Raw genomic sequence first — 241,262 nt, 5'->3', positions numbered from 1 at the left:
TTTGGGGCTCCTTAGCATCAATTTTAATGTTTTGTGGGAGGGGAATCAAAGCATCCAAAGATTCATACATTATTACAGAATGTATAATATTATAAGAATGTACACATTTACAAAACAAACAAGAATGCTTGAAATATCAGAAAATTTTTGCACGCAATTAACCGCATGTGAATTTGATGAAAATCGATAATAAATGAAGAAAAAATCCCAGAATTGATGAAAATTCAGAATAAATAAAAGAAAACATTCCAGAATTTTGTGAAAATTCAGAATAAATGAAAGAAAAAATTCTAGAATTAATAAAAATTCAGAATAAATGAAAGAAAAAAAATTCCGGAATTGATGAAAATTCCGAATAAATAAAAGAAAAATTCTAGGATTAATAAAAATTCAGAATAAATGAAAGATAAATTTGCTTTTCAATGAAATTTCGTGTCCTAGGAATTCACTAAATTCAAAATTTTGGTGTCTGCGAATCGCCCTTGGTCTCAAATATTTGTGGGATATTTGCTCAATTTTATGTATCAAAAATCTTTCATGTTTGAATAAAAGAGTGATTTAGGATATTAGTGATCTTCTTAAAACCGGGCCCTGGATTGATGAAACACTGGCCGTGCTGATCACACCCATCGCTATCCAGGGCCGCATCTAGGAAGGGGAGCATACGGGTCGGGTGTCCCGTCCCGGGTGATGAAGCAGGGGGGAAGGGGCTGCGAATTTCACCCTTTCCTTCAACATTACAGGGGTCGCCAAAATACGTGCTTTTTCCTGCTTACCAAGTACAAGGGCTCAACCGAGCACTGAGACTCAACTGGGAGCCCACCAATCAAAGATCACTGGCTGGCCTCATGGTAGGCCGGCAGCTATGGCAAGAAAGCAAGGGCTCACTTTGGAGCCCATGACCCAAAGGCCCATCCATTGGCTGCACCTTAAGAACCTTACTCGTGGGAGGGCAAAAGTTTCGCCGTATAGGCAACTGTCGCGCAGCGCCCTGAGAACCACACCAATCAGGCAACTGCCCGCGACGCGGCTGATGACGCTTTTCATGGCTGCGCCACGACTGGCCAAATATCACGAGGCAGCTGCGTGTAGCCCACTGTGTGTTTATTTGTATACTTTGTGTGTAACCGTTTTCTCATCCCCGACTAGGGGTTCCAGGTTCCAGGTTATCCGGCGGACCCAGAGGATTCGGGGGGAGTGGGGAGACACTCACACTTCTGGCACATCTCAATCTGTAGTAAATTGCCTATGGCGATAGACTGGAATTTTGTGCTCGGTTTGAATTAATTCTGACCAAGTATCGAGTTGCGGCCCTATCACCATTCATCCCAATTTGCTAATTTCGTTACGATCTCTCCCCATGGAAGAATTTAAGACTTTCTTATTGACAAACAAAACGTCCTAGTCGGATACAGGAATCTTAGGGAACCATCCCCACCATACCGTGGAAGGGAGTCTCCTAACTACTGGACCCACACGGGCACCTCCCGGTGACATCAAGTGCAGAGAGGGCATCATGATGGTGAGACCTAGTTTTCGTGAGTGAGAATGTGAAATAGAAGACGCGCGATAACTTCTCTTGCGAGGGAAGGGAGCCCAGAAAAATCACTTATGGAGGGGGGGGCAATGATGCAGCGAATATGGCCCCAGGGCCACCCTTATTTGACAAGGAGGCCAGTGTGAAAATGATTCCGGGGATCCTTAGCCCAAATTTTAAAAATTTTGAGGAGGGCGAGAACTGGGCATCCAAAGATTCATGCATTATCAAAGAATAAATATACAGGAATACTGAAAAATATCTACTCACCTACGAAAATTCAGAATTAATGAATGAAAAAAAATTCCAGAATTCATGAGAGAGAAAAACCCAGAATTGATGAGAATTCTGAATTAATGAGAGAAAAAAATCGCAGAATTCATAAAAATTCAAAATTAAGAGAGAAAAAACTGATAGAATTTCACAATTGGTGCGAGGAAAAAAATTCCAGAATTAATTAAAATGTAGAACTAATGAGAGAAAGAAAATCCCAGGACTGATGAAAATTCAGAATTAATGAGAAAAAACCCCAAAATGGATGCGAGGAAAAATCCCAGAATATTGATGAAAACTCGGAATTAATAAAAGAGCGAGAAAATCCCAGAATTGATTGAAATTCAGAACTAACGAAGAAAATAATTCCAGAATTGATGAAAGAAATCATTCCAGAGTCGATGAAAAATCAGAATTAATGAAAGAGAAAAAGTTCCAGAATTGATGAGAAAAAAATCAAAGAATTAATGAGAGAAAAACCTAGAATCAATGAGAGAAAAAATCCCAGAAATAATGAGAGAAAAAATTCCAGAAATAATGAGAGAAAAATCCCAGAAATAATGAGAGAAAAATGCCAGAATTAATGAGAGAAAAAACCTAGAATTAATGAAAATTCACAATTAGTGAGAGAAAATTAGAGAGAAGAATTTATAAGAGAGAGAAAATCCCAGAATTTATAAGAGAGAGAAAATCCCAGAATTTATACGAGAGAGAAAATCCCAGAATTTATACGAGAGAGAAAATCCCAGAATTTATAAGAGAGAAAATCCCAGAATTTATAAGAGAGAAAATCCCAGAATTAAGAAGAGAAAAAAAACCTAGAACTAATGAGATAAAAACCTAGAATTGATGAAAACTCACAATTAGTGAGAGAAAAAATTCCAGAATTTATAAGAGAGGGAAAATCCCAGAATTGATTGAAATTCAGAACTAACGAAGAAAATAATTCCAGAATTGATGAAAGAAATCATTCCAGAATTGATGAAAGAAATCATTCCAGAGTCGATGAAAAATCAGAATTAATGAAAGAGAAAAAATTCCAGAATTGATGAGAAAAAAATCCCAGAATTAATGAGAGAAAAAAACCTAGAATTAATGGAAATTTACAATTAGTGAGAGAAAAAATTCCAGAATTTATAAGAGAGAGAAAAAATTCCCGAATTAATAAGAGAGAGAAAAAATTCCCGAATTAATAAGAGAGAAAATCCCAGAATTGATTGAAATTCAGAATTAATGAGGAAAAGGATGAAAGAAATAATTTCAAAGTTGATGAAAGAAATAATTCCATTAGTAAAGAAAGAGTTGATGAAAGAAATAATTCCAGAGTCAATGAAAAATCAGAATTAATGAAAGAGAAAAAAATTCCAGAATGGATGGAAATTCACAATTAATGAGAGGAAATCCCGGAATTGATGGAAATCCCGAATTTTTGAAAGAAATAATTCCAGAATTAATGAAAATCCTAGAATCTCTAATCAGTTGAAGCTCAGACACCTTGATCACTACAAAGAAAATGCACTACATGATTAGTAACAGATTTGCCTGCTACGTTAATCTAGTACTCCTTGGAGTTAAAAAAATATATTTGATTAATTACAAGGAAAATTATCATGAATAATTAATGTAAAATTGTTTCAAATTTTTATTTATTGAGATTTATATTAATTTTTTTTTTATTCAGAATTTCGAGAGGAAAAAAATCGGATTTTCAATATGGTCATTGGATTACTTATCGAATATTTGTCAAAAATCACCTTTTCGTTTGTTGGCCATGAGATGGCGCTTGTAAATACGATTGTAATTAAATATTTTTTAATTTCAGACCCGTCGCTATCACCTCTACCTGCTGCAAGCTTTTTGAGCACATAGTTGCCAAGGAAATCCGCTCACACCTCGATTCAATAAACTTCTTTTTCTCAAATCAACACGTCTTTCGATCATCTTTATCAGTAACTACCCAATTAGATCTTTTCATATACGATTTATCTAGCAGTATCGACAAAAACGTCCAAACAGATGTAATTTTCTTGGATTTCTCTAAAGCTTTTGACAGAGTGCCCCACAATAAACTTTTTCTTAAACTCCAAAACCAAAAACCTTGGCCTATGTGTTCAACTGCTTGAATGGGTGGAACCCATTACCAACCACAGTCAGTTTGTGTCCTTCAAGGACCAGAACTCCCCATTTCTGCAAGTTGAGTTTGGCACACCCCACGGTTCGGTCCTCTTTCCATTATTGTTTTTGATTTACATTAACGATCTCCCAAACTCCATCAATTGTCATATTATACTCTTTCCAGATGATTGCGTCATCTACCACACGGTGCACAACGAATCTGACCAAGCATTTCTCCAAAATAACCTCAGCATTGTCTCTCAATGGTGCTCGTTCTGGCAATTACCCCTTAATTCTTCAAAAACAGTTTTTATGAGAATTACTCGCACAAAAGACTTCCGCTCGTTTCTTCTTACATTATCGATAACTCCTTGATCACCGAAATTTCTAATTATAAATATCTGGGTGCAATTATTTCTGCCGACCTCCGTTGGAATCTCCATGTTGATTACCTCTTTCATAAGTGTCTTCAAAAACTCTTTTTCTCTTCGTCGTAACCTCAAAAACTCCACCCGTCACCTCAGACATCTCTGCTTCCAAACCTACATTCTTCCTCTACTCTCATATGCCTGTGAAATCTGGGACCCCTATACTCTCTTCAATATAGACAAATTAGAATCTACTCAAAATAAATCCGCCCGCTTCATTCTTAACTGTTGGCCATCCTCTGCCTCCGTCACTGAGCTCAAGTGCCAACTTAATATGCAACCGCTTTTTACCCGTAGATATATCTCTCGGTTATCCTTCCTTTTACTCCACTGTCATTTTTATATCGACACCCCGAACCTTCTAACTCCGGCTTCATACTTGTCAAAAAGAATTAACCATTCACAAAAATTGAAACCCATCTTTGCATCCACAGATTGTTTCAAATTTAGTTTCTTTCCTCGAACAATAACCGACTGGAACAACCCCCCCCCCCAAACATTATTGATTGTGAAACAATTTCCGCGATTTTCTTTGAGACATCAATCATCTCTGTCTAACTTCATCACCGCATTCCCTTGTATAGGCCTCGGCCAACCAGTATTCAATAAATAAATACTCCAATTCTTCATGTAAAATTATTTGATTTCTCCCAATTGGTTAGTGGCAAAGTATGATAGGCAACTTTTAGAAAGATTTTCCGACACGTGAATGTACATTTTAAATAAACTGCCACACAATTTCAGCTTCACCACTTCTAAATTATGCATGTTGTACGACTGCTTTACCGCACACCTGTCATATATACAGTCAAACCTCGTTAGTGCGTCACCCGGTAAACACGTCATTCCGCTTAACGGGTCACGTTTTGGAAGTCCCAATTGTCCTCAGGCAGGAATTGGCACAGCTATGGCTTACTCCGTTTAACGAGTCACTCCGCTTACTAAGTCATATTTTTGCTCTCAAAAGAGTGACTCTGTAACGAGGTTTGACTGTATCGCCATGCGGCAATTTCCAACCAGTGGAGTTGTAGGCGCCATCAGTCGGTAGTCGCCCTAGGCCCGGTAGGCAAAGAACTTGTTTCTGATGCTGTCGCCGGGATTCGAACCCCGTGGATCTTGATAGTTACCTTCAGAGTGAAAAAAAACGAGCATCTTACCACTGCGCCGCTCAGGCACCGTGTTGCGCGGCTGGTAACAACACGAAAGCGGATGAAAATTTTCGCCACTTCGCCGAAAATGGAAAAATTAATTTGAGGACCTGTAAGAAAATGATAAATGGATGAAATATGTGTTGGTGTGTGTTTGCAGTAAAAAGTAAATGGGTGAGTTTATAGTTTATGGACCGTATAAAAATTAATTAATGACAAGAAATAATAATTTGCGGACTGGCAAAAAATTAATTAACGGTAGAAATATTTTGCGGGCCGGCAAAAATATAAACAAATGCGGAAAAATAATTAGCGGACTGGCAAAAATGTAACCAAATGCGGGAAAATAATTAGCGGACCGGCAAAAATGTAAACAAGTACGGAAAAATAATTAGCGGACTGGCAAAATGTAAACAAATGCGGAAAAATAATTAGCGGACCGGAAAAAACAAACAAATACGGAAAAATAATTAGCGGACCAGCAAAATGTAAACAAATGCGGAAAAATAATTAGCGGACCGGCAAAAATATAAACAAATACGGAAAAATAATTAGCGGACCGGCAAAAATATAAACAAATACAGAAAAATAATTAGCGGACCGGCAAAAATATAAACAAATGTGGAAAAATTATATTAAATGAGAAATAATTAGTTGATCGGCAAAAAATTAATAAATGGTAGAAATAATTAATGGGTTGCCAAAAAATAAATGGTTGAAATAATCTGCGGACCGGAAATAAATGAATAAATAAAAGAAGTAATTTGCGGATTGTGGCTAAAAATAAATATAAGGGAGATTTAATTTGTGGACCGACAAAAAAATTAGTAAACGATAGAAATAATTTGCCGCCCGGAGAAAAAAAGTGGACAAGAAACCAACAAATTGCTCTTGGCCCTAACCAGGACCGTAACTAGAGGGGGGCGCGGGCGCGGGGCAACTGCCCGGGTGGAAAAATTTACGGGGGCGGCAGTTTTAGGTGGGAACAAAGAATACCATTGGTCAGCATCGAGGGAGGGGGGAGTGGGTTTCGGATTTGCTGACTTTTGGATGACAAGGGGGGAAGGGGGCTCTTGAAGGTTGCTTACGTCATCAACCACCCCTATTTTAAAGATATGAAATATTCTAAGTTGCTGATGAAATTTTGCTGACGGGGGGGTCCAAAATGGCTGAAAATCTGCTTACCTAATACTTCAATGGCCCCATTACAAAATTATCGAATTTTAAAACTGTGGATTAAAAATCAGATTTCAGCATTGAGCATTCTATGGGAGTTTCAATGAGCACCTTGGTGCTCGAAATAATAGAAGAAAAAAAAAAGTTCAAAAAGTGTCCATTTTTTTTTTTACACGAAAAAAATAACTATAAATTTAACTATATATAACTAACTAACTATAACTAATAATTATTATATAATAATTAAATATTATTTATAAAATTCTTCTTCTCGAAAGCGATAACTTCCCAATTCTGGCAAACCAGACGGAGAAGACTTACACGGTGGTTGATAGAGAGGGAGACAGCCGGTCCCGCACGCTGATTGGATATCGAATATCAGCGTGGGCGGTGCTCCGAGAGTGAGGAGATTGATTGGCAAGTGGGCGTGGCGACGGCTTTGACTTTTCAAACAGGGAGAGAGAGAGAGAGAGATAGTAGACACACACACAGCGCCCGAGGCGGGTATTAAAGGAGGAAAAAGAGAAAGAAATTGGCGTGAATTTCGACGGGTCTTGTTTCGGCGTCTTAACAATGTTAAGACGTGTTATTATCACCTTCTCCGCAAACACTGCCGTTTTTCTTCTCCCCCCCCCCCGTAATTTCCTTGGGGGACCCCCCCCCGCTCCTCCATCGGCGGTCTTTATCTGGCGCATGCAACCAAACAAAATTGGGGGGCCGTCGTAAAATAACCACCGTGTATACTCGTCGTTATCATGTAATCCAATTGGAGTTCCACCTTTAGGATAATGCCGGCCGAGTCACTTAATAAAATGATCTGAAACAGCGTCGCGGGGTTATTAAGAGACATGTAAATGTGCCACGGGCCGCTTGGATGATCTGTAACTGTGCCACGGGTCGCTAAAGTGCTTTGGAACTGTGCCACGGGTCGCTAAAGTGCTTTGGAACTGTGCCGCGGGTCACTACGGTGATATGCAAATGTGATCTGAAACTGAGCCGCTGGTCACTACACTTGAGTGACACACAAATGTGCAGAGTGCCAAGGGCCACTCTGCACATTTGTGCTCTGGAACTCTGCCACAGGTCACTTAAGTGATATGATAATGTGACGCAGGTCACTGTAAATGTGCCGCGGGCTGTTCTGTAGCTGTTGCTCTGTAACTGTTTACGTGTCCCTAAGGTGATATGTAAATGAGTGATGTGAAACGGACATGGCTCCCACAAAGGGGGGGGGGCTGACAGGGCTCTTGCTCTGGGGCCGGGATAGTTCTCATCATTATTCTTTTGCTTTTTCACGCTATAAATTAACTACAGAAGGGGCCCGTGAAAAGTCTGACCGGGGGGCCCCGCAAAATATCCCAGCCTAGGGCCCCGCTCCAGCATGTGGGAGTGGGGCATGGAATCGGATCTAGAGGGATCGCGATGAGGACGATCACCTCGCCTAAGATAGAACAATATACGGGGAAATTTGTCGGTGTCCGTAAAATACGGAATGATCCCATGCACCTATACATTCAGTCGCTTCTCCAACACGTGTTGCCCTCTATTCGCCTACCTCCGTTCCATTCGTAGCTGGAGATGTCCGCCTCTTCCCCATTCGTAGCGGAAGCCTCTGCTCCATTCGCAGCTGAAGCTGTCTGCCTCCACTCTATTCACAGCTGAAGATGTCTGCCTTTGTTCCATTTGGAGTTGAAGATGTCGTTTCATACGCAGCTGAAGATGTTCACCTCAGCTTCATCCATAGCTAAAGATATTTGCCACGGTTCTATTCACAGCTGAAGGTGTCTGACTCCGCTCTATTCACAGCTGAAGGTGTCTGACTCCGCTCTATTCACAGCTGAAGGTGTCTGACTCCGCTCTATTCACAGCTGAAGGTGTCTGACTGCGCTTTATTCACAGCTGAAGATGTCTGCCTTTGATCCATTTGGAGTTGAAGATGTCCACCTCAGCTTCATCCATAGCTAAAGATATTTGCCTCGGCTCTGTTCACAGCTGAAGGTGTCTGCCTCCGCTCTATTCACAGCTGAAGGTGTCTGCTTCTGCTCTATTCACAGCTAAAGATGTCTGCCTTTGATCCATTTGGAGTTGAAAATGTCCACCTCAGCTTCATACTTAGCTAAAGATATTTGCGTCGGCTCATCCGCCGCTGAAGATATTTACCTTCACTCCATGCGAACCTGAAAAGATGTCTCTACTCCATTCTCAGCTGAACATGCCTGCCTCCGTTCCATTCGTAGCTGTAGATGTCTGTCATTGTTCAGTCTCGAATCCGGGGGGGGGGGGGTGGATGGGAACGACCGTCCCCCAAAGATCAGGATAATATGGAAAAATGTATTTATCCCGTGAAATACGGGACGATGGAATCGAACTAACTCACATAACCTTGGGCCAGCGCCAGTAACAGGAAAATTCAGAAACGAGCTGTTAATCGTACACCCGCATTTTACAGGGCTCTGATTTGCATATTTCCACGGATTAATCTTTCGTGCAGCGCCGTCTACCAACAATAAATTTGCACAAAATTTTTTTCGCACCAAAAATAATCCCCTCTCGTGAGAGTAACGTTTCAGCAAACCACATTCAAATGTACCAATTCCTTCAATTTTTATGAATTTTTAAACGAATTTATGGGACACCCTGTACTTATTGTTGAAAATCGTAGCACCATATACCATAATCATTAGCCCCCCCCCCCGCATAAATTCGAGACCCTCCCCCCCCCAAGACTCAAAGATGGGCCCATGCGTTAAGTCATTTTGATCATTTTTTTTTAGTCGCACCACGGTCATTTTCTGCACACGAGGGCTAATTAGACCGGGACCTACAATTTATTGCCGATTCCGAACGGCAGGATTGTTTTTCATACTCATCGTGAGATTGGTGCGCTAACCCCTCGATGGGGGACTCCCTGCGGTAGCATTTTTTGCTGCGGTCAAGTCGCCATTTTTTGTTGTACCCCTGTGTCAGGAAAGTTTTCTGACAAGGACGAACTGGGTATCGAACTCGCGACACCTCTAAACATCCTTTGGTACTTTAGGCGAGCATCTTATCGACCGGGCTACCGCGCCCCCCATGCGTTAAGACGTCCCTGGTTGTTTCATTACGTGCATGATTATACAGAAATTATTGATCCTTCTTATGGTGTGAGTAAACTTGATCGATAAAAATCAGAGGCTTACGTGGACGGCCCCGTGTTCCCCCCCCCCCAGGGCCGTAACTGGGGGGGGGGGGGAACAACTCCTCCGGGTGGCAAAATTTAGGAGGGAACAAAGAACACCGTTATAAAATTATCGAATTTTAAAGTTGTTGGGGGCGGCAAAAATTCAAGTTGCCGCCCTAACACCCCCCCCCCGAAGACAATCGAAAAGTGTTGGGGGCCCTGTGCAACGGCCGGACTATTTCTAGGAAAATGAAAATAATTTTTTTGGAAGTTTTTTTTATGACAGTGGCGTACTGGTTAAGCCTGGAGGGGACCGGAGGTCCGTGCCCCCTTCCCAAAACGACCAAAAATTCAAAATATTTTTGTGAAGAATTTATATGTTGTTAGCGGGTCCGCGACACATTTACAGATCACTTAACAGTCACGTGTGACATATTTACGGATTACTTGAGTGACTAGCGGCACAGTTCCATAGCACTCTTATGTGATCCGTGGCACATTCCCAAATCGCTTGATTAACCAAGGAACAATTCCAGAGCTCTGAAGCGGTCCCCGGCACATTGCAGATCAGTTAAGTGACACGTGATATATTTATGGATCGCTTGAGTGACCCGCTGCACAGTTCCAGATCACTCAAGCGGCCCGTTACACATTTACAGAACAGTAAAGTGACTTGCGGCGTTGTCCCAGATCAATTAAGGGGTCCCGTGACCTGCCTCGAAACCAGTGAAGTCGGTACAACCTCTGACGGAGTAGATTATGATATTATGTGCTTGGTACAGCCTCTGACGAAGGAGATTGTAGCACTATGTGCTCGGTACATCCTCTGACGAAGGAGATTGTGGCAATATGTGCTCGGTACAGCCTCTGACGGAGTAGATTATGACACAACTAGAGGGCTCTGTGGCCAATCCCCTCCCCTTTTCACATCTTGTTTATTTCGTTCCACTTCATCAGATTGCGATGAAAAGTGACATGTGAAAGCACCAGCTTACTGACGAATTTTACAATAATAAAGGGGGGGGGGGGGACTTCTCCATGGGGTCCCCAGACTGGAGCCATTTGAACCTCGAAAAATTTTCGCTTGTATTCATTTTACCAACAAATAAATTCCAGGGCCCCAATCAAGGACCCAGGACCAAAATCGCAGAATTTTAGAGGGAGCTCAGACTGGATTTACCTCGGGCTTCCACTGTTGCAATTTTACAGAAAAACAAAAAAAAAAGAGCAGTAACAAAAAAAATGTGATTCATACAGGGCCCCGGCCTGGAAGCTTGTCGGACATCCCCTCCGAATAAAATCCGGGCCCACATCCAGTAGCGGGGACCCTATACGAAGATTTTTAGTGAGAGACTGGATTTATGGACTGGCTTCCGCTGTTGCGAATTCTACAATGTTAAACAACAGAAAACAATGAGATTCATCCAGGGCCCCCAAAATGAAATCTGTCAACTTTTCTATGAGGGACCAAAACCTGGAAGCTTGTCGGGCATCTCCCTGTGAGGGCCTTGAAAAAATTTCATTTGTATCCATTTTACAAACGAATAAAATCCAGGCCCCCAACCAATTAACCGGCACCCTATTCCCATACATTTAGCAGGGCCCCAGACTGGCTTTATCTCGGGCTACCGATTTTGCAAATTTTACAATGTTAAATAACAAAAATTAATGAGATTCATTGAGGGGCACCCGAAATAAAACCTGTCAACTTTTCCATGGGGGATCCCGACCTGGAGTCTTGTCGGGCATCACCCTGTGAGAGCCACGAAAAATTTCAATTTGTATTCATTCTAACAGCGAATAAAACCCGGGCCACCCAACCAAGGAACCCAATTCACAGATTTTTATGGTGGCCCCCAAACCGGATATACCTTGGGCTTCCGCTATTACAAATTTTTCAATGTTAAACAGCAAGAAAACAATGAGATCCATCAAGGGCCCCTGCAAATGAAAACTTTTAATTTCCCCGTGAAGGTATATGTGCAATGCCCAGCCCTGGGTACACTGATCCTGTGAGTTCGGAGCACTGGTGATATATGTATATGCATATTATACATATTCATACTTCTCGGCATTGTACCCAGAATGGCAGGGCCGACATGGGCCGGAACGCCCGTGAAAACGCTGGTTTGAGAGCCCGCCAAGTATAACAGCCCAGGGTTCCTGCTGCACTATGTGGGAGCCATGCCTCTCGGTGCATACACTTAACTTGGTCCCGATGGGTCAAACGGTTCCCGATATATTCAAGTGTTAAATTAAAACTTGACCCAAAATCGCAACCGATTTCCGTAACAGAAAAACGTAACTGATTTCCGTAACAGAAAAACGTAACTGATTTCCGTAACAGAAAAACGTAACTGATTTCCGTAACATAAAATCGTCACTAATTTCCCTTGCATAGAAGCAGGTCTTTTTCGAGTTTGTGATTTTATACAGTCGAATCTCCCCCCCATCCCTTAACAAAAATAATGAACTTCATTCACACTAATAATCGCATGAATATAGTAATAGAAATACGGAATATAATAGCTTTAAAATATGATCAAAAACACAGATGTAAATGGAGTGATGTGAAATCAGCTATTGTCCAATGCGTGTTATAAATATGTAAATATAATAAAATACATATAAAATACATAAAAGAGCTGTTGCTCTCTCTCTCTCTCTGATGGAAAAAAACAATAATAAAAATTATATAGGCCTGCTGGAAGCACCTTACCGTCCCTTGAGGCTAGCTACATAGTGCATGTAATATATGTGCGTATCTTGTGTCGTTACCTGTGTGTAATTTATGTTTGTATTTGTATATTGTATTACATTTTGTATTTGTATCTTTTGTAATTTGTCGTTTGTTTTAATTTTAAAAAAAATTCAGAGATTTTAAATTTTCTTTTTATTGCGAAAAATCTACGTTTATCTTTAATGGTATCTTTTAAACGATGATAGTCATCGACCCGCTAATCGTACGACTACGAACACATTTCCAAACTCCTCACCAGAACCAATTTCTCATCAGATAAACAGACGTCCACAAAAAAAACCGCCCCAGAGCAAAATAAATTTACATGAACATTCTTCCACCAGACGTATTCAAGTCACGTGAGAAGTCACTAATTACCACTCGCAGCTCAGTAAATATAATTAATAACACATTCATTAACAGCTATTCACCTCTTCTATATACACCGTGATGCAACAAAAAAAAACAAAACAGACATGTCAGCGTGTTTCTTTCACCATTCATCGTGATTGCAACCTTTCTTTCTTTTTAACTTATCATCATTATTTTAATCATTTCGACGGCGATAATAATGAGAGAAGAGGAGAACTATAGCCTCCAGAAGAGACGAAACACACACGGCACATAATCTGGAAGATAATTTGCGATTATCATTTGTTCCGCCAAACAGGAAGCCGGCATCGGCAATAACACGCGTCATTAGAAAGATAATTGATATAAATTACCGTCGGACGAGGATATCAAGTTATAAAGGGTGAAAAAATAAATAAATGTGATGATAATAAAATGATGAAATAATGGACATTATAATGTTGCGTTTAAACGATGTGTAAACGGAGGGACCGCGACATTAATGGGGTGGAGAGAAGAGGATCGATCCGACATTGTTAATGCTCGTTTGGACAAATCTACGGACATGTTAATGTTGTCGTGTTGAGGTTGCGTTAATTGAAATCCTTTCCATTGTGTCCTCGATAGTTATTTGTTTTCGGGACGTAATATATTAAAGAGAAGATTGAAATCGTTACGCAACGTTTTTCTACGGCGTGAAATCACGAGATTTCGATGGTGAAGTGTAGGAAACGGGACAGTAATGATCCTGAGAGATGATGTTGAAGCATGAATCTTCACGTGATGTAACGAAACAAGAAAAAGCCTCTGTCTTTGAGTAGAAGTTGTTATTTCTGCGTTTGCTTTTAGCCCCGAATAATTATGAAAATGATTATTATTATTATTCCTCTTAAACCAAGGATATGTGCTGAAGCTTTAGGGGTCATTCAAGTATTACGTCAGCATCGATAGGGAGTTCCGATTTCCTGACTATTGATGACAAGTCAGGATGATGCTTATCAATTTGGATGATGCTTACGTCATCAACCAACCTTTATAAAAATGTGAAATATTCTTAATAGCATCGTACTCGGCACGCCAAAAACGGGAAAAATCTTTCGCTAGTGTTTGTGGGCACCTGAACTAATATTCCCCCTAATAATAAGTCCCCTACAGATCCACTTTAGTGATCTCTAAATGTCTGGCGGATCCTCCAAGTGCTCTGGAAATGTGCCCGGGCCGCTTAAGTGCTCTGGAACTGTGCTACGCATCACTCAAATGATCCGTAATTATGCCACGGATCACTTAAGTAATTAGGGAATGTGCCTTAGGGGTAACTTCAGTGATGTAGTACTAAACTGAGGGGGGGGGGGCGCTTAAGTGCTCTTAAACTGTACCACATGTCAAGCAAGGGATCTCTAAATGTGACATGGATCGCTTAAGTGTTCTGGAACTGTGACATGGATCGCTTAAGTGTTCTGGAACTGTGTCGCGGGTTACTTAAGTGATCTTTGAGGCCTACTTTAGTGATCTGAAAATGTGCCATGGGCCACTTAAATGCTCTAGAATTGTGTCACGGGCCACTTAAATGCTCTGGAATTATGTCACGGGTCATTTAAGCTACCTGTAAATGTGCCGCTCGGTTCATTTTCACAAAATTAGGTTTGAGGGGGACAAGCCACATCAGATAACATTCAGGGCCACATTTGGTTAGCGGGCCAAGGGTTTATCATGTGTCTTAAAAGGTGGGTCACAATGAATTTCTTAAAAAGAAATTGTGAGTTGTTAGCCTTCAAATAGCATTAAAATTAACAGAAATTGATAATAATAATAACACGTATAAAGGTATTTTCTTTCGAAATTTTAATTTTTTTTAAATATTTTTTTGCATTAAAAAAATAAATTTTCGTCTGAGAGGCGCACGAGCTCCCTCCTATACCCCCCCCCCTCCTGCGTCCGTCTCTGATCCCACCAATATACGTTAGGAGGTAGGAAGTAGTGCTGAAGAAATTTTGCTGACGGGGGATAAAAAATGGCTAAAAATTTGCTGACGTATTAATTAAACGGCCCCCTTAGGAGAATGCGGGCCATTTTATTGGTTTGAAACTGTGTCGGGGTTACTTAAGTGATCTGTAAAGCTGCCGTACATCACGCGTGTGCTCTGGGAATGTGCCGCTCGCGTCTTAAGTGGTCCTGAATCGTACCACGGGTAACTTGAGTAATTTGGAACTTCACCGCTGGTTGCTCAAATTATCTAGACCTGTGCCGCATGTCACTTAAGTGGTAAATGAATATGCTGTGGGTCACTTGTGCGATCTGGAACTGTTCCAGAAGTCAATTAAATGATGTATGAGCGTGCTGTGTATCACTTAAATGATCTAAAAGTGTGCCACCAGTCATTAAAATCATCTGTAAATATGCCGATGAGACTCCGAGAGCCACAGGTTGCAGCGTGTTGCATCATCCTGAGATGACCTGAATTTTTTAACATGAAGTTCTTAAAATGACGTATAGATGGCTTATGCATGTGTATATATATATATATTGTTCCGGATAATTTCTCACAAGTCCTTGAGATGATCAGAGGATGAAGCAGTTTTCAGGACGTCACAGATTTATTCACAGAAAACAACTATTTTACACGTATTTACAAGCAGACACAACGCGATCGACAAATAATAATCTCGCACTAAGCTTGAAGTCTAACAACACAAGGTTGACCATACGTCCCGTATTTTCCGGGACCGTCCCGACTTTTTGGCAAATGTGTCCCGGTTTTTCCCGTTTTTTACGTGAAGCCTACTTGAATTTTTATTCTTTATTGAAGTCAAAAATTGAAATTATTTTTCAACTGATAAATTATATTATGATAATTACAACTATAAACAAGAATATTAATCTTCCAAATTTGTCTTGGTGAACGTTTTATCTCGTGGAATTCATTTTAGTCCACTGGAATTTCCAGTAATGCTTCATTTCCCACTATATTCTTTTTTCCGTAATTTCAGCAATATTTGGCAACTTTGTTCAGTTTTGGCGACATTTTTAGCGATAACTGGCGATGTCCCGTATTTAAAATCCCAATTTCCCATATTTCTCTTGAGGAAATATGGTCAGTCTAAACAACACTGATCCTCTTCCTTTCTGTCCGTACATCGTTTTTATAGACACGTCGAACCTTCGAGAGACAGTTTCTAGAGAATTCTATTTCGTATTACCAAGTTGGTGGCGTCACTTCCCAAAGGTCAGAAGAGATTCTCTGGACAAATCTAGAAGTTGCGAGCATATCTTTACACTTCCGGTTTGGCAACAACGGTCCCGAGGGGTTCTTAAAAAATTGCGGAAAGACCTAATTTTCGTAACAATATTCTATTTATTTTTATTTATTTATTTATTTTTGTTATTTCTGAACTTTCTGACAGGTTTACTTGTACTATGTGGGATGATTTAACATTGTTGAAAAAAACTCCTAACGCATTTCAACACTATATGGGTGTCGTCTTCAGAGGATTCTACTTGGATTGGTTACAAAATCTTAGCTCTCGACTGCTCAGCGGAAAGTAAAAATATACGTCTGCCTTAGTCAAACCCAAATATATCCGGGCGTTCACAAATAAATTAGTGTACGACAATAAATCAACACCAACCGATCGCAGCGCCACGGCGTAAGTTCATTAGGAGCAGGAATTGTAGCGCTCGGCTTCATTCTGATCTCGACGTTTGACTTGGACAGACGTATATTTTTTCTTTCCGCTGTACAACCGAGAGTCAAGATTTCCGTATTATGAAGGTGCACCAGTCATTGGACAGACTATATTTTGTGAATCCGTTCAAGACAGGTTTCCGTCTTGGGCAGGTTTCACTGTGCAATGAAACCTGTACGAAACGGAACGTCAAGAGACTGAAATTATGTTCCATTTTAGACAGATTTCCGTATTTTGAAGGTGCGCATAAAATCATTAATCAGTGGAGGGACCAGTTTTTGTTTCCGTCTCATACAGTGTCCCCTCTTAGATAGGTTACACTGCACATAGTGATACCTCGCCTTACGTAGTTTTCGGATAACGAACGTGATTCCAGAACGAATTATCTTCGTTAGAGGAAGTATCACTGTACAGTCGAATCCCGTTTTAATGAATACCGTTATAGCGAAAACAAAATCTCATTTTAACGAAAACTTTTTAAATCCCCCCCCCCCATATAAGTTTACATACTTATATAGGAGCAATGCACAAAAAAAACCTGCAATTTTTTTTACAACGAAATTATTTCCCCGGTCTCTCGGAGTTTGTTATAATGGGATTCGACTGTATTTGCAACGTATGAGTTTGAGTGCCATCTATCTTTTACAAAGAATAACTACAAAATGATTTTTTTTTTTGTTACGCCGTCGTTTTGAGAGCAAGTTTACTCCAACTATTGTCCACAGCGTAGGAGTTTAATGCGTGAAAATTTATTTTTTTAAATATAGGACGCATTATTATTATTATTATTATCAACATTATCAGTCAAAGATATTATTAGAAGGTATTATTTTATTTGAAAAAAAATCACGTATATACGGAAGGATGTGGTAAATCGTATCTTTAAAGAGCAGGCAACGAAAAATTTTCGGGCCAGTGTAATTTGTTATGAGAAACTCTAGTCATTGTAAAATATTTCTATACTTTTGTTTTTTAAAATCTGCAGTAGGGACCGTAGTTCTGCCGTCACTGGTCTAGGAATCAGCAGGAAAATATTGTTTAGTATAATGTCCCTCGCAAACACTTCAGATGGCAAAGCACGAAGCAATTTCAGCATAGGCGGAGATATACTTGGAAGTCTCGGGGGGCACGATGATGATGTCAGTTCATATATACAGGGTGATTATAAAAAAAAACTATCCCTACATATGGGCCCCTAACTATCATACCATTCACAGAAACTGAATGAAATTTTGGCATAAGGTATTTTGATGTATGCGCTCAATTATGATATGGAAAACAACAGTGTCACTCTAACAGTTACGGTTACAGTGAGAAAATTTCGAAAATATCAAATGGCAACACCAAGTTTTTTGTATTGGAATGTGATCTCCATTGTGAAAACCCCTAAATAGCGTTCGAACGGCAACTGTAGCATGAAAATCACCGGCGGTAGATAGGCTAAAAGTGAGGACAACCAATAAGGACAGAGAAGCAGCATAAAATAAAGCATTTTATTGTGTTTCACAAATTTTCCACATGACCTTGTGGAGGACTAAATCAGGCTGGGATCTCAGCCGAAGAAACGGTGTGACGAATGAAACGAACATTAATGCTCTGGTGCACGGCAAAGTCCTTTTTCCTTGCCTAGCTCCGGGGATTTTCGTGCCACAGGTGCCATTCCAACGCTATTTAGTAGTTTTTCAGTATGGAGATCGCATTCCAATACAAAAAACTTGGTGTTGCCATTTGATATTTTCGAAATTTTCTCACTGTAACCGTAACTGTTAGAGTGACACTGTTGTTTTCCATATCATTCTTGAGCGCATACATCAAAATGCCTTATGCCAAAATTTCATTCAGTTTCTGTGAATGGTATGATAGTTAGGGGCCCATATGTCGGGATAGTTTTTTTATAATCACCCCCCCGTACATTAGATCAGTCGACTCCACTTTTGCCGCTGCCCCCCCCCCCTTATCTCCGCCCATGAATTTCAGGGACAACACACATTTATTTTACAGAATGGCTATTTACACTGATTCACAAGCAGCGATTTGATGAAACACGCTGAACGGCATATCGTATATGTGAGAGAAGCGGCTTCTCTCACATATACGATAAGTCGTCTTCAAAAAAGCTCAACAATCTGCTTATACATAGTTCCATTGTGGCGGGGCTGATAGATGATAGATACAGCCGAAGAGTAGTTCAGTAATAGCAACAGTAATAAGTTCGAGAGAGTTACACCATATTCTCGTGAGATTCCCACCTTTTCCCTTGGCGTCATGACATCGCCAACTTATCGGGTCTGTCGCTAAATTCACCAAGTTTATCGTCAATTTGGCGAGATTTACAGAGAAATTCGTTAATGACTATTTATGGGCGAAAAATTACATGATGATAAATAATGATTATTCACATAATTTTCGCAGCAATACTCAAGGTCTAAGAGACACTTAGAAATTATACATAATCTAAGAACGACCAGAAATTATACATGGTTTAGGAATCACCTGGAAAGTATGCATAGTGTAGAAAATAACCAGGGTCATTTTTATAGGAAATGGTAAATATCTATAAATTATGTGTGAATTATTATTATGAAAAAAAATTATAAATCATTTATGGAAAAAAAATTGTAAATCATTGAAAAATATCCATGGTCTCCCAAGAACTCCCTAGTCCAGGAGTTCTCAAACCGCACACTTTTTATTTGGGGCACAGTGGAGCAACCCGAAAATTTATCAAAGAGATTCTTTGTTAAACTGCTCTGGGGAGCCGGATAAGCATTGATTAGAGTAAGGGGGCACTGCGGATGGAAAAAGTTTGGGAACCCCTGCAAAAAAATTATAACTCATTGAAAATATTCATGGTCTAAGAATATCCTGGAAAATATCCATCATTGCCTTTGAATGAATTAGAAACATACGAGAATTTGCTTTGCTTTTAAACAATTCCCCCCTTTTTTCAAATAGATTGAGCAATATGCATATATACATACTCACTACCACTTATTCACAAAACTCTTCTGAAGAAGCATTTTACTTACTCCATCCCAAAGTTTTGCAGCTCTTTACCACCTCATACTTTTAATATTATACTAATTTATTACCTTTCAAAAGACGCACGAAGCCATTGACGTACGCAAAAAGGGGGGAGGGGATTGGGTTCAAACCCCTCTCCCCCTGAAGCCGCGATTATAACGTTATTTTGGGGGTTTGGGGGGGGGAAACGCACCCCCGCCCTTTCAGAAGAAAAAAAATGCACGAAGCAATATCTTTTTTCAATCGGTGGCATCGAGAGTTCCTCTTGATTTGTCATATGCTTCTCAACCACTTTACTATCAAGGACGCAATATTGCGTCCAAACGCCAGTGGAATGAATTCAAGCAAGTCTATCTGTTTTCTTTCCTCTCTCCCCATCACCACAATACTTTGTTGCAACCCTATAAAAAAACAAGTTCTTTTTCATCTCCGTGATGAGGAGGAAAAACTTCTAAGGTTAAATAGGTTGTACTATATACTTGTAACCTAAAATGGGGGGGGGGGGCGCGGGGAAGGGAACAGATATGTGAGAGTGAAACGAGAAATATACTTCATACCTACTATTGGTAGGAAGATAGAGAGTATAGTAATATACTGGTTTTTTTTCCTTACTTTTCTACTTTTTTTCTTCTTTTTTCTAACATGCCATTACGTTAGAACAAGGTTATCAAAACTTGTATTCATCGCCGATTCGTCAAGCAGAGATCATTCGAATTTCTCGCCAATTACTTGGGGGCCGTTCAAGTATTACGTCATCATCGATGGGGGGGGGGAGGGGGTTTCCGATTTGCTGACTTTTAATGACAAGGGGGGGGGAGGGGTTTGGATAATGCTTACATCAGCAACCACCCTTTATGAAAATACGAGTTAGGATTCAGAAGGGCAGAGCTGATGACGAAATTTTGCTGACAAGAGGGGGGGGGTCAAAAATGGCTAAAAACTTGCTTACGTAATACTTGAACGGCCCCTTGTGAGCGAAGCGGTTAGTCAGTTGAATTATGAATCTATTCGATCTCACGCATTGCAACTTTATATTCATTTTTATTATTTGTTACTCATCTGAAATCTCTCTCTCATGCAATATATATTTCATATAGTCGCACTCCTCGCTGTTGCCAAAAATACTGCAAATCATGCGAAAGTTTTCTCACATTAATCACTACGAAAAAGATTTAATTTTTGAATTTATTTCCTCTCTCTCGCAAAATTTGTGTTGCTTTTTTTCCCGTTTATTTTGCTGTCGTTTTGTTCTGTGATAAGTGATTGTCTGCATTATTATTGATTGTAATCTCGAAAACGAATCACAATCAATATCGGTCTCTTGGCCCCTTGGCTGATTTCTCTTTTCTCATCTTGAATTCGTATAAGAAATTAAAACAATAAAGTGAATTGAATTTCCATGGTCTACGTTAGAGATGGCCAACAGCTCGCCCGTGGGCTTCATCTTGTCACGGGCCGCATGTGAAAAACTGTTATATATATATATTTTGTATTAGTTTCGATTGACGAAATTGCGATTTTAATGTAGGAAAAACAAAAATTCTGATTTGGCAAAAACAATTTGTATTTTCAACACACAAACACAAAACCTTTCCTTAAACAAACGGGTCACGTGATTGGTTTCAAAAACCTTCTGTGGGAGTTGTGGAAGTAGCAGTATAGAGCAGATTTTCTTGCGCAATCATTCGGAGGTCAGTGATGGCAATTCTCGACGAGCAAAATTTCAAGTTGTAAAAATTTTCAAGTTGCTCCATGAAAATGCAAAACGTATGTGCTGCTGCCTATTGGATGGAATTTATATTTTCTGAAATGATTCTCCAATCGATTTGATTTATACTGACTCTCGGCTTACGTTTTGAAATTTCATTATGCACTCTTATATACGTACATTCACACACACCCTACAATTTCACGTACAAAGAATTCCTCATCTTCGTGCAATTCGTACGGAGGAGCAGAGATTATAGGAATCTATAGACTAGGTACGCCCTGAGAAAAAATGCGTCTACCTCAGTCAGTCAGTAAATTTGGTCTGGTAAATTGTAGCCCATGCTGCAGCTATTTGAGCTGTTTCCTTTGGGGCCGTTCAAGTATTACGTCAGAAAATTTTTAGCCATTTTTGACCCCCCCCCCCCCCCATTGTCAGCAAAATTTCGTCATCAGCTCTACCCTGAGTACTGAAGCATTTTGTTAGGATCAAAGTACGCGGGGAAGGGTCTGATGAACTCTTGGCCCGTGGACCAAATGTGGCCCTGGGAAGTTATCTAATGTGGAATGTCCCCTCCCTCCCACCCCCCAAGTGGCACATTTGCAGATCACATAAGTGACCCTTGGCACATTTTCAGATCACTCAAATATGCCCGTGACACATTCATATATCACTTGAGGGATCCGCGACGCAGTTCCGGAACACTTAAGCGATCCGTGGCACATTTAGAGATCCCTTGAGTGGCATGTGGTACAGTTTTAGAGCACTTAAGCGGTCCACAGTGCAGTTCTACGTTTGAATTAATGAATTAATTTAATTAAATGAAGGGATTAGTTAAATCCCGCCAAAACGTTTATGGCTAGCGATGCCATATCAAGCAATTAACCGAGTGCAGCTAATTATGCCAGCGTTCCTTACCCGCCATATGCGAATGCGGCTTATGAACCGGAGTTTTGTCAGCGGCACTGCGTCTGACCATTATATTGGCCCTTAAACAGGGGAGATGTTGGCCACCCCCTGGTCTACGTAATCATTGAAAATACTGTATTTTTTTTAATGATTAGGGGGGGGGGGCACTATGATTACCATGTGATACATAGACAATGGAACACTTTCCACAAAAGTCAGAAAGAAAACCCTATCCTGTTTCTGCCCTTGGAACTCGTTTCAAAGACCCTACATTGCAAGAAAAAACAAACCAATGCCAACATTTTATACAAATACATTCGGGCTTTCATCTGCTTATAGTTAGAATCTGAGAGAGAGAGAGCCTTTCTATCCCGTTGACCCGTTGGGACGGGGCCACGCGGGGTCAGATTGCAAATACGCAACACACATAATATTGTGGGGTAGGCCATTTTCTTCTCGTTCTTTTTTTTTTCTCCCGCGCGCATGCGTGCAGGTGTGAAAATTACAAGCACCCGCGAGCCGCCATAATTGGCGTTATCTTACCGACGGATCTCTTTAACATTACACACAACCGACGGCGGCGGTGAATTCGTGAGGAATTGGCGCGAATACGGGGCGGGAGGCCCCTTCCCCCCTCCCCATGCCCTTCAAGGCACACCAAAGAAGCAAGAGTTTTTTTTTTGTTTTTTTTTAATATTTCTTATAAGGTAACGTGAGACTGATTTTCTTCTTAAAACAACCCACGGGGTCCTTCAAATTATGGAGATATCCTACCACGGGGCAATTCTTCATACAAGCAAAAGAGCCGGTTGATAAGAAACGATCTTATATAAGGAGGATGTATGTGTGAAGAATCCATATAACAAGGTTGATCTTGTGTTACTCTCGTAGAGGGTGCACAGGGTGTGTACTTACTCTTAAGAGCCCCCCCCCCCCACTCCCCGCTCTCACCAGCCCTGTAAAAAAGAAAACGCGGGGCTGTTAAGAGAGAGAAGGAGAAAACACACACATGTGTGTTGAATAATAATACTAATGGCGGGTTGAGAAACCCCTGGAAATGTTTTGGGTGTGGATACTTATTTAAATCCTTTACAAAAAGAGTATTTATGTAGTATCGGCTTACGAAATAAGGGGCCGTAATCCTCTGTACATCATGCGCTTCTTTCCCTCCTCCCCCACCGGACAGGGTGGGGGAGGCTGACGGGGCTCCTGTCCGGGGTAGGGGGAAAGCAAGAGGAATTTTCGTTAATTCTTTGGGTTCTTTTTAATAACTTCTTCCATTATGGATTAATTGAAGGAAAAGTCTCTGAGAAAATAAATACAGAGACTAAGGGCCCGCTGAAGGATGTGGGGGGCCCTAAAGGCCTATCATTTGGGGGGTCAGGGGGTTATTGCCCCCCGCTTTAGAAAATACACTAAAAATTGTATACATCCATATATATATATATATTGAGTGTATGTACTTTGTCCCCCCCCCCCCCCAGAAAAAGTTGAAATGACGGTCCTAGGAGCCCTGTCTTCAAGTAACAAGTGACAATGTCTGGGGGGGGGGGAAGAGAGCTAGTAATCTCTATTTCCCCCCCCCCCCTTTGCAAAAAAATAGAAGCAAAGAGAAAATTTCCAGAGATAGATACCTATTAAATGGGCAAAACTGTTTCATCAGATGGCCTCACTGAATCACAGCAATCATGCTTGTTTCAATGACTTGACCATATCAGAACACGTCTTAAAATCGTCAACCCCTCAGGCAGGGCTAGAACTAGAGGCGGGCAACTGCCCCGGGCGGAAAAATTTAGGGGGAGGGAGCGATTTTAGGTGGGAACAAAGAACACCGTTATAAAATTATCGAATTTTAAAGTTGTAGGTGCGAAATTTTAATGTTTGCCCCCGGGCGGCAAAAAATCCTAGTTACACGGCCTGGAAGCCCCTAGACTGTTTCCAAAAGTTTGATCCCTTTTTCGGAGTTTAGACATTTTCTCCCGAATTTCTAAAAAAATACTCGGCAAATAGGTCTGAAATTTCGGTTACGTAAGGCTCCCCCACACCCCCATGCTTGTGCACACAATTTAAAGTGAAAATTCAGTCACGAGTGCATTTAGGGGACAAACAAAAAATTGAATAAGAATTTATCCAAAACTGAGATCATCACTTTCCTCAACTCGAAAACTCCTCATTTTTTACGAACGAGCTGCTTTCCAAAAATTGAAACAGAGATGGTTGAATGTTATAGATAACGGGGTTGGAGGATTACACAGGATTCTCCCTACCCTGTTATTTATATATATATATACTAGCTATATAATACCCGGCGCTGCCCGGGTTTTCTTCAATGAGGCTTTTTAGATCACGTGATATCTCCCTCTCTCTTTCTTTGAGGGGCATACAAACCGTATCTAAGTTATATATTAAGTCGCCATATCCAATATGGCGACTTCCTGCGCGACTCATGAAAGAAACGAATCTAGATTTAAAGAAACGTAGAAATGAATATATTGGTTTTCCTTTTTTAAGGGGCGCTTGGTATTTCGATCCCCCCCCCCTAAAGTTCAAGTTACCCCTCTGCCTGTTTTAGCTTCCAAAAATGCTTAGTTAAAGCTGTGGAATTTTTTCGATGTACTTTTTACGGGCCCATAATTAATTTTAAAACATCTTAAACTATATGAGTTTATGCAGTTGAATATTAAAAGACACAATACGGGGACATTAATTTTCATGCTCGAGAAAATATAAATAAAAAGTTTAAATCAATGTGTTATTGCATGGATATCCAACTTGAAAGTCAGGGCCGTCATTTCAACTTTTCCAGGGGCAAATTACATACTCAATGTATGTGTATATATATATACCATTTTTAGTGTATTTTCAAAAGCCACGGGGGGGAACGGCTCCCCCTGCCCCCTCCCAAATGACAGGCCTGTGAAAAGTAGGTCCAGCTAATTACGTACTTCATATTTACTTTTCTGGGCTTCGTATCTCTAAGCGAACTCAATATTTCAAAAAAATCGAGAATTCAATACAATTTTTAAAATTATTGATGTGACAGAAAACCCTCCACTAAATTTCAGCATTTCTACAATAAAATCGGCAATTTTAACACTGATTTCTATGAGGATCACCTTTTTCCTGACCCTCAAAGCGATGATGATGATGATGATTATGACGTCTATTCAAAAAGCCTCATTACTGAGAGTATATTGAAAATGTAGCAAACAATTGACAATGTGGCATAAAGGCACTACTATTATACATATGGTAACAGGATTAGAGAAGTGACAACGCTGTAAATGCATATACACGTCTGAAACGCATTGCTAGGGAACCACGGTAACCCATGTAAACGTTCGGAAAATTGTGATTGTTGAGGTCCAAAACCCATTGTTGCCCGACAGTTTTTTTGCATTTGGGGCATTTGCCCTGCTCTGACAAAACTTTAAAGTAGCCCATCGTTCAAGTCGGGTCCCATTTGGTATATATGCAAAATTTGGTGACGATCGATCTAAAATTGTAGATTTTTATAGAGAACACACACAGAAAAAATCAATTTTATATACGTATATAGATTTTTCCAAACAATACATTTCTGTACAAGATATACAGAAGACTGGATGTTGTGAAGATATTTATTATTTGAGATGTTAATTTTTTAAGGAAGGAAAAAACTCATCTCTGCCTCTACCGGGAGTCGAACCCGGGTCCCTCGATGATGAGTTTTTTCCTTAAAAAATTAACATCTAAAATAATAAATATCTTCACAACATCCAGTCTTCTGTATATCTTGTATTAACAAGTGAAGAGCGACATTCATGTCAAATACATTTCTGGCAAGAACTTTGTTCCCCACCTTATGTAGCAATTCCATCAATTGTTATGAAATTTTAAATTACTTACGAATTTATATGGGATGTGTATATTGCGCTATATACAGGGTGCATAGCAAACAGGGAGTATGGGGCCATTCAAGTATTACGTCAGCATCGATGGGGGGTTTCAGATTTGCTGGCATTTGATGACAAAGGAGGAGGAGGGGGGGGGGTTTGAATGATGCTTACGTCATCAACCACCCTTTATGAAAATATGAAATATTTTTAACTGCATCTTACTCGGTGCGCCAAAAACGAGGAAAACCTTTCGATAGTTATTGGGCACCTGAACTAACATTCTACCAATTGATAAGTCCCCTACAGAGTCACTTTAATGAAAAAAACTCAATTGGAAAATTGTTGCCCTGCCTCTCTTGATGCCAACAAGAAAAAAATTCCACGTTTCCAAGTGCAATATTCACTGAGATATTCGAAAAACGGGGAAATTTGGGGAGCGGGCGGGGGGGAAACACAGCGTTAAATACGGGTAAACGGTATTTCCGTATTTAGAGCTGTTTTTCCCCCAATTTTCCTCCGTTTTTGGAATTCGAATATTTCAGTGAATATTGCACTTGTAAATGTTTATTATTATTTTTTTTTCCTTTGGCATCGAGAGACACAGGGCAACAACTTTCTATAATTGGGTTTTAGGCACAGGGTGTTCGTATAGAAAAATTTTACATTTTTATTTCAATATCGACGCAACTCCTTGCAACGTAAATGGCATATCTGAGCACTACACACTCTTAAGTACTACTATCTGAGTTATTTGGAAAATTAGATTTTCAGAAAAACGAGTTTGAAAGTTTGGATTATAATGGTTTTTTCCCCAATTAAACCAAAACTTTATCGCTACTTTTTACGGCTTTAAAATCGTTGTACCGCCAAAAACGAATGCACGTGGGGATAGTATTCCTCCTTGAAAGCTATGAGAAGATACCGCTATATCTCATTTTCGAAAAAATTACTGTAAAGTCGTTTTTTCCACCTGGACCAGTGATTCCCGACGTGGGCGTTAACGCCCCGTGAGGCGGTAGAAGCTACGGGTATAACATGGGATCCTATGGGTGAGATTGCGTTGGGGGCGATGGGAGAAAAAAATTTCTGAAGAAGGGGGCGATGGGACAAAAAAGGTTGGGAAACTATGCCCTGGACCCTTCAATTGGAAGTACAGTGGAACTTCGGTTAACGGACAAAAATTTTGAAAAAATTTCGACTCGGTTAACGAGCGATGACTCGCATTACGAGCTGCGCTTTGTTTATTTATTTTCACATTATCACAACTGAGCTGATGGTTTTTTTGCTTTCGCCCACTCACGTGTTATGGAATTGTGGGTAATATTCTCCCCTGCAGTCTCCGATAAGCGTGCCTAACTCAGAAAGTTAACACACGTTCGAGTGTGAATATACGAAACTAGATGTAGCATTGCAGCCATGCGTACGAGCGCATGAAGTTTTCTTCAAATTCTGCTTGGAGAAAACTGTGGGCTGATTGCATTATTGAACGTGACATCCAGGAAGGATGGGGGGGGGGGTAGCTCATGAACAGGGGCCACTACTTGTCGAAGCGATTGTGTGCTTGGGGAAGTCCATAGACGAGGTGCATGAGGATGACATTCAAGAACTCGTGGTGGGAAATGTCTAGAAGTTGACGGTAGATGAAGCAGTGCCGTCTCAACAAACGGGCCCACCCGGGGACATCAAGAGGAGAGGGGCCTCACTTTTTTCGAGAATTTTCCAGGTAGGGCCTCAAAAACATCACTTGACTCGGGGGCCCATGATGCTCTTTAGACGGCCCTGAGATGAAGTGTTGGATCTCTCATGCACGCACCAGCAACAGTTTATGGACGGTATCTCTCATCTGAGGAAGAGAGAAGTAAGAAGTAAGATACATAATAATGTATTATTATTATTATTATTATTATTGTGTTAAATTATTGATTGCCGTTTTTATGTAAATGAGTAATTGTGAAACGGATTATCTGAGTTCTCATTATTTGCTATGGGAAAGTTTGGTTCGAATAACGAGCTATTCGGATAACGAGCACACTGGCGGAACGAATTAAGCTCGTTTTCGCCAGTAAAATGCCGTACCCCCCTCCTCCGTTTGCTATGTGCAATATGTGCATCCTGTATAGCCCCGACTGCCATTCCTCGTGGTATCTTCGAATCCAATAAAATATTCTCAGTACTGAATGTGAAAAATAATATATATACAGCATTTCTTATTTCAAAGAAACTTTATTCCAGAGAAATATTCGTACCGTGCATTTTAAGAACGGAAATTTAAATTCAAAATTTCCGTGAAAAATTGATGTCGAGAAAAAAAAGCAGTTGAAAGTGTGTGTGAGAGAGTGTACAAAATTTCTCACGACATAAACTTCTTTCTCAATATGAACGTCGTTGCCACACCGATACCCACAATCCCCACGAAAGCGGAAAACTTCAAGAAACCTTGGACAGATGGAAGACATTTCTCCAAGAAGCTGCTTTCGAACGGCTTCGCCACCACATCCTAAAAAGAAAAAATTGGGAAGAATTATTGTGCTTCTCGGTACGCAAATATTCAAGTAGGTACAGTGTATTCAATGCTGGATAACCCTCAGTAAAATGCTTCTGTGAACGTCACGTAGACGTTTCAGACATTTCTAGAACATAGTTAACGCAGAACTTATCCCTAGATTATTAAACACAGTTGTTTGGAAGATACCGCATGCGATACCCCACCATGAGCAATTTGGTGGTGTGGCTTTAATGAGGACCAGGATTCAGATAAGCATCCCATGATGCTTTTGAGACGGTCCTGTACGCAAGCGCGGATCTAGGGCAATGAGTCGGAAGAGGCGGCAAAGGGTATTTTCAGACAGTGCTCAACAGCACTTCGCCAAAAACAAATATCATATCTTCGATATGTACTGTCAACCATTTGAGGGTGCTCATGCACTTCCGGATTCGATTGGAGTTTGTTTTTTGATTGGTGTAAAGATCACCAAGGTTATGCTGCGCGTAACAATGACCATGAGGTACAATGACGTGTGGTAGAATTTGTATTACCCAGGTTGCATCATGTGAGTAAGCTTACCGCATTAGGACCCTCTGCACCCTCGAATGGTTGATCGCACTTATCGCAACGAATCCGTGCTAAAAATATGATGCATGTATTTGTTTTGGTGAAGTGCTATAGTACAATCTCTAAAAATACAATCTACCGCCTTTGCTATCACGATTCGACCGCACATTCTATGATCAAAAATGCTTGTTTGTCCCACGAATTGAGAATCATCCTGTATTTTGCGTACGTCGTGATTTTAACCTAACAAAACATCCAACTCACCTCTGATGGAGGCTCCGGTTGCCATATCTTATCGCTGGAGATTTTGCCAAGCTCGTACATTATTTCTCTAGCGGCTCTCTCACCGGCTTGTACGGCTCCGTCCATGTAACCGGACCACTGCGTCGCTGTCTCGGTACCAGCAAAATACAACCGATCGACAGGTTGCCTTATGACCCTGCAGAGAATCAAAAATCACTTCGATGATCAAATTCGGTTATTGAAATGTGTAATATGTTCAGATATATAAGTGTGTTTCAAAACTCATGTGGATACGAGTCCAAAACGAATTGGAGTCTGCGATTTAAGTAAGATTGCTTAACCTTTCGGATGGTGCGGTCCACGTAATTACAAAGCTTACATTCTTAGTTACACTACAGGAATTAGCACGCAGTGATTGGTAAAGAAGATTGAGAGCAAAAGTGATTTTTTAGAAAAATCACTGAATTTCTTGATGCAGATTGAATACCGCTGCTTGTTTTCTGCGGTTTTTTCCTCCGAGAAATATGGTATTTACCCCTTTACGATCAGGGACGTAATATTACGTCCAAATACCGGTGGAATAAATTCAATTCAGCTGACTGTTTCTTCAATCTATTTTTCCCTCATCTCGAAGCTTATTATAACCCAAGAAACAAAGTTGTCTGTGTGTTCCCCCCCCCTTCGTTCCCCATGGCAATCCCCCTACATATAATGTATCTTTTTCAGAACTAATCTTCCTATTATATACTGTACATGGAAGAGCGAGAAAGAGAACACGCAGGTGAGGGCGAAGAGGCAAGGTACTGTACATCTCTTATCTTTCTAACTCTCTTATCTAATTATCTACTGACTGTAGTGTTCCACCCCCCCCACCCCCGTTATTGCCTTTGTTTTTCTTTCTTTCCCTTTCCTCCTTTTTTTTCAACCCTTTCGGCGGCAATCCCGAGATATCTCGTCAAACTTTATATGCTTTATTCCTATCACCCGGAGATATTCCGTTTCCTAAAAACGCAATGAAGCTGTTTTTACAATAAAGCATGTTTTAAGAACCCCCCCCCCCCCCACCAACCAATCAACTGCCAATGGGAGGAGTCAGCTTTTGTTCAAGGTTAGATAAGAAAAAGGGGCAAGAAAGAAAAAGGAAGAAGTATGGGCTCAATATAAATAATACAAAAAGATTGTTTTCCCAAAAAAAAGTATTTCTTTTAATAGAAAGCCGCACACACATGCTTTTGTGTTATAAAATAAATAGGGAAATGAAAGCGATGGGTGGAGTAAAATTTTCTTGTTGTGGGGAGGGAAGCAGTTATCTGCTCGCAATAGGAAAAGATTGTTCTTAAAATACGCGGCAATTCGAGAAAGTTTCTCAATTTCAAATATGGCTGTTATAATGCGGATCAGAAAAATTTTAAAACCCGCTTATAAAGGGCCAACGTGTGAGCAAGGCTACCATATTTATCGCCTACACCAGTGGTTCTCAACCGGGGACCACATGGCCTCGGGGGGGCCCTAGGATATTCCAAGGGGGGCCACGGATGAAAATCTGGCAAAAGGGGAGCTACGGCTACTGGTACGGGGACCACGAATAAGTTTGTGAAATTAAATTTTTTTTTTTTAGTCACTCTGACTAAAAAAAATTACTTTCAAACAAAACGCATAGAATATATATATTTTTCGCAATTTTTCCGCTATTCAAGTAACATTAACATGAGGAAGGAAATAAAAGAAAGTGTTGCATGTAATCTCGGGGTGGTTTTACGACTTGGGGGTGACAGTAGGCCCTGACACAAACTATAAAGAGGTTTAAGCAAAATGGAGTAACTGTAAAGACAGAAAGTGCGTTGTGTGTGTTCGAAGACTTTTCATTCAAAGAGGGCTGCCATAAAGAAAACAGACAAAGATTTGTTGACCATTCATTGACATTCTTTTGAGTGCTGGTAGTAAATGCAATCCAAGAAGTAGATGGGTGAAAAATGAAAGCTTGTAAAAAAACACCTCATCGTTCTCATGCAATTACAGACGGATAGCCATCTAGTTTAGTACAAAGCTATCTTCAGCCGACACTGAGTGGTCTGACGGAGATCAGAAAATCGAATAAAGAATGATTTGCTCTGGGGTATTTTTTATGAATTTTGAAGGGTATGCAAATCCATTGCCTCTGCTGAAAAGAAATAAAGTCGAATCCAGTTATAACGAACTCCAAGAGACCAAATCATGCATAAGGAAAAACACCCGCGAAATATAATTTTTTTAAAACTACATTGCTGTATAACTTAAGAAACTGTAATTGCATAAATTTACTGTTGTTTCAATCGCAAGTGTTTAAACATATTTAAAACGGTCTTAACGTCATTTGGTTTGCTGATTGGTTTTCTATATGCAATCCTAGCAGATAATGTATTAGAACTTCCTCTAAGATTGACAATACATCTTTAAAGTTTTTTTTTAATCTATACTGTAATGCTTCCTATTAACTGCCCTACTACGTAAGCCTGCTGCTGGCCTACTACTGGCCTGCAACATCCCGAATAATTTCAATGCAATTTTCCTATCCTGGAAGGACAATGTTGTGGACATTAGAAAAAAAAAATTCTAAAAGGGCGTATATGACCACATTTAAAGCTATTTAAATCCGTTTATTTGAGACTCGCTGCATCTGCTGATTTCTCAGAAAAGTGCAATAAATTCTCGCGTAAGTCTTCACTTTGAAGAAATGTCCATAAACGTCAACGTCTCTGTGTCTGTCAACCTAAAATTTATGGTTTTTAGTGTTGATAATACGCATGCAAAACCAATTCAGCGACGCGTTTTTCACAATCTGCAAAAACTGTGGATTTGATAGTTGGAAATAATGTCTAAATGCCAAAGATTTGGAGTTGGAGTCAAAATGAAAATGCCAAATAATTGAAATTGTGCTTCGTATAAATGAAATATACATATAGAGATTAATATCGTGACCGTAGTCAAACGTCTCATAAATGTGAAATTTTGTCATAAAACTGAGAGTGAGACGTGAATCCCCTTGCGCACAAGTGGAATTTCAAGGCATTTACGCACAACCGAGCCCCTCTTGGCCATTTTTCTTTTTTTTTTCTCCCCACCCTTTCTTCCTTTCGTTTCCTAAATTTATAGAAGTGGAATGACACAATCATTATAAAAAGGACTGTTTTGAGATCAAATTGCAAAATTTCAATTACTTTAGTTGGAAAATATCAGATTTTTTTGGAGGAATACAGTCAAACCCCATTATAATGAACTCCAAGAGACCGGAATAATAAAGAAATTTCGTTACAAAAGAATTTCAGATTTTTAATATTGTTCCTATGTGAACTTATCGGGGGAATTAGAAAAGTTTTCGTTAAAACGATATTTTTTTCCGTTATAACGGTATTCGTTAAAACGAGAGTCAGCTGTATTTCGTCTCAAACTATTTTTTTACGTGTATATGCAGGCTGCATGGGTAATAGGGCGTATGGCACTTTACTGGCGAGCCGTTAGTCTTAGAGACATACTTCCTAGAGAAAGTGTCCAACTCAGATATGTCATTCATGCTGTAAGGGGTTGTATAGTTATAAAATAAAATAAAAACAACTTTTTATGCCATCCCCGTGTGCCAAAGAACCCAATTAAGAAGTTGTTGCTTTGTCTTTCCCGATGATAACTAAAATAATTTCACGTTTCTAACAGCAATATTCACCGATATATGCGAATTCGAAAAATTGAGGAAATTTGGGAAAAGAACAGCATTAAATGCTGGTAAAATAGTTTCCTCGCATTTAATGATGTTTTGTTTTCGAACTTTCTCTCTCTTCGAATATCTCAGCGAATATTGCACTTAGAAACGTTGAATTTTTTGTTGGAGACCGCGAAACAACTTTCCAATTGGGTTTTGGGGCACAGGATGTCCGCATAAAAAGTTGACATTTTTATTTTAATAAGTATGTAACCACTAACAACATGAATCAAATATCTGAGTACTACACATTATTCGGGTACTTTTTCCAACTGGAAGTATGTCTCTAGGACCAATGGTTCGCCAGTAAAGTGCCATATGCCCCGTTACCTTTGCGCCCTGTATATTAAATATAGTACGGACTGTTATGTGAAATATTGCGTTGTGTTTAAGCCAACTCGCACGTTGCGTGGTTCGCCTGCGAGAGAGCGGCCACATTACGAACCAAAAAGCCACTTGAAGGTAGCGCTTGTCATCCAACGAAATATCAGATATTGACCGTATCGAAATCGAAGTAAAGAAACTGATAATTTTCGTATTTGAAAATCTAATTATGTATTTATATTTTCCGATGGGCTTGAAATCCTGATAATGAATCATTATTATGTTCACATGAACAGTTTTGTCACTGCGTTACGCAATGACAATCCCGCATGTACCCAGTGACTCGAAATGTTACGCCGTCCGCCAAAACAGTTTTTTTTTTTTTTTTTGCCTTGTAGCATTTCCAGCGAATTCACAAAGGCACTAACAATTTTAAGGGAATTAAAATTAATTTATAATACTTCAGAATACTTTAAGACATTCATTTTTAAAAATATTGTTGGTGCTGCTACCTACTTTCAAAATTAGAAGTGCCTTATGTGGTGATGACGAGAAGCTCAGGTATAAAAAAACTAAATTGTTCATTCAGCTTTGCTACTTAATAAATCAAGCTTATAAACTGACCTGAAAGATCAAACTTCCAGTTCAGTAATTTTTTCAATATCCAAGGAGACATCCAAAACCAAAACAAAGGACCTCCACACAAGCAGACGACGGGTAAGATCTTAAAAAGTGAATTTTTCCACACTCCACTTTATAGTAATGTGCTGCCATCTAATCTCAAATTTAAAAGCGACTCAAGTGGTGATGATGAAGTTTAAAGTAAAAACTATATCGTTTATTAAACGATATAGTTTTAAACTATCCTTTTATTCTGCTTAGTTCCTTATAAACAAAGCTCATAAACTGAACTGGAAATTTAAACTGAAAGTTCGGTTATTTTATTTGAGCATAAGGAGACGTCCAAAACGAATAACCTCTTATTGAGCAGACGACAGACGGTTTGTTCGGTTCCCTACAAGCTAAGCTCACAAACAGAACTGAAAGTTGTAACTGCCAGTTCAGTAATTTTTTCAGAACACAAGGAGACGTCCAAAACAAGTAACCGGGAGAGAAGCAGACGACAGAGATCATATTACTGGAGGGAGCGTCCAGCCACCGCGACGGCAGCGACATCAAATTCAAGGAAATCACGTGACCCGATGAAAACAAAGTTCCCGCCTGGTAATTTGCCCACAGAAATGTACAGTTCGGTCTCTAAATATTGCTTGTTAAAGATTAAAAAAAGGATGGAGAACTCTTCTAAAGGTGATAAAAGATTAAATTATTTATTTCATTAATACTGGAATCATTTCTTTCATTAATACTGGAATCATTTCTTTCATTAATACTGGAGTCATTTCTTTCATTAATACTGGAATCATTTCTTTCATTAATACTGGAATCATTTCTTTCATTAATGTGGAAGCATTTCCTTTCATCATTTTTTCAAATTTCCTTCATCAATTCTGGAATTTTCCTTCATTAATTCTGGAATTTTCCTTCATTAATTCTTTAATATTCTTTCATTAATTCTGGAATTATTTTATTTATTAATTATTATTTCTTTCATTACATCTGAAATAGTTGCTTTCATAAATTCTGGATTTGTTTCTTTCATTAATGCTGAAATCATTTCTTTCATTAATGTTGAAATTATTTCTTTTAATAATGCTGGAATTATTTCTGTCATTGATTCTGAAATTATATCTCATTAATTCTCTGGAATTGTCTCTTTCATTAATTTTGGAATTGTCTCTTTCATTAATTTTGGAATTGTCTCTTTCATTAATTTTGGAATTGTCTCTTTCATTAATTTTGGAATTATCTCTCATTAATTTTGCAAATATCTCTGTCCTTCATTCTGGAATTATCTTTCATTAATTTTATTATTATCTCATTAATTTTTTCATTAATTTTATTATTACCTCTTTCATTAATTTTTTCATTATTTTTATTATTACCTCTTTCATTAATTTTTTCATTAATTTTGGAATTATCACTTTTATCAATGCTGTAATTACCTCTTACATTAATTCTAGAATATTTTCTTCCATTAATGCTGAAATTATAACTTTCATTAATTTTGGAATTATGTCATCGATGCTGAAATTATTGTTTCATTTATTGTTTTAAACTCCTATTTATGCCATAGGAAAATAACGGACACAGTTCTCAGCACTGCCAAGGCGGAGACCGTTGACGTCATACTCTGTCCGGAGGCTTGATTTATATACTGTTGGTGTTATTCCTACTCGCGGGTTGTTAATGGTGTTGCCCGAGTTTTGTAAGGTGAATTGTTAACCTCGGACCAATGGTGCTCCGGTGATATAGAATGTATATATTTTTAACATGTAAATTTTTTTTTTTTTTTTTTTGATTGAGAAAATAAATGCTCCCTTCGGGGAACCCCCGTATGGCGAATCACATTCGCCGGGTCGGGGTAAGTAACTCATACTGTTGGTATTGCCACCTAATCTCGAAATTTCAGGCAACTCATGCGATGATGAGAGATAGAAAAAGTTCTTTTTTATTTTTTGGCATAAAAATTTTTTTATGAGACGAAAATTTCGGTAACAAAATTCGTACATATTTGCAATAATCGATTTTATGTAGAAAAAATAATTATTTCTTTGCACAAAAACATTCGGGCAGTATGGATGACCGAACAAATAAGTGAAAATACGGGTTATGTGGTCTTCAGATAGGGTTACCAGATTCAAAACTGAAAGAGGAGGACGCCTGGTGCGAACCTTAAGCAGTGCCGTCTTAACGCATGCCTGCCCCCCGGGCCGTGCGCGAAGAGCCTCAAGAGAAGAGGTGCCTCAGAAAAACGAGACGTAGTTGAAGTTTTCGAGATTTTTTCAGGTAGGGCCTCCAAAAAATCCCTTGGCTCATGGTATCCCATGATCTTAAGACGATCCTGCCTGTCAGCCCCACTCTTGTGGGGGGTCATGGAATTCCAGTTCTTGATTCCTTTACTTCTATTAATTTACATTAATTAAACAAAAACAGCAATAAAAAATTCGAAAAATGATCAAAGTTATCGAATTGCAACGTATATTTGATAAACAGATGATGATGAAGCGCTTCAAAAGTATGACAAAAATTTATGCCTGTTCAATATGGTTCGAGCCACGATGAAGTGTCAGCAGGTGGACCACGCGCTAATTATTATTATTAATTCATGAATTTTGCAAAATTATTAAATTGCAAAATTTAAATGCCATTCCCTTTAGACAGGATAGTGTTTGATTACGATCCAGACTATCAACGCGTTCCTGAAATAATGAATGTAATAGAATGTCTTTGTGTGAAAAAAAATTTCCCCTTCAAGATTTACGTTCGTAACTCGAAAAGTTTGTAAGTCGGGGAGCAACTGCATAAATTTTTTTTAGAGGGAGCCCGCAAAATTTTTTTTTTTTGCATTGGGCCGTGAAATTATCCTAAGCCCGGACCTGTCTCCCATTTTTGAATTTAAATATCTCAGGGAATAAAGCAGTTAAAAACGTGCAGTTTGTTTGTTGGGCTCAGAAGAGAAAGAGCAACAACTGTCTAACTGGAAGTTAGAGGACGGGGAGGGGGCGTGGATATCGTATAAAAATTTACATTTTTTATTTTGCGTACACTGTATTTTCATCTTCAAAACTCGTACACGGTGATTCCTGGTCACATTTTGAGAATTTATAAAATTAGAACCATAGCACCACTACGACAAACGGTTGATGAGATAAAGGCTGTACCAACACTCCAAGGAGAAACCATTGAATCTCAGAATGGCCATAATATTACCAATAGGCAGGGCCGCAACTAGTGAAGGGGGGGGGGGTTGGAGCAGGCGAATCTAGTGCCCCGGGCGCATTACAAAAAGGGGCGCAAATTTAACCATTCAACCTATCCTTCAGCATTATGGGGGGGGGGGGCTAAAGGAGTAGTTGCCCCGGCTAACCAAGTATCCAGTTGCAGCCCTGCGAATAGTTGCCTTATTTCTGAAGAATCACCGTTATATATTGGGTATTTTTTCTTTTTAGATACATTCTCAAGTTTGTAACTTACACCTGGTAGCATTTCTTTCATTTCTATAGATCAAACTACACAGTTGATCCACTAATGAAACACAAAAATCATGTCCTTATTCTGTAGAACTTGGTTTACTGCATGGGCCCCATCTGGGCACTTCTGGCACCGGGGTGTCAAGTCACAATTAGATCTGGTTCTGATTTTCAAGAGTAAATATGCAAATAGGTAGGTAGTAGTGCCTCTCTCAGAAATATCGCTTTGTATGTGGGCGTACGATAATGTTAAGACAGTCTTGGGCGTACTTTATGGAAATTGTGAAAAGATAATCACAAAAAACTCAGCAAAATAATGTGGTCTAGTTTGCAATATTATTAGTTTCTCATCTCTTGTGATAATGATCTTCAATCAAGTGTTCTTTAAATTTTAGGTTCTTCTATCGAATGATCGATATTGAAAAAAAAATATCATATTTAAAAAGAAAATACCATTTGATATCTTTTTGTGGTGCCCCTTTTGTACTGATGCCCTAAGCACGTGCTTATTTTGCTTAATGGCTAATCCGGTTCTGACTGCGTACATGATTTCTCTGGAATGAATGTTTCAAACAAATGCTTAAAAATTTTTCACACGTATTTTAGTTCATTTTCTTAAATTCATAGTAGAGCTACAACATGAACCTATATCCTTGATACATATATTATTGTTGAAAATGATGTGAAAGTTTCAACTTTTCAACTGTGATTCATTTGTGTGTGGCTACTCCCTCATTACTACTTTTATCCGCACGAAGAGAATATAATTAATAAAACTGCTTCGCTACCACTTTTTGCGATTTCTATCCCTATAAGAATGCGTATTTTGGAAGCTGCAACTGACATTTTCTCAATGAAATCTTAATTATTTACACAAAAATAAACTAATTTGAAATAATACAAATTTCATCCAGTACAGTAACTTGATGACATTGTGCCGACTTCAAGCGCAGAGTTTACACATTGATTGAAAATAATTTATTTTATTTTTTACAGTATTCTATTATGTTTGTTTTGCTTTTTCATTATTTTCATAAATAATGAAAAAGAAATCATAAATTAAAAATTAATCAAATTAAATTCAAACATATTTATACTTCAGACAATTTTTGAATAACTATCTTCTAATGGAAAAACGGGGGGGGGGGGAGGTGTAGAAAATTATTCATGTTCGCAAGAGGGGGTCACAGGAATGAGAAATGGTTGAAAGGGGGCCCATGGACAAAAAAAAGGTTGAGAACCACTGGTCTACACGATATATACACCAACTGCTTGTACGCGGAGGGGTTAAAAAAATGTATATGTATGAACAAATAATTATCAATGATTTTTTCGCTAACAAAGAAAAAAAAGAAAGCAAATTCTAGTGGAATTCGAATCATTCCGATAAAGTTTGGTTTGAAGTCATGGGGCCACAGAACTTTGCAGGATATGGGTTGAAGCTTTTATGATTTAAGAGGTACGGAGTGATTATAAAATAAGTCCCACCTTGCTTAAAGGGCTCAGAAGTGCGTTCAAATTATCGGGTTTTATTCCTAATTCTGATTTCTAGCATTTAGGCTATTCAGACCTTGGGGAGAGGATTCCCATTGGATGAAATAAAGTTAACATTTTCGCCATGAGGTCAGAATGGGGTGACACGGCCCGGGGATGGGATCCATAATGATGAGATTTGCCAGCAGCCACTTGGCGGAGTCGTTAGATTTTGGATATGGACCTCTCAACTTAGAATTTTCAAGCAATTCATTCCTGTATATACTTATTACTTATTTTTCTCGGTATACATTACCTTCCGTATCTGGTAAGCAATCCAGGAGGGTACATCGCCGTGTAACATCCACCAGAATATTGTTCTTCCATCCAATTTTTCTCTTCGTAATACACAGGCTGGGAGGAAAAGAAACAAACAACTTTGAACACGCAAAAATAGCATCAAACGTAGAGTTTCGTTAACACAACCCCCCCCCCTTCCCCTCTCTTAGTACAAAAAAAAATTTGGCTACGACCCTGGTACTTCGTCCGTTCCGCGATCCTGATCTCAGCAGATTGGACTAAACACCAAAAATATGGGAAAACTGAAGGGCACATGATCTGACGAAAGCATCGTCACACCATCGACTGAAGCTAGTAGAAAACCAGGTTGACTTTTCCGCCATCGTTGTCCAAAGTGTGACGTCAGCATGTCGCTTTCTGTTTTAAGGTTTAGACGCAGGCGCGGATCCAGGACGATGTGTTGGAAGAGGCGAATTGTGTTAGTTCGTTGGATCATCCCGTGTATTACGGGACAGACAAATTTTCCCATATTTTGCAGCTTTTGGAGAGGGGCGATCATTACAATCGCTTCCCCCTCCCTCCCCCGGATTCGCGTTTGAGCGAAGGCAGACATCTTCAGTTTCGAAAGGAGCGGAGGTAGGCATCTTCAGCTTCGAAAGGAGCGGAGGTAGGCATCTTCAGCTTCGAAAGGAGCGGAGGTAGGCATCTTCAGCTGCAAATAAGCCGAGGCAGATATCTTCAACAACGAAAGAAACCCAGACAGACATCTTCAACTGTGCATGAAGCCGAAGCGGAGATCTTCAGCTACAAATGAAGCCGAAGCGGAGATCTTCAGCTACAAATGAAGCCGAAGCAGATCTTCAGCTGCGAATGAAGTCGAGGCGGACATCTCCAGCTGCGGATGGAGTGGAGGCTGACATCTTCAGCTGTTAATGTAGCCGAGGCATACACATATTCATCTGTGAATAGCCGAGACAGACATCTTCTGCTGTGAATGTAGCCGAGGAAGACATCTTCAGCTGTGAATGTAGCCAAAGCAGACATCTTCTGCTGAGAATGTAGCCGAGGCAGACATCTTCAGCTGCAATGGTACGTAGGCAGGCGGATCCAGCGGGGTGATGTGTCGGAGAAGCGACTTATTGTGTAGGTATATTCGATATCCTGTATTTCACGGAACAAACCAACTTCCCCCATATTATTCGGCTCTTGGGAGGGGTGATCACCCCTATCATCCCCCCCCCTCCAGATCCACGCTTAATTGCGAATTATTGAACTTTCAAATGTTAACTGACTTTTGAATCATCACGTAACTTTGTGATCCATGTTCAAAAACACGCACCGTATTCCTGGTATGACTATAAACATTTGGTTACTTCAGTGGAAAAACACCATTTACTCACTAACTTTTCGAGGGACGTCTGACGAAAAAATGCTTGACCGTAATTAGACACACAAAATCGGGCTGATTTTCTTCACCCACGCAGTGTTATGTACATACATGTGCATGTTAGTAAACTGTAAATTACCTTTAGAGCTTCTGGACATCCCGTGGCTTCCTTTATGGTCTCACAAACCCTTTGCTTTCTGTCCTCCGATGTCTTGGTGATGAAGTGTCGTAGTTTGTCTGTAGTTATGAACCTGGAATCGAAATGGGATATGGTATAAAATCCAAAGCCTTACTTGAAAATGACTATACAGGGTGATCACTATCAACCGCATGATAATTACACACGTGATTCCTAGTGAAAAACTAATATGGAAAAGTGTTTTCAGTTTTTTATTTGACCGATAATTATAGAGTTGGAACGCATTAAAAACTGATGACGTCACTTTTGAAACCTGCCAAATTCACCGAACGAGCGTTAACTGTATATTTTGGCGTTTCTAAGCTGATACTATGCTACAGCCCTGAGAGTAATCAAGAAAGCTAAAGAGCTGTGCAAGTGTCAGTTTTTTATTTTTCCACTTGTCCTTGCAGTACGTGTCGCTTAATGTGATCACATAGGGACTCGGGGGGTTTCTAATAACAACAATCGATTGATAAATATATCCGGAAAAAATTCTCGGTTTTTAAGAACCATGACCATACGTCCCGTTTGGTTGAACGGGACAATTCTGTTTCTCTTCATCACACAACAGGTTTTAAAAATATTAAATCATAGTATTTTTCAAAAATTCTATAAAAAAGATTTTTCCCCCTTTATATATATATATATATATATACACACACACACATGTATATAAGCTTTTTTTTAAATTCAATTCAAAAATTATGAGGAGTTAGAATATATGCCTAGTGCAAGGATCTTTAACGCATGGCCCGCGGGCCGCCTTTGGCCCTCGGAAACTTTTGTCATATAGCTCGTTGATAATTTTCAGAAAATAGTTGAAAACATAGGAAAACAACTAATTCTAGAATTCATGAAAGAAATAATTTCTTAATCGATGAAAGAAATAGTTCTAGAGAAAATGGCAGAAATATTTCTAAAATAAATGAAAGAAATTATTCTAGAATAAATGAATGAAATAGTTTTTTTTTAATAAATGAATGAAATATTTTTTTTGAAATAAATGAATGAAATAGTTTCTTTTAAAATAAATGAAAGAAATAGTTTTAGAATAAATGAAAGAAATAATTCTAGAAAAAATGAATGAAATAATTCTAGAATAAATGACAAAAATAATTCTAGAATAAATGAAAGAAATAATTATAGAATAAATGACAAAAATAATTATAGAATAAATGAAAGAAATAATTATAGAATAAATGAATGAAATAGTTTTAGAATAAATGAAAGAAATAGTTCTAGAAAAAATGAATGAAATATTTCTAAAAAATGAATGAATTAATTCTAGAATAAATGAAGGAAATAGTTTTAGAATGAATGAATGAAATAGTTTTAGAATGAATGAATGAAATAATTCCGGAACAAATTGATGAACAGTCAGATTTAATGAAAGAAATTATTCCAGAATTGATTAGAATTCAGAATTACTAAAAGAAACCATTTTTAAATTTTTGAAATAAATAATTTGAATATCCACGTGATTTTACAATTAACGAAGCTACTGTGTTCAGATGAATTTTACTTTCACATACACTGTATATGTGTTTATACATATATAAGTTTCCGTGCAGAAAATTCGCCGACAACAATTCACCGAACGGAAAATTCCTCGCTGGGAAAATTCACCGACATCAATTCGACACGAGTGAATGTACGAGTTAATGAATGATCAAGTGAGTAAGTGAACGAGTGAGCGAAAAACGTAGCCGGTCAATTTGTCGCAATCAACTTGTCGCGCTCAACTTGTCGCGCTCAACTTGTCGCGCTCAACTCGTCGCGCATCAATTTGTCGCAGTGCCAATTCGTCGCGGTACAAATTCGTCGCAGAGCCAATTCGTCGCGGTACAAATTCATCGCAGAGCCAATTCGTCGCGGTACAAATTCGTCGCAGAGCCAATTCGTCGCGGTACAAATTCATCGCAGAGCCAATTCGTCGCGGTACAAATTCGTCGCAGAGCCAATTCGTCGCGGTACAAATTCGTCGCAGTGACAATTTGTCGTGTAACCAATTCGTCGGGACGTCAATTTATCGCAGAGTCAACTCGTCACGCGATCTGTATGTAGGTTTTTTGTCTCATACGTGAAAAAATAAACATGAAGAAAAGTTTTTTTCCATCAAGAAATGCACACAGTTTAATAAATTTTTTTTTTTTTTGTCATTTCGAAAAAAATCATCGAAATTACATCGAAATTAAAATTACAATTGATATTAATGTTTTATTATTTAATTATTGTAAATGTTAAAAAAATCATTTTTTCTATGATAAAATTTTAAAATTCTGTAAAAAAATGTCGGTGTTTATGATATTCCCCAAATTACAGTACAGCGGAGGCTGTCTTTAAGTGTAAACTTGTATCTGTCCCATGTGGAATCGAGACTCCCACCAACATTAACCACTACAGTATCTCCACAAGAACCTGAAATAATTAATAATTTAATTTAATTAATATTTCATTTTCACCGGATAAGCCACACTTGTCGCTTTCTCTCGAGATTTCCATTACTCGTAGCGAGGGGAGTTGGGGCGCACACCGAGATGATAAATTGCGATCACATACATTTTCAAAATTTAATTTGCACCGGATAAGTTGCTCAAGTTAAAAACTCAAAAAATCCAACCAATAAAGTTCATAGGTTACATTCGAGCAAATGCAACCGATAATCTTATTGGTTGAATTTTTCAAGTTTTATAAAAGGACTTTTAGAACACTTTCATAGTGTAATGCTTGCCTTAGATATATTGTCGGTAAAAAATTCCTCAAAGATGTATTCCCTACATGGCAGATACATATTCAATAGTGAATTAGGGCCATTCAAGTATTACGTAAGCAGATTTTCAGCCATTTTTGACCCCCCTCCCCCCTTGTCAGCAAAAATCAGCAAAACACTGACCCCCATCCCCTCCCCCGTCAGCAAAATTTCACCAGCAGCTTAGAATATTTCATATCTTCAAAAAGGGGTGGTTGATGACGTAAGCGACCTTCAAACCCCCCCCCCCCCCGCCATCAAAAGTCAACAAATCCGAAACTCCCTCCCCGATCCTGACGTAATACTTGAATGACCCCTTAGGCAAATTGTGCTTTGGGATGGGCATTGATCCTAATTTATCATCTTGGTGTGTTCCCGCAACACCCCTCGCTGCGAGAAATGGAGATCCCGCCAGAAAGCGGGAGTGCGGCTTATACGGTGAAAATTTAATTTTGAAAATTTATTTTATCGTAATTTATAATCTTGGTGTGTTCGCCCAACGCCCCTCGCTGCGAGAAATGGAGATCCCGCCAGAAAGCGGGAAGTGTGGCATGAATACCATGAAAACTGAATTTTGAAAATTTATTTGATCGGCGTACTGACTCTGCGACAAATTTGTACCGCGACGAACTGATTCTGCGACAAATTCGTACCGCGACGAACTGATTCTGCGACAAATTTGTACCGCGACGAACTGACTCTGCGACAAATTTGTACCGCGACGAAATGAGTCTGCGACAAATTTGCACCGCGACGAACTGACTCTGCGACAAATTTGTACCGCGACGAACTGACTCTGCGACAAATTTGTACCGCGACGAGTTTGTAGCACGACGAATTGACGCTGCGACAAATTGATTGCGACAAGTTGATCGCGACGAATTGACCTAGACCCCTCACCAGATCACTCACTCTGTCACTCGCTCACTCACTAACTCCGTCACTCACGCTGTTGCTCCCTTACTAGTTCACTCCCTCTGTCACACGCACTAAATCACCAGGTCGTTCACTTACTGACTAGGTCGGTTACTCTGTCACATACTCAATCACCAGGTCACGCGCTTACTGACTAGCAATGGCATACGCGGGGGAAGGGGAGTTTGGGGTTCTAACCCCTCCCTCCCTCAAGCCGATATTATAATGTTATTTTTCAGGATGAAACGTCAACTCCACTTCAGAAGAAAAAACATTCAACCCCCCTCCCCCCACTTAAGAAAATTCTGCGTACGCCTAGTGACCTAGTGACTCGTTCTCACTCACACTCATTCTGTCACTCTCGCTCACTCAGCCTACCATTGAGTTGCTCACCATGACACTCACTCACTAGGTCGAACATTCCCTCACTAGGTCACTTACTATGACCTCTAGGTCACACACTCGCTCGCTCACTCAATAGTTTTCTCACTCGCCAACACTAACCACTCCACTTACTAACTACTGTGTCATTAATTATTGACTCACTCACTCGGTCATTCCTCGCTCACTTACTGGCTCACTGAGCGATATCGAACTGTTTTCGGTGAATTTTCCGGCGGTGAATTGCATGGTGATGAATTGTCGGTCGGTGAATTTTCCGTAGGCCATAAGTTTCAGATGAGAATTAGATGTACTCACGCAAGTATTGCAGGGTGACTTCCATCGGGTTTCGTGTCGTCCAGTAAAAAGAATGCCGGGTAGGACAAATCACCTTCGATCAGCATCGACCCACAAAAACCTGGTCGAGAAGACAAAAATCAATGCGTTAACACCGAGCATTTCTCGAACTTCAAACATAATTTTGAAAAAATGAACTAAGCGACATCTTTACAGATCAATCAAGTGGCCTGCGATGCCCTTCCACATCATTCAAGTGATCCGTGGTACATTTAAAGACCACTTAAGTGTGATCCGTGGCACATTTCCAGACAACTTGACTTATCCATGGCACATTTAAAGACCGTCAAACCGAAGGATACCCAGGCCACGTCGACATATCTCAATATCAGCCCTTTGTCCTCACGGACTGGATACCTCTATATTTAAAGACCACTTAAGTGTGATCCGTGGCACATTTAAAGTAGACCGTGACACTTCTTCAAACCAATGAAGAAGCCCGCACTCTCCCCCTAAAGACTGAGCATCCTTGCTTCACGGGAAGCGACGTCAACATATAATCATGGTCTGCGTCCGTGTGTGTGGCCGGCCCTTTTCATCATCTGTGATTACTATCACAACTTAACCGTACATTCATTTTGCTCAAATTTTCGGGGTATGAATGGCGCAGCGGTGAGGTAGATGCTCGTCTACCAACCACCACCATGAGGGCTACCGTGAGGTTCACGGGTTGGATCCCGGGGAAAGACATACAGGGTGGTTATAAATAAACTGACACTACTCAGACGTATGTGACGCTCATTCCGATGGAGTTATTTTGATGAAACTTGGTATTTGGTATATATAGGATATATGGACTATGGGGGGGGGGGGGGGAAGAGAAGAAAGATTCAACAAAAAAACAGTTAATTTTTTACCAGCAGGTGAAAAAGTGTCGCTTTTTTATCATCTTGTTCCCATGGTCCGAATAACGTATATACAGTACCAAGTTTCAATGCCATACATTCACCACAACGGATGCTACATAGGTCGTAGTCAGTATAATAGAGCTGAGTGGTGTTAAACTGACACCATACAATAAAGCGTAGTGGTGTCAGTTATTTCCTATTCTCGCTTCAAAAATTGTAAATTATCAAGATATCGGAGAAAAGAAGTAAAAAAATCAAATTTTTGCACTTATTCATCGTAAATGCCAAATTTTGCATTTATCGCATCTACTTCGTAAATACTTATCCCCAATAATGTTATCTAATTGGCTCAAGTACTCACGAAAGGCAAACGGACAAAGTTCGTTGGCACAGGGAAATGTTTTGAGTACGTATTTTCACAACCGGGAACTTTCAAAGTAGGTGAAATAACTTCCTACTCAAATGAATAAAAGCATCGAGTGTATTTTTCTTTACATAGGTAATGACATGATGAGATCCAAAGTCGTTTCAGAAGTATTACCTCGCTCCTTCCAGAATGCTTTTGAGTAGTACACGGTAGCTTTCATGGCCGTCCCCATAGGTGTCCGTTGCATCAGTTGGTTACGCAATCCGGGTAACGGTGGACTGTAATGAATCTTCATCTGGACGGCTGGTGGTATAGCCAGTATCACGTACTTGGCCTGTGTTTTGAACATTAAAAAATATCACTACTGGCTATAAGGATGAAAAGAAGCCATCACACACACAATAGACTTTACTTTCAACCCGGGAAAGTAGTTTTATTTCCAACACTTCACTTTCAACGTAAAGCCGTGGCCAGACTCGTGTCAATGCCGGCCCAATACGTTCCATGGGCAAGTAGTGTAGCCGCTGTACCATTGGCAATCACCCGATAAAGTACCTATGGTCTAGGAATCACCTGATAAAATACATATGGTCTAGGAATCACCTGATAAAATACATATGGTCTAGGAATCACCTGATAAAATACATATGGTCTAGGAATCACCTGATAAAATACATATGGTCTAGGAATCACCTAGAAATATCACAGGTCCAGGAATCACACCTAGAAATATCACAGGTCTAGGAAACACCTAGAAGTATCGCTGGTCTAGGAATCACCTAGAAATATCCCTGTGTGGGGTCTAAATAGGCCTATCACCTAGAAATGTCCCTGTGTGATCTAGATATTACCTAGAAATGTCCCTGTGCGATCTAGATATTACCTAGAAATGTCCCTGTGCGATCTAGATATCACCCATATCACCTAGAAATGTCCCTGTGTGATCTAGATATTACCTAGAAATGTCCCTGTGTGATCTAGATATCACCTAGAAACGTCCCTGTGTGATCTAGATATCACCTAGAAATGTCCCTGTGTGATCTAGATATCACCTAGAAATGTCCCTGTGCGATCTAGATATCACCTAGAAATGTCCCTGTGTGATCTAGATATCACCTAGAAATATCTATGTGGTCTATATTGTAATCACCTAGAAATATCTATGTGGTCTATATTGTAATCACCTAGAAATATCTGTGTGGTCTAGATATCACCTAGAAATATCTGTGTGATCTAGATATCACCTAGAAACATTCCCGTTCTGGGAATCACCTAGAAATGACCCTGGTCTAGGAATAACCTATAAATATTCCCGCTCTGGGAATAACCTATAAATATTCCCGCACTGGGAATCACCTATAATTTTTTCGGTCTAGGACTCACCTAGAAATATCCCCGGTCTAGATTTCACCTAGGAATACCCGTGGAATTACCGTACAGAGGTTTTCAAAATCCTTGATCCTTACGAGACTTTCTGCGGAACTCAAACGAGCATGAATATATTTCTGTCCCAGAACTAATAATAAATTCCATCGCTTCTGGCACCGCAAGAAGGGGGGTCCTCGCGGAACGCCAGTTGGAAACCTACGACTGAAATAAGAAGGCACACCTCTCACATAGCGAGTCATTCAATTACTGGGAAATTAAAATATGCAGTTTCCGAATTAATAGCAATAATTTATACTTGCCTTGTATTGAGCGTTATCAAGGGTTTTCAAAGTGACTTCACCATCGAGTTGTGTGATGGAGACAACCGGCTTGTTCAGCAACACTGGCTCTGTAAATCACAGGAATATTATAGTATTTAATATACTGACCATATTTCTACGTGAAAAATACGGAAACTTATACTTAGATCGAACACTTACACTCCAGGTCACTCACTCACACGCAATGTCGCCCAATACGTCACTCGATCACTCTATCAGCGGGCCGATCACTCACTTGATCTCTTAGTCACTCGTTTATTCCCTAGGTCAATCATTCACTCACTAGGTCGCTCACCTTGTCATTCACTCACTAGGTCACTCATTCTATCGTCAACTCACGCGGTTGCTCACTCTGTTAAACACTCAATCAATCACCTGGTCGCTCACTCTGTCACTCACTCACTCTCACTCGCTTATTCACTAATTAGGTCGCTCACTCTGTTACTCCCTGATTAGTTCACTCCCTCTGTCACACGCATTAAATCACCAGGCCGTTCACTTACTGCCTAGGTCGCTTACTCTGTCACATACTCAATCACCAGGTCACGCACTTACTCACTAGCATTAGCATACGCGGGGGGGGGGTGTTTGGAGTTCTAACTCACCCCCTCCCTTAAGCCGATATTATAGTGTTATTTTTCAGGAAAAAACGTAAACCCAACTTCAGAAGAGAACATTGAACCCCCGTTAAAAAAATTCTGCGTACGCCTAGTGACCTAGTGAGTCACTAATTCTCAGTCACACTCATTCTGTCACCCGCTCACTCAGTCTACCATTGAGTCACTCACTCACTAGGTCGCACATTCTCTTCACGAGGTCACTTACTATAATCTCTAGTACGATCTAGATATAATCTAGTACGATATAGCAGTGTATTTTTTTTCGTGAAAATTGCTTTTATTTTGAGTTAGCTATACATATATATGTATATTTTTAGCTATAAATAGCTAATATTATATAGAGTGAGAGGGCTAAAAACTATAAGTTCTCTTTGCCGCCATTTCGTGGGCATTTTGCGTGTTTTTATTTTTGGATTTGTAATTACATATTTAACAATTTAAACTCTTTTGTTTTTTGCTCTTTTGTGGCACGAAATGTTATAAATTTAAATTGAAACTGATGTTTTTGCACATTTCAAAATCATTTCATGGCTTTTAAACTTAAAGTTAGATATAAACGTCGTAATATTTATTCACGTATCCACGAATTGAACCAAAATAGTTCGACGGTTGCATAACGTTTTTGCTCCGTGGAAGTCCGGTAAAATAATGGCAAAGTTAATTCCAGGCAGCACCCCAGGTCCCTGCAAGGCACGATGATTGGAAGATCCCGATTCGAAAACTAGAAGCGTTCGTCAATTTTCTGATGAATTCTCGGAGATTGATCGTTTGTGTGGGAGAAATCCATACTTTCCTTTCCGGAATCGAATATGATGCTGTGGTCCCCAACCCCTTTTCTTTCCCGCAACCCCCCCCCCCCCCGAGAGCAATACGACTTGCCTTCCCGCACTCCCTTGAATAATACGTTTTTTATGTCAGAAAATTCAGATTTTTTTTTTCTGCAATTGATTACATTAATTATCCAATAATTAATGGATTAATGTATCCAATTAATTAATAAGGATCCAATAATTATTGTGAAAACATGCTTTCCTTTACTGCGAAAATATTGTATTTCATTACACCACGTTCTTACAGAAAAAGCAAGAGTCCATAAACTTTTTGGGACATAGTGTGTACCCACACACCTACCACCACCAATTTAGCTCTTCACATGCTCGCGCGGAGTCACCTATGAAGACCGGACACACCCCGCTTCCATGTCAGAGAGATATCGAAGCGTTCCCGAAGGATGGGTGTACGGAGTCACCGCTAAAAACAGGGATGAGAAAGGAAGTTAAAAGAGCGTCGGTACTCCCTGATAATAGAATGCATTTATTTTCAGTCAGTCGGGTAGTACTTCGTTCCTGTTAAAATTAGATGTCCGCTAACGAATATTATTACCTTTCAACTTCGCAGCCATTTTCTCGCTTATTTGCTGCGAACCGCCGACGAATTTTCTTTCCTGTAATGAAGTAATCGAAGACCGATAAGCCTCGTCGCATTTGATTGTGAAAATTCCATTTACTGACAAAGTCACCAAAAAATAAAAAAGTTCCCGCCATTTGTTTAATCGGATAAGAGTTGAAAACAAAAGTGTGACTGACCTGTCCACCGTTGGTGGTCGAAAAGATTCGTTTGGTTCCGCCGCATTGCTTCACGTACCAGAGGAAACTCAAGAGAGACGCTTCGTACGCTTCTGAGGTGATGTTGATCGAGATGAAAAATGTGAAAAACTCTTCGCACTCCCTGTAAAAACGAATCGATACTTTACACGCCGAACAAACATGCATTTTCACTGAGGGTGGGAAAAAAATAACGCGAACGTCTGTGGCACGACACGAAATCTCTACTGGCAGTGAATTATACTAGTCATTACCAGGGCTACTACTATTACTAAAACAAGCATGCACCTTGTTCCTATAACTCCGCGAACGAAACGGTACATGTTGGAATGCGCGTGTCCGTGTTGTAAACCTAACGTGGAATTTGCTTCCGAGTAATACTTGTCATAGTGCTGCCACCTGCCATCTATTTTTCGAACTATGAGTGACTCTTAACCGGGATTATAAAACAAGGGCTTTCTGATGGCTCGCCGGAGTCGGTCCCCATCATGCGTGACGTCAGTGCCCTAACGGAACCGACTACGCCCACTTTTTTTTGCTACCTTGTTAATTACGATTGTTCCAGTCGCTGTACTGTCCATTTTACTGAATCCTTTCCGAAATTATCTGTTTGATTGTTGTGATTAGTATTGGTATATCTATTGCCTGTTCAGTCATTCTCAAACATTTAAAATAAGAAGCTTTGCATTTGCTTATGAGGTAAAACGTCCACTGAGAATATTTTTCTCGAATCCATTTCAGTTGAATCACGTAAGTTAGGTTAATTCTTAAAGATTCTTCTATGGAATTTCTAACGAACAAGCGCATGCCGGAACGTGTATTCTGTGTGTATAAGTTTGGACCTAACGTATTTGTGTTGTCAGAGAGTTATTCTTATTACTGGTGCCACCAGTAAACGTTCCATTATTTTGGAGTGAAAATGGGCATATACTGTAATTTTCGCGTTTTGTTAGCACTATATAATGTTCGTTTTTCCAAACCGAGCGCAACTCCGGTCTAATCGCCATGGAAAATTTACTACCGAGTGAGTTGTGCCAGAAGTGGGCTTGTGTACTCATGTCGGAGCGCCATCTAAGTGCGTATCTAGAGTTGTACATGGAGATTTTTAGTGCTGCCGCGATGCTTCGAATTGTGAGTGAAGTGTAATGATTGAATATTTGTACCATTGTGTGGGGTCTGTTGCTTTCTGCGGCGATACTTTTTAACTTGGGAGGGAAGGGGGGGGGGGGTCGGCTTGCATTCCCACCTCGAAGTTGGAAACTACAGAAAATAAACTTCAGCCAACCACCACTGCGCTGTCGATGAGGTTCGAACCTACATCGTCGCAATGCGGGCCCATGACGATACCCGCAAGACCGCACAGCGGCTGAATATCGTGTTGAAGATCTGCCTGCTCTTTCTTCGGAGAGACTTTCTCGGGTGAGAGATCGGCCCGTATTCGTACCTCAAAAAAAGTTGTCAAACAGCAGAAAATGAGCTCCAGCCGCCAACGGGGATTCGAACCTGGGTCCTCTCAACGAGAAATCAGCACGACGAACAAACAACCACACAGTGGCTAGTGTGCCATTACCGTGAATAACTGCTTGTATCCGACGTGGGATTGACATGTCTCGCACAGCGTTCAAGCGAATAAGCAATGCATTATGGCGCAGAGCGGGCTCTGCTTCAGATAGTGTGCTTAGGCGTGTAACACACGTATTAATACGCACTTTTGTCTCCTAAGTACCCCCAAAGTTGACAAATGAAGTCACACCTTACACCTTGACGGTCCATATATCTTATGTACCAGTAATTCCCGACGTGGGCGTTAAGCCGGGTTTTCCTAGAAATAGATTTTTTGCGCCGCGTGAACCGAATTAGACGATTTCGCGCCGGCAGAAACGTGTTACATAATCACGCTACGCGTTTGTGTTTTCCTAGCGTGGCCCATCAAATCAGGACGGCTATATTATAGTATATGGCCTTGGCATCAGCTACTCTGTCGTCTGCATGCTCCGGTTTGAATGGAAGGGAAAGAAAACACACAAGAGAGTGAAGAGAACATCGGCACGACGCATTTGACTCCTCCAGAAGCAGTCGGCTAATCACGCCCGACGTAAAGCGCCGTCGCGAGCCGTATTGCGCTCTGTAGGAAAACAGTCATGCTGCTTTTCTTATTGGTGAGTGGACGGCGTGCAGCGCTGGGCGATTCACGTTGCACGCTGCCCAGAAAACCTGCTCTTAGGAAAACCCGGCTTTAACGCCCCCTTGGGGGATGTGAAATTTTCCAGGGGCGGTAGAAGCTACGGGTATAACATAGGATCTTTATGGGTTAGATTGCGTTGGGGGCGATGGGAGAAAAAAAATTTCTTAAGGGGGAGATGGGACAAAAAAAGGTTGGGAAACTATGCTATATACAGTGAAACCTCGATATAAGGATATTCTGTGGACCAAGAAAAAATATCGTTCTAGAGAAATTATCGTTGGCAACATTATCCTCGTTCTCATCTTTTCTACATCGGGCAAAATACCTCCATCGGAATGGGCGCTACATACATCTGAGTAGTCTCAGTTTTTTTTATAACAACCACCCTGTATATTGTACTGTATAGTAATGCTCATTGATAGAAAGGTTCTACTAACTTTGTCCAGCAGTTTCTCCGAAGAAACTCCTTGTAAGTCATGGTGTCCCACTCGTTGGCGTGCGGACATTCCCACGGAGCTTCAGCTGGAATCTTCATAAAAATAAGTAATGAGCATGGATACGGAGTTTTCACATTGGAAAATATTGAAAGAACAATCAAATTGGCGACACCAAATGTTTTATGAAAGCCACCATAAAAACTCGTCTTTGGCCGGACCCATGGGTTTTGAACATGTGGCCCATCGAAATGACTCGAAAACCACTTACTTCTTCTCCCATTTTATCCATCAGGTAGAAAATGTTATTTATATCCATGTTGGCGAAAATGTTCCTTCTCCAGGGCAGGCAATTGCTTTTGAACCTCGTCACTCTTCCCTGAAATGTAAGAGAAACAACGCCAAAGGGTACGATTGAAGTACAAACTTGCGAAGAAGTACAAATTCTATCGTCACAAGCGGCAAATTGTCCAACAAAGTGGCTGTGTGTGGGGGATAGACAAGATTAAAATATCGGGGCTGGACAAATCCCAGGGGCCACGGCGACCAAAATATTGGTATTAATGCCAAAAATTTTCTTTGTGTAGTTACTAAATTGCAAGCGAAGAGCAGCCCAAAATGTTTAGACTTTATAGCATAGCGCATATCTGCAAACATGAAAGTAGGCCACTATGCCCTGAAAAAGGCAAAAGAACATTTGGCGCCTAGATTTTTCTGCTATTTGTCCAGCCCGGATTTATGACATTGAAAAAAAAAAATTAACATAAAGTACATGGATGTCGCGTGAGTGTGGGCCACTTCATTGATCTGGTGTGAAAAAAGTGTCGTGGGACACTAAATTAACTGATCTGTTCTATAAGTGCATCGCGGGACGCTTGGGGGATCCGGAACTGCTCAGCGAGTTACTTTTATGATCTGTAACTGTGCCGCGGGCCGCTTGAGTGATCTGTGAATGTGACGCGGGTCACTTGAGTAATCTGTAATTATGCCGACGGTCACTCAAGTTATCCGAAACTGTGCCACGGACCACCTGAGTCATCTGAGAATATGTCATGGGAAGGATCCCAATTGATGTGAAACTGCACCGTGGGTTACTTAAGTGATGTGGAAATGTGCCGCTTATTTCATTTCTACAAAATTAGGGTTGACGTTGCTGGCTACATCAGATGACTTCAGAGCCACATTTGGTCCACGGGCCATGGACTGGGCCATTATATGCATCAGAAGAACACGAGAGACACGTCATAATGTATATTACGATAATGATTACACATGGTTATTCAGACCTCACGAACAAATATTTGAGGAGTGACAAAGTGGTAGGACGCAATTTCCATCGTACAACTACGTGGACATAACGCAAGCGGTGAACCGCTAGACGGCGCTACCACCGAACGCATGAGGCTGGTCGTCCACTCAAAGTGACAACACGCTGCAAGCAACGTCGCGCCGTCGACAACGGCCGACATTGAGTAAAATGCTAGGGGTGTATGACTTCGTTCACTGAAAGTGGCCCTTACGCGCTACTGAATAAATAAATAATAATTACAGCCCGGATAATACGCAATTGCATATTTTACCACTTTTTATATAATAGTTAGTGTGCATATTGAATGCATAAAATCACCGAAATTTTATAATAAGTGCATTTTTTAATATTTATAGCACATTGTCCTATTTGCAAGATTTTTTTCATCTTCCCAATCTTTAACATTTCTTTAATTTATCAAGAAAATATTTTACGATTAGGTATTGTTCGTTTTAGGGCACATTTTTAGGTATTTTTTTGAATGCAAATTTGTAGGTATTTCTTTTTGAATGCATATTTTTTTAGCTGTTTTTTTTAATGCACATTTTTGGGGGTTTTTAATGCATATTTTTTAAGTTTTTTAATGCATATTTTTTAAGTTTTTTAATGCATATTTTAGGTTTTTTAATGCATATTTTAGGTTTTTTAATACATATTTTGGGTTTTTTAATGCATATTTTTAGGGTTTTTTAATGCATATTTTTAGGGTTTCTTAATGCATATTTTAGGTTTTTTAATGCATATTTTTAGGGTTTTTTAATGCATATTTTATGGTTTTTAATGCATATTTTTAAGTACTTTTATGAAATCACATTTTCAAGTACTTTTTCAATCCATATTTTTAAGTACTTTTTCAACGCATATTTTTAAGTACTTTTTCAATGCATATTTTTAAGTGCTTTTTGAATGCATATTTTTAAGTACTTTTTCAACGCATATTTTTAAGTACTTTTTCAATGCATATTTTTAAGTACTTTTATGAAATCACATTTTCAAGTACTTTTTCAATCCATATTTTTAAGTACTTTTTCAATGCATATTTTTAAGTACTTTTTCAATGCATATTTTTGAGTACTTTTTCAATGCATATTTTTAAGTACTTTTTGAATGCATATTTTTAAGTACTTTTTGAATGCATATTTTTAAGTACTTTTTGAATGCATATTTTTAAGTACTTTTTGAATGCATATTTTTAAGTACTTTTTGAAATCACATTTTTAGGCATTTGCAAATGTATATTTTTTTTTTACAGCTAAATACATATTCTGAGCTTCGAAATACACGTTTTCTTAATTTATTGTATATATATTTTTTTAGTTTCACTGCATATTTTTATTTTCTCTTAGGTTAGTCTGAGTTCAGTGCTTTTAATATGCGTATTCCTATTTTTTTTTTTTTACTGTTGTACAAATTTTTTTTTTTTGCCCATGTTTTTCTTCTTGTGCATATTTTTTTTTTCCTTTTATGCATATTATTTCTTTATGTGCATGTTTTTCCTTTTCAGGGAAACTTCAACATTTAAAGATGCATATATATATTTTTTTAAATTTCACGTAGCCTATACGCGTAATATACGTGTAATGTATATGCCCTTTTATAAGGATACCTATTAAAATGTGTAATTTACGCCAAAACTCTCTCTCTCTCGTGTACACCATATATCTCTTATATGTATATATAAATTTATTTTTTATTTTATTTCTGTCGAAACTCACCAATACCAGCTGTAATATGCAGTGTAGTGAAAAAACATTGTTAAAATATAATTTTTTAATGAAAACAGAAAACAAATTAATTACGTGAACTGGAAAGCAAAAAATATGAACAATATGAAAATTTCAAAAAGAAATTAATCGAAGAATTCAAAAATGAAAAATTCAAAAAGAATTCAAAAATGAAAAATTCAAAAATGAATTCAAAAATGAAAAATTCAAAAATGAAAAATTCAAAAATGAAAAATTCAAAAAAGAATTCAAAAATGACTAGCCAATGTCTAGGGCTCTTGTTTTTGAATTTTTCATTTTTGAATTCTTCGATTAATTTCTTTTGAAACTTTCATTGTTCATATTTTTTGCTTTCCAGTTCACATAATTAATTTGTTTTCATTAAAAAATAATATTTTAACTATATATATATATACACATATATTATTTTCCCCTTCTTTTTTCCAACGTGTAGTTAGGTTAGGACGAGGTTACCAGATTTGTCGCCGATTCGTCAAATAGAGATAACCCAAATTTGTCGCCAAAAGCTTGCACGCGAAATGTTTAAACTCACATTTTTCAGATGAATCAGATCTTCGACTTCGTTCACTTTATACGTTTCTACGCCGACCTCTTTGGCAATTCTCAGTATACGGTCTTGCGTAGGACCAACGTAAGCTCCTCCGATGTCTACCCATCCTGTCTTTGGATCCTAAAAGAAAAAAAAACGCCTTTTATTCTTTTCGTTGCCAGAAATGGAGATTCACCTATATGTTCCGCGGTGAAAATAACACTGGAATTTCGAGCATGAGCACCCATCGGTGATAGCGTGACCACCAGTTACGCAGTTGTAATGAAATTAGTTCTATTGTTAATGAAATTAGTTCTATTGTTAATGAAATTAGTTTTCTATTGTCAGAGCATTTTATCGACATTGGAAGATTCTGCTCGATACTCCGTAACGAACAAAAGTTAAATATTTTAAAATATGCATAAAAAGATATTCGTAGAGTGCACTCACATATTTTGTGAAGGTCCGACCTCCGACCCTGTCTCTGGCTTCCAAAACTAGCACGTCAATTCCAGCTTTTTGCAAGCACAGAGCGGCGCTTAAACCTGTAATATCACATGGGAAAGCTATGAATCTTTTTCCGTATTGTATTTACGAAACGTATTCGTGAACATTCACCATGCGCAGTGGTTTCCATTTAACACTTTCTTCACGGATATAGCGTTTTCCTTGCCGTTCATTTCGTGAAAACAATGATCAAAATAGAGTTTGATGTGAGAAATACAGTTTCCTCCTTATTACACAATATAAGTCTGTGTTTCTCAACCCTTGGGCCGTGTGTGAGTGATTCATCTTGTTTCATTTTTTCCCATTAGTCGTGTTTACGAGCGAGCCTTCCACTCAAAAAAAAAAGAATTCAACCGGGCCGCGGGCTTTCAAAGGTTGAGAACAACGGATATAAATACTGTTTACAGAAATTTCGCCTCCGACATCTCGTCCCTGACATTTCATCCCGGTACGTGTCGTCCCCGGGACATTTTACCAACGGAAATTTCGCCCCCTGGCATTCGCCTGCCTTAACAGTGTGAGTGACAAAGTAAGTAGCTGAGCGACTATACGAGTGAATGACCATAAGTAGGTATTGTCAGCGATATGGTCACTCACCCAATCACTTGGTCGCTGATAAGGTCAAGGCAGGCGAAATGTTCTGGGTGAAATTTTCGGATCCCATACAAGTGCAGGAGAGATTATAGTTAAAGTTCTCCGATTTCAAAATGGTCTGACATAAGTGGCAAGGTTCTTTACCCTTTGAGGTGAAAATTAGATAGAGGCCTGGATCCCTTTACAGAATAATGTCTTCTTGTCATAGTTCACTGGCCCCTTACCCTACATAGGAAAGTAGCAGATATTAGTAATTTTGCAACCCGGTTCAAAAGCAAGTATACCTTTTTAATAAATATATATATATAATTTTCCTTTAATAACATATCAAAATCGATTGATCTTGGATATAAATTATATTTTTCCCTTATAAATTACAAAATTTGATATTAAAAAAGCTAATAATCGTACACATATACAATCATACAAGTTCTCAAAGTACTTATATGTATTCAATATACAATATATAGTACCTATTAATGTATTATATTAACATTCGAAAATACTATACTGCTAGAAGGCGCTGCATTGTTATCTGGGGTTATCCTTTCGAAAGAGACAAGCAGACACGTGCGCTCATCCTATGCAACGTCACTTAGGGGCCGTTCAAGTATTGCGTAAGCAAATTTTTAGCCATTTTTGACCCCCTTTCCCCCCCCCCTTGTCAGCAAAAGTCAGCATAACGATGATCCCCTCCTCCTCCCCTGTCAGCAAAATTTCGTCATCAGCTCTGCCCCTCTGAATCCTAACTCATATTTTCATAAGGGGTGGTTGATGACGTAAGCATTATCCAACACCCCCCCCCCTCTCCACCCTTGTCATCAAAAGTCGGAAAATCGGAAACCCCTTCTCCCCCCCCCCATCAATGATGACGTAATACTTGAACGGCCCCCTTACATATGGTGGCGTCACTTGAATGAAAAAAAAGTAAACTTCTTCATATTAGTATACAGTTACCATCCATCCTCTTTTTTGTTGTCATTTCAAGCGTCCTCAACCTCCTACGTTTTAGAAAATTCGTTCTTTTGTCCTCCTCTTTTCAGGTTTCCAGAATCATTCTATTTTTTTTTTCAGTCTGAGACATTTATCTCTTCAATTATTTATTAATTTATTTATTTATCAATGGCATGAGTGTTTGCGTGCGCGCGAGCGTGTTCTTTCTCCACACATTTTCGCATGCTTTTATCAATGCCATCAACGTTCCCAGTCGGATAAAAGTTGTTTCCAATCAGGACAGATGCTGTTTTAACCATGGCCCAGGATAACATGAAAAATACAGTCGGAAAAACAGTTTAAAAAAAAAAACCCGTAATTTCCATTTTGAGAATACCAGAATACCATTGTTCGCCTGCACCAACAGTAGATGCTACATACTGATGTGGGAGGGGGCGGGGGGGTTACCAATATTCCATTCAGAACAGAAATAAAGAAAATAGGATGTAAACAACTGTCAAAATGCTGATTCCTCTGGCAAAGAAACCAGCACTCCCAAAATATAAGAAAAAAACTTCTGAGGGTATAGGAGGGAACCCTCCCTTATTCCAGAAGAGGTAATAAAACTGACCAGACGGTGAGCACAATTCATTAAACACGAGAGCAGACGAATATTGTTAATTTCCTTTTTTTCTTCCTTTTTTTTTGTGCTTCGACTCATAATGTCCGTGCTAGACATATGTCAAAATGTCGAAACGTTTCAAGTCTAAGACTATTGTATAGCTTTTTTTGACCGTCATAATCCCACTCCCCCTTTCCTCCTGGTCTGAAATTCTGACGGGAAATAAAAATTAACCAATTGACGGCAGCATTGAGCTTGGCAACTGTAGGAGCGACGTATTACTTTCTGCAGATTAGGACGGTTCTACTTCACAAACATCTACTATATCATTAATATTTGTTCGTCTCTTTGTTGACAACTTATCTCGGGTGAGTTCGAATAAACTTTTTCATTACTAAAGCCCGGATTATACGCAAATGAAAAGACGTTCCCCATTGAAAATTTTTTGGCATTTTTCAGTATTAAAGTTCACAAATGCATAAAATTACACGTTTTCTTCACATTTGTCAACGTTTCAAACATAAGCAACAGCACTGATCGAATCCACCATCCTAAGCTACTTCACCAACTCTGGCCATATCGCTATAGTGCAATTTACTGCCATTAGTGAGATGGGTTGGAAGTGAAGGCGCTGTCTATCGGTGGTCGCCTCGAGTTCGTTAGGGAAAATATCTTATCAATATCCTCCTCCCTTGGGTTCGAACCCGGGACCCTGACAACAACCTTCACGATGGTAGACGAGCATCTCACCACCATGCCACTCGGGCACCGACCATCCTAGGCTGACATTTAAATAAAATTTCCGATAAATTTGAATAATTTATTGACGATTTATCACATTTTTTTCAATACGAGCCAGGAATTACACATAATCCCGATAAATGTGGAAAACAAAATTTATTTTGTTTATTACAACAATACTTACAAAACATGGTTGATAACTATGCATAATAACCGGATTTATCGAATTTTCTTAACATATAAAGCGGTTCTGTTTTAGCTCAGAAGAATTATTGTGGTGGTGGTCAGAACCATCTTAAGAGCAGCATGGGCCCCCGGGCCAAGTGATTTCACTGAGGCCCTACCTGTTAAATTATCAAGAAATTCAACTACTTCTCATTTTGTGAGGCCCGGGTGGGCCTATGCGTTAAGACGATATTGACCCTAATTCGAACTCGTAAAATGGGTGTTTCCACTGTTTGATTTAAAATTGTTGGTACTGCCATCAAGTCCCAAAATTTGAGGTGACTAGAGCCCGGAAGTTCAGGCACTAAAAATGGTCGAAATAGGCACTAAAAATGCCCAAAATAGGCACTAAAAAAAATCAATTCAAGTCCTCTTGGGACAATCATCGGTCCGCTATGCACATACAACGCAGTCCAGTGCCGGAGCGAGGCATATTATGTGCAGCCTGTGCGTAAACAAATTTGTAATTTTCCTTTGCTTTTCTAACACAAGCTGCGTGCATCTGAAGCAAAATCACTCTCGTCTAACACCATCCGGTCAAAGCAAAGTTAATTCATGTCAACACCAATCTCTCAGATCACTTTGTTGATTGACAACAAAAATTCAGCTTTTTTTTATTTATATCTTCTCAAGCATGCATATTAATGTCTCTGTATTGTTTTTTAATATTCAATTGCATAAATGCCTATAGTTTAGCTTGTTTTAAAATTAATTATAGGCCCGGAAAGTACATCGAAGAAATTTCGCAATTTTAATCAAGCGTTTTTGAAGCACAAATAGGCAATAACAGATGGATAACTTGAAGTTCGGGGGGAATCGGAATAACTAGCCTCTTAAAAAAAGCAAAAAATATTCATTTCTACGTTTCTTTAAATCTAGATTTGTTTCTTTCATGAGTCAAGCAGGAAGTCACCATATTGGTTAATTTAGACACGGTTTGTATGTCCCTCAAAAAAAGAGAGAGGGAGATATATCACGTGATCCAAAAGGCTTCATTGAAGAAAACCCGGGCAGAGCCGGGTATTATAGCTAGTTCAGAATAAAAATGAAATGTAACCTGAAACGTAAAACGAAAAGTAACCAACTTACCGCTCAAACCAGCGCCGATCACAACTACGGTGTTTTCCGCCATTATTAAAGATCATGAAAAGCACGTGCTTTTTTTTTATTTTTTCGAGCCTCGCTATTTTTCCTTATTATTATATATTAAGCGAGAGTTTAGCCTTGAGTTATGACTGATAAAAATGCTCTCTCTCTCTCTCTCTCTCTCTCTCGTAGGCCTGATAAGTTTTTGTTAAGGAAATGTAATCTTGATGTTATGAGCGGATGCTAATCTTGAGCGAGCACTTGACGAGACACGACATCTTGATAATGATTACGTAATATTGAGTTGAGAGAAGAAATGCTATTCTGAAATGCTTTCGATTGGATAGTAGATTTGTTCGTAAAACAATGTTGTATCGGAAAATAAATTCTTTTGAAGCTCTTCTCAAAACTTTACTGTCGAAATAGAGAGACGATGCAGATAATATTGTGGACTTCGGATTCTGGTGTTTCTTTTTTGCCTTGCCGAAGTTTCAGCTGTTGGCTTTCTCTTTATGATGTTTCAGTTGTGGACCTTATGTTATATGACCTTATGTTATGGACCTTATTACATGTCTTGTTAGGTTGTTTTTGTTTTGTTTTTTTCTCGGTGTTTTCAGTTGCAGGCTTCTTCTTTTTTGTCTTGTTTTGTGTTTCAGTTGTAAAAAAAGATTACCTTTTCGGTGAGAGAATAGACAAAAGTCTATTTCAGTTGTATGCTTTTTGTTTGTCTTGTTGGTGTTTTCAATCGTAGACTTTTATTTGTCTTTATGATGTTTCAGTTGTGGGCTTTTTTGTTTCTTGTCTTATTTCGTGTTGCAGCTGTAGGTTTTTTTTGTCTTGTTTCAGTTTTAGAAAATTACGTTTTGGGTGAGATAATAGACAAAAGTCTATTTCAGTTGTACGCTTTTTTGTCTTGTCGGTGTTTTTTCTTGTAGATCTTTTTTTTTTTGTCTCATTTGTGATATTTCAGTTGTAGGCTTCCTTTTTGTCTTGTTGGTGTTTCAGTTGAAAGCTTTTTTTGTCTTGTTGGTGTTTCAGTTGAAAGCTTTTTTTGTCTTGCCGATGTTTCGGTCGCTTCACCAGCTGAAACACAGAGAAAGACAACGAGAAAGCAAAATTTCGTCACAGGCAGTTGTCAATGTTCTCTTCCATTATTCTAATGCCACATAGAAAACGATTGACCATTTATCGGTGCCAAGTGGCATAAATTACTGGAAGGGTAGGGCAACGGATTCTTCTCTTCCCTCGTCCTGACATACCAACCATATTAAAACTGTCATCTAATAAGAAAACCGTGTGATTCCACTCTAATCAGTCACGGTCAAGATATCAGGCCAGTGTTTCTCAAGGAGCAGGTACTGTAAAAATAATTAGAATAAACTGTTAGTCAATACATCAAGGGTGACATCGCAGGCTCATCTTGGCTCATGAATAACCACTTTAATCATTCTTATGATGGGATTCCTTGCACAAGAACTTTCCAAAAAAGTTCTGCGTTTGGTTCCCCCCCCCCCCGACCCTCGCGTCGTATCTGGTCCCAATATCTTCAACATTTTCTCATCTAGAGATTCTCACAAATTTCACTACATCAAAGGTTAAGATGGGGGGGGAAAGAGGGTGAGAAGTGGAAAATTACCAGTGTTGTTACCTAGCTGGACGTATTTAGTGAAGAATCCCCCTTCTGCCAATATACAAGAAAGAAAAATATGGCAGATAGTAGTGGTGGGGGGGGAATAATAATCAAAGGTTTTCTTAAACCTATACTTTCGTCACTTCACCCGACGACTGCTTGTGAAGAAATTGGCTGCTGTCGGCGGTGGTTTTTGTGGATGGAGGGTTGTGGGGTGGTTTACAAAGCTGAAAACCGTTTTCGACACCAACAGAAGCGCGCTAATAATCAAGGTGGGCCTTTCCTTTCACGGTCGGTGTCTGTCGCCCCAGGGTACCCTCAAACTCTCTCTCTCTCTCTCTCGTATGATGAAGAAGAAGAAGAACAAGCATAGGAAAAATATATATTTATTCCATCGTTTTTTAATGGACTCCAAAGTGGATGATTCTCGACGACAGGTCCCAGTACTTACCTTCATTGCCCAACAAGGAATTTCTTCTGAGAGTCGGCTCTCTGTATGTATTTATATATAAATGCCTCCTAGCGAAGGGGCGGAACTGATAATGGAGTTCAGCCAATTTTTTCCCCTCATCCCACATCCCCCCGTTTCCTTATATACCATACTAAGTAGTTCCATGCGGTCTTTTTTTTTTACCTAGACCAGACCGCAAATTTACTCAGACAATCATTTTGGTAGACGGGGCAGGTGGCGATGATGGTGATAATGATCGTTATCATTGGATGTTTGGTGCGATTTTGTTTGGCATTTTTAGTTGAAACCTCATTCACAGATTTGATGAGTGTTGTCGTTAGAGAATGTTTTGTTTCGTGCTATGTTTTCTTTTTTTGCATCATCGACCGTGTTGGGAGGGATTCGATCCAAGGGATTGAAAGATATATATGTACCAGCCGGCGAACCCGATTGAGACCCCAATTAGAACTGGTACCACCTGTTTTCAATCTTTAAGGGAAAAATAAGAACCTGCATCCTGTTCAAGTAGTCCCTCTCCGCGTAGAGCCGTAGACACCAAAGCCCTGGACACCACCACCACCGCCCTGGGACACCACAAAAAAAAACTTTCGCGCAGTTAACCAATTATGACTAACAATTTGGAAGCTAGATGGAAGCACTGAACACATAACACCCGGGTTGCACAATCTTTTCAGTCCACGGCCCAGGATAGGGGGTTTATACGCTTTGCTGACTTTTTACGACAAGGGGATGGGGAGTTTTGATATTGCTTACGTCATCAACCATCCTTTATGAAGATATGAGATATTCTTAATGGCATTTTTTTCGGTGCGTTGTAAACGGAAAAGCCTTTCGATATTTATTGGGCACCTGAACTAGCATTATCCCTATTGATAAGCCCCTACAGAGCCACTTTAGTGATCTCTAAATGTTTCACGGATCCTTCAAGTGCTCTGGAAATGTGTCCAGACCGCTTAAGTGCTCTGGAACTGTGCCACGCATCACTCGAGTGATCCGTAATTATGCCACGGATCACTTAAGTAATCTGGAAATGTGCCGCAGATAACTTGAGTGATGTAAAACCGCACTGGGGGACGCTTAAGTGCTCTAAAACTGAGCCACATGTCACACAAGGGATCTCTAAATGTGCCACGGATCGTTTAAGTGTTCTGTAACTGTGTCGCGGGTTACTTAAGTGATCTTTGAATGTGAAAGTGATCTTTGAGGTCTACTTTAGTGATCTGAAAATGTGCCATGGGCCACTTAAATGCTCTCGAATTATGTCACGGGTCACTTAAACGATTTGTAAATGTGCCCCGCTTAGTTCATTTTTACAAAATTAGGTTTGAGAAGGCAAGCCACATCAGATAACCTTCAGGGCCACATTTGGTTTGCGGGTCAAGGGTTTATTATATATGGCTTAAAGGGTGGGTCGCAATGAATTTCTTAATGAGAAATTTTCAGTTTTACCCTTCAAATAGCATTGAAATTAATAGAAATTGATTATAATAACATATAAAGGGGATTTTTTTCGAAATTTTAATTTTTTTTTTAAATATTCTTTTGCATTAAGAAATTTTTTTTTTGTCTGGGGACACATGAGCCCCCCCCCCCTCCCCATGCTCCTCTCCCGCGTACGTTTCTGATCCCCCCAACATGCGTTAGAAGGTAGGGGGCAGGGCTGACGAAATTTTGTTGATGGTGGGAGGGTCCAAAATGGCTAAAAATTAGTTGGCGTAATACTTGAACGGCCCTATATCCGGAATTTTTGCCTCCGACATCTCTGTCCCGGAAATTTCATTCCTGACATTTCGCCAGCCCTGGTCTTACGACCGAGGTCAAAACTATTGTGGAGAGCCGCAGATGAACCATGAATATGGCAAGGGAGCTGCGGGTGTCAGAAGTTTGAGAACCGCTGTCTGGGACTTGTTTCGTGGCATTCTCTGGGTCCACCCATCAATGTGGATGGCAGTATGGATAGACTGAGAAATTGAATTTTCTGGATATCATGACGAAACTAATATTTGGAAAGAAAAGTGATTTGTTTCCTCCGGGAATCGAACCCGGGTCCCCTTGCATACCTGACAAGTGCGTTAATCAATACACCAGAGACACAATTGTCATTTCCTTATTTCTACGCATTATTAGGTTGTATTGGTTAGCATTCTTGTCCGGTATGCAAAAAGGACCAGGGTTCGAAGAGGCAAAGTCACTTTTCATCAAGGCGACGTACCACACATCTTGAAGTGAGTAGCTGGAGAGCATGAAGAAGAATTTAATATTCTTCCCTGGCCTTCAAATTGCCCAGACTTCAAGTATTTACGTAATCACTTCACCCATTCAAGTATTTACGTAATCACTTCACCCATTCAAGTATTTACGTAATCACTTCACCCATTCAAGTATTTACGTAATCACTTCACCCATTCAAGTATTTACGTAATCACTTCACCCATTCAAGTATTTACGTAATCACTTTGATCGAGTTGTTCATTTTATAGACCCTGCACCCAGTGCCGTCTTAAGGCATGGGCCCACCCGGGCACGGCCCTGGGGCCCTCACAAAAATGAGATCTCGATGAAAACTTCGAGAATTTCGCTGGTAGGGCTTCGAAAAATCATTTGACCCGGGGGCTCCATGATGCTCTTAAGACGACCCTGCCTGCACCACACACACTCCAGCAGCTTTCACTGCAGTCAGCATGGCTCCGTATCCCTGTGAACACTTTCCAACACCTAATTGAGTTCCATCCCAGCTGGTCTAGCCGTGCATTTAGTTAATCTGAGGTGGTCACATTAATGTGAGTTGACTGCGTAATACACGCGCGCACAATAGTTGCAAAGTGATCTCGATATCTTTAGTTTCTGATAATTAAGTAGGGTACGTATTCTAATTTTTTTTTTTCCCCTTTCTCTTTCAGAAGGAATACACTAGATGAAAAAAAGAAACAAAAAACAAGATGGCGGTAGATGAATGATGAGAAAGAAGTGAGATGTCAAAAGAAGAAACTTTAGAAGGCGTAGGGAGGGGATGGAATAATATTAATAACAACAAAAGGAAAGAAGAATCCGTGAACAAAGATGTAACCACCAACGCAGCCATTGCTATACCATCGTGACGTCACACGCGCGTGATAACGACCTTCAGAAGTTTATATAAAAAGGGAAGGCAACGTGAGGATGACATTAACAGTTTTCTTCTTCTTTATACCAACGTTTTTTTTTCTCCCATATATATATCCCAATCCTCCATATATTATATATAATTTTATATACGTTCATATATTCTTCAAGATTCCTGACTTTATCTACAGCATGGATCTCTGCAAAGTGGGAAGAAGGAATGTGCGGTGAAAGGCTAAAAGAAACTGTGCCTGAGCCACCACCACCATCATCATCATCATCGTTCGCCTCCTATAGCATAACAAGGCGACAAAGGGTTTGTGTCCGCCTCCAGGTTCCACCAGGGCAATTACCACTTCCAAAGGAGGTGTGAGATGGAGGATTAACCAATGATTAATTGCTTGAAAACGTCTCCACTGGCATTTACCTTACCTTTCCCCTTGATTACCGGTTACAGTTTAAAAAACATTACATACCCACCTTCTTAGTCCTCACACCATCTCCACCATCTTTTCTCCTCTCTCTCGTAGTGTCTGAGGGATCTTCTAAGTTATTTTATATATCTGATACCCTCCTCATCCTCCGTCTCTTTACACTTTTCGCTAACCGTGAAGTTTAGAGGGAAGGTTGGGGGAGGGGGGGTTAAATTATAGGGTTTAGATCGTGACTGATGGCAACAGCAGCAGCATCGAGCGGGAAAAGATCGGCGGCAAAGGCAGACGAGATAACAGTCGCCATTCGAGGGGCAAAAAAAAAAAAAGTTAACAGCTCGGTGCTAGTTTTCGAGAGGGGTAGAGTTTTTGTCTTCCCTCCCCGACGTTTTCTCGACGGTGTTAATTTGAAGAGTATTCAGAGGAGAAGAGAATCTCTCTTCTTCCCCTCCTTTTCGGATTTTTATTTCTTCACTAGTCGCATCTACTGTAATTAACCAACGATTACATGCAGTTTAAACATAATTAACCCTCTCAGGTGTTTTGGTTCACACTTTGCCTCGGTTGGGCATGTCATCACTCACGGATCTTGATCGTGCTTTTTTTATATCTTGTGCGTATGTATGTGAGCATTTCCAAGCCTGTTGCTTCCCCCTCCACCATTCTCGATGATGCCAATTTTCTAGTTTCTTTTTTTTTTCTTTCTTTCTTTTATTTCTTAGTTGGGTAATTTTCACCTCGGTTACAGTTAGTTTACGCGGTCAACGATCCAACGAAAAAAAATAAAAATAGTACATAATGATTTTTTGTGCAGATTCTCGTTTCTTCTTCACCTTCTCACTTCTCTGCCATTTTTCTTTATTTTATTTTCCTGCAGGCATCGAAGTGTCGTCTGCTCGTTATTTTCATTATTGGAAAGGCAGACCCTTGTGTCCATTTTTTTCTTCTTTCTCTTTTTTTTCAGTAACTGAAACGATTTCTATATCCATTACTGTGTAGAAAACGTAATCGAATTTGAAGTAAATTAAGTGGGCCGAAATCCATTTTATTTATATACGTATATTTCAAAAAGAAAGTTCAGTTAATAGCCTCTAGGGGGGGGGGGGTTCCTTTGGAAGGGGAAGTGTAGATTCTTTTTTTCAATTAGTGTATTTACTCGAAGAATTTCTCATGACCGAAGAGGTGTCGAATCCTTCTTTTATACCTCATACAAGATAGGAGAGAAAAAGATTTCATGGGAGTTAAGAACGCTCTTCTAAGCGAGGAAAAGAAAGGGGAAAAAATTGCTTATTGGAAATGATTCCAGGTCAAGATGTCGAATTTCATTTAAGGTTTCTTTTGCCAGATTGCATAAAATTTCAAATACGAGCCCGTTTTGTAACGAGGGGGTCAAATTTCATTTCTTGGGCCGAAATGTACCAGGAGCTAAATGTTGGGGACCATTGGCGTACTCAAAGGGGGGGTTCTAATCTTCCCCCCCCCTCCCCTCCTTGAGCTAAGATTGGCATATAAGATTGGTATATTACTTATAGCCACTAGAATAGGGGCCCTTATCAAGTCGCCTTAATTACTGTAGAGTGGCCGCTGGAGAGAGTATGACGTCAGCGGTCTCCGCCTTGGCAGTGCTGAGACAACAACTTCTAGAGCAGTGATTCCCAGCGTGGGCGTTAACGCCCCCTGGGGGGCGATAGAATGTTCCAGGGGGGCAGTAGAAGCTACGGGTATGACATAGGATCCTATGGATTAGATTGCGTTGGGGGCGATGGGAAAAAAAATTTCTGAAGAAGGGGGCGATGGGACAAAAAAGGTTGGGAAACTATGTTCTAGAGCAGCGGCCCCATACTTTTTTCACCTTTTATCGATAAACTCGATCAGGGTATCGATGGGATTACTAGCAAATTCGCGGATGATGTGAAGCTAATGGGGGTAATCGGAGATCAAAACGATCGGGAGTTGCTCCAGACCAACTTAAACAGGATTGCAGCATGGGCAAATGAATGGAGCATGACGTTTAGCGTTGATAAGAGCATGGTCGCTCATTTTGGTTCGAACAACCCACGGTTCTCTTACGAGTTGAATGGTGTCACTATCCCGGATGCAACTAGGGTCACCGACTTGGGAATTCTCATTGACGAGCGACTTAAGTTTTCTGAACATTGTTCAGCGGTGGTCAAAAAATCGAATATAATGCTTGGTCTCATTTTCAAAAAAGTCTCTTCGCGTTCTCCTAAAGTCATTCTTCCGCTTTTTCGAGGCTTAGTTCGTCCTGGACTGGAGTACGCTGTTAGGTTTTGGAGACCATACCTACAGAGGGACATAGACTTGGTTGAAGGGGTGCAGAGAAGAGCTACGCGTGTCTTTATTGGCACACGGGGCTTGAGTTATGAAAAGAGACTTCATTTTTTGAATATGTTTACATTGGATCAACGCAGGTGTCGAGGAGATATGATCGAAGTGTCCAAAATTTTCAATGGGATGGATAAGATGGACCATGAACTTTTAGTACACCGCCAATCGACTGCTTTTAAATTGGTGATCGCCAATCGATTGGTGAGGGACAATGCAAGGTTATGGTGTCGCACGGAATTTTTCTCTAATGGGGTTGTTAATAAATGGAATAGCTTACCCCCGGAGGTAGTAAATTGTATCACAATTGACAAATTTAAAAAGAAATACGATAAACATGTTGGGGTAAATCGAGAAGCTATCCATACTTAGAATAAGACAACCCATGGCCCCCACAAGGGGTGGGCTGACAAGGCTCCGGTCCTGGGGCCCGGGAGAATTTTAATCATTTTTTCGTTTTTTCACGCTATAAATTCATCATAAAGGAGGCCCCGTGAAAGTTTGGTAAAAGATCCCAGCCTAGGGGCCCTTCTTCAGGATGTGGGGGCCATGAGACAACCATAATATTCCTTATGGGCATTGTATAATATTTTATCATGTGTATATGTTACCGGCAAAGTATGAAATCCAGGCATTCTATAGAATGCCTAGGCATTCTATACAATGCCTGGTCGTTTCAGGCAAAGTATGAAATACCGGTTTTATTCTATACTTTGCCTAGGCATTCTATAGAATGACTAGTCATTCTATAGAATGCCTAAACACAATCCAGGCAAAGTATGAAATATCTTCTTCCAACAAATCTCTTTACGGCCGGTATAAAATATTACATAAAATTAAAATTTCGCAGAATTTTCGTCATTTATTCCCAGAAACGTTTCCCTTTCGCTCTCGTGAAAAAGGATCTGTTGAGGGGCGGTATAAAATATTACAATTTCGTCGCATTAAAATTTTACAGAATTTTCGTCATTTATTCCCGGAAACGTTTCCCTTTCGCTCTCGTAAAAAAGGATCTGTTGAGGGGCGGTATAAAATATTACAATTTCGTCGCATTAAAATTTCACAGAATTTTCGTCATTTATTCCCGGAAAAGTTTCCCTTTCGCTCTCGTGAAAAAGGATCTGTTGAGGGGCGGTATAAAATATTACAATTTCATCGAATTAAAATTTTACAGAATTTTCGTCATTTATTCCCGGAAACGTTTCCCTTTCGCTCTCGTGAAAAAGGATCTGTTGAGGGGCGGTATAAAATATTACAATTTCGTCGCATTAAAATTTTACAGAATTTTCGTCATTTATTCCCGGAAACGTTTCCCTTTCGCTCTCGTAAAAAAGGATCTGTTGAGGGGCGGTATAAAATATTACAATTTCGTCGCATTAAAATTTCACAGAATTTTCGTCATTTATTCCCGGAAAAGTTTCCCTTTCGCTCTCGTGAAAAAGGATCTGTTGAGGGGCGGTATAAAATATTACAATTTCATCGAATTAAAATTTTACAGAATTTTCGTCATTTATTCCCGGAAACGTTTCCCTTTCGCTCTCGTGAAAAAGGATCTGTTGAGGGGCGGTATAAAATATTACAATTTCGTCGCATTAAAATTTTACAGAATTTTCGTCATTTATTCCCGGAAACGTTTCCCTTTCGCTCTCGTAAAAAAGGATCTGTTGAGGGGCGGTATAAAATATTACAATTTCGTCGCATTAAAATTTCACAGAATTTTCGTCATTTATTCCCGGAAAAGTTTCCCTTTCGCTCTCGTGAAAAAGGATCTGTTGAGGGGCGGTATAAAATATTACAATTTCATCGAATTAAAATTTTACAGAATTTTCGTCATTTATTCCCGGAAACGTTTCCCTTTCGCTCTCGTGAAAAAGGATCTGTTGAGGGGCGGTATAAAATATTACAATTTCATCGAATTAAAATTTTACAGAATTTTCGTCATTTATTCCCGGAAACGTTTCCCTTTCGCTCTCGTAAAAAAGGATCTGTTGAGGGGCGGTATAAAATATTACAATTTCGTCGCATTAAAATTTCACAGAATTTTCGTCATTTTTTCCCGGAAAAGTTTCCCTTTCGCTCTCGTGAAAAAGGATCTGTTGAGGGGCGGTATAAAATATTACAATTTCATCGAATTAAAATTTTACAGAATTTTCGTCATTTATTCCCGGAAACGTTTCCCTTTCGCTCTCGTGAAAAAGGATCTGTTGAGGGGCGGTATAAAATATTACAATTTCATCGAATTAAAATTTTACAGAATTTTCGTCATTTATTCCCGGAAACGTTTCCCTTTCGCTCTCGTGAAAAAGGATCTGTTGAGGTTCGTAATTTTTTCCGAAAACATGCATTGGCCAGCGACGACTTCCATTCTTATTGGTGCATAATTGCACCATTTGATCCACGATGTCGACTCCTTATTTAATTTCGTTATTGTAGGCAACTGTTTCTGGGGTCTTTTTCACGTTTTCGTTGATAGTTACATCCAGGGGTGGTCTTAGGGCAGTGCGACCGGTGCATGCAACTGCACCGGGTGCCAAATGAGAAGGGCGCCGAAACGCGTTAAATATGCATTACTAGAAAAATATCTTTAAGATACGTATTTATAAAAAAATTGTAAAATATATATGAAAAAAATGACCGAGATGAATTTTAAAAAAAACAAAGATTTGAGTGTTTATAATATTAGTAATTTTTCGAAACGAAAATAATCGATGGGCAGTGCATAATATGGCCCCTTCCCCAGGGCCGTAGCGTGCTTTCTCGGGGGCAGTCTTTTCTTGGAGTCTCCTTGAAATGGTTATGCTCAGAAAAAGGAAGAGTTACAAGCGCCCCCCCCCCCCCCCCTCCATTCGGCTCGTTGCACCGCCCAAGTTGCCTCAGAATAGTTACGGGCCTGTCCAAGTTGCAGGGCCCGGTGCTTTAGTTGGCGTTAGCCTGTCCCTTCCGTTTCTTGGTACTGGTTCTGAAAGGGGTAATTTCAAATGAAGTTCATGAGTTTCATAAATATGAAATAAATCATACGGAAATATCACTAATTTAACCAGTTTTATTATCATCTTAGCCCGTACGTGATGCGTGCACTACACGAATTTTACCATAAAACTCAATTAACATAACTATGAAGAAGATTGATCCTCCGTGATGAGTATTCTGGACAAATGTGTGACGTTTTGCTTCTTTAATGTTTTTAAATCTCTTAATTAAATCAAACAAGTTGGGTTTTTATGCTTGTTTACAAGTTAAATAACGGTGTGCCGGGGATGGGGGGGGTGTCACCACACAAAGAGTGTCTGATAATATGGTAGAATGAATCTGTCCCGTATGACTAGCAAAAATTGCCTCCTCTGGCACATCACTCTGGATTTACGCCTGGGGGGGGGGCGCGCTGACTACTTTTTTTTGCCCCGGGCGCCACTGGGCCTAAGACCGGCCCTGGTTACATCAGTATGAAGTGAACTCAGAACTAGAACATTTTTAATCTTTTTTCTCTGATAAGATGTCAGTGTGATATCAGTTCCTGTTTTTGCAGTTGGAGGTACCTCACGACGGTCTTTTTGAAGGGTCCCAACCAAGCTTGTCCTTTTAAAAAATGCACATAATCTCAGTGATGTAAAATAATCATCTGTTGTTTTGTTTCGACGTTCTCCTAGATAAGGTTCGACTTATCGAATTACATGTTCATAGACAAGTTGATTTGCTGGTCTGGTGTTATCTGTCCCAGTGTAATCGAAACTGATTTTCTGTCTATTCAGAATATATTTGGAATCAACGCAGGCAAGAAGCCAGAATTTTATCCCAAATTTATCTGGCTTACTCGGGATATACTGTGTAAATGGACATCTTGCTTTTGAGGGTAGAAGTTGTTCGTCCACAGTTAGATTGGGCCCTGGTTTGTAGCAAGTCGCACTGTATTCTATGAATGAAATCCATAGTGAACATGCAAGAGAAAATTGGTCAGTTTTTAATATTTCAGACTTTTCAGATTTCAGATCGAATCGCATGAATTTCAAAATTTCTTTGAAACGATGTCTTGTCATTGTTTGGGGAAAAAATAGGGGACCCCAAATCTCGACGACCACAATGAATTCAGTAGGAAGTTTTTTGCACCTCTTGCATACATAATGGATATCGTTGCATCCAGTTCAAGCAAAGAAACTGACCAAGAAGTTTCATTCAGACGACGATGGGCTTCAGCTTCTGTATATGTCGAATCATTTTGTCGCACAAAAAAAGGCGTCACGAACCCAGAACACTTTCATTTATGTTTTTTTGAACGCATGAAATGTGGGGCCTTGATTTTCTCTCAATATATTTTGCGATCCTCGACATCCTAAAGTTGAGGAAGGTTCTATGATTTCCCATATGTTCCCATCTGCTGCTGTTTCTTAGATCATTTATGTGGCTTCAACGAGTTATAATGAGTCACACCACGGTCATTTTCTGCACACGAGATCTAATTAGACCGGGACCTACAATTTATTGCCAATTTCGAACGGCAAGCTAGTTTCTATGCTCATCATCGAGAAGTTGGTGCACTAACTCCTCAATGGGGGACTTCCTGCGGTAGCAATTTTTTCTGCGGTCAAGTCGCCGTGTCTGTTGTACCCCTGTGTCAGGAAAGTTTTCTGACAAAGACGAACCGGGTATCGAACTCGCGACACCTCTAAACATCCTTTGGTACTTTAGGCGAGTATCTTATCGACCTGGGCTACCGCGCCCGAGAAATAATTTTATATTGATTTAAATCTTCGTCATCGTAACCGCTACTTTCTTCACTACAGTTCGACATAGGGTAGATCTATGCTCTTCTGCACTTTCATCATAACTGCTTCCAGAGTTTCTCTCATCTAATCTTTGCATCTCCTGGAGTATTTCTTCAGTAAATATACGTTTTCTCGTCATTTTAAACCAATGTTTCCCAAAGTGGGCAATATCGCCTCCTGGTGGGCAATAGAAAGGGCCAAGGGGGCGATAGAAGCCACGGGTATAACAGAGGATCCTATGGGTTCGCTTGAGTTGGGGGGGGGGATGAGGGAAAAATTTATCTGAAAAAGGGGGCGGTGGAACAAAAAGTTTGGGAAACTATGTTCTAAACTAACTGTTTGAAAAGATCACATGCACTCAAATTTTCTACGGCCCAGAATAAACAATTTAACGGATAATATGGCAAGAATGCTTGACAAAAACCAAAAATGACACACCTGCTGACGACACTTGCAGATAAGAATGAGAGGAATAGAAAGGTCACACACAAGGTCAAATGCAAAAAAGACTTTCAGAAGGATTATAACCTACTTAGAAATCAATTGTGACGACGATAGTAGTATTTACCGCATAATGTGCTAGAATATAAGGAAGGGTCACTATGACCCCCTTCGGTCTTTCTAGGTATATCCGCTCGTAGCTTCATTGTTAAAAAAGATAACGAAAGGAAGCTTTGGTATACAATAAGAACATGCTAATTCAGGAAAAGTTCAGAAATTCCAGGTGGTTCGGTTTATTCTAAGCAGAGATATGTAAGCTTAAACAGCGTGCAAGGTCAAAAAGACCCCCGTTTCGTCTTTCTACTGTTAATATTTCATCATTGATAAATGGAACTTGCAAATGCGGATTATGCGATATCATTTTGTCTCGAAGTAACCGAAATTTTCATCTACGGATTTATGAACAAAAAATATAATGTATAAAGCGCCCGTTAACTCATCTATTCGAGGGAAAGTGACCGTGGTATGTCGGTCACGGAAAACAAATTGGTATACGTAGGTTTACCATATTTTATCGGTGGAAATACGGGAGATAGAGATCCTAAGTAAAGAATTGCTTATTGTTAGGCCGACCATATTTGCTCGAGAAAAATACGTGAAATTGGGATTCGAAATACGGGAAAATGCGGGACAATGTCAATTATCGCTAAATGATGCCAAAAGTAAGCGAAGTCGTTAACTCGTGCTAAAATCCAGAAAATTCGCCAATCGCGAGAAATAAAGTGCCACTTTAAATTACAGTGAATTAAAAAAAAACATGACAAATGTGTGAGATGAATATTCTTGTTTTTAGTCTCTTAATGAGGCTTTTTGAATCACGTGATATTCCCCTTTTTCTGGAGGGACATACATGGTAACCAATATGGCGACTTCCTGCGCAACTCATGAAAGACATAAATCAAAATTAAAGAAACGTAGAATAATACGTTGTTTTTTTTTTTCTTTTTGATGGGTGCTAGATATTTCGAAAATTTTCTTGAAGCTCAAGCTATCAATTTGCCTGCTTTTGCTTCAAAAAATGCTTGAATAAAGCTGCGGAATTTCTTCAGTGTAATTTATGGACCCGAGTTAACGTCCAAAAGCGATAAAATGTTGTTGTCCGTATCCGATTTGAAATTCCAAAAAGAAATTAACCGCTTAAATTCAGTTGTGATTTATTTTGACGAATGAATTTTAATTTGACGAAAATGTCACATTTTATATCGTCCATCCACAGATCCCTTGTCAAGAAAGCCAAAGGAAAAGTTTACAGAAAAAAATTAAGAAAAATTATATTAAATTGTAATTGTATAAATTGAATATTTTATACCGCCCCTATAAACAGATCCCTTTTCCAGAGAGCCAGACGTTTCCCGGAAAAATCGAAGAAACCTGTGTGAAAATTTAATTTGACGACACCGTCCCTCAAGGGATTCCTTCTCAAGAGAGCTAAAGGAAAACGTTTGAAATTGAAAACTGTGCGAAATTTTAATTTGACGACACCGCCCTTCAAGGGATCCCTTCTCAAGAGAGCGAAACGGAAACGTTTCCGGGAAAAAATAACGAAAATTCTGTGAAATTTTAATTCGATGAAATTGTAATATTTTATACCGCCCCTCGTCAGATCCTTTTCCACGAGAGCGAAAGGGAAACGTTTCTGGGAATAAATGACGAAAATTCCGTGAAATTTTAATTCGATGAAATTGTAATATTTTATACCGCCCCTCGTCAGATCCTTTTTCACGAGAGCGAAAGGGAAACGTTTCTGGGAATAAATGACGAAAATTCCGTGAAATTTTAATTCGATGAAATTGTAATATTTTATACCGCCCCTCATCAGATCCTTTTCCACGAGAGCGAAAGGGAAACGTTTCTGGGAATAAATGACGAAAGTTCCGTGAAATTTTAATTCGATGAAATTGTAATATTTTATACCGCCCCTCGTCAGATCCTTTTTCACGAGAGCGAAAGGGAAACGTTTCTGGGAATAAATGACGAAAATTCCGTGAAATTTTAATTCGATGAAATTGTAATATTTTATACCGCCCCTCATCAGATCCTTTTCCACGAGAGCGAAAGGGAAACGTTTCTGGGAATAAATGACGAAAGTTCCGTGAAATTTTAATTCGATGAAATTGTAATATTTTATACCGCCCCTCGTCAGATCCTTTTTCACGAGAGCGAAAGGGAAACGTTTCTGGGAATAAATGACGAAAATTCCGTGAAATTTTAATTCGATGAAATTGTAATATTTTATACCGCCCCTCGTCAGATCCTTTTTCACGAGAGCGAAAGGGAAACGTTTCTGGGAATAAATGACGAAAATTCCGTGAAATTTTAATTCGATGAAATTGTAATATTTTATACCGCCCCTCGTCAGATCCTTTTCCACGAGAGCGAAAGGGAAACGTTTCCGGGAAAAAATAACGAAAATTCCGTGAAATTTTAATTCGATGAAATTGTAATATTTTATACCGCCCCTCGTCAGATCCTTTTTCACGAGAGCGAAAGGGAAACGTTTCTGGGAATAAATGACGAAAATTCCGTGAAATTTTAATTCGATGAAATTGTAATATTTTATACCGCCCCTCGTCAGATCCTTTTCCACGAGAGCGAAAGGGAAACGTTTCCGGGAAAAAATAACGAAAATTCCGTGAAATTTTAATTCGATGAAATTGTAATATTTTATACCGCCCCTCGTCAGATCCTTTTTCACGAGAGCGAAAGGGAAACGTTTCCGGGAAAAAATAACGAAAATTCTGTGAAATTTTAATGCGACGAAATTGTAATATTTTATACCGCCCCTCGTCAGATCCTTTTTCACGAGAGCGAAAGGGAAACGTTTCTGGGAATAAATGACGAAAATTCCGTGAAATTTTAATTCGATGAAATTGTAATATTTTATACCGCCCCTCGTCAGATCCTTTTTCACGAGAGCGAAAGGGAAACGTTTCTGGGAATAAATGACGAAAATTCCGTGAAATTTTAATTCGATGAAATTGTAATATTTTATACCGCCCCTCGTCAGATCCTTTTCCACGAGAGCGAAAGGGAAACGTTTCCGGGAAAAAATAACGAAAATTCCGTGAAATTTTAATTCGATGAAATTGTAATATTTTATACCGCCCCTCGTCAGATCCTTTTTCACGAGAGCGAAAGGGAAACGTTTCTGGGAATAAATGACGAAAATTCCGTGAAATTTTAATTCGATGAAATTGTAATATTTTATACCGCCCCTCGTCAGATCCTTTTCCACGAGAGCGAAAGGGAAACGTTTCCGGGAAAAAATAACGAAAATTCCGTGAAATTTTAATTCGATGAAATTGTAATATTTTATACCGCCCCTCGTCAGATCCTTTTTCACGAGAGCGAAAGGGAAACGTTTCCGGGAAAAAATAACGAAAATTCTGTGAAATTTTAATGCGACGAAATTGTAATATTTTATACCGCCCCTCGTCAGATCCTTTTTCACGAGAGCGAAAGGGAAACGTTTCTGGGAATAAATGACGAAAATTCCGTGAAATTTTAATTCGATGAAATTGTAATATTTTATACCGCCCCTCGTCAGATCCTTTTTCACGAGAGCGAAAGGGAAACGTTTCTGGGAATAAATGACGAAAATTCTGCGAAATTTTAATTTTATGTAATATTTTATACCGGCCGTAAAGAGATTTGTTGGAAGAAGATATTTCATACTTTGCCTGGATTGTGTTTAGGCATTCTATAGAATGACTAGTCATTCTATAGAATGCCTAGGCAAAGTATAGAATAAAACCGGTATTTCATACTTTGCCTGAAACGACCAGGCATTGTATAGAATGCCTAGGCATTCTATAGAATGCCTGGATTTCATACTTTGCCGGTAACATATATATTGATTAATTGCATTTTTAATTTGGTTGCTGTATTTTTGAAATATATGACATCCATATTTTTATGGGCATCTTTTTCTCAGCCACCTCGTTGGGCATTTTGCTGTTGTGGCGTTGTATTTGTATTTCTTAACCTTTTTTTTGCCCGTGGCTCCCTTTGAAACATACTTTTTTCTCGTGGCTCCCCTGTCTTACCCAGAGTCTTCGACCCTGTTCTTGAAGCAAGATCCTTTACACGTACTGAATTGATTTTTTTCAGTGAATTCATACTGAATGAAAATTTTGCAAATGAGATTGGCCTCCAGACCACTGGCCTAGAATTTATTGAGCTCCCCGCTCATCAGAGTTCTATTCAGGACCGTCTCAACAACATGGGTCATAGGCAAAGTGATGCTATGGTAGTCCCATACTTAGCCAGAAATAAGCAGCCTACATATTTCCTACTTATTTTCAACATTTACTATACCATACAAAATATCATGAGGGGTGGGGGGGGGGGGTCACTTATACAATACAATACAAATACAACGCCACAACAGGCAAATTGCCCAACGAGGTGGCTGACTTAAGAACATCATGGATCCCCGAGCCATTTTTTGGATGCCCTACCTACTACTACTACACCACACATGCACACCCCTCCCCCTCGCGGAACCCCCACAACGAATCGGTAAATCGGGAATGTGCGTGTACGTGTAGTGAAACCTGACGTGAAGTTTATTGTTTCTCTGTAATGCTTGTTATGTGTAGTGCTGCCATCTGCCACTAGTTTTTCTAACTATGAGTGAAGTGTTATGATTGAATGATTTATCGTTGTAGGACTGTTGCTCTCTGTGGCGAGACTTTTTTGACGGGGAGATCGGCTCGCATTTGCGCCTTGAAGTTGGGAACCACAGAAAACCAACTTCAGCTGACCACCACTGTGGGGTTCGAACCCGGATCCTCGCATCGCGAGTCCGTCACTATAACCACTCGACCACCACAGCGGCAATGGACATGAGACCCCAGGGCATGACTTCTCACAAGCGTGGGACTGACAGAGCTGCAGCCCTGATATATGGTTTTCATCATTCTGTGTTTTTTCACTATAATTTAATATGGGGGGGGGGGGGGTTTCCAGTGAAAAATCTAGCCGGGGGCCAGCAAAAAGCCCCATCCTAGGAAACCTGCTGTAAAATGTAGGCGGTGAGGCCCGGGTGGGCTCCATGCCGTAAGACGGCCTTGGTTTTATGGGTGGTTTTGCTGGATTCTGTAAGTGTTTAGTCACTAATAAAAATGCTGTATTTCTTCACACCTTAATTTTTCTTCTCAGCTCTCTGCAGTCCACAAAAACCACCTGTCGTGGCCCCCTTTCTCCATTTTCTTCCGTGCCCCCCCCCCTTGAAGTATCCCAGTACCATTAGGGGGGGGCCATGTGGCTCCCGGTTGAGAACCACTGTTCTAGAGCAAGACCTTCTGCTTTAGAAAGTATTGGCTGAGAACGGTGTCCTCCAACAACTTTCGTCGGAAGATCACGTGACTTGGTGAAAACAAACACGATCCCCCGTTATTTCCTTATGGCATAAATAGGAGTTTAAAATAATAAATGAAAAAATAATTTCAGCATCGATGAGATAATTCCAAAATTAAGGTAATTTCAGCATTGATAAAAGTGATAATTCCAAAATTAATGAAAGAGATAATTCTAAAATTAATGAAAGAGACAATTCCAGAATTAATGAGATATAATTTCGGAATTAATGAGATATAATTTCAGAATCAATGAAAGAAATAATTGCAGCATTAATAAAAGAAACAAATCCGGAATTGATCAAAGCAATTATTCGAGAAGTAATGAAAGAAATAATAATTATTAAAAGAAATAATTGCAGAATTAATGAAGGAAAATTCAAAAATTGATGAAAGAAATGATTCCAGTATTAATGAAATAAATAATTTAATCTTTTTTTCACCTTTGGATGAGTTCTCTATAATATTTAGAGACCGAACTGTACAACCATTTCAATGGGCAAATTGCCAGGCGGGAACTTTGTTTTCTTCGAGTCACGTGATTTCCTTGCATTTGATGTCGCTTCCGTCGCGGTAGATGCTCCCTCCAGTGATATAAGCTCGATGCAAGCCTCAGAATCTCTGTCGTCTGCTTCTCTCCAGGCTATTTGTTTTGGACGTCTCCTTGTGTCCTGAAAAAATAACTGAACTGGCAGTTCGAACTTCCAGTTCTGTTTGTGAGCTTAGCGTCGGTCGTCTGCTCGTTAAGAGGTTCTTTGTTTTGGACGTCTCCTTATGCTTAAATAAAATAACCGAACTTTCAGTTTAAATTTCCAGTTCAGTTTATGAGCTCTGTTTATAAGGAACTCAGCGGAATAAAGAATATAGTTTTTTTACTTCAAACTTCATCATCACCGCATAAGTCACTTTTAAATTTGAGATTAGATGGCAGCACATTACTATAAAGTGGAGTGTGGAAAAATTCCCTTTTTACGATCGTACCTGTCGTCTGCTTGTGGCCTTCAGCTTTGTTTTGGATGGGATGTCTCCTTGGGTCTAGAAAAAATTACTGAACTAGAAGTTTGATCTTTCAGGTCAGTTTATAAGCTTTATTTATAAGGAGCCAAGCTGAATGAAGAATTTAGTTTTGTCATACCTGAGCTTCGTCATCACCACATAAGGCACTTCTGATTTTGAAAGTAGGTAGCAGCACCAACAATATTTTTAAAAATGAATTTCTTAAAGTATTGCATAGAGTATTGAAGTAATTTTAATTCCCTTAAAATTGTTAGTGCTATTGTGAATTCGCGGCAAATGCTACAAGGCAAAAACAAAACGTTACGGACGGCGTAACGTTTCGAGTCACCCGATTTATACGGGACTCATTACTTCCAAGATACAATATCTATAGGACGTACTGTCCTAGCGGGAAGACTGGATGCATTTATCGCACCCACGTCCTGCAGCAGGGGTCGCTAGGCTGGGACCTTTGTTGGGGCCTTAGAGACCAGATTTTTCACTTGTCCCTGGATAAATAATTTTTTGTATAAAAAAAAATATATATATATTAAGTAACTTAGGCTGAAGCCTTTCAGCCCCCCACAGAGGCCGTGTGACCTGTACAGCCACATGAGGCACCTCTCTAGGAAAGGGTGCCAAATCCGAATTGGAAGGTAAAAAAAAATTTGTCGAGCTGAGAAACGTCATCGAAGGCACCAAAAATAGATCCCGCACGAGCAGAGATTCATTTCTCTTTTCTGTCCCTATCCATTTGTACAACAAGGCCACCTTAAGACCACCGTAGACCCGGGGCCACAACTAGAGGTTTTGTCAGCTGTGGCAAGCAAGCATTTTGGCACCCTCATGTAATGTTGAAGCAGAGTTTTGGAAACAATTCAGAAAAGAAACCATAATTGGCGTTCTTAACTAGAGACGGTTCTTTGGCCGTGCGACCTGCACGGCTGTATGGGGCACCGCCAGGTGCGGATCCAGGTCGATGTGTCGGGGGAAGTGAATTGTGTAAGTTTGTTGGATCGTCCCGTATTTTACGGAGGGAAAATTTTCCAATATTATTCGGTTCTTACCTATCGCCCCTAGTCCTGGATCCGTTCCTGAGCAAAGGCAGGCATCTTCAGCTGCTGCGAATGGAGCAGAGGCAGAAATATTCAGCTGGGAAAGAGGCTGAGACAGACTCTTAAACTGCGAAATGAGTGGGGACAGAAATATTCAGCTCCGAAATGAGTGGGGGCAGAAATATTTAGCTCCAAATGGAGCGGAGATGCAGGCATCTTCAGCTGCGAATAAAGCCGACGCAGAGATCTTCAGCTGCGAATAAAGCCGACGCAGAGATCTTCAGCGGTGAATAGAGCCTAGGCAAAGATCTTCAGCTGCGAATGGAACGAAGGCAGTTATCTTCAGCTGTTAATCAAGCCGAGACAGATATCTTCAGCTTCGAATGGAGTGAAGGCAGGCTGATCCAGGGCGATGTGTCGGAGAAGCGACTTCCTGTGCATTGGATCATCCGTATTTCACGGGACAGACAAATTTCGTATTGTTCGGCTCATGGGAGGGGCGATCGCTCCCCGCCTGGATCCGCATTTGGGCACTGCTCGAAGAGGAGTGCGAATTCGAGTTGAAAAAGTGAGAAGCTTTGTCGACAAAACAAAAACGTGGGCAGCGGACTCCAAAAATAGGTTCCGCACAAGTACAGATATCTTCTCGAGTCACCCCCTGTTCTTAACGCATGTTGGTGCATCAGGCGCCCCTCCACCTTCGAGAAGCAAAGCCGCTGTATCAGATTATTTTACCGAATATTCATTACTCCGTAATGAGTTTAAAAAACCATGGATCCCATATCTTACAGCATGGCTCCTAGGCTGCGATCTCTGGTACGCCTCCAGGACAAACTTTTCATCCCTCCCTCTGTAGTAAGTTTATAATGTGGGAAAATGCACAAAAAAAAAGAAGATAATTATCGTCCCATGTCTGCTCCCCTCAGAGGGGAGGACTAGAGGACCTCTAGTTGCGGTCCTCGGGAGCAGCGTGTCTTGTGACCCGGGCGTCGGATCAGAGGGGGTGGGCACCAAATTGTGTCCTTGTCCGGGCTGACTAAGCATCTAGTTGCAGTCGTTTCAGTCCTGTCTACTCTTGTGGGAAGGGCCGCAACTAGTGGGAGTGGGCAAGCCACCCTGTTGCGACTCCACCCAGGGACGTAGCGTGCCTTCTCGGGGGCCCCGGGGCAGACTTTCTTGGGGCCTTCTTGAAAGGATTTATTATCATGCAAAATAAGTGTATATTTTTTTTGTTACCCCCCTTATTTGCTCTAGGCAGGACTCTGGTTTCCCCAGCCCTTTTCACCCGGGGGGTTCAGAGTAATAGGATTTGGTGAACTTTTTTTCAGAGCATTTCCAGCCAGAAGGGAGGGGTTGGGAGCGTGGGGGGGGGGGCTTAGATACATCACTTTGTTCGGGTACCAGGGCCATCTTAAGAGCACTATGGGCCCCGGGGCCAACTGATTTTTCTGAGCCCCTAGGAAGCAAATTTGCATGTATGCTCCTCAAAAATTTCAACTATATCTCATTTTTGTGAGACCCCTTTTCTCTTGAGGCCCCACGAGCCGTGTCTGGGCGGGTCCATGCGTTAAGACGGCACTGCTGACAGGGCTCCAGCCCTGGTATCCAGTTCAATAACATCATTTTTTTTTCACGCAATAAATTCATTACAGAAGGGCCCGCTAAAGATCTCAGCCTAGGGGCCCTGCTCCAGGATGCGGAATTCACAAAAATGAAGAAAAACATTCTGAAACACGTTATAACTGCATTTGAAAACGTAGATTAATTTAAAACTACTGCAGCATATTCCGCTTGTTTAACACGTTTCCACTTGAAAAGTTTTCTCGCTTAGTACGACTTATTTTCGTGATCTACTAACTTTTACTAACACTTTTGAAATTTCCGGTTTAACGCGTTTTCCCTTCAACGTTTTTCATGAGTTCTTGGAAAACGCTATAAGTGGGATTCACTGTATATGAACTCTTCAATGTTATTACTTGTTTAAAACGTTTCTTGCTACAAACAAAATCCAAGATTACAATCTCAATATTTGAATATTCAAATTCGAAATTCAAAAAGACGCTCTGGAATAGGGGGGGTTGCGTCGAATATTAACACTAGCTGCAATAATTGGTTAATGTAGCCGTGTTATTCTTTAACGGCAGAAAGAAAGGCCAGACTTTTTTCAGCGATAAAGAATACGACCACCTGCATAACATACACTCATTTCTCTTTTAGAAATAAGCTACTGTCATACCTAATAACGCTAAAAATAATGTTGGGGCTTTAAACTGAAGACCTACTTTCGCAATCAATAATAGTTTAATGGGAAAAAAATTAAATTTCAATCAAAAATTTCCAAAGCATACGCAGAGAAAAGAAAAGGTTTCTTTTGAAAAAATTGCGGGTCCCTGAAATTTTTTACAGCCCGGTGCGACCGCACCTTTCGCACCCCTCCCCCCAAGTCCGGTCCTGAAAAACAAAAAAATAATCTCATTCATATATATATACTACGCTCCCCCACCTAACGAGAGGATACAACGATAACGTTACACATATACATGCAGTCACACGCAGATATCATGTTGGGGTGGTAAAATGAGTTTACTACTACTTCTAAACCATATATGTACCTCGTCCATACTCCTCTGCAGAACTTCAAACGAACTGACACATGTTGGAATGTGCATGTTCGTGTTGCGAACCTAACATGAAGCTTGTTTCTGTGTAATGCTTGTTATAGTGCTGCCATCTGCTACCTATTTTTGCGAACTATGAGTGAAGTGTCATGATTGAAGATTTACCGTTGTAGGCCCATTGCTCTCTGCAGCGAGACTTTTTATCGAGGAGATCGGCTCGCATTCGCACCTCGAAGTTAGGATAAAGGGTTCTACTGCAAAACCATTTTTACTGCTATTTTCCAGGAAGTTTTTAGAACTGTTAATCTTGTATTATAAATTGAGGTACAAGACTGCTATGTGCAAGAATCAATCAGAACCGAATACAAGATTCAATCTCATCGAATTCACCAACTATTAACAGTTTGGAGGAGAAAAAAACTTTATTTAAAATAATGAAACATCATTACATATAGTACAATTAGTGAAACTCTTTAGAGAAGCGAAACAATAATCATAAGCGCTATATTAACGCATTTAAAAAAAATTTCATTAATAATGTTGTATTTATTAAATATATGTTAATATAATATACACTCAACAATAAGCATAATGTCAATCACGTTTCACTCTAAAAAGAAGAAAAAAAAAACTATAGAACCAAAATTGCTTAAGGTGTAACATGTTAACGTCATAAATATTGACTTGCCTCATAAAAGTGGGCTTTTACAGATTTTATATATGCATATGTTTCTTGGAGGAGGGGGGGGGGAGAAAAACTGAACAAAAGATACACCAAATGTATATAGAACTAAAGCTAACGTAACTCGTACGTTTAAAAAAAAACGTTTGTCAGAGGCATTACTATGCCACTATTAACAAAGCTATGTCATAGCTGCCAACCTCAAAGAATGAGAATTAGGGAAATTTTTGAGAGTACACAAATTCTGCACAAAGATGACTATAAAAGTGTTTCACCCCCTTTTGGAAAAATGTTACATCATGTTTGGCACCAACAAACAGGCCTGTAGCCAGAAATTTCGTTCGGGGGGAACCAAAGTGGTAGAACAATAGATTTGGTCATCTTTTTCCCTTTCTCCGTTCATTTTCTCACATTTCGGGGCAGGGGGCAACCTCCAAGTTCCCCCCCCCCACTATCTCGCTATGGCCTTGCCAACAACTACAATTAAATATTTAAATTAGAAAACCTGAAATCAGGTGTAAAAAACTGGAAAGAGAAGGGTGTATAGCCCCCCAAAGCAGAATGCTTTGCATTGTTCTGCAATGACCCATCCGCTAACTGGAAATGTTCTGCAATAAAAAAATTCCCAAATAGTGTTTCCCACACACTTTTCTTAAAATACTTCCAGATTATTCTACAGTAGCAGCGATTGTTCTGCAACGAAATTTGGAAGGCAAACAAGTTTTTTGGGAGTTCGAGAGGTGGAGCAGAAGTTCAGAAGTCTTGCAGATAGTTCCTCAACTCAAAACAATTGGTGGTACATCACCATAAATTGAATCTAAACATTTGCTGCGAGAGAGATTGTTACAACGTGTTCAGTTGTTTTTGTTTTTTGGTTAACATGGTTAGTTTCCTTATAGTAATCTCCAACTGGCACTTCTTTGAACTGAACCACAGATATTCTGGTTAAAGAAAGTAGCTCACACAATAAGAATATATGTATCATGAATCTAGTTCTGTGTACTTTTATGAGATCTACAGAAGCATCAAATATTGAAATATGGTAGTAACACTTCACATGACTGACTTTTTAGCACATTTTTCATCCGATAATAAAAATCCTATATACCTGCCAGATAAACATGGAATTAAGTGTCTGCTTATGATGTGAAGCAGTACAAATCCCAGGGTAAAAGTTTAATGACTAAATTGCCCGTGTTTCATCATGCTATTCATGGAGCATACAAATCTCCGAGTTTTCTGGATCATTTTACTGGTGCGGCTTATACACGGAGGGTGAGGCCCGCAATGCTGCAGCTGACCACAACGTTGGCGCTCGAATAGAAAGAAGTTTGCCACCCCTGTTTTAATTTATTATAAAATTGCTCATTGGAAAGAAATAATAATTTGACTGTCATTATTGAGAGTCAAATCTCCATATTATGTCTGGGAAAGTGGAAGGATGGAATCTCTAGACTGTCTGTTATTAAAAAAGCTATTTTAATATGTTCTATTATTCAGTTGAAACTAATATGCACCTTTACTTCAGAGGCAAAAATTCTCATTCCCCCCCCCCCTTCTTAATACAGTCACAGATTTTAAAGCAGGCATGTTTTGCAAAAGGAATAGCATGCATTAGATTAGAGTATAAATAAGTGAATTAAAAAAAAACTATCACTAGCGGAAAACAACATACATTATAGTTCAAAATAATCCGAATCTAACATAGCTGCGCTAATGGAGAAAACAAAATAAGTTCTGTTTATATGTAATTTCTGATGCTCCCAATCACTGTAATATCAAAATAGAAAAAGAAAAAAAACAAAAGTTACAAGTTACATTAACACATTCTCATAATATTATAGTGTGTTTACATACTATAATGCTCATAAAATGAATACACTCTGTATTACACTGATACCAAGTTCATTAGTCATTGAAGTGACTTTCAACATGCATCTTGTAGTAATCCATAGGAAGAGTTCCGTCATACACAACACCACAGACTGGGCAAGTATACTGGTTGTGCGATTCATGGAGGTGGTCGACTAACAGCGTCAAGTCATCGCCGTCTGTTGGGATCTCAAGTCCACAGTGATGGCAGCTGATAAACGATACCTGGGCCGACTTTTCCGACCTAAACAAGGGTGAAATGAGATAAAGAAAAAAGTGATTAAGCTGGCTAGCATTCGCCGCAATGTATAAATCTGGGTTGTTAGGCTACTGTCAGAAAAATTCACTTCCTTACATTTCGCCCACATCTGCATTGGTAATTTAGAGAGGTGTAGTTGCATTATGTCTATGCAGTGAAAAAAGTGGTAAAAATTCACACACGGACGCCATTGACCACAGTCTTTTTAGTTCTTTATGCTATCTGGTATGTCCCCAGTTTGATTTCCAATACAACTGTATCGCTCAAGCTTTTTCCACGCGTTCGTCACACAACAGTGGCCGTGCAGAGCTCCAATAGATCACCACAACTACTGTAACCTACAGTACTCCCAGTGGTTAATGCAAAGCAGAATCCAGACCAACCGTGCAGTGGAACCAAACAAATACCAATTTCGAAACGTGGCCGAAGGCAGCACAGGTGATTTTAACGGCATGACAGAACTAATGAAATAGGGGCAGGAACAGCTACATATACACTAAATCTAGCGTTCTCAAAAGCTGACGAACTGGTTTTTCGAAACATAACATATAAAAATAAATCAAGCTGATGCCTGGTGAGCATTGCCGTAGGCCAAAGATGACGGAGAGCACAATTAGTTGTCAGTCGAGCGCTGTCATAGAGGAACCCATTTCACAGTAGGAAAAAATTGTCCATTCGTCAAGAGCTGCACGATTTTTGCCATCAGTGATCATCTAATCAACTCTAATTTACTTTTCATCCTGCGAGGTGTATGTTGAAAATTGCATACGTGCAGTTAAAGCTTACAATTTTTCCGCTAAAATTGAGAAAAAGTCTAATTTTGGCTACAATCAGGGGAAATTTCTAAAAATTCCAGACAGCGGGAGGAAGGGTGCAAAATCTCGCCTAAATTCGGACAGTTGGCAGGTCTGTAGAAAGGAAACTAAATAAATAAAAGTGAGTGTAAGGATGTGATGTGTGTGAATTATCTATATATTTTTTTTTTTCACTCATAGTTTTTACAATCTTTTGACGAAATATTCAGGTGTTTAGAAATTTCCCTGATTTTCCAGTCTAATCTCTGACCACAATTTTTTTCCCCCCTGACTTTCCAGGTTGTAGGAGCCTTGATATACCCACTGCATAGGCCACATCCAAAAAAAAAAGAAAAAAATCACTTTGACGGGACACAAAAATGCATGTTTAACAACTATAAAGTTCAACTGCATGAACTAATACAAATTCAACAATGGAATAATATTCACACATAAAATACTTACACTATCGAATTAAGTTGAGAGCTCTGTTTTGTACCAACTTCACAGACATCATTATCACTGGCATTGGGTGGAAAACCAATGAAGCTTGGAGCTGAAGCGATTTCATCGTATGGCATTGATGTCCTGGATAGAGCTGGGGCTGGAGTATAAACTTTCTCCGACTCAGCAACACTTGATAAGGATTGCTCTTCTCGATATAAATCACTGGCTGAAAAAAAAAAATAGAATCACATTGCACTAAATGCCAAGGGACAAACTAAGTTTCCCTGTGATATGAATATTTTATTTTAACAGGAATTTAATTACTCAATACAGGTTATCACTTGCTTTACATGGCTTCACTTTAAGCTATTTTGCTGTAACATGATTTTGCGAAGTTAATTTTATAAATTATGATCTGCAAAATTTTGTCTGTAGTTTGATTTTAATCCTGAAAATAGGCTTCCAAATTGATACAATTGAAATGACAAGATTTGTTGATGAGACAAATGTAGAAAAAACACTAATTCATCTGATCTCACCAGATCTTGTTATTGAGCATCTTTTGGTGACACATTGACAATACCATCAGAAATTTAATTGAATAAAATGATCTTAATGAATCTAGAATTGTCATACTTACAAGGGATACTCATAATTCTCTCTATTTTTGCTTCTAAAGTTTTCATAACAAAAGCATTAGATGCTGCTTGTAAGCTGAATCTCGACTGCTTTCATTAAAAAAGTCATCTGCCTATCATATCGGGCTCTTTAGGAACAAAAACACTCACACTAGAATCAATCAGAAGTAGTGAAAAGACAGAAGCAAAAAGTATTGAATTATTATTGATGAGATTTGTTTTCAAGTCTGAATAATTAATTTGTTTAAAAAACAACAATCATATTGCTGCTGGAAGTTGGATTTATTTTTCCTTATCCTTTTGAAGAAACCCCCCCGCAGTTTATCCATGTGAAATTCAATTCCCTTTACATGAACCAATTGATCACATAATGTGAGGCGCACTTGTATACAGTAGCTTTTGGTTACAACACACGTTTAAATATTTTGACTTTCTTTTGCAGTACCATTAGAATTTAACTAACATAAGAATCTAGATTAGGCAATCAGTTATTTAATGTTTTCAGTATATAACACTTTTAGCACGTATTCGCATAGCATTTTTCACTGCGTATTCTATAACACACATCACTAAAAGATTAACAAGTAGGTACGAACTAGAGTGAAACCAATGAACTTACCAGCCACCGTCGATGCATTTCCAGCAGACAGGATACCAGAAGTCAAAGAATCCATGGAAATGATTTGTATAGACTAAGAGATAAAAATTAACACCATTATATTATAAATAGGAAAATTATAGGCCGATTGATATTCTATCACAATGAAACTGTGAAGTATATAACTTACACAGCTGTTATCTTCCTTAATTCTTGGCTCAACTACCTTGATGAACTCGCCTGTATCTGAATCGCTCTTCTGAATACGTGGAACGAATTGCACATCTGAAACAAGAAGACAAAAAAGTTAAAATTTCATTCATATAAAAACTCACTTGAATGGTATAAAAACAGGTTAGGATGAGAGAGAAAAAAAATCACAAAGTGGAGCCAATCGTGGAAATCAAAAAAATAAATGTCAAGAAGACACTTATTTTCAAACTACTTCGTCAAACACCAACTCTGGCCATATCGCTTGGTTGGAAATGAAAGCGCCATCTATTGACTGTCACCTCAAGCTATATATAGATAGAGGAGAACAAATCTTATCTACCGTATATACTCGTGTATAAGCCGAGTTTTTTTGTGGAAAAATTCGTTCCTCAAGTGGGGGGGGGGGGCTTATACTCGGGTCAGTTTTCGATGAGAAAATATCGGCACCCGCATTATTGGTATGGGATATGTTCAAACCCCACAGAACCGATAATGTCAAAGCTAAGGCAAAGAAATCGAAAACATCATTAGCTTTGATTTCAGGTGGGCTAACGTCATTTGCACAGCCTTTAGATGTGAGCATGAACAAGCCTCTCAAAGACTATTTGAGGAATTTGTGGATTGAATGGATGACTTCCGATGATCAAGAAACTACAAACAGTGGTGCTTTGAAGAAATCTGACATTGGCCTAGTGTACCAATGGGCAGAATTCTGTTTCCGCTGACCCTTAGAAAGTGTTGCATCAGCAATGCGATGGACGGAACTTAAGATGGTATCCTCTTTGAAAATGACAATGACAGCCCAGGTGAGGATAAAAACGAAGATGGCGCACCACGTGAGGATCTGACGAATTACGATGAGTTTGGAGACTCAGAAGAAACGGATTAAAAAGTTTGAATCATTTTCTGCAAGCTATTTCATTTTGCATGAAAAGATAAAAAAAAAAGATAGATTGGCAACTGTGCAAAGAATTGGGTTCTTTTTGTATGACAATTAGAAACAGCCCATATTTAAGGTCTTAATTTCCCGTTTTCTCGAAGAAATACGTCAGAGTAGATATGTTTATAATATTTGAAAGGGAGTAGAGAGAGAGAGAGAAAGATTGGTGTTGGTTTAACATTTGTATGGTAATTCATTGTAATTTTTTTTTAAGACTCCCTAACATTGCTACAAATTTGCTGTAAGAAATAAACGATGTCGAAAAAAAAGTTTGAATTACAAACCATCAGACACTTTCAAAGGTGTAGGCGGTTGGTTGTTTCCAGTTTCCAAAAGCTAAAAAGAAAAAAATATATATCTCCTGTACTTCTCCGTGAAAAAAAGAATGAAAATATTTTACATCAAATTTTAGGGGTGTATAAAAATTTTAGAAAAAAATTATACAAAAAATAAGAAAATGCTAAGCACCACAATGAAAAAACTTTGTGGTTTTTACACTGGTTAAATGCTATTGTTATTTGGGTTTGATTCCCAACATCAATGTGATAGAAAAAACTGGCATTGTGCAGCTAGTACGTCGTGTCACTACACATGTCAGAGACGCAGATGCAATCTAAGCAAGCATATGTAAGTGTTACAAGCTGGTGCTTGTTCCTTTAAGGCAGGGCCATAATTGCCACCCCCCCCCCAACTTAAAAATTTGATGATTTCATAACGGTTTTCTTTGTTTCCTACCAAAACTGCTGCCCACTAAATTTTGCCACAAGGTGCAGTTCTCCCGGTCCCCCTCTCCGGTTCCAGCCCTGCTTTAAAGCAGTGATTCCCAAAGTGTGGGTTGTGTTAATGAACTAGGGGAATCGTGAGAGATTTTTTTTAAAATGGAAATGTTTGAATACGAAATTTATTTTTATTTTTCGCACATCATACGTAAAATTATGTCAAAACTAAAAAATGCCTCAACTCTCTCAGCTGAACAGCTACTTACCACACATGTACCATCAATTGCAATTTTCTCAAATTTTACCTGTACAATATAATCAATAGGTGAAATATGTACAGGGGAATTCAGAAAGAATCATCAGATTTTTTAAAAATATCTAGAGCTCAATAACCACTCGACTGCTGCCTATCGGAATCTTTGGACTGGATTTGTTGCTGTTAACAAGGTTTTCTTTTTTCTCACCCACGAGCTATGACATACACTAGACAGTCATGGGGGGGGGGGATAACTCTAAGGTGCATGGTGAACGTATGCATTTGTTGGAAGGCAGTAATATTGGTTTCGTCAAAGGTGGCAAGCCGAAAAAGTCTGAAGATTATCACAAAAAGACTTGGAAGTTCTGAAATCCTGGTTCGAAAGTGTACTGCTTATTTTTGATTAAGTTAGCCTCATTGTGACAGGCACTATATATCCACTATGGAGTGGCCGGTGAGAAAGGCTGGCCTAGGGGCCCATTAAAGATCTCAGTCCAGGGGTTCCTGCTGCTGGATGTTGGTGGTCATGGCTCACAACAAATACACAGATAAAAAAACCTAAGATAAGTATAATATACAGACAGTATTAAATATACAGATCTCTGCAAGAAAAATAAAAAGTGGTAACACAACGATAAGTTGTTCGTAATTTGTTTTATGTTATAGTTGGTAGCATATGCGTCCTGGGAAAACCATATGGTGTTAATTAACTCAAAAACAAAATTTTAGAATTTCGAAAAAGAAAAGTAATAAGAAAAAACGAGGATTTCTCAGTATATCTGCAAAAAAATAAAGTCTCACAAGCTTTTATAACGGCCATGGCCCTCACATCCTGCCACAAGAACCCCAAGGATGGGATTTTTGGGTGGAAATCAAAAACAAAAATTTTTTAGTGAAGAACAAAAAATGACAAGAACTGTCACAGTCCCCCCTGGGCTGGAGTCCTGTCATCCCAACTCTTGAGGAGAGTGCCATGATAATGACAAATACTTTATCAATTTTGTTTTTCTTTTTGAGGGATATGTACCTTTTTCTATTTTAATTAGTGTTATCAACTGTTTTAATTTCAACAAAATTTAGAAAACAGTGAAAGAATTTTTTTATCTCAAGAAAACAACGCCACGTTCGAGGAAAAAATTCACATGTTCCGTAACACGTAATGAAGGGGCAGGTAAAATTACAACCAATAGAGATAAAGGATGCAGAGCTATATCAGAATTACAGCAGTTTAATTACATCTGGACCCAAATTATCAAGGAAGAGACTTCAGGGTAACAATTGTGCGTTTCTCTCATGGCCCAGAGATGCTACTTTTTAAAATACATAACATAGGTATTATATACATAATTATATTATATACATATTAAATACATAACATAGGTTTACATACACAACTACGGGCTTGATGTACTTCAGCCTCACATGCCGACTGAAGAACTCTAGCTAATCCTGCACTATGATTTCCTCTGGAAGGGATGAAAATCACATCGCTGTCTGAACTGGCTCTAGAATCTGACTGATATGATACCTGGTCGTCCTTGTTACATCTTTTACATGCCTGAAACAAAAACTCAATTTAAAAACCTTGTACATCAAACACTCCTCATGTACAGAATGGCAGTACATTGATATGTGCATGCCTATCTTTCCATTAAAATGTCACCACTAAGAACAGCAGACCCCCACAAGCAGTTCAAATATTAAATAATTGCACTTCAATCATAATTTCAAATATAGGTTGACCGCACTAACTTCACACAGACACAATGCGAGATACACACAAACACTGCCAGGTAAACACCTAGTTAATTGCTTATGGCAAAAGGCAGATTTGATTATATGCAAAATATGTTGGTAAATTAAGCTTTTTAATCTAACAATCACAAGAAAATGTTTACATACTCCCACTTCCTGACGTTTCTCCAGCTTTTTTACAAGTTTTCTCAAAGACAGTATTTCCATGAACTGCTTTCTGTACAATTCAGCAGCTTCAGCCAGGTTTTGTTGCATATCTTCAGTGCTTGAACCTGGCATGTCTTCCCTTTCCACTTGTGCTTTAGCCTATTTAAGAAGGAGAGAAAAACTGTAAAAAGGTGTTTCTCACACTTGGGAATGGCTATAACATATGTATACAGAGGGTGAAAACTTAAGTCCATTTCAGCTCAAATAACTTGTAAACTTCTGGCTACAGAAACTTACTTTGAATGAGAAAAGGTATTCAAATAACAAGCCCATTTAAGAAATACACAATTTATTTTACTAGGGGCCATAAAAATGCATTAAAATAAGAAATATAATTTTTTATATGGTTCCACCGCCCGTCTTCCGTCCTCTGATTGCAATGTTGCCAGAGTCGAACAAAAAAAAAATCCATGTTTCCAAGTGCAATATTAGCCAAGATATATTTGTATTAAAAAATCACTGAAAATAAGGGGAAAGAACAGCATATATTATGGGATAAACTTGGAGGAAAAATTGGAAAGATTCTTGTTGCAGTTTTTTAAAACTTTTCCAAATCATGAGATGTCCCCCCTCAATTTTCAATGCCCAGTATGTCAGCAAATATTGCACTTAGAATCATTTTTTTTTTTCCTTTGTGTGTGTGTGTGTATGTGTGGTTCAGTGAAGACAAGGCAACAACTTTTTAATAGTTCACAAAGGTTAAAAATTAAAAAAACCAAAAGGAAAGCAAAAGGAGCCCATGTATTTGGAGAAAAATTTTAAATTCTTACACTTAAAGATTTCTCCATCTCAGCATGTTTACTTTTTAGATTTTCATGAGCTTCTTTTAATGCTGCTTCTTGACTTTTCAGCTGATTAAAGAAAAGAAAATAATTGCAACCAAAAATAGCAATAAACAAAAAGGAAATTTTAAAGTGTCAACTTTATAAGCAAAAGTAAAAAATAAATATAAATAAATAAATAGAAATAAGAATAAAAAATAAATAGAAATAAGAATAAAAAATAAATAGAAATAAGAATAAAAAATAAATAGAAATAAGAATAAAAAATAAATAGAAATAAGAATAAAAAATAAATAGAAATAAGAATAAAAAATAAATAGAAATAAGAATAAAAAATAAATAGAAATAAGAATAAAAAATAAATGGGGAAAAAAACACCAACAAAAATTTTGTGATAAAATTTATAGAAGGTTTTCGCACTTCTGTAAATTTTTTAATCAAAACTAAAACGTTATAAAGCCTGTTGGACAAAAACTGAAGTGTCCAAGACCCCAGGTTAAGACTTGTGCAATTAATATCTTTGATCTCAGAAATTTCAGAGTATGTTTCCAAAAGAGAAAAACCATCCCACTGAGCGAGTCGACTTCAAGATAACTTTTTAGCTCTGCTATTTTCTTATTTAAATAGTACTAGTTACTATCAACACCATTATCGTTATGCATAATGATTTTTGCATGGGTAGTCAAAGTTGTATCCCACTTGACAGGAAACTCAACAAGATTCTCTTAATTGAATGATAAAAATTATCATGCATGCATAATAAAAACAACACTTAATTTTTGAACGTTATACAAATAAGTTATATTTTGGAAGGAAGGAAATTGTTTTAGAAGGAAAAAAAAACTTACAAGCAAAATATCTTGTTTTAGGTCTTCTATTTTTGCATACAACTCTTCCCTTTCTATACTCATGTCTCGAAGCAGTTCAGAAAGCTGGAAACGGAAAGCACAGAACTTAAATGTTTCACGTTCATACAATACAAATATACATACAGTAAAGATAAACGGATAGAAAAAAATTCCAAAAACTTTTCTTAAACCTCAAAAGCAAGCAAAAATGTTATGGCTTTTATCAACAGAAAATGCCTAGTGATACCTCAGCTAACTGATTTTTTGGTCAACTAAGTTTCTTTCAGTTTTTCTGACTGGGCTAACAAATGTTTTAGAGGAGCCATATATGTATAGGCTGATATATATTACGCAGCTACATTGTGAACTGAATTATTACATCACTATGATCTTCAGAATTACTGTCACTTGAGCCTGATGAATTTATTATTTGCCTGAGTATTACTTTTCAAAAGTATCTCAATTTCTCTTTCAGAAAACTTTTGAGTTATATGAATGAATATGCTGAGAGAAAATGCTACTTCTTTTTTTTAAAGCTGACTTTCAAACTCAGCATCAAACTGAAAGGTCATTCCAGAAGCTTACCTTATTCATCTGCAAGTATGAGACAGAAAATTGATCAGCCCACATTACAGGAGGAGGATAGTGTAAAATAAAAGCATATTAAAATTTCGCTGATTTGTACAATCAATGTCCCTTGGAGTTCCCGCCAACAGATAATATTTGAGCCAAAAATCACAAATGAAAAGAATTAGAGCAAAATTTGTGCCTAACATGCTCATGACTGATCAAAAGCAGTGATGAACGTGCATCATCTAATGAGAAGGAACACTTCCCGCACCTCCTTCCACATTCACAACTCTTCCCTCAAAATTCATAAGTAAGGAGCTCTGGGATACACCAGACAAATTAACAAATTCCCCAACTGTTTTTTGACAGTCTTCTTTAAGATTAGTTCACAAATTCTGAATATGTTTTCATACATTCAAGAGGTTGTCCACAAGAGAAAATTCATCATTCCTGAAGAAAGAAAACAACTCCAAGGCTAATTTTTGATTCATGCCGGGAGAATGAATGTGCTTTGGTTGTATTACTGGACATGTGCTGACTCACAGACATCACATCTAACTTTATTGATCTACAAGCAAACAAGGAACAAAGGGTCTTCACAAATGAGCTAAAGTAAATCTCTATGACCTCAAGAGACAACTCTTCTTAATGTATGAAACCAAATTTCGACTAAAAAACTCATATCTAATGTTTTCAATAAAATATAAAAGAACACTGGAGGGAAAAACTCATTCATTCACCAAGTTTACAAACAACTTGATCAATTTTAAACAGGGAAACAATTGTTTCAGTATCCTCAAGGATATTTTTTGTTACATCATAGTTAAAAATGTGTAAAAATCTAAAAATGATGGGAAAAACCCATAGCAGCTGAAAGATTTTGAACTATGAGTTTTAAGAAGTCAAATGATTTGAAGTGTTTCGTCAATACAAATGGATAGATTGCATCAAATTTAAAATTACATTGAATGTATTCTCACTTAAACATTCTCGAATTTCAAGATCACATGACAGTGCAAAAAATTCAAATAGGAAAGGCTACATGCAGTAAAGTCACCCCTCTGTATTCGCGGATTCCATATTCACGGTTTTCGTATTCGTAGTCACTTTCCCAGTTTTCTGGAAAACGCAGTTGTGATGGTAATTCTCGGAACAAAACATAAGTGTTGCAGTATTAAATAAACATTTTAAAAAAATGTTATGCACCAGTTATGTATTGCATAACTTGCACACTATAGCCATCATTATTAAATCTGCAAATCTGTGAGCATTGAAGGAAAAAATAAGTCACACCTCCCAGTATCTTGTATGAGCAATAGAGAATATTGGACTATTAAAACACTTTTTTCTAGATTGTTAATGGAAGAGGGTTCACTGATGTAGACGTGGAAGAAATTAGAGAAGTAAATTAACTGTATAATCAAGATGAATGCTTTTGAAACAGAAGATGTTTAAGAATTGAGAAGTAGAAGACAAGTCCATTATGAGCAAAGGCTTCGTAAGTTTTAATTGGTAGTGGATTGCTTCCATGAAATAGACCCATCTGTGATAAGGAAGGGTTTTTCACATGTAGAAAAATTGGTAGAGGAATCCTTGTCACTATACTTTATAAAATTAACTGAAATTTAGAAGAAACAGCTTACAGCAATTTATTCTTTCAGAAGACATCGCCTAGAATCACCGCCCCCCACCCCTCTACTTCTTCCACACAAAGCAGATACTGTATAAACGAGACACCAAAAAAACTTAAGTTTATGGTTTGTGTTATTCATGGATTTTCTTTATTCGCGGACATTAGCGAAATGTAACCCCGTGAATACTACAACTACATAACCATACATGCACCTCGTACACATTCCTCTACGGAATTTCTAACGAATTGGCACATACTGGCCCCAAAGTAGAATGTGCCAAAATCTGTGACGTACGTCGCAGAACAATTAGCGCACACTATTATTAAAACGCTATTACATTTTTACCGCAGAACATTTCCAGTCAGCTGAGGGCTCGTCGCAGAACAGTGCTAAACATTCTGCTTTGAGGCATACTGGAATGTGTGTGTGTATATGTTGTGAACCTAACGTGAAGTTTGTTTCTGTGCCATGCTTATTATGTGTAATGCCACAAATACTGAGGGACGAATGTACACTGTGGTTTCTTTTTTTAATTGGCCAAATTCACTTGAGACAAGGCAGAAAAATAAAATAAACTAAAAAGCAAAAGCAAAAAAAACGTCCAAATTAAGTACTTGCACAATTCTAAAATATGAATGACTGTTATTACAGGGAAAAAAAGGCAAACCCACATTAAAACAGAGATTAATTTAAGGAATTGTGTTAGTAAGAAGAAAACACAGTCCAAGACCAAGCAAACAAATGCATGTAGAGGTGCAGGAAATCTACTGGAGAGCAAGCAGCTATTTTTACCTTTTCCTGCTCTGCTTGCAGAGACTTGATTTCCTCCACTGCGATGGACTTACTGGCAACCATTGCAAGTAACATGTTCTGTGCTTCTGAATCTGCTGAAACCTGAAAATTTTCACGTATAGTATTCGACTTGAAACACCATTGGGCAGGGAGGGGGCGAAATACTGGTGTTCTATTGCCCTAAAATATTTACTATTTATATTCATTTCTGCCTAATAATGTATTTAATGGAAATATTTATTGAAAACCGAGATATCAAGCAAATGCTGCAAGTCAAAAAATTCACTGGCTTAAATTATAAAAAAAAAAAAAGAAGCATTTTCATCGCACTTCAATGAAACGTTTGAATGAAATGTAAAAGTAAATAAAATTCTGTGAAAATATTTTTTCCTACCAAAATATAATCTTTATAAGGGCTTTTTTTTTTGCTATTATGGCTTCCCTGAAGTCAAAAATGTACACGTGACTGACTCATCATGCTTTGTTTATTCACATGAAGGTAGGGGGATTAAAAATAAGCTTATTACTCATACTCAGGAACTTTCTTTCAGGAAATTCTTAAGTTTTCATGCTTCCTCCAAGAAACCTCTGCATCTTTTCAAAGAAGATGCTGGATTCACAGTTTGAGAACTGCTGCGTTATAATATCATTACTAGAAATGGGGAAAGCAGTGATTTGGCCGAATATTCAGTTAATTTTGTAGCCGGCTAAATACTAGCTTTTCTTAAAGATCATTACAATCAACAAATGAAATTAGTGTTTTCATTTTAGATTGAAAATTAAATTGAGGATGATTTAAATGATCAAAATTGATCTAACACAAAAAATTCCCATATTGAATTGCCAGGATATTGATCTACTAAATATTCAGTGGCGGAATATTTTGGCTTCTTTTAAAATTCTCTCATTACATCCATAAAGAAAATTAAGACATTTCTTTTTAAATTCAAAATAGAATTGAGAATAATTTTAAACAATTGAAATTAATTTTTTGCAAGCAAAATTTAATTTTTAAAAATTAATATTTAAAAAATAAACTCTAGTCACGATACCTATAATCCAATTTAACAAATAGTACAGATAAGCATGCCTTAATATTACTAAAAGGATTAATTGTTCTTTAAATGTTTATTATTTTAGAACAAACAGAGCATTATTTCAAGCTAAATTTATTATTAACATTATAACGTGCTCAGATAGCAAAATGTTGTGTTACTTTCTTTTAGTTTCACAATGGCAAATTTGTAAATAATATTATGCCAACGTGTGATACCGTGGCTTTTTGATTTATTACAATTTGCATCCACTTTTTCCTCATAAACTGAAAGAGAAAAACGAAATTTTGCCATTTTCCAAAATTTTAACGAACACAACTCTGGAATGCGAACAACCACATTTTTTGGGAAAAGTGGCTAACAACATTTTGCCAACAGAGCACTGATTTATCCTAGGGTCTTTTCTGTGACAAGCATAAAAACTATATACATTTATTTTATCAACTTTATCTAGAAAAGATGAGAGAAGAACATAGAAGATATAAAGAATATCGATATTCTTTCATCTTTTCAAACCATTTTTGGGTGCACAAACTATGGCCCATAAACCAATTACAATTGTATAATAAATTACTGATTTTAGTCCAATGATAACTAAGTTACGCAGAAAATACCTCAGCACCAATTAGATATGTTTAAACTAATATTATCCATATTTTTCATAGACACATTTGTCCTATGAAGTCATTTATTTCTTATACTGGGGCTTAAAAAATCAGAAGAAAAATAAAACCAAGAATTTTCTTTATTCCTGGGAAAAAAGTTCAAAATAATTTTTTTACAGAATTTATGTACACCTATGACATGTTGGTAGGCATGCTGATAAATTGTGAAATTATGTGTACTTACAAGAAAATTAGCAGAAAAAAAAACTTAGAAATCATACACAGAAAACTTTGGGCACCAACAGGAATTTGTGGAAGAACAGATATTTGGCCGAACACATAATAAGCATTCAGCCAAACCGAATATTTGGCAAAAGGGCCAAAAGAATAACAACAGAATACATATATTCGTCCCAACCACAGCTTCTTTCATTACCATCGGATTTCATAGAAAAGCATTATTGAAAGTATATATTTTGATGAAATGTTTGTTCGATATTAATCACACAAGCTAATTCAGTATGAGTAAAATTACCAAGATTTAAAAATTTAACAACCGAAAAGTTAAGGTTGTGACTAAAATCCAAATAATTCCTTTACCTTTCCTTCACACTGTTTTTGAATAATTTCATTTTCTTTGGTCAAGTTCCAAACTTGGTCCTTCAGTACTTGTTTATTTTTCCACTCTTCTTCAAGCTCTTTTTGAAGTTTTGATATTTCAGCTTTCTGAAAAATTAATACTTTTTTTCCTCAATTTCTGATACAATTATGAAACCATGTGAAGTCAGAATATTTGATTTATGTGCAGAGGATTGGCAAAGCTTAAAAGTTAGTTTTTACTTTTAAAAAAATTAAAAAACTAGGTGAAATTTTTTATCTTTGCATATTTCTTCATCAAGGCACAATATAATCAATAATGTACAATAATAACAACAGTTAGGGCTAGGATCTTCATGATCCACTGTCAATTTGTTTGGATTAGTTAAAAAAAATTCAGGAATTTCTGTATCCGAAACTCTGAAAAGACGCTAGGTCGTAAAAATCCTAGCCCTAATAATAATATACAATATATCAACTTTCAATACTTGAAACTCAAATACTAATGCTTCGTTTCAAAAATTTTCAAGAAAACTCAATCATAAATGTTTATTCTTAATGATTATGTTTAGGATTTCTTTTATAAGCACATCTTTACATATCTACACATACAGTACAAATAATTAAAATATGCAACTACAGTAAAACCTCCATATACAGAAAAAAATCAAAATAATTTTGCACATCAAAAGATATGCGCAGGATCAGAGTGAAGTCAATGTGGCCAAAGAAATAACGTAAATTATTTACGAAAAAATTCTGCTGGATTTAAGTAAAATTGTATTTATAATATTCAAAAAATTTTAGAAGAAATATAAATATAGCAAGAAATTTTCAATAATCAATGTTCCAAATTTTTACCTGTGCAGTCACAGTAGATTCCAGCCTCTGTTTTTCTGTCATCAAATTCTCAATTTGTTCAGAATTTTTCTTGGACAAATCTTTGGTTTTACATCCTTCTTCCAATGCTTTTTCCAGGATCTTGATCTTCTCAACCTTGATTATGTTTAAAATACAAAGATTATAACAAACATTTATGGATTGTCACTAACTATTGGTGATATACTTTAATTTCCATCATGCAGTGTAAAAAACATTGAAGGACGAGACTCACCTTGCTTCACAACAACACATAAAAGTTATAGGATACTCAAATTGAAATGGTAGGTCCACCGAAATGGTGAGCAATTCATTCCACACCTTAACGCAGATATCTGAAGCCATGGATAGCCAACTACTTTTATACATGTGATGTCATACCGTCAAGTGGGGTAACTTTGCCCAGTTTTTAAAAAAAATATGTTTTCTAGCAATTTAAAACTTACTTGGTTGATCGTTTGTGCCGCTGCAATCATCAAGGCATTTGCTTTACATGTACATGAGATGGCCTTGAAGTTTGACCGTTAAAATAAAAACTACATAAATCACATCTACAAACCATGAGCTAAACATAAAAATTTTATTTTCGACTCTTAACCAACAGGTTGAATGAAAATTTTTAATTTTTATTTTAAAACTGGGCAAAGTCACCCCAGTTGATAATACTGCAATTTAGGTAGAACCAGACAATATTTTTTATGCTAATGCATGGTTTTCCAAACAGTTTTTGTTTCATTGCCCCCCTCCCCTTTCATTTTTTTCTCCCCTCATCATCCCCCAAGCCAACCCATAGGATCTTATACTGAAGCTATAGCTTCAACCCTCTACCCCCACTGGAGTGATATTGCCTACTTTGGGAAAGTAATGTGATAGTGTATAAAAATTACATGCTCAAACCATGCAAAATTTATAAACCACAGACACAGTGGCCCTACTGTCCATAAATATACTTGATAGATGAATCAAACAATGATAATAACAGTTCAGTCATCCTTTTTTGTTTATTAACTTCACCCCTGAAGATGTCTACCATATTCAGTAAAGTTTATCTCCCACAAAAAATCTTACCTTTTCTTTAAGTTCCATCTCCAAAAGATTTTTTGCACAAGACAAGGTGAGAACTTCTTTTATGGATGTCTCTCTAGACCTTTTCACTTTTTGGAGCTCGATATCCAGAGACCTTAACTTTTCATCCTTTAAACAGATTTAGAAATATAAAATTTATGGAAACCCAAAACAATTCCCGCTCAGTGAATGAAAAGGGACAAAGAAATAATAGTAACATTAAAACAATGATTGCTATTCATAAAACTGGAAATGTCATTATTCCTAATATCCAGTAAAACCCACATTTAATTAATTATCTTCATCAACGATGAAATTAATTGGCTGTGAACGACAAACTATTGATAATATTGTTTCACATAATTAAATCACAGATGTCTCTTATCTGGTGGTTAGATTGAACTTAGTGAACTTCCTCTGAACTTTTGAACTTCCTCTGCGGAAATAAAGGAAGCTAAAAATATATGAACAATTCGTAGCTTTTGGAATCAAGACAAATTCTGGCATGTTTGGAAGTAATTGAGCTTGAAATTAAAATCTTTTTTTTCTTTATTAACTTTACTTTTTTTCCTTCATCTTCCAGCAATACAGACAACTAAATAATCATTATAACAATCAAAGGTGTAATCAATGAGTATTTTTTTTAATTTTGAGCCTGAGCTCTAATCAACTTATGAACTTTCAGAAAACCTATTTCATTAAAAGATAAATAATAATGAAAACTAAAATACTGTATAATACAAGTTTTCAACTTTTGTGTCACAGTAAAACCTGTTACATCAAATGTAAAATGACCTGTCAACAGAGACCGAAATTACAAGGCGTGTTCAGAAAGTAAATATACAATGGCCAGTATTTATTCAAAACATTTTTGTTTGACAAAAGGTCTACCGCAAATTATTCACTGGTCCATGAATTATTTTTCTACATAACTGCCACCATTGTCCCAACATTTTTTAAATCTGGGAGCTAGTTCCTGTATCCCAGTGCCATAGACAACTTCCGCTGGCTACAAGACCCACATTGTACAGTAGAACATTGATTAACCGAACATCAATTTATGAACAACACAGTCAACCGAACACTTTTTCAGTTTTCTATAGTCAAGGATGCTCAACACAGTTGATATTTTCTTGGAACTTGAATCCTCTCATCTCCCAACTCAATAGCTTCGTTCTATTGTACAATAATCCACTTCCAAACAATTGTACATACCATACCTGTGAGCTATAGATGTAAACAATGGCAGATCCAGGTACAGTGTATGTAGTTATAAACGACTGACAAGTAAATGCGTAAATAGCACCAGATTTAGATGCCATATTTTTTGGGTGTGCCTTAATGAAAGGGAGGGGAGTGTCTTTTTTTCATAAACGACTGACAAGTAAATGCGTAAATAGCACCAGATTTAGATGCCATATTTTTTGGGTGTGCCTTAATGAAAGGGAGGGGAGTGTCTTTTTGACAACAAAACAGTTCTTATCACAGTTTTGTCGAGGGGGGGGGTACCTTTCCTATCTTGTTAAAAAACAGATATTTTTCAATCTTTCTTTAGCTTTAGTAGTGTCAATACTTTTCGTCTTTCTCAAGTGCAGAATGGTGACAAAATGACGGGATGAGACTGCAAAAATGTTGTATATAAGCAAGTTAAAGCAATTAAAGATATAGATTTATTTTTTTGACTGGTTTGATGGCATTATTAATCATGCACGTATGTATTTGTTTGCCATTTTATTTTTTCCTTTACAATTTTTTTCTTTTGTGATACACTGCTTTTTCCCATTTACTTTCCAGAATAAGCTGGTTCATTTTAACTATTTTAAGGTTTTTGTTGCTGAATTTAAATTTATTCCTTTACGTTATCAAATTAGTTTCAAAACGAATTGGTACATATTTGAATGTGTGTGTGCGTGTAGTGAACCTTCCGTGAAGTTTGTTTCTGTGTAATGTTTGCTATGTGTGGTGCTGCCATCTATTTTTCTAACTATGCACAAAGTGTAATGATTGAATAGTATATACCATTGTAGGCTTGTTGCTTTCTGCAGCGAGACTTTTTAACGGGGAGATCGGCTCACATTTGTACGTCAAAGTTGGGAACCACAGAAAACCAACTTCAGCCGACCAACACTGTGGCGACAGTGGGGTTCGAACCCGAGTCCTAGCAATGCGAGTCCATCACTATGACCACTCAACCACCACAGCGACTAAAATTTGATTTACTTCCCATAAACAGAAATAATTCCTTTGCAGATATCCACTGGGTACTCACATTTAAGCTATGAGTAGCTTAACAGAATACAACAGGACACTTCACAGCTGGCAGGATTCTGAATATTGCGCTGCTATTGCAAATACTTTGTTACTCAAACTAGACTAGGTGTAGCAATAGCAAAAGACTATGAGGGAAAGGATGAAAATCATGGTTGAAATCAGTGCTGCCATCATATGCAATAAAAAATTACTTTTCTGAGTCATGCACTTTTACTTTCCGAACAGCCCTCATACTTTCTGCTTTAAATAAGTTTTCATTTTATAAAATCAAAATTTTTCGGGACACTGTTTAATATATGGATATCAAATATGGAATTTAAATATGTTAATCCAACCTGTTCTTTTATTTCTGTCATCAATGTTCTGTTTGTTTCAACTTGCAACTCTTTCTGCTTCCTTTCCAATTCATACTTCTTCGTTGTTCTCTCAAGAACAAATTTCATGGCACTGACGGCCTGCATATCAATAAAACATATTAATACATTTTTCTCGGTTGACATGCATACTAAAGACATAAGAAAATTTTACATTTCAGTGTGCCGCTGAATGAAATTTGCTTAGTAACTAGGTTGCTGCGTATAAATAAAAAGATTTTTTCCCCTCCCAAGCCACTGTAATTTTCAGCATATAATCTGCTCATTCAATAATATGCAGGATGATGGAAATCTGGAAAAAAATCATAAAATACTCAGGGCTCCCACTCAAAAAATTAGAAAAAGCAGGACTAAAAAGTAGGATGGGACCCCCCCCCCCAGACAACATAATCATACAAAACAAAAAAAATTATTTAAAAACATTTATTTAACTGCCCCTGTATATGATACTGAAAGTGCTATAAAAAAATTAATGACTTTTTTTTATAGCACTATTTTAGTATCCTATACAGGGGCAGAGAGAGGAAGTGGCAAAGTCCATCTTGAAGCAATTTTGGAGAAGCAAAATTCAGGATTCGGAGCAGATATTTATAAATTGGAGCAGTGAAACTAACTTACAAGAATATTTTCGTTCACCCCACCCCTTTTCAAAATAAAACAACTGCACTATCTTTTGTAATCAAACTTCTTTTCATCAGCTTGTTTCTTGTTTTTGGTGTTTCAGGCTTTCGACACCTTGTTTGAAAGAGCAGCTGTCATAACATTTTTCAAACCAGTCTATTTAAGATGACACACTTTTTGCATATTGACCGCAATATTTGCTGCCTATAATGGGAAGGCTGCAGCCCCAGCCCTATAATGGGAACAATTGGTGTTGTAAAATACCTGACTCTCTTCAATGGACATAGACCATTTTAGCTTTTCTTTTCGGGGGGGGGGGGGGGATACGCAGCGAAAGAAAGGAAAGTTTGACCATTTTCTTCATAATGGTGGACAATTGCTTACTTAAAATCATTGGAAAAACAGTTGAAAGCTATCAGTGTCTCTGCATCATTCACCATCAATATCTCATCCCTAACTTTTTCAAATCCTCTCATCTTTGCACCCTTTTCACATTCTTCGTTTTTTGAAACACATCATATGGCATCTACAGTCAAACCTTGTTAATGAGTCACTATTGGGAGAGCAAAAATATGACTTAGTAAGCAGAGTGACTCAAACGGAGTAAGCCATAGTTGTGCCAATTCCTATCTGAGGACAATCGGGACTTCCAAAAAGTGACCCGTTAAGCGGAGTGACATGTTAACCGGGTGACGCACTAACAAGGTTTGACTGTACACTGTAAGTATACTTACAGTACAGCATACTTACTGTATTCAAAAATACAGTAAGTATGCTAGTACTGCTTTTTTCCTTGTGTTTTTCTTTTTAATAAAACCATCATTTAAATAATTTTTTGTTTTTTTCGATAATTCAAGTTTTTGCAGTAATCTGAAGTGGTCCTGGTCCTATGAACCTTGGATTATCAAGGCTCTAGTATACTATTGGCTTACCTGATCTTGTTCAGTAGCAAGTGATTCTGGACGAGTCTTGCCAATCATAATCTTGGGGGTTCTCTGATACCATGCAATGAAATAAACAAATAAATGGATAAGATGAGACAAAAAAAAACCTTTCAAAGAAATATTAATCAAAAACAAATCAGAATTAATTTTCAGAACCAGGAATGGGTGAATTACCATCTGTGAATGCATTTTCTGCAACATTTCAGCATATTTACCGCTCTTTAGAGTTCCAAATGATTGTGGCATGAAATCTCTCATCTCCTGCAGCAATAAAATGGACAGAAAATTATCAAAAATGTTTGAAATGCTCAGTCATCAAGATTATTGTGACAAGTCAGTATTTACACATGACTGTCCTAGGGTTATAAATGGTTGAGTCATATTAATGGAACCACTTCCTGTTTTTAGCATCGACAGTGTGTAGTGAACGAAATGAAGAATCTAATGCAAATTGGATCGTTGTGGTTATAATTTAAGATACAAACATTCTGAAAATGTATCTGTCATTACTATCATGAGCTGAATAAGTGTTTATCACACTTTTAATAAAAGGGCATAAATGCTTTTGGCTTTTCTTCTGAACTTGTTGGTAGCAATATTTTCTGCATATTATGATAAATATGTGTGCATCTATTTTTTACTGGAATTTAAAGAATGCCAATGATAAGCAATTATGTACTTTACTCATGATCTCTTATTTGTAGACGGAAAACTATTCTACATATTTTATTAAAATTCCTTTTTTTTTGCAAATTTTTATCATTTAAATTTTCAACTAACACCTTAACTTAAAAACAAAAGACAGAAAAAACACTTCAGACCTGCCAACCTCCAGAAGGTAAAAGGCCTGTAACTTTCTTACGAAAATCCAGTAATTTAATTAAAAATCCAGCAAACATACCTTTGAATCAAGGGAATAGTTATTTTTCCAGATATTATGCTGAGGTGAACTCGAAAAGAAAAGTCATCATGTCTCTGCCAGGACTCAAACGCAGGCTCTCTTGCATACCGGGCAAGCATGCTACCATTTACACCACTGGAGACATGACCCTGCCTTCCTTATTTCACGCACTGTGGCGTGAGGCGCTGAAGTAGAGACATTAGTAGCCTCTCTTAACTTCAGGAAATAGCCCCGGGTGGGACGGTTTAGAGATAGATTGCTTTTTCGCAGCTCAAGATATCAAGGAAATAGTTATTTTTCTGGATATTATGCTGACGTGAGCTCAGAAAGAAAATTCATCATGTCTCCGCCAGGACTCGAACCCAGGCCCTCTTGCATACTTTTGAATGTTCAAAATTTTTCATGGGAGTAATATGAATCAAACTAAAAAGTAATACATAAGGTGAACATATTACCCATATTTTATGAAACATAGCCATATTTTTTGTAATCATTTGGTGTTCAACTATTCTAAGAATTCAAAAGTTTTTTCAACGATATGCCTCCATGAATTTTTAAAATTGACTGAACGTTTTTGTTATGGTTAACTTTTTTTGTGAAACGCATTATAATTCACCAAGATTTGTAGAAGCCTTCACTTTTCTGCAATAAATTAAGAATTTTGCCCACAACTGGTAATGTCCCATATTTTCTGGTGTATAGATCCCGATTTTTTTGTAATTCCCACAATGAAATACGGTCAGCATAGTAATGCATAGAAAAAATATGGTGATTGAATCATCTACCAGCCGATTTGTGATTAAAAATGTATATAAAAAAAATTCTAACATGAATGGGCAGCCAAGTTTGTTTTCATTCATAGATAGCTTTGAGCGCCTTCCATACGGGCTTAAATTGCTTTAAATGTAGTCATACGCCTTTTTAGAATTTTTTTTCTAATGTCCACGATGTTGTTCTTGCAAGATGGGAAAATTGCATTGAAATTATTTAGGATGCTGTGCAGGCCAGGCCAGTAGTAGGGCAGTTAAAAGGATTACAGTATCGATTAAAAAAACTTTAAAGATGTGGTGTCAATCTTGGAGGAAGTCCCAATACAGGGGCGGCTCAAGCTTACCTGCCGCCCGGGTGCGAAGCCTCATGTGGCGACCCTGCCAGGAGGCTGATAGGGATTCGGTGAAGGGCACCTGGAGATAAACCCGATTTTTTTTCAGAAGAAAGCCGCACATAATTGTTTACCGTGCAAAATGTGCGTGACCATACGTCCCGCTTTCGAAGTAGAAAATTTTTTGTCCTAGAATTATTTTACCATTCTTAATAAACGCCAGATAACTTAATCCTTGAAAGAGCACTTATTTTTGTGAGCCATCATCACTTATCCTGTGAAGATGATATTTAACGGGGTAATTTTTATTAAGAAAATTTTTTCAAAGGTGTTTCTGGTATTCCAGAGGCCGGACAAGTGAAAAACCAAAATTTTCCTTTGCCTTCATTTGACTATTGTGGATCAAATTCTGAGTGAGGGTATGGGCCCCTAGGCTGGGATCTTTCGCAGGCCCCCTCCCAGTCAGATTTCTCACGGCCCCCTCTATAGTTAATTTATAGCCTGAAAAAGCCAAAAAATTATGAGAATTATCCCGGGCTCTTGTGGGGGCCATGGGTGAGGGAACCAAAATGGCCCTTGTAATAGAGTACAGGGGTGGCGCTTGGCCACACGGGACACCGCTTGCTAAATCCGGGGTGAATGGGTAAAAAAAATTCAATTTGCCAAAAAAAAAAACCAAACTGTCGGCTCTGGAGCATCGGAAATGAAGGGCCGAAAAAATGTTTTGTTAGGAATTGTATGGATAAATTGTGAGGGAGGGACATGACACCTTTTAAGGATAGGGCTGACAGGGCTCCAGCTTGAGTCCCGGGACAAAATCCTGATAACTTTTCTTTTTTCACTCTATAAATTAACTGTAGAAGGCGCCCCGTGGAAAATCAGGCATGGACAAAGCCTCCTAGAAGTACCTAGTAGTATCTAGGAGGCTTTGGCAAGGGCCCTACGAAAGATTCCCTGACGAAGGGCTATGGAGGGAGCAATAGGTAGGAGGTGCAAAAAATAAGTCCCACACACGTACAGATTTTGTCTCGAGCCGTCCAGATAGCTTCCATTCTTGTTTCTGGTATTACGATCAGATGCCTTGTCTATTTTCTCAACGTTTCCGTTGTCGAGGTATAGTAGGACTCAAAAGCGTGATGACGTGAATTTTTACGGTGTTAAATTTTGTTGTCTAAAGTAAAGTCTATGCTGCCGCCCCTTACAACCTGCCGCCCGGGTGCGCCGCACCCCTTGCACCCTCGCTTAAGCCGCCCCTGTCATAATACAATATCACAGCAATGTAGTTTTAAAAAATTTTAAATTTTGCGGGTATTTTCCCCATGCATGATTTGATCGCTTGGAGTTCGTTATAACTGAATTCGACTTTATTTCTTTTCAGCAGAGGCAATAGATTGGCACCCCCTTTCAAAATTCATAAAAAAATACCCCAGAGCAATCATTCTCTATTTGATTTTTATAAATATACTAGCTACAATACCCGGCGCTGCCCGGGTTTTCTTCAATGGGGCTTTTTGGATCATGCGATATCTCCCTCTTTCTTTGAGGGACATGCAAACCGTGTCTAAGTTAACCAATATGGCGATGTCCTGCGTGACTCATGAAAGAAACAAATCTAAATTTAAAGAAACGTAGAAATGAACCCCCCTTTAGTTCCCCCCCCCTTTTTTTATGGGTGTTAGGTATTTCGATTCCCTCCCCCTGAACTTCACGTTATCTATTTCTGCCTGTTTGAGCTTCCAAAAATACTTAATTAAAGCTGTGGAATTTTTTCGATGCACTTTACGGGGCCCATAACTAATTTTAAAAACATCCTAAACTATATGAATTTATGCAAATAAATATCAAAAGACAATACGGAGACATTAATTTTCATGATTGAGAAGATATAAATAAAAAGTTGAAATCAATGTTATTACATGGATATCCAACTCAAAAGTAGATCCGGCAAATTATTCATATTTTTAATTTTCTGGGCTTCGTATCTCCAAATGAATTCAATATTTCAAAAATAGGGAATTCAATTTAATTTTTAAAATTATTGATGTGGCAGGAAACCCCCCCCCCCCCACTAAATTTCCGTATTTATGCAGTTAAATCGGCAATTTTAATACTGATTTCCATGAGGATCACCCTTTTCCTGACCCTCAAAGCGATGATGGTGATGATTATGACGTCTATTCAAAAAGCCTCATTACTGAGAGTATTGAAAATGTGGCAAACCATTATAAAGGCATAAACTATTATACATAACTGGCAGCATTAAAGAAGTGACAAACCATTGTAAAGACATAAACACGTCTGAAACTCATCACTAGGGAACCACGGTAACCAAAGTAAATGTTCGGAAAGTGATTGTTGAGGCCCAAAAACCATTGTTGCCGGACAGTTTTTTGCCCATTTGGGGCATTTGCCCTGGTCTGACGAAATTTTAAAGTAGCCTATCGTTCAAGTCGGGTTCCATTTGGTATATATGCAAAATTTGGCGACGATCGATCTAAAATTGTAGATTTGTATAGAGAACACACACAGAAAATCAATTTTATATATATAGATTCCCCATCAGAACACTCAGTGCTGGCAGTGCTAAACTAGATGGCTATCCATTTGTAATTGCATGAAAACGATGGGTTTTTTACAAGCTTTCATTTTTCACCCATCTACTTCTTGGATTACATTTACTACCAGCACTCAAAAGAATGTCAATGAATGGTCAACAAATCTTTGTTTTTTTCATGGCAGCCCTCTTTGAATGAAAAGTCTGAACACACACAATTTTCTGTCTTTACAGTTATTCCATTTTGCTAAAACCTCTTCTATAGTTTGTGTCAGGACCTACTATCACCCCCAAGTCATAAAACCACCGAGATTACGTGAACCACTTTTTTTTTATTTCCTTCTTCCTCATGTTAATGTTACTTGAATGGGGAAAAATTACGAAAAAGATATTCTATGCATTTTGTTTGAAATTAAATTTTTTTTAGTCACTCTGACTAAAAAAATTTAACGTCACAAATTTCTTCGTGGCCCCCGTATTAGTAGCCGTGGCTCCCCTTTTGCAAGATTTTCATCCGTGGCCCCCGGTTGAGAACCACTGACGTAAGCAACCTTCAAACCCCCCCCCCCCTGTCATCGAAGTCAGCAAATCTGAAACCCCCTCCCCCTTGATGCTGACGTAATACTTGAATGACCCTTTTTTTCCATATAATGGGGATAGGGGTCACTTTCTAAAAATAAAAATAATAGCAGCAAAAAAAAACATTTAATACTGAAGGATCGAACACAACCCTCTTCACATCTTGGATATCAAAGTGTTCCTGAAGGATGGGTGTACATGGGTAATGTACAATTTAGCCAGCAAAAAAAAAAGCCCTGTGAATGTCATGAAATCTGGCATTGCCAGGCTGAACCCGGAAAGTTGGCAGCTCTGACTTTTAAATGAACATCGGGTTTTATACAACCATGTTCTGCAAGATTTTTTAACTTTTACAAATCAAATACAGTCAGCGCGCTGTAACGACTATGCTTTATAGTGACGGTTCCGTTACAGCGACTGCAAAGATGAGTCTCAAATGTTCTCGTATAAAAATTTTTCAATGTTTTCTTCCTGATAAAACAAGTACTTGATATAATGTCTGTTCGCAATAGAGTGATTGAGGTCGTTATAATGAGCATCGACTAAGAGTTTTTCATTAAATAAGAATTGCCACAATTTTTTTTCTTGAAATTTACCTCTTTACTAGTGCTTGGAAATGCACTCAAATCAAGTTGTGATGCTTCATCTGATATTTTTGATGTATTTTGCACTCCACCACTAGGATTTTTAACTGCCTTAAGAAATAAAGGAAATGATTATGTGTTAATGACAATTGTAATGCCAGACAAAACCATTGCAGCATGGGAAAAAAGTCAAGCAAGCAATCAAGGGGATGGTAAGAAAATAAAAATATGATGAAAGAATAATTTGAATACTTCAGCAGCATATTCCTCCTCGGCTTTACTGTAGGACTTATCCATCATTGATTTTGCAATGTCTCGGTTGTACCACCTACGCTTCCAATATTTAGACAATTTTTTAGTTGTCTCGACACAAGATTCATTCTCTTCATTGCCAAGGTTCTTCTTCTCTTTCTGTCAAAAGAGAGGATTAAATGACATTGAAACATAGATGAACACAAAATTCAAAATATTTTTAGATATTTACCTCAAAATACAATCTCGGGTCACACACACATGCTAACTTCACAGATTCTTTTTATTGTGATACATGACAACATATGGTAGTTCATTAGTTCTAACTCCATGTGACATCATCATTAATCAGCAGGAGAAAATCAGCATTGTGAATGGCTAGACTGAGACATTATTCAAGAGTTACAAATTGTCAGGCGGTGGTAAAAAATTTACAGCGGTTTTTATAAAAACCTAGTTTTTTGCTTTGTGTGGAATGTTGACATCAGGGCTCAACAAATCAAAAACTGCAGGGTGTTTCAAAAAAGCCTTGCAAACAGAGCAATTTGGGCGCACGATAACTATCCAAAATCACAGGATCGGATTTATTGGCACAAGGACCAATTTGGCCAAACTGCACCAACAAAATCACATAGAAATATGCGTGCACAACACCATCTGGAACTGCTGCAAGTAAAGTTGTGTCACACACTTGTAAAACAATATCGATATAATGACATATGAACAATTGATATATGACCCAGATTTGTCCCCCATATACTTTTTCCTTATGGGTTTTTAAAAGGATTCACGTACAAAAAAACCTGTTTTTTTCAGAGGAAGACTTGGTAGGAAGAATCGTTGAGCCAGCAGGATGTGTTCAAGATACACCTAATGTTTTTTGAGGTGTTGCAGTCAATGCAGCATTGATATAATGCATGTGTCAAAAGCTGTGATGTGTTGGCAAAAACTTTGAGCATCTACTGCAGTAGTATTGTTCCTAAATAAATTACTGTCGAAAAATTCTTCTTCCTTGTATTACCTATTACTTGAAATGTCTGCTACTTCCAGATAGCATTTGAGCACTTATGTTCCTGTTACTGTATGCCTAAATTGCTCTTTCATTTTGGCTTTTTTTTTTTAAACACCCTGTATATAGGTGACAGCCAAATTTCTTAGGAACCAAACGTAGCTTTTCACTCAAGAAAAATGGTCCTATAAATAATGTTTTCTTTTACTTTTTACTTTTCCCGTGGCCTTTGTGATTATTTGCGAAGTGAGCGCCACCAGAGGGAGCACATGTTTACACATCAAAGTTTATTTATATATACAGAAACTTAATGGTTTTATTCTCTAGCTATTACCATTCATTGATTCACTCTTAGACGTTGTTTATATAAACTTTAAAATAAAAACTCACAGATTTTGGTCATGAGCTAAGGTCATGCTGACTTTTCAAATAATCACATAATAACAAAGTAAATAAAACTTACTCTTGTAAAGTAAAAAGAAAAAAATTGGTATGCGTTATGTGTTTTTTTAGGGTTATTATAGCCATAATCGTTGTGGAATTATGGGGTATAAAAAGTAGCTAAACTTTTCATGGAAAATATGTCAAGTTGGTGTGTACTGGATTAAGGAGCTACTGCCAAAAAAAATGTGTGTTTTTTTTTTTTACATACTGAAAATTCGTCAGAGGCACAGCTGCTGCATTCGGTTTCAGTTGATGAGACTGAAGAACTGTCAGATGGACTTGATGGTGTAGAGGTGTCACAAGTTGCAGTTTTTGCCTAGAAAAAATGCTATAATCAGTCACTTCATTAGATGTCTCCACCATTTTATTGATTATAATTGGATTAACCATTTATAATTATGAATGAATTTAAAAGTTTGTAATTCATATTTCTATTATATTCACGAGCACTTTAAAACAATTAAGCGGGAGGGTGCCTTGTGCTTAGTCCCCTCCCCCCCAGTCAATGAAAAATTTAATAATTTCTTTAAATATTTTTTATAAAAAGTTAAAATACTCAAAGAAAACACTTTTTCATGAGTCATGTATCAACTTCTGTTAATTTAAATGCTTTTTCAAGGTTAGTATCTTCAAAAGTCTAAGGAAGAAATTCCTTGTGCCCTTCTTTTAAGGTCAATCCTGCGTTAGAATGAAGAATCGTTGTATCAAATATGTGAGCTGCCCTGTATCTCATATTTGTCATATTCAACATTTTTCATGTAGAATTCATTTTAATTCACCATGATTTGCCATAGCGCTTCACTTCCCACCATAGGTGATTTTTCTGCAAGTTTAGTCATAATTGGCAACTTAGCTTAATTTTTTCATCACATTTTGATGACAATGGTGATTTCCCCATACTTGAAATCTTAATTTTTCATATTTTTCCTGAGTCTAATATTGTCAACCTGGGATTGCAAGGACTGAAAGCATATTTTCTTTCGGGAATTTTTCATTCGAGTGAAGCATAATTTGAGGATTTTTAGGGATTTTTCTTTCTTTAAATAGATTAAAATTTGAAAGAATCTGATTTCCGACTGGAAGATTTTAATAAGGATAAAACATCAGAAAGCTTCCAGGTGAATCGAAAGTATTGGCACATGTGGATTCCCAGTTCGAAAAGCCTACATCCACTTACGCCGTACATACTGGAATCGTGTACTAGGAACTTTGATGGCCCCATTCCATTTCGCAACAGGCGTTTCTGTAGTAAATTTGCTGGGCAAAAAAAAAATCATGAGATACACCTTGGGTCATAGGCAGAAGCCTTACCAGTCTTTCCTATGGAGGGCACAAGAACAACATATTTCATACTGTCAAATTCTGAAATTAACGCCTTGAATGATGATTTAAACAAGTTTAGATGAAGTGTTTGTGTAAGTTTCCTCAAGCTTACCATCACAATAATTGGCTTTGCTCCTTCAGCTCCATCCGACTGAGGAACTTGTTTTTGCTGCTGACCATTTCCAATCGGTGTTTGTGGTGGATGTTTCTCTTGAACTTCACCCATCTCAACTTGATGAACAACAAGGAAATCGTCCTCAGAGGAGACTGCCAAAACATCATCTCCTGATGTATGCAAGTAGAATGGACTACTGGCTCCAATAACAGCATTATCCCTCATGTATAGAAACTGATAAAACTCTGTTCTTTTGGGCAAATTTTCACCTGAAATACATGAGATATTCATATGAATAAACAAAATATAGTAAAACCTGTCTAAGACAGACACTCTATGAGACGGAAATCTATCCCGAATGGAATTGAAAACTAGTCCTGCCGATAATTAATGCTTTGATGAACCTACATCTTTATAACTGAAACCTATCTGAAAATGGAACATTATTTTGATTCTTTGTGTTTCTGTTTCATACAGGTTTTGCTGTACTGTAATTTTCATTAAAAAAACAAACAAAAGGTAACCCCATCCCACTCCTCCCATGACCTGTGCTGCCTTTCCTATAAAGTTTCGGCTATTTTAAATCTGGAAAGCCAACTTGATCGTGGCTATGCACCATCATCGTTATGGCTTAAGCTGCTTGATGTGAACGTCTTTGATATACTGACAGCTGGCAGAGCCTCGTGAGTTTGATGATTTGGCATCACAATTATACTAATCATAAGTTCAGCGAAGTCCCACAATACGAGCAGGAGTATCACAGTAGTCTCAAAAATCTGAGCTCCGAAAGTTCAAGTTTCCAGATACCCTGAGGCACTGAAAATTTTCAAATTTCTTTTCCGAGACCATCTTTCTTTCTCCCTTTTTTTTTTCCTTTGAGAACCCAAGGAAATTTTTTCCCAGGAATACTATGTAGAATGAACGTGTTGTACAGTAATTTTTCAGTTTGAAAGGGACTAGGTAGTCCCCAGCCCTATAATGGGTAACTGGTGGAATAAAATATTAGACTCCCTTGAATGAACGTAGACCATTTTAAGTTTATGGGGGGAACAGGGGGGGGGGGGGTTATTGAGAAAGAGTAGCAAGTGTAACAGCTTTCTTCATAATGGTCGTCAATGGCATTGTCCTGTAATTGCTTACTCATTGGAAAAAACAATTGAAAGCTATCAGTGTCTCAGTATCATTAACCATGAATCCCATCTCCAACTCTTCTCAATTACTCTTTCCGTCTTCACACCCTTTCACATTCTTAATTTTTTGAAGCACATCATATGACATATATATCTTATTCAAGAATTAAAAATACATTAAGTATACTGGTAGTGCTTTTTTATTTATTTTTTTTTCAAAGTAAAACTAACCTTTAAAGCATTTTTTTATTATTTTTTGAATATTCAAGTTTTCAACAGCCGGAGGTAGAATCAGTCCCATTCACATCGGATTATCGAGACTCTACTGTAAGTAGATCCAACTTTGAGATGCAAGCTGGTCCCCCATTTAAAAAAGTTCTCTCCGTAGAGGGCAGGCAGACCTTCAACATGATACTCATATCAGGGCTTGACAAATTTGAAAAAATAAAAAAAAAATTGGCGCCAGCAGAATTTCTTAGGAGCAAACCACGGTTTATGCTCAGAAAAATGTTTGTAAATAATACTTTTCAACTTTTTTAGGACTTCTATATTAACAGACACCATCATGAAATCAGAAAATTTTGGGTTATTCACAGACTCCAATTTAGCAATCACATAAAGCAAATTTCAGATGCCAATACAGATTTTCTAATCGACCTGGCGCCTGAAATTGTTCACGCTCTGACTTGCATAATACGAAAATCCAGGTCTCTGTCAGTCTCACTTCAAAATATGGATGACAGCATCACCAGAACACAAACGCATATGCAATACATAATTTTAACAGGCTGTTTTACAAGCTTCAGGTTGCTATGACGACTAGAAAATTGATATTGGAACCTAGAATTTTCTGCATATACTTGTTAAATTGGAGTCTAAGGCTAAAACATAGTGCAGGCTGGTTTCGAATTCTGCAAGTCAGTGCCATTACAGAATCAGAAACTAGCTTGCACTATGTTCGTACCCTAAAGTCGGGTTTTCCTAGGAGCAGGTTTCCTGTGCCGTGCACGATTCGCAGAGTGCGACACGCCATCTACTCACCAATAAGAAAAGCAGCACGACTGTTTTTCCACAGAGGTCAATACGCCTCACGGCAGCGTTTTATGTTGGGCGTGATTGGCCAACTGCTTCTGAAGGAGTCAAATGTGTCGTGTGCTGCACTGTTTGTCGATGTTCTCTTCACTCTTGTGTGTTTTCTTTCCCTTCCCTTCAAACCGGAGCATGCAGATGATGGAGCAGCTAATGCCAAGGTCATATACTATAATATAGCCGCCATGATCTGATGCGCCACGCTAGGAGAACACAAACATGTAGTGCAATTATGTAACATGCTTCTGCCGGAGCGAAATCGTGTAATTCGGTTCATGCTGTAAAACAAACCTATTTCCTAGGAAAACCTGGCTTAAGGATGACCCAAAATTTTCTTATTTTGTAACAATGACTCTTCCAACATCAGTAGAAGAAAAAAAATTATTTTGGAAATTTTTTTTTCTCGGGAAAAGTCCATGCAAATCAAAAACAAATTTGACTGGCACCTAATTTTCTTTTTTTTAATTTGTCAAGTCCTGAGTTATATGGTAAATTTTGGGAAGGGGGTGAGTAGTATACGTCAAACATATGGCCATACAACATTCGTAACTTTGATGATATAGCTTTTAAGAAAATATCAAGAACAAAGTAATTGCATAGCTGCCAACTTTAGAGAATGAGAATTAGGGAGGTTTTCGTGTGGATCTAAATTCCATACAAAAATAAATACGAGGGATTTTTCAAAAATATAGGGATTTCTCACCAATTAAAATAAAATTGTAGGGATTATTTCCCTTTCCAAAATCATCTTCAATCATTAAGTTAAATAACCTGTCATTACTACTCACAAATCAAATCACAGAACAGAAGAATCGCAGCATCAGGAATGGGACGTACAGATTTAAAGAGACATATTGTCAAACCATACACAAGTCAATTTCTGATGTTGAAAAGAATTGATGCTGGCTATTTGGCAAATTTTGGCTTCACCCTTCCAAAATAAAATGTTTTTTTTTGTTTTTTTTTTATGATTTGATGCAATGTCAACAATTTGCATTATTTAACATCATTTCAGGGATAAAAAAAATGAAGCCAAATCCCTTTTTTCTGGCTAAATTATTCTGGAGCATTTTTCCCCCAAAAGTAGGGATTTATAACATTCACGGTCAAAACTTGGGAAATCATTGAATTTTTTAGGAGTTCAGGAGATGGAATAGGAATCCAGGAGACTTGGCAGCTATGTAATTGTAACAGAAAAATCCATCCCTACTTGGAATAGTCAGTTTCTTTTGCTTGCCAATATCATCCTCAGCATTCTTTGGATCCAAGGAGCAGCGAGGCTTGTTCATACCATCTTCTCCAACACGAGTAAGATTGATAACATCTCCTTCATTGTATTCATTCCCTGAAATGAATCGGAAGAAGAAGTGCAGGTCTTGGGAAGACGAGTACAGTTCCTTAACTCCCAAAAACACAACCTTGGAGTTTTCGGTCGCATTAAGTTCGACCCAGCCTGAAAACAGCGGTGAATCACTTCTTGTCGACTTAGTCTCGGAACCTGGACTTCTATATAAAGAAAAGAAACTTAAATTGAAATACAGAAATGTATCATAATATAATAATTAAATAAATTGAAATTTTTATCTCGTTTGAGTATATGGTGGGCCACTCCGTGATTTTTTTTTCCTTTAATGAGAAAAAATTTCTTCCTCATTTAGTGTTTTGTTTACAAAATTTCAGTTGTGCATGTGTTTAGGATAGCTCATTTTTCTAATGCTATTATTCACTGATAATGCTTCGAAAAGACAAAAAAAAAGTGAAAACTTTACAAGAAAAATTAGATATACTGATATACTTGGCAAAAGTAAGTCAACTGCTGCCGTGGCCCGCTACTACGGAATCAACGAATATACAGTGAGATATGTCAGGAAAAAATAATCGGAAATTTGATCAGCAATGGCTGTAGCTGCACCCATGGCAGAGAGGGGTCATTCCATTTCAAATCACCTGGCAAAATGCCAAAATGACACCCATAGTCTCAGATTTCAATGATTTTTTTTTATTTGTTGCTTTTACCAACCTTATTAACCATGTGAAATATTATTTGCGTATCTCTAAAACTTTTTGAGAAAAAAAATGTTGAAATTTATCGAAAAATGATGCAGATGACTTTTCCGAGGCGCAGTTTTTAAGCGGCATTGTTTGAGAAAATAAATCATAACTTTTCCAATTTTCAATATATTCAAGTGAAATTTTCACTAAAGTGTTCATAAACACATACAGAATATGAATAAAAATAATTCATACACTTACATTTGAAATTTACATGCAAAAAAATTATGTAAACTTTGTTTTTGTGGAATTTTTCGTTAGAAAAAATACAATTTTTCTAACATGTTTTTAGACCAGAGGCACAGCAGTTACCAAAACAACTTTTATTTTACATTTCTCCTAAATATATGAAGTAAAATACTGGAGAAAAAAATAATGGTTTTTTGACCATTAATATATTTATTCTGGCTCGCAATACAAAATTCATTGAAATAAGACTGGATCGCTGCAATTTCAAATCATTAAACTAGATACTGAAATGCAACCCATCATCCCAGATTCCAATTATTATTTTTTTGTTTATTACTCCTACTATCCTTGTTGCCCATGCAAAATTTCATGTACATATCTCATATTTCGCCCATGCAAAATTTCATGTACATATCTCAAAAACTTTTTGAGAAAAAAAAAAATTTCTAACCTCACAAATGACGCCTCTTAGGCTAACCCCATTCAAGCAATATTACTTGTGAAAATATATCATAACTTTGCAAATTTTTAATACATTCAAATGAAATTTCCCCTAAAATGCTCACAAAAAAATGTAGATTATGAATAGAAAAGAAAATGTAAACATTAGAGGAAAAGTCATTTAAATTTAATTTTTTTATTAATTATTAATTTTTTTATTTTTAACATAATTTTTTAAACACTTTTTTGGATGCACAGCATGAATTTTCAATTATTTTAATTTATTCCTATTAATATATTAAGAAAGAAGACTGTAGAAAAGTAAACATTATTTTGACAGTTAATAAATTTGAGTAACAAAACACAATTGTACTTACATGACTACATTAATTAATTATATTTGTACATTTTGACTTAATATAATGATTCATGCTTAGTAATAAGAAATTTATATTTTATTTTTCATGCACGCTTATACATTTATTACAGTATTCACTAAATTAAGTTTCATGAGTAGTTAATGCAAATAATTCAAAACAAATTTAAAATTCTAGGATTAAATGAATTCATTAAATAATTAGAAATGTTAATGTAATGTGTCAAATCAAAGTGGTTAAAAAAAAAGGTTTTTGGTTTAAATTCATAGTTACAATAAATTCATTTATTGTTGAATAAAATAATTTTTTAAATTAAACCTTCATGATCAGATTTTTAAAAAGTGTTCAAATTCCAAATAATTAAAAGAATAATTAATTTCACTTTTAATTGGTCTATAAATATTTATTATGATGCAACAAAAGCGAACTTTTGCAATCTGATATTATATTTTTGCATAAAGAATTATTTTGTATTTGATAAATCCAGATAATATTATTAATCATATATATAGATGTATTTTGAAGTTTTTTTTTTAACATGTTTAATTATAAAGTAATTTTACCAAAACAGTTAAACTTTTTTTTAATTACTTTGATTTTTACAGCATATATTTTAATAAACATATATTTAATATATATGATAGATATGAAATGGTGTTATACTTGTGTTGCAAAAAATTCTACATTATAATATTTAATACAGGTCTATAGATTTTTCCCAAGAAATAATTTAAAATTGCTGATAAAAAAGCCAAGGCATCAAATCACAAAGAATGAAATAATTATCAGGTACAACCTGATTGTTGTAGCTGAGGCAGATGGAAGAGAGTAGAATTAAAACCTAATGTATATAATGCCTGGTGGATATATATTAGATGTGATGTTTTTGTTGTGATAATGATTGTAAAAAATAATAGCTTCTGTGAAGATATAAACTATGGCACACTGGTCTTTGTCCATCAGAGGGCAGCTGGTGTCTTATTTAATTATAAGACTATCATCCCAGCAGGTGATGATAAAGTCACTGATGCTGCTTCATTGAGAAAACTAAAACAAAAGTGTTAGAACTAAACTGCCCCCCCCCTATCAATTGATGCAAGTCTCAATTATGATCTTGCTGAAGACAGAGAATAAAGTGGTCTAATAAAGTTGTCCATGAAGTAGCCTACTCCAGGGTTAGAAAATTTTTCTTATGATAACACAATTTCCATTTGAACTAAATATTTTATATCACCATTTTGGAATTCAAAGCAAAATGTCAGAAAAGACACTTGAAATTTATAGTGTTGGAAAAGAAACTGGATCTGACTATCATAAAAAATGTTATGCAAAAGTGAAAAATCTGTTACCCATTACATCATTGGACCCATCGGACATCAATTTTTTGATCTTCAGGAGTGGAGTAAGTTCTGAACATTTATCTACACTGCTGGCCACCGTAAATGCAACACCCTGAAGGAAGCATGCAAATAATATGAAATTTACAACATGCATTAGCGGAGGTGAGATATGCAAATGATTAGAATTTCAGCGCAGACGCACATCACGCGCGCCTGTGGCGCCACTTCAAAGCGCTATTTAAGGCTTGGAGATTTCGACGATTTGAAGTACGGCAATTGTGTTTTTCTTGTGGTTTTTTCAAAAAAACGATCAATTATGCCTCGTAGAAAACAGCGATCATCTTTTGATCAAGTATCCGAGTTCGACAGAGGAAGGATAGTGGCCTACCGAGATTGTGGATTATCTTTCAGGGAAATCGGTAGTCGTGTTGGACGAAACCAAACAACTGTAATGCAGATATGTGATCGTTGGATGCAGGAGGGTACGACGGACCGACGTGTTCGATCGCATCAACCTCAGTGCACCACTTCACGTGATGACAGGCGTATGGCAGTGACGGATCGCTCAGCCACATCACAAACCATAGCACGGCACATTCAGTCTGTACTGCATCATCCAGTGTCTGCGCGTACCATTCGACGCCGTTTACAGCAGAGTGGTATGTCCGTAAGACGCCCATTGCTTCGTCTACCCTTGACGCAGAACCACAGACGTCTCCGCCGCCAATGGTGCGATGAAAGAAGGATGTGGACGGCACAATGGAATGAAATTGTCTTTACTGACGAGTCACGCTTCTGTCTGCAGCACCACGATGGTCGGATTCGAGTCTGGAGACACCGTGGAGAGAGGATGCTGAACAGCTGCGTTATGCACAGCCACACTGGTCCTGCACCGGGTATTATGGTATGGGGCGGTATTGGATATCACTCTCGCACTCCTCTAGTACGCATTGCCGGTACTTTAAAAAGCCAGCGCTACATCCCCGAGGTGTTGGAGCCAGTTGTCCTTCCTTACTTTCAGGGCTTGCCCACAGCCATATTTCAACAGGATAATGCGCGACCACACGTGGCACGCATTGTCCAAAGGTTCTTCGTCAATCGCCAGATTGAATTGCTTCCCTGGCCAGCTCGCTCTCCGGATCTTTCGCCGATAGAAAACATGTGGTCCATGGTTGCTCAACGATTGACCCAGATTACATCCCCAGCTGCCACACCAGATCAACTTTGGCAACGCGTGGAAGCTGCTTGGTCTGCTGTACCCCAAGAACACATCCAAAGTCTCTTTGAATCAATGCCGAGGCGTGTGGCAGCGGTGATCTCCAACAATGGCGGCTACTCTGGCTACTGATTTTGGCAGGAACCACACTTCACAGAAGTCTATAAATTTAATCATTTGATGCTTGGTCAACATGTTATCTACAAAATAAATATTGTTGCGATATCTATTGTCTTTCTTGGTGTTGCAATTTGGGTGGCCAGCAGTGTACTTTGTGTAAGCATCATGGAGCTTTTTTCTCAAAGAAGTATGAAATATACCCGAAAGCATGCTTTAATCCTTTTAAATATCATAAGAAAAAATAACAAAAGGTTTAAGGATAGTAAACTTGTATTTTTCACGTATAAATGAAATAGATGGTAGTATAAAATCAATTCCAGGGCAAAAAATATGCCATGCCTGTATGGACAAAGTGAATATAAACATCAATAAATTAGGTGAAGAAACTGAATACTGTGAAAAGATGAACGGTGATAGTGGTGATAGTAATGTAGAGATAAGTAATTTGGAAATGTCAATTACTAAACAAGAAGCACTTGAAGAAATAAATTCATCTCTACAGAACATAGAAGAGTCGCCAATTAAACTTCATAGGGTAGCTCCACAGTGCAAGTCAAACAATGCCAAAAGTTGAATCTGCCTGTAACACTTTAAAATCAAAGGTTCGTAAAGTTTTTGAAGAAGAATTACCAGAAAATGAATCTCAAAGCACACTTAATGAAGATATTAAACAGAAAGCAAATATGATTATTTTTATAAAGTTAATTAGAAATAAGACTCAATTTAACCATCGCAACAATGGGAAAAACTGCAAATTTTAACTCTGGCCCCTGCTTTATGGAACAAGAAAAAATCTGTGAAGAGTTCAATATCACTAAATATGCTGTGCGAAAAACCGGAGAGCTTTTGTAAATGAAAAAGCAAAGGTGAGCCATTGTGTTTTTATTAAAAAAAGAATCAACAATTAAATTTCAATGATTTTTTTGCAATCTAATTTTTTAATGCAAAGGTTTAAATTTTCTTTTCTATTCATAATCTACATTTTTCTGTGAGCATTTTAGTGGAAATTTCATTTGAATGTATTGAAAATCTGCAAAGTTATAATATATTTTCACAAGTAATATTGCTTGAATGGGGTTAGAGGTTAGAACCTGTAATTTATATTATAACCACTCCCTAATAAATACAAAAGGGATTTTTCCAAAGAAAATAGCGATTTTACACACATAAAAGTTAAAGCGTAGGGAATAAAATCCCTACTTAAAAATGGATCAAATAAAAGTGATTTTACACACATGGAAGCAGGGCCGCAACTTTGGGGGGCACGCAGGTCTCATGCTTTAGGCACTGGACCAGAGGGGGGGTGCAAATTTTGTTCCCAAACCTCTCTTTCAACATTACAAGGGGACCAAAATGCACACTTGCCCTGGGTGACAAATCATCTAGTTGCAGCCCTGCATGGAAGTTAAACAATTAGGAATAAAATCCCTACGCAAAAAGCAAGTGAAATTGGTGGCCAAAACTTCAATGGTGATCTGAAAAAAAAATATTATGTTCAACCAGAAATGATGTGAACAAACATTCTGCGTGAATGACCCCAAAATTATCGGAAGATGAAGGAAAAAAAAGCATCAATTTTTAGAGAACACTGACTTTTTGTGACAGTTGCTTGTTGATCTTTTTTTATTTCACATGGGTGATGATGTCAGTCGTTCCACCATGACCGATGTTTTCATAACACAACTTCTACAAAAAGAAAAAGTCGGTTCTTTTCTGGAACATTTGATGAAAGGAAATTCATTGGTGAATGAGTATCTTTGAAATTGATTAAATATTTTTTGGCTTATTAGTATTCATGTTTTGTCATCGCACATACGTAACTTCAACAAAAGAGGAAATTTTGATCACATGCACGTCACTATAATCTTCAATTATTATCCAGGACCATTGGCTGCTAAGTTATTTCCCTGCACGATAACACAAACTTCTCTTGTTACCATCTCAAAGGGTTTGTAAAACTTTCTTAAAAAAGGAATTTCCCACTATTTTCCCATTTACGAAATGTGATGTCATTTTGAAGGGGGGGGGGAAACCGAGGCAAAAAAGACTTTTTGTCCCACAAGAAATTCCTTAGGGATTGTTTTCAGAAATGGGGATTCTTCTTAAATGAAGTAGGGAAGTTTTAGGGACAATTAGGGATTTTTTGTGATTTTTGTAAAAATTCGGGAAATTTGAGAACTTTTCGGGAGGTAGAGAAATGAAGCTAAAATTCGGGAGACTTGGCAGCTATGTCATCTGCATCATTTTTTGATAAATAATATTTCACACGGTTAATAAGGATGGTAAAAGCAACAAATAAAAAAAAATCATTGAAATCTGAGACTATGGGTGTCATGGCCAGGTGATTTGGCATGGAATGACCCAGTGAAAACTCTGCATCGCCTAGGGGAATCTTGTGTTTCTCATACATAAAATGCTAAGGGTTTTTTTTTGTAGTTACCAGACTGCTTCAAAAAATATATTTCAATTGATTGTAATATTATAATGGAAAAAGCGAAAAAATTTTACTCTTCTATAAAGGAAAGGGCTGGTGAAACGTCTATTCGAATGAATTTTGTGTAAAATTCTGGTATATTTTAAAGTTTATTTTTACGTTTTTTTCTGTATATTTTAAGTAAATATATACATATATTTTGTTTTTTGCATATTTCGCTATTTTTACGTGATAGAACATATTTTGAAAATTTTAAGGTATATTTTGCATATTTCATCATTTTCGATAAAAAGTAAGTTATTTCCTCGCTATTTCAATCCCGCTTCAGACTGGTTTTTGCAGTTCCCGCCTCTAACGAGAGCTCTTAGAGCTAGGATTTTTATACACTAGAAACTGAACATCCTTGCTGATTGATAAAAAATCCTGAAATTCAGGTTTTTCAACCAATGACATCAAATTGTTAGAGCATAAAAATACTAGCCCTTCAACGACACTGGTGTGTGTGTGTGTGTGTGGCTGTAAATAAATTAATAATCCGTGTCTGTGATGGTAACTCGTCTGAAAAATTGGCTAAAATTGGTAAATGGAGGGGGATATTTTAGCGTTTGTGGAAAATTTTGAGATTTTTTTATCGATTAAAAAGATTTTATTTATAATTTTTTTTAATTTTGTGCTTTTCTAATGCTAAATACACTACTTGGCTAGGTATCTTTAACTATAGATGGCAGCACATTAATTCTGAATTCGTAGCAAAACTCAAAAGGGAAATTTTGGCTGGATGAGATTAGTTGATAAAACAAAGAATTTTTGTTCATACAACAAGTAATGGTTCAAAATAATTTCGACTGCAACAACACTTCTCATTATCATATTATTTTGCAAAAAGTAATGTTATTCGAGATAAAAAACTAAATATGCCCTTTTCGTTCCTAAGACCATAAATGCATATTTTACAGAGCATTTTTTGGAAGTTTTTAGAGCATAAAAGTCCTATCCCGAGTAATAACTCATAGAAAATTCTAGGCACCAATATAAATTTTTTTAGTCGCCATAGTGGCCCCGGCACCAGGGATTTGGCAAGACCTGCCTTTTAAGCACACAAGCCCTAATTCTACAAGCTTTATATCCCCCACAATTTACATGGTAAATAAAACAAGCTTGAACAATACTGTACCAGTAAAAAATATTTTAGCTGCAGAGACGTTTACAAGGCACTGTAACAATATCTGACAAGTTTTCCTCCATTTGCTAAGAAAAGGATCATGGGAAAGGAGGTATGAAACCTCGAAAAGTCCCCTCCCACAAAAAAGAGCAGCATTTTTGTTTTTGCGTGTTATTGAGCGAGTGCAATACAATAGAACTTGGTTAATCGGAATTTCAGAACTTTTCGAACTTTTACGGACTCCCCTTGTGTTTTTTAATTTAATGGTAAAATTTCTTGTTTAATTCGATATTTTTTCAAATGTTCTGAATAATTTGAACTTTACCCCCCCCCCCCCAGTGACTTAGAACTTTGAATTAACTAAGAGTTTGACTGTATTTAAAAATAGGGTATAACCACATTTGCATCGACAATCTTGCCCTTATAAACACAGCAGTAGAGGGGTGAATTATGTCTCTTGCTGCTGTTTGAACAACTGTATGAAACACTGCATATCAAGTGGAGATGAAATTCAGACAGAAAATTTACACGCTTCTGTGGGGAACCGAACCACCAACCTCTTGTAGTCTGGGTGAGTGCTCTACCATTAAGCTACAGAGGACTGACATTTCCTTCCCCTAGAGAAGAAACTATTACATAAATGCTAAACAGGACCACGCTAAATGTCTGTGTACCAAAAATCCAAAGTTTCGCTATATTGGAATGAATTCTTCTGGAATCACCAATATATTTTTCGTTAATTCCCAACACACAGTGTACTTTTTTTTGTAGCCACATTTCTGAATACCCCAAAACAGTGATATATGTCATGAACACCATCTTATCTGGAACATTTTTAAATGTTCATGGGTGTTCCTATTGTTTCACCAGTAACTCTAGTAAATAGTACTGAATCTGGTCTAGCGATTAAATCTGGTCAGTTGTCAAAAGCAATACACATTGGCTGTTCCTATGAATATTGCCAATTGCGGCTAAGATTCCGTAAGTGGGGTTGAGCAACATTCAGTAATTTCTGATTTTACCAAAGTTTTTGTCTACTGGCAACCTACAAGTTTCTCTGGGTGACTTTAGATACTCCTTCAGAAAATTGCCAAATGTGGCAACTTGGAAAGATTTATTTAGCCTTTTTTTTCTTGTCTGCTCAGACTGGAATTTAACTGTCTCATTCGTTTACTAGAGCCTTTAAACCTGCTCGGTGAAATAATATTAACAATGGTTCCCCTATTATAAATAATACTTATATTTTTTTCTTGATTTAATCCTAATGCCGTGCGAGTGCATCAAGATGACAATAATAACAGCTTATGCAACGAGTGCTATTATCATCAGAGCTATCATTTATTGATTCACAAATATTTCAATGCATTTGCTTTACAGAAAACAGTTGTGTGTCTTACTCATATTCTGGAGGCACTGTTGAACTTTGCATCATTTCATTTCCATTGCACAGGTGTCTCTGCTGCATATTCTGCTCGCAGTTTCATTTCAGCATCGTTTTTTTTTTTATTACATTAAACTGATTGTGTTGGGTCCAGGCTTCGCAACCACGGAACAGCTGCAGCATGGTCCGCCACGAATTTGGCAACTTTTTCCTTGCAATGAGTCGCCAAGACCATCATAATGGGGCTTTGGGTTACCGTATTTTTCAATATCTTTCCCGTTTTTGCTGGGTGATACTAGGTAGCACTAGCTTTGCCAAACAGGATTTTTCTTTCGTTCACCGCGTTTTTTCAAAAATTCAAAACAGCCGTTGTTCTATTTCCAGCGCGGTCTCTTGGATTATTATTCCTTCCTTCTCCTGTAGCTTGCGTCATTTGGATTATTATCTACTAGTCAGGTTGTATCATACAGTTTTATTATTCGTTCCGTTTTATTATTTTGTTATATTTATTACGTATTTATCCATTTTTATGCCTTCTGCGTTATCTGCATATTATTTGAAATGAACCTAGAGAAACTTTCATGCTCAAAATTCCTTATGCCCGATCCGTTTATTATTCAAAACAAATGTCCGGGTTTTATTTTTTTATACTGATGTTTAGTCTAGAAAGTGACATTTTTGCTATTATTATGCTTGGTGGTTTCTATTATGTTTTGCACACTGATTTTTTTTTTTTTTTTTTTGACGTCCGGTGTAATGTCTGGCAGCCTTGGCAACCTTTTGTCAAGCCATCAGACATGTTTGGCGCCGAAAAAGTCACCAAGTGGCAGACCATACAACAGATGTTGCACGAGGATTGCAACCCAAGATCTCAGAACCCAATAAAAGTAACAAAACTCAGTTTTCACCTTGTATGAAATATCTGTGCGTATATAGAGCCAGCCATTTATTTGGTGTAAGGCAGAAGACTTACAGTGACGTCACACTCCTTGACAGATTTTTTAGACACGTGACACTGGACGTTTATACAACGCACAGCAGATTTGATGAAGTCCCCCCTGCTTTGCTTATATACATGGGCTTGACGTATCTTTTCAAAATAAAGGAAACAAATAATTATCGTAACTATATTATAATTAGCGCGATGTGATTTCACTTTTCTTTCATCATGACAACTTGTGTGTAGCCAGTGTGTGAGCTTCGCTCACTTGATCTACCACCCAATAAGCGAATCATGACCCTTCACCCCCAAATACAAGTCATTAAAAATTAATTTGTCATGATGGCTCTTGATATTTCCCCCCCCCCCAAACCTGTATTAAGGCCCCTATGCTGGGACCTTTGGCCAGGGGTCTTAAAAGCACCATGGAACGACGGATCAAGTGATTTTTCTAAGGCCCTATTCCTCTACAGGCATATTCATCGACAATTTCAACTATGTCTCATTTTTGTGAGGCCCCCGGCCATGCATTAAGACAGCACTGCCTTTGGCAGGCTTCTCAGTAGTGATTTATAACAAGAAAAAACAAAAAGAACATGAATTGCTACTGCGCCCCCCTCCCCCACAGCTGGAGTCCTGTCAACCCCGTCCTTGTGGAATTCTAATTTATCAATGCTTAATGCACATGCGCGCTCTCACATTGAAACCAAATTAGAACACCAAATAAACGCCCGGTTCCGTGTACGCATCCACAGCGAACAAATTAATTGATTAGCAGTGTCTTCAAACGGTAATGAGGCTAATGAAATGTTCAAAATTCTCGCCAAAGCAGTCGCCAAAAACAATACACTCTTTGGCTGTTCCTATAAATATCACCAATTTCTATTCGTCCCGTTTATGGGATATATTTTCCCCCATCAAAGTGGCATTGGATATGTTATAGACCTATGGGTGCTCGGCTTGAACTTCGATTCTTGAATGAGTTCTAGGGATGGCCGAACCCCTGCTACAAACTTAGCACCCACGGTTCCGGTGCCATTGATTCCTTGAAATGTTTCGCCTCAAGATAACAATATGGTTGTTCGTATCACCGAACTCGGTGAGTAAAAGAAATCGCCACCAAAACTGATTGGCGAAACTTCATATCAATCAACGGCATCAAATCATTACCCTCGCATCATATGCACAAGCATTGAAAACTATGGAAACGAAAAGGAAATGAACTCACAATTTATCCGCGGCTTTGCTCGCCATGACAAAACCCAAACTAAAATCGCTGTTATTAAGCAACAACGCAACCCAACAGCAACTTGATGACTAATATTTTATTTCGTTTACCGCCTTTGCATCTGCTAGCTTAGGGCTGTTTAGCTCTTGTGACTTTTCATGACGTTATGAAACTCAATTTTTCATTCAGTCATCAGCCATCTAGTGGTGTATTTAGAGACGAATGTTTTGATGATGATAAATTTGAGACAGGAACAGAAGTTTTTCATTCAATCTAATTCCCTAGGAAATGGGAACACAATTGAGCTGGATAAAAAGTTCGGTTTTATTCTTTGTGAGCAAGGAGACGTCCGAAACAATGAGCCAAGAAACGAGCAGACGACCAGAAACATGGCAAAACTGAGAAGATCAAACAGAATGTTCCAAAAAACCGGCCACGGGCAATACTATACAGCGGCTGGAAATGTTTCAAAGTTTCAATTTTACTTGAAAGATCGGAATCAGAACAATTAAAATTAATTTAAGAAATGAAGATGGAAGGGAGGGAAAAAAAGAAACAGCTGATCTGAACGGGATTCGAATCCACAACCTTCGATGCTAGCGCCTCTACTGTAGTCAACCACTACTCCAATTGCGGTTATGAGTCTTATGTAAAATTAAGTTAGTATAATCGTTAAACATATCCAGGTAATATGTTGGCGCCAACCAAAGCGCCAAGCCGGCAACCAGAGGCGTAGCCAGAAATTTCGTTCGTGGGGTGGACCAAAGTGACAGAACAATGGATTTGGCCATCTTTTCCCCTTTTTTCGGTCATTTTCTCACATTTCGGGGGGGGGGGACCAGACCCCCAAGTCCCCCCCCCCCTCACTACGCCCTTGCCGGCAACCCATTCATTTTCGTTGCATCATCACCAGCCAATCGTATCACTGCCTTTTGAGAATTATCGGCTATACTCTGTTCATTCTAACTTGGGTCCTGATGTAAATAAAGCGCTGTACCAATTTTTGATATCACTCCGCATCCTTTATCTCTCTATATGTTGTAATTTTACCCTCCCCTTCATTAAGTGTTCCGAACACTTCTGAGGGCCCACCAAAGATCACAGCCTGGGTGTTCTTGATGCAGGATGTGGAGGCATAGGCGGAGATAGACTTGGAAGTCTGGGGGGACAAGATGATGATGACGATGTCGATTCATCTATACATATATGCATTAGATCTGTCGACTTCACCTTTGATGCTGGAGGAAGGGGGGCATTGCCCCCCACGCCCCCTCGTATCTCCGCGCATGTGTGGAGGCCGATTAAAAAAAAATTATTTACAAAAGCTTGTACGAGTTGTTTATTATTTTACGGCAGATAGTGAGAAATCCTTTTTTTCTTCAAAATTTTACAATTTATTTCTGAGCTAATTTACGCCGTATGATTTTCCTGGGCCGGATACGCTACCTAGTATACAGTCAAACCTCGTTAGTGCGTCACCCGGTTAAAACGTCACTCCGCGTAACGGGTCACTTTTTGGAAGTCCCAATTGTCCTCAGGCAGGAATTGGCACAGCTATGGCTTACTCCGTTTAACGAGTCACTCCTCTTACTAAATCATATTTTTGCTCTCCCAAGAGTGACTCATTAACGAGGTTTGACTGTATATATATCTCCATATCATGGTAGCATATATAATATGGCAATTATAACGTGAAACAAATTATGAACAACTTACCGTTGTGTTGCCGCTTTTTATTTTTCTTGCGGTCTCCAATTTGACCAGAGCGAGTCATCCACATTATTTCGTTTCTTTACTTCAACCTGTTGTTGATATCCTGTTTTTTGTCAAGACAATTTCGGTTTATCCGTGCGTAGGTTGCGAGACATTACAATATTTTATATCATACATTGGCAAATTGTATTCCGCATTTTCGTTCTTAAACGAACAACCCATGGCTTGCACTTTCATGTTTCAAAGTATGTAATATCTGCATCGAGTTTACGGAAACCGTCTTCCACATCATGTATATGTATCTAATTCTGTAAATTTTCATTGTGGAAAGAATGAACATCCAGGAAATCAGCGAAATCCGTCGCTGGGGGTAGTCGGGGTGGCTTCGGCGTCTGTTCTGGTCTGTGGGCCTCCCTGGGCTTTACCGGGGATGCTGGTTGCTCCGGACGATGGATAGGGTGCCTGGGCCTCGTGGCCTGGAGCCCCAATCATAGGGACCGAGAACTGGGGGCGCCAAGCCGGGGGCTTGGAATTCGGACCTTCCGGCCCTGCTCACCTGGCTCTCTCCAGCGTGGTCCAACCCCTCGGGGTAAAAGGCTTATATACCTCATGGGACAGAGCCTGGGCCACGACATGACTGTCAGACTGTCATGACTTACAGTTACAGTTTAGCAATTGTAGATTATAAAGTTAAAATACAAAAAATACCTTATTTATGAAGCCAAACACGGTTAAAACTATATCGAAGATTATGCGAAATTTTTTTTGGTGAAACCGATTCGTCATTACAAGCGAGGCTGACGTAATTGAGATTTTTTTAAATCAAAAATGTAAAAGATGCAATGAAATAATGTGAAGAAAGTTGTTCTTTGACCATAATTGATCTAGAACAGCACGATGAATTGGAATCATAAATACGAGACATCACCAATTATATTTCTCTAAAAATATTACCAATTGTAAAATTATCGAAAATTGGGAAAAATGCACAAATGAATCGTTGTAACCGAGGGCGTTGCAATTTCTTCGACGTTGTAAGCAACGTTCATGCAAATTCTTCTGTATGGGAATCGGCCATTCCGCCAAGAATTGACGTTATAGCCAAGGTATCATCACAACCGAGATCGTTATAAGTTTGACTGGGAAAAATAAATTCAGAAAATTAAAATAATATACAGTGGATACCGCTTATAACGTTTTTCAGAAAACCTAAGAAACGTTGTAAGTGGGGTAAAGCTTTTAACGGAATATCTTTATGAGAATTACTAGAGTCGAGACCTCGAAAATTAGTCGCAGCAAGCGGGAAAACGGTATAAATGGGAACGTTATAAACCGGGATCGACTGTACACGAAAATTTATTCGATAAAAACAAGTTGCGAGCAGGGGGAAAAAATGACGATAACACGGAAACGCGTTTATACACAAGCAACTTGTATGAGAAAACGGAAAATTTTGCTCTGCCATCAGATTTTTTTGACACGACCTTCAACTTTTGCTGTCTACACGACACCATCTTATCGCACACTCCCTCTTTTTCCAAAAACGGCCGATAAACGTTGCGAGTAAACGTACTTTTATTAGATGCCGCCCACCCCGACGGGTTCAGGTTCATGGCGCTCTTCGAGCACGGTCACCTCATCATGAAGTTCCGTCAGTTTTTCATTAAGCGCAAGTAATCCGTGCCGTCAGTCCGGCCCTGCTGATGATGATTATGACGCCCATTGAAAAAGCTTCATAAGAAAAGCGGTACGACTGTTTTCCTACAGAGCGCGACAAGCCTCACGCCAGCGGTTTACGTCAGGCGTGGTTTGCCGACTGCTTCTTGAGAAGTCAAATGCGTCGTGCACCGCGCGTTTCACCGATCTTCCCTTCATTTTTGCTGTTTCCTTTTCCTTCCCTTCAAACCGGAGCATGCAGACAACAGAATAGCTGATGCCAGGGCCATACAATATAGTCAGTGTCGTGTTAACGCATGGGCTCGCCCGGGGGCCTCAGAAAAACGAGAAGTAGTTGAATTTTTCGAGAATTTGAAAGGTAGGGTATCAGAAAAGTCTCTTGGCCTGAGGGCCCATGACGCTCTTAAGACAGCCCTGCATATAGCCGTCCTGGCTGGTGCGCCACGCTAGGGAAACACAAACTCGCAGCGTGATTATGTAATACGTTTCTGGTCCAATTCGGCGCAAAAGGCCTACTCGTAGGAAAATCCAAGCCCTACGAATCATATTTCCTCGAGAACATGGCCACATGAAGCGGTTCTATCCCCCCCCCCCCGCCATGGCCCCCACATCCTATAGCAGGGCCCCTAGGCTGGGATCTTTTGCGGGCCCCCCCCCCCGACCCCACTTTCACGGGGCCCTTTATGATGAATTTATAGTGTGAAAAAGCAAAAAAATAGTGAAAATCGTCCCAGGGCTGGAGCCTTGTCAGCCCACCCCTTGTGGGGGCCATGCCCCCCGCCACCCATTATTTAAAAGAAAAATAATATTCTCGATTATTCTCCAAATTTTACATTCAGAAGAATATTCTCAGAATACTTGTTCTTTGAGAATATTCTGCGCTAACGCACGTAGGAATTTCTTGGGGGAATTATTCATCATTTTCTTTCATCTAAAGTGGTGGTATAACCTGACCAGAGGAAAGTGATTTATGACCATCACGAAAATAGAGGAGGTTTTCTTTTCCTCTGCTTCTCCGTTCTGAAGAATGAACCCTCTGTTTTCCTGATGAAGGTCAACGTCATAAGCCATCTTTCCGTGGTCAGACAATACTTACATTATTTCTTGCAAAACAACACTGGCGTATGTGAGGGAGGAAAGACATACAAACTTCTGTAAAGTCTGTCAAATTATGTTTTTCCCTCACATCTTCACAAGTAATTCACCTATGCTACTGTCTCAGGAATTAAGCTTTCCATTTTTGTACAAGACTTGCCATAGCTCATTCGCTTAATACTGTCAGGTGGTCGTAATAAAGTGGCGACTCAGTGTAACTTACATTCAATGTAATTCGGTCAATGAACAAAGCATAAAATAAATTAGTCAAACCTATGTTATTCTGACCAACATGAAAAGTTTAATCTTAGCCAGCGCATACAAAATCGTGTATACTACATAAATCCTAAACATCCATGGAATGTGTCATGAATAATAACCTAAATATCACACACAAATAACAAGTATATTATCCCTCATCACCTAAAAAAAAGGAGTTAAAAATAGAAGGCATTTTGATATCACAGTAAACGGCAGATTCCAACACCCCAGGATATAAATGATTTTAGATTTTATGAGAGAAAGAGATTAGTAATAGTCTGGCACTGGAGCGCAAACAACTCGGATGAAATCGTCATAGTTGACGTATCCATTGGGATTCACATTCGCTTCACGGAAAATACGATCAACTAGAAATGGAAAATACATAAATAAAAGTGAAATTCTGATAAGCGAGAGTCAAAATGAATCGAAAAAATAAATTCAAAATAGTATGGGTAAATCTTATCTCTAATAACATTCAACACACTAGATGGCACATACTACTCTACCAATTTAAACTGGCATTTATGTCAGAATGTGCATGTCTGGTTTAGGTACATAAACAAGATAAGAGGTAGTGGTAATAAAGTGGCAACAGTCCAATGCACCTTGTGTAGTTGACTACAACTACACAAGGTATGTTGGACTGGATACCAAGTGAAGATGAAGATTCATTTCGGAAAGAAAATTCACATGCCTCTGTAGGGGGCAATTGGACTGCCCACCTCTCCCAGACTAGGTTGAGTGTTCTACCATTAAGATAAAGAGGACAATTGCTAAATCGCACATGCACCTCACATGGCACATTCCTCAGCGGAACTTCTAACAAATTGGTACATGTTGGAATGTGTGTGTACGTGTTGTGCACCTGACGTGAAGTTTGCTTCTGTGTAGTGCTTGTTATGTGTAGTGCAGCCATCTGCCATCAGTTTTTCCTAACTGTGAGTGAAGTACAATAACCTCTGATCTGCCTCAGTTAGATGCGAATTGGATAACAGGTGAATTAATTAATTAATGCAAAATAGCAAATTTATTAATCTAAAAGTACTTATTTGAATGGGGTGATTCCTCACCATGGGTCCCCACCATTACACCATGAAAAATCTCACTTAAGGACCCTGCTACTGTGGGGCTATGGGAAAACTGATCAAATAACTAGGTGCCTCTTGTCCAATCATAGATTTCTCTAGATTTGTGAATGATACTCATGAGACATCAGTTCAACTCCGAAATGGCCAATAAGGGCTGTTGGGAATAGTACGAGCTTACGTTTGTAATCCCTCTGGTCACCTCCAGATGGCGAAACTGATCCGTTACATGACTTTTCGCTTGTGTCTTCTTTTCCCTTGTATCTTTTTTCCCTAGTATGATATGTTCGTTCGACGCCTACGTGTACGCATGTCTCGTCTTGTATTACGTAAAAATAAAATCGTTTCTTCTACGCATTTGCTCTCCCAATGTAAGCTATTTCGGCCCCGACATATTTTGGTGCACGAAACCCGCCGGAACCAATATTTTGGTGAACGAAACACGCCGAAACGAATATTTTGATGAAGGAAACCCGTCGGATGAACATTTAGACCAACGAAACTCGTCTTAATATGGATCAGGAGAAAATAACGACGCTCCATCGGAAACGGACAACGGTGCGCGCCAAGGTGACTAGATTCGTTTCAACGTTGGACAGTGCCGGGAAGGAAATCGACTTCATGGTTTCTCGTTTGACGGAGGAATTGGACGAATTACTTCGCCTTGACGACGGTATTCACGCTCTACTATCGGACGAGGACTACGCGATCGATATCGAAAAATGCGAGGAATACACTGAGAAAGCGAAACGTGCCTTGTTCGATGCTTCCCTCGTGCTACGAAAACGCAACAAGTCTCCAACGACGGTGCCTTCTCTGGTTGCTACTTCGATTCCCGCTTCAGCTCAACCTACATCGACTTCATTACCATGTGCTCTCAAGCTGCCTACAATACGCCTAGAGCCCTTCCGCGGTTGTGTTGAAGACTGGCCGACATTCTGGCAACAATTCACCTCTTCGATCGACGAGAATCCTCAACTGTCAACCATCGACAAACACGTTTTTCTACGGGGGTATCTCCAAAACGAACCCAAGAAGCTCGTCGAGGGAATCGGCGTCACATCGGAAGCCTACGAGACGGTAAAGAAGATGCTGATCGACAGGTACGGCAACAAGGATACCATCATACAGACCCACATCGATTTCTTCGACAGCCTGCGCCCAGCGACAACTTCATCGCCCGAGTTTCTCAACGACACCTACTTGGAAATTAACGCCCATATTCAAGCTCTCCGATCACTCGGCGAAGATGTCGATAATTACAGTCGGATTTTGACACCGAAGATCCTTCGCACATTTCCTACGGACATTCGTCAACGGTGGATTATCCACTCTAAACGGCAAGATATCTCGGACATGGACATATCAAAGCTGATGCAGTTCCTCGGTGAAGAAATCGACGGACTTCGATTTTCAAGCAAAGTGCAAGGTGAGTTTCCTTTGCCACCTTCGAATTTCCGCCCGACTACGGAAGCATTTCATGTTCGCACTCGACGTAACGAGAAAAATCCGTCACCCTTCTGCCCATTTTGTGAATCGTATGATCATTGGCCTCAAAATTGCTCGGTGATAACTGATGTTCAATTACGAGTGCAGAAGCTAAAAGAAACTCGTCGTTGTTTTTTGTGTACTAACCGTTCGCATAACGCTAAAACGTGCCCACGCCGTGCTAGAGCTTTCTGTTCTAACTGTAAAAGAAAACATCATGTATCCATTTGTCCTTCACTTCATGCCTCTACTGCTGTTGGTAAAATTGATGTATCGCCCCGTTTTACGTATTTGCAAACTGCACGTATTTGGGTATTCGGTCCCAACGGAAATTGCAAATTGTCTCGATGTGTGTTAGACGCCGGAAGTCAAACCTCCTTCATTCACAGCAGTTTAGTGAATGAACTGCAATTGCATGTGCTGCAATCGGTCAACTTGTCTATTAGTGCATTCGAAGCTGTGCCAAAACAATCGATGTATCGACGTCAAGTGCAATTTTTCTTATCTAGCATTTGGGATAACAGATCGATTCCGATAGTTGCTTTCGAAAGCAATAATTCCTACGCCTCACATCCCACGGCTCCGGTAGACATTGGTGCATTTGCTACTTCACGCAGAATTCAGCTTGCGGACCCTCACTCTTCTGACGACATCCCGATTCAAATTCTCATCGGTAGCGATTATTACTGGAAAATAGTGAAAACTGATTCGCCGGTCAAATTGTCAGACACTTTCGTTCTTGTTCCGTCTCATCTCGGACATATCTTGAGCGGTATCCGTTCCAACGTTCTTTCCAACACACTCCTGCTTCGAACAACACTACTGTTCATTGCATGGCTACTACTTGTGCTGAAGAAATAAATGACTCGTTCAAACGCTTCTGGGAACTCGAAGCCATGGGAATCACCGATGTAAACGAAAAATCACTCTCGACTGGCGAAGCAAAAATATTGCAAGATTTCCACGAATCTTACAGCCTGGAAAACCATCGTCGTGTCGTTTCACTACCGTGGAAAGAAAACGTATGCCTCACGTCGGACAATCGACCTATTGCCTCACGCCGCCTTGACACTCTTCGTAGACGTCTGGATAAGGATCGCCCTTTTCGGGAAATGTACATTCCGCAAATGGAACGTTACATCCAGAACGGCCACGTCGAAATCGCGCCAGAATCGTCAAGTCCTAGAATTTATTATCTCCCTCACCACGCAGTGAAGACCATTCTTGAGTCGGAAAAGTGTCGTAACGTATTTGATTCATCGTTTCATGTCAACGAACACCCATCTCTGAATGATGCTCTTGAGACTGGTCCAAATCTACCTTCGACAGAAATTCGTCAGACTGTGAAAAGTTCAATGTTGATATCTACGTCTCTCCCAGTGATTGACATTTCTCGTTTCAGTTCTTACGCGAAACTTATTCGGGTTACCTCGTGGATTCAACGATTCATATACAACTGTCGCACGTCTTGCAAACTTCATGGCGAATTAACAGCAAAAGAACTCGAAAACGCGAAATGTTATTGGATTCGTCAAGTTCAAATAGATTGTTTTCCGTCTGACTATGATGCTCTTCAACATGGTAAACAACTTCCAAAAGACTCGAAAATTGCACAATTCCATCCATTTCTTAGTGACAATCTGATACGAGTTGGTGGTCGTTTGCAGTTCGCATCACTTCCAGCTGCTGCAAAGCATCCTTTAGTGCTCGATGGTTCACACCCATTTGTCAAATTGCTCATTCGTCATATACATATTCGTCTCCATCATCTGAGCACGAGAGTGGTACTATCAGAACTGCGAAATGATTACTGGATTCTTCGAGGGCGACAGATTATTAAAAGTGTCCTACGCCAGTGTCTTCCCTGTAAAATTTTTAGAAACACGCCACCGGCTCAAATTGAAGCACCACTTCCTTCGGATAGAGTCACACAGTCGAAACCATTCAGTGTCATGGGGATAGACTTCGCTGGCCCACTATACGTTCGTAGAAGCTCTATCTCAGTGAAAGTGTATATATTGTTGTTTACATGTGCTGTCACTCGAGCGATTCATCTCGAGCTTGTCACGGATTGCTCTGCAGATAAATTTTTGCTGGCATTTTCACGTTTTGTTGCTCGTCGAGGTGTTCCCAACACTGTATATTCGGATAATGCGCAGACTTTTCACGCCGCAAATCGTGAGCTTTCCGTCCTTTGGGGTGCCATGACTTCACCTTCTGCTCACCAGTACTACGCCTCCCACGGAATCACTTGGAAATTCATAACCCCTCGAGCGGCTTGGTGGGGAGGATGGTGGGAACGCATGATTGGTGTCGTCAAACGTTGTTTACGGAAAACATTAGGTCGCGCATCTCTCGATGACGAACAACTGACGACTACGTTGGCTGGAATTGAAGCCGCAGTCAACAGCCGACCATTGACAGCTGATATCGAGTTGGATGACAGCTTCGAACCTCTCACGCCTGCCCACTTCCTGGTTGGACAACGACTGACAACCCTTCCTTCTCACGAAAAGGTTCCTGCAGCTACCGACCTCAAGAAATCGTGGTCACTGCAGCAAGATTCACTGAATGACTTTTGGAGCCGATGGAGGAAAGAATATCTGCTAGAGCTGAAGACATTCCACGAAGTGAAAAATAAAGACCAAGGTCTTCAGCTACGAGTTGGAGATGTCGTCCTCCTACAGGAAGATGCAAGACCTCGACACATGTGGACGAAGGCACGCATATCATCCCTCGTCAAAGGTCGTGACGGCAACATTCGTTCGTGTATTCTACGTACAGCCAGTGGAACAGAAATTCGACGGCCAATTCAATTGGTAATTCCTCTGGAGGTTGACCAGGGTGGGGAGGATGTTGGGAATAGTACGAGCTTACGTTTGTAATCCCTCTGGTCACCTCCAGATGGCGAAACTGATCCGTTACATGACTTTTCGCTTGTGTCTTCTTTTCCCTTGTATCTTTTTTCCCTAGTATGATATGTTCGTTCGACGCCTACGTGTACGCGTCTCGTCTTGTATTACGTAAAAATAAAATTGTTTCTTCTACGCATTTGCTCTCCCAATGTAAGCTATTTCGGCCCTGACAAGGGCAAACACGTCTATGGCAAAATAGCACCTCACAAGTCTGAAAAACAGACTGCAAAAGGTGATAATTAGAGAATCTGTCTGGCAAATTTTGAAATGATTTAGACTCATAGCAAGTGATGAATCACCAGTAATGCATCTTTTAGAAGCCTACTGATGATGCCACTAAGCATTGGTGAAATGTTGAGAAGAAAATTATCTTGTACCACTCATAATCCCTTGCACAGAGAAACTCTATTTCAATTAACGATGGCAATAAAAATATAAACAATCACACACCACACATTCACAAGAATTTCATAGATGACAACTCGGAAGCATTCTCCTTAAAATTCATTCACTTCGATTCAAAGTCTGAAAAAAGAAAAAAAAAACTCACCTTCTTTTGGGCTCAGCTTTTCTCCCCAATTGATAAGAATGTGTCTCAGCTCCCTGGCAGAAATACGACCCGTTCTCGCCGGATCACTAGCATAAAATGCTCTCGTGATTTCTTGCGGAATATTTTCTTTCTGCGTGTGATTATGCATAATCTCAAGCATATCAGCGAATGATATCTTCCCATCTAGAAACAAAGAGTACAACTCATGAGATAATATTTCATTATTATCATTTAGTACATTGCTATACACACGTTATTTGTGCGCTACTGATTGTGTAATCAACACATCATGTTTACATATAAATACTAATTGGTAAAAAAATAATACACAGACAGCTTCAGAGGCGGCGACATGAATAAAACATTGGGGATGCTGGAAGTTGCTGGTTGTCCTGTATACACGAGACTCAAGCCCATAAAAAAAGAGGAAAGGTGCATCGCATTGTTTTTTTGGCAATTATTGGGAGGGGGGCTTAAATGGTCTCAGCCTCTTGCTTCCAGCACTTATGGACAGCTTATGATATTCGAGAATGCTCAAATGTTTCAGATCAGCTAAAGTATTTTTTTAAGAGATGAGACAGGCACAGATCCAGGACGATATGTTTTAAGGATGAAATCTGTAAGTTCATTGGATCGTCCGTATATTACGGAACAGAAAAATTTTCCCATATTATTCTGCTCTTCTGGACGGGGGGGGGTGATCATTCTTAATGCTCCCCACCTGGATTTGCGCTTCAGCAAAAGGAGCAGAGGCAGATATCGTCAGCTATAAAAGAAACTGCAGTAGGCATCTTCAGCTATGAATAGAGTAACGACAGATATTTTCAGCTGTGGATGGAGTGGAGGTAAACATCTTTCGCACCAAATGAAGCTGAGGCAGACTTCTTCATCTGCAAATGGAGTGGAGGCAGATATCTTCAGCTGCAAATACTTAAGGGGGGGGGGGAATGCAGACATATTTGGCTTTGAATGGAGCAAAGGCAGACATTTTGAGCTGCAAATGAAACTGAGGCAGGCAGATCCAGGGCGATCGGTCCCAGCAGCGACTTATTTTGTAGGTGCATTGGATCATCCCATATTATATAGGCCAAATTTACCCCTTATTAAATTTAAAAGTTGTCGCTTTTTGGCAAACGTGAAGTACAGGTTTTTCTTCTGACATTTTGTTCACACAAGTAGTGAACGTTTTCTCATGAAACGTTAAAAAACAAAATGTACTTCACGTCGGCCAAAAACCCAGAAAACTTTTAAATTTAATTCTAATTTAGATGATGGCCACAAAAGCCTTTTTTGTTTCATTACCCCTTATTATTCAGCTCTTGGGGGGGGGACAATCAACCCCCCGACTACCCCGGATACATGCTTGAGATGAGAAACGTAATATAAATTTGGAAAAAATCTTTACTCAAACATACTTTTATCATTGAAGTACTTCTTCAGCTCTGTTATGGTCGGGCTCAATCCAAGCGAGCGCATGATGATGGTTAATTCATCAAGAGTCTTGACATATCCACTGCGAGCGTTGAGGTAAAAACAATCACGGAACTCTGAAATGACAACACAAAATTCACATTGCCAAAACTGTCTCACAAAGCATAAAAATATGGAGGTGACTGTAGGGGGGAAAAAGTTCCCGTTGGAGCCTTTAAAATAAAATCTGATCATTATTTGACCGTTTGAAGGGGAGGGGGTACATTGCACTAACTAAAACAATTTTATCATCACGGTTTACAATTATATAGGGTTATCAAAACTAAATTATTACAACTCAGAGTTGAGTTTAATGATTCATCCAGTAGTAGCACCACCTATCAGTGAACCTTTGAACAATTTTCTCTATTCAATAAATAGCATAAGCGATGATTCCCAGACTTGAAAAAGTCTGTAATTTTGCGCCAAAAAAACAAACATGTCATACAAATAAAAGCAAAAACTAGGGATTTATTGGATTGCATAGGCTGGCCATACGACCCATTCGCCAGGGTGTTCCCATATTTTTCTTGCCATACAGATTTTTTTAACCTTCAAGCAGGTTGAGAGGGGAATAATTACAATGACTCAAAATCTTCTAAGAGGCCAAGACTGGCCATAGATATTCAGAAAGCAGCATGGCGCAGATAAGAAAAATCTCAACTGCGAATGGAGCGAGTCGTATAGTGTACGACAATCTAAAAATGGGGCCTCTAGACCGTGGCCCCCCCACTCTGTCCCCCTACGGCATATAAGCAGATGGGGCCTGCTGCCTGTGACATACCACGTGCTGAGATCCGCACAGAGGGGTTAAATAATAATGACCAGTCATTTTCTGTATTGTTACAGAAGCCTATCTATCCTTCACTGAAATTAAGGAATAAAATTATTTCGGCAACATAAAAAAATTGTGATTATACAAATACAAATTTTTTATCTCCCGTTTGTCATTTAACATTTCCCCCCCCCCCCCCCCCACTGAGATTAACAGTGGCACTTCATTTCCCACCATTGGTGATTTAAGCGATAATTGGCAATTTTGCTTACTTTTGGCATAATACAGGGAGGTGGCAGAAAGGTTGTCGTGATTTGGTGGAGGTGTTGCTCAGCCTGGAGTGGGCGTGGTCATTTTAGATACGTGAGAGATGTATTTTCAAACATAGCTATTTTTTATCACATTTGCTAATTAACCAATCAAAGTGTCCATTAAATTTTACACAAGGTCACTTCACATGCAAGAATTTCATAATCCCACTCGTTTAACTCCTGTACAACCATTATCTTATAGGGATGCATGCTGAGTGACTTGTATAAAATTCTGCGAACACTTTGATCGGACATTTATGAACATGATAAAAGTAGCAATGTTTGAAAATGGCATCATCTGGCGCATCTAAAGTGACCACGCCCACTGGCCTACCCCCCACTGCAAACAGAGTAACCCCTCCACCAACTCAGAGCAACCTTTCTCTATATTTGGCAACAAAATTGCTGATTCCCTGTACTTTAAATACTAGTTTCCTATATATTTTTCCTGAGAAAACATGCTCCGCCTGCGATTGCAAGGACTGAAAATACTTTCTTCAGGGATTTTTCATTCAAGAGAAAGCACAATTTGAAGATTTTTATATAAAGGGACAAAAAAAAAAAAAAAAAAAATGGGAAGAATCTGGTGTTTAGGATAAAAAATCAGAAGGCTCAAGGGTGAATCGGAAGCGTTAGCACTCATTAAATGATCAGTGTATAATCTTTGAGTGTGTTTCTTGAATTTGGTGTCGTTTTTAACAGTAGAACGTCCTCCAAAATTCTCCGAGAAGGAAGTTTAATTTTGGTACTTCAATAATTCACAGATCAAGAATAGTAGCAACATAAATTACCATCGATGTCCTGTTCCCTGAAAAAACGAGCCTGCAAAGAAATAAATGAAGGTGAATAAAGGTTTCGAGAACATTCAAATAAACATCATAATTACCAAAAGGAAAAACACATTAAGTTGCTTTCATAATAATTACTTGAAATTATGCAACAGTATACAGTGAAATCTCCACTATACTCTGTGGACCAAGAAAAAAACATAGCTGTAGAAGAATTATCGTTAAATCGAGAGGAGCATCGCTCAACATTAGACTGTAGGCATTTCCAAACAAGACATGAGAAAATATCGTTGTACTGGAATGCATCACTATATCAAATATCATGGTAGTGAGGTTTCGCTGTATATATACTAAAAGAAACAAAAAATTTCCCAGGGATGTAACCAAGCACAGATTCAGAGGGGGAGGATCACCTCTCTCAAGAGCTAAATAATAAGAGGGGTGGGAACTCTTGTTTATCTCATTAAAAAAATCGACCCAATGCTCTTACACAATAAGTTGCTTGACGCATCACCTTTGATCCACCTGTCTCTGCTCCATCTGCAGCTAAAGACGTCTGTCTTCGATATATTCAAAGCTCCAGATACCTGCCTTTATTCCATTCGAAGCTGAAGTGTCTGCCTCGGCTTCATTTGCAGCTGAAGATGCCTACCTTCACCCCATTCGCAGCCGAAGATTTATGCCTAAGCTTTATTTGCAGCTAAGGATGACAGCCTCCATCCGCATTCGTAGCTGAAGATGTCTGTCTTTGATGCATTCAAAGTTCAAGATATCTGCTTTGATTCCATTCAAAGTTGAAGATGTTTCCACATTTGCTGTGGAAGATATATGCCTCAACTCCATTCCTAGTTTAAGATTTCTATCCCCCCCACCCCATTCCCATCTGAAATGTCTGCCTTTGCTTCATTTGCAGCTGAAAATATCTGCCTTCGCTCAGAACAGGTCGGGGGTCAATAGAAATAATCACCCCTCTCAAGAGCCAAATGATATGGTAAAATTTGTCTGTTCTGTAATACGGGACAATCCAACGAATTTAAACAATTCGCCCCTTCTAACACATCATCCTGGATCTGTACCTGGGAAAAAGGTGTGGGTAGGTTCAGTGCCAGGGCCATATTCATAGAAATTTTCGGACCCTTGAAAACAAAACAGTATTTTTAACAACAGTCTAGAACATATATAAGATCGCTACTTCGGGCTAATCACTGAGGATGTATGTAGTGAAGCGTAGCAGTGATATTCAACGTCTGCCTTCTCGCCTATGTCACTAATACACTTGCTTTAGTGAACTTTCACCCCCCCCCCATATGCAAATGGCCGAGAAATGCTTAATCTTGACCTTGTTTACATGGTGGGTGCATTGATTATATTTTCTTTTCCTCAATCTCATCAATTTTTAGTGATCTACATTCTCATTAGTATGTTCTATAATGATATTAGCAATAGATGCACAATATAAATTACAATTAAAACTGCAAAAATTGAAAGCTTACCATTCTCAAAGGCTTGCCAAAAATGAATGACAAAGGTCGAAGTGATTTTTAGTCTCACAATCTTCCCTGCTAAGCTTAGCAAAATGACAATGTTTACAACTGGATGTAGGATGAGATGACCTTTAAAGACTTGGGTATCTCTGAGCTCAACTTGGCGAAATGACGGTGTTTACAGCTGGATGCGGGATGGGATGGCCTTTGAAGACTTTGGTATCTCTGAGCTCAACTTGGCGAAATGACGGTGCTCACAGCAGGATGTTAGATGAGATGGCCTTTGAAGACTTGGGTATCTCTCAGCTCAACTTGGCGGAAAAACAATGTTTACAGCGGGATGCAGGATGAGATGAGTTTTGAAGACTTCGGTATGAATCAGCTGAATCTGGCGAAATGACGATGTTTTCAGCAGGATGTCAGATGAGATGGCCAATAAAGACTAGAGTATTTCTCTTGTAACGTCCTCTTTGCCTGCCACAGGTTCTACGAGCAAAACGATGATGTTTGCGATGGCTGTCAGATGAGATGGACGGCCTTGATCATACTTCTTTCTGATCGCTTGGACATATTTTTCAATTTTATGTCCAATCACAATTCTAGACCAGATAAATGAATAATATTGAAAAATTTGATTTTTCTCATTATTTTTTACTAAAAAAATGATTCATAATAGCAATATCATAATGAAAATAAAATACGAAGTGGAAAGAGTGTGTTACAGCGCCATCTATTGAACACAGATGTTAACTACAAATTGTGAAGGACAGTTAGTAGATTTTTTGTTTACACACCGCCGGCTAATAGTTTTTATCCTTTCAAGTTTATTACCATAATTGAGGCTTGATTGAAGTGCCTTTACGATGAACTCAGTTTCTTCCGAGTTAATTGATGAACTTGGGTTGAGAGAGGTGAAAATATATATATTTTTTTGTTGGTACTTTTCAGTTTTAAAACTATTTAAATCCAATGGTGTGTTTATCATTAAAAAACTTGAGCAAATACATTTAAATCGTGATGATAATGAAAGAAAATTTAACATTTGACTTGGGTTAGTTAAAACAACAGCAAAATCAACAAAGGTGAAATCATGCATTAAAAATTTCGTACCCCCCCCCCCTTTTCCCCCTATGAAAGGGAAACAAATATCTATTTTTTCAGTTTTTCACAGTAAAAATTTACTAGTGGGGGTGTGGCCAGAGGCGCATTATTTTTTGCCGCCCTTCCAGTCTAATTTTCCTGAGAACTCTTACTTCGAATTCGCCATCCTCTTATATAACATGCTTGCCTCCTACTCCTGCAAATACAGCTGTGTGGCTAAGCAGGACCGCAATTAGGGGGGAAGCAGGCAGGTCTCGTGCCCCGGGTGCTGGATTCGTGGGGGCACAAATTTCATTCTGAAACCTCTCCTTCAACATTGTAAGGGGGGGGGGGGCGTTAAAATGTGCACTTGCCCCGGGTGACCAAGCATTTAGTTGCGGCCCTGTCTCCAAGTCATTCTTCTGGTCACTTACATGCTTGCACATGCTCTAGGTCATATGTTTGGTTGCTCACTGCTCATAGTTCCTTGCTTTATAGGTCACTTTTGGTCGCCCACGCACATAGTTCCTTGCTTTATAGGTCACTCTTTTGATCATTTACATGTTTACCTATGCTCTGTCATTTTTTGGTCATTCACATGCTTGCACACACTCTGTCACTCTTTTGATCATTCACATGCTTGCACATGCTCTTGGTCACTCACTGACCTGGTCCCTTGTTCTGTAGGTGACTGTTTTAGTCATTCACGTGCTTTCACTCTCTCTAAGTCACTCATGTGCTTGAAAACTCTCTGGGTAACTGTTTTGATCACTCCCTGACCTAATCCCTATCTGTCTCAACAGAAGCAGATTTATTTAAGGTACTAGTACAAATTTTGCCGCTCTTCTCCCATTCGACTAATTTTTTTGGCCACTAATCAGAGACGGATTGAAAGTTTTACCACCTGTGGGCTATTCGAACCTTTCCTCTTTTCTCCCTTTCTAATTCATTTTCTTGATCACTAATTTCAGTTACAGTCTTTCACTTGAACGTGTCATCCTGGGATAAAGCCTGTATACCCCCTGTCCACCCAGGAAATATGCCTCTGAATAAAATCGTATATTGTTTGCTAATGTTAGTTCACTTGTGTATTTGTGTTGTAAGAAGAAATTTTTACTAATCATGGACTGGAACGCAGGGCCGTCATTTCAACTTTTTCCAGGGGAGGGCAAACATTTTCCAGGGGGGGGGGGCAAAGCACATGTACTCAATGTATGTATATATATGTATGTATGTATATATATATATATATACCATTTTTAGTGTATTTTCAAAAGCGCCTCCTGCCCTCCCCCAAATGACTGGCCTGCTGGAATGGTATGAGTGTCGTGAACAAGAAGTTACATATAATGGGCTAATTAAAAGTCTGATTTCATATTCTTTTTACTTGAGAGTTGTTGCTTTAGAGTTGGAGAAAAAATACAGTCAGAAATTGATTGATATTTTGCAGTGGTGTCAGAGACAGATGCTGTGGGTACCCACGATACTTTATGGAATGGGTATGAGCACGTAGAGAATTGATTCAGAAGTTATCTTCATTAAGAGTTTCCTATAAAGATCAAGACAAGAACCCCCAAGTTCGAAACACTTCCAGCACCCTTGGCCAGTCAAAGGCACTGACATGAAGAAAACATTGAGGGGGGGGGGGCTGAAAATCACCATTCATTCCGTATATAAGGGACTCAAACCCATTTGCAGGAGGCGGAATGGTTCATTGCATTGTATATTCATGAGTGATTGGAGTGGGGGCTCAAGTGACATCGGCCCCCAGGTTCTGGTGCCTATGGCTGGTGTGTTTGAATATTATTTTGGTGTAATAATACAAGGTGATGTAAAATGTACATTCTATTGCGAAAAAAAAAAATTTAAATAAGACTTTTCGCAGCTGTTATACATAAAACTTAGATACATTGTCGATAAAAAATTCCTCAAAGATGTATTTTCTGAATTGATATATATTCAATCGTGAATTATAGAAATTGTGCTGGGAGTGGGGGGGCACATTGATCACTATTTATTATCTTGATGTGCACCCTGACGCCTCTCGCTGCAAGAAATAGAAATCCACACAGAAAGCGGGAGATGTGGCTTATATGGTGAAAATTAAATTTTCAAAATTTATTGAGACACAAGTTATTATCTCGGTGTACATTCCAACATCCCTCGATGACTTTGATTATTACTTTTCTTCATTTGTTGCAAATTAAAACGGATCGGGAAGAGGAACATTTCCAATAAACGAGAACAAAAATTATTTCCATCTTTTACCCCTAAAGCAAGTACCATATTTATAAGATCACAACAAACATTTGAATTTTAAAGCAATTCAAATTTTTTGTGACGAATTCACATTGTAACATTCGTATCATGACGAAATGAGTCTGCAACTAATTCGTCCCGTGACAAGTTTGTTGCACAACTAATTTACGCTGCGACGAATTGACCTAGACCCCTTATTGGCTCACTGACTCGTGTCAAACTGTTGTCAGTGAATCATTAGTCTTTGAATTTTTCGTTAATGAATTGTTGGTTGGGGGAATTTTCGTAGCGGTGAATTGTTGTTGGTGAATTTTCTGTAAACCGACATAGGTCTAATATTTAACTTTCTTGAAAGCTCTCAAATGCACAAGCAGAAATGGACTTTTGAGGGCTGGGGACAGGCACAATTGTGATACGTCACTCACACACATCTTTTACCGGGAAACCTCCCTTCCTGTATCTCTCTGCTCATGCCCCAATGTCCGTTGGCGACAAATTTTCTCAACTCAAAGTTTGATTATCTTTGGTTGTAATATGAATTGGCTGCGCAGTATGTTTTCGAGCTTCAATGACTTGGTAATCAAACTTGAAGGCTCCAAGTTTGGTCCCGCATCAAACTTAAGCTAACGCCTTAATTTAAAATCTGTATATGCTCTGTTGGCTAATCAGTGAATACTGTTTCCTGTTATAGATACTTAATGGTTTGAAGAAAGGAAAACATCTGGAAAAGTATCACCAGAGTTTCTTGAAGCTGATTGAGCTGTTAGAAGAATCAGAGGAGAAGCAAGAGCAGTTATCGAATAAGTTATGTGAAATGAAAGCTGAACTTCATCTCAAGTCACAAGAACTTGAAGAAACTCAGAAGCTGCTTTCGAGCGATTCCTTCAATGTCAAGAGTATGAGAGAGGTGATCTTTCCACTTTTCTTCATCATATTATTCTATGTTCTTATATGGAGTGTATTACTGCCGTGTTCAAAAAGTTCAAGGACTTATTTTATTACAGAAGAATAAAAACTGATAGAACCTGTGTTTATTTGGTGTTTCCTTCAAAGTGACTACCCTGTGCAATTATGAATTTTTTCCATTGTTCATATAAAGATGTAAATGCATATTGCAAACCTTTTTTTGGCGCATCTTTCAGTGCCTTCATCGCTGCACTTCTTCGGAACCTACGTTGCCCCCTTAAGCGGCATGATCAGGGGTATAAGCTGGTTATGGAAATATCGGAATGTGATATTTTAACATGAGGAGAGACATGTTAGTCCTTAAATGTGTGCATGATTTAGTGAGATGCGAGGGACCAAATCTTTGAAAAGCTTTTGAAAGTCGTGCTCCATCACAACAATGCGTCAACTCACAGGTTCCTCCTGGCATCCAATTAGTTGCCAAAAAATCACACATCCTTGGATAAAGAATTTCGCTCAAATTGTAACAGTTCTCAGTTCCTGAAGAAATGCGGCAAACAGCAATGAAGGCACTGGAGGATGTGCCAAAAAAAGGCTTGCAATATTTTTGTGGCAAAAATGCATAACTGCACAGGGTAGTTACGTCAAAAGAAACACCAAATAAACAGGTTCTATCTGCTTCCAATCTTCCATAATAAAATAAGTTGCAAGACTTTATGAATGTAACAGTAGTTCCAACCACCGCAGAAATTTTTTTGCCATTTTAGAGCTATTTTTTTTTCTCTGTTCCAGAAAACTCTATCTCAAATCTTTTTTTTTCATGCCAATCAGTTTCAAGATAGAGAGGTTTATTGTATTTGAGGTGTATAGGCTATACTGAGAATTATAAAATCTAAGTCAATATTAATATGTTTGTTTTTTTTTAAATCAGGAATTGCAGCAGTCATTTCAGAGTATTAAAAGTGCTCAGCGAAATGACTTCCTTGCAAAAGATGAAATCCAGCAGCTAAAACTCGAAATTCTTCATCTACAAGATGTCATTCATCAACTGAAACAGAGAAGGTACATTTATAGCATATCAATTTAAGCTGACCCATTTTCATTTATACTTTTTTCTTGTTTTGTAAACTTTAGGCTGTTTGTACACTATATTCAAAATATGCAGTCAGCAGTTTAAATTACACTGCTTGACAGAGAAAATGCAACACCATGAAATAGTGAGTAGAATGTGATAAAAATTGGCAGACAGATAGAGAATGTATATTGAAATAAGTGATTTTAATTTCAAACAAATATAGTAATACTGGGAAAGCATATACAGGTTAGTCAATAGGAAGTAGGACCACCTCTTGCAGCAACACAAGCAGCAACCCTTCAAGGTACAGAGTAAATAAACGTGTGGATGGTGTCCTGAGGGATGGGTGACCATATGCTTTCTACCATATTCCACAGATTGTCCTCCGATTGAGGCTGAGGCAGATCAAGCAAACAATGGCCAATCATGTTCCATACACACTCGATGGATGAGAGATCTAGAGACATTGCTTGCCAACTAAGCATCTGTGTGCCTTGCAGCGCCTGTTCGCTGATTCCTTGCTGTGTGCGGTCTCCATTGTCCTGCTGGAAAATGCATTTTACAACTGCTGAAGATAGTGATGTGATTATTAAGTAGTGGAGTGCACTGTATGAACTTCAGCGCATAGACATGCAGTGACATGTTTACCTCTTCCATGGCGAGGGAGGCTTGAAGAAAAAACATAGGATTACTAGACAGGAGGGGCTGGATTATCAAGAGTCCACTGTAATTTCCCTTATTCACCAAGATTTTTTTTTTTTTGGTATTTTAGGATCAATGTGGAATACGATGTGGATACTGCAAAAGAAATAAATGTCCTTAGATCCAAAATATCTGATCTCGAATCTGAACTGTATGCAAAGTGCAGAAAAATGGAAGATGTCGAAGAAGAGTTGTCGGAATCATTAAGTGTTGTCCAACAGGTGAAGTTATAGTAATGTGATATTGTCCTCCCTCATGCCAGATGCACGAATGTGCAAATTTTCCTCTTTTTTTTTTATCAGCCAGTTTAGATACCTTATTTTGCTATCTAAGTTGTGCCTGAAATGTGAATGTGTATCCCAATCAAAACACGATACAAAACATTTTAGGAAAATAACTTCCATAGAGTAACATGGGTAGAGTAAGCATTCAAACATTATTTCTTGTGTTGCTTTTTTCCCAAGGACATTGTACGTTCATGCTTCTGACATGAGGGAACGATATATCTCCAAAATTTATATAGTTATTATAGCTTATTCTTTAACACTAGATGATAGAGCATTGTTAATACAAAAAAGAAACATTAATAATTAATATAGATACAGTAAAACCTTGACTGTCCATGTGTAGAATTGCCGGGAAGCTGATTAACCATGCTACAAAAATTTCAATTTCATGTTCAGCTCTTCCCTATCCGTGTTCTTGTTTTTTTTTAATTGGTTATGAAGATTCTGTGAAGGTTGTGTGATGAAAACAAGCATTTTCATTTTGTAAAACTGGATTTCTTCATTCTTTTACAGAACTGCCTGCACCTCCTTCCCAGAGCTGAACTCCCATGTCAATATGTTGAAAAGGTCACCCCCACATGCACACATAAGAACCGGACATTGTCCTGGGGCTTGAAGATTCACAGCTAATTACATGAAATGCTGGAAAGTTAGTCAAAATGTATTGTTTTTTTTTTCCCAAATGGAAGATGAGGCACAAAAATAATGTAACTATTTATGCGGTTAAGTGACTGCATAGCTCATTGGCTGGACCAGCGCTATTCCTTGTTTGTGTCATTCGTGTAGTACTTTTTATAGCTGTACAAAATGGCTGATAGGAAAAAGATAACCGTGTTTTCTATTATCCCTGACCACCTTCCCAGCATTAGCACGGATATAATCAAGGTTCTACATTTCTTTCTTCAATGAAACCCAGTATACTAGTAGTGTGGCTACCAGTAAATAATTTTTTATTATATTTTTTACACGGAATATTAATATATACAGTGGATAGTAATTTTAAACAAGTAAAATACATAAAAACTTTTTTCCCAATTGTGGTCTAAATTATTTGTTCTTACTCTCAGCGGTTTAATCATGTTTTCCAATTATCGGTGTTCACCTTCCCCCACCATTAACTCAGATAATCGGGCGCGGTAGCCCACGTCGATAAGATACTCGTCTCAAGTACCAAAGGATGTTTAGAGGTGTCGCAAGTTCGATACACTGTTCGTCCTTGTCAAAAAAATTTCCTGGCACAGGGGTACAACAAAAAACGGCGACAAGACCACAGGAAAAAATTGCTACCGCAAGGAGCCCCCCATCGAGGGGTTAGCGCACCAACTCCTCGACGAGTATAAAAAACAAGCCTGCCGTTCGGAATTGGCAATAAATTGTAGGTCCCGGTCTAATTAACCCTCGTGTGCAGAAAATGACAGTGGTGCGACAAAAATGATCAATGATCAAATGAACTCGGATAATCAAGGTTCTACTGTAATTTAAAATATACAGTTTTTGCTTTGTTATAACAACACCCCCCCCCCCCCCACTCATCATTTCGTCAAAAACAGACGTTGTAGTGAAAGGGAAACTTACAGGACAGTTATTATATGAAGACATTCTGGATTTATCTTACCAGTCATTCTGTAATGTGATCTAGTGCTAGATGACAGACTACAGGTAATACAGGAAGAAAACAACATAAATTTTTTAAATCGTAGTTGGTTATTATTTTTTAAATTGTAAATTTAATTCTCATCTGAATAATGCAGTGTTTTTTATAGTATCAGAATGAAACAGAAGTATAGTTCTCTGAGCAAGAGATGAGACTTCGTTACATCACTACAGACAATTCTATTCTTCACAGAAAATAATTAAAACATTTTTAAGACAAATACATTTTTTCTTTTTACTGGTTTATGTGTTTTGGCTCTGCAATAGAACGTCGTCATCAGAACCTTGCGGTCAGAAACCACACACAAGTAGTTAAACTGTTGGAAGGGGGAGCGGGGTATATGATATGTTTACTTTTGGTCGTTTGGAGAGTTTGCCTTTGTATTTGCTAAGCCTGAGTGGTCTTTGAATGTGAATTGCAGTGCCATCTGTTGTAAAGTGTTGAAAACCTTATTTTGATTAAGGTCTATAAAGCTTGCCCAAGCTAACGATATAGTTAGCATATTCCTTCCATCATTAACGAGAGAATCCTGGCAAGTTCTGATGAAGTTTCCCTTTAGGAAATTCAGTTTGGAATTGTGGGTGTCGTTTTTTTGAAAACAGACACTTTCTTAAAATCAAAATTATGAGAAAGTTGCCAACAATGTTGGGAGTCTTTCCCGAGAAATATTTTTTTAAAGTCATGGCACGGAATGGGAGAACTATCATGTTAACAGACATATATTTATTGTGATAAACCAACAGCATTTGGCTGTCATGCAGACTTCAAATGTCACCAGTATAAGCACTTCCTCCTCTTAACCAGAACATGGCCCGCCACTCTGTCTTAATGAAAAAATATAAGCATGTGGTCAAAGACTTGGGCCATGCTGGAAAAAGACACCAGTATAACCTGAAACATGCATAACTTCGGCAACATAAATATGTTAGGGGGGCCACGCATATACACATACCAATTCGTTAGAAATTTCCCTGAAGAATATTCACGAGTTTCATGTATGGTTAAAGTAGTAACTTCTCAAACGTAAAAAGAAAAATGTTGGTACTTCTCGACTTTTCAAAGGCAGCTTAATTTAAATTAATCATGTCATAATTAAAAAACAGCTGCAATTATATATATTTTTTAAATTGTCACTTTTAGCAAACAAATGTAAAATTTTTGGTTGAAGTTTTTTTGTGAATGAATACAAAATTTGTGATTTTTAAAAACTGTTTTTTTGCAAAATTTTGATTTTTTTTCTTTGTGAAATTTATATATCACATAAGAATGATACAGTTCTTGTTATTATACCTGCAATGATAATAGATACTTATTACGCAGAAAAATGAATTTTACTGACTAACACAAAAAATTGAGTGAATTTTCATAAAAACAGTTCATTGACTGAACATTTTTTGATATTTTAATAATTTTTGTTTCTTATTTGTATGCTATCCATGCATATACATCTTAGTTTGTATCATATATTGGTTTGAGAATCATTTTCTGAGGAATATGTTTATTTATTTTCAGCGGAATAATCAACTTAGATTTCTCCTTGTTATTTAAAATTTTTTTTTGCTAAAGTAATAGACACCCAGAGCTGGTTCAGGACATTTTTCAAATACAAATACAAATACAACGCCACAACAGGCAAATTGCCCAACGAGGTGGCTGACTTAAGAACATCATGGATCCCCAAGCCCCTACCTACTACTGCTACACCACACATGCACCCCCCCCCCCCGCGGAACCCCCCAATGAATCGGTACATGCGGGAATGTGCGTGTACGTGTAGTGCAACCTGACGTAAAGTTTGTTTATGTGTAATGCTTGTTATGTGTAGTGCTGTCATCTGCCCCCAGTTTTACTAACTATGAGTGAAGTGTTATGGTTGGATGATTTACCGTTGTAGGACTGTTGCTCTCTGTGGCGAGACTTTTTAACGGGGAGATCGGCTCGCATTTGCGCCTTGAAGTTGGGAACCACAGAAAACCAACTTCAGCCGACCACCACTGTGGGGTTCGAACCCGGATCCTTGCATCACGAGTCCGGCACTATAACCACTCGACCAACACAGCGGCCATCAAGTGTAAGCAAAAAATATTTTGGTGATAAAAATCGCTTTTCTTCAGTTGGCGCCTTCTTCTTTAATAATTATAGTTCACAGGATTCACGAACCGGCCATGTGGACACTGTGGGTAATCTTATAGTTTTGGACAAACAAGTGTTGTGTGAATCAGTGTTTTACCATATTTATACTCTAGTAACCTAATGTAATTTCTGTAACACATATTTTGTAGTATGAAGAAGAACTGAAAAGTTTAAAATCAAGCCTGGAGAAAGAATTAGAGAGAAATGTCCGGATTGAAAGGTCGAGGCAGATCGCTCAGAAATTGCTGAAAGAAAATGAAAGTAGAATAAAGTCTTCCGAAGAAAAAATTTCTGAATTGAAAAATTCTTGCTCATCCCTGGAATCACAGTTGAAGTCCCAGAAAGTTAGTTTTTTCTTGTTTGTTGATTTTTTTAAAGTATAGATCTGTTATTTTCATGTGAGTAACAGAGAATCAAAATTCCATGTTTATATTTATTACAATTTGTTGCACTGTTTTGAAAAACAATATCAGCTCATGTAGAGCTGTCTTCTATATTTATTTGTCTTAACCATGCAGTTCTCAGTCAAAAAAACATTCAAAGTGTTCCCTCTTACTAATCCTACTCATGCGATCCCATACTGTATCTGTAGCTTTTATCTGCGCCCCATAATCGGAGATATACTTGAAAGGCTGGGGGGGGGGAGGGGGGGGTCATGATGATGTTAATTCATATATATGCTTATACATTAGATCAGACAGCTCCGCCTTAGATGTCATGGAGGGGGCAATGCCCCCCCTCGTATCTCAGCTGATACTGAACCCCGCTCCCAATCCATTTTTGAGCTTTCCTCAAGTGGGTGCTATCACCACTTGAGGAAACATTATTGTTTTATTTCAATCAAACATTCAACTTGGAGATCACATAAAGAACTACTATAATGAAGATTAATAATTCTAAAATGATATTATCATATTTTTGTTTCAAATCTATTCAAAGAGAAAAGCCAGCAAATCAGAGAGAAATACCTGTATGAATCTAATATTGTTGCATTTAGTATGTTTTTGGATTATTTCACCGTCAGTATATAACTGCATAAATTTTCACCATGTATTCTCTTAATTTAATTGATGTTTCATGACACACAGTATTGGTATTATACTGTGCTGTTGTTGTGGCTTGCATATGAGAATTTATTTTGAGATCGTTCAAAATTTGTGAAAAAAAAGAGTTGTTAGAATTTTTGTTCATTTTACATTTATGTTTCTCAAGCTTAGATCTGAAAACTTCGAGAGACGGAATAAAGAACTGCATATCTTGTACAAAAAGGGTCAGAGGGAATTAGCTGAACAGATTCAAAAAGTTAATGCTATCATGAGAGGAAAAACTGCCATTTCTCTTAAGCTGGAAGTAAGAACCTTTTTTAATCTAGATGCTTCCCATTACTTAATATTCTTTATGTGAAAAATATACAGTATATTCATAGCATATGTAACCTATATGTGCCTAGCCTTGATGCAGTTGATTGTGAAACAATTTACAATGATATCTCCTCGGCTAACGAACGTCTCAGCTTAAGAATGTTCAGCTTACGAAAGTTTTTCTGTCTTGGCTATTGAACATTTTAGTTGATATGGATGTATGCATTAACATAAAACAGCTCGATCCTAAGCCAAATTTTTGTACCAATCTAAATGAATCCAATTAGTAACTGTCACTCGAGCCAGATTAATTTATTTCCACCTCAGAATCACTTCCCAGATACACCTCTTTCTCTTAAAGAAAAATTTTGAGCCATTTCGTGTAAAACGAATGATTAAGCTAAGAGAAAATATATTTAAAAATAATCAATAAGGAGCCTTAGATTTTGAATGATTTCAATAGGTACCATAAGATGCTTAATACCAAACTGAACACACACAGTCTTGGACATTCTAGGAACTTCTTTTCCATCTGGCATGTGTGTATGAGAGAGAATCAGCTGATTAGAGCACATAACACACCAATTTTTTTTTTCACTATGTCTCAGAAACCCAACTGCATGGAGTACATAGTGTGTAAAATAAAAGATAAGTTCAGTTTTTCATCTTCCTTTGAATTCTCTTTCATCCAGTTGCACAGTTGTTTATCGCAACCTTTGGTCAGCATTTGTCTTTTTTATAGTGCTTCTTGATGTTTTATAAAAGTTACTTTGAAATTTTGGGCTGAGCTTCTAAAACAAATTAAATGGTTTTCCATAGAAACCTATGAAAAATCACGATTCGGCTTAGAAAGATATCAGCTAACAAATGTGATTACGAAATGAATTACCTTCATTCGCCAAGGTATCACTGTATTTTTAACTAGCTAGAAGCCAAATTTTTATCGTGAATATCATTGAAAGATACTTATGTCTGTGACATAACATGTTCAACCTTTTGATTTGGAATAAAATGTTTAACCCATATTCTTCATGAAAATGTTGCTGAAAGAGAATGTTGAAAATTTCCTTCCTATATAATTTATTTTTTATCTTTATGATCCCAATAAAGTTTGTTATTCTGAATAGAAAAAAATAGAAGAATGTGATACCTTGAAAGAGAAGCTTTTTGAAGCAGAAAAAGCACAGGATCTTGGAATTCATAAGATAGCTGCTCTGAGATACCAGAATAAAGCTTCAGAAATCAAGATTGAAATGATGAGATCAGAATTGGAAAATTGTAGAAAAGGTGAATTATTTTGTCATTTTTAGTGATACTTCAATTAAGAACAATGCCTTTGCACTGCTTTGCTCAACTTTTCATTAAAAGTTTCCAAATCAAGTTTAAAAATGAGTTTTTTTAAAGTTTAAATTACTTTAACTTGAAACATTATCTGTGTATTAACTATAGTGAATATATGTTTAATGTTACAAACTTTGTTTGATCGTTCTGATTAGGTAAACTTGATAACAATAAGTGGGAGATAACAATGAACACTAAAAAAAAATTCATATTCCTTCAAAAATCTGATAAATAAAACCACAATGTTGGAAATCACAACCATCAGTGGAAATACAGGGAGGCAATGTTACCCCATTGTCAATAATGGATCGGACTAGCTTAATACATACAATCAAATCTCTGTTCAAAGGACACCTCAAATGAGGCACTTCTATTTAAGGGATGGATGCCCTTATTCGTGGAACAGGAATTTATTAATCTCTAATAAAGACATGCTTCTATTTAAGGGACAAAAGTCTGATTCCACAGGTGTCCCTTATTGTGAGATTTCACTGTATATATACATGTAATTACATTGCCATTGTGTGTGCCCCCTAGCCAAGTTTGAATATCTCCATCTGTGGTTGTAGGAGAAATGTATCAGTTGGCGAAGAAGCAACCTTTATAGGCTTTAGTTTCATGGTGATTTCCTGAACTGTTTTTTTATTTCAGTTGTTTTTCCGGTTTTTATGAATTTTTAAAGTTTTTACAGACTTTTTGTCCACCCTGTATTTTAAAACATGTTGGACGTTTTCTCTTCCTAACGCTGCGATTCTAAAAAATGTATAAAAATATGGAGTACTGAAACATAATTGTAATTTTTATACATTGAGGTACGCAGAATTTTCTCGAGGCGAGGGTTTCAGATTTTTTTTCCTGCAAAATAACCCTATAATTTTGGGGTTAGAACTATAGTTATGGGAGCTGGCTTTGAGATATAACTATATTATTCGAAACAGTAGATTAAACAATAAAACAATTATTTATTTACAAATATGAATGAAGGTAAAATAATACAGGATTTGGATGAGAGCAGGGACATGTACAAAGATGGAACCAGCAAATGTAAAAAATAATAGCCCTCTTGCCAGACTTCCTTGACTTTTTATTTTTGTGGTGTTGCCACAAGGAGGAAAATAATATTTTGTAAGTGCTGGGAAGACACTACATTACTCCCCCTCTAGTGAACAGAAGAGAGTGATAAGTAACGAGAAGGTGGTTTGATGGGTCTTCCAAAACGAGTCTGTCATTGCAGTTTCGATTCATCAGTCTTTACTGTCATGTTAAAATGAACCTTTTTCTTTGTATGAAGAGGTTGTGAAGACTTTAGATGAGGCGCTTGATTGTCAAGATTTCCAGTGACTTGAGATGAGTCAAGGTTCTCTGTGAAGCAGGGTTTCAACCGATTTGTGGAGGTTTTTTCTTTGCCGTTTACTGAGAGAGTGTAATATTGGTCTGTCCTTTTGATGACTTTGTATGGACCTTCATACAGAGCTTGAAATGGTTTTCTCACCTCGTCCATACAAATAAATACACTAGGACAGGTGTTTAACGCTGAAGAGATGAAAACATGCAATGTTGAATGCCTTGACAGCTGAGATGGTCTAAGGTTATTGAAATGGTCACAAAGATGTTGAATGAAATCGGAAGAAGATGGAGATGAGGCAAAAATTCCCTGGCAGTCGGATGTTCATGCCGTAAACCACTTCTACTGGGGTTGAGTTGAACTCTTCCCAGAATGTGGATCTTAATCCAAGAAGGGCTGTAGGCAATGCTCGAGTCCATTGCTTATTGCTGTGACATCTGATTGCTATTTTCAAGGTTCGATGCCATCTTTTGATGAAGCCATTGCGTTTTGGATTATAAGCAGTGGTGCGCCGTCTTGCGAATCCAATGATGTGCGACAGTTCTGTAAAGAGGTGGGACTCGAATTGGGAACCTTGATCAGTACAGGATTTGGACGAGAGCAGGGACACGTACAAAGATGCGACTGACAAATATAAAAAATAATAGCCCTCTTGCCAGACGGCCTTGACTTTTTATTTTTGTGGTGTCGGCACAAGGAGTGCAAGTGCTAGGTAATAATAATATTTATAATATTAATATTATACTTTGTATAAAATATAATATTAATAATATTTTGTAAGTGCTGGGAAGACACCACAGAACCCCCCTTGCTATGCCAATGTTTGTATGCTTGTATTCTTTTTAATTATCATAAAAAATATTTTTAGTAATTCTTGCACTTATTATGCTTTTTTGCTCCACAGCACTGCTTTGGCTATGCACCATTCACTGTTACACTCTGTTAATCACCACTAAGGTACAAGTAGTTTTTTTTTAAATTTGTTTCAATGCGATTTTGTGACTTATCTGTTGTTCATGATATAATGTTTGTATGTCATTTTTTCTTGTTTTGCTATGTTAATTGAGCAAAAGATTAAAATTTAAATGATGAAGTGGTAAATGTTACAGCAAACAATTCGAGCATGATTGTGTAATTGTATTTTCCGTTTTTTTTTCAGAAAATAAATAGAAAAATACACGGTTCATTCCAATAAAAATTGAGCAATAAAAGCATATTAAACAGGAAACCTTTTTAAATGAATAAATTTCTATTTGGGAAAAATATTTGAGTCTTAAATGGAATTTTGCAACAGGTTTCATTGTATATATTTTCATTTCTTATGTGAATTCAAATTTTAAGAGTAAGTAAGGCTACTGTATAGTTCTAAGCTTACAAAAGAGATATGCATTACTTGGAGATGTTCAAAACTGCTCATCAAGAGCAATTTGACCTTGAGACTTTTAGAAATATTTTTAAATGAAATTAAGGGATCCACTTTACTTAAATTTGCTTCACTTCAAACATACATTTCTTGTTCTTAGCTGAAATTTAAATTGGTTTTGTGGGAAAAAGAAATAAATTTAATTTTGATTGCTTGCTTTTTCAGATTTGAATTTGTCTATCAACAAGCATTCTGATGATGAAAGAATAATAAATACTCTTTTGAATGATAAAGAGAGCTTAAAAAGTGTGAGTATATTATAATTTGAGTTTTAAAAAAATCATTCTGACAACTTTAAAAAAAAACTTGAGTGTAACTTCTTCTTGCTAAATTTTAACTTCAAAAAATATTTTTTGACAACAAACATCATTTTTATGTTCAACGAGACAAAACATATTCTTTTTATTTTTTTTCCTAGTAATTTCCTTTTTCTTCTAGTTTATTTATTTTTCTATTTTCTTCTCAAATACATTTACTTATCACTTGTATTAGTATGAGGCTGTGCATGTATGTTAAACTGTTTCAAAGTTCTGATCCAAAAGTTCACAAGAAAACTCAAATTGTATAATTTATATATAATTACAGGACAAACTGTTCAATTAAAGAGGGGTGGCTTATACAGTATATGACAATATTCTTTCTTTCTTTCTTTACAATTAAGAAAAGGGAATTGTAGAGTCTAAAAAATGTCAAGGGAGATAACTAACCAAATTATAAATTACAGTAAAATCTGTCTTTAACGTAACTTGTATTAAGCAACCCCCCCCCCCTGTCTTTTCAATGGAAAAAAATCATGGTTTCAATGCCGAAATACACATTAAAAAACATGGATTAAACGGAACCGGTCTAATGCGGAAACAGAAAGGAAAATTGTACCCTTTAACAGAAAATTTCATACAACACTGAGTGTCTGGTGATCAACAGACCAAAGGATCATACAAAATGTTAAAGTGCTCCACCAAAACGTTTTATGCAATCTATGCTTGGAAGTTCAAGTTCTACATCATCCACCCTTAGATTAGCGAAAATCTGTTTCTGTAGTTGATGCTGTGGCTGTGATAAGCTATGTGTAGTAAAGTAGTTTTTTTCTGAAACTTGACAAAATTTTTCGGAAAAGCAGGCCTTACCACGGAAGAAATCAGTGCAAGGGTTGAATTTCCTAATGATATGCAAAACACAAAATTGTATGCAAGCTGTATGTATTCCCTGATCACAAGTCTGACCAGGGCCAGAATTAATCAGAGAGGCAAAGGGGGCAACTGCCCATATGTACATGGGAACAGAAACACTGTTATAAAATCACAAAATTTTACAGTGATAGGGTGCCGCTGTGGTGGTCGAGTGGTCATAGTGACGAACTCGCATCGCGGGGACCCGGGTTCGAGCCCCACCGTCGCCACAGTGGTGGTCGGCTGAAGTTGGTTTTCTGTGGTTCCCAACTTCGAGGCGCAAATGCGAGCCGATCTCCCCGTTAAAAAGTCTCGCCACAGAGAGCAACAGACCTACAAACAGTACAAATATTCAGTCACTACACATCACTCACTTCACTTCTGAGATATGGATGGCAGCACTGAAAAATCATACACAACACTAGATACGCACTCAGACTGTTAGGTACACACACTTACACTTCCGGCACAACTCACTAGGTAGAAAATTGCCTATGGCGATAGACCTGAGTTGTGCTCGGTTAAAAAAAAAAAAAAAAAAAAAATTGCCCCACCCTGATGCTGTGGATTACATAAACATAGACGATAATGCACACAAACAATTAATTTATTTACTTTATCTTCAGTTAATTTATTTACTTTATCTTCAATTAATTTATTTACTTTATCTTCAATTAATTTATTTACTTTATCTTCAATTAATTTATTTACTTTATCTTCAATTAATTTATTTTTATTTTATTTCAATTACACACGAGATCATTACATAAGTTTACATATCACACATATCAATTGAACCTCTTTTTAGCGAAAACCTGTGTTCAATGGAAAAAAATCTCGGTCCCTTGCAATTCCGTTGAAGACAGGTTTTACTGTAATTAGTTTTGAATCTATTTTTTAAAAATTCAGAAGAAGAAATGTGCTCACCAATTTAATCTACTAAACTCTTGAAAACGCTCAATTAAAATAGATTTAGCCATAATATAAGGTTGGGACTCTGCATGAATAGGATCTTCTTTGTAATCTTTTCAGCTGGGCAAAGTCTGTCAAATCTGCTCTAAAAAAACACTCATTTACAATTTCAGAACATTGCAAAACTGGATCAACTGACAGAAAAGTTCAAAGACCAGTGCAAGCAACTTGACAAAGAGAAGCTCACACTTTCCTTACAGTTACAGAATTCTGAGCAACAGATCGAGCGGCAAAAGAAAATTGTAAATAACTTGGAAAGAACAATCCAGAAACTTCATAAAGATATCAGCGAGCTGAAACAAAAGGTCTGTATTCTGTTTTATTTTTTTGGAATGAGTTCTTTACCTTTTGTGTTCCACAGACCTTTTGTGTCTGTAAGATAAAGGCCACAAACCTCTTTACAAATTAGCATTCAGTATTTAATAACTTAGACATAGAGGTGTGTGCTGGGGCATACACAAGATTAAATTTTGGAAGGCAAACTGAGGAATCTCTTCCAGAGAAATTTGAATTACTAGTACAATTTAAAACATTTGAAATCACAAAAATTGATTAAGATAGCATATAAAGGTATTTTCATTTCGATATATATTTTAATTTTTTTTTTTGCAAATGTATTACAAAATATTTTTAATATTTGATCCTCTTGGAGAGCATAGGTCCTTTATGTCCTTTCTCTGTGTACTCCTCTGGGTGGGTGATTCGGTGGAAACTAGCACTGCTACCAAGAGTCTGTTTTACTATCTACAAAGGAAAGATTTAATAACATAGAAAACAATATCTTTTCTTGTACAGGCTCCTATGGTGCCTGAAATCTCTATAGTGACCTGCTAACAGGTCTGTGAATCCCTGTCTTAGAGTGAGGGAAATTCTTGTCAAATATGCTGTTAGTATTCACTTTATATGTGTGTATGTTATTCACTCATGTATCACTTTATATTCACTTTTGTGTCACTTTATATTCACTTTTGTGTCACTTTATATTCACTTTTGTGTCACTTTATATTCACTTTTGTGTCACTTTATATTCACTTTTGTGTCACTTTATATTCACTTTTGTGTCACTTTATATTCACTTTTGTGTCACTTTATATTCACTTTTGTGTCACTTTATATTCACTTTTGTGTCACTTTATATTCACTTTTGTGTCACTTTATATTCACTTTTGTGTCACTTTATATTCACTTTTGTGTCACTTTATATTCACTGTCATGTATACAAATAATTTCCAATGTATTTAATGGAGCTTCATATCGACGGACTGGTTCAAGACAGCAAAAACTCAAAAAATTGCATTTTTGAGTTATGCACAACACAAGAACAATGAAAAGCGCCTCTAAATATCCCCCAAACACCCCAACTCTGCTTATATACTCCCCATTGCAATTTGTGAGGCGACTCCCATAGAGTTCCAAACAAAATGAATGAATCTTTAAAAAAACATATATCTCAAACAATGGAATTTTGAGTTATTGTTCCATCTTTAACCAGTCCGTCGCTATGTTTTTATCGAAGTATCTCAATAACAATCTATATTACTGTGGATTAAAGTAACTGACCAAAAATTACATATCTCAATTGAACAGATTGTAGCTGCAAAACTTCAGTTCAGTGCAAGTAGGACCACGAATGAATCAGTAAAGAAAACTGTTGAAAAACTCTCTTATGAATTACAATCCAAACAGAAGCAGTATGATTCAGTATGTGAAGAATGTGAATCAAGATTGAGCTCTTATAAAGAGATTAAGGTATGTCTATCGCAGAAAGTATGCATAATTGAACTTGCCAAATAAATAGGTAGACTAATGTAAAAATAGTTATAATTGCCATAGAAAAGTTATTGTTCTATTCATAATTGTTAAGACTTGTTCAATTAGGCATATGTATGTTAATATTTTGCAGGAATATTTTGAGAAACAACTTTCAAGAGTTTCCAGTATCAGTGAGCAAATAAAGATGCTTTCCTGCTTTGCCGATGCCAAGAACAACGAAATCAAGAATCTGGCTGAAACATGCAAGAAGCAAGACAAACACATCATAACTTTATCCGAGGTGGTTGAAAGTCAGAAAGTGGAGCTAGAGTCTATGAAACTGATTTTAAAAGAAAGGGATGGTCACATAAAAGAACTCATTGCTGCAGCTGACCAGAAAGAAAAAGAGTCCAAAATGCAACAGGGAAAAATTAATATGGTTTGTGGGACATAGATAGTTGCAATTTTTAATTTCAGTAATGTCAATTGTTTTCTAAATTAAATCAGTTATTTTGGGAACTTACTGTATTTTCTTGTATATAATCCGAGGTTTATACCTAAAAAAATATTGGAATTTTTCAGTGCAGAGTGACTATAATATACAGCTTCTTTTTCCGAAAAGTTGAAGCAGTAAAATATTTAAAAAATTAATTCGTGAAAAAAAGTATCTTTTCAAAGATTTATAATTTCTATGAAGATGTGAGTAGGAAAATCAATGTTTTTTTTTACAAAAACCTGATGAACAACCCTTTCCATTCCAAAACATTTCATTATTGATGAGTGAAATGTGTATGTGATGATTCTATGTTGCTGTGAACCATAAAATAGCACTTTTTCATAAAGTTTATAACCCATACCTGTGTTGAGGTTGTAGTATTACTGTATTGTAATAATTAGAGCCCAGAAGCTCAGGCAAAATGCCACAAATGCCTTTTTTTGCCTATTTTTAAACTTTTTTTGTAAAAGTACTTTTTCGAATTTTTCCTGCCATAAATGCTTATTTTAATATTGTTTTAAATTTACCCATGAATTTCAGATGCCATTTTCTGTACAGATAGGATATTTTGATCATTGAAAAGAACTTAAAAAAAATGTTCTTTTTAAAATCTCCAACTCTAAGTGTTAATTATTATCAGAAAACCCAACTCCAAAGTGCCTGAGAGATAGAAAACTTGATGTTATCACATATTAACTTTGCTTTAGCCAGATGGTGTTTGCAAGAATGTTTTTGTTTCAAATGAACTCATCCTATGTATGAGAAACACTGCAAAAAATTACTTTTTTCTCCATATGCTTTACGTAAAATGTCTTGCTCATGTATTGAACTGCATTGTATAGTTATAGCTAACCGATTACTATCGTAAGAGGTCATCAGTTAATGTCGTGACTCACAAAGTGTGAGGTAGAAGCTAACAGGGCCCCATGTTGTTTTGATTTTATTTTTTTACACCATGAAATGCACTGGAAATAAGTATAGCTATAACTATATATTTATTTTAAATACAAATTTAGTATTTGATTAAATTGCACATAGCTGCCCTCAGGGTTGTGACAGGTGCAGTCAAAACGGGCCCTATGCTTGAAGGAGTCCCGCAGGTATGAGAATGTAAATGAAAAAAAAATTGAATTTTTTTACAAAAATAAAACAAGGTAGCTGTGTTTCACCCATAAAAATTATTAATGAATATCCAATATATGTAACGCAACAAACAAACAAGAATTATTCGTAACTCTAAAGAGAGTCCACCCATAGTTTTCTGTATAGCCTCCGCATCTATTAGCAGATTCCCTCACATCAATCTAATTCCGAGGCACTACAAACATTTTATTTTTGCCATGAAATCAATTTAACTTGATAATGATACAGTTATTCTGAATACCTCTCCGATAAAGTGCATAAAGTGAGTGCAACCAACGTTTTTGTCCAGTTTTCAGACCCTTAATATACTAGCTTTTAGTTATGTTTTCTTTCTTCTGTTTTTTTATAAGTGATTTTTTTAGTGCCTGTTTTAAGCATTTTTAGCTCCTTTTTGCCGACTTATTTTGACTATCTTTAGTGTCCAAACTTCAAGGCTCTGGTAATAATGATATACACTGAATGGCCACTTTATTATGACTGCCTGATAAATTTAAGCAAATGAGCTATGGCACCATACTGTTTAGGGCTAGTTTAAAAAAGGAAAGCTTAGTTCCTTAGATAATAGTATAGGTGAATTGTTTGTGAAGATATGGGGGGAAAAACATGATTTGATGGACTTTTCTTGAATGTGAGGTGATTGTAGGAGCTCAGAGTGGGTATCGGGGAAAACACTGCTTTTGTGAAATGTTCAAGGGCAGCTGTTAAATTTTTCAAAGATTGGCCTGTTATCCAGAAAAATGGGTATCGATGTACCACTTGTGGTCATCACTGACTAGTGACTGCTGTGGCAGAATGTGGGGTCTCCAGACCTGTGAAAAATATCAGAAAGTTAACAGTGCTACAAATTGTAGAAGATCTTGATCAAGGATCATCTCAAAGTATCTCTGAATGCCCTGTTTGCCCTGCAATGCATCATATGTAATATGAAAGTCAAAGGTCATCTCGAACACTGTTGCTGTCTGCAGCTAACAAGAAAAAGTCTCAAATTCACTCAGGAGCACAAGAATTAGGCAGTGGGTAATTGAAGACAAGTTTTATGGTCAGATGAATCTTGTTTTCAGTTACACAATGCAAAAGCGCAAGTGAGAATTCAGCCAGGCCCTTAGCCAGAAATTTCGTTCGGGGAGGGGGACCACTTTCATTTTGGGGGAGGGATCAAAGTGTTAGAATAATAGATTTGGCCATCTTTTTAACTTTTTCGGTCATCTTTTTAACTTTTTCGGTCATTTTCTCACATTTCAGGGACACAGACCCTCAAGTCGTCGTCATCCCCCTACTACGGCCTTGACTTCGGCAGAAATGGCATGAAAACATGGATGCCAAAACATGACCTTCAAGCTAGTGGAGTCAATGTGATGTTTTGGGAAATGTTTTCCTGGCATGCTTTCACTCCTTTTAGTCAGAAGTTCATGAACACAAATTCAACATCATTGCTGACCAAGTGTATCTTGTTATGTCGATGGTTTATCCCAGTGGTGATTCTACTTTCAAGAAGATAATGTGTCTTGCCATAGTGCTGGTATTGCACAGGATTGGTTTAAGGAACCTGAAGGAGAGTTTGCTTTGCTTAGGTGGCCTCCCACAATCCCCAGATCTCAATCCCGTTGAACATTTGGGGGATGAAGTTGAAAGATCAATTATCTAGATCAGTGTTCCTCAACCTTTCTGAACCACTGACCAGTAAAATGTCTGTACGCTGGACCACAAATTTACAACATGATGGTGTCTCATATTTTATGGAATTGTCAAAACGGCCAAATTTTTGGATGTGTGTGTGTTTTGACTATTCAATAGTCGAATAATACAGTTGTTTTTTTTTCAATGAAGCTTATTCGAATGTGTAATGCTTACTAAACTCGTGAATGATAATAATTTGAATAGCTTACAAATCATATTATGATAATTCTGTGGCGTTTGGTCTGAACATGATATCTCCAAAAAATGTCTTTTTGATCTAGTAGTAGGTCTTGTTAATTATAACTAATTAGAAGTGAGATAAATGCACAAATACGTGCGTACGGCTAAACAACATTCTGACGTATGATATTTTCATTTGCATTTGTGTGTATGATTTATTTCAGATTTTTAAATGACAATGAAAATGTTATATCTCAAAAATGTGATTTTAGAGTTATCATGTTCTGACCAAACACCACAGAATTGTGGATACATTTCGATTCACGAAATAGCATCCTCCAGTAGTCCTACATTTCCTAAGCCTTGACAACAATTGTTGATTTCACCGACTTATGGCAACGTTTTTGGTGACCATTGACAATGTCCCATATTTTACCATATTTAAAATCCAACCTAATATTACTTAATGAAATATGGTCAAGTATAGTCATGACAAATGGTTTTTTTTTTTTTTTTTTTTTGAGAAATACATACTTTCTTACTGTGAGTTACAGCAGCCCTTTATTTCAGCAATTTTTGCAATAATTAGCAAATTTGTCTGAAATTATGTTTTTTGGCTACAATTACTAATATCCCGAATTTAGGGTCACAATTTTTTGCATTTTCTTAGATGAGATATGGTGACGCCAAGTATGAAGCTGTAATTTTTATTTGAACCCATAAGGATATTACTAGTATCAATTAGGTTTTTTAATTGCACTGCAAAAGTTTTATGAAAGTTTTTTTATAAAACTTAAAATACAACCAATAATTGTATTTATAGTTATTCCTCATACCCCTAATCATTCAGATTTGCTTTGTTGCTTCAAAATCATGGTATCAATTTTATGTTCACTCCATATTTTCTATGTATTACTATCCTGTTTCGCAGGTCACGAAGGATAGAAATGTTCTGGCATCTCAGATTTTGAAAAAAAGTGAACTGCTCAGCAGGGCCAAAGGCGAAATAAAAAAGCTGGAGTCTAGCCTCATTCAGGACGAATGTCATCAGCGTATGGTGGAAAAAGAATTGCAGCTAATGAGACAGGAAGTGGCGAATTTATTGCGGGAGAAAACTGCGCTGACAGCAAGGCTGAATAATTTTGAAAAGACAAAGCAGACACTGAATCAGGTCCAAGAAGAATTGGTTAAAGAAAAACTGAAGGAAAAGTGCTTGGAATCAGAAAAACAACACGCTTGGAACATCCATAGGTGGAGAATTCTTGAGGTAAAAAAAGAAACTCTTCTAGACTAGGTTTGTATACTCCAAAAAGTTTTCCTTGAAAATGATTATTAAAGAGTTGTGAACTATGATTCAATAAAGGTCTTTTTTTTTTATAGGGAACCGATCCCGACCGCCATGAGCTTCTTATGAAACAGAACTTCCTTCAGAAACGTCTCATCAACAAAACTGTTGAAGCAGAAGAGAAGTCTCTACAGTTAAGTGAAAAAAACAAGATGCTGGAAGAGCTGAAGTCCCTGGCAATGAAAAAAGCTGCATCAGAGAGCAGCTTGCAAGCAGCAGACTATAAATGGCAGCTCAGGGAAAAAAATGAGAAAATTAAGGTTGGGAAAACTTTTGAAATATATTGCCTTTATAACTGGTATTTTCATCTAACCTGAAAAAACTGTAAATGTCTCTTTAATATCTGCACTCAAATTACATTCTTTTGACGTTTAGGAATGAGATGGTAATTCATGAAAAAGTCTCGCCACAGTGAGACGTGTGGTTTGGTAGTTAAAATTCCGCTTGTAGTGACTTCTCGCTGTCAGCTAATTTCATTTCTATTTCAACATTACTGCTCGAGCATGCTTGAACATAGCTACTATTGGATCAATTACTTTTTATGCAAATTTTGTTTATCAGTTAGTGTGTGTGTGTAGTTTTTTTGTTATTACGAGTAGGCTTGCAATAATCCTGCCCCCAGTAATTTTTTTCTGTTGGTTCTTCTTTTTCTTCAAGCCTGACCATTTTTTTACAAAAAAAAAACTTGTGTATAAAACATATTCCACAAATAAATGGACAATATAAAAACATAAAAACAGGAAGACAAACAAAGAGGAAGACAGGTGAAAAAAACAGTATGCACAGTGTGTGTGTGTAGCCTCGAGGGACCATATACCCCCATGAAGATCTAAGAGGCCATTCAAGTATTACATCAGCAGATTTTCAGCCATTTTTGACCCCCTGCCCCCTATCAGCAAAATTTCGTCAGCAGCTTAGAATGTATCATATCGTCAAAAAGGGGTGGTTGATGACATAAGCAACCTGCAAACCCCCCCCCCCCCACCGTCATCAAAAGTCAGCAAATCCGAAACCCCCTCCCCCGTCGATGCTGATGTAATACTTGACCCCTAACCTATGAGGGGCATTGGCTCTTTGCAGATGTGGGGAAATGGAAAATGTCACCCTATGTCTTTGGAAGAAAATGTGCTTTCCCTATGTTGCTTGGAAGAAAACAATACCTCACAATATTCTGTATTGTAGCTCACCCATCTGGTCCATACAGTTCAGTCTTTGCTTTGATTTGGTTCTCAGTCCCCTTCACTTGTGATAGTGTCTGTATCTCTTGTTTCCCTTGTGAGTGCAATGTTGTTGCAGACAAAACAAAAACTTAAAACCTCAACTCTCACTCCAAAAAATCAGACTATTAAAAAGCTTGAGAAAGGCAGGAATTTGGCAGACCTTGCTAAGGAATATGGTGTTGGTCATGCTACAGTACACAACATAAGAAAGAACAGTGGTAAGATTAAAACTTTTTCCCAAGTGAATGAGAATGTGAAAATTGCTAAAAAACTTTGAAATCAGGTGATTTTCTCAGAGTTGAGAATGGCCTATATCTTGGTTTATTCAGGAGCAAAACAACGTACGCCTATTTCTGAAGGCAAAATTCTTCTGTTGACAAATTATCAAAGAAAATGATTTTCAAATAAGTATGGCTAGTAGTATATTTCATATAAGATTGCTAGTTAGATAAATTCAAGAGACACTTCAGAATTCAACTGTTAACTTTTGCAAGCGATAAACTGTCATGCAATGTTGCTGCGGTCAAGCCACGCAAAGAAAAATTTAGAAACGCTATTGATGAAGTGAGACTAATCCCAGACCAAGTTTATAATGCGGGTGGGAGTGGGTTGTTTTGGCGGCTTTTACCAAAACAGACATTTGTTCACCGTGTTGAAACTAGTGCTTCAGGATGAAAAGTTGCTAAAGACAGAATCACCTTCATGCTCTCTTTGAAGGCAAGTGGTACACATAAACTAGACTTGCTGGTAATCGATAAATCAAAAAAATCCTAGGGCATACAAAAACGTGTCAACCTTCCAGTCATTTACAAAAGCCAAAGCTGATCGTGAATGACTAAATCTGTTTTCTTAGAATGGTTTCGCATGAATAATTTGTTCCTTTAGTTAAGAAGTTCCAAAATAAAGCAGACCACCACAGAAAGCCCTGCTAATTTTGGGTAATTGTCCAGGGCACCAGATGATCTAAAATCTAAAGATGGTTTTGTTTGTATATTGTTCTTGCCTTCAAATGTTACTCCTCTTTTACAGCCAATTTACAAAAAATGTTATTCAGGCGGTCTAAATACAGTACAAAAACAGCTCGTCATACAAAGTTTTGTGCAATGACGAGAGTGTGGTTCAGTCTTTGAAAGATACTAATCTTAACGATGTATTCTTCAGTCTTGCCGATGCGTGGAAAAATCTATAAGAGAAAACATTGGTTTGTTCATGGGGGAAAAAGCTATGGCTTCACCTTCTATTATTAGAAACATAAAAATTCAAACAAAGTAAAGAATACTGAAAAGAAAGAAGTTTGAAGTTCCTAGAACAAAATTAACATTGACTTGAAACTGTTTGAGCTTCGAGATACAATTACTAAAGAAATCATTGACAGATGATCTGACACCAGACAATGTTAATATTTGGCTTGAAGGTGAAAATAAGAATACAGTGAATACATTAATGGCGAGGTAATTATCCAAGGCATGCAGAATAAAGACAAAGAGAAGACAAGGTTGAGGAAGCAGTACATACAATACACAAAGTTAGCCATTACAATGCAATGGGTGCCTTATTAATGGACTGAGGGTCTTGTCCCTATTTATTGGACTGACCCTCTTATTTATTTTGTCTCTATTAAATGGGCCGAGGAGAATGATGCGGCTGCTTGTGACATTCTTATGTTGCAGTGACTCCGAGAACAAGTGTTGAAGATGTCATTCAATGCTAAGAAACAAAAGATAATTGACAGTTTTTTCACTCCAATGGAATAACACATTTACCAGGTACATTTGCTGTTTTTGTTATAAAAAAGATACGTACATGTTCATTATGCAAACTCTCTTCAGTAAAGTTACAAAATATATAATATTCTAAAGTTATATTTTAAGTTCAGTTCATTTTTGGCTTTATATGGCATTTTGTTAATAAAAATCTGGCGTGCAGTAGTTTAAATAATTTGAATGCATTGGTTTTTTTAAGACCTTCCAGTAATCCAGTGTTTTCTGTAATGCAATGTACCTCTGCTCTGATATGTGCTGGATTACCGAGAGCCTACTGTATTACTAATTATTAAAAAAACTTTCTGAAATTTTAAGATAGTTTTTTCTCTCTTTCTTTAGGTTCTGGTAGCACAAGTTAATATGTATGAGAGTCTGGTATCCAGCTATAAATCTGATATAGAAGAGCTGAAAGAAAAACTGAGAACCTGCAAGAGGAAACTGTTTTTAGCAAGAGTTAAAGCTGTCGAAGCCGAAAAGGTTTGTTTATTCTTGTGTACCTTTTCATAAATGATCATTTGCATTAACGATGCACCTATGACTAAAGCATCCATAAATTTTACAGATACTATGTATATTACTTGTCAATTTGGCAACGTATGTCTCTAATTGCCAATGAACAAAACAGTTTCGAACAACTATTTATTACTATTATTACCATAGGCGTACGCAGAATTTTCTCAAGGAGGGGGGGGGGGTTAAATTTGTTTTTCTTCTTAGGGGTTTTTTTTACATTTCCCCCTGCAAAGTGACACTACAATCTCGGCTGGGGGGGGGGGTGTTAGAACCCCAAACCCCCCTTTGCATGCGGCAAGGATTATTACAAATTAAGACATACATTAATCAAGACATTAAATCAAGGAAAACCCTTCACTAGCAGGAAAAACGCAAAGTATACTTATGGCGAAAATGCTGGGGTGAAAGTGACACTCGACTATGGTCATCAGGAAACGATACTCGACCACAAATGTTAGTAGAGTCACACATGGAACTCGACGAACCCAAGGCGTTGATGAGGAGGTGGTATCAGATCACAGAGCCACGCGTGGAATTCGGCGACCAAGCAGTGGAATCAGATGATGGATATTTCGACCAAACCCAGGGCATTGACGAGGAGGCAGCATCAGATCGTGGACATCGGCAGAGCCACACGTGGAATTTGTTGATGAATCCTAGGCTTTGACAAGGAGGTGGTATCAGATCGTGGACATCGGCAGAGCCACACGTGGAATTCGACGATCAGGAAGTGGAATCAGATTATAGATATCGGCACCATGTGAGGTGGCATCAGATCATGGCTATAGACCAAGCCAGCCAAAACCAGATCTCAGTCGGCAAGTTCTGCAAAGGTATTAAGATCGAGAACAAGCATTAGACATACTTGAACACCATTCTTGAAGAGCATCTAACGGGAACTTCCGTGACGTCAGACCAGCCAAGTTGTTCGGTTGACTTGTGAGTTTATCGCTACTTGAGACTGAAGCCTGATTTGAAGCACGAACATGATTATATATAGCTCCCAAATCACTAAGCGTGTAAATGAGGAGTAATGCACATGCGCCCCCATTGACATCAGCGTTCCAAGCGGCAACTTCAGAAACTAGTTTCTTTTCTTCCTAAAACAGCTCGTGACATGTCGACACCGAAAACATCGATAAGTAACAAAAGTTTGTTTTTAGTCAACAGAATCAACTTGTTATAAATATAAACATATATCATAAGATAGATTTAACACGAACTCAATAATAAAACATAACATATGCACCATTATTACATAAGAGTAAACGTCAGGTGAGTGCCAAAATGCTCTTGAAAACAAGAGTGAAGGAAAAGCAACATGACACTACAGGGAAAGATGATGATGTCACTTTCCGCTATTCCATACAAAGCATAGGTAACTGGATATGATGCTGAGATCAAACTTTCAGAAGAAAAATTTCACGGAAGAGGGTGGGAGCTATTGTTGTCTATGTGAACAAAGGCAAATTTACAGGGGGACTAAGCGTGCTGCAGCCCAGGGCAGTAATTTCAGGCAGTTTAAAATAATGAGTGGTCAGGGAAATAAAATATAATGCAAGAAGGTTGGCAAAACCATAAATATGCCTCTGCCTAGAGAGCGAGGGATCAGGTTAGTGAGCAACCACAACAGTGGCCTAGAGTTTAGTGTTTAAACATGTGAATGACCAAAACAGTGTGCAAGCATGTAAGGGACTAAAAGAAGGACCAGATCAGTCAGAAACCACAAGAGTGGTAGAGTGTGAGTAAGCATGAGAGTGACCAAAAGAGTGGTCTAGATCAGTGGTTCCCAAAGTGGGATTGCAAACCTCTGGGGGGGGGGGGGTTCGTGAGAGATTCTCCGAAATAAAGAATGTCCAAATAAGAAATTAATTTTTATTTTAAAAATATGTCAGAACTAAAAAAATGCCTTTGCTCATCTGAGCTAATTACCATGTATTACCATACACTGCTATTACCAAATGCAATGTAATTTTATCAAATTCTACTTCTACAATATATCAAGTTAATACTTATACAGGACGATTTAGAGAGAATCGCCTGATTTCAAAATGTATATTTCTTAAAAATTAAAAAGAAAGAATGTAAGTAATATATGTGGATATAAAAGGGAAAATGTGTCTACATTTTATGAACAATTTTTGCTAACGGTCGATTTGAAGTGTAGAATCATTTTGAAATTGAATGATTCTTTCTTAATCACCCTGTGTAGGAAAACGAAGGAGCATACACTTCGCTACATTTCCATCTTGCATAAGGCACACACAGTGATAGGGTGCCGCTAGGCATAAGGCACACACTAAGCACATCAAAAAGCAAAATAAATGTTGATATGATATTTAAAAAAATATTGAATGTTATTAAAAATCAATATTGCCTAGTTAAAATTGGAACAAGCGTTCCAAAAAGTACTTTCAGGGCAGCACATTCACTAGCAAAGAAATCGGAATGTTCCAGAAAACCAGGACATGTAGTCAGTCTATATAGCCTTACAGAAGGGAATGTGTACATCTGTATATACTGTATATTTTTAAATAGAAACAATAAAACCCTTCTGGGGGTCTTTGGTTCGGGGTTCCGGGGGGTGTGGGCGTCGTCGGCGGCTGCTGGGTTTGTGAGGTCCTCCGGGGTGTGCCCTGGAGGGGGGGGGGCTGCGGGATGAGGCTGCTCCGGGCAATGTGTGTAAGGGGACCAGGCCTCTAGGCCTGCTTACGGCCTGGAGCACCAACCTTAGAATTCGAGGGCCGGAGGTGCCGGGCCGGGGTGCTTGGATTCCAGGCCCTCCGGCCCGGCCCTCTCCAGCGTGGTCCAACCCTCCCGGGTAAATGGCTTACATCCCATCAGGGACAGAGCCTGGACCACGACTGGCCTTTAAGTCTATATAGCCTAAAGGGGGGGGGGGGTCACTGATAAATGTTTTTGGTCAAAATTTTGTCACGCTCCAAAAAGTTTGGGAACCACTGATATGAAGAGCGTGAAAGTATGGGAGTGACCAAAAGAATGACCTTGAAGCATCAAAATATGTGAAGGACGAAAAAGTTCTTGAGTGACGTAGAGGCAGGTTTATTTAGGGGCAGGGCTATAACCCAGCATGACAAATTTGAGAAAATAGTGGTCAAGAAAATTAGACTAGAATTTGTAAAGGGTGGCAAAATTTGAAAATCCCACAGGTGGTAAAACTATAAATCCACATCTGGTCATTGCACAGTCTCTGAGCATTCAAATATGCTCAGTGGAAGGAAAATGTCTATAAGTCTCTATCGCATAAGTGGTAGCATACTCACCCAGATTGTGTGTTGTCCCCTATAGAGGCCTGTGAATTAATCACCTTCAAATTATTTCTCACCTTTGCATTGTATCCTGTCATAGATGCTTTGATAAACAGCAAAGCACTAAAAAATAGATTTTTTTTCAAATTATAGTTAGTAAAATATAATTGCTAATTTTTATATAATTGCAGGATGAAGAATCTACTCTGAGTGATTGAATCCAACACTTTCTCCATTAACTGTACTTCCATATTGTTAGATTTTTTTCTTTGTTTTAAACCAAAGGATTAATATAAATATAACGTTATAAATATATCACTATCTTTTGTTCAAGTGTGCCTAGAATCTGTAAATAAATTTATGTTCCATTTGCCATTTAGATCGAGCCACTCAGGTTAGATTGAATTTTTTAAAATTATAGTCATTTATGACTTCTGCTTAATCAGTATGGAGTCCATATTGAAATTTAATAAGAAAGTTAATAGTTTGGATTATCACCAGGGCAGAGTTTGCTTCAATTTTAGAGTGAAATGAGTGTAGAAAATAAGTATAGAAATTACAGGTAACTAACAATATGAAAATTTCATTACAACATTTCACATTTGCGCTGTATGGTATGGTTTCACTATGTTTCCTCATTCCCAAAACGTGCATTCTCAGAACATCTTCTACCACAGAATACCACAGTTTCGATTGTTTATGCCATGTGCAATTTCATTCGCTCCTTCAAATTGGAGAGAGACATTGTCCACATTTCCTTGGTATACTAAAACAAATTCAAACACTGATTGCATTAAATGTAAGTGTGAATGTTATTCATGTAAAATTTTTGTAATGTCAATTTTCTGTCTTTCTTGTGCGTATTTCAGTGTAAAGAAAATTGTTCCCTGGTGATTGAAATTTAAACTATTAACTTTCTTTTAAGGATAGAATCACCATAGTTTGAATGTGAAAAAAACTAACAGACAACGCTTTTCACCCTTGTTTATGCTCTTTCCCAACTTGAATTTTGTGGAATTTTCTTTGTTAGCCTCAGGAGAGACAGCGCAACAACTCTCTAATTGGGTTTTTGAGGACAAGGTATCCATGTAAAAAGTTAATTTTTGAAGTGGAATTTCTTTAGGGACAGTGCAAATTTTCAGATCCATGTCAGAAAAAGTGAAATGGGGGGAACAGAAATAACATAAACACATTCCTCTCCTTTAAAAACGGTTTGTGTCGGACAAAGGCTTTACTTAATACCTTCCCCGCGTGGCGCACGACGCATTTGACTCGTCCAGAAACAATCGGACAACCACGCCCTACGTAAAACGTTGGCGTGAGGCGTATTGGGCTCTGTAGAAAAAACGAAATACTGCTTTTGCTATTAGTGAGGGGACGGCGTGAGTTGCGCTGAGTGATTCACGTTACATGGGACGCAAAAAAACTTACTCCTAGGAAAACCTGTCTTTAATACACGTTTGTATTTTCTTAGTTGCGCAAAAGCTGTTCTGTTTTCTGCATATCCCCGTATTTTTGCCATTTCGCAAAATAAAAAAAAAAGGAAACGTTAAGGGAAAGAAAACACAAAAGTGAAGAGAAAAGATCAGCAAAACACACGGTGCATTTGACTCCAACTTTTACTACATTTTAGTCTGAGGTACAAACTCGATTTGTTTACTTATATTTGTTACAGACAATTTACTGTTTGCAGTGACATCTAACGAGTCTTTATATGCTGAGTCATCAACATAAGCTACGAAGTGTATTGGGCTTTTACTACATTTTCGGCTATGGTACCAACTCGATTTGTTTACTTACATTTGTTACAGACAACAAACTATTTGCAGTGACATCTATTGAGTTTTTATAAAATGGAGTGTCAATAATAAACTGACCATATTTGTTCGAAAAAAATACGGTGAATTCGCCTCAAAAATACGGAATATCGCCAAAACTGATGCTAGAAGTAAGCATATTTGCCAATTCGTACTAAAATCACAGAAAAGTCGCTAATCTCGGGAAATGAAGCCCGCTTGAAATTGCAGTGAATAAAAATAAAAAAAACCATGAAAAAATGATTTCACGCTGAGTGCACCGTAGAAAACCTTTTCCTAGGAAAACCCGGCTATACTTCTATTCGTTGATTTGATGAATAAAATTAAGAATTAAAAGTGAAGTTGGCTTCGTTGGAAAAAGGGAAAAACCGGGACATTTTTGTAAAAATGTCGGAATAGCCATTGAGAAGAAATACTGTATAAGGAATAATATGATATTCCCTTATTTCTCCTCTAAGGGAATAGCCAGATAAACATAAAAGACCGGGACTGTGCGCGGAAATACGGAACGTATGGTCGCACTACGTATGGTTTTTATTATTGGATAGCTTGCTATAATGTAACAGACACGGAGTCAGCCAACTAGAAATATATATTTAGTGCGGTGTTGAGTCACCCCCCCCCCCCATCGAATTCTAGAAATATGCACGAATATGACAGTTTTCCCCCCCGAGTTTTTTTTTATTTCGATAATATTTCGAGATTAATTTACACCTACGTGGTTTATCTATATATTCTATAACAGTGGTTTTCAACATTTTCAAATCCGCGGCCCGGTTTCATTCATTTTTGTGAGTCAGAGGCCCGGTCAAACACACAACCAACGGAAAATGAATGAGGAAAAATGAAACGGCTAATCACTCGCGGCCCGGTATGAATGATATCAGGGCCCGGTACCAGGCCGAGGCCCGACGGTTGTGTGTGTGTGAGAAACACTGTTCTATAATATAAAATCCCAAACTCGAAAAGGGCCTGTTTCTATGCAACTGAAATCGGTTACGTATTTTTGGTGAATTTTCATTTAACTCTTGAATATATCGGGAACCGTTTGACCCATCAGGACCAAATTATGGGCATGTACAGGGAACTTTTACAGGATACTTGTGGCGGAGTTTTACCAACGCTTGGCGTTAAAAGTGACTCCGCAGATTACGCACGCCAAGCGACCGAAAAAAGAAAAAAATATAGAGAGTGTGAATTTTTGTAAATAAATTAATGTTGTGATTGTTGACAAGTTGTCTTATAATTAGAGTGGAGTCAGATATGCGAAAGATTCTTACCACTTTTTCATTTTTCACAGTTTTAATTACCTTTAAGGCTTACATCCCTCTTGGGACAGAGCCTGGGTCATGTCTCGTCTTACAGTCTTAATTACCCACAGCCCCCCCCCCCCTGAGGGGAGTATTATCAAACCAACTCAGTCAGCATCCCAAAGCATGGCCCACATACTGCAGCAGGGCCCTATGCTGGGATAGTTGGGGCCCCCTCTGTGTGTAGTTTATACTGTGAAATTCAAAAAGTGGTAAGAATCTTTCCGGCCCCTGTCAGCCCTGCCCTTTCGAAGGCTATGTCGAGATATATGTATAATTTACATATATCACCAGTGCTTGCAGCACGCATATGTAGAAAAACAGTCGTACCGCTTTTCCTATTGATGAGTGGACGGCGTGTCGCGCTAGGTGATTCACGTTGCACGCAGTGTAGAAAATCTGCTCCAAGGGAAAACCCGGCTTTCGATAGCAGTGCCAAAAATATAAATCTTCTGAAGTTCTTTCTTGTGCTCGGAGTCTCACTTTATCTTCTAACTCTAAAGCCGGGTTTTCCTAGGAATAGGTTTTTTTGCTCAGCGAGGACCGAATTAGACCATTTCGCGCCGGCAGAAACGCGTTACATAATTACGCTACGCTTTTGTGTTTTCCTAGCATGGCGCATCAGATCAGGGCGGATATATTAGTATGTGGCCTTGGCAACAGCTACTCTGTCGTCTGCGTGCTCCGGTTTGAAGAGAAGGGAAATAAAACATACAAGAGTGAAGAGAATATCGGCAAAACCCCGGCGCACGACGCATTTGGTTCCTCCAGAAGCAGTCAGCCAATAACGCCCGACGTAAAGCGCTGTCGTGAGCCGCGTTGCGCTCTGTAGGAAAACACTCATACTGATTTTCTTACTGGTGAGTGTATGGCGTGTCGCGCTGGGCGAATCACGTTGCGCGTGGCACCGGAAACCTGCTCCTAGGAAAACCCGACACATTAGTCGTTTTAAACTTTGAGGTTAGATGACAGCACCAACAATAGCAGAAACTTCATTTTTCCTTTGAAAAGAAAATACAATCATCATCACTATCAACGACGGATGATAAAAAGCGTAAACATAACGCCGTTGTTTACACTTTCGAAGCGGAAGTGCGTGACCGGTATTTGTATGATTTTGTTTCGTGCTCGTAGGAAATTCTCGTGTTTTTATTTCTTCTGTTCACGAGTCCGGAATTTTTCTTTGCTGCCAAAGGACATGAAATACCTCAAGTAGGTATTGCTTTCTTCAAATTCATCTCAATGTTAAATTGACTGAGGAGAAAAGCGTCCATTTCGAGTTTATTTTTCACCATGTGAAAGGAAATACATAACGAATACCGATATTGCGAAAAACCTCGTTTTAACGAATCCTTTTCTAATCCGCCAGATAAGTTTTCATAGAAACAATGCAAAAAAACCCTGGAATTCCTTTATAACGATATTTCATTATAGCGAAGTGATTTTTGAGGTCTCTTGGAGTTCGTTATAACGTGATTTGAAATCGTTAGGACATTTCATAAAGTTGTGTAATAAATCGATATCAGTTTTTCCCCCAAAGTGGGCAGTATCTATCGCCCGCTTGATGTGCTTTGGGAAGGGGGGGGGGGTTTGCAGTAGAAACTACAGCTATAATATGGAATATTATGAATTAGCTTAGCGAGTAGGGTGATGGGAGATAAAAGACTCATCTATTATTAAACGGATGTTTTTCATAATTATGATATAGTATACAGCAAACTATGAAAGAAAGACAATTTTTTCTGGGTTTTACACTGAGGTGAACGTGGGGGAAAAAAGTGAACTTGTCTCCGCAGGGAATCAAAACATCACCACCTAGAGATAGAAGGCCTCCGCACAGGTTGCCAAGTTCATCTGTGACATTAAGACTACCTAGCAAGTTTGCCACATTTTGAACCACAGCATTCTATTTTGTTTCTTCTTATTTTGGCATAGAATCTTCCTGGTTGGCTCGTAAATACCACATGGTGATTGGATGTGGGACATAAAAAACGGCAATTCTGAGCTCTATCATTTCTTTTCCGCACAACAATGTTACTGGCATGAGCAGCGGAATTTTTTCCCCTGAATATTCTGAGGGAAAATGGACGACTACTTGCTGACGTCATGAGTAGCGTGCAGAGGCCTTCTATCTCTAGGAGGTGCTTATTAAACCCAGTCCTCTTGTAAACTGGGCAAATGCGGCAACTTTATAAACCACTAGAGACGTGACAGATCTTTTTTTATTTATGCACTGTTGTATAAGGTGAAATAAAGGCATTAATAGCCCTCCCCGCATTAACTTCAGCAAATGTCCTGCCCCCCCCCCCCCAGGTGGCAGCAGTAGCGAGAAAGATGTTTCTCAGTCCAATAAATGAAGGAAAGGAATTTTTTCTCGATATTATGTTGAGGTGAACTCAGAAAGAAGTCAAATTTAAGGGTGGAGGTGTGTTACTATGACTTTACTTTAGCATCTTATATCACACAGTGCATAAATAAGGAAGGATTGGTAGCATCTCCCATGAAGTATGTGGATAGTGCAATTCCCCAGTTTGGGGTTGTGCACACCCCCGGTTCAAGTGAGGGTGCAAGGTGTGCGGTAGCTTAAACGTTAGTTAGGCATCAAAATTTTTTTAAAAATCCCAATAGTAAAAACTTCATGATATGTTTTTGAGCCGCACTTTGACGCTGGCGATGTTAAGAAAACTTGAGGGAGCAGAGAGAGGCCTGGGACCAGGGTTTAAGCTAGATAAAAAATTCCTTTAGCAAAAAAGCGAAAATGGGAGAAAAAGCTTTAGCAAAATGCAGACATGCCAACATTGGCTTGAAGCTTGTCAGTAGTGATGAATGTTCAGCTTTGCCATGGGGGTACCCCCTCTAGGACAACATAATCATAATGCAATAAAAATAAACACTCAAAAATTTATTTTTTTAAAATTTTAATGGAAAGTTCATTAAAGTCGTCAGTCCATTTGTCGCCTGGCAGTCCAGTGGTTAGGGAGCTAGCGTCTGACTGTGCGGGTCTGGGTTCGAATCCCGGTTCAGGCATGGATGTCTACTAATACACTAACAAATTCCCTAGAAGATCGTAAAGATCTCTTGGGAATACGTGATGATCACATTATAAAATTACAATACAGCACCTCATTGGCACTGGAACCTAGAAGGCTCAGGACACAAGAAGCAGCTTTCCGAGTTCGCTGAGTCCTTGAATAATTCATGGATATTTAATGCAATCCCAACCTGCATACGTACATCTTGAAATCCTAGACCCCCATTCTCATTTTCTTCGTATCAGAGCTCCAGAGGGCAACGAGGAAACATTCTTTCCAACACAAGTTCCGCTAGCTTGACCAATCCACTATGCAAATGAAGCCAGGTCTGGACCCACTGCGAAAAACCTGCCCACTCCACTACTTCGAACCATTCAAAAACCTGTTTTCAGCCCACAGCATGGGGAGGTTTTGACGGAAAAAAAGATTTTTTCATGTTGGGACATCGAGCAGAGTATGCAATGACTATAGGTGAAATTAATGACTTTGGTGACATCACAAGCTTCGCGCAGAGGCTTTCTGCTATAGAAGGTGTTGGTAAAGCAGCAGGTTTAGACATGGCTTCACATATTGCCTTCCGTGTACAAACAAAACAGATCGGCTCAGAGTTTGTCTTCTCTTGAACTCTCTCATGTGGGTATATGAATTCATCGTTATGGTAAAGATAGATGCAATTTTAAAAATAATAATAATGAAAATAAGTAAAACACCGCAAGAAACTCAAAGACCCAATTTTTTTTTAAACAAATTTTCGTAGTATTAAGAGTGTCTCCCTTTAGATTTGTAATTTATTGCAGCCGTCCTCAGAAACTACGGATAATCCATAGCAGTTACCAACTCTGAAAATGCTAATGATTGATGGATAGATATCTATCTGTTTCGTACTTCTTGTATACATTTTTTGCGAAAGTGGCTACTGCTTCTTGCGTATTCTAAGATTTTCTTTCACATTTTGCGAAAAATGTGACCGTGGCACCCTAATACCCTAATTGCCAAAACAAGAATATGCTGTGGGGGGATTATGCATTTTAATTTCCCCTCCCATCCAGTATTTTTCTGGAATGGTCAAATAAAGGCAAAGGAAAAATTTGGTTTCTTACTTGTCCAGTTCTGGAGCAGCTGAAACCGCCTTTGAAATAAATTTATCAATAAAAATTGCCTTGTTATACTTCCTCTTAACAGGATAAGTGAGAGTTGTTTTGATCATGCTCCCCCCACCAAGAACGGGGCTGACAGGACTTCAGCCCGGGAACATTCTCATCATTTTTTGTTTTTTCATGCTATAAATTCACTATAGAGCCTAGGGCTCTGCTGCTGGCTGTGGAAGCTCATCAGCGTAATTGCGAATGAATCCAGGGCTGAATCTTAAGTGAGGGCCATCTTAAGAGCATCGTGGGCCTCCAAGATGGCCCTCAATGAAATAATCCTGAACCAAAATATGAACAGTTTTTTAAGGTGGTACATTTTGGCACATGGACGTTTTGTTTGATAAATATTAGTGTGTGGCTTCGTATAAAAAAATCAGGTTTATCCCAGGGTCGTCACCTAAAGTTCTGTCAGTCACCTTCTAGGATTGTCTTCATTGGCCGCACATAGGACTTCGTACTTGGGTGGCAGGTAAGCTTGAGTGGGAAGGAAAAAATTGCCTTACCTTCATCTGTTGGGCTACTGTGGCCACTCAGGTGCTTCATGAAAAGTTTACTACTACTAAACCACACATGTACCTCGACTACATTCCTCTGCAGAATTTCTAAAGAATTGGTACATGTTGGAATGTACGTGTGTTGTAACGTGATGTTTGTTACAGTGTAATGCTTGTTATGTGTAGTGCTGCCATCTGCTATTAGTTTTCCTAACTATGAGTGATGTGTAATGATTGTAATTCTGCATGCCTGTTGCTCTCCGTGGAGAGACTTTTTAAAGGGAAGATCGGCTGTTGGGCTGAGAAACATCATCTTACTCTCACTACAGTAAACTATATTTGTGAATCGTGACTCTTTTGCTCAAATTTGGCCACTTGTGGGTGTAATATTAAAGGATGTGAAAATTATAGCCCATGTGGTGAGAGTGGTTGGAACTTAACCCATCCACCTCGAAATTCTGAAATTAATACAGATGTGGTCAAGTTTATCATCAGTTCAGTTCTGTGAAAGAATTTTCCTATCTGCAGCATAGGCATGAAGTTATTTGAAATATTCGGAGAGCTCAAAAATATTTGTGAGAAGGAGGGTCCTCAAACCTAATATTTCTGTAGCTATTAACAGTAGTATACTTCATGTTCAGATGTTCTTCCTGAGAGCATTTCTGATCTTATGGTGAAACTTAATCCTATATTTTTTTTGAGTTATCTCAGCTTCAATATACAACAAAGTTAAAGATTAGAGTTTTTCTTGTAAAGGACTTAGCGAATCAGTGCTGTCTTAAGGCTGGGCCCACCCAGGCACGGCTGAGGAGCCTCAAGAGAAGAGGAGGGCCTAACGAATGAGATATGGTTGAAATTTTCAAGAATTTGCCTGGTAGGGCCATAGGAAAATCACTTGACTTGGAGGCCCACGATGCTCTTAAGATGGCCCTGGAGCAAACTGATGATTTTATCCTTTTTAATAAGAAGAATGATCTTTCTCCACTACAGTTTGATATTGGTTATGTTGCCAATGATGATTTAGTGCTGTCTCAGTATTCAGAGAAATTTCTCTTTTCAACCTCTAGCGTTATTTAACATTTTTGGTATTTACTGTAACCTGAACCAAGGGTGAACACTTTTGTCGTTCGTCTGAAAAAAGTGTTTGCGAAATCAGATGAATGAAGTTTTGCTATTTGCAAATGTGCAGAATCTTCATGAATATTTGAGGTTTGATCAACTTTCATGTTGATCAAACGTGCAAACTTTCTTGTCATCATTTCATAAATCCATTTTACAGTAAAAAAGACTGACGCATTGAAACATATTTTTGTCGTGGAGTTAATGGAGTTGCATTATGCATGCTGTGTTAAGTCTATTACTGATTGGTATAATTCCTAAAGCAAAATGTTTTGCATTGTTCGGCGACGAACGCTCGGCTGACTGGAAATGTTCTGCAGTAAAAGTCCCCATTCCTGTGAATTATAATAGTGCTTTTTTTTCTGAAAATTATTCCAGATTGTTCTACGGTCGCTAATTGTTCTTCGATGCATGTCGCAGGTTTTGGCATATTCTGCTTTGGGGCCCCCAAAAGCAGAATGTTTTGCTTTTTTTTTTGCAACGAGCCCTCGGCTGACTGGAAATGTTCTGCGGTAAAAATACCCCATAATAGTGTTTTCTACATTTTTCTTAAAATTCTTCCAGATTGTTCTGCAGTAGCGCTAATTGTTCTGCGATATACGTCGCAGATTTCGGCATATTCTGCTTTGGGGACACAAAGTAGCTTCACCGTAACTTCATTAACGTTTTCGGAGGGTAGATAGTGCAAAATACCGATGCGATGGAAAGAACAAAAACTGTTGAGGAATTTATTGAAATTTATTAACATTACATGCACACATATATACATAGATATACCAGAGAGTAATTACAGGACATATACAAACATACATAAACACATACGCTTATGTTGAGCCTAAGGGATCTGGTATGATCCGTCTACGGCAAACAAAATAAAGAAAAATACTGAAAAAATTAACTTATTTTTAAAAATATATATTAAAACTGGTTTTGAGTGAAGTATAAAAAAAAGTCGTTGTAGAGCGGTTTCGTAACACGAGGCTTGTTCAAAAAGTATCCGACCATGCTTTTCGTGCATAAACCAATGAAGCTAGTGGAGACATGGTTCGGTGCATGTATGAAAGCAAATCTTGGTGCCGCTTGCTTGAATTTTTCCCTGCCTTAAGAAGCTGGCAGACCGCCGGTGAGTGAGGTAGTGTAAGTGAGCGCCGCATTTTTGCCATTTTTAACAAAGCGGCAGTTCCCAGAGCAGAATATGACATACGGCGCAAAACAATGCGGAAGAATTTTAAGGAAAGTGTAGTGAAGAAACACTGAAACACTATTATGGGGATTTTTACTGTCAGAACATTTCCAGTCAGCCGAGGGTTCGTCGCAGAACAGTGCAAAAAATCCTGCTTTAGGGATGGCAGGAAAAACTTGGAACAATGCTACTGCATTAAATTTTGTGACACTTGGCGATTCCCAAATGAAAACAATCTCCCGTATCTACGCCTATGAAACCAAGCAAAAAATCACGAATACGAAAACCACAAATATGAAATCCGCGTATCCCGGGGGGCGACTAGTGGCGTAGCCAGGTTTTGGTCAGTGGGGGATCGAAATTCGGAAAGGCGCCATTCTTTGTTCCTGCTTTAGGCGCAAAATTACAATTAGGGGCCGTTCAAGTATTACGTAAGCAAATTTTTAGTCATTTTTGACCCCCCCCCCCTCCTCTGTCAGCAAATGTCAGCAAAACTCTAACACCCCCCCCCCCCCACCTTGTCAGCAAAATTTCGTCATCAGCTCTGCCCCTCTGAATCCTAACGCATATTGGTGGGATCAGAGACGTAACAGGGAGAGGAGGCATGGTGCCCCCTCCCACGATCAAAACTTTATTTTTTTATATAATGCAAAAAAAATTTTTTTTTTTAAATTGAAATTTCGGAAGAAAATACTTTTATATGTTATTATAATCAATTTCTGTTAATTTCAATGTTATTTGAAGGCTATGAACTCAAAAACTTTATCTTTAATAAATTCATTGCGACCCACCCTCTAAGCCATGCAATGATAAATCGCATAAAAGTCCTTGGCCCGCGGACCAAATATGGCCCCAGGGGGTTATCTGATGCGGCCTGCTCTCCTCAAACCTAATTTTGTAAAAAAAATTAACTTAGCGGCACATCTACAGATCGCTTAAGTGTCCCGTGGTACAATTCCAGAACATTTAAGCGGCCCGTGGCACATTTTCAGGTGTGAACAATGATCACATCAACACTTAAAGGACTTAATGATCACTTAAATGACCCGGGACACCGTTACACATTTAGAGATCCCTTGAGTGGCATGTGGCGTAGTTTTAGAGCACTTACGTGGCCCCCAGTGCGGTTCTACCTCACTCATGTTACCAGCGGCACATTCTCAGATTATTTAAGTGATCCGCGCGGCATATAATTACGGGTCACTTGAGTGATGCGTGGAACAGTTCCAGATCACTTAAGCGGCCCGGACACATTTCCCGATCACTTAAGCGGCCCGGACACATTTCCCGATCACTTAAGCGGCCCGGACACATTTCCCGATCACTTAGATTAGCGAAACATTTAGATATCACTAAAGTGGCTCTGTCTAGGGCACTTATCAATGGGGGGAAATGTTACTTCAAGGTGCCCACAAACTATCGAAAGGTTTTTCGCGTTTTTGGCGCACCGTGTAAGATGCTGTTAAAAATATTTCATATTTTCATAAAGGGTGGTTGATGACGTAAGCAAAATTCAAACCCCCCCCCCCTTCCCTTTCCTTGTCATCAAAAGTCAGCAAATTGGGAACCCCCCCCCCCCCCCCAATCGATGATGACGTGATACTTGAACGGCTCCTTATGCATTAGTAGAAAGAACTTGAATCTTTTCAATTTAAAAAAATCAAATTATATTTATTTTGTTTTCAGATGATGTTATTTTTCAAATTAAATTAATTTTCAATTTATTAATTTTTTTAATTAATTAAAAAAATGCAAATTATATTTAATTTTTCGTGTACTTTTACAAATGCAAACACCAAAAACAACTGGGAAATCACTCTAATAGGTAGTTGGAGAAAAATTTATATTAAGATACAAAAAATGATAGAAGAAAATAAATTAAAAAGAAAAAAATATATATTCTTTCTCTCTCTCTCTCTCTCTAAAATTATTCCACGATATGAAAGTACATAAAAATCTTCACGCTTCCATTGAATCGCTTTCATCATGTTACACTCTTATCGTAAGCACATATCACATGTGCACTACTGCTACTACTACTAAGGCCCCTTTCACACGGAGCGGATGCGGACGGGGGTCCGCATACCCTTTCAAACGAGCGCTGAAGATGCGGACGAATCGCCCGCATCTTTAGCTCGAAATTCGTGCATAAAAACTGTTTTTTCGCAATTTTTGTAATTATTTTTCTCCTTCACCTCTGATTCAATGGCCATAGGCAGCCTAGAGGCATTCTTTGGTGGTTTAATCTAGAGCCACATAGAATATGGGAATAAAGATGTCTTCATTTCGATCCTCATAAGTAGTCGATGGGAGAAAATGCCTTCAAATATTTTCAAAATATTTTGAAAAAAAAAATCCGTCTTTTCGGAAAAATATGGAAGAAAAATTCCAAAAACACATCCAATGTTCGAAAAATCCAAAACATTCGATGTTCCAAAAAAAAGAAAAAAAAATTCAGGAGATATCAAAGAATTTTCAAGTAGTAAAAAAGGGGAGTGGTAGAGACTTTCAAAATGCCTGTGCTTAGAAATATTCACATCACAATTCTGTCTTAGGCCGGGATTACACTATAAAAGTTCGTTTATAAAACTTGAAAAATGCAACCAATGGGCGGATCAGTTAAGTTCTCTCGAATGTAACAGATGTATTTATTGGTTACATTTTTCAAGTTTTATAAAATAATTTCATAAACCTTTTAGAGTGAAATCCCTTCCTTAGATTAGTCTCACTTCTGAAATAGAAAATTTCATTTTTTTTCAGTTTATAGACTGAATATCGAGTAAAATAAACTTGTAGGTATCGGGGGAACCACCAAAAAAATTCAAGTGCTAGGATCTTCAAACGACCGCCCCTTTGTTTAATAAAAGTATTTTTTTTAAAGTTTAAAAAAATTAACAGATTAAAAATTTAAAAAAATAACAAATATTTAAAATAATATTTCAGATATTTATATTTTTAAATAATTTTAAAAATTTAAAAAGAGAAAAATTAAAATTTTTAAATTAAATTTAAAAGTTATTAAAGTATTAAATTAATATTAAATATTCGTAATGAACAGAACGGCTTATAATTTTGGTCCCGTCAGTGGCCCTTGTTGACAGGTTTTATTGTATAAAATTGTGAAATATGGACAAAAGGCAGTTGAAGTTGCTATATCTCCATCTCAGAAGGAAACGGAGGGATAGACGTATGTAGGTACATTATATTAATGAGCAGGCACCATCATATGGTGTTTTTAAGGGTATATATGGCAAATAATTAAAAAAATTCCGTGAAAAATCACCTTCTAAAAGTAGCCAAATATGCTGACGAATTCGCTCCGCATCCGCATCGTGTGAATAGCTCCGAATAAACCTATTGTCAAAACTTCTATGTGCGGATGCGGAGCCCGCACTTAGTTTTTGACACATGCGGACGACGTTCGGACCCGCATGAACATTTCCTAGGTGCGGAGATTTTTCGGCTCGTCTGGAAGGCGCAGTATATTCCAATTGTTAAAACTTCTTCCGGACCCGCATCCGCTCCGTGTGAAAGGGCCCTAATCGTACATGTACTTCCAAGACATTTCTCTTATGGAATTTCTAATAAGTTGGTACATGCCGGAAAGTTATTTCTTATACTATGCGTGACCATGACGTATCTATGATGGTCAGTTATGGGTGGTTTGTGTTCGAGAATTTCTGCCATCTGTTTTCTATATTAGAAGTAAACCTGGCAGATGCCTGAAGTTTCGTGTTATGCAAATAACATTTTGGTGTGTGTCGGACAAAGACAGTTTTATTACCTTTCCCTTCCCACCTGCGACGCCGTTGGAATCGTAGGACGTCCCCTTTGGAAGAATTTGAAGAACACAATTTGGAAGAAAAGAAAATTGGGTTGGGGGGGGGGGGGGGAGTGTGTGTCGATATCTTGCGACCAGTGAAAGATCATAGGTGTGGGAGAGATGAATCCACATATCAAATCGGACGTGAGCAACCTAGAAGTTTCGCTTCTATCGCGCGAGATTCTCACGCAGATTTGTTTTTTTATTTAAAAGAAATTTTCATTTTTTTTTTTTTTTTAGCTGCAGTGGAGCTCCTTAAAGCGCACACGGAGCCTCCAACGGTTAACCACTGCCGTACAGGATGAAATCACGGCAACGCGCCTATTAACGGAAGCAAAACAAATTGGTGAGATCGCACGAGATGGGTTGCGGGTGGAAACGAACCACATTCAGCTGATATCTATGGTTGTTTTTTTATGGGAGGGTCGTTATTAACCGGCCACCACCGACGACGGCTCTGCGCGCATTCGGGTCGGTTGCCCTTGGAAACGCCGACCGCTCCAGCTACACCCCCTGGCGGGCATTCGGAATCAAAATATACCAAAAAGCAAAAATTTAATAATAACAAAAGACGTGGAAAAGGCGCATACTGGTGGCGAGGTATGTCGTGTGGGAGGAGGAGGGGGGGGGGTCGACGGTCGCTCGTATCGACACACGGTCGTCTCTCCTTACCGATAGGCGTCAAATTGCCACCGTATAATTCTCAAAAGTCTCGCCTTTGTTTTGTTTTTTAGATTATTAATATTTTTTTTTTGGAATTATAGAATACGTGGGAATTATAGAATTTTCAAGTATATTTCGCCCATTGAAAAAAATAGTTGAGCCAATAATTATACAAATGGTCCCCAGCAGCGGCTATAGTGGACGGTATCCCGCGTCAATAATTGCGACTTCAGTGGCGAAGAGTGTTGTTGTTGGTTGTGTTGTGCGATCGGATATCGTAACGGGGTCCAAATGTCTGCCAAGAGGAAAGGATATCGTTTCAGTTTCAGGAGGAAGCACGATCCCGGCAGCACCAGCAAAGACGACGATCTGAAGGATCTTGCGGCCGCCCCCGTCAAATACATTAGGTAAAAAATGGGGAAAAATAGTTATATATATATATAAAAGAATTTTTTCCCCCGAAAAAATCGTATTTTTAAGATTTCTTTCAAGTAGCCTCGTAGATTTATATTTTAATGTTTTTTTTAAGAAGTGAAAAATACGATCGATTTCACGATTAGTTCGAAGAATAAAATCGCGATAATTTTATGATCTTTCTTATGGATCTGGAAGAAGGACCGCAACTACTTTGTGGTGGGAGAGGGGTGCGGACCATGTTTTATGGCGTACAATGTCCAAACCCTCGGCCCGCTGGCTGAATGTGGCTCTTGGGGCCATCTGATATGGCTCGTGACCTCAAACGTAATTTTGGAAAAATGAACTAGCGACACATTTACAGATCACTTGAGTGACCTGCGGTACATTTCCAGATCACTCCAGTGACCAGGGAATGTTCCAGAGCACTCAAACGATCCGTGTTACAATTAGACATCGCTCGAGCGCCTCGCGGCACATTTACGGATCACTTAAGTGACCAACGGCGTCGCAGATCATTCGAATGACCCGCGGCGGCATATTCACAGATCACGTGACCCCGCGGCACATTTCCAGATCATTTACATGAGCGCGTTTACTGATCACTTGAGTGGCACGCGACACGTTTTCAAACCAATGAAGTGGGCCACACTGTCCTAAAGGTTGAGCATCCTTGTTTTAGAGTGGTCAGGTGAGCCGATGATACTTACATAGCATAAAAATCCAAGTCATTTCAAAATATGGAACGTAGATGACATCACCAGCAAGAAAAACCTCAACTCTCCTGACATAAATATGTTAGGGCCATGCATACAAACTCAAAACGCACATTTCAAACACAAACAAGACTTGAAAAAATATCATTGTAGAGGGAATTATAGCTTTAGTGAGGTTTCATTGTATTAATTTTCACTTATTGTTATTATTCTTTAGCCAAGAAGAAGCTACCGCCATCGATCAAGAACTCTTCAATGAATATGCATTTAGCGTGGATCAGCTCATGGAGTTGGCTGGTCTCAGTGTAGCCACTGCAGTAGCAAAGACCTATCCTCTTTCCGATATGGTCAAGAAAGGGACAGTGCTGGTTTGCTGTGGCCCCGGGAACAACGGCGGTGATGGATTAGTTTGTGCCAGGCATCTCAAGATGTTTGTAAGTGTGTGCAGTGATTGATTAGGATTTTTTTTAACATAATAGCAAAATTTTACTGTGAAATTCGAATTTTAATAAATAACGATAGGGAGAAATTTCAATGCAGGGATTTTTTTCTCCTGTTCATAAATACTTTGAATTTTGTTGCACGTAATTTCATGAGTCTAGGATATAAAGGTTTGTTTTCTCGTTATTTATGAGTATATTTTTTGTATTTTTTATTGCAAATATCCAAAACTGTATGCTAACTATCTTTTTTTTGTGTTCATTTCCCATAGGGGTACGAGCCCACAATCTTCTACCCGAAAAGGACGAAGAAGCAGCTGTATGAGAACCTCACCCGCCAGTGCCAGGAGATGGAAATACCTTTCCTGTCTTTCCTCCCGGACTCTCATCTCATAGCGAATTCGTTCAACATTGTGATCGATGCGTTGTTCGGGTTCAGCTTTAAGCCCCCTGTGCGAGAAGAATTCGTAGATTGTATGACTAAGCTGAAGAATGTACAAATCCCCATATGCAGCGTCGATGTGCCTTCAGGTGAGGGTTTTTCAAATTCGATTGTTCCAACATAGTTCATTTGTCTTACTGTGATTTTGAGGAATGTAGGGGCTAGAGTGATTTAGAATTGTGTAAATTGGAACCATCATAAAATGATACCGTGAACTCATAATTCACCAACGTTTCCTCCTACATTATTAGCACATCTTTTCATCTGAGTGTTTGTACAAAAGATTCAATTTTACATGTGATTGAAATTGCAAACTAAAGAGGATTTTAGAAACATTTGCAAACTGATATCTCGGCTAATAAGAATAATTAGCTCTAGAATCAGATTCATTAGCCTCAACATACTTGTGGTTCCCAACTTCAAGGCACAAATGCGAGCCGATCTCCCCGCTAAAAAGTCTCACCACAGAGAGCAACAGGCCTACAGCGGTACAAATATTCAATTATTATACTTCACTCACTTCATTTCTGAAATATAGATGGCAGCACCAAACTGTTATTGTTAGAATTATACACATTACTGTATATACTCATACTATTAGGTGCACACACTGATACTTCTGGCACAGCTCACTTGGTAGTAATTGACCATAGCGATAGAACGGAGAGTTGTGCTTTGTGTGAAAGAGTCTCTAGAAGCATATAGACTCTGCCTGAATTAAAACTAAATATAAACGTCATCAAGAAACCCTTTATGTTTCTGAACTTTGAACATGTGATTGGCGCAAAGGGAATGTACATTGAACAAATTCTGTGATTTAATAAAGCTTTATAAAGTTTCAAATTCACGTTTCTTGTTCTTTATTGCACCACTTTTTTCACCTATTAGTTGAAACTTAAACTATTAATTTTTAATGCAGTTTTCTTTTTGTTATAATCCATATAACGTATATACCAAGTGTCAATGAAATGCATCAACCAGAATGGGCTCTACATAAGTCTCTCTCTGTAGTGTCCATTTCATTACAACCACCCTGTATACACTCGCCAGACCAAACACTTGATCTCTGTGAAATCTAACCTTATGGACATCCATTCTACCTCTTGAATGCTCATTCGTTATGCCTTTCTCTTCAATACGACCTGAAAACGATGAGTAGACACTTTGCAGCGATTGTACTCGCTACACTCAATACTTTGGTTGCAATTTTTGTTCATGTGGATCTAGTTTTAACTACAATTTTTTGCGTCTGTTTTATGATGAATGCAATTGTCTCTCTCCCTGTTAATTAACTTTACAGCAGTCACTTAACTACATAATTTTTATGACATCCTGTACTAGTGCAATAAGCACACATTTTTTCATAAACTCCTTGTTTCAGATTCTGGACGATAGAATGTTTCAAGACATGAGAAACTTTATTTATGAGATCCACCAGCTTTCATCAACTGATTTGCATGTAAACCTGTATTTGAGGGGGTTCTTAACCTTTTGTGTTTCGCAGACTCATTTTCTTGATAAGATGGAAGTCTGTGGACGGACTGTGCCAATAAAATGAAGGCCACATACCCTTAATGTTCAGTATATAGTCATGGCAAAGCAATGAGGCAATTGTTTCTAATCCAAGCTCACAGACCCCCCGAAATCTTTCCAAGGACCCTTTCCTCTGAGGATAATGCCAAAAAAGGGGGGTCCAGGTCTTGTTGTTCAAGAAATTGTATATTATCCATATAATTTAGATTCTTATTATGTTTCATCTAACAAGCTGTATTTTGTCTTTGAAGGTTGGGATGTTGAAAAAGGTGGCGATGTGGAGAAAGACCTGCAGCCGGAATTTCTCATTTCATTGACAGCTCCCAAGCTATGCAGTGAAAATTTCAAAGGCAAATATCACTGGCTTGGTGGACGCTTCATACCGCTATCTCTTGCGACAAAATACGAGCTCAATTTACCCCCATATCCAGGCACAGAGTGCTGCGTCGAACTTCCAATAGAAGCATCATCTTCAGGATCTTGACTGTGTTTGCTCCCTGTCATCTGAATTAATTAGAAGGAAGTGAAAACATTAAGTTTATGCATTATGCGAAGATGAAAATGGATTCTTCTATATTATGTTTCTGTTACATTTTGATTGTGTTGATTTGTTGCTAGATATAATTTTGTACCTGTTCAAGTTTTAATTCATGTTATGCCCTTTACGACAAAAAAAAAAAAAACATCACCAGAGTAAACTTTGTGACATTCTACCAACTTTAGTTCTACTCGCCTTAAACACCACATGGTCTTGTGCAAACTTAAAGAATACAGCAAAACTTGGAGGAATGACTTCACGCAATGAAGCATCATGTTCTGAATGGGAATCTGGAAATTTTGCCCTCGACCCTTCGTCCCAGATAATTCACCTCTGGCTTTCCACCTGCCCTGACTGTATGAATGACAGAGTTAGTGACCATGTGATTGGGTGAGTGATCATATGAATGAGTGAGTGACTGTATGCGTAAGTGAAAGACCATATGAATGATCAAGTGAGTTGGTCAGTGACAGTGTGAGTACCCGAGTGAGTGACCGCATCAGTGACAAAGTGCAGGGAGGTGTATGAGTTATCAAATGCTTGGATGTATGAATGATCAAGTTAGTGACCCTATGAGTGACCACACTCACTTAGTCTCTCAGTGGTCACATATTTTCATTCACTCATAAGGTCACTCACACATTCACTTCGTTAGTCTTATGGTCATTCATCACTTACTTGATCACTCACTCACTTCATCGCTCAAATGGTCAGGGCAAATCTTTCCAGGGGGAAATTTCCAGGAACGAAACGTCTGGCACCAAATGTTGGAGAAGGAATTTCTATAAATTGTTCTAGGTTAGCTCTCGATTTTCATGCATTTAAATTCCGCATTTGTAAAGTTTTTGGCTCACAAATTTTCTTTATCCCGAACACGATTTGATTTGAAGTCGGAAGCTCCAAATTTATAAACGATGAGGTTCACGCATTCAAACATCTCCCCTGAACAAAAACATTAAAAAAAACAGCACAATACACGTAGTTAACTACTGATCATTGCTTTGATGTATTTTGTGAAATGTGGTGTCCGGTTCTTGATAATCGTGCCCATGAAATTTGGTTCAAGCTACTTTAGCAACCACGTTTTCCTATTCTTAATGTGTTTTCATAGATAATGTATTTTCTGAGCAAATGATATATATATATTGGTGTGAAACGTCTTTAGACATCGGATAATATATACATATATGTATGTGTACGAGCTCTTCCAAGACTTTTTGAAAATTGCGTCACTTTAAGTGTTATTTTATATTAAACAGCAGGTGCTCTCGTTATCGATACAATATTGTGGGTTAGATATAATCATATTGCATGAATGTTAGACATGATTTAAAAAACTCTGGGACTAGTGTATAATTTATTTTTCGTCAAAACAATCATCTCTGCAGCAGTAACAATCATCAGTCATTTATTCGTCATAACTTTTTTACTCATATGCTTTGCATATTTACGCTTGAATAGCTGTCGTCTCGGAATAGTTGAAACTCTTATAGCTGTTTGACCCATGATTTGCTGCTATGGTAGTAGCCATCTTTAGAGGCTACACCAGTATCCGCTATTGACTTGAGGGTCATGGAAATTTATATGCTCCTCAAGTCAATAAAGTGATGTTACCTCTGGAAATTGCCACCATAGTAGTGAGTAAAATGTTTAGGAAAAAGTAAAAATAAACTGCTAAACGATCCAGTAAGTTTCAGGCTACCTGTACTTCACACACTGTTATATTTTAAGATTGTTCAGCATAGAGTTGAATTTTGGTACAATGAATTTCTTTTTTATGCCTTTAATGGATTTTCCATCCCTTTATTAAGACATTCCCAAAATTTCCATATCTTCCTGATGAATACAGACTCCTTGTGCCAATAAAATGAAAGCCACAGACTGCCTGTGCTCCAGACTCTGCCACGAAGCTGGACTGGAAGAGATCTCGGCAACGGGATAAGTCCAGTGGCAAAGTTCTGGCGTTCATTCAGTCAGACTGCCTGTGCTGATATAGAATGAAGACCATGGAATGGAAGTGCTAATTTGAAATGAAGACTACTAACTCCTTTACTGTTGGTACTAATATTAAACGAAAGCCACTGACCTTCCCCCCCCCTTTTGTGCCTATAAAGTTAAGCATGCTCTACTTGGACTAATGAAATATGAAGGGGCCATGGACTGCTAGTGCTAATATAAAATGAAGGCCACAGACCGCTTGGGCTAATATAAAAATGAAGGCCACCGATCCCCTTTTGTGCCTATAAAATGAAGCATGCACTATTTGGGCTAATATGGACTGAAGGCCACAGACTGCTGGTGCTAGTATTAAATAAAAATCAGACTCCCTGTACCTATAAAATTAAGAATAAACCTCTTGGGTTGATAAACAGCCACAGATCTTTTGTGCTAATATAAAATAAAAGCCACTAATCTTGTGCTAATATAAAATAAAAGCCACTAATCTTGTGCTAATATAAAATAAAAGCCACTAATCTCGTGCTAATATAAAATGAAGGCCATGAACCTCTTGTGCTACTATGAACTGGAGGCCGCGAAGTGCTAGAGTGCTAATATAAAATAAAGGCCACAGACCACTCATGCCAGTGTAAAATGAAAGCAACAGACTGCTAATGCTAATATAAAATGAAATATACGGGCCGCTTTTGTGCTAATCTATATGTATAAAATAACATGTCCTGACTGATTCATCATCATCGATCGAAAACCGCTGAAGCTATAAATATGAAATTTTATCAGTTATTTCACTTCATCATTTAAAGACTCACTAAGAAGTTTTTTTTTCAATTTGATGCCTAAAGGGGGGTAGGGTCATAAGGGGAATCAAAGGTTACATAGAGAAATCCTGCCGAGTAGAAACTGCTGGAGCTAGAAAAAAAAAAAATTTGGCCAGTAGCTCGATTTCATAATGAAAAGACTAAAAAAAGTTTTTGCAAAATTCCACTCCATAAAGGGGTTACAAGAGTGCTTAAAGGTTATATAGAGGCATCACATCAAGCTGAAGCTACAAATATAAAATTTGGTAAATAGTTTTGTTTCATCATGTAAAGGCTCACTAAGAAGGGATTTTTCAGACTTCGATCCCTAGTGGGGGGGAAGAAGTCATAATAGTGTTCAACAATTACACACAGAAATCACGCCGAGGCAAAACCACTGAAGCTGCAAATATGAAATTTAGTATTATATTTTATAATGTAGTTACCCAGTAAGACAGGATTCAAGGGGGTCGCAAGGCTTTAAAATGTTACATGGAGGGAATCATCGCAGAGTAATTTTTAGATTACAAAATCCATGCGAGCGAAGCTGCAGGTAACAGCTAGTACTGTATAAAAGTATAAAATGAAGACCTTGGGCCTCTTGTGGTGATACAAAACTAAGGCTATGCGACTTCTAGTGCTAATATTAAATAAAAGTTGTGGACCGCTTGTGCTAATACTGTATAAAATTATAAAATAAAGACCACAGACCACATGTGCTAATATTAGATGAAGGCCACAGACCACTTTTGCTAATGTAAAACTGAAGCCTTTTTATGACCCTTTTTAAGAACTAGCACATTCATTATATAATATGAAAACAATTGTTTTCTAATAAAAGCTTCAGTAACCTCCCCCGATATCTTTCCAGGTACCCCTCAAGAGGTCCATAGACTACTGGTTAAGAATCCCTGGTATAACTAGTTGAAGTTCGAAATATGTTGTAGTTATATCACTCTAAATTTTAGTGTTGTTAAAGCCCAAACTTTTGCATTTATAAAATGAACTTTCTCGTTGAGAATGTTGATCTCGAACACAAATTCCTCATTTTGCATAGTTTTTTTTTCAATAATTGTTACTTTACAAAATAGAAAGAGAGGGCACTGCTGTGTGTGTTGTTTTTTCATGCGCATTGCAATCATTGAATTACTGCATTTATTGGATGAGAAGGTGTTTTAGAGAAAATTGCACGATTTGCCTTCAAACTGATTCTTTTATGAGAAAAACGTGTATATGTAAATTTTTATTTCTTCACTTAATACGATAAGAAAGAAATGATAATAATGTTATTGAAGCTAATGTTGAATGTGTGCTTGTTTTTTATTTCGGCAGTGGATTATGATTATTAATAAAAGAAATGTTTTTGATTAAGGAACGATTTTTTATATTGTTGTGTGCCTTGGTTTTCTGATTTTCTTCACATGCGACGGATCTAACTCACATACTGTATATGTGAATTGTCGTGTACTAAAAGGCTGTTATAACAAGAGCTTACAATGATGGGTAAGATTTTTTCATTGTGATGCAATTAGTATCTACAACATGAGCTTGATGATGCACTGCAGGTCAATCTATACAGGGTGTCCTTTGAGTGCTAATGCAGCCAATATCTCATCAACTGTTCGTCATAGAGGTATAGTTTCAATTTAAAAAATGCTCAAAAGGGTATTCAAAAATTACCCTGCACTAGTTGTGAGAGTTAAAATATACTGTCTACTTGTCCTCTAACTTCCAATTAGAAAGTTGTTGCCCATTCTCTCCTAAGGGGTCATTCAAGTATTACGTCAGCATCGGGGGGGGGGGGGAAATGGGGTTTCGGATTTGATGACCGGGGGGGGGGGGAGGAGGGTTTGAAGGTTGCTTACGTCATTAACCACCCCGTTTTGAAGATATGAAATATTCTAAGCTGCTGACGGGGGGGGGGGTCAAAAATGGCTGAAAATCTGCTTACGTAATACTTGAATGGCCCCTAAGGGCAAAAAAAAAATTGTTTCTGAGCGCGATGCTTGCTAAAATATTTGAATTAGAAAAATGTGAGAAAAGTTATGAAAGAACAGTAAAACTAACGGACAACGCTCCTTTTTAATCATTTATGCTGTCCTTTCCCAACTTACGTTTTTTGAATCTAAATATCTCAGCGAATATTGCATTCAAGTTAGGGCATCAACTTTTTGATTGGAAGGTAGAGGATGGGGGAACAGTATAAAAATTTATATTTTGTTACACACTGTATTTTCACTCTCAAAACTGGTGCAGGATAATTTCTGTGGTCAGATGGAAAAATGTCACAAGTCACTTTTCCCAAAAAATTGAGGAGTTTGCATTCTGGAGTCTTGTTCGTCAAAATTTTAGGTGACAAAATATTTCATCCATCTTTTGGTTTATGTAGAACCAACGGAGGCAAATTGCAATAAGTCAGAAAGCCACAGTATCACATTTTTACAAAATATTGTTTGCAAGTTTGCCCTCATGAAATTTTAAAAAAGTGACTTCTGTCTTACATTTTGCCATCTGAGCACAGATTTTTGAACGCCTTTTGAGCATTTTCAAATCGAAACTATGCCTCTACAACGAACAATCGATGCGAAGAAGGCTACATTATCGATTACAGGACACCCTGTATATAAAATACGTAATGGGTGACTGACCCAGGATATGTTATTTTGTTCATCAATTCTGGAGGTATTTCATTTATTCTGAATTTTCATCAATTCTGAAGGTATTTCTTTCATTTATTCTGAATGTTCATGAGAGCTGGAATTATTTATTGCATTTATTATGAATTCTCATTTTCTTAATATTTTAGATTCCCTTCCCTCACAGAAGAAAAAAATTGGGGACTAAGGGGCCCCCGCGTTAGGAGCGGCCTTGTAACTACTAAATCACTTAACGCGTGTAAACGGACCTTAAGAGGGTTGGTCACAGAAATAAGTTTGTGAGACTGGTGTAGATGATGCAACAAACAAGATTACCAAAATATTGTGTCTGAAAAATCCGTAGTACAGATGGCAAATCAAATATGATCAAGACTTTCTTACAACGAAGACAACACAGGAAACTAAAATCATTATTTTGGACTTATCACTGAGACGATAAGATAATATAAGTTAGATGCGGTTATTATTTTATCTTTTCGCAACGAATATTAAAGGTTAATCGGAACCGGCAGTTGTCCTTTTTTCTCCAGCGTCAGCCGAAGATGCTTCCGAAATCTTTGCAATTTGCCGCAGCTGCGCTGATTCTCACACTCTCAGGTATGTGTGCCCTGCGATCTCAAAAACTAAACTAATGAGGTGATAACGTGACAACATCGTTAATATCAGAGGTTTAATTAAATGTTAAAATTTGACGATACATCAGAGACGCATCGGTAGCGTATTTTCTGCATGCGTCCTATACAGGGGGGGCAATCGCTCCCCCGGCTCCCAAAATTTTGTCTTCATTGGCGCCTATTCTCCTCAACATTTGATCACAATTTTTTTTTAAATTTAGTCTATTTTCTACCTTCATTGACTAAAGCAGTGGTTCTTGACCGGGGGTACGGGCACACACCTGAGGGTGCGAGAAAGTAAAGGCCCCTTTCACGCGGACGCGGGTCCGCATACCCTTTCACACGAGCTCTAAAGATGCGGGCGTCTTTAGTTTGAAATTCGTGCATAAAAACTATTTTTTCGCAATTTTTATAATTATTTTTCTCCTTCACCCGTGATTCAGTGCCCATAGGCAGCCTAGAGGCATTCTTTGGTGGTTTAATCTTGAGCTCCATAGAATATGGGTATAAAGATGAATTCATTCCGATCCTCACAAGTAGTCGATGGGAGAAAATATCTTAAAATATTTTCAAAAAATTTTGAAAAAAAAATCTGTCTTTTCGGAAAAATATGAAAGAAAAATTCCAAAAACACATCCAATGTTCGAAAAATCCAATCCAAAAACATCCAAAACATTCGATGTTCCAAAAAAAAAAATATTCAGGAAATATCAAAGAATTTGCAAGTAGAAAAAATTGGGAGGGTGGAGACTTTCAAAATGTTTGTGCTTAGAAATATTCACATCACAATTCTGTCTTAGGCCGGGATTACACTATGAAAGTTTGATAAAAGTTCGTTTATAAAACTTGGAAAATTCAACCAATAGGCGGATCAGTTAAGTTCGCTCGAATGTAACAGATGTGTTTATTGGTTACATTTTTCAAGTTTTATGAAAGAATTTTTAATCAAAGTTTTATAGGGTAATACCAGCCTTAGGCCGGAATTACACTATAAACGTTTTGTAAAAGCTCTTTGATAAAACGTGAAAAATTCAACCCATAAGATCACCGGTTGCATAAGCTTGAATGCGTCCGTCCTAGAGAAATGGTTCCAATTTGTAAAAAAAATTCTCAAAAAGTGTCCGTTGATTCATGCTGTTATTTCCGAACTTTTCGGCAATTTTTGAATTCAAATATATCAGCGAATTGGAACCTTATCACGAAATCATTTCACTTAGAAACGTGAAACTTTTTTTTGTTAGCCTCAGAAGAGACAGGGTAACAACTTTCTACTAATTGGGGGTTTTTTTTGGGCAGGGTGTGAAAATTTAAATTCTTCTGTTTTACGGTACATTGTATTTTCATTCTCAAAACTGGTACAGGAAGGGCCATCTTAAGAGCATAATGAGCCCCCGGGCCTAGTGATTTTTCTAGAGGGCCTCAGAAATTTTCGAAAATTTGAACCGGTTCTCATTTTTGTGAGGCCCTCTTCTCTTGAGGTGCTCGGGTGTGTCCATGCGTTAAGACGGCACTGGGTACCGGGTGACTTTCCAACATATTTTGAGCTTTTTTTTTTTTTTTTTGAATTGGAACCACTTCTCTGCGACGAACGCTTCATGAGATAAAGGCCGCGTGATTTCTGAACACAATTTGAGCATTTCTTAAATTTTAACCAAACCAATGGTCGATGAGATAAAGACCGCGTTGGGACCTATAGGACACCCTGTATATACAGTACAATAATGGAACTTGCAGACAGTGATAAAAGAAAAGTTTGTTATGAACAAATCAATGATTTTCGAGTGAAATGAAATTGATGAAAATAAAAGGGTTGGAACCTCTTTTTTAAAAGCGTGTTGAAATTAGACATTATAGCTTCAGTTGAATTTAAAATAACGACGGGAAACAAAAAGTTTTTCATTAGAAAAAAGTATCTAATAACTAGTTTAGGGTGATAGTATCTAATAAAACTGTTTGATTGAGTTGAAAGTATCTAATAAAACTGTTTGATTGAGTTGAAAGTATCTAATAAAACTGTTTGATTGAGTTGAAAGTATCTAATAAAACTGTTTGATTGAGTTGAAAGTATCTAATAAAACTGTTTGATTGAGTTGAAAGTATCTAATAAAACTGTTTGATTGAGTTGAAAGTATCTAATAAAACTGTTTGATTGAGTTGAAAGTATCTAATAAAACTGTTTGATTGAGTTGAAAGTATCTAATAAAACTGTTTGATTGAGTTGAAAGTATCTAATGACGAATTTACTTAGGGTGAAGGTATTTAATAATGATTGGATAAGTATCTAATAACGATTGAATAAAAGTATCTAATAACGATTGAATAAAAGTATCTAATAACGATTGAATAAAAGTATCTAATAACGATTGAATAAAAGTATCTAATAACGATTGAATAAAAGTATCTAATAACGATTGAATAAAAGTATCTAATAACGATTGAATAAAAGTATCTAATAACGATTGAATAAAAGTATCTAATAACGATTGAATAAAAGTATCTAATAACGATTGAATAAAAGTATCTAATAACGATTGAATAAAAGTATCTAATAACGATTGAATAAAAGTATCTAATAACGATTGAATAAAAGTATCTAATAACGATGTCATCAAAGAATGCATGGTCTAACATGAAACGGCCGCTCCGCAAACGTTAAAACGGCATTCCTGTTGAAATTTATCGGGAGAAAAAGATCACCATGCATGCAGATGTAACCTGGGGAAGAAGAAGGAACCGTATGCAAATCTGCGACACAGTGAATAGAAGGAGCGGACTCCAGCCCTGTGAAGTTATTCCAGCGTCCAACCGTCCTAACAGTTGTAACGCACGGGATAACGGCGCACTTTAGTAATACTGAAAAAGCAGACATGCATTTCATTTACGGAGCTGCAAACGGAAGTACCACAGAGGCAGCATTTTTGTGTGTGTGTGTGTACTACTACCTCTTAAAATTTTCCCCCCATGTTTTCTGAATCACCCTATATAAAGAGTTTGATTGGAAGAAATATCTAATAGTGAGTTTTTGTGCTTGGATGAAAGAAGCTACTAACGGGTCTGCTTGGGAAAAAGTATCTAATAATGAGTGTGATTGGGGAAAAGTATCTAACAATGAGTTTGCTTTGGGGGGGGGGAAGAGAATACTATTTAATACGCAAAGGGGGATTTTTGGGGGTAAAGATTGTCATTTTAAAGAACGCAATGTCAAAATTCTTGAAGAAATTATCAAAATGCATCTAATTGAAAGAATCAAAAATCGCATTTTCAGGACGAGTCGACGTGACTGCGGGTTAGCGCGAATCAGGGTAATACTGGAAAGTTTAAAGCAAACCCAGTGATGACCAAATCAAATACTCATGTTCCTTTAACGATTTTTTCCCAGTTCTTTCTTATATGCTAATCCGATATTATTCTGACCATTTATTTATTTTTTTTCAACGTGGATTTTGCTCATTCATTTGCATATTTCGTGTGGAGACGTAAACGCGTGTCCTGGACGTGTTTTTGTGACGGAACGCTCATTGATTATCCGAACATTGATTATATCAACTCACAAGGCATTACAACAGGTTCAATTGGACCGCGGTGCCTTTTGGGACTTGGTGCGAAAAAGTCTTATTGGTCGAAACGAGATGCTAAAATATTTATATCCTGCACACAAACTGTAATAAAAAGTATTCATTTTTTTTTTATCTGACAGCCTGTCGCTGTATCGAGTACTGTACCAAAGACGGAATATGGCTGAAGTTCCGAGATAACTGTTATTCGTTCGAGACCAGATCAGGAAGCAAGCTGCACTCTTACTACGATGCCGAGGACTATTGCCGTAGTCTTGGTGCTCACCTGGTATCCATCCATTCGAAGGCCGAGAACGATTTCCTCGATGAAGCCGTAAGTCTTCACCCATATGTGTCTTTTTTTTTTTCCTGTGAGGTTATAGTTTGCTAGACCTCCCTTATTTCAAAGAAATGTTCCCCAAGAAAATGTTTCGAGCCTTGCCATTGCTACAGTATTTGATTACGGTGACTTCAGATGATTCTGTAATCATTCCTCAATGTATGTTGTGCACTTCGGGTGACCATATTTCCTGTTTTTCACGTTACATCCCGGTAAATTTGCTCGTCCAGACTTTATTTTCATAAAGAATATCCCGTTTTTTGGGAATAATCCATTCCCAAATTCATAATTGCTACTAAAATCATGACTTAAAATTCGTATAATTTATGATTTTTATTCTCAGTTTATTCATTTACAATATTGTAACTATGGCTGATATATGCGTCGCACATATTTGTCATGTGTTCAATGTGTTTTTAAGAGAAATACGTTTTAATTCATAGCAATTTTGGCAATTTGTAAGCACTTTCATCAATTTAACTGACAATTGATTCTCTTCTGGCGATAGTTTGTGGCTTTTTTGGCTATGACTGTCACACTTTTGGCGATAATCCTCAATTCTTTTCATCATTTGCGATCTGAATTTCCCAATTTTTCCCGATGAAAAATGGTCAGTCTAGGAATAAAGAACAGTCTCCACAGAACTAGTAACCCAGTCTTTTTAGATCAGATGTTAGATACAGTAGATTTCATATGTAGTAGTAGTCATTTCAGACGAGTAAGCCATTATTGTTACTATTATCTTACAGTCTAGCAAGCGTTATTACGGAGGCAGGCAATGGATAGGTCTGAACGACGTCGAAAACAGAAACGATTTCAAATGGTCGGACGGCACCACCGTGGACTTCTTGAAGCTGTTCAACAAGACCGAGTACTTCAAGGAAAGCTGCTTCGTTTTCTACAAACCGGAAGGTATAGTTATTCTTTCCTGTTGAGTCCAATGTGTATTACGCATAATGCGCACCGATGACTCGTATACCAACTCAACAAAAACACATTGTTGCGAGCAATCAGCCAATTAGATGTCTTTTTCGGCCCGTTCACATGTGCAATAAAACATCCCGGGAAGTTCCCGGTAACGGGGATTTTCGCTACAAACCATTCACATGACGTTTAGTTTATGCCGGTAACCCCCCCCCCCTCTTCTTTACGGAAGCCGTCACTGGTTACGTGGGTTGAACTAATAGGTTGAACCAACACCTTCTAGAGCAAGTGTTTTAGAAGGTGCTGGTTGAACAGAAGTGATTGATTCAAGATGGCTGACGAAGGAGCTTACAGTAGTTTTCGCGGCGCAAAGGATTATGGGAGAGAAGGTCGTTGTCGATCACCAATCCACCCAAGAAAGATGGGCTTTTTTTTTTTATGAGCTTCTCTTCCACCTTTTTTTTCTCCTATGAGGGGAAAAAAGTTGCCATGCTGGTAATTATCACCAAAGCGACCCCCAATCTTGCACATGTGAACGGGGCTTTAGTTTTGATTTATTAACCTAATTTTTGCTGTCGCTCTTTCCAACGAAGGTGGATGGCGGAGGGAGCACTGCGAGCTTCGCCACACGGCCATATGCAAGAAATCCGTCCACGACGTCGTACCGGCCACGTTGCCACCGCCCACGCCACTCGTTGGGAACTGTCCGAAGGGATGGCTGAAGTTTGGTTCGTATAATCCTCCTTACTTATCCCCTCACTGTAGATACGTCATCCGACATAGACTAGAAGAAAATCGTGTCATATTTAAGGGCATACGTAGAATAATCATATTAGATATCACCCATATTTTAACGTAATTTTTGCCATGCAAATTTTATTTTTGCAAAAACATCCCGTTTTTTCCAGTATTTTCAACGCGCCATCTTAAATTGTTATTCTTTATTGCAATCAAGAATTAGAATTATTTTTGCTGTTTTTTTTACTCATTTTAATTTAGGATTCATTTTAATCCATCGGAATTCGCGGTGGAGTTTGGTTCCCCATGGTTGAGGATTTTTCGGTAATTTTAGCAATAATTGGCCACTTTGCTAATTGTAGGCATCATGCTTGGCGATAATTGACGATTTTCTCGTATTGCCCAGAAAAAGCACCGACGATAAAGGCAAATACAAAGAAAATACAGACATTCCTTACGCATTTCGACATACTATGGGTGTCGTCTTCAGAGGATACAAAATATCACGCTGACCGAGGATCCCATTTGGATTGATTACCAGATCTTAACGTTACTCAGCGGAAAGAAAAAATATATACTTGAAAGACTGCTCTCGTATTAGAAATTCCAATTTACCGCGTTTTCCTAGAGGGCATATGGTCAGCCCAAATACAAATACGAGAGAAATAAATTAATTCATCTGAAAATTTTTTCATGTGTTCATTTCTCCCCCTCCCCCCTGAAATGTATTTTAATGCACTGCGATTTGCGGTAGCCCCACTATTTCTCACCGATTTGCGTTTTTTTGTTAGCAGTGAAACCTATAAGTGGAACTCATAGTTAGAAAAACTGGTGGCAGATGGCAGCATTACACATAACAAGCATTACAGAGAAACAAAAAACTTCACGTCAGGTTTCACTACACGTACACGCACATTCCCGCATGTACCGATTCGTTAGGGGTTCCGCGGGGGGGGGGGTGCATGTGTGGTGTAGCAGTAGTAGGTAGGGCCTCCAAAAAATGGCTCGGGGATCCATGATGTTCTTAAGTCAGCCACCTCGTTGGTCAATTTGCCTGTTGTGGCGTTGTATTTGTATTTGTATAATTAATCCGGAGTTTGGCAACTTGTTTGGCGAGAATAGGTGTTTTTTTCTCGTGTTGTTTTCTATAACAGCGTTACTCAACCTATGCTTCGCCTGTTCATCTAACTCTCTACCACCGTGAAGGTTGCCGTTAGACTGTAGGTTCGAACCGGGGGAAGAATATAGAGATAAGATATTTTCCCTAACGAGCTTGAGGCGGCCACCGATAGATGACGCCTTCATTTCTAGTAAATTGCTTTCAGCGATGTCGCCGGGGTTGATGTGTGGTGAAAGTAGAGGTGGTCCTCGACGATGACATAGGTGTCCACAGGCAGACTTGATAAAATTATTAACCCGTTGTAATTGATATTAGTAATATCCATATTGGTTCAAATAAAATAATATTTTCATACTTAAGTTCACCATGCATCATCGAGGAGAATGCAGGAAATTGCGATCTTAAATACGGTATATCACTGAATTTTGCCAAAAATTGCAATTTGTTACTGAAAATACAATTTGTTAATTACTGCTTAAATTGCTGAAGATGGGTAAAGGGCTGGTACAAATCGCAGTTAAAAAAGATGAAATAATAATCAGATAATCTTATGACCATATTTCATCGGAGAAAATACGGTATGAACTGTGATCCTAAATATACGGGCCATTGCCAATTGTCATCGATAAAAAACATTGCCAAAAGTTATTGCACAGTCACCGATAATAATTAAAATTTCTGCAAAATTGCGGTGAACACATATTTATAATTTTTGCCATAATTATCATAATATAATTTATATTATGGAAACAGTATGTGTTTTACGACTTTTTAGTAATTACTACAAATTCAAATGAATATCGTTGAAAAAACGGGACAAATGCGTGAAAGAAATCGGAATAGTGAAAATCACAGGTATGTTCCGTAATACGAGACACAAGAAGTTCGTCAAATTGTTTCAGACATTTTACTGTAGACCAGACGTGGCCAAGGCTCTGTCCCATGAGGGATATAAACACATTATCCCAAGGGTTCGGGCCACGCTGGGACATTTTACTGGTTCTTGTTTTCAGAAAGGTTGTACAACACTCCTCTATAAGATATGGTCAGGCAAGGTTCACAGATTTCTGTTTGCGAGTAAAATGATTTGGCTAATGTCCGAGATCTGACTGGTTCACAAATTGACCGTTATCCTAAAAGGTCTGATATTTCGCAACTGATCAGATTTCTGACATTGGCCGCAAAAAAATTAACGATTTATTCATTCGCTTCTTTTACTTGTATGCTCTCTCAGGTCAAAAATGCTACAGGTTTTTCGGTCAAGATGTGCAAGAAAGGAAAAAGTTCAAAGAGGCCAAAATCGCGTGCAACAGTCTCGGAGTGAACAACGACCTGGTGTCGATCCACAGCGCCGATGAACAAGGTAACACGGGACATTTTTTAGTTTCTGAGAATGACGGAATGGTCAGCCTTTCGTTATAGTAGCGCCTGATTAGATAAGCTTCAGTCAAACAAGGGGGGGCTTCAATTATTGAACAATCTCCACTTCTTGGGAAATTTATTCATTCATAAATTCTGGCGTTATTTCCTTCATCAATACTGAAATTATTTCCTTCATCGATTCTGAAATTATTTCCTTCATTGATTCTGAAATTCGATTCTGAAATTATTTCCTTCATCGATTCTGAAACTATTTCCTTCATCGATTTTAAAATTATTTCCTTCATCAATTCTGAAATTATTTCTTTCATCAATTTTGAAATTATTTCCTTCATCAATTCTGAAATTATTTCTTTCATCAATTTTGAAATTATTTCTTTCATCAATTCTGAAGTTATTTTCTTCATCGATTTTGAAATTATTTCCTTCATCGATTTTGAAATTATTTCTTTCATCAATTTTGAAATTATTTCCTTCATCGATTCTGAAATTATTTCTTTCATTAATTCGCAACTGTCTCATTGATTTCAAAAATTATATCGTTCACCCATGTCTAAATTTTCATTGATTCTGAAATTATTTTCCATTTTGATTCTGAAATCTTTCCATTTAATTCGTAATTTTCATTCATCCAACAATTATTTCTTTCACCATACCGTATAATACTGTATATAGCATAGTTCCCCAAACTTTTTGTTTTCCATCGCTCCCTTCTTCAATAATTTTTTGTTCTCATCGCCCCCAACTCAAATCTTCCCATAAGGTGCTGTACTAAAACCACAGTTTCTACCGTCCCCCCCGGAACATTTCATCGTCCCTCAGGGAAACACTGATATACAATATAGTGATATTAAAATAATCTATTTTTTACTAATATTATTTCTTTCCATATACAGTACTTATCGTTGACGTAAGACCATGCATCGATATCCAATGTATTTCTGCATATTTTTCTTCCAATAAGTCTACATATTATTTTTTTTCCGATATGTCTATATTATATGTATGTAAATGAATTATTATTCAGCTTTTCTGACTGCCAACATGTACGGCCTGGGAGCCCCGGCGTGGATTGGTTTCTCTCAGATATCATCCGACGAAATCGGCCACGAGCTCGTCTTTGGCTGGACCGACAACTCGCGAGTGAATTACACTTTCTGGGCACCTGGACATCCACAGCGAGGAACGTGGGTCAGAGACATCTCTTTTACATTTTTTACATTACCATGATTTTCAGCAGAATAACGAATTCGAAACTAAAAGTTCAATTAACAGTAGACAGATGGTGTTATAAAAATAAATATTTACTAAATAATAAGAAAGCTGTAACTTCACAGCCATTCGTATAGTTTATATTGCATGTGCATATACTGGTCAGCCGAATAATTAAAGCTACCTAAGAACCTATCCTAATGAAGTATAAACCCTCTTTTGGGGTATGGAAGAGCCTCTGGACAAGCCGAGGCATGCCCACAGCAGGCGTAACTACAATGAATTTCACCTTCCGACATGTTTTATCCAACCGTTTGGCCATTATAATTGTTTATTTGTCGGTAAATCCTTTCCTTTACTTAGGACAATTTCAACATCGTCTTGGTCCTCCACGTGCACTGGAACCCCCACCTATATACCTGCTACGTCTATATGTCTGATTTAATCGGTATGAATAGCTATCCAAGGCCCCTAGAAGCCTGACGCAATTGCTATAAACTACTCTGCAAGGCCTGAGAGGCCCCAATACACCTGCAAGTCTGACGCAAATGTAATGAATGTAGAAACGTCATCAGAACACCCCTCGTGCACCTACAAGTCTGACGCAATCGATATGAATTGCTAAGAAACGTAACCAGAACTTCCCTTGTGTACCTAAAAGTCTGACACAATCGATATGAATAACTATGCGAAGTCCTCAGAGGCACCGCACTCACTTGTCCAACGCAGTTGCTATGAATTGCTTTGCAAGGTCATCCGAGGCCGCTAATGCACCTACAAGTATGACACAATCGATATGAATAGCTATTGTGTGTGCTTGGGGCACCTCAAGCACCTACATGTCCGACGAATTCGGTATGAATCGATATGCAAGGTCATCTGAGGCCCCTCCTGCACCTATCAGTCCGACGTAATTGATATGAATTGCTCTACGAACATAGGCATGAACTTATCAAGATTAGTGGGGAGGGGACCTGGGCCTTAAACTCCATATTTTTGTGGGTGTTATGGAGATAAGGTGGGAGAGGATGGTCGGGTCCATGGACCCAATACAAGTTTTTGCTATGCATGCAAGGTAATCAGAGGCCCTCATGCTGGAAGCGTTCCCGATTGGCACTACAGCTTGATGGAGCACGATCCTAGGCGTTTATATCTACCATCACCTTCCATTTGAATGGTCCTGCAGACAACTTCATCTATAAAATGCATAGGTAGTTTGAATGTATCAGGCTGATCGGTATAGGTACCTCCTCATTCTGCGAAGCAATAACCTCTATGTATTATTTCCTGCTTGCACAGAAAAACTGCGTCGCTCTTGGATACGAAGGCGTCGGAAAAGGCGAATGGGTCGGCGAATACTGCGATATCCATCCGAAGGGATACATCTGCCAACGGCCACTTGGTGAGTATCATCGCACACGTTAACGCTACCATCAATCTCCGTGTGCAGAAAATTCATCGTCAACAATTCACCAGGCCCTTATCTGACCAATTTTCAAAAATTTCAACCGGTTCTTATTTTTGTGAGGCCTTTGGTCCGTGCCCGAGGGGGGGGGGGCATGTGTTAAGACGGCACTGCCGCCATGCCATTCACCGCCACCCAATTAAACGACAAAGTTGCATGGTGTGTGAGTGGAAGAGTAAGTGAGTGAGTAAATGAGCGAGTGAGCGAATGAGCAAGCAAATGAGTGAGTGAGTGAATAAAAAGCAAAAATGAGCGAGTGAGTGAAAGAACAAGCAAATAAGTGAGTGAATGAACAAATAAATACGCGAGTGTGTGAGCAGGTGAACGAATGAGTAAGTTGGTGAATGATCAAGTAGTTGAATGAGTGAATATTCAAGTGAGTAGGTGAATGAATGAGTAATCAAGTGAGTAGATGAATGATCGAATGAATGAACAGGTAGCAAATCATCAAATGAGTGCGCAGGTGAGCAAATGATCGAATGAGCAAATGAGTGAGTCACTCATGCGTTCATCACTCATTCGCTCACTCACTCATAGGTCACTCATTCGTTATTCATAGGTCATTCATAGGTCACTCACTCGTTATTCATAGGTCATTCATAGGTCACTCACTCGTTATTCATAGGTCACTCACTCGTTATTCATAGGTCACTCACTCGTTATTCATAGGTCACTCACTCGTTATTCATAGGTCACTCACTCGTCATACATAGGTCACTCACTCACTATCTTACTCGCCAGCTCATTCATTAACTTATTCGGTCACTCACACATTCACTCACTTACTAAATCACCAATCTCTTAGACTCACTGGCGACTAACAGTTGCCGATGAATTTCTCCGGAGGTGATTTTTCCGTCGGTGAATTTTCCCATCGGTGAATTTTCCCATCGGTAAATTGTGTGGCTGTGAGTTGTTGGCGATGAGTTTTCCGTAAATCACCAATCTCTATGGCGTATTTACTTATTATATATGAAAATTCATCGACACTACGGGGCGGATCAGTTTAAATAGCCCGGAAGAGGGCGTGCGACGGACGCGGTCGCCACAGCCCTAAAATAATACGATGTGATGTCTCTCTTTGTATTGTATGATTCATTCGTCACTGCAGACGCCGATTTGCCGCCAGTGATTCCTCAGCCTACGGGGTGTGGACCCAACGGATTGAGATACCGCAACTCGTGCTACTACTTCCACGACGAGGAGAAGACGTGGGCAGATGCCAACAGCACTTGCATTGCCGAGGGTGCCAACCTCGTGTCGGTCATCGACAGCTTCGAACAGAACCTGCTCTACAACCACATCAGTCGGGACTCCTGGTTAGGTCTGAAGACCATAACCGTGAGTACAAATTGTTATGTTCATTTTTTAAATATCGATTATTTGGGGCTCTAACAAGCGCAGATCTCTTTCTATCTCTCTCCAAGGAGGGGGGGGGGGGAAGATCGCCCCTCACAAGAGCCGAATAATCTGGGTTAAATTTGTCTGCCGTAAAATCCCGATGATCCAAAGCACCTACACGATAAGTCGCTTCTTTGACACATCGCCCTGAATCCGCTTGCCTCCTCTTCATTCGCAGCGCTGAAGATATCTGTCTTCGCTTTATTCGTAGATGAAGATGCTTGTCCCCCCCACTCTATTCGCAGCTGAAGATATCTGCTTCGGCTTCATTTGCAGGTGAAGATATCGGTCTTCACTCCATTCCATAGGCGGAGATTGACTTGGAAGTCTGGGGGGGGGGGCACGGTGATGATGTTGTCGTCATTTCATATATACATATATACATTAGGTCAGTCGACTCGAACTTTGACGCTGGGGGGGGGGGGGCAATGCCCCCCACGCATCTACGCCCATGCTCCATTCACAGCTGAAGATATCTGTCTTCACTCCATTCGAAAGCTGAAGATGCCTGCCTGCACTCCATTCGAATCCCAATTCAGCCGCTTCATTCGCAGAAGGAGGAATGAGTTGTGCGAAAAAATTAAACTAGAAAGGTAAAAGGCCGATTATAAATCAGGGCCGTGTTAAAAGCATCGGGGGGGGGGGGGTCCGCGGGCTAATTTCCCCGGTGATTTTTCCTGAGGCCCCTACCGAGGGGGTATCTACAAATACTTTCCTAGTAGTTTACATGCTTACTCTCAAAAATTTTAACCTTATCTCACTTTCATGAGGGGGGCCCTTCTACACTTAATGTTCCCAAACCGTGCTCGGGCTGGCTCTCATGCGTTAATACGGCAGGCACTACCATGAATCCGCCTCTGTATCTAGATGTCGCATCTTAAACAGCCTATGTCTGCGGATGCTGTCGTGATGTACGGAACCAGGGAGGGTGTGAACGAACGTCCCCCTCCCAAGAATCAAATAGGAAAAATATGGTCTTTCCCATAAAATACGGGACATTACGATCAACCCACATAAGTTCCCTTCCTCCCCTTCTGACGATACATCACCCGAGTCGAACTGTTACCAACATGAGAGAGTGAAGTAATACAGTAGTTTCGAAAATTGCAATTTGTCACTCCCTCTCGTTTCAGGGCACCCGTATTTTCAAGTGGTCCGACAAGCAGCCTTTCTACTATTCCAACTGGGCGAACGGGCAGCCGTCGCTGGAGGACCTGAAAGGCCCATACTGCGTCTCGCTGCGAGGTTCGACGGATCGCACCTGGGACGTCAGGCGTTGCCAGGAGAAACTTCCGTTCATCTGCGAATCTTCGAATGGTAGGCATCGTGATTCGATCTTAAATTCTTGTGCGTGAATTTACCGATAATATATACATATACAGTGTATACATATGTATTTTCTTTTCCCTCCTGCGCAGAAACCCCGCCGGCATATCCAGGAGAGGTGATTGGCCAATGTCCATCCTTAACAAACGTCGATATCGGCGATGCTCACTGCTATCACATAGTCGAGGGAAGCGATTCTCGTTTGCAGTGGGGATCGTTGACCAGGTACTGCATCAGCAAAGGTGAGCAATTTTCTCATCGATTCTAGAATGTTTTTCTTCCGTTAACTCTGAATTTTTAATGAATATTTTCTGAATTTTCTGCCATTACATCTGAATTTTCGTCAATTCTGGAATTATTTTTTTAAATTAGTTCTGAATTTTCGTTAATTCTAGAACTATTTTTTCCCGTTAATTCAGAATTTCCGTCAAATCTGGATTTTTTTTCCCTTCAATTACTTTTGAATTTTCGTCGATTGTGGAATTTTTTCCTTACGTTATTTCTGAATTTTCGTCAACTATGGATTTTCTTCCCCGTTAATGCTGAAATTCCATCAATTCTGAAATTATTTTCTCTGTTAATTCTCAAATTTCGTCAATTCTAGAATTTTTTTTCTTCCGTTAATTCTGAATTTTCATCAAAATTCTGAAATTTTTTTCTTCCGTTAATTCTGAATTTTCATCAGTTTTTGTTTGATCATTTTCGTCGCACTACGGTCATTTTCTGCTCACGAGGGCTAATTAGACCGGGACTTACAATTTATTGCCGATTCCAAACGGCAAGCTTGTTTTTTTACACTCATCGAGAGGTTGGTGCGCTAACCCCTCGATGGGGGAACTCCCTGCAGTAGCAATTTTTTGCCCCCCTGTGTCAGGAAAGTTTTCTGACAAGGACGAACCGGGTATCGAACTCGCGACACCTCTAAACATCCTCTGGTACTTTAGGCGAGTATCTTATCGACCGGGCTACAGCGCCCCATCAATTTCTGTTTTATATAACTTACATTTAAGTGTGTTCAATTTTTTTGTATGGATACTCTGCATTCCTGTATATTCTGAAGAATATATGCCGATTCCCCTCCCCCACAAAAGATACAGAAGCGGGGTCCTAAGTATTTTTGGTACCACGGAATTTTGTTGAAATGTACCGGGCTCCGCGTCTGGTTAAGGCGATCCTGCGTTTATAAACACCTATGAATAGGATGAAGAGATTTTGAAAAAATTTCACTCTTTCAGTCCATTTTATGCATAATTCTTTGAAAAAAAGGGGGAGAGGAAGGAAAACATGCTTTTCGAAAAATTCCGTTGTCGTTATAGCGAATGTGTTCTGATTTTCATTCATAAGTAACTCACTATAAGCGAATATTTTTTGTAACTTTTTTTTTACCTAACTTTAATATTAGCTCTTTGACAATCACTTGCCAATTACTCGTAGTAGTAAAATTCTCGTTGCAAGCCGTGCTCGTTATAATAGACTTTTTTTTACTGTATTTATGCTCTGAAGACGGCGCCCATAGCGGGCCGAAACGTGTTGGAAACAACGTGTGGCTTATTCTTAGTTATTTGAAGTTATCGTTGGTTCCTTCTTTGACGAATCATTTTATTAACCATTCAGGTATGGAACTGGTTTCACTGCACAGAGAACATCAAGTGAAGTCATTGATGACTTACCTGTGGAAGAAGCCCTACGACTATTGGATGGGCCTGATACGAAGGGATGAGAAGAAAGGTACTTTTTCCCCGACTTATTTTCGTCGCCTTGGTAGGATGTCTACCGCTTCAAAATAATAATTTTATTATTATCGGTATATTATATTGTGTGATTTTTAAGCTTTTATCATCATTTTCGCAGACAAGTTTATTTGGGCCGACGGCAGTCCCTTGAACTACACGAACTGGGGCGACAGGGAACCGAGCAGCTGGTCCAGAGATAACGACTGCGTCGGATTCTCGACCAGAGACTCCAAATGGTACGTCAAGAGCTGTTCCGATTGGAGCGGAAGCATGTGCAGGGCTAAGAAAGTTCTGTAGGCCGGAAAAAGAAATGACATTTTGCGTTGTTTTCTTGTAGGACCATTTACAAATCCAAGAGAAATGGACCATTTTTCTAATAAATATTGCCTCTTTATTGTTGTATGAAAGTCATTTTTCTCATCTCGCCGCTGGCCATAAACGCATTTTGAAACATTATTATTTAAACATAGGCACATCGAGTCTCTGGAGAACCTTGTCTACGTGTTGCACGTGTTGTTGGTCGTTTTCGAAAATAATTAGAACATCGTCTAAGTAGCATAGGGCGAAATGAAAAGAATGTAAAACTTCGTTCACAAGCCTTTGGAAAGTTTTGTGCGGCACATTTAAGTCCGAAATTCAGATACAAAAATTGGAAACTTCCGAAAGGGGTCACTCTATGGCTGTTTTGGCAATATCTTCTTTAGAGATAGGAATATGGGAATACGCTCGCGCGGACAATATGTCCAATTTCGTGAAAATCTTTTTTTCCATGTAACACATTCGTCAGATCGTGGATATGTGGAACAGGATATCTATCGGGCAAAAGTAACCGCATTTAGACGGCGATAATCTCCACCTAACTGTGTGGATCGATGTGTGGACCAAGGCGATCTTGAGGGTCTACATATCCCGTATTCCATAAGATATTTAAATTCGTTTTTCACCTCTTTTAGGACCTTTGGATGTAATCTCCTCGGTTTTGAGTACAGAGGCGGATCTTTTGTTTGTATGTAATGCACCGTGTCGTGTTTTACTGCTTTGCGAAAATTCGGTGTGGGATTTGTGAGTTCTGGAAATTTTTTCTCTCAGAATGTCCAAATATTTAGAACTATTCGAAATTAACCGAATTTCAGATGGCGAAATGTTTTGTATTTTACCAAAAATACAACACAATACGCAAACACAACAATTCGTTTTACGGTCCACAAGCTTTTTGTTTTTCAAGTCTAGTAGTGAACCAAAAATTTTCAAGAGATCAGCTCCAATAATTGAGACTGGGGCGATTATGAAACTCCATTTGAAACACCTTCGTAATCCAAGGTCAACGTTTTAAACTTTTCTGACCAAAAATTGGAATTTTAGTGCCATTGGCAGCAAACAAATGTCGATCGGAAGCAGGGCCGGATTAAGACGTTCGAAGACCCTAAGCACGGGTGATTTTGGTGCCCCCGCCCATCATAGGCATACATTAGTAAAAATATATTTCACTCAATTGGAACCAGCAATGAATGAAACGATGAAATATTTTTTTTCCAAAGTAATGAACATCCGAGCCAAAATTTTTAATATGAATATCTATGTATATAAAATTGATTTTCTGTCTGACTGTCTGTCTGTCTGTGTGTGTGTATGTTCTCTATACAAATCTACAATTTTAGATGGATCGTCGCCAAATTTTGCATATATACCAAATGGGACCCGACTTAAACGATAGGCTACTTTAAATTTTTGTCAGAGCAGGGTAAGTGCCCCAAATGGGCAAAAAACTGTAGGGAAACAATGGTTTTCGGGCCTCAACAATCACTTTCCGAACGTTTACTTTGGTTACCGTGGTTCCCCAGCAATGCGTTTCAGACGTGTATATGCCTTTACAATGGTTTGTCACTTCTTTAATCCTGTTAGTATATGTATATGTATAAGGGGACGTCGTGTAGGAGGTGCGTCTCTTTTCCGGGAGATGGCGGAATATTTCTAAACCCTTGATATTGGAGGGGTGTCCAATTAAAGGCACGAAACGGCGGAACTTAAAGAAGAAGCCTTTATTTCGAAGCACACTCAAAACAGACAACCTTCCAGAACGGAAGCCACATTCCAACTCACGTTCTCTTCTCTTGGAAGATAGATTTTCTCTTCTCAACTTCTTTTAACAACGTATAAACAAACAAAACGCATTAGGTGCTGTAAGGCCACAGAGAGTTAGTAAAAATATCCATACTGGGAAAATAGATTCGTTACAATCTCCCCCCCCCCCCCTCGCTCCAACGACGTCTCGGCGAGGAGCCAGTAACAGCCATCTTTCCTTTGGGAGTAGTTCCTGACGGACACAGCGGGAAGTTCCGGGCAACTGCCGACACTCTTATGTCAGGTCGAAGTTCGGTCCTTGAATCGCACCGATTCTCAAGACGCCCACTAGGATTCGGATGCACTTTTGAAGAACGCCGCTCTTTTGGGGTCCGGGAAAGCGCGGTTGGGGTCTCAGCATCTCGTAATGGAGTCAACTCCCTTTGGAATCGGTACTGGTTTACGGGATTCAAGACGAGTTCTTGTTTCCTCCCGTTTAGGAAATCTTCAGATTCCTGAGTAGATTCAACGTTTTCAATGATCTTATCCAAAACATCATTCCCACGTTGGGACTCGCGGAGAGTCCGTGATCTCTTCTCCATGTACAATGAAGTTCAACTGCTCACACTGCTTGGCTCCTTTACCCATTGGGCTGGATAGCTTATCAGCGTGGCGGCCTGGACAGTTACGGACAATATGACTACGATTTTTACACTGGTCACACACTATCTGATCCCAACATCTTCGGGCAACGTGTCCACGTCGACCGCAGTTATAGCAAGCATCCCTTCCTCGCAAGGTCGAGCGAGAATTTTAAACACGACATTTTTCGTAGCCTTCTCCAGGGCCACCTTTACAGCGGTATACCCTGTCATCACCACTCTTGTTGATCTGGTGCTTGAGGAAAGGTCTTCCTCCCCCCTAACTTGGAGCATCTATGGGATTCTTCTGAGAAGGAATAAAGTTCTCGCTGCTCGATGAAAGGTATCGGGCCTCCCCCTGGCTTGAAGCATCGCTTGAACTCCGCCGGGGATGAATCAAGTTCTCGTTGCTGAGAAGTAAGGTGGGCACCTTTATCTTCACGTAGTCGACACGATTGTGACTCAGCAGGTAGTGCCAGGAGGGCACTGCTGTCGGATGGGCTTTCGACGAACGGATGTCGCTTCTCAGGAGCTTCAGAGAAGTACCACTTTCCTTGCTGAACATCCAGGACGATTCCAGCATCACTGAGAAAGTCGGTACTGAGAAGGGTTCGGTTTTCCCTGGCCTGTGGTAGCACTATCATCTCGGTGGGAATCACTTTACCTTGGACGTTAATGTCCACAGTCGTAGTTAGGACTTCGGCTCTACGAGCATATCCATCGGCTAGTCTCATAACGATAGTCTTGCGGGAAAAGGTCAAACCATGTTCTTGTAAGAGATGGTATAGCTTCTCCCCTGCCACCGAATGTGTGGCACCCGTGTCAGCGCACACTGCTCCACGCTTATGACAGATCATGACTTCGATAGCATTTCTTTGACGTCTCTCAGTTGAGAAACTGTAAAAATCCAAGGCGTCGACACTAACTTCTGGGGTGTTCGTGGCAGGATTGCACGTTCGACATCGGGACTTGACGACACCAGGTTCTCCGCATCCGTAACATCTTAGGATATGACTGCTAACTGTCATCTTCCGATTCCATATTAGGATGGGATGATAAACTGTATAAGTCCAAAGCGTTGACACTGGGTCCTGGTCTATCCGTTGGAGGATTACACGTTCGGCATCGGGACTTGGTAACACCAGGTTCCCCACAACCATAACATCTTAAGACAGGATGACGTCCTGCATCTTCCGATTCCGGATTCGCACGTTGATTAGAATGAAAGTCTCTTTGTCGCACTGGGGACCTAGGGGGTTCATGTTGCTTTGACTGCAACCTCTTCCTCTCACATTGGATCTCGCTCTTTTTGTTTCGAAGGTTATCATAAGCATCCAGCTTCTCCACGATCTCTTCAGGGGTAGTCCACTCACTCCAAACATCCAGAAAATGTTCTTTAACTTCAGGTGGGATCCTCTTCTTCATCTGATCCGAAATCATCAGATCTTTCAGCTCGTCAAAGTTTCCAATGTTCAGTTCGGACAGCCAGCCTTCAAAGTAACTTTGGATCTCGAAATGATAGTCCTTCCAGGTACTTCCAGGTGCTTTTCTGTGAGTAGAAAAGAGCTGCCGGAACCTTTCCGCACTCAGCTTGAAACGGCGTAAGAGAACCTCCCGGATGTGGTCGTAATCATGGGCCTTATCTTCAGGTTCTCGAGAAATGAGTTTAGCAACTTCATTCGGCAAAACTCCCGGCAGATACGCAACCCAGTTCACCTTCTCCACTTTCAAGAATTTTAGCTGTCTTTCAAACAACTTTAGGAATAGCGACATATCATCTTCACTCGGATTGAAATTCGGGATCAGCCTCTTCACGTCGAACTTGGGCTGATCGATGAGAGCGACGGATGGCTCTTCTGCCGGTTGCGAGAGTCGTTGAAACTCAAGCTGCAACCGCATCTTTTCAAGTTCAAACGAACGTTCTCGTTCCTTTTCTTCGGCGATCCTAGATCGTTCTTTTTCTTCGTCGATTCTAGCTCTTTCCTCAACTATTCTAGCTCGTTCTTCTTCTCTTTCCTCAATTATTCTAGCTCGTTCTTCTTCTCCCTCTCTTTCTCCGATAATAGTAGCCAGCAGGGCTTTCGCGAATTCTTCCTCATAACCGGAGGACTTTGTTATTATATGCTTGATATCTACTACACGCGAATCATTCGGAACTTCCTCTCCTAATTCTAGAGCGAGTAGGATCAAATCACGTTTCTTACCTTTGGCCAAGTACGCCATTTCGATTTTAGGAGCTATCAGGAACCTCACAGTTGAGATCGAATGTCCGTTTCGTACTGCCTTGAGTTCGAGCCACGACGTTGGGCGCCACTTTTATAAGGGGACGTCGTGTAGGAGGTGCGTCTTATTTCTAAACCCTTGATATTGGAGGGGTGTCCAATTAAAGGCACGAAACGGCGGAACTTAAAGAAGAAGCCTTTATTTCGAAGCACACTCAAAACAGACAACCTTCCAGAACGGAAGCCACATTCCAACTCACGTTCTCTTCTCTTGGAAGATAGATTTTCTCTTCTCAACTTCTTTTAACAACGTATAAACAAACAAAACGCATTAGGTGCTGTAAGGCCACAGAGAGTTAGTAAAAATATCCATACTGGGAAAATAGATTCGTTACATATGTATAATAGTTTATGCCTTTATAATGGTTTGCCAATACTTTCAATACTACACAATACTACTATTCAATACAATTACATTTCAATACTCTCAGTAGTGAGGCTTTTTGAATAGACATCATAATCATCATCAGCATCGCTTTGAGGGTCAGGAAAAGGGGGAGACTCATAGAAATCACTGTTAAAATTGCCGATTTTACTGTAGAAATGCTGAAATTTGGTGGGGTTTTCCGCCACATCAATAATTTTAAAAATTGTATAGAATTCCCGATTTCTGAAATATTGTGTTTGCTTAGAGGTATACTAAGCCCAGGAGATTGAATATGAAGTAATTAGCCGGACCTACTTTTGAGTTGGGTATTCATGTAATAACATTGATTTCAACTTTTTATTTATATCTTCTCAAGCATGAAAATTAATGTCTCCGTATTATCTTCTGATATTCAACTGCGTCAATTCATGCAGTTTAGGTTGTTTTAAAATTAATTATGGGCCCGTAAAAAGTACATCGAAAAAATTCCACAGCTTTAATTAAGCATTTTTGAAAGCTGAAACAGGCAGATAATTAACTTGAAGTTTGGGGGGGGGGATAGAAATACATAGCGCCCCTTAAAAAAGGAAAGAAAAGTATATATTCATTTCTATGTTTCTTTAAATCTAGATTTGTTTATTTCATGAGTCGCACAGGAAGTCGCCATATTGGTTAACTTAGACACGGTTTGCATGTCCCTCAAAGAAAGAGGGAGATATCACGTGTTTCTAACAGCCTCATTGAAGAAAACCCGGGCAGCGCCGGGTATTATAGCTAGTCTTATATATAAATGTGAAAGTATGTATGTATGTTCTTTATACAAATCTACAGTTTTAGACTGATCGTCGCCAGATTTTGCATATATACCAAACAGGTCCGGGATTGAACCGTAGGCTACTTTAAAAGTTCGTCATAGCTGGGCAAATGCCCGAAATGGGCGAAAAACTGTCGGGCAACAATAGTTTTGGGGCCTCAACAATTACTTTCGGAACGTTTACTTTGGTTACCGTGGTTTCCAACAATGCGTTTCAGACGTGAATATATGCCTTTACAATGGTTTGTCACACCTTTAATTCTGTTATTATAACAGTTTATTCCTTTATACCGGTTTGCCACTTTTCCAATCCTCCCATTAATTGCCGAAAACCCGGGAAGCGCCGGGTATTTCTGCTAGCCTATATACAGGGTGTCCTGTAAGTGATAATGCGGCCTTTATCTCATCAACCGCCCATCGTATAGATATAGTTTCAATTTAAAAAATGCGTAAAAGGCGTTTGAATAATTTTCGCTGCACAAGCTGGACGTATGACGTCGCTAACAACAGAGAACAACAACTACGCTGACAAAACTGGGAATAAAAATGTTCAACGCCAACTGATGAACTCAATGCTTGCCTCAAATCATCAACACTCTGGCACGAAGTTAAAAAATTATCATTATCCACCAACATGCGAGTTCAACTGCAAAATGACTCAGCACTGCTATCATTTTCACATCAGTTGACCAACCAGTAGACCCAAGCACTGGACCGATTACGTTCCCAAATGAATTTTGCCAGTTGTTAAACTCAGTTCAAGAACTTGCAGACAAAGTCTTCCCAAACATTCAACAAAATGACCAAAACCATGAGTGGCTTTCTGAGAGCGATTCTGGCACCGAAAAATGACAGTGTGAACAAGATCAACGAAAAAATCCTAAAAATTATTCCAGGAGACTCCACATCTTACAAATTGGTTGACACTGTCACAGACATTTAGTTCTGTATCCTGCAGAATTTCTAAACTCCTTTGGATATTCCGGGTGTGCCACCACACAATTTGACCCTCAAAGTCGGAGCACCTATAATGCTTTTAAGAAATTTGGACACACCGAGACTCTGCAATGGCACCAGACTCTGCGTGAAGAAATTGCACAATTGCATCATTAAAGCAACGATTCTAACTGGATGTGACAAAGAAAAAGAAGTCTTCATTCCACGTATCCCAATTATCACCGAAGAAATGCCATTCACTTTCAAGCGATTACAGTTCCCGATTCGTTTAGCTTTTGCTATGACAATCAACAAAGCGCAAGGCCAGTCGTTAGCAGTGGCAGGTATCAACTTACTTGAGCCCTGTTTTTCACACGGACACCTTTTCGTCACCTGTTCACGTGTTAGTAATAGCAAAAATTTGTACATCTACACACCAGATGGAAAAAGAAAAAATATTGTGTATCCACAAGCGATTGCCTCAAGTTTTTAATTAAAATATTTAAAAAATAAAAGTAATTTTTTCTTACTTGATGCAGAAATTTTTCTGATTAAGAAATAATTAATAAGCTATACATATATACATTTTTAACGGGGTGGGCAACGTCGCCGGGTATCAGCTAGTTTTTCTATAAATGAGCACTTTATTTATTGAAATGTTTTCTTCTACTTTTCCTTCGCACAAAATCCTTGATTAAATCTTCGAAACCAATGCTCCACAACACATCTTCTATACACAGTAAAGATAGAGCGTCGAGCCTACCTTGTCGCATAATTGTTCTATGATTTTTTATATGCTTTACTTGAGAAAATGAACGCTCAGCAGAGCAATTCGTAATCATCAATGTTAAAAATGTCCTGAAACCGGTATCAACATTCGAAAAACCTCACTCAATGTTGCCTTCTACAATTACTTTATATGGTTACGATTGTGAGTAAATTTTGTTTTTACAGTATTTTGTTCCACTGAATTTATGCCGCACGTAAGAATGGAACTAGTATTTTATCACAGCTGCTAAGTTCTCGTTCAAGTCCTGTCGATAAGCGACAATCAGTTTTGATTTTCACATACAAAAATTTGTATGAAAATTAATCAAAAAAAAATTTTAAACAAAGCGTTGCGCAAATCATTAATTCAAACATTCAGCGTCAGTCGAAAATGGGTTAACCATTTATATCCGACATTATGAAAAGTAGAATGAGAAGCAAATTGTAATAAATTAAAATAAAAGTGTAAATGTAATGATAATAATAAATATTTATCATGTAAATCGTTTGGTAGGTCATTTCAGTTCTAATTAAAGACAACGAAACAATTTTTTTGAAACAATTAAGTAGTTCAAAACAAATAATCGAACGTGGTATTTTAAAGTATAGTCTTTATGGAAAGGGTTAAATTATGTTCCTGTACATAATATTTTAGATAAGTGACCACATGTTGACAATTAAAATCAATATTTTGATCCAATTTTTCATCATGAGAGGAATGAATACAGATCGATTGAACAGAGAAACGGATGATTAAAAACTCATTTTCAAATTGCGTCTGGTGGGCGTTTAGAAGACAAGTCCGAAATTTACTACCTCCACGGTGAAAAGCAGTTTTCGCGTGTTCGGGAAGTTCCTAGAAGGTCATCCAAACTCACTTTTTTAGACAATTCCCTACAATTTCTGAAGGAAACAAGCAACACCTTGAAGATAGAAAGTAGTTTCGGAATCAGTGACTAACCTAGAAATATCGATCTTCTAAAAAAAACTACAAGATGCACGTGAATAATAGTAATATGACGATGTCAATTTATATGTATGCATTTACATTAGATCACCCGGTTCCGTCTTTTAGCGGTCGGGGGGGGGGGCGCATCTCCACAAATAGATTTGATAAATCTGTGGTGTTTGGTCAGAACATAACTCCAAAATCACATTTTTGAGATATACGCATTTTCATTGTCATTTAAAAATCAATAATAAAGCATGCGCACAAATACAAATGAAAACATCATACATCAGCATGTTGTTTAGCCGTACGCACGTATTTGTGCATTTATCTCACTTAATCTATTCCTATATTTGTTTACAGCTAGCGAATGCTCGTGAAATGAATAAAATATTTCTTATAGCATCAATTAATATTACAAAGTTACCAATACTGCGTTTGTTGTATTCCATTTCTGGTTGACCAGTCAAATATTTTAATCGATTTCCAGGCCTGATTTGTACATTTCGCTGGTGGCCCGGAGGCCTCGAGAATAGGGGGTCTCAAAAAAATGAGAAGTTGAATTTTTCGAAAATTTGCCAGGTAGGTCCTCAGAAAAATCGCTTACCCCGGGGGCTCATTATGCTCTTAAGACGGCCCGGGTTCGAACCCTCGCTCTCTTTAGAAGAAAAAAATGAAAAGTCCTCCCTTGAGAGAAAATTCAGCATACTTAGCCGACTGATCTAATGTATGTAATGCACATAGGAATATACGCACAGGAGTTTTCACGCAGGAATGTGATGAATTGACATCATCATCATCGTGCCCTCCCCCCCCCCAGAGTTTCTAGTCTATCTCTGCCAGTGTTCATAGGGGATTCAACTGAGTTGTCGGTGAATGTCTCCTGAATACGAAATCAACTATCCACTCTCAATGGTTTAAGTGAGCTCCAGGACGCCCCCCACCCACACACATGGGCCCGGGAAAAATATTGTTATTTTTTTTACACTATAAATTCACTCTCCAAATAGCGCCAAGAAACACTTAAGAGATCTGTAAATGTGCTGCTCATTTCACTTTTACAAAATTAGTTTTCAGGTGGTGGGCCACACCAGATAACCTCGAGCACCACATTTGATAACCCCAGGGCCACGGGTTTCGCATATATGGCTTAAAGGTTTGTAGCAAGCAATTTCTCAAGGAGAAATTTTGAGTTCATAGCCTTCAAATAGCATTTAAATTAACAGAAATTGATTATAGCAACATAAAAAGACATTTTCTTCTGATAGTCAATTTTTTTTGCATCAAAAAATAAATAAAATTTTGATCGTCTGGTGGAGGCATGGAGGGGAACACCACCCCGTGTACGTCTTTGATCTCAATATGCGTTGGGGGGGGGGGCAGAGCTGACGAAATTTTACTGACGGGGGATCAGACTTTGGCTGACAAGGGGGAGTGGGTCAAAAATGGCAAAACATCTGCTGACGTAATACTTGAACGGCCCTAAATACATACAAGAGTGAAAGAAAACAGGTAGGGTGAGGGTGAAAAGAGAGAAATCTTTGTAATCACTCCCTCTTATCTAATTATGCTGTTTTATTCTTTTCTTCTATTCTTCCATTTCTCTTTTCTATTTCTTTCTCTAACGTGCAGTTAGGTCAGGACAAAATTACCATATTTATCGCCGATTCATCAGTTAGAGATCATACGCATTTATTGTCAATCGCTTGTAAGCGAAGGGGTTAGTTACAGTTTTATTTTCTTTGTTGTTACATTGTACTTTGATAAAAAACGAGTAAAAGCATTCTGAAATATTTGTCAGTATTACTCACACCATACATAGTATTATGTTTATTGGAATTTTTTTTTGTAAGAAGCCTGCTGCTTTTCACATTTGACCGGTAGCTGTGAACCTGCGTTTGCCCGGAGTTTAGAGATTGTTAATTCAACATATATCTTATGCGTTGAGAGCAGGGCCGTAGTGTGCCTTTTCGGGGCCCCGGGGCAGACTTTTCCTTCGGGCCCTTTTTGAAAGGGTTATTATTATTATGATAAATAAGTGTAAACTTTTTTCGGCCCGCCCTATTAGGCTCGGGGCCCTGGGGCAATGCCCGGTTGCCCCAGACTAGTTACGGCCCTGCTTGAGAGTAGCATTGATTTGTTAAACAAAACCCTTGGACAGGGTCCGTGAATTTCATCGAAAATACCTTTTTTTATTACACTGAAACTTCGATTAACCGTCAGTTTCTGTTATCCGTCATCATAAAAAAAATACGGAAAAACAGCCAAAGGTTTTGAAGTCGATAAAGATCGGATCACTGCTATGGTCTGTACAAACGCCAAAGGCAATCATAGATCAGCCCTGCTTGTAATTGGTGAATCCAAAAAACCACGTGCTTTCTAAAATTTAAATATGAATGCATTGCCTGTGAACTATTATGTCCGAATACATTGCTTGGATAGACCAAACAATTTTTTCAGAATGGGTTCCACAAAGTTTTTGTGCTTCTAGTTAGAGCTCATATGGCCAGAAAGCAGTTGCCGCAGGAAGCACTGCGCTGTTAATGGACATTAACCCCGACACAACCCTCTTGTGAACTCAAAAGTGATGATGGCAAAATAACATGCCTCTTTCTCCCAGCGAATACAACTCCACTTATCCAACCTATGGACCCAGGGCATAATTGAAAATACGAAGCGACGTTACAGAAAAGCTAAGGCTTGTTTTCATCTGATGACGCCATGACTGTCAAAGAATTTTGGAAGAGATACAACAAAAAAGGGCGCTATTTTCAATGTCGCCACTGCCTGGGCTAGCCTTACATTGAAGTTTATATTGATCGTTTTGTGTGTAAAATTAAATACAATATGTATGTATTATTCACTTTTAAAGAATTTTATTTTCATTTTCTTCCCACCAGCAGTGAAGTCACGTTTCTGTGCGTGAAGGAGCACATAGTAAAATATGAACAAGTATGGAAATATTTTCTGGTAGCATTTTTCCTTCACCTACTAAGGTTGAGGGGGGGGGGGATATGGAAGGAAAAAAAAAAAGAATAAATTTATGAGAAACAAAATATATTCCGAATTTTCAAATCGCCATCCCCCTCTACTGACAATTTTAAAATTTCGTTAGCTCTGCCCCCCCCCCCTCATCCTAACGCACATTGGGAACAGAGATGTACACTGGAAGGCACACGAGCCTTACCCCATGCCCCCCTCTAGACGATCAAAAATTTATTTTTTGATTTAAAAAACAATTAAAAAATTAAAATATCTGAATTAAGAAAGTGCATTGATTTATGCTAATAAATTTCTGTTAAATTTTCAATGCTATTTGAAGGCTAAGAATTAAATAATCTTTCTTAAGAAACTTTCTTTTTTCTTTCTTTCAATCCGAGCACAACTCAGGTCTATCACCATCTATGGGCGATTTGCTACCTAGTGAGTTTTGCCGGAAGTGTAACTGCGTGTGTATACCTAACAAGTTTGAGTGCGTATGTATTGTTGTTTGATTTTCAGTGTGCTGCCATCTATATTTCAGAAGAGAAGTGAGTGATGTGTTATGATTGAATTACATATTTGTGATTGTATGTACGTCTGTTGCTCTCTGTGGCGAGACTTTTTAAAGGGGAGATCGGCTCGCGTTATTTATGAATCTAATTGCGACCTACTCTTTGAAACAATTGAGCTCCACCCATGGCCCGCGGGCCAAATGTGTCTCCCGGAGTTAAGTTATCTGATGTGGCCAGACACCTCATAGGGGCCGTTCAAGTATTACGTCAGCAAATTTTTAGCCATTTTTGACCCCCTCCTCCCCTCGTCAGCAAAAATCAGCCAAAACTGTCCCCTCGCCCCCTTGTCAGCAAAATTTCGTCAGCACTGCCCTTCACCTAATAACGCATATTGGTGGGATCAGAAACGTACACGGGGGGAGGGGGTTGCACACGTTTTTCAATTTCGTTTCTCAATTTGCGATCCACCCTTTAAGACATGGTAAACCTTTGAACCGCGGACCAAATACGGCCTGAAGGTTATCTTATGTGGCTTGCTCCCTCAAACCCAATTTTGCAAAAATGAGCTAATCGACACATTTACAGATCGCTTAAATGACCCCTGGCGCACAATTCCAGAGCATTTAAGTGGCCTGTGTCACATTTTCAGATCACTGAAGTAGGCCCGTATCACATTTTCAGATCACTGAAGTAGGCCCGTAACACATTTTCAGATCACTGAAGTAGGCCCGTAACACATTTTCAGATCACTGAAGTGGGCCAGTGGCACATTCAAAGAACAAGTAACCCCGCGATACAGTTCCAGAACACTTAAACGTTCCGTGGCACATTTGGAGACCCCTTGAGTGACATGTGGCACAATTTTAGAGCACTTAAGCGCCCCCCCCCCCCCAGTGCGGTTCTACATTACTCAAGTTACCCGCAGAATATTCCCAGATAATTTAACTGATCCGTGGCGTAATAACGGATCACTTGAGTGATGCGTTGCACAGTTCTAGAGGACTTAAGTGGCCCGACACATTTCCGGAGCACTTAAGCGGCCCGGAAACATAGTTCAGGTGCCTACAAACTAGCACAAGATTTTTCGCGTTTTTGGCGCACCGAGTAGGATGTCATTAAGAATATTTAATATTTTCATAAAGGGTGGTTGATGACGTAAGCATCATCCAACCCCCTCCCCCCGGTCATCAAAATCAGCAAATCGGAAACCCCCCCCCCATCCCCCCATCGATGCTAACGCAATACTTGAATGACCCCATACCTAATTTTCTAAAAATGAATCAAGAGTGGTACATTTACAAATCTCTTAAGTGACCCATGGCACAATTCACAGAGTAATAATACTATAGAGTGCGCGCGAGGGGTTACAATGTGAAGCAAAGATCCGGAGTCACGTGACTCCAGTCGAAAGGCTGGTCAGGGAATCTCGCTGGCAATGCTTTCCTTATGGCTGTTCGTATGACGATCTCCAAGTGCTGTCTTATTTTTCATTAGAATGGTCACCACGTGTGCAGCTTTCGGATGTTCGGAACAGTTTAGGAAAGGAGGAACATTATCCTTTCACAAAGGAATACTTTTTGCTTATTCCCCTTCTTATAAATTAAAAATTGGAATATTAAATTGACGATGCAATGGATTTCTGACGTAATCTCAGTTTTTAACGACTCCATTTTGGATTTAATTCAATTAAAGTTCCAAGTTTTGGTAAAATTCAAATGTCATGAATCATTATTAAATGTTTTAATAGAATTTTTGGCAATAAATGATTGAAATTGTGAGTTTTATGAAGTTTTAACTGAAATATACGTCTCCGCAAGATTTGGCGAGCTAGTGAGTTCATTCGAGTTTTGCTCAACTTGGAAGAAAATATGCTTTTCAGAAGGAGAAATTTATGAAAAATATTCTATTTAAATAGAATGTGAGGAAAACTCCCCCCCCCCCTCTAGACAATTGCAGTTTTGCATAAAAATGCATAACAACCTCTAAAAATAATAGTATTTTTACCCCTCTTCGTAACGGTTATGTTTGCATATGCTGATAAATACAGCAAAAGCCAACATGAACTAAGCCGATGAAAAAAAATCTCTCTCTATCTTCGCATTTATTATTAATTTAATTTTTATGGCGAAATATGTGTAGTGCACGCATCTCATACGGACAGAACTAAGTTGTTGAAATAAAGTGATATTTCAGCATGGATTTTTTCCATATTCATTAAACTTACTAACTTCATTTTGAGAATTATTCGATTCATTCGTAAAAAGTGATAAATGCTACGAAATTCATCAAACTTACTAAAAATATTGGTAATTATGCATATATTTACCAACTATTATGCATAATTTCTGAAGATAACGCGCACTACGGATTTATCAAATTTACAGTAACATAAACATTATATATTTGTTGTATACAATATTTTGTTTCCTGTGTGTGTATAGATATTTAGAAAGCTATTAAAAACTGTGCCAAAAAAATTTATTTCATGAAATTTATACTGTTTATATTCACTTCCTTCAAATACTATATATTCAATTAAAATTTAAAAACCCATGTGTTAAGAAATTATTAAGAATTATCCCTTAATGGAAAATAAAAAAATTCCGTTTTCCAATATTTGTTTATTTTATAGAATTTATTTTTTCAAATCTGATACTCCCTAAATATTTCACATAAAAATGAGTGAAATTCATTGAAAAAATGAAGGAAAGTTTTCATCAACTTGATCGAATTGAGTCAAATTTCGTTACAGCAACATCCTAGCTTCTGCGAAAACGCGCCAAATATAATAGCGCAGAACCTGTTCTTTTCCCGACAATACTGCTCATCTTTTCTTCACGTTCGACAAGTTTTATGAATAGCGCGCGCGGTCTATTTATATCTTAAGTCTATGGCACAATTCCAGAGCATTTAAGCCGCCCCTTGCACATTCTCTGATCAGTTGATCCGCAGCACAGTTCCAGAACATTCAAGCGGTCCGGGGCATTCACAGGCACAGTTTTAGAGCACTTAAGCGGCCCGTATTGTAGTTCTACATCACTCGAGTTACTCGATCCTATGTTATACCCGTAGCTTCTACCGCCCCCCTGGGGGCGTTAACGCACACGTTGGGAATCACTCGATCTATAGGGAAAGGTTTTTCTCGTTCATTGCACACTCAGTAAAGATGTCATCAAGAATTATTTTTATAAAGGGTGATTGTGATGATAAGCAAGCACCACCAACCCCCCCCCCACTCCCACCTTCTCATCAAAGGTTAAAAAATCCGAACCCCCCCCCCCACCTCCTTATTGATGCTGACGTAATACTTGAATGACCCCCCTTAAGCCGGTTTCCTAGGAATAGGTTTGTTGCGCAGCGTGAACCGAATTAGATTATTTCACGTCGACAGAAACGTGTTACATAATCACGCTATGCGTTTGTGTTTTCCTAGCGAGACGCATCAGATCAGGACGGCTATATAAAGGCTTAAATAATATACCGCTTTGGCATCATTTGCCATCAGCTACTCTGTCGTCTGCATGCTCCGGTTTGAAGGGAAGGAAAAGAAAACACACAAGAGTGAAGTGATCGGCAAAACCGCGGCGCACGACGCATTTGACTCCTCCAGAAGCAGTCGGTCAATCACGCCCGACGTAAAGCGCTGTCGTCAGGCGTATTGCGATCTGTAGGAAAACAGCCATGCTGCTTTTCTTACTGGTGAGTGAACGGCGTGCCGCTCTGGGCGAATCACGTTGCGCGCGGCACAGGAAACCTGCTCCTAGGAATAGGTTTGTTGCGCAGCGTGAACCGAATTAGACTATTTTGCGCCGACAGAAACGAGTTACATAATCACGCTACGCGTTTGTGTTTTCCTAGCGAGGCGCATCAGATCAGGGTGGCTATATAAAGTATATGGCTTTGGCATCAGCTACTCTGTCGTCTGCATGCTCCGGTTTGAAGGGAAGGGAAAATAAAACACACAACAGTGAAGAGAATATCGGCAAAACCGCGGCGCACGACGCATTTGACTCTTCCAGAAGGAGTCAGCCAATAACGCCCAACGTAAAGCGCTGTCGTGAGCCGTATTGCGCTCTGTAGGAAAACAGCCATGCTACTTTTCTTACTGGTGAGTGGACCGCGTGTCGCTCTGGGCGAGTCACGTTGCGCGCGGCACAGGAAACCTGCTCCTAGGAAAACCCGGCTTTAGCGACAATTGATGTCCTGTATCTGGTAATCGAATTTTCCGTATTTTGTCGAAACAATATAGTCAGCTCATTTATAAAGGGATTCCTGATCAATTTTTTTGGTTATTACTGTGAGTGGCAACAGACCAAGCACAACGTAGGTCACAGACGTCCGTACGAGAGCTGTAGTTAAACAAACTCCCTGCTAAGCGGAGTGTGTTGTGGTTTCCTCTCTCGCTTCTCGTGCTGAATTTTTTAAATGTTTTTAATTTATACGTTTTTACCAGATATATTTTTTAGTGCAGGGTTCTTTTGATATTTGAGCATATTTCTTTAGTGAGATGGCGGTTTATATAAAAAGAATTCAGACCGGAGATTCGCCTTTAGAATATTTCCTAGTGACAAAGAGTAACGAAGATAATACGAAATGGGAGCTGAACATGTTGTGCGTCCAGCAGCTTAAAGTGTTCACCACCAGCACTTCGGAAAGAGAGCTGAGGCTGAAAGCCGCCGAGTCGCCGCTGAATACCTTCGACGTGTATTTATCCGACACTTTATATGCTTTCGGATGCGGTGGGAAAAACGGATCCGCAGAGGACGATCCATCAATACATTACGTCCTTAAAAAAAAATCGGAGAAGTCGATGTTGTTCGAGTGGATAAAAGACGTTTCGAGCATGAAGGTGCAGCTCGGAGAGCTTGAGTTCTTCGAAAGGGAATTCGGCGCCTCCCTCGAGGAAATCCTCACCATGTGCTCGAATTACATGACACGAGCCAGGTGCATGATACAAGGACTCAACTCTGATGTGGATGAAAAAGAGCGGGACAGGCACGAAATGAAGTTATTGCTGGATGAAGCCCTGAAAGCGAAATCGGGACAAGAGAGTAACCTATTCTACAATTTCATCAAGGTGTTAAACACGAAGAAAACCAAAATCAGGGAAATGTATGCTGAGAAGGAATCTCTTGAGCGTTCGCAGAAGGAATCTCTGGTGCGCTTGCAGAAGACTTCTCGGAGGTATATTAGAAGACTTAAGACGATGAATTTAAAGGCGAAAGCTAAGCTCGCTACTGTGAAGTCAAATCTTACTACTATGCGGTCTAAGCTTAATGCTAATCTTGTTATTATAAATTCTAGTCTTGATGCTGTGGAGTCTAATTCTACTAAGAAGGCTACAAAACGAAGGGTCAAAGACATCAACCAACCCGGACCATCCACGAGAAAGGAAAAGACGGAAGACTTTCTACTTTTCAGCAGTGATGATGAGGTCGCAGTGAAACCTAAGACAATTAGTGGACCAAGGAAGCGAGTCTGCAAACAGTCGAAGACCAATGAGATGGGGAATGGAAGGAATCGGAACGCAGCGACTAGCTCTACCAATCTTCCCAAGAGGAGAAATGTTCGCTCTGATAAGAAGGGAAATGGAACGAATCAGTGCGCAGCTACCAGCTCTGCCAGTCCTCCCGGCAATAAAAAAGCATGCCCTACCTCTGAAGACATTGATGGGCTATTTGATGACTTGTAGAGTTTATTCATTTTTGTGGTTGGAACTCTCGCAGAATAGCAGTGCTGTCTTGTGATGTTTTAATAATTTTTATTGTATCTGAGATATATATAGTTGTGATATGTATATTTAAATAGTAGCTTTTAATGGAAACGTTCATAGAGGTTTTAGTTTTCAGAAGTTGCTGTTGAGAAAATCACCAAATCATGCAGGGTATCGCTATTCTGTGAGAGCTCTGTGTTTGCTTTCTTTTCTATTGTCAATGGCTTAGATTCCATAAGTGAGATTGTGCGAAAGTGTCCATTTCCAACTTCTCCAAGGATTTAGGCTCTTGAGGACACAGAATTTTCTTGTTCGGCAAACATCTTCAACATCGATGAAATTCAAGTCTGCCAAATGTTATAGGTAATTTCATGACAAACTCAAAAACAATAGCAAGAACATTGTAAGGCGAAATTCTGGAACTATCAATTTAAGGTTACCAGATGTCCTCTTTTTTGATGTCATTTCAAGCATCCTCTTACGTTTTAGAAAATTCACCTCTTTTGCCTCCTGTTCAGGTTTCCAGAATTATTTTTTTCCCACTTTGAAACATACCTCTTCATTGACATGAGTGAGCTTTTGTGATTTTTTTTCCATTGACCAATAGCCACCAAAGATTTTTTTTTTTTTTTAGTGGTTCTGTTTTAGTTAGGAAAAATTATTGCCTTGGCTAGTTTTATTTGGCAGAATAGTGGCACCATCTGTTGGGAAATATGATGTCACCAAGGGTGCAAGCACATGGTCTCTTTTCTCAGTTTTCGAATGTGGTAATCTTACACCAAAGAAAGTGTTAGCCACAGTATTCACAGAACCATCACATTTTTATTAGGAGTAGTTGTTCTGGCAAACCCAACGCCAACCGAAATTTTTATTCTGATTGCTGCCTAATACTATTTTAGCTTCCAATTTCAGGTAAGAAAGTATCTTTAGCTGGCACTTCTGTCAAACACGAGCGTTTTTTTCGTCTGATTGAAGAATTTCCATTCGTGAAAAAATTAAAAAATTCATGATAACGATTCACAGTGCCAGTGATAACAAGAAATATCATTATAAATTGAAAAGAATATCACATTGGCTTGAAAATTATTCTTGTTGCAATGAAAAATTTAAAGAAAGCTAAAGCACCAAGGTTATCTATTAGCGATTAAAAAGTTGCTATAACCTTGTTTATGGAATCTTAGCCTTGTCATTTTTAACTTCTGGTAATTATTTTGAAAACTTCTCTTTTAAAGAAATGCATTGAAATTGTGATATCGCTCAAAGGTCTATTTTTATTATGCATGCAGCTGTTGAATTGGTTTTATCATTAACTTTCGGTTTTTATGCGTTTCTGTTTTTGCTAGATTTAATGACCATTTGTTGAATTTTTACATTTGTATAAATTTTATTTAATGTTCAGACCCTGATAATCCTAGATAATCGGGCATTTTAACAGGCAAAATTTGTAAAATCGTCAATCAAAATCTTATTGTTTCTAATCTGAAATTTAATAATGGGCTCGCCATTATACTATTAGCACTAGCCCAGAGATCATTGAAACAGGATGTTTTACATTATTCTGCAATGAGTCCTCGGAGCTGAGTAGAAATGTTATGCTGTAAACATTCCCATGATAGTGTTTGTTACGCTTTTTTTCTTAAAATTCTTCCAGATTGCCCTGTAATATATGCCACAGTTTTCAGCACATTCTGCTTTGTGGCCCAGACACTACCTTAACGACATCACACATCACAGTGCTCCGAGCCAAGCAATACACTAAGAGGAGTGGTGATCACAAGTTGGATGCAACTGGTATTAGTTGCTATGTAAGGCTGTCAGAGGCTGTTCGTTATAATGGGTTTGAGTAGCCTCTGTTTAATCTGATGGCATAACTCTTTATTGATATGATAATGGTGATAGTAGTATTGATAAATTACACATTCAGAAAAAAAATTATCTTGTTGTACCGAAAGGTCTCGAATTCAGAGATTACAGAAGCATTCTGTTGTCGCCATTGAAAAATCTTGAGAAAGCCAAAGCGCCAAGGTAATCTATTGGAAACTAAAAAAAATCACCACAACCTTATTCACGGAATCTTAATCCTGTGATTTTTTTTTAACTTTCTTTGTTATTTTAAAATTTTCTCTTTTGAAGAAATGTATTGAAACTGCAATATCGCACAAATGTCTATTCTTATTATGTATATACCACGAGTTCTCAAACATTTTCTAACTGCTGCATCCCCCTTTCTCTAATAAACGCTTATCTGCAACTCCCCAGAACAGTTCAACAGTCTCTTCGAAAAACCTTCATCAAGGCGCCTGGCGCTTAGTTCGAGAATCTCTGCTGTATGTAGCTGTGGAATCGGTTTTTTTTTGTTAACTTTCAATGTTTACGCATTTCTGTTTTTGCTAGATTTAATGGCCACTTAAAGAATTTTTACATTCGTATAAATTTTATTTCATGAGCAGGCCCCGATAATCCTATCTAATCGGGCATTTTAACAGGCAACTTTTTAAAAATCATCAATCGAAATTGTCTGGCTGCATGGTTTTAATCTGAAATTTAATAATGGGCTCGCCATTATACTATTAGGACTAGCCCAGAGATCCTTAAAGCAGAACGTTTTGCAACAAGCCCTCAGAGCTGACTGGAAATATTTTGCAGTAAAAATTCCCATGAGTGTTTATTACACTTTTTCCTTAAAATGCTTCCAGATTGTTCTGCTACATATGCCTATACTTTTCGAAATGTGTGAATGGTGATTTGCTTCTGTTGAACACATAGCGTTTGTTTGAATATGATCGGATCTTGTGAATACTTTTTTAAATATTTAGTATATCGTTATCCATGAGCATAATTTGTTTCATGTTTCAATATTCTTATACAAGTTGCTTTGCACGTTCATTTTAGAATATAGATGTTTTGAGACATGACTTTTTTTTAATCGTTTAATGTTTTTTCTTCAAATAAACATTGTTTGCTTATCTCATTTTGCTCTTCTGTGAATTATACCCAGAACGTTATTTATGAAATACGAGACATTTGCCATGGAAAATTGTCCTCAGATTGCATAAACAGGGATGTTGCGAATTGCAAAAGGTAAGGAGGGGGGGGGGGGAAAGGTAAGTAAACAGGGTAAACTGAACACAACCAGGCTCTGCCACTGAAGTGAATTTTGCACAGTGTCTCAAATGTCATGGTTGTGTCAGGAAAAATTTCAGCTGGACGAGTCCTCCTGCGCTAGTCCATCACTCTAGTATGATATACACTAGCATGGTGGCAAGATGCTTGTCTACCACTGTGAAGGTTGCTGTCACGGTCCCGGGTTCGTGCCAGAGGGAGGATATAGATAAGATATTTTCCCTAACGAACTTGAGGCAACCACCAATAGACTACCTTCATTTCCAACCCATCTCACTCTAATGGCAGCAAATTGCAATATATGGCCAGAGTTGGTGAAGTAGTATGATATGCAAGTGCCCGAGTGGTGCAGTGGCAAGATGCTTGTCTTCCACTACAAGGACTACCGCCAAGGTCCACAGGTTCGAATCCAGCCAAAGAACATCAGAATCAAGTACTTTACCTACCGAGCCTGAAGCGACCACCGATAGATGGTGCCTCCATTTCCCACCCAACTCCACTGACTGGAAATTGAAGTATATCGGTATATAACCAGAGCTGGTGTGCTTGCTGTGAAGTAGTATGATATGCAGGGTGGCGACTAGATGCTTGGTCAGTCGCGGCAAGAATGAGTTTTTGCGCCCATTCCTAATATTATAGGAGAGGTTAAACTAAACCTTTTGGAGAGTGAAAGCCACTTCATTGATTTGAAAATGTGCAGCGGGCCAGTCAAGTGATCTGTGAATATACCACGGAACACTTTAGTGATCTGGAAATGCCACAGGCGGCTCAAGTGATCTGAAACTGTCCCCCGTCTCACTTGAGTGATCTGAAAATTTGTTGCGGGCCATTTAAGTTTTCTGGAACTGTGCCGCGAATCACTCAAGTGATCAGTGAATGTGCTGAAGTTCAGTTAATGATCTGGGAATGTGTCGCTGGCCACTAAAGCGATGCGGAACTGTATCGCGTGTGACTTAAATCTGCCACTTCTGTGGACCTTGGGTTGAGCATATATGGGTTAAAGGATTTGATAAATTTATGCCCCTTAGGGTCCGGCACAAGACCCACCTGCTCTTCCCCCACTTGCGGCACTGATGATATGTGATAGAAAATATACCTAAACAGAGGGAGGAAAATGCTTTTGGGGCTAAACAAAAAATTGATAGAGTATCTTGATGTAAAGAATCGTTGCACCTCCCCACCAGGGAATCCAACACCAGTCTCCGGCATGACAATCAAAGTCAGAGCAGATATTCTGGAAAATGTATGGGGGCGAGGGCATAAGACAAGACATTGAGGGGGACCTTGGTCATCACTTCCTGGATTCAGGCGCTTGGAATTAGAGGCATGAAGTTATTGAAAATTTTGGGAAGGCTTGTAGAATTATTGGGGATGGGGGGAATATCAAAGCTAATATTTCTATAGGAGGCAAGTTTAAGCTGATTTCTAGAATGTGAACCCTGGTGCGTTGCAAGGCCACAGAGAATTTCTTGCAGTCATCTCTACGTGAAATTTATAGTACAAAAACCCAGGGTTCACCCCTGGCTGGAGCCCTGTCACCTCCCCATGAGTAGGCTCTACACTCGGACTAATATACAAAACATTTTCTGTAATGCAGGTATCTACCATTCTCGCTTAGATACAATAAATTCCATGATATTCAATCCAACTGGAAATGATATAGTTGAAGGGGAGAATTACCTAACAAGTACATTACGCGAAAAATAAACAAACAGATGGCTTAGTGCACGAGGCCTAATGAAACAGCAAGGGAGTCCTTCCGCCATTATAATAATCAGAACATTACTTTTTGCACAGGCTATAGGTAGATACAGGGAAGAGGGTACAACCAACTAGATAACAAGGCCTCTACGCTGTAACCCTGAAGTAGTTCTGATGTAACATAGTGAAACAGAAGAGTTGAATAGAGTGGATAGCCTATCATCAGCCTGTGGATGTTGTAAGGATGTTGATTTTCTCGCCAACAAAGCGTGCGGCTTGGTTTCTATCTTCCTTGTCGCTATTACCAAACATGTGTGAAAAATAAAGGTAGGTCTTAAATTCATTATTTCTTCATTTCTGTGAATTTTTTCGATTGTCAAATCATGCAATATAAATGCTGTGTGCCATATTGTCACGGAACTATGTTAAAGGTCCCAAAGTATCAGTGTCTTCTTTCTCAGAGAATGCTACGTTAAGCATTCACTTTCACCCGTTCCAAGGAAAGGCCTTTTTGTTTACTAGGTAAGTGCATAACCAAAAATTTATTTTTGAATATATTGGAACTATGTGATTGCCAGATTTTAGAAACAAATAGTGTTGCATGCTGTACAATTTTCTTTCGATTCCTAAAATTTGATGCACTAACTTAAGGAGAAAGATACTAATGAAAAATATTATATGGTGCATAATATAATTTGAACATTAAAAAAACTGAAAGCAAGCTAAAATTTGTTTGATTATATAGTCAGGGGAATCTCTATTTAAATCTTGTTTATGAAAACTTTGCCTCAACATTATGATGAATGCTAGACATCAC

General features: G+C 38.5%; 7 protein-coding genes across 11 annotated transcripts; 4 read left to right on the top strand and 3 right to left on the bottom strand.

Annotated features, from left to right (window-relative positions):
* Window positions 1-28,336: 28,336 nt before the first annotated feature.
* On the bottom strand, window positions 28,337-61,772 carry LOC149081310 (amine oxidase [flavin-containing]-like). Its single transcript, XM_089238149.1, has 14 exons — window positions 61,378-61,772; window positions 57,117-57,211; window positions 56,670-56,807; window positions 53,355-53,462; window positions 53,087-53,178; window positions 50,447-50,588; window positions 50,244-50,304; window positions 48,220-48,308; window positions 46,706-46,865; window positions 45,278-45,377; window positions 40,873-40,984; window positions 39,363-39,460; window positions 29,447-29,621; window positions 28,337-28,627 (listed from the first exon to the last, which is right to left on the bottom strand). Exons 1-14 carry the CDS (start codon window positions 61,418-61,420, stop codon window positions 28,481-28,483), a joined length of 1,560 nt encoding a protein of 519 aa, XP_089094275.1. The 5' UTR covers window positions 61,421-61,772; the 3' UTR covers window positions 28,337-28,480.
* Window positions 61,773-85,467: 23,695 nt separating this feature from the next.
* Window positions 85,468-131,134, bottom strand: LOC149081309 (uncharacterized). Of its 4 annotated transcripts, XM_089238145.1 has the most exons (22): window positions 131,025-131,134; window positions 119,355-119,650; window positions 115,923-116,194; window positions 114,696-114,803; window positions 113,035-113,193; window positions 112,795-112,893; window positions 107,237-107,323; window positions 107,051-107,113; window positions 105,459-105,578; window positions 102,856-102,981; window positions 101,770-101,904; window positions 100,912-101,037; window positions 98,652-98,753; window positions 95,656-95,739; window positions 94,796-94,876; window positions 93,966-94,124; window positions 93,454-93,621; window positions 91,373-91,424; window positions 90,126-90,220; window positions 89,957-90,029; window positions 88,718-88,925; window positions 85,468-87,443 (listed from the first exon to the last, which is right to left on the bottom strand). In XM_089238145.1, exons 1-22 carry the CDS (start codon window positions 131,048-131,050, stop codon window positions 87,236-87,238), a joined length of 2,847 nt encoding a protein of 948 aa, XP_089094271.1. In that variant the 5' UTR covers window positions 131,051-131,134; the 3' UTR covers window positions 85,468-87,235. The 4 variants fall into 4 exon arrangements, with proteins under 4 accessions (XP_089094271.1, XP_089094272.1, XP_089094274.1 ...); XM_089238146.1 differs by lacking the exon at window positions 94,796-94,876 and having other exon boundaries at window positions 87,092-87,443; XM_089238148.1 differs by lacking the exon at window positions 98,652-98,753 and having other exon boundaries at window positions 87,092-87,443.
* Window positions 131,135-135,792: 4,658 nt separating this feature from the next.
* LOC149081308 (uncharacterized) lies at window positions 135,793-147,173 on the bottom strand. The gene is made up of 5 exons (XM_089238144.1): window positions 146,649-147,173; window positions 145,159-145,189; window positions 143,227-143,358; window positions 141,812-141,994; window positions 135,793-136,138 (listed from the first exon to the last, which is right to left on the bottom strand). Exons 1-5 carry the CDS (start codon window positions 146,649-146,651, stop codon window positions 136,038-136,040), a joined length of 450 nt encoding a protein of 149 aa, XP_089094270.1. The 5' UTR covers window positions 146,652-147,173; the 3' UTR covers window positions 135,793-136,037.
* A 244-nt stretch (window positions 147,174-147,417) lies between these two features.
* LOC149081307 (uncharacterized) lies at window positions 147,418-178,051 on the top strand. Its single transcript, XM_089238143.1, has 15 exons — window positions 147,418-147,550; window positions 150,670-150,885; window positions 151,816-151,946; window positions 152,732-152,882; window positions 156,885-157,079; window positions 157,948-158,085; window positions 159,224-159,383; window positions 162,371-162,453; window positions 164,460-164,651; window positions 165,934-166,095; window positions 166,250-166,537; window positions 170,526-170,861; window positions 170,975-171,199; window positions 174,262-174,399; window positions 177,896-178,051. The coding sequence occupies exons 1-15, from the start codon at window positions 147,503-147,505 to the stop codon at window positions 177,920-177,922; spliced, it is 2,490 nt and encodes an 829-aa protein (XP_089094269.1). The 5' UTR covers window positions 147,418-147,502; the 3' UTR covers window positions 177,923-178,051.
* Window positions 178,052-181,879: 3,828 nt separating this feature from the next.
* On the top strand, window positions 181,880-200,503 carry Naxe (NAD(P)HX epimerase). 2 transcript variants are annotated; one of them, XM_089238142.1, is made up of 4 exons: window positions 181,880-182,043; window positions 193,641-193,857; window positions 194,136-194,394; window positions 196,090-200,503. In XM_089238142.1, the coding sequence occupies exons 1-4, from the start codon at window positions 181,943-181,945 to the stop codon at window positions 196,320-196,322; spliced, it is 810 nt and encodes a 269-aa protein (XP_089094268.1). In that variant the 5' UTR covers window positions 181,880-181,942; the 3' UTR covers window positions 196,323-200,503. The 2 variants fall into 2 exon arrangements, with proteins under 2 accessions (XP_089094268.1, XP_089094267.1); XM_089238141.1 differs by lacking the exon at window positions 181,880-182,043 and adding an exon at window positions 192,273-192,700.
* A 1,785-nt stretch (window positions 200,504-202,288) lies between these two features.
* LOC149081305 (macrophage mannose receptor 1-like) lies at window positions 202,289-217,990 on the top strand. Its single transcript, XM_089238140.1, has 12 exons — window positions 202,289-202,386; window positions 206,101-206,291; window positions 207,047-207,209; window positions 207,815-207,949; window positions 210,314-210,442; window positions 211,487-211,650; window positions 212,971-213,073; window positions 214,248-214,477; window positions 215,671-215,854; window positions 215,956-216,105; window positions 217,478-217,591; window positions 217,715-217,990. The coding sequence occupies exons 1-12, from the start codon at window positions 202,332-202,334 to the stop codon at window positions 217,891-217,893; spliced, it is 1,797 nt and encodes a 598-aa protein (XP_089094266.1). The 5' UTR covers window positions 202,289-202,331; the 3' UTR covers window positions 217,894-217,990.
* Window positions 217,991-234,248: 16,258 nt separating this feature from the next.
* LOC149081304 (uncharacterized) lies at window positions 234,249-238,591 on the top strand. The gene is made up of 2 exons (XM_089238138.1): window positions 234,249-235,092; window positions 235,213-238,591. Exons 1-2 carry the CDS (start codon window positions 234,416-234,418, stop codon window positions 235,598-235,600), a joined length of 1,065 nt encoding a protein of 354 aa, XP_089094264.1. The 5' UTR covers window positions 234,249-234,415; the 3' UTR covers window positions 235,601-238,591.
* The last annotated feature ends 2,671 nt before the right edge of the window (window positions 238,592-241,262 follow it).

The sequence above is a fragment of the Pholcus phalangioides genome, unplaced genomic scaffold (assembly GCF_987345545.1).
Source record: "Pholcus phalangioides strain wild (caught in Gottingen) unplaced genomic scaffold, Ppha-v1.0 ptg000010l_1, whole genome shotgun sequence".
Classification (NCBI taxonomy): domain Eukaryota; kingdom Metazoa; phylum Arthropoda; class Arachnida; order Araneae; family Pholcidae; genus Pholcus; species Pholcus phalangioides.
The sequence above is the reverse complement of the archived record's forward strand: the minus strand, read 5'-3'. Positions and strand labels throughout refer to the sequence as shown.

Excerpts from the sequence above, each read along its gene's own strand:
- LOC149081310 (XM_089238149.1), bottom strand. The coding sequence starts at position 61,420 with ATGGCGGAAAACACCGTAGTTGTGATCGGCGCTGGTTTGAGCG. Across the intron at positions 53,179-53,354 it reads TGGATAAAATGGGAGAAGAA|ATTCCAGCTGAAGCTCCGTG; the intron begins GTAAGTGGTTTT and ends ATTTTTATGAAG. Across the intron at positions 39,461-40,872 it reads GATGTCCAGAAGCTCTAAAG|CCTGTGTATTACGAAGAGAA; the intron begins GTAATTTACAGT and ends TTTTCCTCCCAG.
- LOC149081309 (XM_089238145.1), bottom strand. The coding sequence starts at position 131,050 with ATGGCGAGCAAAGCCGCGGATAAATT. Across the intron at positions 119,651-131,024 it reads AGCAAAGCCGCGGATAAATT|AAGTCCAGGTTCCGAGACTA; the intron begins GTGAGTTCATTT and ends TTCTTTATATAG. Across the intron at positions 98,754-100,911 it reads AAAAACAGTGTGAAGGAAAG|GTTTCAGCAGATTCAGAAGC; the intron begins GTAAAGGAATTA and ends GAAAATTTTCAG.
- LOC149081308 (XM_089238144.1), bottom strand. Across the intron at positions 141,995-143,226 it reads GAAGTACTTCAATGATAAAA|ATGGGAAGATATCATTCGCT; the intron begins GTATGTTTGAGT and ends CTTTGTTTCTAG. Across the intron at positions 136,139-141,811 it reads AAAGCTGAGCCCAAAAGAAG|TTGATCGTATTTTCCGTGAA; the intron begins GTGAGTTTTTTT and ends TTCCATTTCTAG.
- LOC149081307 (XM_089238143.1), top strand. The coding sequence starts at position 147,503 with ATGAACTCAGTTTCTTCCGAGTTAATTGATGAACTTGGGTTGAGAGAG. Across the intron at positions 147,551-150,669 it reads ATGAACTTGGGTTGAGAGAG|ATACTTAATGGTTTGAAGAA; the intron begins GTGAAAATATAT and ends TTCCTGTTATAG. Across the intron at positions 158,086-159,223 it reads CCATTTCTCTTAAGCTGGAA|AAAAAAATAGAAGAATGTGA; the intron begins GTAAGAACCTTT and ends TATTCTGAATAG.
- Naxe (XM_089238141.1), top strand. The coding sequence starts at position 192,585 with ATGTCTGCCAAGAGGAAAGGATATCGTTTCAGTTTCAGGAGGAAGCAC. Across the intron at positions 192,701-193,640 it reads GCCCCCGTCAAATACATTAG|CCAAGAAGAAGCTACCGCCA; the intron begins GTAAAAAATGGG and ends ATTATTCTTTAG. Across the intron at positions 193,858-194,135 it reads CCAGGCATCTCAAGATGTTT|GGGTACGAGCCCACAATCTT; the intron begins GTAAGTGTGTGC and ends CATTTCCCATAG.
- LOC149081305 (XM_089238140.1), top strand. The coding sequence starts at position 202,332 with ATGCTTCCGAAATCTTTGCAATTTGCCGCAGCTGCGCTGATTCTCACA. Across the intron at positions 213,074-214,247 it reads CATCTGCCAACGGCCACTTG|ACGCCGATTTGCCGCCAGTG; the intron begins GTGAGTATCATC and ends TCGTCACTGCAG. Across the intron at positions 214,478-215,670 it reads TAGGTCTGAAGACCATAACC|GGCACCCGTATTTTCAAGTG; the intron begins GTGAGTACAAAT and ends CTCTCGTTTCAG.
- LOC149081304 (XM_089238138.1), top strand. The coding sequence starts at position 234,416 with ATGGCGGTTTATATAAAAAGAATTCAGACCGGAGATTCGCCTTTAGAA. Across the intron at positions 235,093-235,212 it reads TTGCAGAAGACTTCTCGGAG|TCTTGATGCTGTGGAGTCTA; the intron begins GTATATTAGAAG and ends TATAAATTCTAG.